Source organism: Panicum hallii, chromosome 2 (assembly GCF_002211085.1).
Source record: "Panicum hallii strain FIL2 chromosome 2, PHallii_v3.1, whole genome shotgun sequence".
NCBI lineage: Eukaryota > Viridiplantae > Streptophyta > Magnoliopsida > Poales > Poaceae > Panicum > Panicum hallii.
The window spans coordinates 42,503,672-42,719,910 of NC_038043.1; the positions used below are offsets into that span (position 1 = coordinate 42,503,672).

General features: G+C 46.9%; 23 protein-coding genes, 3 long non-coding RNA genes, 4 other non-coding genes and 1 pseudogene across 44 annotated transcripts in view; 10 read left to right on the top strand and 21 right to left on the bottom strand.

Moving 5' to 3' along the window:
* Positions 1 to 2,559, bottom strand: part of LOC112882791 (cytokinin hydroxylase-like) — a 2,806-nt gene extending 247 nt beyond the window's left edge. The window contains exons 1-5 of the mRNA XM_025947938.1: positions 2,280 to 2,559; positions 1,954 to 2,186; positions 1,606 to 1,865; positions 680 to 1,109; positions 1 to 575 (exon numbers count right to left, since the gene is read on the bottom strand). The exon at positions 1 to 575 is cut by the window's left edge and continues 247 nt beyond it. Coding sequence (XP_025803723.1) covers positions 159 to 575; positions 680 to 1,109; positions 1,606 to 1,865; positions 1,954 to 2,186; positions 2,280 to 2,559 — 1,620 coding nt within the window. The 3' untranslated portion in view covers positions 1 to 158. The remainder of the gene's footprint in view (positions 576 to 679; positions 1,110 to 1,605; positions 1,866 to 1,953; positions 2,187 to 2,279) is intronic.
* A 7,075-nt stretch (positions 2,560 to 9,634) lies between these two features.
* Positions 9,635 to 13,853, top strand: LOC112882640 (probable ubiquitin receptor RAD23). The gene is made up of 11 exons (XM_025947734.1): positions 9,635 to 9,831; positions 10,662 to 10,823; positions 11,180 to 11,227; positions 11,643 to 11,716; positions 12,081 to 12,143; positions 12,311 to 12,491; positions 12,724 to 12,861; positions 12,944 to 13,057; positions 13,133 to 13,251; positions 13,329 to 13,404; positions 13,497 to 13,853. Exons 1-11 carry the CDS (start codon positions 9,766 to 9,768, stop codon positions 13,641 to 13,643), a joined length of 1,188 nt encoding a protein of 395 aa, XP_025803519.1. The 5' UTR covers positions 9,635 to 9,765; the 3' UTR covers positions 13,644 to 13,853.
* Positions 13,715 to 18,979, bottom strand: LOC112882639 (cyclin-dependent kinase 12-like). Its single transcript, XM_025947733.1, has 7 exons — positions 18,792 to 18,979; positions 17,303 to 17,455; positions 17,138 to 17,204; positions 16,981 to 17,064; positions 16,748 to 16,875; positions 16,315 to 16,394; positions 13,715 to 15,915 (listed from the first exon to the last, which is right to left on the bottom strand). Exons 1-7 carry the CDS (start codon positions 18,935 to 18,937, stop codon positions 14,342 to 14,344), a joined length of 2,232 nt encoding a protein of 743 aa, XP_025803518.1. The 5' UTR covers positions 18,938 to 18,979; the 3' UTR covers positions 13,715 to 14,341.
* A 3,042-nt stretch (positions 18,980 to 22,021) lies between these two features.
* On the top strand, positions 22,022 to 30,925 carry LOC112881873 (DNA mismatch repair protein MSH6). The gene is made up of 21 exons (XM_025946772.1): positions 22,022 to 23,101; positions 23,186 to 23,282; positions 23,524 to 23,626; positions 23,713 to 23,766; positions 23,847 to 23,921; positions 24,041 to 24,109; positions 24,185 to 24,268; positions 24,467 to 24,664; positions 24,808 to 25,310; positions 25,388 to 25,517; positions 26,346 to 26,437; positions 26,636 to 26,817; positions 27,010 to 27,212; positions 27,305 to 27,406; positions 28,164 to 28,326; positions 28,924 to 29,213; positions 29,292 to 29,429; positions 29,516 to 29,595; positions 29,710 to 29,806; positions 29,897 to 30,026; positions 30,156 to 30,925. Exons 1-21 carry the CDS (start codon positions 22,192 to 22,194, stop codon positions 30,401 to 30,403), a joined length of 3,948 nt encoding a protein of 1,315 aa, XP_025802557.1. The 5' UTR covers positions 22,022 to 22,191; the 3' UTR covers positions 30,404 to 30,925.
* A 192-nt stretch (positions 30,926 to 31,117) lies between these two features.
* LOC112883002 lies at positions 31,118 to 32,354 on the top strand. Its single transcript, XM_025948213.1, has 3 exons — positions 31,118 to 31,556; positions 31,654 to 31,735; positions 31,815 to 32,354. The coding sequence occupies exons 1-3, from the start codon at positions 31,296 to 31,298 to the stop codon at positions 31,988 to 31,990; spliced, it is 519 nt and encodes a 172-aa protein (XP_025803998.1). The 5' UTR covers positions 31,118 to 31,295; the 3' UTR covers positions 31,991 to 32,354.
* Positions 32,355 to 32,536: 182 nt separating this feature from the next.
* On the bottom strand, positions 32,537 to 35,632 carry LOC112883001 (dihydrolipoyllysine-residue acetyltransferase component 4 of pyruvate dehydrogenase complex, chloroplastic-like). The gene is made up of 6 exons (XM_025948212.1): positions 34,469 to 35,632; positions 34,174 to 34,365; positions 33,980 to 34,067; positions 33,830 to 33,900; positions 33,667 to 33,750; positions 32,537 to 32,889 (listed from the first exon to the last, which is right to left on the bottom strand). Exons 1-6 carry the CDS (start codon positions 35,324 to 35,326, stop codon positions 32,785 to 32,787), a joined length of 1,398 nt encoding a protein of 465 aa, XP_025803997.1. The 5' UTR covers positions 35,327 to 35,632; the 3' UTR covers positions 32,537 to 32,784.
* Positions 35,633 to 39,347: 3,715 nt separating this feature from the next.
* On the top strand, positions 39,348 to 45,093 carry LOC112882614 (putative receptor-like protein kinase At4g00960). The gene is made up of 3 exons (XM_025947704.1): positions 39,348 to 40,047; positions 43,939 to 44,354; positions 44,448 to 45,093. Exons 1-3 carry the CDS (start codon positions 39,600 to 39,602, stop codon positions 44,850 to 44,852), a joined length of 1,269 nt encoding a protein of 422 aa, XP_025803489.1. The 5' UTR covers positions 39,348 to 39,599; the 3' UTR covers positions 44,853 to 45,093.
* Positions 45,094 to 63,864: 18,771 nt separating this feature from the next.
* On the top strand, positions 63,865 to 65,538 carry LOC112882057. Its single transcript, XR_003226588.1, has 2 exons — positions 63,865 to 64,293; positions 65,171 to 65,538. It is a non-coding gene; the product is annotated as an uncharacterized LOC112882057 (long non-coding RNA).
* Positions 65,539 to 72,063: 6,525 nt separating this feature from the next.
* Positions 72,064 to 86,624, top strand: LOC112882453 (transcription initiation factor TFIID subunit 2). Of its 2 annotated transcripts, none has more exons than XM_025947517.1 (25): positions 72,064 to 72,449; positions 73,832 to 74,303; positions 74,392 to 74,543; positions 74,638 to 74,704; positions 74,914 to 75,113; positions 75,250 to 75,403; positions 76,133 to 76,217; positions 76,311 to 76,402; positions 77,249 to 77,374; positions 77,457 to 77,510; positions 77,763 to 77,819; positions 78,322 to 78,419; positions 78,516 to 78,851; positions 78,942 to 79,029; positions 79,847 to 79,972; positions 80,050 to 80,106; positions 80,699 to 80,844; positions 80,957 to 80,999; positions 81,882 to 81,968; positions 82,143 to 82,232; positions 82,749 to 82,807; positions 82,894 to 82,984; positions 83,077 to 83,242; positions 83,313 to 83,496; positions 85,360 to 86,624. In XM_025947517.1, exons 1-25 carry the CDS (start codon positions 72,337 to 72,339, stop codon positions 86,423 to 86,425), a joined length of 4,209 nt encoding a protein of 1,402 aa, XP_025803302.1. In that variant the 5' UTR covers positions 72,064 to 72,336; the 3' UTR covers positions 86,426 to 86,624. The 2 variants fall into 2 exon arrangements, with proteins under 2 accessions (XP_025803302.1, XP_025803303.1); XM_025947518.1 differs by having other exon boundaries at positions 72,065 to 72,449; positions 80,765 to 80,844.
* Positions 86,625 to 87,965: 1,341 nt separating this feature from the next.
* Positions 87,966 to 95,268, top strand: LOC112879817 (transmembrane protein 185B-like). Of its 8 annotated transcripts, none has more exons than XM_025944224.1 (16): positions 87,992 to 88,298; positions 88,914 to 89,004; positions 89,092 to 89,176; positions 89,274 to 89,358; positions 89,733 to 89,817; positions 90,616 to 90,685; positions 90,941 to 90,986; positions 91,068 to 91,119; positions 91,456 to 91,524; positions 91,932 to 92,137; positions 92,247 to 92,321; positions 93,047 to 93,116; positions 93,189 to 93,269; positions 93,532 to 93,611; positions 93,724 to 93,876; positions 93,976 to 95,268. In XM_025944224.1, the coding sequence occupies exons 1-15, from the start codon at positions 88,081 to 88,083 to the stop codon at positions 93,833 to 93,835; spliced, it is 1,425 nt and encodes a 474-aa protein (XP_025800009.1). In that variant the 5' UTR covers positions 87,992 to 88,080; the 3' UTR covers positions 93,836 to 93,876; positions 93,976 to 95,268. The 8 variants fall into 8 exon arrangements, 6 of the variants coding, with proteins under 6 accessions (XP_025800013.1, XP_025800009.1, XP_025800008.1 ...); XR_003226179.1 differs by having other exon boundaries at positions 87,993 to 88,298; positions 93,724 to 95,019; positions 95,109 to 95,268; XR_003226180.1 differs by having other exon boundaries at positions 87,974 to 88,298; positions 91,932 to 92,154; positions 93,724 to 95,268.
* A 7,052-nt stretch (positions 95,269 to 102,320) lies between these two features.
* On the top strand, positions 102,321 to 103,091 carry LOC112883436 (transcription factor TB1-like). The gene has a single exon (XM_025948733.1). The coding sequence runs from the start codon at positions 102,321 to 102,323 to the stop codon at positions 103,089 to 103,091; it is 771 nt and encodes a 256-aa protein (XP_025804518.1).
* A 7,034-nt stretch (positions 103,092 to 110,125) lies between these two features.
* Positions 110,126 to 112,914, bottom strand: LOC112882247 (transcription factor bHLH30-like). Its single transcript, XM_025947258.1, has 2 exons — positions 112,311 to 112,914; positions 110,126 to 111,081 (listed from the first exon to the last, which is right to left on the bottom strand). The coding sequence occupies exons 1-2, from the start codon at positions 112,743 to 112,745 to the stop codon at positions 110,467 to 110,469; spliced, it is 1,050 nt and encodes a 349-aa protein (XP_025803043.1). The 5' UTR covers positions 112,746 to 112,914; the 3' UTR covers positions 110,126 to 110,466.
* A 3,311-nt stretch (positions 112,915 to 116,225) lies between these two features.
* LOC112879477 (NAD(P)H-quinone oxidoreductase subunit L, chloroplastic) lies at positions 116,226 to 118,087 on the bottom strand. Its single transcript, XM_025943736.1, has 5 exons — positions 117,850 to 118,087; positions 117,653 to 117,730; positions 117,442 to 117,549; positions 117,220 to 117,314; positions 116,226 to 116,546 (listed from the first exon to the last, which is right to left on the bottom strand). Exons 1-5 carry the CDS (start codon positions 118,000 to 118,002, stop codon positions 116,417 to 116,419), a joined length of 564 nt encoding a protein of 187 aa, XP_025799521.1. The 5' UTR covers positions 118,003 to 118,087; the 3' UTR covers positions 116,226 to 116,416.
* A 1,089-nt stretch (positions 118,088 to 119,176) lies between these two features.
* LOC112879740 lies at positions 119,177 to 121,300 on the top strand. 2 transcript variants are annotated; one of them, XM_025944117.1, is made up of 7 exons: positions 119,177 to 119,352; positions 119,605 to 119,869; positions 119,972 to 120,027; positions 120,128 to 120,206; positions 120,316 to 120,454; positions 120,548 to 120,661; positions 120,768 to 121,300. In XM_025944117.1, the coding sequence occupies exons 2-7, from the start codon at positions 119,685 to 119,687 to the stop codon at positions 120,957 to 120,959; spliced, it is 765 nt and encodes a 254-aa protein (XP_025799902.1). In that variant the 5' UTR covers positions 119,177 to 119,352; positions 119,605 to 119,684; the 3' UTR covers positions 120,960 to 121,300. The 2 variants fall into 2 exon arrangements, with proteins under 2 accessions (XP_025799902.1, XP_025799903.1); XM_025944118.1 differs by having other exon boundaries at positions 119,675 to 119,869.
* LOC112879738 (pentatricopeptide repeat-containing protein At5g56310-like) lies at positions 120,668 to 123,332 on the bottom strand. 3 transcript variants are annotated; one of them, XM_025944116.1, is made up of 3 exons: positions 121,710 to 123,332; positions 121,450 to 121,506; positions 120,668 to 120,976 (listed from the first exon to the last, which is right to left on the bottom strand). In XM_025944116.1, exons 1-2 carry the CDS (start codon positions 123,264 to 123,266, stop codon positions 121,501 to 121,503), a joined length of 1,563 nt encoding a protein of 520 aa, XP_025799901.1. In that variant the 5' UTR covers positions 123,267 to 123,332; the 3' UTR covers positions 120,668 to 120,976; positions 121,450 to 121,500. The 3 variants fall into 3 exon arrangements, with proteins under 3 accessions (XP_025799901.1, XP_025799900.1, XP_025799899.1); XM_025944115.1 differs by having other exon boundaries at positions 120,668 to 120,973; positions 121,450 to 123,332; XM_025944114.1 differs by having other exon boundaries at positions 121,450 to 123,332.
* A 7,483-nt stretch (positions 123,333 to 130,815) lies between these two features.
* LOC112881077 lies at positions 130,816 to 132,776 on the top strand (annotated as a pseudogene).
* Positions 132,777 to 132,926: 150 nt separating this feature from the next.
* Positions 132,927 to 135,283, bottom strand: LOC112883419 (fructose-bisphosphate aldolase-lysine N-methyltransferase, chloroplastic). 2 transcript variants are annotated; one of them, XM_025948715.1, is made up of 7 exons: positions 134,682 to 135,283; positions 134,555 to 134,583; positions 134,234 to 134,445; positions 133,897 to 134,019; positions 133,600 to 133,767; positions 133,363 to 133,511; positions 132,927 to 133,274 (listed from the first exon to the last, which is right to left on the bottom strand). In XM_025948715.1, the coding sequence occupies exons 1-7, from the start codon at positions 135,161 to 135,163 to the stop codon at positions 133,214 to 133,216; spliced, it is 1,224 nt and encodes a 407-aa protein (XP_025804500.1). In that variant the 5' UTR covers positions 135,164 to 135,283; the 3' UTR covers positions 132,927 to 133,213. The 2 variants fall into 2 exon arrangements, with proteins under 2 accessions (XP_025804500.1, XP_025804499.1); XM_025948714.1 differs by having other exon boundaries at positions 133,363 to 133,767; positions 134,682 to 135,277.
* A 17,593-nt stretch (positions 135,284 to 152,876) lies between these two features.
* On the bottom strand, positions 152,877 to 155,510 carry LOC112883499 (peptidyl-prolyl cis-trans isomerase NIMA-interacting 4). Its single transcript, XM_025948801.1, has 4 exons — positions 155,275 to 155,510; positions 154,886 to 154,995; positions 153,400 to 153,542; positions 152,877 to 153,177 (listed from the first exon to the last, which is right to left on the bottom strand). Exons 1-4 carry the CDS (start codon positions 155,414 to 155,416, stop codon positions 153,135 to 153,137), a joined length of 438 nt encoding a protein of 145 aa, XP_025804586.1. The 5' UTR covers positions 155,417 to 155,510; the 3' UTR covers positions 152,877 to 153,134.
* A 4,136-nt stretch (positions 155,511 to 159,646) lies between these two features.
* Positions 159,647 to 160,688, bottom strand: LOC112881078 (NAC domain-containing protein 92-like). The gene is made up of 2 exons (XM_025945782.1): positions 160,194 to 160,688; positions 159,647 to 160,087 (listed from the first exon to the last, which is right to left on the bottom strand). Exons 1-2 carry the CDS (start codon positions 160,686 to 160,688, stop codon positions 159,647 to 159,649), a joined length of 936 nt encoding a protein of 311 aa, XP_025801567.1.
* A 1,889-nt stretch (positions 160,689 to 162,577) lies between these two features.
* TRNAI-AAU lies at positions 162,578 to 162,651 on the bottom strand. Its single transcript has one exon. It is a non-coding gene; the product is annotated as a tRNA-Ile (tRNA).
* A 3,031-nt stretch (positions 162,652 to 165,682) lies between these two features.
* Positions 165,683 to 165,756, bottom strand: LOC112883693. Its single transcript, XR_003226946.1, has one exon. It is a non-coding gene; the product is annotated as a small nucleolar RNA Z267 (small nucleolar RNA).
* A 103-nt stretch (positions 165,757 to 165,859) lies between these two features.
* LOC112883645 lies at positions 165,860 to 165,938 on the bottom strand. The gene has a single exon (XR_003226899.1). It is a non-coding gene; the product is annotated as a small nucleolar RNA snoR122 (small nucleolar RNA).
* Positions 165,939 to 166,049: 111 nt separating this feature from the next.
* Positions 166,050 to 166,139, bottom strand: LOC112883694. Its single transcript, XR_003226947.1, has one exon. It is a non-coding gene; the product is annotated as a small nucleolar RNA R44/J54/Z268 family (small nucleolar RNA).
* Positions 166,140 to 166,878: 739 nt separating this feature from the next.
* On the bottom strand, positions 166,879 to 171,446 carry LOC112881579 (O-fucosyltransferase 39-like). Of its 3 annotated transcripts, XM_025946348.1 has the most exons (11): positions 171,392 to 171,446; positions 170,143 to 170,297; positions 169,520 to 169,582; positions 169,348 to 169,429; positions 169,188 to 169,258; positions 169,002 to 169,090; positions 168,709 to 168,912; positions 168,121 to 168,379; positions 167,788 to 168,015; positions 167,518 to 167,715; positions 166,879 to 167,439 (listed from the first exon to the last, which is right to left on the bottom strand). In XM_025946348.1, exons 2-11 carry the CDS (start codon positions 170,275 to 170,277, stop codon positions 167,230 to 167,232), a joined length of 1,539 nt encoding a protein of 512 aa, XP_025802133.1. In that variant the 5' UTR covers positions 170,278 to 170,297; positions 171,392 to 171,446; the 3' UTR covers positions 166,879 to 167,229. The 3 variants fall into 3 exon arrangements, with proteins under 3 accessions (XP_025802133.1, XP_025802134.1, XP_025802132.1); XM_025946349.1 differs by lacking the exon at positions 170,143 to 170,297 and having other exon boundaries at positions 171,392 to 171,445; XM_025946347.1 differs by lacking the exon at positions 171,392 to 171,446 and having other exon boundaries at positions 170,143 to 171,356.
* On the bottom strand, positions 170,736 to 174,197 carry LOC112881079 (O-fucosyltransferase 31-like). Its single transcript, XM_025945783.1, has 10 exons — positions 174,028 to 174,197; positions 173,405 to 173,467; positions 173,233 to 173,314; positions 173,073 to 173,143; positions 172,887 to 172,975; positions 172,594 to 172,797; positions 172,006 to 172,264; positions 171,830 to 171,900; positions 171,510 to 171,764; positions 170,736 to 170,793 (listed from the first exon to the last, which is right to left on the bottom strand). Exons 1-10 carry the CDS (start codon positions 174,160 to 174,162, stop codon positions 170,736 to 170,738), a joined length of 1,287 nt encoding a protein of 428 aa, XP_025801568.1. The 5' UTR covers positions 174,163 to 174,197.
* A 384-nt stretch (positions 174,198 to 174,581) lies between these two features.
* LOC112883308 lies at positions 174,582 to 175,332 on the bottom strand. Its single transcript, XR_003226799.1, has 2 exons — positions 175,273 to 175,332; positions 174,582 to 174,727 (listed from the first exon to the last, which is right to left on the bottom strand). It is a non-coding gene; the product is annotated as an uncharacterized LOC112883308 (long non-coding RNA).
* A 484-nt stretch (positions 175,333 to 175,816) lies between these two features.
* Positions 175,817 to 177,393, bottom strand: LOC112881080 (O-fucosyltransferase 31-like). Its single transcript, XM_025945784.1, has 5 exons — positions 176,968 to 177,393; positions 176,345 to 176,407; positions 176,173 to 176,254; positions 176,013 to 176,083; positions 175,817 to 175,915 (listed from the first exon to the last, which is right to left on the bottom strand). Exons 1-5 carry the CDS (start codon positions 177,316 to 177,318, stop codon positions 175,817 to 175,819), a joined length of 666 nt encoding a protein of 221 aa, XP_025801569.1. The 5' UTR covers positions 177,319 to 177,393.
* A 130-nt stretch (positions 177,394 to 177,523) lies between these two features.
* On the bottom strand, positions 177,524 to 178,259 carry LOC112882127. The gene is made up of 2 exons (XR_003226613.1): positions 178,215 to 178,259; positions 177,524 to 177,669 (listed from the first exon to the last, which is right to left on the bottom strand). It is a non-coding gene; the product is annotated as an uncharacterized LOC112882127 (long non-coding RNA).
* A 457-nt stretch (positions 178,260 to 178,716) lies between these two features.
* On the bottom strand, positions 178,717 to 180,213 carry LOC112882182 (O-fucosyltransferase 31-like). Its single transcript, XM_025947175.1, has 5 exons — positions 179,905 to 180,213; positions 179,283 to 179,345; positions 179,111 to 179,192; positions 178,951 to 179,021; positions 178,717 to 178,853 (listed from the first exon to the last, which is right to left on the bottom strand). Exons 1-5 carry the CDS (start codon positions 180,202 to 180,204, stop codon positions 178,755 to 178,757), a joined length of 615 nt encoding a protein of 204 aa, XP_025802960.1. The 5' UTR covers positions 180,205 to 180,213; the 3' UTR covers positions 178,717 to 178,754.
* Positions 180,214 to 181,757: 1,544 nt separating this feature from the next.
* LOC112881611 (probable calcium-binding protein CML47) lies at positions 181,758 to 182,709 on the bottom strand. Its single transcript, XM_025946392.1, has one exon. It carries the CDS (start codon positions 182,483 to 182,485, stop codon positions 181,943 to 181,945), a length of 543 nt encoding a protein of 180 aa, XP_025802177.1. The 5' UTR covers positions 182,486 to 182,709; the 3' UTR covers positions 181,758 to 181,942.
* Positions 182,710 to 209,777: 27,068 nt separating this feature from the next.
* Positions 209,778 to 210,693, bottom strand: LOC112882216. The gene is made up of 2 exons (XM_025947213.1): positions 210,535 to 210,693; positions 209,778 to 210,412 (listed from the first exon to the last, which is right to left on the bottom strand). Exons 1-2 carry the CDS (start codon positions 210,599 to 210,601, stop codon positions 210,225 to 210,227), a joined length of 255 nt encoding a protein of 84 aa, XP_025802998.1. The 5' UTR covers positions 210,602 to 210,693; the 3' UTR covers positions 209,778 to 210,224.
* Between the last annotated feature and the right edge of the window lie 5,546 nt (positions 210,694 to 216,239).

Sequence of the window (216,239 nt, forward strand, 5' to 3'; positions counted from 1 at the left end):
TCAAGAACTGACATGGCAGCCCCACATGTCAGCTACAAGGCCGGGAAACAACGGGAGATCACTAAACAGCCGCAGGACGCCAAGAGCTAGCCGGAGGAGGCGCGCACGGCCGGCGCACCAAAAGGAACAAAACGAATGGTGGGGGCCTTCTCGATCGCTCACGGCCGCAGCGGGCGGAGGTGGACGGGCACGCCGTGCTTGGGCCGGAGGGTGAGCACGTTCACCGGCGCGTGGCGGTAGTCGTCGGAGATGGCGAGGCGGAAGTGCTGCAGCAGCATGGCGAGCACGATCTTGGCCTCGACGAGCGCGTACGCCTGGCCGACGCAGTTGCGCGGGCCCGACGCGAACGGCAGGAACGCCGGGCGCCGGCCCGCGGCGAAGCGCTCCGGCTTGAACTCGTGCGCGTCGGGGCCCCAGATGGACTCGTCGTGGTGGATGGCCAGCACGGGGATCCACACCGACAGGCCGGCGGGCAGGTGGAGGCCGCCGGCGAGCCGGATGTCCTCGAACACCATCCGCGGCAGCAGCGTCGCCGGCGGGTACAGCCGCAGCGTCTCGTGGATGATCATCTGCAGCTGCAGTAGTAAGGCGAAACGACAGACCACGGGCGTCAGCAATGCCGATCGAGCAACCGGGACGGTGTTGCTATGACGACGCGCACGTCGCCGGACGGACGTACCACGGTGAGCTTGGAGAGGTCGTCGTAGGACGGTGGGGCGTCGCCGCAGACGCGGGCGACCTCGGCGCGGGCCCTGTCCTGCCACTCCTGGTGCGTGGCGAGCAGCATAAGCGCCCAGGTGAGCAGCAGCGCCGACGTGTCGTGCCCCGCGAAGAAGAACGTCTTGCACTCGTCGATCACCAGCTGCAGGTCGTAGCTGAACTGCTGCTGCTGCTGCCGCCCCATCGCGGCGTCGCCGCCGCCCGCTGCCGCCCCGTCCTTCTTGCTCTCCATCTCCGCCAGCAGCATGGCCAGGAGCCCCCGGCCGTAGGCCGACGTGGTGCGGCCCTCTTCGGCGATCTCCCGGCTCCGCCCGATGGACTCCGTCAGCACGGCCTCCAGCTCGCCGTTCAGCCGCCTGATCTCCCGCCTGTACTTGCTCGGGAGGTACCTGCGCGACGTCGAGACAATTCCAGACACGCACGTACGTCAGTCAACACCAAAGCTATTATTGTGTGCATGTCCAAAACAAAAAAATTGTTTACAGCTGACAGGCGGCAATTGGAGATGGAATCGTTTCAAGGCATCAAACAGGCTCCGATGCCTCGGCCTCGAGGCAGTGTGCATGCCAGTGTCCAAGACTAGCCGGACAGCGATGGAACGCCACGCCACAGGATCAATTGACTAATCGATCGCTCGAGCGTGATTAGCAGCAGGAGCGAACCGGATTAGCTTAGTTTAATCCATGGAGTAGCTTAAGGTTAGTTCAAGCCGGAGGCATGCCTGCAAACGCTACGCAGATGCAGGCAGAGGACCGGGACAAGGGTAGCGACAAAAGGCCAGGTAAGGGAGCGAGCGTGTGCGTGCTTGCGTAGGTGCACGGGTTACGAGACAAAACGATGAGCGGCAGGCGGCGGCGAGGGGAGGGGGCGGCGATCGGGACTCACTGGCTGCCGGGGATCCAGAGGTGGCGGCTGGATCGCGCAGTGAGGCGCTGCAGGTCCTCGAGGAGGTGAAAGATGCGCTTCCCCGTCTGGTAGCTCGTGTCGAATTCCGTGCGCGAGATGATGTCGCCGGTCAGGCGGGTCATGTACGCGGCGATGTCCACCTCGCGCCGCCGCGCGCCGCCGGGGGACGGCGCCGTCGTCGCCTCCCGGAGCGCCCGGATCGTCTGCTTCGTGCACTCCACCATGTGACCCACGCGCCCCTGCAGCACAGCCATTTTACGTCAGTAACCGACACGTCCGGAAGACAGGAAGCAATACAGAATAATGCGAACGGCGGCGGCGGCGCACCTTGAGCTTGTCGGCCATGAACGCCGGCGCGACGACGTGGCGCTGGTGCGACCAGTGCGCGCCGTTGGCCATGAGGAGGCCCCGGCCGATGAAGTGCCTGGTCCCCTGCCGCTGGAGCCACGACTTCCCCGTGGCGTTCGCCGCGTACTTGGACGAGAGGAACTCCTTGATCATCGCCGCGTCCGTCAGGCACAGCCGCGGCTCGCTGCCGTACCAGTAGACGAAGAACTTTCCTGCACGCGGCCAAGAACATTCCACCCGTCGTCAGCACGCGCGGTCAGCGGCGCAATGCGGGCATGCGGCGGCTGGGCGTGGGCGCCTCTCACCGTATGTCTTGGACCAGAGCACGTAGTGCGGCATGAGTCGGCCGACGATGTCGTGGCTCAGGGCCGGCATGTCGTCGGCGGTGGCCTGCGCCACCAGCGCCGACACGTCGCGGAGGTTGCCGATGAGCGGGCGCGGCGGCGGCCCGCGCACGCCCTGCCGGGCCATGATCCGCCGGATCCTCATTGGCGTCAGGAGGTAGCAGGACAGGGCCACCCACGCCGCCCTCAGGAGCAGCACCAGGACAGGGGAGGCGATCACCAGGAGCGTCGTAAACGCCATTGCAGGCAGACGGCGAGAGACGAAGCTATGGGGGAGGGCCTTGAATTGTTCCCAGCTAACGACGGCGGCCTGCAATGTGTTGGATGTCGATCGGTGTCCGGGCTATATATAAGCACAATCTTTATGATGCTGGCCTGGAGCTTGAGGGGCAGATTTGATTATGTGATATTCCATTTATTGCAGATGATAAATGTTTCTTATTCTTTTTGGATTGGATTTGGAAGCATTCAATTTGCTTCCGTATTTCGGCAAATTACTTTTAGTAATTTGGGGTAACGTTGTGGCTTCTCCAATTTGATTACCATATTTTGGTGTACTAATTTTGGTGAGGCTTGATGAGATAAATTTGGCATCAAATCAAACATCACATAACTTTTTTGAAAGAAAAAAAATCTTATTCAACATGACGCAATTCGGAGTCACTTAATCTCATTTGTAAAATTGGGGGGGGGGGGGGGGGGGGTGTTGTAGCTCAATGGGTGAACATTATGAAACATGCTTGTAAAAAAATATTGATGTTATAAAAACAGAGCAATCAATTTTCTGAATTTTATTAAATCAATCTACTCTTAAATCTTCTAGATTTGGGTGTCACTTCGTTGCCTCATGTGACCTCATGGAATATGTTGGTGCAAAATCATATCTGTTTGTTTTTTTATTTACCACTAACAATTAATGCATAAATCTGAGAGGATTTTCTTTTAAAAAATAAAAATGATGTACTGAATTTGGGGCATGAACTGAAATACTGGATAGCCAAGTATACTCATTAATTTAGCACCAACTGATGTGTGCAATATATCTTTTGCCACTACGAAAAAGTAGTAGCGTATCCCTTATAGAAGTCATTTGTATATTGCCTGGCATAAAGATCTCTTAACTGGTAACATAGCCAGAATTTACTTCAAGACAGTCAGAGACCAGGTGCCAGGATCCTAGAGATTCAAGTACCACAGCTGCATATAGTATACCACCCTACCACTCGTAGACATACAAAATTATACACGCACTGTCACTGAGTGGTATGCCTAATGTATGACATGATACAATTAATCTAGATGACCACTCTAATCTCCTTAGGTGAGCGTTAAACCTGTAAAAGGGACATTTTTTTCTCTCTATGCATTGCCTCCTGCACTGCAGAAGGGACAAGTATATGGTACTCCATGGGCAAAGGGACCTCCATGGGCAAGTTCCAAAATCAGAGCACTAAGGACAGCACATTGCCTGTGATTGCACCAAATGTTCTAATTGTAAGGCCTGGACAGCAGCCTGCAGGATTGCAGGCTTAGTTTAGAGTATCATTAGTGTGCCTATGGACTGGTCAATCCCTTAAACAATCTCGTTCAGGGAGTGGCTTTATTCTGTATTCTCCATCTCCTGCGCTTTCACCCGCAGATGATTCTGAAGCAAAGGCTTCTGATAAGATGCATAGATTATTGCAGCGCAGCAAAAGCTTCAGAAAAGCCAGAAAGATACAGGGATGGGGACAGAGGGGAGAGCAATTTTGTTTCGCGGGCAAGTGCCTAGTTCTCTGCACCGGTTGCAACTTGGAGAAATTATAATCCATCCGGTGCTAAGCTTTTGGGCAAGAATACAAAAGGTGTAGCCTCTCATATACCCATTGTTTAGTGAATCCGCTAACACATATATGTTTGAAAAATATAAAAAGTTCAGTACGAACGGAACGGAATACAGCGTGGATGAGCTGTAGCCGATTGACGCTAGTCCTTTTTATTCTTCTCTGAATGAACTAGAGATGGAAGAAGTCGGCGCACCGGCAAACTGCTGATGCCAATGACAGCTTGATTACCTTCAGGTCAGGACCTATTATACTTGCACAGATGCAATGGTCAGACCTCAGGAGATCCAGCAGAGCTTTTGTGTCGAGTCACGTGAGCATTTTTGAATTCAGGACGGTGAAGATAGCACTAAAACATTTCAGAATTCAGGAGGGTTTTGTAGTACTTACTGAACCATCTGAAAGTTTCTGAAATTCAGGAGGATGAGTTTTTCTTTCTTTCTTTCTTCCTTTCCTTTTTTCTTTCTTTATTTGTGGCAAGTTCAGGAGGATGGGCTGGCAGTGCCAGAACAAGAAATGCCGCTTTTCTGTTGCATCCGAATTTTGTGGTAGGATATCATATCCAAATATTGTGCGCGACAAATAGGAAAAAATCATCATCCCTCATGAAGCCTGTCACAATAATTGGAACGCGGGAGTTTCCATTCCTGGGCGCGCATGAGTTGCACAGCATGGGTCAGTCCAGGGGCTCTGCCCGAGCTTCGCTGTATCTGCAGCTCCTCTGCATGGTGTGCACCTGGAAGCTGATGGCTCAGCTCCTCTCCCAACTCTGAAAGCATTAACGTGAAACATGCCATCCATGACCCCGACAGCCTTAAGCTCTTGAAGTCTTGAGGAAACTTGAGGACTCGGACCACGACCAGTCGTAGGCGATTACTGCTTGGCTAGACGCGGTTCTCCTCAGACCAAACTGACTGTTCGACAGATCTGTCAGATTGACACAGGTCGCTCTTACAGCACCGTTCGCACACGTGCAGGGTATACCATTGACGGCAGAGCGAAACTGATGAGCATCTTGCTCGGCAAGACAGGCACCGACGACGCGAGGCTCGCGACGGTGATGGTGAGACATGACGCATGCGCGACACCGCGGCGAGAAAGTTCAGGAACCCAACGTCGGAGCGAAGCTGCAGGGAGTTATCGGCGCATCCTCCCTCCGGCTTCCCCTGTCCCGGTCGCCTGCGTCGGCGTTCCCGTGGTCAGCATTGCTCGCTCCAGGTCGGAAGATCACCGCCCGGCCCGCGGGGAAAACGCCGTGCGATGTCATGCGTCTCGACGTCATCAATATGGCCGGCCTCGCGGTTTTCCTTCCGTGCGTTCCTACGCTATGCTCGTTTCTTGTCATCTGTGCATGTTTCCATGGGTACCAAACTTAGAATTTAATCCTGTCCTCATGGAATCCTTGTGTCTGAACAGTATTTTTCCTCATTTGCGCATGTTTGCGACAACACCGGTCGTTTTCTTTTACTCCCATGCCCTTCTTGCTTTGAACAATATTTCTCTCGTCCACGCATATTTGCAATGATACTAACCTTAATCTTTTGAGAAATTCTTTTTTTTCCAACAATTCCCATGACATTCATGCTTCGAGTGATACTAATTTCTTCCCCCTGCGCGCTCGTTCTTCGATCCGACGGCCACGTGTCCGCAAGATTACCAGGCTAAACACATGGTCGAAACGGACACCAACGACTTGGCGCAGGACATGCAGATACCCGCAGCGAGTTCAGCTAGGAAATTTTTCAGAATATGTGTTTCATGGGAACGACGATCCCGATACACAAAGATCCCACGCGCTGCGCACGCGATCTCCAAGAGATCCTCGTGCCCGGATTTTGTGGAGCCCGCTCGGTTTCCGAACGACATTTTCCCAGCTCGACCACGAGGTGAAATTTGGTGGGGCAGCTGGTGTGAAACGGCCGTCACTGGTTGGGTCCTGAAATATATTTAGCACCAGCGCAATCCGCTGACCAATGCACAGGTCCAACAAGTATAAGAGGGCACATCAGATGGATTTGAGAATCCCGTCAAGGGCTCTGACCTGTTCAAGAGATCTGCCTTTTCGTTTGCTCCTGACAGCTCTCAGCCAATCTTTGGCTGCGTAGTCAAGGAGAAGACTACCGACTAGGCTGTATCGGTTTTGATTCTGCGGGGCTTTTGAAAAGGAGGCGGAGAAAAAAGAGAGAGCTCGAGAAAAGCGCGCGAACTTTGATATGAATTTCTCCGGGCAAGTTGCACCATTATCTCTGAAAACTTGTCCGCCATTAAGTCCTCGGCATTAGCCTGGATCATTAGGTCTCCGCACTTAACCTAATCGTGCCCATTATGCTCATTGCTGGAAGAAATTTAAAAAAAAATGCTTACAAAATACATGCAGAACACCACCCCCACTGCAAGAAAAAGGAAATACAGTAGGAGTACACGCTGAGTGAAAGAATTTGTATCTTTTCTTCTTCTTCTTCCTTTTTGAGAGAGGTATATTTTTGTTTTGGAAGCCTGGAGTTTGACAAGCCTTTGAATGGTGTGGGCTAAATGATATCTTTTTCTTCTTCTTCTTTTTTTGTTCCTCGACGACTGATGGCCCAATGGACTCCAGACCTGGGGCTACGGCCCAAACTTTATGGGCTTAGATCCCAAATAGAAAGTGATAGATTGTCTTCTTGCTTTGGCACTCGATTTGGTGACAGAAAAGGGGGCGAGGCGTGCGGCAGCCGGAAAGAATCCCGGCCCATCGCAGAAAGCCATGGCGCAGAGAGGATCAGCTACGGACGCGGGACTGTGCGTGCATCCTGTGGGCGCACAACAAACCACGTGGCTGCAAGACGCGGTGGGTTTCAGTTGGTCGGGCACGGCGTACCCTGTTTGGATTAAGCGTAGAGAATAGAGAGATATGGCCCGATTAATTCGCCGCCTTTGCTGCTTTGTATGGTGCGCGTTTTGACACATAAACCCTTACGTTGTTCAGATTTGGCCATTTAAGGCTCATTGAGCTTGGGAGTCTGTTAAGGTCGTACCTCGGTACAGTGGGAGGAATTTAGTAGGATTGCTAGAATAGATTGTGGTTACACTTATTTTATGTATATGACCGACTCAAGATATGATAAAATAAAAATAATATAATATAATACAATAAATTTGAAGAAAAGATAAGCTAAACAAACTAATTTAAAAAATATAATTAAGTATCCACTGCAGTGACGGTGGAGGTTTTTTTGACTATAGATACTTAGCGTATGAAAAATACTAAATCAATTATGTGTTCGAATTTGCCAAGAGTTCCACGCAAATAGATTAATAAGGGTATCAAAATATTTTCTAAGCTTGAAACTTCTTGAGCTTTCGTCGGGTCTGTCACGACTTTTGCTCAGGTCTGGTCCAAAGTCCATCACACCCTCATCTATGAATTTTACTGATTAAACAAGCATTTGGTATTATTAATTTTTAGTCAACAATAACATGTTACGTGAAGTCCTTACATATGAGAAAAACAATAAAAACATAGTAAAAATACAACATATTGGTTGATGCTCCCAAGTTCAATTGCTAGTGCCTCCTACAATCTCGTCTTGGCCTCCGTCCTTTTCTCTCATGGTACATCAACTACACCACCTGCCTTATACCATTATGCTACATTTGGACGTTTTGCGCTTTCATGTCTTGGCACATGCATGTTGCTTCCATCTTCCACTGTCTTTGGATAGGGACCATGAGGAGTCTTATTGTATCTATGAAGGAAGAAAAATGCACGCAGAAACATATGAGTACACAGCTGAGTCATCCTTTGCTAGCTTTTATTTCCTTTTTTTTAAAATTCTAATGGGATAGGTAATTTCTATAAAAAGAAATTCAGGATATCATCCTAAAATATTAGGATATGTTGTGGTTCTACCCAACAACGATGTTCCCCACCATATGTAACCAACCATATTGTGTGTTTTGAAGAAAAGAAAAAAATAATCAAGTTAAACATGAACAAACATGTATACTCTTTATATCCATAAATGTAAAACATTGTTTGATTGGAAAAGTTAAATTTTTACAAACTTGACCCATAATCAGTTAAATTATATATACATTTTATGCATAAATTTTGCATCAATATAAATATTCAAGGTGGTTTTGAAATTATGTTGAGTCTTTAGTGATTGATGATATTATAGTGTAAGAAAAATGATGGGTCAAAATTTAATATGCGAGCCTTTCCCTGGCCAAAATATGTCTAACATTTCTTGATAGAGGGAGTATAGCAATACAAATTACATTGAAACTTAATTTCTAGCAATAAAAACCATAGTAATAATGTAGAAATATACAACAAATATGAGAAAGAGAAACTGGCTACGTTAGAAATGGTTTTATTACACATACAACAATTATTTTGAGCTTCCCATAACATATTAGAGAAGTCATCCATGTGTAGAGAGATTATGCCTCTTTATTTAATAGCTAGGATGTATTAAGGATATTTTCAAACTCTCTAGTTCGCATTGGACTTCCATTATCTACACATTCGCTTCACTCTTTTGAATAGTTTGACTTTTTAAAGTGAATATCTGAAACCTATATATATGTACTAATAAAAAGATAACATAAGAACATCTAGGAAGATAAACGTAGAAAATTTTCAACTATGAATAACTGATAATACAATAATAATACCTATCAGCAATATGTATATATCATATAAAATTTAATATGTCCATAAATTGTTACGAGTACTTTCTTCTCATGATTAAAATAAACCACGCCTGCCCGTATTTTTCCTCTTCTCGTGTTGTGAGCTTCCATCTAGCTCGATTGCTATTTACAAGAGGAATATAACACAAATTCGATTCCGTACTGGTGGAAATTTCAATCCAACTCTGTCCGCTTCGATTTCCGCATCTAATGAGAAGTATAATGAAGTAGACTCAATGACGGATTAAGAAAACGATCATCTTCTTAAAAATAGATAAATGCTCCCTTCGGCCCAAAAGAACTGTTCTTTAAGAAATTTTTAGACACATTATCCATCCTAAAAAATGACCTTGTTGCCCCTAATTACTATAACAATTGTGATTGAAACCCATACTGTTTATTTGGTTTTCTTGATCTTCAATAAATACATATGCATTGGAACTAGAAAAGTAGAATCGAATAGCATTTGATTGGCTTTATGCACTTTTTTATATAATTTTTTCTTAATACTTGGTATTGCTTTAGTTAGATTGATCTTAATGTAAGCTAAACATATATTATTGGTACTCTTTGTGAGATAAATTTTAAAGATTAAAATAATAATATTTTTGGAACGGAGGGAGCAGATATCTGACATAGAGACGCTAGCACACTTGAAATCCACGTGCATGGCGCAAGCTACCCTAACCCTATCACGGTCCTTATCCGACTACAGCTTTCACGCCGTCGTCCAACATCAAAACCCGACCGATTTGGACACGTTCCCGAAGCAGCAACGGGTACATATAAATTCACCAAACTAGAGGGCTCAGCAAGCGAAATCGCCTTTCCGCTCAGGGACCGAAATAGAAAACTCAAGGAAAAAAATTCGCCCTCCTCTCGCCTTCCTCCCCTCGTCCGCCTCCAACCCTCGAGCTCGACGCAGGCGGCGGCGGCGGCGCGGCGAGATGAAGGTCTCCGTGAAGACGCTCAAGGGATCCAGCTTCCAGATCGAAGTGAATCCTGCTGACAAGGTACCAATCGCTAGCGCTCCCGATCTGTCGTCATGGTTCTGGTTGCTGGATGGATTCCCGCGGCTGTTTCGCGAGATTTGTCTTCTTGTTAGGTTCGTTGGGGGCCTAAGGTTGGTGGGTTCCCGTGCGTAGACGATGGGGGTGTTGAAGCCCGCGACGAAGCTTGCTTGGATCCAATCTGTAGGTTGCTGGTTGGGTTCCGGTGGTGCGAGTAGGGCATATAGGAACATAGAGCTGTTGTAGAGTTCGCTTCGCTTGTGGATGTGGTAGCTTTGGTTTGGGTTGCTTCTAGGCGATGCTTTTGGTAATACAGAAGTCAGATGGCACGGCGAAGTTATCAGGCCTTAATCTATTGGCCGCTTCCCTTTCTAGATGGTAGATGGACTGCAGAAGTTGCAGTCGATCTGTTGTTGCTGCTATAAATTTCTGTAGTTGCATGTTCGATTGAAACATTTAAGGCCACATGATACGTTGTGCGCCCGCGCATTATTATTATTGTCGATTTCAGTTTGTGTTCAGGAGATTAGATGTTGTCGGTGTGTGCTACTTTTTGACAGTTGTTTCTAGGCAGCTTTAGGATGTAATGCTGGATTTACCTATTTGGTTATGTGGTCAGAGTGGATCGAATAGGTGCATGAATTGGCTGCCATCAAAGTTTGCGAGATTTTTAGTATACTTCTGCTGTTTCTGTTATCTAAAGTAACAGGGTATACATATAACACAATCTTAGATTCTATCAGCACCCGTTTCGTGGTTCTATCACCAGTTTCTTATCTAGATAAGAAACTGGTGGTGTTTCATGCCCGCTCCTGATTAAGTGCTTCAAACAGGTTGCTGATGTGAAGAAGGTCATAGAGAGTACACAAGGGCAAAATGTCTACCCAGCTGACCAACAGGTGCTCATACACCAAGGAAAGGTGCTAAAAGACGACTCAACGTTGGAGGAAAACCAAGTTCTCGAGGACAATTTCCTTGTTATAATGCTCAGACAGGTAGGCTACCTATTTCATATTCTGGTTAATACATGACAAAAATCATGGGTGGCATGTTTGTGCATGGGAATCCAAGAAAGTTATTCTCAAGTTATGATTTATGAGTAGTGTTAAAATAGTGCACTGAATTGATTTAAAGAGTCTTGTCATCATTTTTCGCTATTGCTGGATTATTAGACATAAATGTATGTATGGACGCAAAAAACTACTGGCTCATGAGTTCCTTTTCTTCTGCCTTTTGATAAGGCAGATGCCTACTGTGAGTTTGGAATGTCTAAAATTGCTTCAAAAATGAGTTATATTACTTCTCACAATAGAGCTCCTTTTATTTCATTTCTAACTTTAACCTTTTACAGAACAAGGGCTCATCAAGTGCAGCACCAGCTAAGGCATCCGCAAATCAGGTGAGATGTTAGAATAATTGTGTTTTTGTTGATACTGGTTGCATTTCACTTTTTTGTTTTTGTTAGGAACTCTAGTCAATGTTTTTATTTATTCCTTTTTATATATTATCACTTTGCATGAAGACATAAAACTAGGGCACATTTTTAGTTTATTTTATTGGCAAAAAACATAGATGAGGTCTGCTGCATAACGGCGTCATAGAGTTCAAAGCCAACCAAAATGGTCAAACCACAGTGGAAAAGTTCTGGGCCATGCTTGTAGTTCACTTTTGCCATTTGTTGATGTTTGTTGTCTTGTAAATCATTTATATTTTCGTATATATACAAATATGTATGCTTGAGTGTGCACTGCGCTACAACCTAGAAGGCTTCCAAACTTTTTTGCTGTTGAGTTTAACTTAAGTTGCTTTTGCAGGCACCTCCTACTCAGACAGTGCCTGCTACTCCCGCACCTCAAATACCGGCGTCCCCAGCTGCACCGGCACCTACGTGCGTTTCTCACTTTAAAACTTGATTTATGTGAGGACTGACAGTTCATATCCTTTTCAGTTGGTTGTAGGTCAGCATAGGAAATGCAATTACAGTTTTCAAATACTTCAGTTCCTTTATATTTGTTTTCGGATTATAACAAAACAAAGTTTAGTGTGTGCAATGCTTTGATACTATAGCTGACTTGCTGTAAGGTTCACAGATTCATGTCAGGTTATTTAAGGAAGTCTCTTGCCTTCCATCCTTTTTAGAGCCTTTTTATAACTTGAGTCAAGTTGTAACAATGCAAAAGTTGTCATCGACTCAATGATTTGTAGTGCATTCCCATTGCCAGCTAACTCTATCCTTACATTTTCTGAATTAGTGTACCTGTCAGTGCACCTGCTCCAACTGCCACAGCCTCCCCAGCTCCTGCTGTTGCTGTATCGTGAGTTCCTGATTTTCCTTCCATTGTAGATAGTTTAACTAATCTTGTAATGATCACAGTTCTTGTTTGATGATGTATTAATATTTCCTGTTAAGTATAGCTGGTAAAAATTGCTAATCACATTTGACATTTCGCATATCTTTTCTTTTATGCCGCCACTTGAACAGCACTGAAGCAGATACTTATGGTCAGGCTGCCGCCTCCAACCTTGTCGCTGGCAGCAGCTTAGAGGGAACCATCCAATCCATTCTTGAAATGGGTGGTGGGATATGGGATAGAGACACTGTGCTACGTGCTCTACGCGCTGCGTATAACAATCCGGAGCGGGCTGTTGAATACTTATATTCTGTAAGAATGATTCTTTCTCTTACTTACTTTCTAGGCCTTACTTGAAATACCTGTTAGCTAGTGAACACATTATGTCTTACTGGAGACTGAAGCTACATGATAAATAATTGCGCATTTGTCCAACATCTTTTTCAGGTGATTTTGTGTCTGTTAGAATGGGTCCTTCATCTTATCTTTATAGGGCAAGTATCCCATGGCACACTAATGTCTTTTATCTTCTGGTTGTTTATAGGGGATTCCTGAGCAGATGGATGTTCCGGCACCACCTCCGAGTTCCCAGGCAGCCAATCCTGTCCAGCCTTCGCAACCAGCTCAAGCTTCAGTTCCTTCATCTGGACCAAATGCTAACCCTCTGGACCTCTTCCCTCAAGTAACTCCCTTGTACCCATGTATGCATTCACACCTTTGCGGTTAGTTGAATTTAGTTCTGATGACCCTTTTCAAAATTGCAGGCGCTTCCTAATGCTTCTGCTAATGCTGGCGCGGGAAATCTTGATGTTTTGCGCAATAATACACAGTTCCAAAACTTGCTCAGTTTGGTGCAAGCTAACCCTCAGATTTTACAGGTTTTTTTCCATGCCCATTCTTCTCTCAAAAACCTACCTCCACTTACAACCCATTGACATTTCATTTATGTGCAGCCACTGCTTCAAGAATTGGGGAAACAAAATCCCCAGGTCATGCAGCTGATCCAGGAAAACCAAGCAGAATTCATGCGCTTGATCAATGAACCTCTGGAGGGAGATGAAGAGAATGAAATGTTTGCACCTCTTCCTTGTGCTGCCCATGTTCTTATGCTGCCCGCATTGTTTGATAATTTTCTACTTCCTGAACCAGGAATATGCTGGACCAGATTGCAGATGCAGCTGAGACCATTGCGGTCACTCCAGAGGAAAACGAAGCTATACTTCGTGTAAGTTGATGGATCTTGACCAGTTTCTGCACATTTGGTTGCACCTGCATTATACTCACCACTGTAATTCACATGCTCGTCATCACGCTCAGCTTGAAGGGATGGGCTTTGACCGGGCGCTTGTCCTAGAAGTCTTCTTTGCCTGCAACAAGAACGAGCAGCTGGCTGCGAACTACCTCTTGGATCACATGCATGAGTTCGACAATGACGACGCGCTTGGTGGGGGGCCACCACTATAAGGCAGCGGAACCGCTCGCAAGCTCTGCATCATGCGAAGGCTGTAGGGCAGAATTAGGACAACTTTTTTGGAATTTGTTTCGCCTGTTTGCTACCCCTAGTCTTGAATTTGTTTCTGTCTGGCTTTGCTGTTTAGTACATAACTTTAGATTACCATTACAGACAGACTTTATAACCGGATATAAAGGTCATGAATCAGTTTACTGAATCTATTTTTTTTCTTAGCTTTTTACCTTGCTGTTTCAAGACCCCGTGTGGGTTGAGGAAGTTGAACTCATGTACATTGTTGCAGCAATGCAAGTGGCACAAATCAAGTAAGAATAAAAAAAATCACGCAGACACTGGATGAAACATTAGGAGAAGCATTTAGGCAAAAGGCATTCATGCTGTATTGCTGTAGCACTCGCAGTCTGGCGTGATGTTCACGAAATAGTTCAACGTTACATGCTGCAGATACGTGACTCTGTCTCAACAATTTACGCTGGGATGGTTCGTGAGTTGTAGTCCTGGGGTCATCAGAACTAGTCTAGAGTAAGAATAACCGGATCTATGTCACTTCCAACACCATAGCATACTGTCCACATCCAGTGAGCTGGTTGCTCATCCATACAACGCATTGCCTGTCGCAAGATTGCTACCATTGAGCCGAGCAACCATCCAAAATAAGCTATTATAACATCATCTAAGAGGAGTATCATGATCAGTCATCATCGGAAATATCTATTATGTCAGGGGCGGTGCTTTGATCTGAAGGTGAACTTGGTGGATCTGCTGGTTGAAGTGGAACAATATCCAGGCATGGAGCAGATGGCTGGGAATGATCTCCAGTGGCTTGTGTCACCACTACCGGGGTTTGGCTAGCAGAGCATGGAGGAGGTGGCCGGGACTGTTGCATCGATTCATCTTTATGAGGCAACATCTTGATTCTGTGGCTACTGACTGAGGCGTCTGTCCTAGAGCTGATCAATGGTGCAAGGTTAGTCTTCTTTGATTGTGAATAAGTCAGAATTCTTGCTCTTTCTCTTTCTCTTCTTCTTCGCTCTGTTCTTTTGTTTACAAGGGGCTCAATTGATCCGCTTGACCTGTCTGACTCATAGTAGTCCAGCCACGCACTCATCACAGCATACTCCTTTTCCTTCACAGGCTTCCTTTTGCATTTTCCCTTTCTCTGCTTCTCCGGTGCAGCAACGCCTGATGCCTTTGCTTTACATCCAGGGGCAGCTGGCAGAACAGTGGTTTTCCTAATGTCTCCAGGCTGATGCTGTCTATGTGCCTTCTTTGAGGAGCTCTTGCCCAGTAACTTCTCATTGCTGCAGCCCATTGCAGGGGAAGATTCTTTCTTCTCCAGTGCAACCAAGTCTTGCTTCAGTCTCTTCTGAGGGCAAGCTGGCTGAGAACAGGCTTTCTGGGCGATCTGGAGCTCATGCCGCTCTCCTGCTTTCTTTGAGGCAGCTGGCACAACAGTGGTTTTCCTAATGTCTTCAGGCTCATGCTGCCTTTGTGCCTTCCTTGAGGAGCTCCTAACCAGTAACTTTTCATCACTGCAGCCCATTGCAGGGGAAGGTTCTTTCTTCTCCAGCGCAACCAAGTCTTGCTTCAGTGCTTTCTGAGGGTAAGCTGGCTGAGAACAGGCTTTCTGAGCGATCTGGAGCTCGTGCTGCTCTCCTGTTTTCCTTAAGGTGCTTCTTGGTGATTTTGAATCATTGCAGTCCTCTGCTGAGGAAAGCTTGTCCTTTTCTGTTTTGATCAATGTGTGTTTCAGTTTTGGTGTTCCTAGGGGTGTAGAAGGTAGACCACTAGGTTTCTGGTCATCATCAGGCTTATGCCGCTTGCCAACTTTCTTCTGATTTGGTTTTCCTTCTAGAGAAGCAGGCAGACCACTGAATTTCTGAACATCATCATGCTTATGCCGCATGTCTGCCTTGATTACCTTCTTGCTACTTCTTGTTGACTTTGGAGCGCTGCAACCGACTAGAGATAAAAGGCCGTCCTCTGCTGCAACCAAATCTTTCTTCCCCTTTGATTTTCTTGGAGATTCAGCAAGCAGAACACTTGTTTCCAGAACAACTTCTGGCCTGCGCCTCTTGCTTGCCTTCTTGGAGGAGCTACTCCCCTGAGATTTCCCGTTGCTACCACTCACTAGAGGAAGATGTTTGTCTTCAGCATTCGGCTTTGTAGCTTTAGTATTGCCCTGCAATGCAGATGAACTGGATTCCTGAATGGCTCCTTTTGACTTGGACATTTCCAGAGGGTAAGTCAGAAGTAACTGAGCACCTGGAGAGTATAAGGTGTGAGTTGATATGGTAACATGACCTCACTAGAATGATATGGAGCAAATGCCTCTGTCCAGTAACGGCAGGATAACCACAGTTCACAGAACAAGACAATATTAAACAATAAATTTTATCACAGCACAAAATTTTTGGTAACATGTCAAGGTTTTGCTATGGTTTGCTTGGTTGCTTGGGGAAAATGAAGAAAACTTTATCACAGCACAAAATTTTTTGTTGCATCAAGAATGAAAACAATTATGCACCTAGCTGATTTTACAAGTATTACAGTATTTGGACAAGCATGAAGTGCAGGAGCCATGTTTGGCTTTCATAATTCCTATTGCATAGATCAGCTTTTACAAATAAATACATATTACATATTGAGAAGTTAGACATATACCTCCTGGAACTCTCTTTTGAGATAGTGCATCTGATTCCAACTCTGTTTTTTCATATGTGCCACAACAGTCATTCTTGTGGCTGCAGAAAATAAACAATCAGTAACACAGCTGGAAACACTTGCTGCAAGTTGATATTATTTGGAAGTACACTAATGGTAGTAACTGAGTCTATTCCAAATTGCATAGCAACTGAGTCTCTTCCAAATTGCAGGACAGTGGAATGTACATTCCGTGATCAGCTAAGGGTGACTTTTGAGAACAAACTCAATGTCCAGTTTTGAAGGCATTGGTCAATTATTCACTAATGACTGCATAGGATGAACTTTTTAACAAGACTCAAATGGTCTGACCTCCAAATTTTATTGTGTCTGGTACAAGAGCTACTCTATCCAAATACCATAAGGTTTTGTTTGTTATAGTTAGCAGTCTTACTTGTGCCAGTGACAAAGCATGTTCCCACAGGATGCGCCGCCACCGCTGTTAACGTTCTCAATGCAGCAGGCATCAGATGGAGGACCCTGGTTTTTAGCCCTAAGAAGTGTATCTCCACAAGATTCGCACTGGAAAGTAGTAATTGAGCATGCCAGGTTATGATAACAGTAATGCCAAAAAAGAAATTTAAAACAAAAAAGACAGACTACATGATGGACAAATTTCAGAAGTACCTTCCACAAGATACCCTTGAAGCTGTGTGGCTTTTCTGGACGGAAATCATGGCGGGTGGTGATATTGTACCCACCATCTGGTCTCTGAAGCACAAGACAAGGAGAAATCAACAACGTGTTATGATGGCTTATAGGTTTTCAGACAGGAAATACTAACTTGGTGATCCTTTATGGAGCAAGAGTTAATAGCATCCATCCAAGCACGAAAAAGAGGGCCATGGCAGCTGACATGATTTAACAGAAAGTTTAAGCAACAGGCATGCATAGCAGAGTTAACTGCAATTTAAGGACACAACTCTTAGTTAAGGACAAGAGAAGTTACCTGTCCTTTCTGTGACGCTTAACATATATGATCGCATGAATCATTTCATGCAGCAATGCATTCTTCCGGTCAGTACATGAGAGATACTTCAGAACCGGCTCGGAGAGTGTTATGGTATTGCTCGGTTTAGAAAAGGTGCAAGATCCAAAAGAACTGTGTATAAACAACCCAATCAGTGTTATTACAAGATTCATAATTCAAAACTAAATGAAGATAATTTATACGAAGGATGCTGTTATCTAAAACAATAAATCAGGGGATGCTAATATAAGGATATAAACTTGCAAGTTGCATGTATGATCTTTTCTGGGCAAGTATTCACTGCTACTTGTTCATTATACAACCATCTGATTGAGTCATTAAGGATAGCAACCATTGAAAGCATCACCAAAGTTCCTATTTTGGTGTTTGGTGATATATAACTTGACATAACATAGCTTCAACTACCCATTCAATTTCATGGTGTTTCCCCATCCATCTAAGAAATCCAAAAGCCAGTGACATACAAACCACCTAACCAGACTAGAAACAGTTAGCAGATGAGTAGGGTCACTGATTAGAAACTTTTTCTGTAGTATACATCAAGTCAAAGTTAGTTGATGTTTCAGACAATCAAATTGGCCTTCATTTATTAGTTATATTTTGCTATAATAAACGGCAACAAATCCTGACTGGAGGGACTATATATATACCAATTTAACCCGGCAGCTGTGAAGTACAAAGGGAAAAATAAACCAGTGACATGATCTGCTTCCCTTATTTTTAGCATAAGTATCAAAAATTCATATGCAACTATAGCATGTCATCTGTATCCGGTACGACAGAAGCCTCTGACTGCCCTCTGAGGCTCGAACACAAAAAAAAGAATGAAGTTTTCCCCTTTCTCAACACTTTTGCATGATATCCTCAGAGCCAACAATGTATCATCAACATCATAATCCATATTATAATTACCAGTACACTCCATGATCGAAGGGAGCACAGTATAGGCGTATATAGCACATAAAAGCCAGTAAGAACAGAAAAAACGGGGTTCACTTTTATGCAAATCCGAGAACCAATGCTAAAAGAAAATAAAAGATATACCCAAGATTACCCATTTTGAAGCTCCATGATCAAAGAAACCATGTTTCCTAAAAACGAAAGGAAGAAAAATAAACAAGAATAAAACCCTAACAAATTTGCCCCAAAAACGTGAGAAAAAAGGTACATGATGGAGCCACCTTCTGCCACTGGCGAACTACTGCCAAAATCAAAGAAATGGCGAGGCGCATCATAGGGAAAGCAGAACACCCAGACGCGCCCAAATTTCCCCAGCCCACAAGATTACTCCAAGAACCCCATTTTTTTCGAAAAATAACCCCCCAAAAAGCACCCCAACAATGCGCCAAAAGAACAGGCTGCGCAAAGCCGGCGGCCTTGAACATGCGAACCAGCACCCAAGGAGCAGCCGCAGGTAGGAGGTAGCCAAGAACGGGAAAGCCCCAACCTGCTGGATTGCAAGGAGCCCCACTTGACGATGAAGCCGGCGTCGGCGAGCGCGCCCCGGAAGTAGAGGCGGTCGTAGTGCTGGAACAGGTCCTGCACGTCCGGGTTCGGGTCCGCGAGGTCCGCCTCCGCCACCACATCCCCCATTGGGCCCCCCACGCGCCGGCCGGAAGGCCGGCCGATCGATCAGCCAGCGCCGGCCCCGCTCCCTCGAGGCCCCCACCCAGCGAGACACCAACCCTAGCAGCGGCCCTCCAAGCCTAGGCTCTCGTCGGCGGCGAGGTTGCGGACGGCCCGCGGAGGAGGAGGAGACGGAGAGACAGCGACGGGAGTATTCGGGCCTTCTTCGAGTGTGAGTAGGGCTACTAGTAGGTGCATGCAACCAGCACCTGGTGGGAGGAACCCAGGCGAATGGCCGCGGGCGTTTCGCTGACGAGTGGGCTCCATTCAGCGTTCTAGGAGCCTTTTCGGTTCGCGTGGCTGTAGACTGTAGTAGCTCTCTCCCCGCACTTTCTCCGGAGGGTGGCGAGGAGCGAGCCGGAGGCGGAGGGACGGCCGTGATGCCGTGCGGGCTGGAGCGACGTCACGCCGGCCGTCGGATGGGGGCGGCAGTATGCCACCACGCGCCGTGTTGGGGGTGCGGCGAGCCGCTGACACGTGAGGCCGAAGGGGTTGCAAGAACGGGTCTTGGGCACGTCAACGCCGGAACCAGCGACGGTCGCGCTCGCCGTCCCCACCGGCCACCGCGCAGCCCCGCCGGCGCGCATCGAGCCAGAGTGAGTGCCTGGCCCGAACTTCTCGTGGTCGAGTATGAAATCGATCTGCGGCGGTGCAGGTTTGTGACTGGATGTGAGAACCGAGAACTTAGGGGCAGTTTGGTAGCCTCCAAATTGGATTCGCGCAGATTTTGTATCCAAATATTTGAAGATGATTTTACACGAGGCAAATGTTACATCCACACTTTTTACCAACTCGTTACATCCACATCTATTTCGCCAAATACATGCTCACAATAGATGTGGGAGTGTGATACAATGTTCATGCCTTCACGAGATCTTGGGATTGATTATAATTGAATGTGAAGATTTCATTCAACACATACATGCTCATTCAACTTGATGTCAACTGTAACTTGGTGTCATGGCGGCGGTGTAGAGTTATAAAGTTTGTGTGGTTGTGCGCTACTTATTATTAAACGGACGGTACAGTGGTGTGGTGTGCTGAGTGTTTTGGCATTACAATGTTGGTGTGACTTTTTCTCTATTTGTTAAGTTATCTCGTCTAAATTTATATTTTTCTTCATATATAATCGGCAAACTTTCTTATCTCGTCCACTTAAGAAAAAATTATCGTTACATCGGACTAAGATTAAATTTTCATCATTATACATCAAAGTATTAAATATGGCTACGTTGTTTAGATGTGTGACATTACATAGTGTTTGTTTCTGCTTATATGGATCTCGCTTTTATGAGAATCATGATTCTATGATAAGCCAGTTGTCTAGAGAATCAGCTGTCTAGATAAGCTGGGTGTTTGACAATTTTGATTATTTTAAGTTGATTCTCTAAGTTGAGTGATAAAATATATGAAGTGCCCCTTAAGCTAATGATATCTCATTTTTTATTGAATACAAGCAGGACTTAATAATTCTTATATTCTTGAGTATCTTGACTACATAATTATATTATAATAATATCAAATATAAGTTAAATGTAAGTTAAGGTCATAAATATACCAAAAGATAGACCAGCACTAATTTCTAAATTCTGAGTACACTAAATCATGAAACCATAGCGGTAGCGGTAGCATCACGCAATGCACCCATATCCACGTCATCTCTGGTAGCACTCCCATCGTCTATGTTAGCTTGAGTTGGATGAAGACTTGCATTTTGAACATTTCATTCAAAATCCGAGTCTTCCAAGACATCAACCCTAATGAAATTGTGAAGGGTCATACAAGCAATAATAATCTGAGTCTTCTAAGACATCATCCCATTTTGCCGCAAACATTCCTAACTTTTCCATCTAAAAATACATGGACTATTATTCAAAAAAATGTACTAACAACTAACAGAACCTCGAAAATGAATCCTATGGATATACCAGCAACTTGCAACAATCCATCCATGTAGCAAAACAAGCATATGCAACAATCTATTGAGCAACATGGCAAGCAAAATGGCATATCCTCCACTAGACATTCATCCAGTGAATAGTACAAGAGGAAGGGAACTTACAACCCCTTGTAGTGGCGCAGCTCCGGTCTCGGCGTTGCTCTGGTCAGGGGGACGGAAGAGGCGGCGGCGCCGCTCTAGGTCAACGAGGGCAGGGCGCGCGAATCAGGCGGCGGCGGCGGTGCCGCTCCAGGCTAACATCACTGCTCCGGAGGGGGAAGGTAGGGGCGGTGGCGCAGCTATGCTCGGGGGGTGGGGCAGGGGCGTCGTCACGGATCCGGGGCGCAGACGGAAGGGGCGGCGTGATTCGTGGCAACGGCGCACAATAGGGTGAGGGAAGGAGGCGACGGGTGCGGAGGGAGGATCGTGGGAGGCGGGGGAGGGCGGGGGCGCCGGATCCTGAGCAGGAGGCGCCGCAGGGGGAGGGGCGGCGAGGAGGGGGTGTAGGGTGAGAGGGGTGTCGGGGAGAGAAGGCGGAGGGTAGGCGAGGAAAAAGACCCTCACTTACTAGGTACGCGAGGTCGGAGATGCGTCCGAGAAAATCGAGATTCATGTTGTATTGGTGATTCTCAACTAAGCGACTTTTCAAATAGAGCAGTTCAATTGATACTCTATTCTTATGATAATGGTACTAAAATATTTGTTGTTCTGGTTTCTCATTTTGGATCATCATCTTTTGGGTTTTTAGTTACTGTAGTTTCTATGTACTAGTTCTGTATTTTCTAACACATAGAACTTTATTACGGAGGTGTAGCATCGCATTTTAACAGGACCTCAATCTGAATTCTGAAAGGAGGACCTCAATCTCGAAACAGAGAACTTCTAATACGACCTCGTGAATAGAATTTCCAAAAATAGAACCCTGACCAGTGGCCCCGAGAGGCCCACGGAAACGCCGAACAGGACCCACCTGTAAGCGCCCGGTGACCACCACCCGCACGGAGCTCCTCAATCCCCAGTTCCCCACGCTCCGCCGCCGCACTCGCCGCGACTCCGGTGGCCGCTGACGTGTCACCCCGCTCCTTCCCTGTTCCCTCCCCTCCCCACCCCCGCCGCCTCCGTTTCCCGCCACTTCTCCGCGCCATTTCCCCCTCCCACCCGTCTCCTTCTCTCCCAGCTCCCACTCCTACTAATCCCCTCCCGCGAGCAATTCCCCCGCAAAACGCCAAAACCCTAAACCCTCGGAGAAGGGGAGAAGCCATTCCTTCACCCCCATTCCGCAATGGCGTCGCGCCGAGCCAGCAACGGCCGCTCGCCGCTCGTGCGGAAGCAGAGCCAGATCACCGCCTTCTTCTCCTCCTCCCCCACTCCCTCACCCTCCCCGTCCACGCCGAACAACGGCGCGTTCAAGCCCTCGCCGTCGCCGCTGAATCCCAGGGCGGCGCGGAGGTCCACGCTCGCCGCGGCCTCCCCTTCCCCTCACAAGCAGCCGCCGCCGCCGGCGGCGCGGGAAGAGAAGAGGGCGAAGAGGGATAAGAAGGAGCGGGATGCTGCTGCCCCGGTGGCTGCGGCTGCGGCGCCGGCGGCGGAGGTGGTGGGGAGGCGGCTGCGGGTGTACTGGCCGCTGGATGACGCGTGGTACGAGGGGAGGGTGGATGCCTACGACGCGGGCTCCCGCAAGCACCGGGTGAAGTACGACGACGGCGAGGAGGAGCAGGTCGACCTCGGGAAGGAGCGGTTCGAGTGGGCCGCCACGGGTGAGGAGTCCACCCCGCTGCCGGCAAGGAAGCTGCGGCGGCTCCGGCGGATGTCGGATACCGCGGTGGCGAAATCGCCGGGTCTGGCGGAGGATGAGGAGGATAGCGGAGGGGATTCCACTGAGGACGAGGACTGGAAGAGGGATACTGTAGCGGAGGATGTTTCGGAGGAGGTGGAACTAGAGGAGGAGGAGGAGGAGGAGGAGGAGGTTGCGGTGAGGTCACGAAAGGGGAAGACGAGGAACTCCTTGCCGGTGTCAGGTTCAACGCCATTGACACTGGGCTCTGGCTTGACATCAGCGTCGGGGTCAACAATTTCGAAGAAGAGGAAAAAGGTGGATGTGGGTTCATTGGATTGTGCTAAGAAGTTCAGCTTTGAAGCAGTTAATACCACTGGAAAAGTTGACCCAGAAGTGCCGCTGAGCTGTGGCCGGAGTAAGCAGTGGAATCTCAACTCTAAACTGTTGATGAGTTTGAGTTTGGCTGTTCTCTTTGTGATATAGGTTGTTATTGTTACAGAGGAGCAAACTACAGGGAATGCTAACACTGCTCTTACTGGGGAGGCAGCTGAGCGCTTTGGACAGCGCGATGTGGAAAAGTTCAAATTCCTTGGAGAGTGAGTGCTTTTCGATTGCTAGATGTATTTGTTTCACATTGTTATACTAATGTGTTATTTTAGTATACATTTTTCAAATGCATCAAGTAGAAACTTTATTGCCTTGTCTTATTTCTCTTTCGTCCAAAGAAGCATGCTTCTATTTCATCTCATCCTCATAAAAAAACAAAGAATTAAAATGCTTACCTTAATCTTTAGGGTCTATCAATTTTCTTAGCTGTAACAAAATTTTCAACTGTAGAGGGCGCAAAGATGCAAAAGGCAGACGCCCTGGAAGCCCAGGCTACGATCCAAGAACACTTTTATTGCCTTCCCAGTTCTTGAAGAGTTTGACAGGAGGACAGGTATAAGTTCATGTTAATAATACACCTCATTTTTTGTGGCGCTATCTTTATCGATGCTAACTGATATTGTTGGTAATGATAAATAGAGACAATGGTGGGAATTCAAATCACAACACATGGATAAGGTTCTGTTCTTCAAGGTACATTTATATTTTTGCACTGCTCATTGAGCACTTAAGTGAAGCCTATCATTTAATGATTATAATATGAATTTGAATAGATGGGCAAATTCTATGAACTATTTGAGATGGATGCACATGTTGGGGCAAAGGACCTTGATCTTCAGTACATGAAGGCAAGAACATCTCCTTATGTTTATGCTTACTGATACCTCTGCTATTACTCAGCAATCCAGCTAGCCTTTTCTCCTATTACCCAAAACCTATTGTTTATTTGTCAATCATGTTATCTTAGGGTGAACAACCTCACTGTGGATTCCCGGAGAAGAATTTATCAGTGAATTTGGAGAAATTAGCTAAGAAGGTCAGAACTTGCTTATGTTATGTTCCTAATTTAATTTCACATAACTGCATTTTAGTAATAACGACCACTACACAGGGTTATCGAGTTCTGGTTGTGGAGCAGACTGAAACACCTGAGCAACTTGAACTTCGGCGTAAGGCAATGGGTATAAAGGACAAGGTATGCTTAGATTCCATGGTGTCAATCAAAGTCATCTCTTGTGTTGAGGCAACTTCCAAATGTGATAATATCAAAGTTGTCTGCTAAATGTAGGCTGCAAACTTTAGCAACATTTCATTCCTTTGTTTTATTCTACAATTTCAAAACTTCTTAGATGTGAGTAACATCGCAATATTTAGCATGCTTTACTCTCTGAAGGTTGTCAGGCGTGAAATATGTGCAATGGTCACAAAAGGGACACTGACAGAAGGAGAGCACCTATTGGCAAACCCAGATCCATCATATCTCCTGTCTGTCACTGAAAGTCTCCAACAAAGTTCAAACAAGAGTCAAGACACTTGTACCATTGGTGTTTGCATAGTCGATGTTTCGACAAGCAAATTTATTGTAGGACAGGTTGGTGTTTACAAGTTACAAGATCCTGGCTCATTTCCATTTGCATTGAACTGTAGGAAATTATTATCAAACTAGGCAAATTTATCAAGAGGCGAATTTTGAACTATGTAGCCGCTTACACTTTGTATCTGTTGTTTTTACAGTTCCAAGACGACCCAGAGCGCCATGGATTATGTTCAATTTTGTCTGAAATGAGGCCTGTGGAAATCATCAAGCCTGGTAAAATGCTGAGTCCAGAAACTGAGAAGGCATTAAAGAACAACACAAGAGAGCCTTTAATAAATGAGTTGCTTCCATCCACGGAATTCTGGGATGCAGAAAAGACTATTAATGAGATAAAGAAGTACTACAGCTCAGCAGATAAACAAAACAATGTGGAGGATGTACAAGACAGTCTAGACTCTCTGCCTAACTTATTAAGTGAATTAATTGGAGCAGGTGATAAAACATATGCACTGTCTGCTCTAGGAGGTTCCTTATTTTATTTAAGACAAACCCTTCTGGATGAGAAAATAGTTCCATGTGCTGAGTTTGAGCCCCTTGCATGCTTGGGGTTCAACAATATCCGAAAGCATATGATACTTGATTCAGCAGCGCTCGAAAATCTAGAACTTTTAGAAAATATCACAACTGGTGGCTTGTCAGGGTAATGCTTGCTTCAAACCTTTTGTTTTCTATAATAATCAAATTCTGGTGTCTTAAGTACTAATACGTATCCTTCAGGACCCTGTATGCACAATTGAACCATTGTGTTACTGGTTTTGGAAAGAGGCTGCTTAAACGGTGGATTGCAAGGCCATTGTATGATCGCAGAGAAATACTACGACGTCAAAGCGCTATTGCTACTTTCAAGGTTTCTGTTTTATAAAACTATATTCCTAAAATTATGGGTGCCATCTTGCCTAGTAGGGTAGTATTCATTAATCCAAAACATTAGGATAAAATGAGCATCATAAACACCAAATTATCTTTGTTTTCTTTTTGCTGTTCACAACGGAAAAAATTAAGTCATGTGAACTTCGGGAAATATCTCTAGCAGTTACTATTATTTGTTTTTCTTTGTATATAAATGATTCTGCCTTAGAATGAGCACTATTGCTTCTTTGGGAGTGAATAGATGCACTTCATCATTCTCTCAGTATAGTCATAACTGCTAATCGGCTTCTATATTTTCTGCAATTTTTTCTGATAATTTCTGAGAATTATTAGAAAATGACATTATTTCATATATTTCAGTATGCCATTTTTTATTTCGAACTTGTCTGTTGCTGTTTAAAGCTAACTAAAAACAGGGTATGAAATGCTTAATTTTTTCCATCTGCATAGATTTGCTTATCAGTTCACTTTGTTCATGACTTAAAGAACTACCTGGGACTATACTACATGATTCACCTTAGTCATTGATGCGAGAGGGCCGAGGAGATTCCTCAATGGGTTCTATTATTTCTATAGTTGTGCTGTTTTACATGTATTTATAGTGGGAACATGTGCAGATTCCTATATTTTGAACTGTGCCATAGATTACGAATGGTCAAAGGAAAACTCCAGAGATTTCAAACTGATGTTTAACACGTGCCGTGTTATGCTGATCTTACATCTGTTTGTACTGTACCGCAGCATATAGCTTTATTTTCATGTTTCCTATGATTTTGCATCATCGCTTGAATTTTCTTCTTTTCAGGGAGTTGGTCACGATTATGCTGCCCAGTTTCGTAAGGATTTGTCTAGGCTCCCTGACATGGAACGCTTGCTTGCACGTCTTTTCTCTAGCTGGTAATTTAGTATATTATATGGTATATTATATTAGTAGATATACGATACAACAAACTGGATTGTCATGCCTTTTGGTACCTGTCAACTGTTTCTTTGTGTTTACCTTCAGAATACTCTGTTGCTTTTCTACTTTGGGATCTTTCAAATCTTTTGGCTCTTTATCTAACCTGAATGGCTCATGCTACACTTTCTCTGCAGTGATGGAAACAAGAGAAGTTCATCAATCGTTCTTTATGAAGATGCATCAAAGAGACTGCTTCAACAGTTTACTGCTGCTCTTCGTGGTTGCCAGCAGATGTTCCATGCATGTTCTTTGATTAGTACATTGATATGCACAGAGGATTCTGTGGATTCTCAACTAAATGATTTGCTCTCACCAGGTAGAATAACAGCTTTCTTCAATACTCTACAACACATGTCCATTTCTAAATGCATCTTCTCATTACTTTTCTTGATACACCCATATGTTCCTCCTTTTGTCTTCTTTTCTATTTTCCTTTTTTGGTTCCATTATTTTACTATAATGGCATTTGAAGCATTAGGTAACCCTTGCAAGCGGCAACTTTTTACAGGCAAAGGGCTACCAAATGTATCATCTATTTTAGACCGATTCAGAGATGCATTTGATTGGTCAGAAGCAGATCGCAACGGTCGGATCATTCCTCTTGAAGGTTGTGATCCTGAATATGATGCCACTTGCAATGCAATACAGGAGATTGGATCCAGTCTAAAAGAATACCTGAAGGAGCAACGGAAACTTTTGAGATGTGCATCGGTAGTGCTGCACCTTGCTTCTTTTTCAAGCTTTGCATCATTTAATAGTATCTTTGCCAATTGCTAATATATATATAAAAACTATGACTTCAGGTTACTTATGTTAATGTTGGAAAAGATATGTACCTAATTGAAGTGCCTGAGAGCTTGGGAGGTTCTGTTCCAGGGAATTATCAGTTGCAGTCTACAAAAAAGGTAATAATGTTTTTTCCTCTCTTGTATTTAAATGTAAATAAGTGCATAACTATATATGTGAGTTCCTACTGATTCATATGTTTGGTTTATGTAATATATATCTAGTCCTTGTTTTACAAATATGTACCTCACACTAATACTGTGTAATTTAAGTTACATTGAATTGTAATGTGAGATAATAATGGAGGTGTGTAGTCAATTGGACATTTGTCAGTGTCTTTAGTTCAAGGTGTTAATGATGCTTTCTGATAAACTTAAAGGGTAAACACAAAATGTTTAGTTTCAACTTTGTTGTGCCCTTGTGCGTAAACTAGGGTAAACATCATGGTCACGTCTCAAAGTTTTTGCAACTTTGTTGTGCTATTATGCGTAAACTAGGGTTAACAGCATGGTCATGCCTCAAAGTTTAGTCCTGTATCAATTTTCGGCTTTAGATGGACTTTGAACAATTTGCTTGGGGTTGGTTCTGATATTTATGTTTCTTCTGGCAACTGATCTGGGAAATTCCTTTAGTAATGCTGACTAGAGACGAGCCTTCAAAACAAGCTCATTTTAATTGACTCAGATTCTCAGTATTGACTGTTTATCATCTATTGCTGGATTCCTTTGTTTCCTCTCTTTCATTAAATTACTGCGCATTTCTTTCACTTTACCTGAACACATATGGCAGATTTATTGGCAAGCTTATAGATGTTTCACTTAAACTTAGATCTATGTTAATCATTGAAGTCTTAATACATTTAAATGTTCCATCCAGGGTTTCTATAGGTACTGGACGCCAGAACTGAAAGAACTAATATCAGAACTTTCAAAAGCTGAGGCAGAGAAAGAATCAAAATTGAAAGGCATTCTTCAGAATCTGATTCAGCTATTTGTGGAGCATCACAGCGAGTGGAGGCAACTGGTTTCTGTTGTTGCTGGTAACACCTCATTGGACATTAGTTTCTTTTCTTGCACTATAGTCTATACCAGTTTTAGTTTACCTTAGGTTACCAATATTCCTAGTGTTCTATGATATTCCCTCCTAATTGCTCTCTATCGTTTACTGTACTCCGGGTCGCTATGATTTTTTTCCCCTCAAATGCACATGAGATCTGTTTATCATTTCATCAAGAAGCTATGATATTACTTAGAATACTGAGAATGTTTGGTACTGTTTTTTTTTACTGAATATCTAGCTGCAAGGTTGCTAGACTATTTAAGTTTAGAGGAATTTATTGAAAATGGGTTACTATTTTTGCATAGACCAACTGATTACCTGCCAAGTATATCTTGTTTTTCCTTCTTTGGAAAAGTGTGTGTTTGCGTGATCTACTAGAAGGAATCTTGATTGACAAGAGTAAACAAGTAACAGTAATGTTGGTTAATGACTAAATATTACACAGTTTGTCAGGTGATGCATGACTAGTAAAGAATTGTTATCATGCTAGTTTACTTCTAACAGAGATGCGTAGACACGTATGCCTTGTGTTGGTAAATTTTCTACTCTAAATGCTGCGCTTGATTTTATCATGCAGAGCTTGATGTCTTAATAAGTCTTGCTATTGCAACTACTTATTTTGAGGGACCAAGTTGCTGTCCAACTATCAAAGAATCAAATGGCCCAGATGATACTCCTACTTTCCATGCCAGAAATCTTGGACATCCCATTCTACGAAGTGATTCCTTGGGCAAGGGTTCTTTTGTACCGAATGATATTAAGATAGGCGGGCCAGGGAATTCCAGCTTTATTGTTCTTACTGGTCCAAATATGGGTGGTAAATCAACTCTTTTGCGCCAAGTTTGTCTTACCATTATATTGGCTCAGGTAATCCACCGTCTTTATCTCTCGTTCTGTCAGGTGTCATCATTGCTTGTTCAGGACTGACTTCGTGTTGTTTGCCAGATTGGAGCAGATGTTCCTGCAGAAAACCTTGAACTTTCTCTTGTTGACCGAATCTTTGTTCGAATGGGAGCAAGGGATCATATTATGGCCAGCCAAAGTACATTCTTGGTGGAGCTCATGGAAACTGCCTCGGTGCTTGTAAGTTCTTCCTTCAAGATATGATGATGTGTATTATTTTTAGAATTGTGTGTTTTCTCATCGTTTTTTTTTTAATTTTGCTTCAGTCATCAGCTACCAAGAACTCTTTTGTGGCTTTAGATGAGCTTGGGCGGGGTACATCAACTTCTGATGGACAAGCTATCGCGTAAGTTGAATTACAGATCATAACATTGATTTGTTTGTGTACTCCTTATATCTGTTCATTCTGTTGTAGTCTCATTTATCTGTAATGCTCACTGACTTGCTCTTACTATAACAGGGCCTCTGTTCTGGAATATCTAGTCCATCAGGTGCAGTGTCTAGGCTTGTTTTCTACACACTACCATAGGTTAGCAGTGGAACACAAGGATACCAAGGTAACAATACATACCTTTTTCTTTTTGTTCTTCTTTAATCCAACCTTATCCAATGTCATAACATGCATATATGAATATTGCACATCACAGGTATCGCTGTGTCATATGGCATGCGAGGTAGGCAAGGGAGAAGGAGGTCTGGAAGAAGTGACTTTCCTTTATAGATTAACAGCTGGTGCATGCCCCAAAAGCTACGGTGTAAATGTTGCTCGATTGGCAGGTTATTTCCAAGCTAATATGTTCATTCTCAACACGGATTTTGCTCAAAATTCAAATGCTCCTTTTCCCAAGGCCTTACTATGTTAGCATATACTACCATGCTCATGTTGTCTTCATCCCTGATACTCAGGAATACCTGCTTCGGTGCTTCTAAGGGCAAACGAGAAGTCAAGTGACTTTGAGGCCAATTACGGGAAGCGATGCCGTATGACCAAAGATAAGCATGATGCCAGTTCACAGCGTGAAGATAAGTTTTCTGCCATCAGGGATGTGTTACGCATTGTGAAGGCATGGCCTCATCCTGATGATCAGGCAGCGAGTATAAGCATGATTCATGAAGCGCAGAAGCTTGCCAAGGTGCTGGCTGTGGAAGGTTAAAAAATTATTGCATGACCTGTTCGCTTAGTGGAGATTGCCTCATTTTGCTACCTTGGTGGCTTTGTTTTGTTGGATTGCTGTCATGTTGAGAGCGCTGTGTTGGCACAGGTTTAGTAAAGCTCATTGTGGAATCGTCATGGTTCAAGCCCGTGTAAAGAATTGGGCCATGAACCATATATGGAGACGATTCAACGTCGTCCACGTAGCTTTACTATCCCGTCCAACAATTTTCTGCGCTCTCTGATTCTCCTAAGAGAAGCCCAAGGATGGTCACCTGTACTGGATTGTGATGTGTTAGGCCACTGTATGATTAGAGGATAGATGGCTCAAAATCTGAGCTGCGTAAAAACTTCCGAGATTGTAACTAGAGTAGAGATGGTTCCATGAAAGGTGTATAGGGGAACGGAAATCATGAACTGCTCTTGCAAGCCAATTCAGGCTTAGCTGCTTCCATGCCTGTACTTTGTGGATGGACTTTTGGTCCTTTGGGCGGTGTTCTGATGGCGTGCATTTTGTTGGAAATTCTGTACTTGGTCGAAATTTGATCCAGAATCCAAACTTTCCAAAAAGATACCCTCGATCCAAACAGTCCCTTTGATTTGTAAGCTATTCATTATGGCCATAGTCGTACCACAGGACTTTGCAAAATACTAAACCGGAGATCAAACTGCCATGCCAGGTGAATCTGAGTATACAAAAATCTGAAAGCATACAAGCATCCATCCATGCCTACCGGTCCTGGGTCCAAATCAACGTGCCAAAGAGGCAAAGAGCAAGCAGCCGGAACAAAAGCTGTGTGGAAGCGAAAAGGACACCGCATCGAAGCCCAGCCTGCGCTGCCCCAGAATCTGATTCCCAGAACGCACACCGGTCGAGCCCACACGGGATTGGAATGGACCGAGCAAGTGACTCGACCATAAAGAGGCTCAACCCACAAGTTTTAAGCAAAACAAAGCACAAAAAGCAAGAATCATGCCACGCTTCTCACGCTAATCCCCTGCTTTTAACTGCCCTTGACACACACAGCCCTCGCTCTCACTGGCCCTCTCTCACTCTGCACCTCTCTCCGGTCAGGTCGAACCCGCCGTGCCGCCGCCGCCGCGGTCGCCGGGCTGAGAAGTGCTCCTCCTCCTCCTCCTCCATGGACTACAGGGTAAGTGCCACTGCCATTTCTGTGGCTGCCAGTTCGAGCAGAGTGTTTCTTCAAACCTGGAAGGCGGTGACGTGTCTGCTCATGCTGTGACTTGCAGTACTACTGCATGACCCTGAGGATGAACATCGACTGCAACGGGTGCTACCAGAGGATCCGAAGGGCGCTCCTCCAGATCCGAGGTAGACACGCGCAATCGCTCTGGATTTTTTTTTGGTCTGATGAAGAGTCCCTTCCCCGACCTGAAAACGTTCTGTGCAGAGCTGGAGGGCCACCAGATCGACAAGAAGCACGGCCGGGTGATGGTGTGCGGCGCCTTCAGCCCGCAGGACGTGGCCATCAAGATCAGGAAGCGGACCAACCGCCGCGTCGAGATCCTCGACGTCAGCGAGGCCGCGCCGGCCGCCCAAGACGGCGGCCCAGGCCACATGCCCTGAAGGAGCTAGCTGCTAGCTAGCGTCTCTTAAGCAGCCGCGCCACCGTCATAGGTGCTCATCTACGACTCGAACCTTTAGTTCTGGTAGGAGTGGCAGCGGAAACCTTTGGAGCGAGACCTGCCATTCTTCTCGCAGCACCAGTGTGTACCTAGTTGAACGTGTGTGGCTGACTGGCTGTCGTAATTTACCTTCTTGTAACTTAGGAACCCTGCATCATTTTGTTCTGTAAGGCTTGTTAACGTAGCCAGAAAATTTCAGTATTTCAGTTCAGTCACAACTTAAGGTGGCCATACCAGCACTATTTTCACAATGGTTGTAGATGACCATTCTAAAATTCCACCATAAATCAGGAGTTTACAGACCATTTGACGCGACCAGAGAGGGAGAGGCTATGCTCTTCCCCGTCTATATTTGCTTTAACCTTTGCTCAAAACAATAAGGATTTGCTTTATCCAATTTCTTGCCAATCAGTACGGTCCAAGCCAGGATAGTGTGACAATAGAAGCCGTCTTGCACTTTATTTAGAGAAATTTATTAGCCGCTCTGTAGTGTGCATACTATTTATTATTTCTTGAATCAGGATCTGCATCCAAGAAAAAGGTATACCCAAATTGATAACACACAGGTCCATGATTTGGAAGTGTATACAAACTAGAAACAAAGTTCTCTGTTGAAACAAAATTAAGTAGTGGCTCATTATTCTTCTTTTAATACCTACATAGCATTATTATTTACTGGCATTGTCTCCCAATTAGGAATCAAAGAAATCATACAACCGTCATATGGGACTTTCTTTACAATGTGAGGCCTTCAGGATCCTCAACAATCTTTGCAAACGTCTGCAGGAATGCTGCCAAATCAGCACCGTAGATAATCCTGTGATCAGCAGTAACGTTCACCTGGAAATGTAAGGATTAACTAGATTAAATTCATGAGCAGCGTCTCTGCAAGACAAATTGGTTGCTACTATAGAACATTTCAGCTTTTTGTTTTTCTTGAAGAAACTTTTTTGTTGTTTTGTGAATACGATGGTGTGGCAATGTGGATGAATGTTTATAGGTCTTAAGTGATAGTAGTTCTTATTATCAAAATAAATTTTCATAACACATTATGGGAGGTTATTAGTGTGTATATTAAGGAATCAGGAGTCAGCACATACTTATGACAGCCAAAAAGAATTCATTAGTACTGAACAAGAATGCTGAGCATTGTAATGCTCATCACTAATAGTACCTGAAACTGCAGTTAGTCAGCACCCTATGCCTCTTACATTGAGGCGCAGTTTTTTTTTCTTTTTTAGGGCAACATTCAGGCGCAGTTATGCAGCTCCTTATCACACTAAGTTCATATTATGAACTATCACATAAAAATGATATTGTGAAATAGCTTTCACTTACATGTCCTAAGAATGAATAAATACATTGATCACACAAATTTTGGTTTGGGATTTTAGCTAGATGTTTAATATCTTGCTATGCTATCGCCAAAACAAATTTAGTGACACTTAACTGTAGGTTAGCTATGGTAGATACAATGAAACACACTTCAAAATTACATGCGCTAGGGCACACACATATTGATCTTCACAATTGCATATATAGGACAGCAGACTAAACAAAAGTCAATAATCAGAGCTTCTTCGCACACAAATTATATGGATATGAGAACAAACTAACCAGCATTTCACTCTTGATACTGAAGAAACCATCCTTATCAGCCACCACAGTAGGTTTTGATGTTCCAACAGCCATGATAGCTCCCTGCACCAAGCCATTACATATAATCAATCTTATTCTAACATTTCATAAATACAATACCACTAGCATTTCATAACCTTACCTGACCAGCTGGAAGGATTGCATCAAATCTATCCACCCCAAACATACCCAAATTGGACAGCGTAAATGTCCCTACACATCATCAGTTCTTTAGGTAAACAAAGTTTTCAGGAACAGCGAACATTAGCACTGCACTCAAAACATTCGATACCTGAGTTGTATTCATTTGGTTGTAGTTGCTTGGTGCGTGCCTTCTTGAGCAGAACTCTCCACTTTTGTGCAAGCAGATATATATCCAACTGCCATGTAATTTTTGGAGCTATTCAATAAAAATATAAGATGCACTCGCATGCTAAAATCCTACATTGCTTAACAGACAAAGCAGCTATTTCAATAAGCACGAACCTTATCAGCATCCTCCAGGACAGGCGTAAGAAGACCACCCTCGAGTGCAACAGCCACTCCAATGTTCACATTAGTGTTGTAGCTAAAGCTCTTTCCATCTCTGCAGCTAGCATTTACAGCAGGGTGCTGGGTTAGCGCCATGGCTGCTGCCTTCACCAGCAGCACTGTCTTTGTAACCCCCTTCGACTTAACCTACCAAAACCATTTCAATCCGACAATCACTAAACACATGAACAATTGAGCAGCATCTCAAGGTGAAATTCAACGCTGTGAACAAGATCAATAGAAATGGTACCTTTTCATAGAGAGCGTCCAGCTTATCAGTGGTCATGGAGTAGCCAACCCGGAACGTTGGCACTGACAAGCTCTCCACCATGTTCCTGCTCACCGCCGCCTGCATTGTTGTGAACGGCACCACCCTGCCACCGGGCAGTGGTGGCAGCACTGCACCCGAGGCCATCGGAGGCGCAGGGCGAACAGCGGCAGGGGGTGCGGGTGGAGGTGGAGGTGGAGGTGGAGCGACCTTTGGCTTCGGATTGATGCCAGCAGCTGCCTGAATGTCAGCCGCCGTGACGCGCCCGTGTGGTCCCGTACCGACAACAGCGGCGATGTCCACCCTGTGCTGCTTCGCGAGCTTCTTGGCGTAAGGCGTCGCAATGCCTTTTGTCGCTGGAGCCGCCACTGGCGCTGGAGGAGGTGGCGCCCGGGCGGCAGCGGCAACGGCATGGGGTGGATGGGGTTCCCGGCTCGGCCCCTGGGAGAGGGCCTGGGCGCGCGCCTGCGCCAGCGCGACCTCCTCCTCGGACTCGGCGAGGAGGGCGATGGGGGCTCCCACGGGCGCGGTCCCGCCGGCCGGGACGAGGACGGCTGCGACGATTCCGTCGTGGAACGTCTCCACGTCCATGTCGGCCTTGTCGGACTCGACGACCACCACGGGGTCGCCCTTGGCGACGCGGTCCCCCTCGGCGGCGGTCCAGGAGACGATCTTCCCCTCCGTCATCGTCGAGCTCAGCGCCGGCATGAAAATCTCCCGCACCTTCGCCCGCACTACAGCCACCCTCCGCCGCCGCGGTGGCGCCCCCGCGGCAGCAGCAAGGCGCGCCCGCCCCGGGACGGTGTGGAGGGAGAGGGAGGGGGAAGCCAGTGACGCCATGATCCGCGGGGGGATTGGTCCCCGAAGAAACGAACCACTTCTGAGGAGTCAGGACTCGGGAGGGGCGGGGAGAACGCGGGGGCGGCGGAATCCGGCGACCCGCGCGGCGGCTGCGGCGGCGGCGCGAGGTGGGGAGACGAACCGGAGCGTTAGGTGAAGGCGGAACCCACTGCCATGTGGGACCTGGGTGCCAGTCAGGTGATCCTACGCGACGCTTGGCATCTCTGGCGTCAGTGCGATCGCGATCCAAGTCTTTCAAGTCTTGTCTGGACCGTCCGATCGACAATCCGCGGCGAAGACGGTCGGGGGCCCTGCTGTACCTATTTTTTGTAAGCGGACCGGGGCTGGTAATCGTAATGGACGGGACCGGAATCATGTACGCCGTATGCGGCTCATGGGCTTCTTCCGCAGCGAAGGTGAGGTTGCACACACCCACACACAAGCATGGCAAGTTGTAGTGTATACAAAATACAGTTACGTGCGCACACTCACTACTATTGAGATATGTTTCATGTTCAATAATTTTGTAGACGACTACAGAAGAATAATAGAAATAGGGGAAAAGAAAAAATAACAAACACGGAACTCCAACAACAACCATGCTTAAAACAACGACAACAATAACTTAGGTTAAGGGTGCAATACTCCTTCGCAAACTGGTTTCCTCTTGATAAAGATAGATATCTTCCTTAATCAGGAAGCCATGTCTACATCTTTCTTGGATTCTTGTTAAAAAATTTGTCGATTGTGCTCCTTCCAGATATTCCACCAAAGATAAAGCATTAGACCGTCAAATAAGGTTTTTTTTCTTATTAGAATCCCTTTTCCACCATCGGTAGATTGTGCTCGTTGAATTATTTGGTAGCATTTGTTGAAGATCGAACTAGCTGATTACCTGTGTTCAGACTGCACAGGGTAATCCTTGCAAAGAAAAGTAGGCAATCAGATGTGGAATTGTACAAATTGTACAATAGGTCATGTGGTCATCCTCTTCTCTTTAAATTATCTACAGTGAGTATCTTCCGTTGGAGAAGGATCTAGGCAAAAAGCTCAAAGCTCATTATATCCTAATTATTTTCTTATAATTATAAGCCATGACAATAGCCTTCGTAATCAGTGCATTTATTTACTTGCTTATATCATGGATCTGCCCTCTTGTTCTGCGGATTCAACCGTCTCTCGTCCAACCGATGAGCTGATTGTTGTGATGATATATTGGTATCTCGTCTGGTGCAAAGGATATAAGAAATATTTAGTTAATTGATACTCCATCCGTTCCGAATTGTAGATTGTTTTGATAAATTTAGATGCATAATTTTCACTATATATCTAGACATTATATTTATCTAGGTGCATAACAAAATCTATGTATCTAGATTTGCCAAAACAACCTACAATTTAAAATGGAGGGAGTATCAGATTGTTGTGATTGCATATCAGTATAGAGCCAACCTTTGTTTATGCATGCATTTCGGTTCATTAGAACCTACTACTGCTGCAACAATGTCGACGAACTAAATTATACCTGTCAAAGCTAGGCGTGGTAACAGATCATGACTCTAATACTTTCTTCATAATCCAATTTGGTCCTCAAAATTATATAAGCTTAGAACCCGATCTTTTATGACCTGACCATTAGGTTATCTAAGGTAAAATTTTAAGGTCATGTACTACCACAACTAACGACAATTCAAAAAAGATAGATGATGGAGTACATTCCTATTTCTTAGACCCTCTTTGGATTCTCCGGCAGGAAGTAATAATCCCTAAGGAAGCTAAAGCAAGACCTAATTGAAAATGAATCGAATTATTAATTGTATCATAAAGGCCTTTATGCCCACGTCCTAATCAACCTCCCAGCTAAGGATCCTCCAGCTAATTTAAACTACGTAATTCTATTAGCTAGTTAAACCCAGCTAATCCCAGCTTAAAACATAGAAAGACCTTGTTATTCTCGATCGTTCTATCAAATTTCCCTAGCTGGACTGGTGGTAAAAAAAGAAGAGCCGCATGGTCCATCCATGTTAATGATATGGATCCAGTTAATGACTAACAAACTAATATTTAGCTAGCTAATATAAACTATTATCAATTAGCTAGCTAATCATTAGCCGGGAAGGATCCAAACGGGGTCTTAGATTAGTTTAATTTTATTACTTATAACTCCCGGAGGAAGATGCAATATCATTTCCAATAATTCACACAGACAGATGCGGATCTAGCTACTTGAATATAGGACCAGAGCATACTACCTTAGTGGTGCTTGGACAAGAAACAGTATCGTCATCTTGACCTTCAGAATCCTGTAGGCTTGCTGTTTAACAACCGTTTAGGTTTCCATGATTAACAACTGTCTCAAATTGTGCATAATTGGGCCTGAAAGTGATGTGCATGTAGCTTTTCTGCTAATTACCCATTGTGGTTTAGTGGAATATAAGCTTAGTCATCTGTACCTTTCGGTTCGTCGTCAAACATCTAATCCCCATTGTTGTCTTCGCATCATCGCAGTACTAATTTAGGCTTCTTCTTCTTCCTATAAACAGAACACGGCTTCTTGAGAAGAAATGTCTCCCCGGCATCATTTGGCAGGCGTCATCGTACTTGGATCGACCAAGTGTAGGTAAAATGCATGCTGACCTCGCAGCGGTGAACTCTTTTGGATCTGGCGGCAATGCCATGGCGAGGCAAGGCACCTGGCACCCATCATGATCGAAAGGAAAAGAAGCCTTCGGATACTTCCCCGGGCACGAGGCAACCCCGGTGGCTTGCAACGAACAAGCAAGCAGTGGTGGGGCATCCACGTGCGAGACGACCCCGTGCGGAAGTCAAAGTCCTGCCTAGCGAGGACTGGTCCATTTCACAGAAAAAAAATGTGCGCGTCTCTCTCTTTCTGACCTGGTGCCCTGCCCCCGCCGAACTGTCTGACAGGTACGTCCGCCGTGATGTGATCTTGAACCACGCTGACGAGATTTGGCTACGCGAACATGCAATCCCCTGCTCCAAATTCGCGCTGCGTCTTCCTAATTCAGACGCAGATTGGTGGACGAGCCGTTCGGCGATCTGCTACGAGCTGCGAAACGCGGCCTCATGGTGGATCGCACGGTTCGCCACAGCTCCAGCTGCTCGGTCCGTGCTGCGCTTTCTCCGGTCGCTTCATAGTAGTAGAAAAAATTGATGTACGGTCCGTGACTACAGTACGGCTGTATGAGGCGAGCTGGAATTCTGGGTCGTGTCATCAGTTTCAGGCCACGTTCGGTTACGCATTGATTTATTCCGGGCTGGGAATAATGAGTATAATAAAAGATATATGATAGGTACAACAAGAGAGATTAGAATTTAGATCAGAGTTTATTCCAAGAAAAAGTAGTTATAACAAAATAAACTTAGAGGGTGTTTCGCAGGACTCCTCACGAGGAGCTCCAAAGTATGAGCCGGAGCTGTTTTGGAGGAGCCATAAATTGTAAATTATGGCTCCTCCAAAACGGCTCTGGCTTTTCTATTTTCTGTTCTATTTTTTATTAAAAACCAGTCCCGGAAGCTGGAGCCATTAGAAAACCCTGCCAAAAACAGGCGAAAGAAGGGACCGGGATTGCCCAACCAATCCGGTGGGAACAGGGGAACGTACGTGGGCGGTGGGCCAGGCCAGCCACGAGCCCATGCCGTGACGATTCCACTGCAGCCAGGCCTTGCGTTCCAACAGCAAAGGAAGGGAGAAGCGCCGGGGGACGAGGACGGCGTCGCGCCGTTTCCTCGCGGTTTCCCGGCCCCCACACGAGCCGAGCCGAGTCGCGGGCGAGGCCGGACCGGACCTGCACGGCTGCACCCTGTTCCAAATTCGCGCCCACGGACGGCACGGGCCGCGCGGGCGGTCTCCGTCTCTCTCCGCTCTCCCTCCCGGTGGAACCCACGCGAGCGCGCCGGCGTGCGGGGGCGGAACCCCGGCGCCCGTCAACGCGCAGTCGCCCGGACTATCCCCGTATCCCGCCGCGGCCACGACAAGGACGGCTCTGAACACTAGTCGCTTGACCCCTCCCTCCCTCGCGGCCGCGCTCCTCGACTCCCCGACGCAAAATCCACCCCGTGGGCTAGCCGCCGCAGCCGCCCGCCGGGATAGCTAGGCAGCCAGCAGCTAGCGCACGCGCTCCCCTCGCCTCGCCTGCCTCCCCAAACCCAACTCCACCCCCGTCCCCCTCGCGCGCCGCATCACCCACCGCCCCTCCCGCGGCGGCGTCGTCCAGCCCCGCCCCGGGCGCTGGCCGACGAGGCCGGCGGCATGAAGCCGCGGGAGCTCCTGGAGCGCCTGGCGCGGCCCTTCTCCTCGCGCCGCTCCTCCTCCGAGTCCCGCCGCGAGAAGGAGGAGGAGGCGGACCTGGAGGCGATCGCGGCGCGGGAGCAGCGCGCGTTCCCGTACGAGGCCCTGGCGGCGGCGACGCGGGGATTCTCGGAGAAGAACCGGCTGGGCCAGGGCGGGTTCGGCCCCGTCTACCGGGGCCGCCTCGAGGACGGCCGCGAGGTCGCCGTGAAGTGCCTCGGCGCCGGGTCGCGGCAGGGCGCGCGGGAGTTCCGGAACGAGGCCACGCTGCTGTCGCGGGTGCAGCACCGGAACGTCGTCAACCTCATCGGCTACTGCGCGCGCGGCGCCGAGGACAAGCTGCTCGTCTACGAGTACGTGCCCAACGAGAGCCTCGACAAGATCCTCTTCCCCCCCGCCTCCGGCCACTGTGAGTCCACCATGCCCGCTCCATCGATTGCTCCCCTGAATTTGCTTCTGACTTTTCGCCATTAGCTAACTAGCCAATTGCTCGATCGACCGGTCCAAATTCGCACGATCTAGATAGTGCAGTAGTACTCGTGATTTCCGTGTTCGTACGATCAGACGCCGGAGATTGTATGTGATCAAATCCGGGATCGGTTGCTGCAATCCGTGTGCTTGGATTGAAACAAACGGCGGCCGATGCAGGCGGTTGGTGGGGTGGGGGATATTTTCGTCGCAGGGCATCGATGCGACAGGGAAAAGTCGCTGTACTGTTCCCTACGGCTCATGCCGGCGTGGTTAATTGGTTGGACAAACTACTGAGATGACGCGCGAGTGACCCATTCATCCCTAGCTTGCGTGAATGGGAGGCCTCTTTCACCAAGAAAGCACAAAACTACGCTAGCAAAATAAGGGCCGCGTGCATTCGTACTACTAGGTACTGAGGTTAGGGAACCATCCACAACAAAGCCAAATAAAGCATATTATCCTAGTTCGTTCAAACCTCAAACTCGAGAGATTTAGACCTTTAGTTCCCACCCTGTAAACGCAAAAAACTGTAAACGCAAAATTTTCAAAGAAATCTTGCTAATTTGAAGTACTAAATGAAATCTATTTACAAAACTTTTTGCATGGATGGGCTGTAAATCGCGAGACGAATCTAATAAGCCTACTTAATCCATATTTTGCAACAGTGATGCTACAGTAACCATCCGCTAATTATTGCTTAATCATGGATTAATTAGCATCATTAGATTCGTCTCGCGATTTACAACCCATCTGTGCAAAAAGTTTTGTAAATAGACTTCATTTAATACATCAAATTAGCAAGATTTCTTTGCAAAAAGTTTTTTGCGTTTACACCTACGGGAACTAAACAGGCCCTTATATTGTTTTGTGCGATGATTGCGTCGCAGAATTTGTTTATCATTAGAAGAATGCATGGCTGCTTCCAGGTTGACTAGATTGAGACATGCGTTGAGGTAAGGTAGGTAGCATAGCAATGTGTTGGCCGATGGATCCTATCCCCTGCGCCACCAAGCTACACGAACAGAGTTTCAGGCCGCCGGCAGGGCACCGGTTTCTATTCTCTATTATAATCTTTTAAAAAAGATTATTATATTATAGTACACTATAGAGCACCCTGGATTTTGGCCCTCAACGTTTTCGGATCTAGGAGTAGATAAACACGATCAGGAATTAGGCCGGCTCATTTTGTCATATATATGCGGCGCAGAGATCTTTGCTCATTGTTTTCCTCTGCGCACGGGTGTCTGAATTCTGAAAAGTCCAATGCTGATGCTGTTGGACAACGCGTTGCCATTGCTACCATTTTGGAAGCAGGGCTGCACGACAACAGCGCAGTCCTCGGCGCACGCATCACAGGCAGATCTGTACGGGTCAACCGGCCATCAGTGACCGGCAACCGAATTCATGATGATCCATGAACATCGGTCGAAACTTGTGCTGGTGCATGGTGATCGTGTAGGGCGGCCGAACGGGCGTACCAGTCTTCCCTTTGCAACGCCTGGTCAGCGGTACAGTTCAGTAGTCTCTGGCCTAGCCGTGCGACAGGTTGGTTGTGGCGACCACTATCTGTGCAGGGCCGGTTGGCTTCCGATCAGCAATCCTTGTCATCATCTTATTGATTCTTCGCTCACTTTATCCGTCCACATTTTGCTCTGACCACCGCGCCAAGCTGTTCACATTTCGCAGCAGCCATCAACGCGAGTGGATGACGTAAGACATGGCAGCGATCTGTTAGCTAACATTAACGTGTCAGCAGAGCCGATATCTCCCATGAATGTGTGTCGTACGAGAAGGCATGACCGAACGGTTGCTGCTGCTAGTTCAGATTCCAGATTTACGGACCGAACGGTCGTCCCATGAATGTGTGCCGTACCAGAAGGCATGACCGACCACATGCGTCTTGAAAACAACGAGGCGATGAGGTTTGGTAGTGCCAGGCTGCCAGCAAGCTGCAACCCGGACCGCTGGACAGACGTGGTTGCGAGGGAGGTCAGGCCGCCGATATTATGCTGTCATTCCACAAACACAAACCACACTGCACTCGTATGAGGCACATTTTTCTAGTCCAAACTTCAACCTGGGTTGTTCAAATTGTTTGATCCGATGATTGCGCCCTAGAAGAATCCATGTGCCAGCCAATGAGGTAAGGTAATGTAGCACAGATCTGTTGCTCAATGCCTCGATGGATTCACTGTTGCTCCTTGTTTCCCTTTGCTACCGTTGGTCAAACAGTGCATGCATGCATGCATCACAGATCTCCATTGGTCAATGGGCAATAACTTGCCAGCCGCCGAATTCATCAGCCCGGCTCCTCCCTTGGCAACGCCTGGTCAACTGAACAGTACAGTGTCCTTTGACCTACAGTAACCAAACTTGTTGGCTGCTGCGACAAGCAGCACAGTACTACTAGTAGTTGGCTTCCGATAAGCAATCCTTGCCATCATCTTGTGATTCTCCCCCATCTCGTCCACGTTTTGCTCAGACTGCCTCACAAATCTGTTCACAATGGTCTCTGCCTCTACGGTGGCATTTTGATCATTTTCCCCTTTTATTTCACTTTGCGCTTTCTCTTCTTCCAGAAAGTACGCTAGTTAGAAATCTTCCAAAGTGCTGCTGCTTGCTTGCACTGACTTGCAGCATGTCATGCTTGACGCGATCGTGATGGCATGCACACGCACCGTTTGTCTGCGTGTGTCGCTAGAGGGCAAAGCCATTTTATAGCAATTGGGTCGCTGGTCAAAGTTCGTTCGGAGGTTAGAATAATACGGTGTAGGCAGTGGGAGAGATTTGGTTCGACGACATCTCGTCCCCAGCGAGGACGATGGGTGGCCAACTAGTTTTTGTACCAACAAACTTTCTGCCAGTAACAGAACAAAGATCAGCTTTCTGCCAGTGTTGTGGCGACCTGGAGCAAAAGTGAATACCATCGGATTTGCTAGGACCAATTGCCTTGACCTAGCCAAGCACGCGCGTGCTTTCCCTCTTTGTGCTGGTCAAATTCCTTGCTGGCATTACAATAATCGGCGGTTGCCTAGACTTGTGGCGCTACTTCGTTGGTTCCAGTGTTCCAGAAGCACTGTGGGTGCACACTGGGTCACTGGATTATGAGGGACTTAATTTGTTGGACAGTGCACGCGGTCGTGCTTCAGATTGGTTACCCCATCCGTATCGTGCTTGACTCGTCGTAGCCGTGTCCGTGTGCACGCGCTTCCTCCTTTTTTGTTTTTTTTTTAAATTTCCCTTTCCTTCCTTCAGCTGGTCGATCCATGACCATGCGACGACGTCAGACACGTCGCCGTCTCCCGTCTGATCCGATGCCTCCTAGTCATGGCGGACCGAGAAAGTACCGGGAAAACAAGAGGGTGTGGGTCAGGGGCCCTCACAGAAGACGGAAGCTTAGCTCTGCTTTGCCTTTATCTTTTCTTTTTTCTATTGGACACGTGCTTTCTCTGTGGATCCTCCGTGCACGTAATCTTCGTTGGACGAGCATGGTTGCTCTGACTATGAATTTCGCAGTACGTGCAACATTTTTTTTTTGGTGGTGTTGTTTGGGAGGAGCATGAATCGTTTGGTTTCTGTATAGCCTGACGTAGGCCGGCCGGGTTGAATTTCAACATGGACCGAAATGCTCCCTGTACGGCCCAGCCATTGCCGTGCATGCCATTTCTGTGATACGCAGAGAACACACTTACTCTGTTCCTGTGAAAGGTTATCTTGATTTCTGTCACTGGCTCACTGCTGTTTCTGATTCGAGTTCCTTATTTGCATTCGTTCCGCTGTTCGTATGTGGCTCTGACACGGCTCGGTCTTCTTGTCGTGCAATGCCCAGCCAGCAGCAACAGCCACCGGTTGCGGCGCGCGGAGCTGACCTGGGCGCGGCGGCACGAGGTGGTGGTGGGCGTGGCGCGGGGCCTGCTGTACCTCCACGAGGACGCGCACACGCCCATCATCCACCGCGACATCAAGGCCAGCAACATCCTCCTCGACGAGCGGTGGGTGCCCAAGATCGCCGACTTCGGCATGGCCCGTCTCTTCCCGGAGGCCGGCGACGGCCGCTCCCGCGTCCACACCCGCGTCGCCGGCACCAACGGCTACATGGCGCCCGAGTACCTCATGCACGGCGACCTCTCCACCAAGGCCGACGTCTTCAGCTTCGGCGTCGTCGTCCTCGAGATCGTCTCCGGCCGCAAGAACTCCGCCTTCATCCCGCCCCCCGACTCCGAGGCTGACAGCCTCCTTGAATACGTACGTATGTGCGATGCCAAAGCACGCGTCTGCTCCTCCTGCTCTTCCTCGTCCTCCCTGTTGAGTTAACTCACATGTACCTGTGTTTTGCAGGCGTGGAGGCTGTACAAGAAGGGTCGGAGCCTGGAGTTGCTTGACCCTGCCGCTAAGGCGTCGGCGGTGCCGGAGCAGGTGGAGCTGTGCGTGCGCATCGGGCTGCTGTGCGTGCAGGCCGACCCGCGGCTGCGGCCGGACATGAAGCGCGTGGTGATCATCCTGTCCAAGAAGCAGAGCACGCTCGAGGAGCCGACGAGGCCGGGGATGCCGGGGTCACGGTACCGGCGGAGGCCCCACGGCCTGCGCGGCTCGCACTACTCCGCCGGGTCGTCGTCCGGCACCAGCTCGCCGTCCACGTCCGCGACGTCGCACGCGTCAGCGTCGAACGCGATGACGACGTCGAGCACGCACACCATGAGGAGCCATGGCGGCCTGCCCTCGCACCGAGAAGAGCAGGGGTAGCAGCAGCAGGGCGCGCGAGCCCAACTGTACATTTGTCAATTCTTCCCCTCCATTTATTTCGTGCTGACATTGTAGAGCAGGTATAGATGGCATGATTGTTTTGCTAGCGGGTAGGATCTAGTGATTGGATTTCATTAGGATACTGGTTAAGATGAGAATGAAACTATTGATCGATCCAACCGTGGTAGATTCAGGAATTGTTCATAGAAAAATGAGGAATTCCGTGTTTGTTCTCTCCAAATTTCTCCGCGTCATCATTAAGTCGAATGTTTTTTGTTTGGAAAACACAGTAGCGTCGGGCCTGTAGGTAGGAAGGTTGAGTACGGCGGCCTCGAGTCTGGGAATCCGGGGACTCTTTAAAATTTCCTTGATTGATTCCTCGAGCCGGGTTGTGATTCGCCGAAATTCCCATTATTACACTTTAGTAAATTTAAACGAGTGAGGCCTCTTGAGAATATTCTTCCCCTTCTACGGTTCAGAGCTGCGACACATGAGCGATTTCCAATTCATCCGCCTCCTCATCTCTAGTGCCGTCGCCGGCGTAGGGAGGACGGGGATCGGACGGATTGGCGGCAGAATAGTTTAGTTCCTATTAAAGTACTCCCTCCATCTAAAAAAAGAGTGCAACTTTTATTTTCCATGAAGTCAAATAATTTTAAATTTAACCAAATTTGTAAAAAAATTACTAACATCTACTACCTCCCTCTCAAAATATAGCTACTTCTAGCTTTCAAATTTTATCTCATAATATAGCTACTTTGAGTTCCCAAGTGGGTTTTTTATAAGAAGTCTAAAATATCCCTCCTTACATGCAAATTAATTATAGCATACAGATTTGCATGCAAGCTAAATAGGAAAACTATAATTATTCTCTTAATTAGTGCATGATAACTAAGGCTATTCATAATGGGAGTTTCATGGGGTGTTTTATGGCATTAATTAGCCTGCCACATCAGCAATTTGGATGACATGGCACATCATTTAAGAAGTAAGAGTTTCATGAGGATAAAACTATGTTAACCTATTTCCAAGAACTTGGAAACCATGTGAAACCTCCATTGAGAGTGTTTTGTTTCATATTCACACAATTGAATAAATCCTATTGGTTATTTATTTGCAGCATTTAAGTAGTATGTTGGCATATGAAATAGTGAGATGAAACTATCTATTGAGAGAGGGTGTTTCATCCTTCTACAAAGTTAATGTGGCATTCTTGGAAACATGGACATGAAACCCCATTGTAATTAGCCTAAAGAAGGGTAATATAGACTTTTATTTTTCATCCTTAATCTGTCTGAAAAATTGTAGAAGTAGCTATATTATGGGACAAGGGAGAAGTATATCTCTAAATAGATTTAGTATGAAAATATATTATATGATTAATCTAATGATAATTTTAAGAGTTGTATTTTTTTTAGGGTGGAGGGAATAGTTTGGTTTTCTTGTGGCTGCGGCTCTAGTAGATAGTGGTAACAATATATTATTATCTCAACATTGTATTTCTGTTCCATTTATTTGATATGATAAATTATCTGTAGGATCCTTCACTGTTATATCCTATAAAATAGAACAGCTTGGATTCACAACTATTTGAGAGATGCCTGAATTAGCTTGTTATATGCAGCTCTGCACTCCATCATGCTTCTGCGTGGATCTAATCGTTATTACTAATGCCACAGTAAGGAAGCAAAAAAAATTAGCAAATGTGAACAGATAGCCAACAACATGAACAGTTAAAACAAAACAGTGCAGAAGAAAAAGATGCTGAATTAACCTGACTGGGTTGCTGGAACTGAATCACTTACCTGATGGACGGAAGGGAGTGAATCTTCTCAGAGCTCGGAATTACGATCTTATCCTGGTTGGCGTCTTGCTTTTGCAATAAGGCTGGATCAGAAATCCCCCAAAAATAAATCCTAGGCGGAGTTTCTTACTGCAAATCTTACGGGATTGATGTTTGCATGGCTACGGAGGTTTGAGAGAATGCCAAGGAAGAGAGATCAGATGGCAAACTTCTGCCATGATTTTGATGGCACAAACAATGACTTGATGGGGCTTAGAATCCTTGAGCACGAACAGCCCAGGACCAGGAGGAGTTGGGCAGGCAAAGGGGCTGGAAGAAGATGAAGAATCCTCAACTTGGCATTGGGTACAGAGAATATTAAACTGGAGGAAAAAGTCCATTTTACTCCTTTTAATAATTAATTTTGTCCGCTTAACCCACTGAGCAAAATTTAGGCTCAATTTACTCCCCCAATAATTCCAATTAGTCAAATCTACCCTCTAATGATATTTCTATTTTTTGTTTCTCTGTGTACGAATTGAATTTTAAGTTCAAATGTTGTGAGTGGATGGAGAACATGATGTCATATGTTAAAAAATACATTAAGAATTTTTCATGGTTATTTTCATAATTTGGAAATATTTAACACAAAATTTATCACAAAAATACAATTTTGCATGAAAAATATTCATGAAAAAATCATAATGTATTTTTTAGCATAGGGCATCATATTATAAGTTACATTGCAAAATTTAAAGTTCAAATTCTACTTGTAAGTGGAGAAATAAAAAAGAGAAATCTTATTAAGGGATAGATTGGACCAATTGAAATAGTTTGGGGTAGTAGCTTGAGCTTAAATTTTTTTAGGAGGTTAAATGGACAAAGTGAATTGTTGAGAGGAGTAAAACGAACTTTTTCCTTAACTGGAGGGCGTTACATCCAATGGTTGAGAGTAGTTAGTCCCACTAGATGGACGGCAGCTTGTATTTTTTTTTACTGATTTACAGATTAACGTGGAAATTTCTCGCGAGTTTGTGATTAGTAGAGGTATATATATAGATTTCAATGAAGATGGCCTCACCGTATGCGCTGACGGGAGACATTACCGGCCTCTCATCAAGATGCCTGTTTACTCATCCTCGTTAATTAACTTTTTTTAACCGTCGTCTGTATTGAGCATTTTTAGTAGAGAGATGAAATAAAATAAGGACATCTTTTTATTCCAGCAGTGACATGGCACAGCAAATGAGAGGGAAATACAACATTACACCCACAAGGACAAGCATACACCATCCGACCCAGAATCACGAGGAACAACAAGAGCGCAAGCTAAAACAACCACGACTGTAAGGACCAACACAAATGAGCAGAGTCAACAAACACCAGGCAACAACATCGCGAAAATGTTGGATGCTTGGTGACGGCACTGCATCCATATTCAAATTAAAAGCAAATCGAAGCTTGCACGGGAGGCATTGCAATGCACGCTCACGTACAGAACTAGCTCGACCCATCAGTTGGTCTCTTCATGGCCTACCGTTTTTGCAGTTGGTGAAGCAAGGTCCGAAGCACGCGCCGCTGCGGGTGTTGCATTTGCCAACACAAAACTGATAGCAGTTAGCGCAGTTGCTCTCAAAGGGAGCGCAAACGGGGATAGGTACAACGGTCGCCTGGAGAAGCTTCCGGTTGCCGAGCCCCTGTGTGGAGCTCCCATCGGCCGCCGCCGGCGCAGCCATCAGAAGCTGCCCAGCGAACAGGACCGCTAGCATGAAAATGGTGGCAGTCCTAAGTGAGGCACTGGAAGCCATTGCTCAAAAGGTGGCAAGCAACTGGCCTTGTTGGACGTGTCCAGCTACAGAGCTAGAGGTCAACAGAAAAGAGCAGTAGTACAAGTGCTGCTGCTGCTGCTGCTGCTGCTGGGGTGCTCGAGTGATGAGCCTGAGGAACGGATTAGCCCCTATTTATAGGCCAAGCCGTGAGTGCAGAAGGTATGAGGTACCGTAGAGCGAGGGAGTGATAATTTGTTAATTAATCACCCTCGTTTCTCATGGCGATCTCACATCATGTGATACGCATCGTGCTAACAACATTGTCTAATTGCTTCATGATGCGTGATGCTTGACTTGGGTGCATATGTTAACTCGATTTGTAGTATCTCAGAGGCCAACTAGCAGAAGGTCCTACCTTCCCAAGTTACGGAGCTCTCTAGACTCTAATTGCTTGCTTAATTGCCAAGGCAAATTTAAGCATCCGACTTTATTTATAGCAAAATCTTACTACTACTAATTAGAAGCTATACACTTTTGGAGCCTCCACGTGTTAATCCTCATGAGACGCGCTAGAACAAAAGGATAAATCCTTGAGAGATTCTAACAAAATCAGAAACACCCCGCTATAAATTCGGTAGACTAATTATTGTATCCATTTGTCTATTTTGTTTTATAAAAAAAACCCACCTATGATATTATGAAAATAGTCTAAAGTAACACCTAAATCTATATATAAATTACCCACCTCTTCGATTAAAATAACCTAAAGTGACCTCTTAATCTTCATCTAAATTGCCCATATGTAATTATTAAAAAATATCCCAAAGTGCATCAATATATGATTCTAAATTACCTATTTTATCATTGTTAATATAGAAAATACTAACTTAAGGTATACATGCATGATGCGTGTCACCATGTAGACCATGTACACATGTATGGAGGAAGTGATGAGAACTCTGTTCCATTTTAAACACATAGCTCAAACTAAGGATTTAGCAAAACATGTGTCAAACACATACGGAGGTGTAATACAAAGTGGAAAAACAATGACTGTGAATGAAAAGGTGTATAGAGTTATCCCTAACTAAATATATCACAGCCGAGTAAAGATAAGTATGTATCTAGTAAGCAATCTTGATTGTTAGCTATGAGTTATGATTTCTCATTAATTATAATAACTATGTCTCTCAAAACTACTAGCCCTTGCGAAGGCACCAATTGATGGTCAGAGTACCTTTATGTGGAACCACATTTCAATATAAATCTATTCATATAATTTTTTTTTGGAAATGACTCATATCATTGTAGAATATCAAAAGTGAACATGTACAAGTAATTTGTAACTAAAGTTTTTGGAATATTGTGACTTAATATATTATAACCACATAATGCCCTTTGTTATTGGAGTAGTAGTGTTTATTTTAAACATGGTTATAAAGAGTATCATTTAGTTTTTAAGGCGTATTTCATTTCATTAGGATATGAATATGCTTCACTATTATCTTATTTATGTGATAAAAAATAACAAAACAAGTAGCTATATTCTAATATAATCTGATAACACCAATTATGCATAAAAAGCATACTAGAGTAATAATTATTGGTCTAAGGCTTGTTAGAATGAAATAAAATAAGCGTTGTATTTAAACAGAGGTAGTATGTTTCTGCAAAGGAGTATATTGATGTGGTGGGCACATCCTGATTAAATGTGTTAATGACAACCCTACACATGTTGTCTTTTCCAAGATCTCTGATCAAAACGATGGATTAGGAAATAGCACTAAGGGATTAATGACATTTAAGGCCCAAAACTAGGTATGGTTAACCATGTAGGTAAACCAAAATAATCAACAATGCTAATGGCGCATGTTCAAATAAAGGGTACTTTCTGGATCAATCCAAAATCCGTGGTGTTGCATGCCTTGTGCCTGAGTAAATAAAGGGTGTGGAAGGTAGATGAATCAAATGAATTTTAAGAAAGGGAACAAAGATGTAGCGTGACTAACTAGTCTTACCCGTTTTCCGGGATAGCATCACTAAAGTCATAATGTAGTAACCATCACATGCAGGATCCTTTACTTCACTCCCTCCAGTGAAAGTTGATCACGCGAACAACATACAGATCTACCAGCAGTATTTAAAATATTTTGAGGATACATGGAGTAATAATTAACCTCCACTGGGTAGATCTCTGAGTCAACCAAGGCATGCACATGCTGAGCAGTGAGCACCAGATGCTTAGCTTCTTCGCTATCATCAAGAACAACTCATACTTAAGGATTTAACTATTGAAAAAAATCTTGGTGACATATATCGTGCACTGAGTTTAAAATGCAGCAACGTGCAGTTGCTTAAATTTGTATAGAAACAGCATGTGCATCTACCGTTATGTAGTTATTAGATGGCCGCGAGGTCATCGTGATTACTTGTTAATAATAGAGGTAGGGTACTCCTGACATTTTAGACAATGAACCTATTAACAATCCTAGTGACGGATCATGCGCTAAGTTTAAAATGCAGTATTACACTAAGTCAATGGTTATGTGGTCGATCGAGGAAGCTACGAGAGCATCGTGATTACTTTGTTAAATGTTTACGGCATTCTCTCTAGTGACAAACAATTGATATTGCAGGCAACAAACTACATGCATGCGTGCATACATACGTACAAGAATTTTCAGCATGCATATGCACGTATACTTTCATATTTTCTCAAACATTCCAATAAAACCGAACTTGTCCAAAAGCGGGGTTGTGACAAGAAGTTTTCAAATAAATGGGCCGGGAGCGGATTCTGTCATTTGTCATAGCATGCAGTTTATCGTCATTCCATCACCACTCAGTTGTGTGTCTCACCGTTGCTAACCAAACGTGGCAGTCTCGGTAGTAATGCTTATTTTCTACAAGTTAGGCGTGCTTACATATTTTGCAGATTGTAAGCATATCATATTTAGACATTTTTTAACACGATTTTATTGAAGGCACAAATAAGTACTTGGACTAGAACAAAATGAGGTTCAATCGTGTTTCAGTGCACTAGGATGAAGCCCTTATTGAGGCAAATCGAAACGCTCCAGATTTGGACTCTGGATGCAAAAGTTGTGGTAATCGAAAGGTAGTGACATGTTGCAACATTGGGTCATCTACTTTTCGAAACTGGGATTGTCCGGTGTCCGAAGTGATGTAGATCAAGGAAACTGGATCATCCCTGTTCTAGAAACCAGGATATCCAATTTTATCGAGTCGAAGACAAGAGTTATAATTTGACATGATTTTGCAAGAACTCCCTACTCTACAAATAAAAGAGCCACGGCTGATTGTAAGTAGCCTCAAATGTATACTTCTACTTCTTCTTCTTTTTCCTTTACCTTACTTTTCCAATGCTATGTGATATACTTCTCTCGTTGCATGGCATGATGAGGCATTCTAGCTAGGTGGCCTCCCCGACCCTAGAAGAAGCCAAGGTGTGTGTGCCCCCATAGGTCTCTTCAAGCATAGTGCCGGGCCAGATTACAACCGACACTGATGAGGTGTTCTGCTGTAGTGTACCAATGCAGCAGTGTATGTCAATTTGGCGTTTGCATCTAACGGGCGATATTACCGGCCTCTCATCGAGGTGCCTATTCACCCATCTTGGTTAACTTCTTTATTGTTTAACCGTGTGCATGCACAGATCATTTTTTGGGTATTGAAAGCTGGGAGTACTATTATTTTGATAGCAGAGAGATGATGTGAAAATAAAACAAGGGAATCTTTTTATTCCACCAGTTACTTGGCATGATAGATGAGAGGGAAACACAACGCTACACCCCACAAGGACAAGCGTACATCATCCGACCGTGAATCGGAGGAACAACAAAAGCGCAAGCTGACGAAACAGCCATCGTAAGGAACAACAAAAATTAGGAGAGGCAACAAACACCACGCAGCAACAATACGAAACAGTTGGATGCTTAAGCAACTCGAAGCTCTCATGTGGGAGGCATGCAGCGCACGCTCACGTACTACAGAACTACTACTGGCTCGGCCCATCAGTTGGTCTCTTCTTCATGGCCTGCCGTGGTTGCAGTTGGTGAAGCAAGGCCCGGAGCAGACGCCGGATAGTATGTTGAAATAAAGGTAAACAAAGTGATTAATTAGTCTTAATTGCTCGTTTCTCACAAATAACATTGCCACACCGAACGAACATCACACGCATGGAATTGTGGCTATCTCGAGGCCTCCTAATTTTCATATGGTAAGTGTGTAGATTAGTTGGGGAAATTTTAATTAACCACGGCACGTACGACAGAGATAAATATGAGATGAGTTCTAAGGCCGCCCTGAACGATTAGAGGTAGTTCTAACTCAAAGCCTGTACATGTCATCTAAGTAATATCTATAAAGTCAATTTCTCCAACGGACTACTACCTCCAAATTTATTATCTCTTGTTGCTTTTGATTAATGGCTGCATTTGTATAGAAAGATACTAAAGAGTCAGCGGTCGATGATGATTAGATTGGCTTTTGTGCCCTCTTTTTTTTTCATAGCGAGACTTATTACGTGAGAATAGCAGATGGTTGTTCCCCACTTCTCTTGACTTCACATAGACACGATGATGTGTATATAGCTGAGTTGACACCGTTAGAGGTAGCTTCATATATCTCAAATGACCTGTATTTGTACATTATAGATAGCTGTATAAATAACTAGACCAACCTAATATTTACTTCTCACTAGTAGAGAAATAGTTTGTGCTGGCGGCTAAATTGGCTTTATGCTGGCGGGCTGAACTCTCTGCCAGCACAAATCGGCACTTGTGCTTGCGGTTCCTGACCGCCAGTACAGAACAATATGTGCTGGCGAGGGTACGTCTATAGTGGCGACTGCTGAAACGGCAGCACAAATACCTCAATGCCCGCCGGCAGAAATCACCGCTGTCCACGCCAGGTTTGAATTCTCAAATGTTCCCGCCAGTTTTCAAATTTAAATTTTCCGTCAATTTTGACAAATGTATTTCGACCTTTGCAAATACAGTTGTTGTATTTATTTCCTTATGTATATAATTAATTGATTAATTAATATTATATATTAATACATACATATATACATATAGAAAATTAATATTATATATTCGACAATATAATTAACTATTACACAACTGATATGATGCATTAGTGTTTCACGTTACAATGTAGCATGAACATATATGACATACATTATGGTCTGTTCTAGTATCCCAATTGCGAAGTTGACGACACTTGTCTTCAGCCAACTTGTTTTCATCGCTATAGTACAATCCTCTCTCATGATAGATCTGACGATGGATGAATCTGCACATTTCGGCGCAAATGTCATCAATATCATCTTTGGTTAAGGATGTGTTGGCTCTTCGAATCTCCAGCAACTGCAACAAAAAAGTGAGAACAGAAAGATTAGTAATAATTAGATTACATGGGTATAGATATGGAAAGTGAAGAATCTGAATATAAACATGGGTACAGTAATAACCTACATCTTCGGGGTTCATTCAGTAGAGCTCATTATTCCTGAGGAATTCGTACACATAGTATCCATAAAGCATAGTCCTTTAGGTTGTTTGTGACACTACATAAAATAAAATATAAGTGTTGCCATGTGTAATTAATTAGCTATTAGTAACACAGTAATATAATGTACGGAAATAGGCACTAACCTATTTGTGATGTACTATTTTTAAATAATCAAGTCTTCCTTGCAGATGTGGGCCTCCGTTAAGCTTGCTAAACTGGTAAACGCTGTTCAAAACAAGTATAAAAAGTTAACTTCAGAACTTTTATATGTATTTTCTGTAAATAAGCATAAAAAGCAATAATGTCACTTACTCATGTAGGATTTCAATGAACTCCGTATATTTCTCATGTGGGTAGTCGGCTGAGTCCAAGACCACCGTAAGGTCCCGCTTCGGTTGGATCATGACTAAGATCCAGTGATCCTGCAAAATATGAAGGTATATGATTCATACTGTATTTACTTAGGGAGTATAGTTCGTATAGGTCAAAAAAAACCTTAAAACCATAAGGACACATGATGTAATTTTTATCCTTCCATTTCCTAATAACCCATGATATATATATATATATATATATATATATATATATATCGGCACCGTATTCTTTCGCCTATTGTGCGCTTCTTTTTTTATTTCTTCTTTGGCCTCATCAGTTGTTGCGTCTTCAATTTGGTCTCTAACATCTTTAATAAGCCTAAAGCAATGTTCAGACTGGGCGATGATCTAAGGGTTGCAGTATGCAACCGAGTACGTGTTCGTCTTTCTTTCATCTTCAAATTGCATTATGCATTATCAGGATATTTTATGGAAGGTGCAAGTCATTATTTCGGTTGTAAGATGGAAGGATTAGAAGAACATATGGTGAAGTACTTACAAACACCACACGGATGCAAGTCATCAGATTCAACGAGGATCGGACTCGCCAACATACCAAAACATTTCTTTGAGGTTTTCGTCATGATCGATCGAACACCCAACTTCATTGCTCTCATGCTCCAGGTAGGAAACTTTCTCATCTCCCACCTTCTTCTTCTTGCCTCTCACGCGTCGGTCGGAAACTTATTAGGGCACCCTCGAGTGGGATCATATGGATCTCATCTGCTATCCTCGGACGAATCCGAGGATGAGGACAATGACCGGTGGTCGACGTCTTGATCTTCTACGTTTTTGTTGTTCCCCGTTGCTATTAAGCACAAACCCAAAAACATAAAATTTCTATATTCCTATAATTAAACAGAGTGGATTTTTTTTTCAACCGGCAGCACTTATCCTTCCGATGAACACTACGCGATGGGGATTCTTCTGCAAAAGCTAACGGCCACGCCGCTCGCAGACAAGCCTGACTCACGGCGTGGTTGTTGGTGCTGCCCCATGTGATCAATTGGGACCCACACTGGGGCCAACCACGACCCTTTCCCCTCTCCTCCTCCCTCCCTCGCCTCCTGCTACGCTGTGGGGTCCTCAAGCATGTTGTGGAGGCGGCGCAGGTGCGCAGCGTCGTCCTCGCCGAAGAGCGTGGCCGGCTGCCACAGCACGCGCCGGATGACCTCGTCCCTCGGGACCGGCTCCGCCTGGCTGCTAGAGCCGTTCTCCGCAGGCGACGCGTCGGTTGTAGCGGAGGTGGGCGAGGAGCCGGGTGAGGAACCGGTTGGCGAGGATGCTCCTGGGTGGGAATCCCGGAGCTTCTTCTAGAGGGGAGCTGGCGCTCGGCCTCGTGCACGCGTTCGAGCTCGCGTGCCTTGATCTCAGCGCGTCGGAGGATCTTGCGGCTGAAAGTATGCCTAGAGGGGAGGGTGCCTTGATCTCGGCGCGTCGGAGGATCTTGCGGCTGAAAGTACGCCTAGAGGGGGGTGAATAGGCGATTGTCGCTTAAAACCTGCACACAAAAACTCAGTCTGAGGCTGCCTGGCGGACTGTTCGCTGGGAGTGTCCGCTGGGCACTTCCAACGTCCGCTGGGAGGTCTCGGGAATGGAATGCAATCTTTCGAAAGATAAAACTTGTATACCAAAATCTACTTGAATAGAAAGACTAATACAAGTGAGGAACACTAAATGCGGAAGCAATCTCGCTCAAAGTAAGTACACAAGTAGATCGGGCAAGAATACTAGATGTTGGTAAGTATAACAAAAACACAAGAATGAAGTAAGGTAATCAAGCACAAGAAACACAAGATTTTCACCCGAGGTTCGAATCCACACAAGGATTCTACGTCCCCGTTGAGGAGTCCACAAAGGACCGGGTTCCTCTCAACCCTTTCCTCTCTCAAGCAACCACAAAGGTCAAACTTGAGCTCTTTACTAGCCACAAGGGGTAATACAAACTTCTCAATCTAACCACACCACGAGTTGGTTGTTCTTGAGCACTTCTAACTGTCTAGGAGCCAAGCTCCAAGAGTAATAGATGTGGAAAGCGATGGAGAGTGCCAAGAGATGCCCAAGAGAGGTGAATCTCTTGGGATGAACTCGAATCTTACTTGGATCTTGCTCAAACCCAACCCTAGACCAAAGATTTGGAGTGGGGAAGCTAGGATTTCACTTTGGGGAGCTTTGGAGTGCTTAGAATGTGCTTGAGACTCGGTTTAACTGGTTAGGCAAGAGTTTCTTTCATTTGGGGGTCGTGGGGTATATATATTGCCTCACAAAAAACTAGCCGTTATGCTGATTTTCTGTGACCTGGCGGACTGTCCGCCAGGAGCCCTCGGATTTGCATAAATTGCATCAAGGTTTACACTCTGGATTTGATTTATTGGTGATTTTCCACACACTTTCCACATTCCCTTGATAGTACGGTATACCTAAACTCAAGAAAACATAAAACAAAGAATTTTCTCCGCTTGCAACACTTTTCTTGATCTGGTACCATTCTCCAAATTTGAATAATCATCGAGATTCACTTCTTTTCTTTTCTCCTTTTTGGTTTCTTTGACCCCTACTCATTATACTCAATTGAAACATTACATACTCATTTAGGTTGTTATTAATCATCAAAATAGGTCATTAGGCCTAGATGCACTTTCAGCGGCCGCTGAAGTCAGCGTCCAGGAGTTGGCGCTTCCACTGCAGCTCGCGCTTCAGAACATCCATTGCCGGCAATTAGTAGCAGCACGCGCTCTCTTGCAGCAGGAGCTGCGGTGCTGATACGTGCCAGCACAAGCGCGACAAGGGGGCCGTGCATCCGAATGTGCACCATCTAAGTTTCTTATCCTCTCCTTCAGTTTTTTTGTTGATGCATATTTTGGTCTCATAAGCATTATGGACAGACACAGAATTGTTGTCCTTTTGTCATTGTTTATTATCAGATTCTGAACTCCAAGTTTCAAATTGTGTTTTTATTGTCAGATAGTCTGTTTTCATTCTTGTTTCTTCTTGATTCTCGGTTAGAATGATTCATGCTCCAAACATAAGATGAAATTTTCCCACAAAATGTATGTCATGTCTTATTCAATTGTCATCAATCACAAGTGATGTTTTCTGAACACTTTTTCTTATTGACAAATGATGTTTTCTGAATCCTTTTTCTTATTGTCATCAATCACAAATGATATTTTCTGAACACTTTTCTTATTGACAAGTTATATTTTTGTCAGATAGATGCAAAGATGCATGGATTTTTTTTTCTTTGTTGTTGTCAGTTTTGTTTTTACAAAGATTCATCAACAAGATTGGAATGGAAAGAGGACGACCGGAAATTCTGTCTAAAATGATTTGATATTTGGATTGATTTTCTCATGTAAATGTTGCCATGGATAAAAGTTTTCAATCAATCTGGACATTTGTTGTTTCAGTTTGAAATATTGTTTTTCTGCTGATTCCAAATTGCATTGGAGTGAAGAACCATCTAGGTTTAATGTATCAGAAGTCAAAGTTCTGAGAATCATGAGGAACTTTTGCTGCTGCTTCTCTCTTTTGTCTCCTGTTCTAGGTCTAGCTTATGTATAGGGATAAATAATGAGCCAAATATGCAAAAATGTTTTATAAAATTACTATGTTGTTTTTTTCGGATTGTTTGTTATCAGATTGTGCTGATTCTTTTCTTCTTAGTGTTGATTGGTAGATTTATTCATTTATTTTTCCTTTTGGATTCATGTTGGTGAGAGAGAGAGAGCGCACGCGCGGGGGGAAGATGGAGATGAACAGGCAACTGGATAGAAAGATTTTTATTAGTCCTGACACCCACACATACTCTCTTTTCCGTTAACAGATGCAAGCGGCGCCAGAGTGGGCACGTGCCCATGTGCACCAAATGATTTTCATAATTAATATAATTTCTAAACTCCGATATTGCTAAAATTTCTATATTCCTATATTCTATATTGCTAAAATCTCTAAATTCCTATATTGCTAAATTTAAGATAGAACAACCATAAAATTTCTATATTCCTAAGATTGTCCTAACAAATTTGCAAATAACACATCAAAATTTCTATATTGCTAAAATATCTAAGTCTTTATATTGCTATATTCCTATAATTATCATAAAACATTCCAATATTCCTAAAATTTGTATTGTACAATGCAATTTAGAATTTGATTAACCAATACAAAAATAAAACTTGCCCGCGCCGGCGTGCATGGTAGGGCAGAAGGCCGGTAGGCGGCGCGGTGGCGGAGCCTCAGAGCGGGAGGCTCTAGGAGGCAGCTTCTCGAGGCACGGCGCAGGGAGGCGGCTCCACGGGGGTGCGCGGGTCCTTGTCGTGCATGGCGGGGGAGGCGGCGTGGCTCCTCAATGCACGGTGGATGCAGCCGCCATCGACGGAGCAGGTGGCCGGCGGGCTCCTCGAGGCCTCCGGGGTCGGAGCACGGCGTTGCCGCGGGCGGGATCACGCTGGTCGGAGTGGGCGGTGGGAAGGGTGCGGCGGAGCAGGTGGGCACGGCGAGGGGCACGGCGGAGCAGGTGGGCACGGCAAGAGGCGCGGCCGACAGCGATGGAAAATTTTGGCAGCCTGGCGGTGTTGCTTCGTCGCCCGCTAGGAGTTGGAGAAATTTCGGGCATGACCCGCCATTATATAGAAAGGTTTATGTTGGCGGGCGACATAAGCACCCGCCAGCACAAATGCTCCTCCTCTAATATGGGATGCTAGGAGCCATTTGTGCAGGCGGATGATATAAGCATCCGCCATCACAAATACTCCTCCAAGACGCTACCATGCATCTGTGTTGGCGGGCGTCTTAAGTGGCCTGCTAGGGCAAAGCATTTTTTTTATTTTTGGAGATAAGTAGTTTATAAGACAGAAGTTTAACCAAAAATACTGTTTTATGAGTACAAACATTTTATAAAAGTAAGATATTATATAAATTTATTGTACAGAATTATTAATAATTTTTGAAGTTCATCTATTGTTTTATAGAGATTAAATTATGTTTCGGTAATATTGATTTGCATTCATATTTAAACTAAATGTGTCTTATTATTTAGAGCAAAAAATATAAAAAAATCATATTTTTGTTACCTAGTTCCAATATAGTTTCTATACCAAAAAGGAAGGAAAATGTAAAGAGAAATTTTAAGATAAATCAAGTTAATCTTTAGATGTCCAATGGAAATAATAAAATAAAATCTTGTCATTGTTGAAAAAGGCAATAACTTTGCATGGGTTAATTTAATAGGCCAATGAACATATAAAAAAATAATCAGTCCATTTTGAAATAGATAAGCATACATGCTTACTAAAAGGACACGTCTCTAAAAAAAAGTTTGATAAAGGTTATCGAAAACTTTGAGATTTAGACTCCATCTCTTGTCTTTGAATTGAAGTGCACTTGAACGTATTATTAACAACCAATACAGTACATATATATCTTGTATTTGGAGATTCAATTTTTTCGAACTAATTTACTATTTTCTAAGAATTAAATAATTTTCCAATGTGTTTTTAAAAAATTATTTGCATTTGCGGGTCCTTACGAAAATCCGCCACCGCAAATTGTCCAGATAAGATCAAATAGAATAACTATTCAAGACTAGACAGACTTATTTGAACCGCGCAGTGGTGAGGTGGTTTGTTTCTAAGTCTGCCAACCGAGTTCGAGCAACCGGGCACACCCTTTTTTTAAAACATTTTTGCTGGCAGGCGACATGAGCATCCGCTAGCACAAATACACGCCTGACATAAAAGTCGTTCCAGGCTTCAAAATTTTTCTAAGTCCCGGTGTTTTCATCTACTATGCCGGCAGGCTGCCATATTTCTGCGCTGCCGCGGCCGCTTTCCATGCCGCCTCGCCGCCCCCGCCCTCATTGCAGGCGCCGCTCCTGGTCTTCGTGCTCGCCGCGCCGTTGCCCGCTCACCTCGCTCACGTGCACGCCGCCGCCGCCGCCCATGCCTAGCTGTGGCCACGAGCTCTTGCCACGTGACACCACTCCCGCCGCGCCACCACATCGCCCTCCGCTCGCCAGGACGCGTCCAATCATGCGCCGCCGGACTTCAACATGTGTGCCGGAGGTGAACGCCGCCACCTCTTTGCCTTTCTTTTTTTTATTGCTATTTAGTTATATAATGCAATTTAGTGTATTTTAAAATTCCTAATATTCCTAAAACTAATGTCATGTAGTTATAGAATGCAATTTAGTTTGTTTTCAAAATTTCTATAATTGCTAACATTATTGTTATTTATTTATAGAATGCAAATTATTTAACTACAGCAATGCTTCATCAAATTATTTAACTACAACAAACTAGATCATTGTTCCTCTCTCTCCATCCCTCTCTCTTCTACTATGGATGGAAATCCTCCATTCCCCATAAAATTTTGTTAAAAAGTTATAAATTGATGCTAGATAATAAGGTGGGCACTAGCCCTTCTCCATTGAAGAGAAAATCGACAATAAATTGAGCTACATTTACATGAATATAGGGACAACCACCATGGGAGTTCTCTCATGAAAAAATCCGACCCTAATTAATTTTCCTCATGTTCATCTTGAGAGAAACTTACAAAATAAAGGTGACTGGTATAAACTCACAAAATAAAGGTGACTGGTATAAACTCACCTAATAGAGTCCATTCCTCCAAGAAAATCTCCCCTCATGTATGTCTCCTTTTTCTACCTGGCTACGAGCTCCTCTCAGGTAAGAATGGAAGGCGGGCTGGAGGAGGAAGATAGCGCGAACTGCTATATACTATGCTATTTATGCTAGCGGTTAGTTAAGTCCCCGCCGGCGAAAATGGTGCACATTAGTGCAGGCGATTGCTTAAGTGGCCTGCCAGCACATATGCATCAGTGTTGGCAGTCTGTAAGCTGCCAGCCACCTGCCCAATTGTGCTGGCGGTGGCCACAACCAACCGCCAGCGACGTAAAATGAGAGGCACCAGCACCAACTATTTCTATACTTAGTGTCTCTTCCTACCATTTGCCTGAAAAGTTTTCGCTATATGTCGAAAGTGCATATAGGAGTAGGTTATGTGCAGTATTTATAGGAATGAGTGTGCGTGCGTGCATGTGGACGTCTGCATTTGTAATGTGTTTTGAAAAGAAAAAAAAGAAAAGTTTTCACCGTTAACTGTGGAAAAAGCTATGATACGACCCTCATGTAGGACTTGTATATTATCTATGATTCCCTGTTGTGCGCGAAAGGTTTATCCAGTCGCGCGGGGTGTGGATTTTGGGTCTGTGGTTATCTGCCCCACGATCGAAAAATCTATCACCATGAGGGTGGCATTGGAAGCCATTGCTAAAGCGGCAGCTGAGCTGGCTAGCAGTTAGCTTGCTTGGAAGATGGATCAATCGATAAGAAGAATCACTCGTGCATCGATGAGGTCGCTGCCGGGGTTTGAGCTCGCCGAGTGCAGAGGCCCAGAAGGCATCGGGTGATCGCAGTTCCGTGGGAAGTGATAACAAGTTAATTAATTATCAGTCACGCTCGCTCGTTGCTCAGCGCTCACGATATCACATCATGTGAGGCATATATATCGAAAAAACAACATTATATATATATATATATAATATATCATTATTTATCGATCCCATGCACGATAGCTGACTTTAGCTGCATATGTTAGCTCGATTCCTATCTTTTGGATCGGAGGCCAGCTAGCAGAAGGTACTATATATCTCACAAATTGAAGTTACAAAGAAGCAGTCCAATTGGTATTTTAAGCACACCTCCGGTTACAAATAAGTGACGATTTTAAAAGTCAATCATTTCAAACGTAAGAGCAAAATTAATTTTTCATTTTGAGTTTCAAGACTTGAAAATGATACGATGAGATTTGTGTCGAACACTAGTTTCACAAGCTGATGGTATTTCATTGGTTGAAGAAGTGCAAATTGACTGCGCGAACAACTGCAGATCTACAGGCAATATTTAAATTATTGGGTAGACAATAATGGAGTAATTAACTTGCATTTGGATGCATCTCTCTGATGACGCTGAGCACGAGAGATGCTCCTACTCACTAGCTGCTTCGTTGCCATCAACAACAACTCAAACTGAAGGATTTACTATACTAAAAATCCTGGTAGTATATATCACGCGCTGGCTTTAAAATGTAGCAACAATTATGTGCACGCTCTGTATAGAAACAGCCTGTACACACAGAGGGTACTCTTGATATTTTGGACAACTAATAATCTATTGAAAATCCTGGTGACATGCATGCATGCATCTTCCGTCAACAGTTACATGGTTAAGCAAGCCATATGAGAGCATCTTGACTACTTGTTAGATGATAAGGGCATTTCCTCCTGCACTACTACTCAATAAATCAACATCACGACCGGCCTATCTATCCCGGCTACCCAAGATCCTGTTGTAACAGAAATATATCACTCACGATGGTAAGAAACAACCTATTACTCCCGATTATTCTTTATATCAAAATGGGCTCTAACAAGAGAAACTCGAGAAACTAGAAGCATCACGTCCAACTAATAAGTAAAACAGGGAGAGAAGTAGGAATAACGCTCTGGATATTGGTTTCTCCTCACCCCTAATATCGTCACCTATGGTTAGGCGATCCGTAGCCGTCTACGCCGCCCGATATTGGATGACGGGCACTACACCAAAACGGATTTGCTGCGTTTCGCCGAGCCACCAAGCAAACGGTGCTTTTCCTTGGCTGTTAGGCCAAGCCACCAAGAAAATAGTATTTTTCCTGGCTGTTTAGCCGAGCCGCCAAGAAAACGATGTGTTTCCTTGGCTGTTTCGGTTAGCTGCCAAGAAAATGCTGTGTTACCTTGGCAGTTGGCTGGGCCGCTAAGAAAATGGTGCATTCTTAATTATTTTTATAAGTTGTCAAGTAAATTTCAAAATTAATGTATATTCAAAATGGACAAGCAAATTGCTCATTGTGTTGGGGTTATTCTAAATGACCTAGCATATTACTACTTGTGTTGGGGTTATTCAATACCACATGAAAATTTGGAAGGAAAAATCCAAATGTTTCTATACTTTACAATCTATTTTTCTTAGTCACATCCTAGTTATGTTGGAAAATTCTAAAATTTGGTTGGGCACCAATATACAGCCTTATAACATCTCTGAAAAAAGTTTCAAAAAGAAAATCAAATTAAAAATCATTTGCTTCGTTTGGTATTCATTTTAACGCACATGTATATATGGACTCTCAAATCACTAGCAAGGTTCAAGTTGTTCAGTAGTTAAATTTATCTTTTTTGCATGAAAATTTATTAAAACCTTAATATAGTATTTTTACTCATAAAATTAATATAATTATAATTTTTATGCAACAATATATCCTTTTAAGAATTTAATTGTATTTCCGCTTGAGTAATAATAAGATTTGTAATTTTTTTTGAAAAGGCAAAAGAACCTACGCTTGGGCCGTTTTCTCGGCGCGCGTCCGCACGGCCTGCACGGCCCAACTCTTCTTACCCTTCCATTTTTGATCCAACGGCTCGCGTCGCACTCACGTTGTGTAAAATCTATCTGCTGACTGCCACCAAAACCCTAGCTACTTCTCCTCATTCTCTGTTCACTGCCGCCGGCCGCTGCACGAGAGAGAGAGAGAGAGAGAGAGAGAGAGAGGGCGAAGGCGTGATGGCAATCAAGCCAGGCTTGGCCGAGGCCGCACCTGTGTGCGACGCGAGGACGGGACCTGCTCTCTGCCCCCACGCCATCTCCCCCCAAATCTCGCGCAGCAGCAGCTGAGGACCTCTGATGTGGCGCCACTCCGCCGTCGCTTCCAGCGCGGTGGATCTGTGTTAAGCACGCAGTAGCATCGTGTCCAGAGGTCCGGTGAGCGCGGAGGTCCAGCGGGGAACTGGATGGCCCCAGGTCGGGGCTGCCGAGGTCCTCCGCTGCCTCTGTGCCTGCAGTGATGGGCGCGTAGTCGCGGCACGCCAGGTACAGCGCGCAGGCCCCGTGCGCGGCCGTGATTCCAGCAAGGACTAGGCGGTCAGTTTCCTCCCTCTCCTCCCTTTTGCCGTCCTTGAATCAAGCTACGCTAGCTAGTTAATATAATTAACTAATGGTGAGAGTGCATGGGATAGATCTATGTGCTTATGCTCCTTTTGGTACTGATATCCCAAGAAGACAAGAAGCGTCGGTGGCTAGAAGAAGCGAGTCACAGTAGAACAGGTTTCCGATTCCTTTTTGTTCCACGTAGCCCAAGTTCTTAGTAGTTGGGCAAACCTTATTAGTTCATGTGTTCCCTTGGTAGTAGCATAGAGATCGAGGACCGTAGAAAAGGCTCATCTTTGAGAGATACCTGATGTCTTCGTTTCTGTCTCTAGATGATTAATCCCGTGACTTTATCCTATAAATATATACTGCCTTCCTGACTAAATAATCTAGGGGGGGGGTGGAGATTTTGACTAAAATATATGCTGAACTAAGAGATAAGTTATGTTAATCTCTTGTTTCTAGATAGGGGCAGTATATTTTGAAACTGGTGGTATGGGCTACACCTGCATTTATATAGTAATGCTTGTTTTATGGGTGTGATTATGGAATTCAATCTGATCAGCCTGCAGTTATACCAAATTGCATCCTTTGCATAAAGCAGATTTGGATAAGATTCGTTCATCACATCAATTCATTCATGCATCATGCACACAGGTGTTACATTGGTGCATTGATCTCATAGTTTTTTTATTATTAAGGAAACAATACCACTGTTCAGAACCAATTTATCATCCATGTGTCTTTCCATTTAAGAAAATAATTCTTCAGTCTATATTATTAGTTAGTAGTGGATCAAACATTTGTATTTCTATCCTTTAACATTCTTTCTACAGGGTCTGATTTCATCTGATTAAAACTTTCATTGCAGGTAGCCACCATGACACAGGCAAGAATACTACTACTGTTCTTATTCGGGTAGCATCATGCAAGTTTAAGGTGGAAACTTTGTGTAATTTTGGGCACACACTTCGGCAATCGGATATACAAATATGCCAGTAAAGGACATGTAAGTTCCATTGTGGAGGACATGTAAGTTCCATTGTGGAGGATTTTTGACACTCTTGTGAGCAGTAAGATTGTCAATTGCTCAAATGCTTATCCAATCTCCAGTTAGATGCTTTAGAAATTGACATTGTTGGAATATTGAAATAAACAATGTATCGAATTCAGTTTTAAAAACAATGTATCGAATTGATGGATTGGTTATTGTTGCCATGCAGTGATTTTTTTTTTTTTTGAGGAGAGCCATACAGTGATATGAATGAATTGAGTTTATTGATTATTGCGAGCATTTTTTTCGTTGGCTGCATGTGTTTTTCCTTGGCGGTCGGCAGCCAGGAATCACAATTTCCTTGTGGTTATGAGCTGCCAAGGAAACATATTACCTTGGCGGTTGAGGGCTGCCAAGGAATGTCTATTACTTTGGCGGTTGAGGGCCGTCAAGGAATGTATATTACTTGGCGGTTGATGACCGGTAAGGAAATTTATTTACTTAGCTTATTTACTTGGCGGTTAGAATATTTTTTTGGCGCATAGGAAAGTTTGCCAATATTAGAATCTTGGCGGTCACGCCGTCAAGAAAATTATTCCTGGGGGCCAGCTGCCAAGGTAATCTTGTGCTCTATTCTTGGTGGATTTTGGCCAGCTGCCAAGGTAATCTTGTGCTCTATTCTTGGTGGATTTTGCTTGGGGGCCGGTCACGGTTTTGGTGCTTTCGATGGCGGTTTTTGGCCGCCAAAGCCCTTCCAATTTTGGTAGTGGGGGCTAATGCTTGCCTAGCCAAGTTGAGACGTACCCTATCCCAATGTGACGGGCGGCAATGGAATGGTGGTGATGATGGTGTGCCTGATCCACGGCTCCCATCTCTTGTCCGTCGTATTTAATGTCATCGGACCGGACGCCATCCAACCTAGGCCACGTTTAGATTGCAAATTTGTATAACATTTGGAACTTTTTGCTACTGTAGCGTTTTCGTTTGTATTTGACAAATTTTATCTAATCATGGTCTAACTAGGCTTAAAAGATTCGTCTCGTGATGTACAATTAAACTGTGCAATTAGTTATTTTTTTTACATACATTTACTGCTCCATGCATGTGTCCCAAAATTGATATGATGGAGAAAGAGTGTAAAAATTATAACATTTGGAAGCGATGTAAACGGGGCCCTAGAGCGGCTCGCATGTGCTGGCAGGCCCACAACCTAGAGCGGGGGCACTCATCACCCAAAGAGTGCTCGATTTTTGTGCATTTGATTCCATTGTTTTGCTTAGATCTAGAGAAGAGGAGTATAACCAGCTCATTTTTTGCACTTGATTTTTTTGCATTTAATTCAATTGTTTTTTCTTAATTTCTTCATCATGTCCCTTACATATGATGAGTGCATTGATAACACACGATACAAATTCATGGTAATCAACATGATCATGCAAAGAAAAGCTCAAAGCAAGCAGCGCTGATTCCTCAAGAAGTAGTAAAAGGCAAAAGCACAAAAGATATGAAATGCAACTCCCCCATCAAAATGTGCATTCCCCCGAATCCTCCTTTTCAATGCAATATATGCAACTTCTCCCCCTTGTTGAAAATGCAAACATTAAGATCCACATGACAGCACAAAAATGGAAGCCATAGGGTAGGTCAATCAATCTCCTCAAGTAGGTCACAAAGCACTTATTACATGCATTGCAATCAACAATATATGTGTACTTAGTTCTGCTTATTATCCCAAAATCTCCATTTGCATTAGGAGCTCACTTTTTATGAAGATCTTGCTGCAACGGGAAAATTGACCTAGTAAAAAATAGGGGTAGGTCTATAATTATCTTTGAAAAATATAAATGAATTATGATACCATATATTATGAAAACAACAAAAAATGTTTGAAATTACTCATTCCGTCCGAAATTATTCCGAAATTATTAGTCGTTTTAGTTTTTTCAGATACATAGTTTTAGATACATAGTTTTTGCTATGCATGTACATATATATTGTGTCTAGATGCGCACTTGCAAACATCTATTTTTAGCTGCGAGAAGTGGGGGCAGGTTCGCCCCTGAAAACCTTTTTCGTAGTAGTGTGCATAGCAAAACCTGTCTAAAAAAATCTAAAACGACTAATAATTTAGGACGGAGGGAATATTATACAATCCCTTTTCTGATCGACTGATCCTTCTCAAATTAACATAACGAACATGCACACCAAATATAAATAAGGCAGAAGAAAGGTACAATTAGCAGGAAGAGCTTAACAAAGATCATCAGGATATGATACAAAGCCACGCCGTCATGCCACACGTAACCACACTCTTCCACCAGCACCCGCCTCTCCGTCTCATCAGGAGTAGCCAATTCTAAGCTCAAGATCCAGAATCTCTTCGGTGCCATCGCCATGGCTGCAGGCTCCCCTCCTCAACTCCAAGTTCTTCACCTCGAATTCCTGTGTCGTCGTGGCGAACAATGCCGAGGAGAAACGGCAGATGCCCAGCTTCACCGCTGGAACGGCCGAACCTCCATTGCTGGCAGCAGCGCCGTGCGCGCGACGACAGCAGGGACACCCTGAGCCCAAGAGGTCAAGAACTGTGCTACTAGGGTTAGGGTTTGGAGGGGGAGCAAGAGCCGCAGGACGGTGTGACGAGCACTGGTGGTGGATCAGCCTGGCCCTGTCCAGCCTGTGGACGTTCATGTGACCTCCCAGCCCTTGTGCTGACCTGAACTCCCTCTTGCAGTACTCGCAGGTGTGGGACGACGAGGACGACCTCCTTACCTGTGGCGGCGGCCATGCGAAGGCGGCCGTGCTGAAGCTGCTGCTGTGCGGTAACTGCTGCAGCTTGGTGTGGCGGCCGTCATCTCTCTCCATAGGCGGCGTGGCGTAAGTGTAACTACCTTGCATGGGAGAGTGCCACAGTAGAAGGAGATAGGGAGATCAATAGGGGCGTGGTATATACATATATATAGCTAATCCAGGCTGAGCTAGTTGAGCTAATGAATGCGACCAAGCAGAAGAGAGCACATAGCATGTACCCCCATGGCCGGGCCCCCGTCCCTCCGTTGCTGCGGAGATGACACACACGTACGTGCGATCCACTGCAGACTGCACCCTCGTATTCTCAATAAACAAATCAAACGTCGAGGGCTGGACATGCGCACTCAGAATTCTGATCGCTCGTGAACAATTCCAGGTGTAGGCTGCACCCTAGTGCATGCATGCTCTGCTGGCCGGCTCACTCCGGCTTAGCCGGCCGCTAGCTACAGTGGCTGCACCGATGCGTGAAGGGCCGGGGCAGGTTAATGAAAAGGCTGCGGTGTGCTGCACGCATCGTTGCCCCCAAACCAGAGCGCAGATGGCCCGGCCTTCCCTGGTCCGCTTGCAGCCGTCGAGTCATTTGACCGCTCCGAGATCGATCAGCAAGCATTGCCGATCGACGATCCGATATGATCCACATGATCGGCCCCCTATCGGCACCGGCGCCGGCAATGTGATCGACTGTGTGAGGACTGACTACCTGCTGAGTAATTCAGCAAAAGTGTATGTACTCGCTGCTGCTCTTTTTTTCACTTCCTTTGGGCCGGGGTCAAATTCACGCTGCTGCTCTCGGTCGAGAGAGAGGCGGGCCGGTCTGCTGCATGCATGTGTGCGCGCATGTGCGTGCTAGCTCATGCTCCATCCATCGGCTATACCTTGCAGCTGTATCACAGGCAGCACCGCTCTTCTCGCAGTCTTGAGCGTACCGGCGGAGGAACCGGATCGATCCATAAAGTTGAAGTGTAGTACCAAGTTGTTAGGAGGGTACGTTCTCGCCGCCCGGGCGGGCAGAACTCGCCTTGCACACCAACTCCATCTCCATCTCCATCAAGTATCGGAGCCGGATGCCTTTTCATCAACTGATATCGACGAGTTCATCGACAACCTCGACGATCCGTTGCTTTCCTATCTGGCTAGCAGATCAAAAAGACGTCCGTTTTCAACACGACTTCCACTCGTGACGCACCAGATCTAATCGGATCGGATTCAAACCGATCTGAAAAGACCACAAAATCTAAATCCCTCTCCGACTTGGAGGAGAATTTGGATCTGCTGCTCAAGATCAAGAATATGGGCACCATCTTGCTGGGGAGCCCCCGTTTTCAACATCTACTCAGATTCCAACGAAGAGTACTCCCCGCGCAGTACTACACCTTCAAGCCGGTTCCAAAAAGGACTCGGAGACTGGGTTTAACCACCACATCAACGCTGAAAGTTGTGCCCTCGTCAAGCACGGCGCTGGTGAAATTAAAAGATGCTATCGAATTCTCCGGTGGATGCTCGATGAACACCCTTGCCTAGCGCGTCAGCTGTCGATGTTTTACCGCCACGCCCACCGAGGGATACCCCCGAGGTGATGAGTTTGTAGGTAGGGTGTCGCCGAGATCAGGAATTCGAATGTGCAAAAGAACGCAGGGTTTAGACAAGTTCGGGCCGCTGAGAGCGTAATACCTTACGTCCTGTGTGGTTTATATTGCCTTTGATGATAATTATCCCCGTGGGGGTACCTGTCTGCCCTTATATAGTCTCCTACCCGAGTATTTGTCGGGTAGTTTCCTACCGTGTCCGACTAGTTTCACTACTGTATAAGTAGTCCTACTGTACTACGAGTAGTTACAACAGATGTAGGGCGCAGGCCATATCCTATCCCATATCCTAAGAGAAGTAGTCCCGTGTAACTAGATCTGACATTCCCAGAAGATTACATGAGCTGTTAGGGATACAGTGTCAGAGAAGGTCAACATTAGAGATGGCAGACCATCAGGGCTTATCTGCGACGGTTGGTCCGTTGAATGTTGGTTTATCAAAACAATCTACAATTTAAAATAAATAATAGAGTATACTTTAGGTATAGTATACAAAGTGCGGCACCTGTCCGAGATAACTTTCAAACCACACAAGACAATTTTGTAGCACGCGAATATAGTCGGGTGGGGTTGGTTATCGCTTTGGCGACAAAATCACGAGACATCAGCTGCAGGCCGCCCACAGCGCGCGTGGGAACCAGGCCACGGGTGGGCCGGTCTGCTGAACAGGTGTGGACCGATTTGGGCCTCGTTGATATGATCGGCCGGCAAGCAAGGAGCTGCTCCCACGGGTAATCAAAACAGCAATATTGGCCTAGTCACGACTCATCATTCAGCATGTCAGTCCAACTCAGATCTCTCTTATCTTATTTTTCCGTCGTTAGGTGTGTCGCCGGCTGAAAAAATAATTCTGCCGGCTACATCCTCTCTGCTTAAAAATATTAGCCTACTAGCAATAGTTAAGCCTGGTCGACCAAATATCAAAACAAATTATTCTAGAAAAGAAGAAATAAATCCATAAACAAAAATAGACTATATAGTGAACAAACTATACTTTTTAAAATGAATAATTGAGTCCACAATTACAAACAAATGAGTCCACAATGCAACAAATTACTCTACAAAGCGATCAGATAGTTAAATGTCGTTAACAAAATTAGTTTATAAAATGAACACAATAATTTAGCAGCGCGAACAAATTATTCTACATTGAGAATAAATATGTCCACATCTCGAACAAATTACTCTTAGAGGCAAACAATTTAGTCTATAAAGTGAAACAAATTAGTCTACAAAAGTGAACAAAATAGCTCCACACACGAACAAGTAATTCTACGCATCAATTTTGTGAAAAAATATCCTTAATGGTGAACAATTTGTTCTACCTAGTGAAAAGATATTTTTAAAACTTGAACAAATTAGTCTATAAAAGTGAATAAAATAGCTCCACATACGAATAAGTAATTGTACATGCAGATAAACACGTCCAATCGTGAGCCAACAAATTACTATTGCAAGGGAACTAGATACTTAAAAAAGAAAAATATATACCAAAATATTTGAAAGATAATATCATAGAAATTTATACATCTACCATAAATTATATGAACTTGCAAAATAAATTAAGATACAAAGTAACATACTATGAGAAGAAATAATGGCCATAAAAACCTGCCATGTGAAGGAAAGAAACAAGGAAGACAAAAGGGAAAGTCCCCATAAGAAAAAAAATGAAAGGAGAAAATAAACGGAAGAAAATAATGAGAGAAGAAATTGACGGAAAAACAAGGTAATGGATGGAAAAAGCAGCGAAAACAAAGTATGGAAGAAACTGCAAGGGGCAGATTTTATCCAATTCAAAGCTTCTTCATCGGAACCGTCAAGCGCGCAGGGTATCGGGAAAAGCTAGATACACATATATATTCACGGTTGGGCTAAAATTCTTGTAGGGGGTGAAATAATTAGAAATGCAGCAGGAGAGACGCCTTCAGGTGATATGTTGCTGGTTTGTAGCCTAAGCGATGCACAGTCATCCGCTCTGTAGTCCCCCTCTAATTGAAAAGCCCATAGCATCTAACAGCCCATTAACCCGTTTGGCTAATAAGGATGGCATGGCTATGACCACTTTAAAAAGGTCCATATAACCAATCCTTTACGGGGCCAAATTTTCTCTAATTGAAAAGCCTATAGCATCTAACAGCCCATTAACCCGTTTGGCTAATAAGGCTGACTATGATCACTTTAGAGCCAATATAACCAATCGTTTACTGGGCCAAAAAGCCTTATCCAATTAATGCGCGTAAAGGACAAAGGAAAAGATAGCCCTCTACCGCAACCTAGGATAAACCCAGTCCATAGACCACAAAGACACAGCCCCGCCCAGTCAGTCATTCACGCGCGCCGATGCTCCCGTCCCCACCTCGATCCCGTGGATCGGGTCCACGCAGAACCCCTTCGCCGGGGCGGCGAAAGATCTGAGCCGCGACGGGCTCGAGCGCCGGCGAGCGCTCGCCCAGACGCCCATCCCCCGGCCTATAAGAACCGCCTCCGGCTCCTCCTCCTCGCGTCTCAGAGCCCAGTCGCGGGATGACGTGGCGAACCTCAACACCACCTCCGCCTCACTGAGCCCCACGGGTCTCCGACCAACCCCCTTCTAGAAGCTTCCAAACCCTAGCGCAGGAAGAGGAGAAGCGTGGAGGAGCTTCGGGGATGGCAAAAGCGAGGAAGCAGAAGGGTGATGGTGGCGGTTCAGGCGGAGGCGCCACCGTGCTCCACCAAAAGCTCTGCGTCTCCATCGACATGGAGAACCAGCTGATCTACGGGTGAGCCGCGTCGCAGCTTTAAATGTGCCGAAATAACTGCGATCCCCTCCCCTGGTGCGCGTGCCCTGACGTTTTGTGCGGGTTTAGCTGCTCTTCGGGGTTGCTTAGCGGGGAACGGGTTCAGGCGCGAGGATTAGGGTTTGGAGTTTGCGCTGGAGGAGGGCAAAGAGGTTTTGCGCGTTTGGGCTTGTGTACTGGAGTTAAAATGCTTCAATTGATTTGTAAGATATATGGTTCGATTTGACTGCTTTCAAAAATCAGAGTTGTCAGGATTTTATAGTGCAATGTGATTGCTGGGTATTATTTGAAGTTAATCAGCTGCCAGAGTATAGTGAACTGTGTAATGTGATTGCTTAATAATGTAACCAGCTTTGCTCTTCTACTTGTGCTTGGTTGCCCTTTTTTTTGGGTAATTGCACCTAATGTCAAGATTCTGTCAATTGCATCCACGAAATAAGTTTATTTTACTGTAAATATTTAGTACTGCTACCTGTGGACAGCAAATGTTAGTTACCTGCGAGGTCTGAGTTTTCCTAAAGTTCGGTTTAGCTGATATAACCATGCGTCCTATGATGTTTCATGTTGTGACAGTTCCTCCTTGGCATATTTCCATACGTCATGCTTACTAGATTCATGCAGTAGAGGGTGCTAAATACTAGGACACTGCTGAAAGAGCCAAATTATGATCATGTGCACCATGAGCTGTCTCCATTGTCCTGCAAAACCATGAGATGCAATGAGTAAATCATGGTTTAAGTTATCGCTATCAAAGTTGAGTGAATGCAATTGGTCAGTTGCTTCTGTGCTGCATCTGGTAACTACTGTAGTCCGCTATATGTACCACATTTGATTTTTTTGAAGTAGTAGTGCTTTGTTTTCATAACTATAAAATATGTCTCCATGGTTCAACATGTTCATGGAAGACACCTTTAACTTTCCTGTTTGAAACTAATTCACTCGATTTGAGCAATCCAGGGACAGGGATTGCATTTTCTCTAAGCTATTGTATTGAAAAAATAGAAAAAACATGCATGTTTGGTCTTGGTTATTTGTCAGAAACAATGCATATACTTCCTTGTAATTATTGTTGAGAAAATATCATATGGGCTCAGTAAATGGACTGGGTTCTTTCGACGAATTGCATTTAAGTTATGTACATGTACCACCTGCATTTTTCTTGATATATTAGTTATTTTTCATTGTATTACTCATTGTTGTCTGATTGTAACAATAGAGGGTCAAGTCATCATAACCGCAGGGAACCAAGTTTAAGTTTTAAATCAAATAATGTTGGAGACCAGCCTGGATGAACTTTTCTGTACATGCTGACAATATGACTTTGCGGGAAGCTGACAGAACATGTTTTTGGTCTATTCATTAAGGTACACCGAGATAAAAGTTCTTCTAGCCGATAACGACACATTTGCTCTACATGCTGACAATATGACAATCAGGAGCATTCTTGTGGATGGTGAAACTGCCGAGTTTGACTATTCCCCTCATTGGAAAAATGAATGTGATCAACCAAATTGGTCTTCAATATCATGTTTGAAGACTGCTGCTGATGCAGCATGCTCAACATATACTTCGGCTTTAAATCGAGAAGCTGTACCAAATCTTATTGTGTCATATGAGAGATCAGTTAAGTCAATAACTGAGCAACAGTTAGAAGAAAACAGTGAAAAACATGAAGAAAATAGTGGAAGGCTTGAAGAACATGGTTTGAAGCCTGTTCAAGCTTCTGATAATCAAATTGTTAATGGCTGCAATGGTTCTGCAGTGGAAGAGCAAAAGGAAAAGGAAAATGGAAATGAGAAGGGCAAGGAAAATGGAATTGAAACTGAAAATGAAAAGGTAGAATGAACATTAATAAACATTATTTACCAGCTATTTACATATGTGGATATGCGGAGACATGATACCTCATTGCAATAAATTATAGGTGAAGAACATAAAACTGGTCCACATAGATTATATTTTGGAGAAGGCTGAAACTGGCATTCACTTCGTCGGCAATGTTCTGCATAGCAGCAGTCAGATAAGACGGGCACATTGTTGGTTTCCTTGCATTGATAGCACTACACAACGCTGTCCGTAAGTAAATTTTATGTCTTCCCTGCTTGCAACTCTTGGCATTATATTTTCTTTTGCATGTTAATAATTCTTTTTATTTTTATATACTACCCAGATTTGACCTAGAGTTTACAGTTAGCATGGATTTAATTGCTGTCAGCAATGGTGACTTACTTCACCAGGTATGCATTCAGTCTTGATTGACAATGAGGGTCTAGAGGCAAAATACTCATTGAGTTCCTTGTTTTGGAACAAGAACTAATAACTTGCTATTACAGTTTGTTAGCAAATGTTTCTTTGTGAGTGTTACATGATGATCTCTTTTTGTACTGTTTCATTTCATGATCTTAGGTCTTCCTCATTAACATTCTGCTTATGCTACATAATGCAGGTCTTAAGCAAGGAAGATCCTACAAAAAAAACTTATGTGTATAAGTTGAACACTCCAGTTAGTGCACAGTGGATATCCTTGGTTGTTGGGCCACTTGAAGTTCTCCCTGACAGCAATGACACAAGTGTCTCACACATATGTTTATCCCCTGCTTTGTCAAAGCTTCAGAACACAATCGCATTTTTCCATGATGCATACAGGTGCTAACCAAACAAAAAATGTGAAAAATGCTTAGTTCAGTGTTGTTTTTACTAGTATGTCAACAAGCTCCTGTTTTTACTGATTTCAAAATCTGCGCTTTAGTGATAACTGTTCCTGATATTGTCATTTTTGCAGCTGTTACGAAGACTATCTTGCTACACCATTTCCCTTAGGTTTGTACAAGCAGATTTTTCTTCCACCTGAAATGACAGTGTTACCAACAAGCTTAGGAGCCTCCACATGCATATTCAGTTCAGATATCTTGCATGATGAGAAGGTTATAGATCAGGTGCGTGTGTGTCTCTCTTATTTTACTTCCCTCTCAGGTTGACCAACAATTTGGCACTTTACTCTTTCACAAGATGTGAATGTGTATGTGTTAATTATTGTAGCCTACTTATCCATTATGGTAATTCTCTATTGAGCTATTATCCTTGTTAGCTGTTTTCTTCCATCCCCTCTTGCTAGTAAGAGCATGTAACATCAGTAAACAATGCAATAATTCATACCTTCTGCTGATAGTGCAAGCTCTTGTTACATCAGTTTTTTTTTCCCAACTAGTTGCAACTGGTGTACTTTCCTGTATGACATTTCATGCTTGTTAATTTGATCAATTCGCTTGGCACCTCCAGCCGATGACAGTAAATTGTTTATGAGAAACTATATTTGCACTGCATGTCTGCGTGCCTTATAGTTTTCTTTAATTTTTGCTGAATATTGCTTCGTGAACCTGTCATCCTTGGATAGGAGAGTGTGAAAAACTGCAATCCATGTGCCTGAACCATGACCCACTGCTACTGTTACTTTTTTCTTACTTGGGATAATACCTTGTTTACTCTTTTATATCCATTTAATTGGCGACCCTTGATAATGCTATGTAAACCTGCATTCCAGTATGGAAGTTTTGCTTTATGTCCTATAGTTCATCATTTTGTAGTATCCTTTTAGAACACATTTTGATTAACATTTATTGCTAGATATAACTTCAGTGTCGTGACTAACTTGTAAAATAGTTCAGATAATTGGCACAAGAATCAAACTCGCCTATGCCCTTGCGAAGCAATGGTTTGGAATATACACAAGTGCAGAGGAGCCCAATGATGGTAATTCATCTCTATCTCTACCTGTTAATTTATGTAGCTATTACTTATTACATAGATAAAACATTGTTGACAAATAATTTCCTGCTGGAGCAGAATGGCTATTGGATGGTTTGGCTGGTTTTCTTACTGAGGTATTTATCAAGCGTTTCCTTGGGAATAACGAGGCACGGTATAGGCGCTTCAAGGTTGGTGTTCTTGCAAAAAGCACATATTATGCATTTTGTTACTACTGTGGTATATGATTTGATGGGATCCCTTAGGTTTGTTTTATTATACTTTAAAATGAAATTAAATTTATTCATACTTGTGTTTCAGACCTAATTCAATGGGATCCTTTAATGTTTAAGAAACTCGTTCGAGAAAAAAATGTTTAAAAAATTCAACCAACCTAGGAGGAACCTGGTGGCATTGTAAACAAGAAATAGGCACCCAAATTCGTCTTGAAGAGGACTAACTTAGGTTGTGCAATGGGGCCCTATAGATTTATCATATGTATTAGAAATGAAATCAAAATTGTTTGTACTTGACTACTTGTTTAGTCAAAAACCTGAAAATTTCTCCTAGTTGAATCTGATAGATGAGGACGCAAATGTCTCATTTTTCCCAGCAAAATTTTCCTACAAAGGAAGGCTGGGGTTGGAGTATACTAAGTCGGTGTACTGCTAATAATGAAAAAGGTGCTATGAAGCTAGTGTTCTCTGTGATGTCATTGTTATCAGAATTGTTGAGTTCAGCACATATTTAGTTAATTTTTTTAATCTATCCTTGTATGGTCATTTATCTTGTTAGAAAAATCTGTGATAGTTAAAGTAGAACTTGGACCTTCAGTTCTTGAAATAGGTTTCCATGCCTGCACTTCAATTACACATTGGTTGGAAGGGGAAAAACGTTCATACACTTATTCAGGATTGGATTTATGGCTTTGCTATTACAATTGTTCCTTCAGCGGTTCAGCCATGCATTTATATGTTCATTCAACTAACATTATCATTGGATAGCATTATTAACTTCTTGTTCTGGATTTGTAACAGGCTAACAGCACCGTATGTGAGTCTGATGTAAGTGGTGCAACTGCTTTGAGCTCTCCTGCTGCTTCAAGTGATCTATATGGAACTCAAACAATTGGTTCATATGGGAAAGTTCGTTCATTGAAGGCAGTAAGTTTTGAGCATTTGAACTATAAAATCTGCTTATACATATTGTTCTCTCAATTCGTTCTATTTTCTGAATTTTGAACAGGTAGCTGTTCTTCAAATGTTGGAGAAGCAGATGGGGCCAGACTCCTTTCGGAAGGTATTTGCATCTTTGGTACCACTGTTTGCACAATTGTTAATGTATTTGTACATAATTGGAGCACTTTGACTAAGCACCGAGTCGATTTTGAGAAGTACATAACTATTCATGATAGGAATTACTGAGTTTCTGATTCTAATCCTTTCTGCAACTTTTATTTTATCTATATCCACAGTTGAGGATTCTTTTATCGTTTTTAGTTAGAATATAGTTATATAGCTTCTGATAGACTGATATCATTCCCAATTTCAGATTTTGCAGGTGATAGTGGCCCCAAATCGTGCCTCAAGAACACTTAGTACGAAAGAGGTATAACAAATTGGCAGTTGGCTCTATGATGTTATTTTGGTCAATTTCATAGCATCTATCTACATATCTTTCCCATCCCTTCACCTTTTGGTAGCCTCACTTGCTGATGAGAATATATGAACAAAAATTTAGCAAGGGTAGAATAGGATGAAATAAATAAATAAATACACCCCAGAGTTGTATGAGGACCTATATTCTCTAAAAAGTAAGGCTAAAAAACTTAGATATGCAATCAAAGTAAGAACTAGCATTTTGGGCTAGTGCTGCTTTTACAGTATACTGAGCCCTTGCACAGTAGCAGCATATGCTGAGGAAAATGGTATGTGGTCTTACTTATGATGGTGTTACATTGTAATGTGGGATATTTCTGCACTCAGTATATAAATTATTTCTATCCCTTTCAACACTCATGTTATTGACAAATACACATGTAATATGGATTTAGCAGCAAAATCATACTCCCCCCAGACTCGAATTTATTCTTTTACTTCCTCTTATTCAGTTCAGACACCTTGCAAATAAGGTTGGTAACCTCGAACGCCCATTCCTAAAAGAATTCTTTCCACGGTGGGTCGAGTCTTGTGGATGTCCAGTTATGAGGTGAATGACCTTATTTATTGTTTGAATGTGGGCAATTTCAACATTTCTTTATTCATTATCTCCTTGTACTTAATTCCATATCATTCTTCTTGGAAGATTGGGAATCTCATATAGCAAAAAACGGAATATGATTGAATTAGCCGTTTCAAGGGGTTGCACCGCAAAAGCTACACCTGATTCTGATAGTCATATCAATGGTGACATTCGAGAAGGCGATGCTGGATGGCCAGGAATGATGAGTGTACGGGTTCATGAAACTGATGGGGTATACGATCATCCAGTTCTCCCAATGGCTGGTGAAGCTTTGCAGGTGGTTGAAATACAATGCCATTCCAAACTAGCAGCGAAGCGTGTTTGGAAATCAAAAAAAAGCACCAAATTTGATGGTTCTGATGACAACATAGATGTCTCTACTCAAGAGAACCGCACAAGGTCTATTTTCACAAATCTGCCTTTTTCATCCGTTATTTACTCGGTCTCCCCATTTTTCTGATATCTCACTTACATTGCTGACTTATGCAGCATTGATTCGCCTTTACAATGGATTAGAGTAGACCCGGAGATGGAATATCTTGCTGAGATCCATTTTCACCAGCCTGTTCAGATGTGGGTGCGTATTACCATATAAACTTAATATTTATTGATAAAAGGGACTCCTGTGTTCATCTGTTTGAAATTGATAATTTATTAATTACTATTGATGATGGTACTGCACACATGGAGTAAGTTGATGCTGAAGACTTTTTGTGGTTGGTGATTTAAGACGTTAAACCATGAGATGTCCTCCCCTCTCTTTAAATCTATGATGATATTTCCCAAATCCATTGTGTTAGCACTTAATAGCGAAGATCCAGCTACGAGATGTGCTAGTACGTGTAGTGTTTTAGGTATCAAATGAGAGTCACCAAGTCACGCTGTCAGACTCCGACCCCTTTATACCTATTTCTTGAAGGTAGTATGAGCTTGCCTCATGACTACTTCTTGGTAAGTGCTAATGCATCACATGTGCAGCCTCTGGTGCATATCACATCTTGTGAAGTGTTACCAGGACATGGGTGCCTTTCTATCTTTAAGATTTTTAGACATATCTACTGATGGTGGTGCTTCTTTGGTGATTCAAACAGATGCATCATATGTCCATAAGTTAGTTTAAAGTATTTATTATCTGGTGAAGTAGGTGTTAGATTAGTATAACTGTCCATAAGAGTGATGGAAGTCGCCAAAATAAGATTTTGATAAGTAAACTAGCTTTTGCATTTCCTTTGTCCCTCAAACTTTTCAGTGTGATGCATATTGGATTTGTGTCAGTAGTTTAAGCTTTGGATACAGCATAACATTATTGATCAATTGAATATGGTGTTAGGATCAATAGATGTATGTTGTTTTTTCTCTCCCTTTCTTATTTCACATTTTGAACCATCTGGCAGATCAATCAATTGGAGAAAGACAAAGATGTTATATCACAGTCACAGGCAATATCTGTCCTGGAGAAATTACCTCAGCTTTCTTCTGCTGTGATTAATGCCCTCAATAATTTCCTAAACGACACAAAGGTATTTCAAGTTTCCAAACCTGTTTCTTGAATGAAATCTTATATTTCAATTTTACGTAACAGATTAGTTAAATGCAGGCCTTCTGGAGAGTTAGAGTTGAAGCGGCATATGCATTAGCAGTTACAGCATCTGAGGTATGCTTCTGTAATGTTTGCTACTCTTTGTTAGTCATATTATTGCTTTACAGATTCAGTGACAATTCCATTCGAGATATTTGAAAACCAAAGTTTACGCATTGTTAGCAGTTGACAGATTCAGAACTCTTGCTGCTGCTGTTGTATTTGTGAATGAAAGTGCTGTAATACAGGCTTTTATGGGTTCTAAGATTCATGTTATAGTCCAAAAAAAGTATAGCTTCTGCATACTTCTTCATTTCAAGAGTTGATGTATTTCTGATAGTGAGTTCTTAATGATGTGATGAGAATCAAAGAAAAAGAAGCAGATGAGAATGTATTTCAGATAAAAGTTGTATATGGAGTGATATAGACTAAAGAAAATAATAAAATTAACAATGAAAATGAAATTAGAATGTGCCAGGAAGTTCTCTTTGCTCCTGCAAGCAATGTGGATTGGCAGTGAATGGTTACATGAACGAGCCATTAATTGAAAGTACTGAAGCATCTTATCATACATTACTTTATACATTTCATGCTGTGACATATGCATTTGTTTTACACTGCTCAGCAGCAAAACGGGAAGTAATGTAGTTCTTTCCCTTTTTTCTAGGAATCTTGTTTGGATGCATCTGATTTTCCACAAGTACCTTACATGAGTTTATTTTGCTTCGTTCAGGCAACTGATTTAGCTGGGTTGCTTCATCTGGTTAAGTTTTATAAAAGCCGACGCTTTGATACAGATATTGGAATGCCCAGGTCAAAATCTGCACTGTGCATAACTTTTTTCCCCTTGTCAGGAGCTATCATGTATCGTTGTTCTTTTTTTTGCACTTAAGGTTAATTAAGTATCATTCTGTTTTACTGATAGGCCGAACGACTTCCATGATATCCCAGAGTACTATGTTCTTGAGGTAATGCTTTGAGGTAGGAATTGTTTTGTGAGTATCCAGGGCAAAATAATGTGATGTAGAGCAGTATTCAAAACATTTCATGTATCTGGAACTATGTATATTAGTTTGTCATGCACATCTCAATAAAATAATATAGAGCTGTTTTGGGCAATATAAGAACGGTATGCAATGTTAGAATTCATTTCTATAATCCATGATGGAATGTTGTCATTAGAATATAGAAAAATGGCTATTCTTGTGTATTCTAGCAAGCAACCACTAATCTTTTACATTGCCAGATTGTTACCTGTGTATGTCTTCTGCATATATGTTCCAGAATCTCATCCGTTTACCTTTCTTTACGTTGTCATTATTCTCAATAAGAAATGAAAGACTTAAGATAACAAACCCAGTTGTTAATGTCTTGAGATTAAAAAAATGTGCATATCACCACACAGCAAACTGTATGGGTCAAATGTGCGAGATATTTATCTACCTTGATTGTAGCAGCTCAAACTCTATCTATTGATGTAATGCATAGTCGTCTTATATAATCTATTATATGACAGTCCAATTGAGGTACAACATTTGATTTCATTTATCTCTTGAAGTAATTTGAAAATGTGGCTTGTTCGTAGGGCTTTATTTTTTTTCCTTAGGGAAAATGGTAATGTTTGACAAGAGAACGTCCAAATCTGATTATACAGGGAAATTGATATTTTTGGGGGTCCCTCGACCTTATGTTTGAGCATTTCATTGTTTGCAAAAGTATACTTTGAATAATTTAAATTTGGTTGCTGCTGATCGTGCTAGTACTCCAGTTATTGTGGTTTCCTAAGCCATTGTTGTTTGTAGCATACAAGATCTGATGACATTTAATGTTTTTTATGTTCTTTTTATTAGGCGATCCCCCATGCGGTAGCTCTTGTTAGATCATCAGACAAGAATAGCCCAAAGGGAGCCATTGAGTTTATTCTTCAGCTCCTGAAGGTTGCTGCTGCTTTCTGGTTTCCATTTTACTTAAATTTTCATCTATGATCCAGTAACTATATTACTTCTTTTTTCATAAATCATGGAGTAATTATTGTTCATCATTCATGATTATATGCATATTACTTTCATAATTTTCTAATGTTCGCATGCTTTTGTATGCCCCATTTTCAGTACAATGATAACAACGGAAATATTTACTCTGATGTGTACTGGCTATCTGCAATGGTACAGTCAATAGGAGAACTGGAATTAGGCCAGCAGGTTTGTATGGATGCATATCATCTAATAAAGTATGACTTATATTTGATTTTAGACGCATTTTGACAAATCAGTTCATGCAAGATTGCTTGTATGCTTTGTAAGATAGAAAAATGATGATTAGTTATGAAAATATGTGTTCACTTTCATGGAATTAAGCTAATCTGTTCCAGATAGAGTTTGGTTAACTATATAGGACATACTGTATTGTTTTGTACATCTGTTTGCTGGTATTATAAATCTAGTGCTTTATTTATTCAATCCTATGGAAATTTACACTGGAGATTTGTCTGCATGACATTAGGGCAATCCAAACTGATAAAAGTGGATCCCATCCAGAGTCCAGACCCAATGATTCCAATCAAAGCAGAGCAAATGTTGTTTCAAACTTCTGCATTTTTCACCACATAAAATGAAATATAACCTTTGAAATGTTGCCAGCTGCTGTTTTAATGCTGTTCACAAATTTCATTCAAGATACTGATGACTGTATAAAAATAAACTCGAGCTTTTCCACAGGGCATGGGCTTCCTATCCTCTCTACTCAAGCGAATTGATCGCCTCTTGCAATTTGACAAGTTTGTGGAACTTCCCCCTACAGCGTTATTATTTACATGTCTTGTTCTGAAAGTTGGTAATGATGTGCCTTAAAACCTTTGTGCAGCTTTATGCCTGGTTACAATGGGGTCTTGACTGTCAGCTGCATTCGTACCCTTGCACGAATAGCAAGGAGGGTGTCATCTTCCATATGCCTTGTAAGATAGATTCCATCTATATTTCCCACATCTTCTACAGTAGCAGCTGTGCTTATCATAGTGCATGTCACATTCACCTCTCATTATTGCAGGATCGCATTTGTGTACTAATTGCCCCCTTTCGCAACATGGACAAACCATGGAAAGTTCGAATTGAAGCTAGCAGGGTTCTTATTGATCTTGAGTTGCACCATAAAGGCCTTGATGCAGCTCTTTTATTGTTTTTGAAATATGTGGATGAAGAAAAGTCTTTGCGAGGTTGGCTTGCTGGAGTACATTTTTGCTTATTTTGCATGCTTTGATTTCTTTTGACATGTACTTGTTGCAGGAGCGACGAAGTTGGCTGTTCATGTCTTGCGTTTATGTCAAGCAAGTACTGTTCCCCACTTTAATGATCAAATAAGTTTGACAACTCTAATTGGTCTTCTCCACCTGCTTGCTGGTGCAAAGGCATACAATAATGTATTTCTTCGTCATCATGTGTTCTGCATAGTGCAAGTTGCTGCTGGAAGGTTTGGCAAATTTTCTGTTCACATGAAAATTTTGTTCCACTAGTTACTTGTTATTGCATCATTTGACGTTCACGTATAAGCAGTGTTCGCCTAAACACGTGTAAACAGTCGTTTACACGCATGTAAACTGTAAACAGAGGGTATGCATGTAGTTTAGGGCATAGTCAAATTAAATGCTAAACGCGTGTGGACGGTCAACCTGGTAAAAAAAAGGGTGTAAACGATGAAATTAAACGGCATTTAAACACGTTTACACAATCATGTAGGCAATAAGGAACATGCTTCGGCGTTATAATTGGCACGAGTGAGAATATTAGGTCACAAGCTCGCATTGTGGAAAAAAAAATGAATCTAGAGTAGTGGGTATGTGGCTGTTATGTATCATGTAAGAATGTTATGTCATTATGTGTTATGCACAAGCCTCAAATTATGATATTTGTATGTACATTTACTGCTACAGTGCAAACTGTTTAAATTTTAATTTACTGTCTAAACTGTTTAAACAGTAAACGAAAGGTGACTGACTGTCCCCAACAAAAATAGTTATAAACCATATTTTATTATGAAACTACTCCCACCGTACCAAATTATAGGTCATTTTGTCATTTCTACGTGCATAGTTTTTGTTATGCACCTAGATATACACTATGTTTAGATACATAGCAAAAACTATGCACATAGAAATGCCAAAACGACCTATAATGTGGAATGGAGGGAGTACATTTCAAGAAATTTACCTGTATCATTTTCAAATATCCAAATTCAACACGTATAAGGTAATTTGTAACAAATATTTAGAATGGTTGACTTAAAGACAACCCCAAAACTTCACTTATTTGTGGCTTTTGGGATTAAATATTTCCATTTAAGATAATTTCTCCCTCTAGTCATAAATATAAGCTGTTTAGGACGTAATTTCTTTAGAAACATATTGTTTTAAATAGAAAAGGTTATATATAATGAAATTCTGTTTTATGATGAATCTAGTAGCATCAAAGCAGCAAAACTTTTTAATTTTTAGCTACTGATGGTGAAAGCTAAAAAAAAGTTAGGACAAATTAATTCCTATATTTGTGATTGGAGGGAGTGTATTTTTATATTGCTAGTCAAAGTTCTGTATCAGAGACCGTATCGAAGCCCTAATGGACTTGGAAGTATTTTGAAAGTACAAACTGATTTCAGTTTGAATAACATGGACATGAACCTCCATGTTCTTTTACTCAAAAGATTTTTGGTCTCATGCACTATTTCATCAAGCCATCAAGCTTAATATTCCCCCTATTGGATCTGTTCTGGTATCTACTACCTATACATTGACATTCCTACTGATTCAGTCAGTTCCCAGCATCCCTGTAAGCAGTGGTGGAGCCAAATCAAACAAGTGGGGTGCTAACTTGAGAAATTGGTCTCGCTAGGTTTCAACACATTTAAAGCAAACTCTTGTTTTGCAAATACATTCTAAAAGCAAAAATCTTATTGTGGCCATCCTTTGATGCTGCAATAGGCCAAGAGCAGGAGTGAGAAAATACATTTATCAAAAAATTCGGACTCTTATTGTGCAAGGTCCTAGCAACACGGTACCGGTGATTTCATTGTCTGGGACTATGCTGCAGCAGTGGCCCTTGTCTCCACCCCTGCCTGTATGGATAGTGAGAAAGTACTTGGGAGATAGAAAATGACAAAAAAGGGTTTGAGCAGTATCAACTTTGGGATCTAATTTACAAACTAAAAAGGAAAGGACTAAATGTCCCTGTTTCGTCATTGCCACCATAACATAAATATGTGATGTTTGGTCATCAAGCATGCATTCCTTAAGTCTGTTGTGCTAATTTTGGTTTCATATCGACATATTTCCATTGTCAGGTCTCCAACATTATTTGGTGTTCCAAAGGTTGTCACGCCCGCTCTGGTGGCCCAGGACATATGTAGTGATCAACACACTAAAGCTGATTCCTCTATTCCTCAACCATCAAGGCCTCAAGAACCTTCCACTAGCACTCCTAGTGTGCGTGAGGTCTTACCTACCTCTGGACCCACTAAAGATGCTGATAATATATCTAACTGCAGTGAAAGAAGGAACGTCGTCAAAATTAGGGTGAAGCTTACTGCATCTTCCAGTAAAGCATCGGATGCTGACCAGAGAGTCCATTCTCATGGTGGAAGAAATGAAAATGAAGCGGGTCCATGTAGTTCTATGTCAGTGGATGCCCCAATGGTTGGAGCGGCAACTGAACCATTAAATGTAAGCAATCATAACATTGAGGAACAGAACTCATGTCATGACCGTGAATCAAGGATGTCAGCAAGTGTTGGCAATGCTAAACTAATGGACAGGCATGAGATTTCCAAGGAACTACAGTGCACCGCTGATTCAAGGCTGGACGTTCTTCCCAAGGATCAGTTCTCTCCTGCCGTTAATCCTCTGGGAGTTGTAGACAAGCCTGGTAGTCAGCTTGAAGTAGTCTCCACCAGTTATGATGGAAACCAAGCTCCAGAGTCTGTGAGTGGAGTGGAAACAAAAGAGAGGAAGAAAAAAGATAAGAAAGATAAAAAGCGGAAACGTGATGAAAAACGAGATAAGAAAGATGATCCAGAGTATCTGGAGAAAAAGCGACTTAAGAAAGAGAAGAAAAAAATGGAGAAAGAGTCAGCCAGAAAGCAGCTGGAAGGTGAAGAAAAGGCTACTCTTGAAGAGCGGAAAATAGTGAAACCTTCAGGGTTGCAGGAAGTTTTGCCGGCAAGGCCACCAACAGCTCCAGTGCGAAGTGCTGAACCAGCTCCATCGCAAAGTGCTGAACCAGCGGCAGTGCGAAGCTCTGAACCCCAAATATCAAGCAAGGAAACAACCGTAGATACTGCACGGACAGCAGCCAAACCAAGGATAAAGATCAAAGTCAAGCCCTTGCTAAGAAAACCTGAAGGGAGTTGAAACAGATTGTAGAATTGTGGCCAGGTGGGCACCATTTGTAAGGATTACTGTACAGCGGGGGAAAATGTGGGTATGTTGTAGGTTGTACCATGAGAAGCCAGTTTTTCATTAATGGCTGATGTATCCTGTAAAAAAAATTGCTGCTGCCCTAGTAATTTCTGGGGTAATTGAAATCGAGTTCTAGGGTTGTCCATGAGTAGCCATTGCTTCTTTCTTTTGTTTGTTGCTGGCGGTTAAACAAAAGATTGGAAATATCGATGTGCCCAAGTTGTAGCTGTTGATGCGCTTTTTTCAGGTTTGAGAAGCATTGGCAGCATTCCCCTTTTTTCGTTGCTGCTCTTGTTTTCAATCTTGGTAGTTTTTTCTTGGGTAAACTCCATAGCAAGTGCTGGAGGTTTAAGCTCTTGTTACATATGATTGACTGGTCTACATTTTTTTTTATCTTTTCTGCTGAGATCGCCCAAGAAGATCGTTACTGTAAGCCTACTGAGTTTTTATCTTTTTTATCTTGTTACATATGATTGCCGTTCAGCTGTTGTATCTGGCTAGTAAAGCTGATGCTGAATCTGAGTCATTTGACATGTGGATCAGGGTGTCAAATTTTGAAAGGCTCATGAATTGGATGTCAGTTCTAGAAATTTCTCAGCTAGAATATGCTTAGCGGACTTGAGTTCCCTTTTGGTGTGCATTGTGCAACAGGTGTTCTATCAAAGGAAGAACTGGTGGTCGCGCCGCTAGCAGCAGCCTGCAAACCAAGATACCACATTGGTCTGTACTCTGAAAAACAATTGAAAAAAGAAAAAAACATTGAAGACTGATCTGCATGCTTTACAGCTGCAACAAAATCTGAACTGTCTGATGACCACGACCGGTCCAGCCTGGCTACTTGTTTGACTCTCTAATCGGAAGATCAAGGAACAATCTTTTGCATATTCCGAGAATCCAATATGAAGTTTTGACAAGCAAATCAACAGCGGGATTTGCAGTTTGAGATTTGTATTCTTTATTGGTCTGGCTAGAGGTAGAGGATAATGAAAGCTACTGACCATGACTTGACTGGCGCTGGGATATTCATGTTCCTCGATCCACTCAGCACTGGTGAAAAAAGTTTGCAATTGTCCCTACCCTGCTTTGGCGCTAGGATTCTTTGCAGTTGTGCCAGTGTAGCTCCGCCTGTAACTTGCAAATCTGAGACCCATCAACCTTGGGTTGCTGATACAATGCTTTCGATCTTCAGTTAACTTTTCCCCCACAGCAAAGCCTTTCCAACTTGTTTGGACTTTCTAACGAACGTAAGGACTTGGACACTTGGATATCTAGCACTACGTTTCATCTTTATCCTGAAAAAAAAATGATAAACAGAGCAGGAAGAAAAAGAAACACCAACCTTATCTCGAAACCCACGTTCTTCCAGAGAAAGAATCCATTTCCAGCAGAGAGGGCGAGCGTCCATATTACACGAGAGAAAGCCCAATGGGCCCCCACGTCGCTCTCGCCGCCACCGGATCACACGAACGAGAGCGTCACTTCCACCACGATTTGTTTCACCGCAAGCCGAAACGAGCGGAGGAGGCAGGCGAGGCCACGGCCCACCGTCAGATCACACACACACACACACACACACACACGAACACGCACTCCTCAGACGCGCATTCATGGCACGGGGAGTAACGGGCGATGCCGCGGGAAGCAGCGCCGCCGCCGAGCGTGGGAGCGGCGCGGAGCAGGGGAGCGGGGCCCCCGCGCCGGCTCAGGTTCCGACGTGGCAGCGGGTGCGGAGGGCCGGGCAGGGGGCGGTGGCGCACGCGCTGCTGCTCTGCTTCACCGCGCTCCTCGCGCTCAAGCTCGACGGGGTCGTCTCACTGTCCTGGTGGTAAGCCGTAACCCTGTCCTCCTGTCCAGCCCTCGCTCAATCCGTACCTGATACTATTCAGGCAAGTGGTGCTGTTCGCTGGGTCGCACTGGTTCCCACGGAGAAACGAGATGGGCGCTTGGCTAAAATTTGCTGATTCGTCGTGAAATTGTGTGTCATTTGGGGAGTCTAATTTCGTGTAGCCATGGTGGTTTTGAAACTTAGACGAGGCACAGGAGTTCGATGGTGCGTGCATCCTAATTTAGCGTGCACCTTTTTGGTGATTTGGTACATTTGACGTGCAACTGAGTCACTGATTGAGGGAATTGTGAAATTCCTGCTTTGTTGATAGTTGGAAGTTAGCTCTCGTGTGTTATACCGAGTCGGGGTACGGATACCAGCCAAGAGTTATGCTTTGCAAACTTGGTTTAGGGATTAAGGTGGTGAGATTTTGGGTTATGTTACTTCTGCAGACACGCACTTTGTCTTGCGCATCCAATTTGAAAAACCTGCAGGCATAAATGTTGCAGTGTGTCATAAAGGTGTCAAAAACACTGAAACAGCTGCAGCACACATTTAATGTCAGTTTTTCATGTCTTGGTATTGGAATTCTCAAAATGACTATCAACTCTGCAGGGTGCTTTTCATCCCTCTATGGTTGTTCCATGCTGTTGCTGCTCGATGTCGATTCTCGTTACCTGCTCCATCATCATCTGAAAGTTGTCAAGTGTGTTTTCTACTTTTGCTTTTAAAGTGGATACATTCTTTCTAAAGTTGACTAGCAGCAAGTTAATTAGATCATTCAACTGTACAGCGGGTGCCATGCCATTCCATTGTCGCCACACCTTTGCTAGTTGCTTTTGAGCTGCTTCTCTGTGTTTGCCTGGAAGGCCTCAATGGTGAATCCACTGCTTACTGTGATTTACCATTTGGTTTGTTTGTTTGCCTTCTGCGTTGATTTTCTTTAACCTGTCAGCTCGAATTTTTATTTTTCAGGTCATGGCGAACCATTCATAGATTTAAAGCTTGTCTTCCTTCCACTCTTGACTTTGGAAATCATTACACTGGTTGACAATTTCAGGTGATCACATGAAACTAGTGGAACAATGCAAATTGCTTATATTGATAATGAACAATTACAGTAGTACTTCTTGGCATATACTCATTCTATAGTTCTCCTTTCACATTTTCGACATCAGTAATTCAACCTGTAAACCATCACCTTAATCTATAGGAAATTCTTCAAAATATAATCTTTTCGTAATATAAGGATCATGCTGATAATTGTTGTCTTTTCGTTCATTTTTCACTTGTAAGTGCAAACTTGCTGCTAGGATTGTTTTCATATGTGAGTAATTACCAGAAAATTTGTTATGAATAAAGTATGCAGATTAGTCATGCTTATTTGCACAGATTGTTTACTTTAATTCCTTCCTCTTTTTCTAATCTCATTAGGATGTGTGGTGCTCTAATGCCTGGACATGGAGAAACTATAACTGAAGAAGCAATTTGGGAGAGGCTTCCTGTAAGAATCTTAAGAGTTAAGACTAGATTGCACCTGTGGCCTCTGAACTTTGAGCTTGTGGTTATCTGTTCTCCCATTTTGTTAAATAAAAATGATCAAACCGTTCAGTTCTAAATCCTGACCAAAAGTGCAACTTCATGATAGAAGCTGCTATCTCCAATAAAATTAGATTTTAATTGTTATAGTTATACCAAACAAATTTATGAAATAGTATTTAATAACTGAGATTATTTCCCTTAGACGCATTGGATATGGAGCTCAAATCAACCATTTATTTTATATTAGCATTATCTGAATCGATGTTTTATATTAAGGGACAGTTTCCGGTTGTCCTATTTTGCTTGGCATTGCTGAATCTAGTTAGTTCTTTGAATCTTTACCAGTACTAGTACCACCATGACCATGCTGTCTGGCCCAAAAACTATGTTGAAATGGTTACTCTTTTTAAACATAGCTGTTGGAAGAGACATTCAGATCCAATAAAGTGTTAATGTATATTATGTCAATACAACTACAGATTTTAGCTGAATGCAAGGCTACAGTCTTCTATTACCAAGTATTTTTCTTAAACCACGACCTGTTAGAGGTACCACATTTGCAACATTGTGCCATTTGAGCTGCTGGTATGATTTTTTACAGCATGATTTAACATAAAGTTATTAAACCATGCGTATATTGGATACCAGCAACAGGCTAACAGCTAAGCCTATACATGATGGATGCCATTGCTTGAGACCTTTTAATGTTGATAACTAGATGCCCTATATGCAGACCAAATATGCAACTGTTACTAATAACTTCACCTTTTCATAGTATTTCTGGGTTGCAATTTCCATGGTGTTTCTACTAGCGGCTACTTCACTCATGCTTCTGAAGTTATGTGGTAAGCTATATGAATACTATTGAATTTATGGCTGCTGTTCAGAAGTTCCAGAGTGAATAATATGACTTGGCCTTTTATTTTCGCCTGAATGGCTTATATCTTTTGCTGAACTACTATAGAGAAATCTTATACTTATATATTTATATGCTCTAGTAGAAATACGAACCTTCGATGCATGTTTTGTAGTACTTAACTATAGGTGAGAGCAATAGTACCTTTTGACTTCTTAAGTGATAGTTACACTGTATGCAACAGGTGATGCAGTTACTCTGGGATGGTGGGATTTATTCATTAATTTTTGGTAAATACTTTTTTCTCCATTTCAAATCATGCCTGCAATCATTTTGAACTGTTCGTACTAATTATTTGACATCTTTTACAGGATTTCCCAGTGCTTTGCTTTTCTGGTATGCACAAGATGGTCAAATCCAATGGTCGGTAGACATTCAATCCTTGGTATAACAGTAAATTCACCTTGCAAAGACATACTCCCTCTGTCCCAAAAAAAAGTCATTCTAGGATTCAAAATTTGTCCCAAAAAAAAAGTCATTTTACCCAATTCAGTATGTGCATGTGCCAACAATCAATTAGTGCCAAATATGGCTAATAAGTCGGGGCAAACAAGGTCATCTCACCTTCTTATTAATCTGTCATAGAATTCCTAGGATGACTTTTTTCTTGGGACGGAGGGAGTAGAGTGGATTTGGAACAGCAGGGTTCCATTTTTCTGCAAAAAGGATGCTGACATAGACTAACTGTGTGGTCTGCAGGACATTGGTGGCCCTGTATTGATAATTCCTATAATAGTTTTCCAAGTTCTTCTTTGTATGCGCTTGGAGGTTTGTTCAAATCCATTTTCAGATGCTTTATTTGCTTTAAAAATATAGAGCATCTATTATTCTTTGCTGTCATTTGAACTTTGATAACTTGCACCTAAGTGTTGTATGTCTATACACATACTGTGCATCCTTTTGAGCTGTCATAGTCCTTTTCTTCTGAATATTTCAGCTGCCATTATCTGCTAAAGAAACATTTCGACTCAAATCTCAAAGCTGCCTACCAGTGCTTTGTATACTCTGTACTGCCACTAGATTGTGGTGACGATTTTGTGCTAAATATCGTACTTATTTTCCCCCAAATATGTTTTGTAAAATTTTTTTTGGTACAAGCTTGTTGCACTATCTGTGGATGCCATCTATGAAACTGTTACCCGCCTAGTCTGAGTACCATTTGTCTCTGATTGCAGGGTACTCCATCTAATGCTCATTTTATCCCAATGCGAGCTATTTTTCTGCCCATAGTTTTGCTACAAATGGCTGCTGTATCTTTTGCTGTTTGGAGATTCTTCGACAGGCTTCTTACTAAACTTCAAGATGGAATTATCAGTCAAGGACATATTTCTGTGTCCTTAAGAGTTGATGAGCTGTTTATGATGATACAATATGGTTCAAGGTTTTATATGCTCTCTAGTATTACTCTATTAACCATGTGTTCAAATTGCATACTTACTGCAGGGGTTGTACATGGAATTCTCAGTTTGTTAATCTTTATTTCTGAACAGGCTCCTCCACTGGTGGTCTATTGATGAAGATAGCCAAGAGGAACAGGCTCACTTATGCTATGCAAATAATACTGGGTATCCATGACAGAATTCTGTTTAGTCGTATTTTTATAGAGTATAGACACTAGACATAACTGTGACATATGTGCTTACCTTAAAAAGTCGATGTATGGGCATATTTTGGATCTATGGGTTAGAATCACTGAATTACCCATGCAATTTTTTGTGTATGTGATGCATTGCTGCAAATTAAACATATGAAAAACAGTAGTCTATGGAATCATAAATTTCTATAAAACATTTTTTGTTACGAAATGCTACATGGAGCTCGCGATCAACTTAAACAGAAAATGACATATTGGTATTGTGTTCCACCTTTTTTTTTATTTTGCTTGGAGACTGGGTAGAGGAGGTTGCAGGATAGAGCATCATGGTCTCTTGTGGGAAGGAGATGGATCTTTTTTTTTCCCTAGCAGAGATAAGAAACAAAAAAAGACAAGATCAGTGTTTGTATAAATGTATCATTTAGGCCCATACATAAGTTCAAATCACATGTGGGAGATCCCACCTATGGTTAGATGGCAGAAGATGTAGAAAGACAATTAAAAGGATATTCTAAAACTAATTGCTTGATTGAGTAGAGCTTAATATTGACCCTTTCGAAGTTACGAATCAATTTAAACCCACTGTTTGACACTTCGTTAAGAGGGAGAGAAGGATGGAGTCACTTCATATGCATTTTAAATGCTTTCAGGTAGCTTGATACTTTCAATGACTGATCTCTTGTTCGTTATCCGCAGCTATAGTACCTTTTGCAGTTATCCACCAGAGGTGGTAAAAGAGATGCCAAAGAAAGTTCTTGTCAAAGAGGTTATTTCATTGTACTTGCTTTAATATCTTCCTTGTTCACACGAAGCTAATAAATCATTTGTCGTTTTCCAGGTACAGAGACTTCAACTAGCCTTGGAAGAGCAAACTGAAATGGCAAATCATAGCCAACAGCTGTGTGATAGGCTAAAAAATGTACTACCTGCTATCCCCTTTTCTATCACACCAAAACATTCTTTTCAATTTTAATATATTCACTCATGGATCTCCATCTGCATATCATTATTGGCATTATTTGCCTTTCAGAATGTTCAGTTTATTTAAAAGGCCGTACCTTTGTCATATAGCTTGCAGAAATTGTTCATGTATTGTCACTATAGGGTTAATCCACACTAAATGTGGACTAATTTTTGCTGTTCCCTGAACTAATGCTACCAAAATATTTGCATCAATGCAGGAACGGATCTTGTGCCGAATTTGCTTTGAAAGAGATATCCGCATTGTTCTGCTTCCTTGCCGCCATCATGTTCTCTGCGAGTTAGTTTGAATGTTCATCTTGATATATTGTCACATTCTGGATCTGTTCTTATTATCTATATTACTATAAATATATGAGAATTCTGAAGCTCTCCATTCGTTCCCTTTTCAGGCCTTGCTCTAACAAGTGCCAGTCATGCCCAATTTGCCGATTGACCATTGAGAGCAGGTTATCTGTTTATGATGCAGTGCTGTCGGCCAATCCATTTTGTGATGCAGTTTAGAAGTTCCCATGTTGGCAGCAGTTCTAGGGTACCGACTTCTGGTGTCGGCAAAGATGGCCCACAAGATTCCTAGCCAATCCATTTTGTGATGCAGTTTAGAAGTTCCCATGTTGGCAGCAGTTCTAGGGTACCGACTTCTGGTGTCGGCAAAGATGGCCCACAAGATTCCTAGCAGAGGAAGATAAGTAGTGAAATTCATGGTACGAAGTTTGGAAGAAAGTGAGGATAAGTCTCCTATTGTCAGATTGGAGACAAGAAAAATCAAAAGCCACACTGTACATTCTTCTGCAGTGATATGACACAAAGGAAACAGGGAAGTATATGAGGTCTTCATTTCTTGGATTCTTGCTCACATATAGCATAGCCGTCTTTGATTAGTTCCCCAGAATTTAAAGATGAACAGAGGAACCAAGAAAACATGTGCAAACTGGAACTTCAGGTTGTTATCGGATGGTCTTTGGCATTCAGGGAAGAAGCAAATTTCAATCTGTTCTGCTTTGACGAGTTTATGAAGGATTGAAGGCAAACAATAATGGTGCCATCTTCCCCAATGGAGTTTTGACGTGCAAAAAGCTTACATCCATATGTACAGATGCGACAATAATGTCTCTGTCAATTTTATCTCCAAGGTATAAGAGCATTGAGCTTTCTCCTGGTCATGTCAAATAATGAGAGCGTGAGCATCTATTGTATGCGCTTGTCGACCTCATGCGACTTTCCCCACCATACCAGAACATCACTTTTGCAGTACGAGAATTGGCTCTCAAGTCAACAATTGTGTCCAGCCACAACCTCACACCTCTTTTGTCATATTGCTATGATTTCGCATGTCTTGTGGCCTTCGATGCTCCGGTACCCTTTGGAGATCCCTGCCTGGCATCATAAGGACATCCAAGATTGTGTGCTGGTGCCGATATTTGCCAGGAAGTTGCTAGGTGCATGCTCCGCATGATATGCAAGGATTGGTCATTCCATTTTTGTCATCCTTATCCCTGATGCCTTCATGTGTAGGTCACCTTTGTTGCTGTAGTGCTGCTTTTGCTACCTCTGTGTGATGATATGTGTCCAGAATGTGATGGACAGATGGTGGCAGTGCTGATAAGCACGTTTTCTTGGTTACACACATCCGATGAATCAAGGGTTTCTCAACTATTTTTGAAGAAGTCAGGAAGCAGTCTTTGCTGGTAAACTTACAACCGGTTATTTTCAAGGCTTTCTTTTTTATTTTGCATCTGTTTAGGATGTGGGTATCTGAGCTGACTATCCAAACTAGGTTGTTCACAGCTGACTCTGCGTTGCCGGTTGAGAGAGAATGTTTTTGCGCGATAATAATGTAATGTTATTGTTCGGTCTTCGGATTTCGAGATGAAATAAATAGAGAAACAAAAACAGCCAGCCCTTTTATTTTCAGGGCTGATGCATGTGATCCATTAGTTTCTTTGTTGCCATCATGTCTCCATACCAGGCGAGCTAGCTGATCATGCCATTCTTTCAGCAGGTCAAGTCTTGTTCAGTGCGTGCATGCCCAGGCACATTGCGTCGCCGCGCCGCGGTCGCTGTTGCCTCTTTTGCCCACACAGCGCGCGGCGCGCGGCATGCAGATCGATGTGGATCAGCTTGGACACACTTCACTGCCGCGCGTGGCAATTTGATGGCCATGCATCGTGACCGAGCACGGCGGTCTTTGTGCCTTTGTCAGATGGGACGCGCCGGCGGCAGGTGCAGAGGGGAGGATCCAGGCGAGATCGTGCGCGCCGCAGCGCGTTTCGCTTCGGCGTCGCGCGAGGAATGGTCAAGAGCTAGCTAGGGTCATGCAGCAGGTGCGTCGCATGTAGTTTGGCCTTTGGGGCTTCCACTACGACAAGGCATGTGCCGAGCGGCCACGGCCGGGAGGTGATCGAAAGGAGGGTGGTGATGTCTTCTCAGAAATTGCTTTGTCCGGAGACCTATACGCAGCAGACCACAGTGCTGTCGTGGTCCATGTCTAGGAGCGGCGGCTTGTCTGGATAGATATAGGGAGTGGCGAGCGAGATCCAGCCATTTTTTTGGAGTGGCGGAATGATTGTTGCTGGACTCGCCATCCCCAGGGTTTCGGGTCTACTACTTCCTACCTAGTGGCCAAGTCTATCTAGTGCGGTCTTTGTTAATCATCGGAGGAAAACTAAGGGTGATGCTATATATCATCATCTTTCCAGGGGATCGACCAACCGCATCCGATCCGTTCCATGGCCATCAGGCGGTCCACGATATATGCGTTACTCTTCTTCGTCTTCCCCACCACAGCCATGAACCTTGCGCTAGCTCCAGGCAGCACTCAGGTAGAGCACCAGGCGTCGGGCATTGATGACCTCCCATTTGCTGCCTGGACCAGGCAGGCAGGCAGCTTGGCCATCAAGGTCACAAGCAATGAAGCAAACAGGCCCAGAGTGTTTTGCATTGCCGCCTCCGTCACGCGTGCTACTCCCTCCGATCCTAATGCAAGGGCCCCTCCAAAGCCCCAGGCTCCTTCCCTGATGGCCTGATCGAATCCAGAGAAACCCTAACCATCTAACCTAGCTTCACTGCAGCTACCTTCTTCAACTCATATATTCTTGTAGGTAGAGCTAGCTGCTACCACAACGGGTGGAATTAAAGGGGCGAGCGAGATCGACGAGACGGAACACGCACCGTGCACGTACGGCATGCATGTACGTGCATGCACCGGCCGCCGGCCGGTCCGATCATCGACGGATCGGATGCATGGACGCGGCGTCGTCGTGTGCCCGGCAGGCGTGCCAAGCGTTCCCTCCCAGCTCTGCAGCCGCCTTGACCATCTACAAAACGTATGTACGTACCCGATCGATGCGTGGTCGTCGTCGCACGCCAAACGAGCACGTACGCTAGAGCTAGCTAGGAGCCACGTACGCCACTGCGGAGCTATGTATATGTAGGCTGCGTGCGTATAATTCGTGCACGAGAGGTAGGTGGTAGACTGGTAGCCGCGCGCCTCTTTCTATCGTTTCCACGGCGGCCGGCGCACTGTACTGTTTTCCCCACGTCTAGTCTCGGCACTGGTTTTCAGCACGGAGACGGAAACCAACAATGGCGGCATGCAGAAATGGAAAGGGCAAGTGCGAGAAGCAACCGGATGATCAAAGATGATGTAGGCTAGCTGCTACCTGACCTGATCTTATCATGTCGTCCCTTGTTGCTTTTTCACCATCCATAATCCGTGCATCATTATCATCGGTACGGTGCAAGACGGCATGTGCGTGTATGTACAAAGTACTCGTCCTTGCTTACGAGCTCTTTCCATTCTTTGTTTAGGATACGCAAATTAGTTCATTTTAAAGTAATAAATAGTTTGTGAACGGACCTAGTATTACGTGTACAGTGGAGAGAGATCATCGTCTCTCTATGGACTGAGGAGCGAGCTGTGCTTTTCTGGGGTTGGAGCCTGGAACATTTAAAGTGCAAGCAAGCATACACATGCACGGGATGGCATGCATGGAGCAGCACACAAGTACTGCTACATACTCCAATTCATGAACATGAGAGAGAGAGAGAGACGACAGGCCAGGGAAAAATTAAACAAACATACATATTCAAAGGCTGGGGAACGTAGCAGGGAGTTGTAAGCCGCATGCGCAGAGACGAACACGGGTGAGATTCTCCGGGGGCGGCCCCGGCCGTCAAATGACTCAGGGTACGGGCCATGTCGAGATCTGACCAGGATCGCCAGGGTACGCACGCTCTCGCTCCTCCGCTGCAGGGCATGCATGCAGGTGCAGCCGGCCTGCTAGGGCTCGATCGATCGAGATCATCAGTGTGTGCGCGCGCGTGGCCCCTACATCGCAGCAGCGTGCTGGACCGGCGGCGGCGGCGGCCTCGCCGGCCGGCCGGCCTCGCTCCCTGCGCGCACCTTCCTGCAATATCCTGACGCCGCGTCGTTGCTTTCAAGCAGTTCACTCACTTTATTTATCAATAAGCTGACTGGACAATCGTAATCTGCCTTATACTTAGCTTTGTTTGATCTGCCTATGCTGTCCTGCTTTTTTTTGTTCTGTTTGATCTTGCATTTTTTTAATAGCGAAGCAAGGAGTCGATCTTGCACCACCAACATAGTCACTTTTAAGAAACTGTAAACAATACCCTAGCTAGAATGGTCCAAGATTGACGGAAACGTGCGTGTAGGGCGCATGCACTGCTCTCTCCGACCTAAACGCATTCAACCGGCCGGACCCGATAGCTACGAGAACTACCTGCAAGATGCATGTAGCGCGTCGCTGAAAGAAATTAAGAGATGTCACGTGCTTGTGCTCACATATTAGCAAGTACAAAACCTGAACATGAGTAGTACTAGATATCATCAATATAGCTCAATCATCATCTTTTTGTTTTGTTTTGTTCTTTTGGAAAAGTTCATCTGATCGCCTAATTCTAAGTGTGTGTGAATGTGTATTGGACTTTACGAACAGATAAAGAGAGAAACAAAGATGCATTGGACTTCACATTTCCATTACTTTGTTCCAAATGTTTCCTATAGAAAGTTTTTGAAGATTTAATTTCTTTTCTTCAATTATTATGAAAAATCTTCGATCAAAGATGCTATAAATAATATTTTTCAAATAATATTTCTTCAATTTATAGGTATTTACGTCATCATTATCATCAACAACAACAACATATGAATGATTTCGAAACTTATTAGGGTTCACATAATTAGAGACAAGGATCAGCCGCCAACACTTTTCAGTGTGTAATTGGTTTATCAGGATCTATAATTAATATATATGATAAGAGAGCTAGGCTTACCTTAATTGGTTGTGGTAGATATGTCCATGTGGATTTTAGAATCAAACTACAAGTCTGCTCACATTTTAGGCTTATTCTTACCATGGTAGAAGATCGATGTGCCATGTTGCAATGAGGTGTCACTCGTGACTTCGCCAATCTCATGACTAACTAGCTCATTCTTCCTTAGGCATTAATAGGGATAGAGTGTGTGCACGTGCAATCATGTATGGGTCAGTGTGCATGCATATATGTGAGCATCTGCTTTTATAAGATGAGATTATGTATAACAAAATTGGAAATTGAGATGAGAAAATAAGGTCGCTATTCCTTTTAAGGTCAAAAAAACAAGTGAAAAGCATGGTGCTCGCTACTTCTACTTTTCATGCATACTAGCTCATCCGACTTCCTAAACGTAGAGTATACATATCATGGCACATTTTTTTTATTTTTTTCTATTGAATAATCTGAATTAGGGTCCACATGGTTAAGCATGGTATGGTTTTCTTTTTGAAACTTAAAAGATTTTTTTATTTTTTCTTTGAGGACTTCTTATATAGTTGCTTTTAATATATTGGATATATAACATAGAAAAATGGTACTATTACTGAGATGTATTAAAAGTCTAACAAAAATTGACAATTCATTACACTTTGAGATACTCTACCATTATACTACAAGCATATGCCTCTAACTTATATTGTTTATAAAGAACTGCTCACTATGTATATTTTATGGATATGACATATTTAATTACATAATATTCTATATATAATTTTTATGCTCTGAAAGAAGTTTTGTTCCATAGTCATGGAGGAGCGAGGATAAAAAATTTGTTTGATTAGGACAACCCTTCCTCAATTTTTGCCCGACTAGATCACTGCCTACATCGTACTTAACCTCCAATGCATTTAATTGGAGTCCTGGATACCACACTTAAAAAGAGCTATGTATCTATCTTTATTTAGATGAAATATGCAAGATAGGGGTTGCTCTCTCTTCATAAATCTTAAAATCTACAAATTTGCCACCAATTTTGAACTTTTGCTGCAAGCTTGCTACTAGACAATTACTATAGTGCCAAAGATACCATCATTAAAATGATAATGTTACAAATGCCCCAAATTCCTATCATGTTTGGTGGTTGGAAACACTCGTAGAGTGAATGAAGTGTAAGACCCAAAGCAGCTTCTATGTCCTTGATTTCTTTTGACAAAATGGTGTCAAGAAATAATATTATATTAATTAGAAACCTTCCCCCGATCATTTTAAAGGAACACTATCACGAAGTTAGGAGATTTCTTCCTTCTCGAACACCTCTAAGCTACACCTACAATTATTTATCTTCAGCAAGATCCGGCCTAGTCTCCTTCATCCCTAGTGAGACCCATTCCATCTTGTCCATCCCTGGTGGACTCTAGCATCTGAGTTATAGGTTTTGTAGATTTTATGCTAGGGGTTTAGGATTTTGGGGTTCAGATTAGGATTTAGAGGAAGGAGGAGGGAGAAAGTTTGACCCAATAGTGGAGAAGATTGGTGGGAGAGGCAGCAGGGCTCCTCCAGCCAGGGTAGTAGAGGATGTTGGGTAGCTAGGGATAAATCTACAAAGAAAAAGTCACTCCGATGAATTAGTGTGAGCTGGGAGAGTTGAGGTGAATCTAGCAGCCGGAGGCACTAGAGGTGGGTGAAGGAGGGAAGGCTGGTGTGATAGTGTATCTTTGTAGCTATGAGTAATTGAGAGGGAAAGGAAGAAGATGTGTTGGTCATTGAGTAGAAATAAATCCAATAGGTTAAGAAATTTGAAGGTGAGAAAGAGGGAAAGTACCAAAGTGTGGTCTAGAATTATCTTAGCCTCTATGAGCTTTTCGTTTGTTGGATGATGCCATTACTCATCAAAATTGTGGCGCGGCATGGTCAGAGCTGGGGCACATTGACTTTCGGTAGCGACCAAACAAGCCTATAGATCAAGATCTATTGGAGAATTTTCTAAATCCCTCAGTCCCTTCCTCCTTGAGTCATCGTTCCGCTCTTTCATTTCAGGTGTTCATTCTTCTATCACCTTTTAGCCTCACACCAAATAAAACCTTGAGATAGTAGAAACTCTCATAGATCGCAAATAAGTAGTGGTTATTGGAGCTACCCAATCCAATTTTATTGGGGATGGTAGTTTCCCAATAATCCATTCTTTTCTATTTGTCGATTCTAGTCTTCTAGTTGGTTTGGGATCTTAAGAGGTGGTTGCTTCGGTCATAGGATTGCTATTGTTCAATTAGGAAAATGGACGAGAAGAGAGATGACAATGGCACCTAGCAATGCCGCCATGTCCGGAGGTAGGAGATCCTTGGAGCTTTGCCGTAGGGTGCTTCTAAGCACTATTCTCATATCCGAGGGCATAAGGGAGAGGGGGGAGGAGTAGGATGAGGTTTCCAGTTTGCTTGGCCCTTGTGTGAGGTGGTGGTCAAAATAGAATTGATCGTGAAGCATAGGTTTTTAGCGCTAAGACTCGCAAAGCAGCGTATTAGAATAGCAAGGAATAGAGTGGTCGGTTAGGACAACTAAGGCGGGACAATAGGTGGCGGTGCCTTGGACCGTGGCCTGCCTACTCGCCCGATGACTGTTTGAGCCATGGTAACCAAGGCTGAAAGGGTCCACGGCTTTCAAAATGCATCGAGGAGGGGCGGGCGGCGGCCACACAGGCAACAATCAGGTAATTAATGATAGTCTCAACGTATTGGTGAACGAAGGATTATAGTCTATGGTGTTGCAGTGTCCAACGATGATAGCTAGTCCAATTAATAAAATATATTTTAAGAGAGTTAGGGTGGATTATTGGTGATCACCAATAATTATTGGACCCAGATTTTTATTAAGGATCTATGGAGCACTTTTCAGTATTTTAGGAGTAGAAGTTGGTGTAGAGAAGTTGAGTGGATATGTACGTTATAAGTCATATCCCTAGGTACCGCACGGCGCCGCAGAGATCACCCAGCTAGCTATATATGTTTTTCACCGTGCCTTGGTGCCTGCTTGACCACGTGTCCCTACAGTGCACCCCTGTAGCTATCTGCATCGATCGAGCCCAATAATGCCTTCATCATTCCCTTCCTAACTCCTCCATACCGCGCACACCAACGCCACGCAGCTACCTCTAGGGCTCTCTCCTAGTATTACTTGCTAGCCTAAAGCCTCTGCAGTGAAGCAACAGTAGCAGGTCGTCAGCGACGCCATTGCTCTGAATGCTGTATGGCTCATGCGCTCTCTCTCGCCCCCCCCCCCCCCCCCCCCCCCTCCTCTCCCCTGCAGAGTTACTGCCATAAACAAACAAACCAACATACACAGCAGACACACAAAATATGTCCTAGCAACACAACACCTAAAAGCTTCGCTCACTCACATCTCTTTCTGCTTCCTGTGCACACACACCGGCCGGCCCCTTTCGCCATCACTAACTTTTTCCCCTTCTTCCTCGATCTTGCCTTTCCTTCCCCTTTTAAGCTTTGATGCACATACCACACCAATGGAAATGGGCACACTCTAGCTCTTGATCTGAAGATCTGTTCATTTCCAGCGTAGTTTCACATGTGAGAGCGAGGAACCGATCGAGATCAAGCGAAGAAGAAGATCAAGAAGTAGTAGCAGCAGTTACAGCAGCGCTAGAACTAGCTAGATCTCGTCTCTCACTAGCTAGGAAGCTTGTACAAGCAGGGCGCAGATGTTACCTTACCCTAACCCTCACCATTTCGGCGTCTCCCAAGAACCGCCACACCCAAACCCTACCGGCTTCCCCATGCTGCCGCTGGCCGCGCATCTGGATCAGCACTACGCCGACCATCACTTCTTCCCCGGCCACGGCCAGTTCAACTCCGAGACGCTGGAGGCGGTGCTGAGGCCGCCGCGCGCTGCTCCAGAGAGCGGGCCCGTCGTGACGGCGCCGCAGGGTGGAAAAAACGGCGCGGCCGCCGCCGGCCAAGGCCACGCCAGGGCGCGGAAGCGGCCGTTCCGGACGGACAGGCACAGCAAGATCCGGACGGCGCAGGGCGTGCGCGACCGCCGGATGCGGCTGTCCCTCGACGTCGCGCGCGACTTCTTCGCGCTGCAGGACCGGCTCGGCTTCGACAAGGCCAGCAAGACGGTGGACTGGCTGCTCACCCAGTCCAAGCCGGCCATCGATCGCCTCACCGAGCCCTCTCAGCGATGTGCCGGCGGCAGTGACGCGTCACTGTCGTCCCCGACGTCAGGGGCGCCTAACGGATCAGGTAATAAGAGGGGAGGGCTTGTGGAGAAGGCGGGGACCAGGAATGGCAGATCGGCGTTCATGGAGCACGGCTGCGAGCTGGACCGCCTGGTGTCCGCCGCGCCGGCGCTTGGTGAGTACTACTACGCCGGCCTCAGCGAAATGATGAGCAACAACGGAGGAGAAGGCGACGACGACGGTGAGTACGAGGAAGACGGTGATGATTTCCTGGACGGTATGCAATACTAGCAGCAGCTTGCATAGTTTCTACGTACTGCTAGTAGCTGCTGGCAGCTTATTTAGGTCTTGATCCGGCAAGCACTACACTATTGTTAGTTAGCAGTAATGCATATGTGTACTCCTTTAAGCTAGTACTAATTATGTCAGATGTTACTCTCTTGTGCTTTAACGTCACTAGCTTAATAAGCTATATTTGTGATCCGGCTTTCATCCAGGTTTTGATTTGGACACATTCTTGAAGGCTTTTTTTTATGAAGGTCAAATACACTAGTGTCTAGTAGCTATAGGAACAAGGTTGCTTGTCTGATTGAATAATCTCATCTCATGAGTTGTGACAGTGCATATAAAGTTTGTTGGCTCATAGACACATCAGAAAGATGCTATCATCGGTCAAACATAGACGAGTATTAGGAAATTTTATGCAAATTATTTTTTAAAAAAATGGATTGCTTTGTTCTTTTGTGTGTCAACTGAAGTTTTCCTAATTTTGGTTGTGCAAAGAGTAATGATAATGCATCGTATCCTTTTTATGTTACAGGATAATAGCCCACATATATTAGTGACAGCACCGACTATACCCATGCTCATCTCATGTATCTTTACAGCTGCAAGGTGCTCTTTTTGCAATTTCGATGGTAGGTTGAAACAGCATCTAGAACGACATGGCCATGAATTTGAAATTAAATCACGAAATAGTTCGATGATAAGGAAAATAAGTCACAATTTTTTTAGTGATTCTAATTCAGAAAATTATGTATTGTTTCTTCTGTTTCTAGTTCTTATTGGGCTTTAGTTTCTTTGGTTGACATGAGTCACATAACAAATCTTAGGTCAAAAGGTAATGAGGAGTACTTGAAACTCAAGCAAGAGATACTATGGCACCAAAGAGAAATGCTTGTACAAATGTTGATAAGGGCCTAAATAAAAATAGAAATAGAACTGTAGCCAGTGAATTACTTGTCCAATTTGACTACTACTAGGAATCAATATTTCATACACAAAACAGAATTTCACCAAAAGTACAGGTTGTCAATGATGTGAATAATTGGTTTCATTTTTCATAATATATGTTTCGTAGGAACACCACCTATACATTCAAAATACTACCTATTCTTGAAAAGTGGAACAACAAAAATCTAAAACTTTTGTTATTATTTTTTTTCATATTTATTTTGGGCCAAAATTTTAGTTTGAGGTTGTGTCAAGGTTCAAAGGCCCTGAAAAATAGCTAGTTCACTTCTATTTGGCATACAAGATAGCTTTCATACCGCACTATGCACTTCGTAAAAAGTTTAAGTAATTAAATATTTAAAGAAATTTATATTATCAAATCTGGATACATGCTAATATAATTTGACCTTTTGACCATTACAACTTAATGGCATGGATGTGTAACTAGTTGGATAGAAATAAAGGGGAAAAGTCATTAGCTTTTATTAGCTTTCACATTGATTATCACAGATAACTGAATTCTTAAAATATTCTATATATGTACATATAAATATTGCAGCAGGTTTGTAAATTATGAATATATTAAATAGGAATTAGTTGTTCAGCTGGATTTTGGAGACAGTCCCAAAATGTCCAAAACAAATAATGGTAAATATTCTCATACAGAATGGTTCAATCGATCTGATCTATTTTCCAAGTATGAGGTAAAATGGTTGTGCTTTTATCTTAACAGCTTATCTAGTTGCTGGATCTGCAAGTTGCAAATGATCAAAGTCGCACAAATGAATCAATAAGATCTGCATGACGAAGCTCAATTAACTACCAAGCATATACCCCCAACCAAAAATGAAGTAATTATTTACGCATTATTCTGGCCTCTTGAAAACAAATCTTTGAGTTTTTGTACTAGCTTATTCTTTCGTTCATAACCATGCAAGTAGCTAAGTTAGATAAAAGAACCCTTTTAAATAGGAGCTATATTCATGGATGATTATCCCAATCGTTATTTGCTTTTGCCTTTGTTATGTTTGTCCCAGTTGTAATTCAAGTTATATATTGCCATTATTAACTACTATACTTCTACCACCACTTCATACATATTTTTGAAGGTATACATATGATGCTTCATGCACCTTGTTTATAACTCATCATGTTCTAGAAGAAGGGGATGGATATGCATGTAATGCTTTTCTCTACCATTAATTCATGTGAAACAGAGACGATGTCCTTTTATGAACTTTGATGGGACTCAACTTCTAGGTTCCGTTCTACTACCTGACTGCTTGAGAGCAGCATGTGTGCAAGAACCTTCTAGCTTGAAGCAAAATCAACACCTCCTGCAGCTGATCGAGCAGGGGCAAAGAGCATGTAGTCTTGGCATGGGTCGGCTGGTCCAGATATTATTACCCCTAACCTAATTTGCACAATGCATCTCGATCATGAGTTCATGGTCATTCAGAGTGCCGCCATATATAAGATGGTTGGAAAGATCTGAATTTTCCACACAGCATGTGTTACTCCACTAGGCAGTATATAATTAATGGCTGTGGCATCGAGAGCATCGCCTAGCTTAATAGTTTACCTGAAGGGCAGGCAACATGACAGTCCTCCAGTCATGCATCTGCTTGTGCACAAGCTACACGTCATGTAGCACACACCGAGAATTGATGTGTGCGCACTCACTGCACTGCACTACACGCACGTCAGGCAGCGGCCAACGGTGACACTCCTACTACCAGCTATGCTCTCCGTAGCTGTTTGCGTAGCCCTGTTACCGCGACAAGAAGAGATTTTCAATACGAGTAGGGGTTGTAGCGGCTAGCAGCTCTAGCTAGGGTTGATCTACTAGGCACAGATGGCTCGACGGCTGCTGCGATCTTGATTTGATCTCGGTTTGCGGCCGGCCAACGTACTGTTGCAGTGGTGGTGCTCGATCTTGCCGTGGCGCACGCACGCATACAGCTCAGCTCGCCATCTCGGGAAACTGCTTTTGCCCATCACCACCACCGCGACTCGCAGCCCCCCCGCGAGGCCGCGAGGGAGAGAGAAGCTAGCTAGCTAGCTGCCAGCAGTTTGATTCTCATTCATGGCGAGGAGGGGGCAGCAGATAGCAGGCCGGGTCCGCCGTGAAGCGCGTGGCTCTGTGTGGATTGCCGGCCGGCCTTTGGGTTGGGGAAAAGCCCGGTCTCCCGCCGAAGCGCTAGGGTACGGTGGTGGAGGACGAGCGAGCGAGAGGGTGTGCTGTGTGTTGCGTCGTGTCGGCGCGCGCGCGCGCGGCCTATATAACAGCTGCGGGAGCAACCCTAGCAGGGCGCCTGGACATCGCGACGTGCGTAGGGCGTAGGCTCGGCCCCGTGTCTTCTCGGCAGCCGCTGCTTACTATTTACCGACCCTCTGATCTGATCTCCCCTGCACGTAGTCGCCGATCGTCGACCAGCTGGCAGTCGCAGTCAAAGCCTTGAACCCAACAAGCAAGACTAGCTTCTTGTACCATTTTCGATCGATATAATAATACTATATTCGCCTTCCATTTGATTCCATGCCATTGGCCTAACGGCGAATCCTTACGCTTACATCCGTTATGTGTACCGTGTGGAACTAGTACTGAATGAAATCTAGCAAAATTGTGTGCGTGATGTACTTTTCTTCTTGGTGGGTAATTTTGCAAAAGTGCAAAGTATTTCCGCCCTACCTCTTTATTTTGATGCCTGAAATCCGGCAAAACAAAAGTTTTGACGCACTTGCATGATTAATGAAGCAAAAAAAATCATTATAAACCATGATTTCATACTATTAATATTTAATAGAGATAGTAATTGTAAAAGTTGTATATCAAAAGTCAAAAGTGCCAAGTAAAAGTAACTTTTAACAGAGATAGATATCTGCATATTGAGAATGGCCTAGTATGATTATTAAGAGTAAAATACACGGTCGGTTCTCAAACTTGGCTCGTAGTGTCATCCTAAACTTCCAGAATGCACATTCAGATCCACACACCTACTAATTGTGTCACGTGAAGTTCAAATTATTATTTGTTAAGTTATAAAGCTGAAATATTTATGCAGATGTGGAACTTACATGTGGGCCCAATTTTTATTTTTGAAATTTTGTGCTCAACAATTATAGTTTCAAAATTTTATCCAAACTTTTGCTTCAAAACTTTATGCCTGAATATTTTTTTCCAATATTTCATCCAAAATTTATTATTTTTATTTTCTAAGTTTTTACAAATTTTGTCATATGGGTTTCATTTTTCTCTAAAAATTTTATATCGATCTTTTGTCTTTGAACATATTTGTACAAGTAATTTTTTTTATAATTTTTTTTGCACATATATATTTTGTATATAATTTTGAACAAATTATATAACTTTCGATTTATCTTAACCGGCTGTGATTTGGACCTCACATGATACTATTAGCAAATTTAAAGATCTGAATATGCATTTTCAAAGTTTAGAGACCTGAATGACACCCGAGCCATGTTTAAGTTCCGGCGGTGCATTCTACTCTCGATTATTAACATTCTTTTTGCCAAGATAATATGCTTGTTAACATAGTGCTCTCTTCATTCCTTTTGTAAGGCGCACAGGCATTACAAGATCCAAAACATCAAAGTTTATAACCAAGAATTAGTTCAAACAATTTGCTGAGCACACAACTTTAGCACCGTTTATAACAAAATCATATTTCGACCTACTTTACTTTAGTGCCATTTAGTTACAACAAAACCATATTTAAACCTGTAGTTTCACATCACAGACGGAACCTGAGGCCCGTTCACTACTGCCCTGCCCTAGCTAACCATTGCAATAATCCTATTCGTTCTAGGAAAAGGAAAACAACGTCTGAAACCCTTAATTACATCCGGCATTCTCTAGCTAGTAAACCGGCCCCTTAGAGAGAGAGAGAGAGAGAGAGAGAGAGAGTACTTGTTACTACTACATGCAAAAAGGCTTCTTATCGCCCGTTCACCTGCGTACCCACTACACAGTGTCGCGCCGTGCCTGCAGCTGAGCTGACTGTCGCCCTAGACTTGCAGTACGTGCCGATGGGACGGCCGGCCCTGCAGCTGCCGCACGCAGGCGCGCACGTCCTGGCGTGTTCGTGCGTGCGTGCGTGGTGAGCCGTAAGCTGCTGTGTGGCGCGCGGACGCGCGCGGCCGCCACCCCCGAAAATCCCAAGCAGCGACCCCCAACCGGCCCAGCTATCTCTCCCCCCTCACGCGGGCCACACGCGGCCTCTCCGTCCGAGCGGATGCTGGCCCATGGTTTTACTGCCTCAATCGGTTGACTGCTCCCGGGCCGAATTGTGTGGCCCGAGAAGCGCGCGCGAACGGGTGGGCCTGGGTGGGCTTCTGGCGGGCGCAGGCAGGGCCGGACTACCTCTCAAAAAGAAAAGTGGGTGATAATGGTCGAGCTCGCAGCCTCGCACACTTCGGTAGCCGCCTGATTCCGCGTCCTTGTCACGGCGGCAAAACATTCCCCCGCGGCGGGGCCCACGTGATCCCGCGCCGGTGGACGTGAGACCAATTCTGTTGACTCGCAAAGCAGCGGGGGCACCCACACGCACACGAACGGGAGGAAATCCACCGCCCTCCGATCCGCCGGTCGTTTTCGCCGGATCCCCCGGTCGTGCCAGCGTGTTGTCGTCGAACGGCGCTGCCGCACTACTAGCACTCCGTCTTTCTCGAGCTCGACGGCAACCGCCAGTCCACCCCACTCATGTAGCCATGTGGGAAAAAAAAAGAAAAAAACTTGACGACGCTGCCTGCATGATGTAACACTTTTTTAACCCCACCTTTTGACCGTCTCCGTTCTCACACGCGTGGGTGTTGATACATGCATCGCGGGCACCACCTGTATCGTCTGCTACAGTGGAGCTGTGACCGGACGGTTTGCCTGCTACGTGGGTGGGTACGGAATACGGACTACGGACTACGGAGGAGCAGCGCGCCGATGGTCCTCCACACACATCACGCGCCGCCGCGCCCAGCCTCTATGCCTGTACGTCTACCTGCAACAGCGGCAACTAGGCTGCTTCTGATTCTGTCCGCATGCTGTCCTCTCACACAGAGACACAGCACATGTCTGAAAGCCTCGCCCAGCAACATCTAAAAACAACACAAGCATCCAGACAGCCTGATCAGAGTATAAGAAGCATTATAAAAGAAAACCTGTGTGTCTCACCCTGCTTTGTCCAAACAAATGGACCCTAGCTAGATGGCCAGGCATCATGGACTGCGAGAGCAAAATGACAAATTTTTTATAAGGGCTACATCGATTTTATAAGTTCAAATATTTTGAAGGGATAAAGACAAGCTCAACTTCCATTCAAGGGGTAAACTAGATTTTGTTTCGGGTAATAAAATGGCTTTTTTTTTCTTGCAGCAAATGGACCATCAATCTCTTACACTTGAGTTTAGCTTGACTTCCTAGTTTCAGAACAAACTTTAGGAGTTTAGGGTGAATTCTAAAAAAATGCATCTTCTAACATTTTGCGTACCTTAGTTTAAAAAGAAAAAAATTGTAGCTTGACTAATTGTTCATCATAATTTACGAAGTTTGGTTCTTTCAAATCCTAATATGCCTACCAAAAACAAATGGAGCGAGTAGTACACTGCATTGATATATCTTAACGTCAGGTAGTAGCGAGTACAATATGAATCTTTTATGATCAGTGAGTCTAAGTGACAAGCAAGCTCACCGAGAAGTTGTCTCTATCAAAACAAAATTACACTAGATGTAAATTCACACGCCAAATCTCGAAATATTGCTTGAAAACGACATAAGAACTTACATCTAGTGTAATTCACAAGCTATTAATTATATCATGCATGCATATCTGAAACACAAGAATTGTACATCCTGACCATTTTGCTTATTCGTTAAAGTTTTCACTGTTTCTGAACCAAGCGAAATCCATGATGACCATCAAACAAAATAGGATGCAGGTTACACTCTCAAACAAGCATAACGGGGTGTAAATAATCCAGATACAACAGATATTTGACAGCAAGAAAATGCAAAGGACCAAGAATGCTTGAAGTAATTATGCGCATAAATGAAAAGGAAAAAAAAAACGCATGGCACCAATTCCACCTTGCATTATACCCGAGAGATTGTGCATTTGTACACCCATGTATATCACCGTTTTCCCAGTACATGCCAATTCACTAATCAGTGCGGCTACCTGAACATACAAAGGGATACATAAAACGCTCCCTCCTGAACCACCCTTTCCCATCATGCATGCAGAGGCATGCACTGATGCACCCACCCCACCATTGTACCCAAAGGAAACCACGGCAACAAAGCTTGAAACGACTGCTGAACTGGTACCACTAGCTATGCTAAATAACTTGCATGTATGCGTTCATACGCATGCATCCATGCAAAGGATAATACTCCAGCATGATGAAGCTACGGGCTGGACTACACGCACTGCTCCTGCGCGCCGTAGTTCATGCGCTGCCTCTTGATGCTCCCGCCACCGCCGCCGCCGGAGGAGGAGGTGTCGCTGCTCGCCGTCCGGCGGTCCATGACGCCGCGCAGGGCCTCCTGCACCGACGCGATGCACTCGTGCCTCCGGTGCGACGCGGCGCGCCCGTGACCGCCATCGCCGCCGCGCTGGCGCGCGTTTGGACAGCGCCCGTCGTCGTCCTCGTCGCAGCCCTGATCATCTTCCGCTCCCTCGTCCGCGGTGATGAGGAGCACGCTCCGGACGCGGCCGCCCAGCGTGGTGATCTCGGCCCGGCGCGCGCGCATCCGGAGCGCGGCGAGCGCCCGGACGATGTCCGGGATGAGGTCCGGGCGGTCCTCGCAGCAGAGCGACGCGCGGACCACGAGCCGCCCGGCCCTGTCGGCCGCCGCGTCCACGGCCAGCTCGTCGGCCTCCGCCGGCAGCATCCGCGCCGGCCCGGCGCCGCCATCGTCGTCGCCGCCGCCGCCAGCGACGGCGGCGGCCGCGGCCACCATCATCGCCGAGGTCTGCCGCTTCAGCTCCTTGACGTGGTCCAGCACCTCGGCCAGCAGCGACGCCTTGTCCGTCTGCACGCACGCGGCGCACATACAATCACACGAGAGTGGAGTGGATTAACACTTGAACAGACTACTATATCCGCATTGACATCTCACAAGATCAAGATCAGAAGCAGCATGATGATTAGTCTATCGCTTATTTAGACCTTGGAATAGGGTGGCGCACTCACACTAGTAAAATCATCGAGTGTGTGAGCGTGGAGAAAAAAAGGCTTTGCAAGAATTGCGGTGCAGCTTTTTCCCTCTGCATTCTCAGCTGGCCTTTACCCGGAGCTTTTACACTAGGCAGGCGCTTGTAGGAGGTAGTGTTCGTGGCCGCGTGTCGTACGGCCATACATGCTATGCATACCTGCTCTCACCCAACGCATTCCATTCCCCCTGTTGCCCAGGCAGAAACACAGCGGCTTCGGCGCGTGAAAGATTTGTGCTGGTGCTGCATGAGCATGACTCCTCGATCGGATCGATCCCTGTCGTATCAGGAGTTCGGCAACGCCGCAGGTCATGTGGCGCGCGTGCTGCTTCCTGCCCGGTGCCCATTGCCACTAATGCCCACCACTTTTGTTAACACTAGCGTTATCTCATCCAACTTATATATGTATGGATATATTTGAATAAAATATGCATATATAGTACTATACTGGGCTGCATATACTTTTGATCTATGCACCATATACGTTAGGTGACAAGGGGAAACCTCAAGCCTAGCAAAGTAGATCCTCTGATCTTATTGGAAGCAGCTTCATGTAATGATGCAAACTACACCTTTTCTCAAAGCTAGATCTAGGCTCTACGCGCAAGTCAAATTGATTCAAACTAAGCTTTATCTGCCTTTCTAGTACAAGACCTAATCAGTCAAAACTCAAAACAGGTGTAGCCATATACTGTAGTTCTCATCACTACAAGCTACTAGCTAGTAGTCCCCTCCCCGGCCAACGCACCTCAACTCGATCTAGCCAATCAGCCGTGGTTCTTATCTCGCTGTGTTCTTGCCGTGTGATCACGCCTCAGTAACTATAGGGTCATCTATCCGTGACTGTTCCATTACGGATCTACCCACTTCGCTCTTATAGTCAATCCGATGCTTCGATCGCGTCATCCAGATTCCAGAACGACGACGACAACGAGGTCTCGAGTTATTGATTTGATGCGATTTTTAGTTAGTTTAGATCGTGGAGAGGGATGCGTATAGGGTGCTTGGCGATTAAAAGCTCAGCGTGAATGGATCCGGAGATGATCACCTTGGTGGTGTTGGGGAGGAGGCTGCGGAGCCTGGCGAAGTGCCCGTTGATCCGCTGCCGGCGCCGGCGCTCGGCCTCGCTGTGGCTGCGCGACGCCGCCAGCGCCTTGGCGTCCATCATCTCGCGCGCCGTCATCCGCCCCAGCTCCGCCTGCAGGCTCCCCAGCAGCCCCGACACCACCGCCTTGCCGCTCCCCTCCGCCGCGCCCGCGCGCTGCTGCTGCTGCGGCACCGCGTCGAAGCCGCCAAACCCGAACACCCCGCCGTGCCCGAGCCCGAGCCCGCCGACGCTGACGCCGTCGCAGGCGCCGTAGGCCCCCATGGCGCCGAACCCCGCCGCCGCGGCCGGCTCGGCGAGCGGCGCCGCGCCGAGCCACGGGAGCAGCTGGTGCGCGGCCTCCTGGCTGCCGTGCTCGACGCCTCCATCCCACATCATGGCTTGAGCCTGGGCGCTAGATGTTGCTCCTCCTAGCTAGCAAGGCGATCTTGGAGTTCTTCTTGGCTCTGTGTGGTTGGTGGTGGAGGACTGGCGATGGTGCCTTCCGGTTCCGGTTGCTCTCTCGCTCTCGGTCAAATGGGCGTCGCCTTTTAAGCCGGGTGCTCGTGGCCACCGCGCACGGCGACGGCTTTGTGGGGGGTGGCTTTTTATCGAGCCCTTTTGGCGGCCGCGCCACGGTAGTGGCCGAGACGGCAAGCGAAGCGAGCCAGCCAGGGGCTCGTGTACGGCACAACACTAGTCAGGGGGGCCCGGCCTGCTGTCTTCTAAAGATATTTTTTTTCCAAGTAGATGTTTCATGGTACTATGGTGGTAGGAGTATATGCTTTGAATATAACAGGGATGTGACTAGGGGCACTAGGCGTGTAGGGACTAGAGTTCAGATGTCATCGATTGCTGTCTATGGCATGTAGGACTAGCAATAGTACATGAGGTCCAAGATCCGGTGTTTTTGGAAATTTTCTTTCTTGAAAGAGAAGTGTTGTTGGTTTAGGAAAAAAAAGTGTTCTTGGAGGTTTCTTTCATGCTCGTTGCTTTGGACATTCTTTCCCTGAAACTTCAGTGTGAATAAAAATTTGAAATGGAAGAGAGTAATTTGGAGATATGAACCGTAAATAATCTTGGCTACAATGACGACGCAATGGTGTACATGTCATGTGGTGGTAACATCAGGAAACAAAAATGCGAGGGCATGCCAAGTAAAATATCCATTATTTACATTAACAATGTGGACAGTAGTAAAATATCCATTATTTGCATTAACAATGCATATTGATAAATTAGAACATTCAGTGTTACCTAAATAAATCTAAAGGACTAGAAGCTAGGTGGGCTTCCTAGAATCGTTTAGCTTAAAAGAAAGCTAGATCTCCCCTTAATGTGCTCGCTAGGCTCTTTGTGCCTCATCTCATAGACATCAAAGTTCAAAAGGCAACAATATGTTCCTCGTAGAAATATCGAATAATAATGTTTTTACATTGTTTTTGAATGTGCAAGCCGTCTACTAAAATTGTTTTCCCTATTCGTACACGCAGTTCTCTCGACAAACTCCTATTTGTACATTAGCAACCATATGTCCATACGGTAGAAAAATCTCATTTCCCACATATTAAGAAAAGCCTATCATCTAAATTATATTCCTTTTTTGCTATAACTAAATCAGTTGATTTTTCGGCGCCGCGCGGCTCGGCAGCAGCAAATGAGCTAAAAGAAAACTCGCCCTGAAGTCGAAGGCTGGATGGAGCAGCTGCGTGTCAGGTTCCGAGCGGAAGCCGAGCGAGCCAGCCTGCGATTTGACAATGGAGGGGGGCAGTTTGAAACCTCCGTGACGGATTCCAGCCCAACCGGCAGGTCACCCCACCACGGCGCCCCTCGCCGAGCATAAAGCCGACCAGCGCTGCGGAGCAGTCAATGGAAAAAGGCGCCCCCGCTCCGGCGTGCCGCCGCCGCGGGGAACAGCGCGGCGCTGCGTGCCCACCCGAACCCAGCCGCGGGCGCCCTCCTAGCCATCGGCTAGGCCACGCAGGCAGAGAGGCCTAGGCGCGCCGCGAGCGAGCCAGCCGAGCCGGCGGTTGGCCGGGAGCAGCAGCAAAAGGCGCACGTCTGGTCTCGCCCTGCCGGCCGGCGGCCCGCGGCGGGCCCGTCCGCCCGGGTGATCGCGCCCGCCGCGGCGCGGGCTGCTGCTGCGTGGGCGCGTGATTGTGTCCGCCCGCGCGCGGCCTTTTGGCAGGTCCGAGCAGCCCACGCCGCTCCCGTCCCTCGTGTCGCAGCTATTTGTTTCCCTTCCCCGGCCGCGCACCGCGCCCCCCTTTTCCTCCTCGTGCCGTGCCCGGCCCGGGCGAGCCGTGCTGCGCGCGCGCGGCCCGAGGCGCGACCGGATGATTGTGTCCGGCAGGCTGACACTGCCGCTGCGGGCTGCGGCTGCCGCCCCCGTCGCGTCCGTGCCTGCCGCGGCAGGGCACGCACGCACGCACGCTCCCTGAGGAATATCGCCTGCCGCTGCCGGGGCGCCGAGACGCGGATGCGAGGCCGAGGCCTCGGGCGGCCGGCCGCTGCGGCGAGCCCCGCCTGCGACGCGCGGCCGGCTCCGTTGGCTGGCTGGTTGGTTAGGCTCGGTGCCCAATGGATGGAGAGCTCGGCTTGGAAAAAAGATCGCGCTCGCGAAAGGCGGCCGGGTCGGGCAGAAAGTTGGCTGCTGTGCGTAATGTGTTGGTCCTCCTCGTGCTGGCGCCTTTCGCTCTTCTTTTTGTCCGAACTCGTATGCGTGGCGTGCAGCATCTTGTCAGGCGGTCGAACCACTGGCTCGTGACGCTGTCGAGCTTTCGCTCAGCGCGTCGTGCCGCGCCGTCGAGAGCCTCCGGATCCTGCACCCACCAGCAAATGCAACAGCCCAAGCCAAGAGCCAACGCACTCATCAAACCGCCGCCACTGGTTGGACTAGTTTACACGCCCTTTTCCTCCACACTGCTAAAACGGAGGAAGAGACGAAGAGCGTCCGTGTGGGCGGTGAGAAGGACGGGACCTCCCGACGGGATGGATCGTGGATCGCATCGTGGAGTGTGAATCGGCCGGAGGTGATGATAGCCACCAGCACAGCCACCACCGCACCACCACCGAGCGGAGCGGAGCCCTCTCGTGCGTCGTCTCGTCTCGAGCGCGCCGGGGGCCGCGTGCGCTTGAGATCATCGCCACGCCATTATGACGCGGGTACCATGCGGCTTTTCCCCTTAGCTTGCTCCTCCCCGCCGGAACAGGATTTCCTAGAAAGCGTGCTCGCCTTTTCTCGGCCAAAAGAGAGACGGGTAGGGGGCATCAGAGAAAAAAAAGAATCACGTACGCACCGGTGCAGGGCTCTCTGTTTTTTTTTGAAGAAAGATGGCTCTCTCAGCATCGATTTTTTTACTTGAGCTGTGCACCAGCAGCTACGCTCATGTGACGAAATTATAATGCCCATAGGTAGACCCCGCAACCATCCATTATAGTCCGTTAAGCATAGTGGAATTCTATGGCTTTGCGATCATGAGAGGTATTTTTTTTTAATCAGTAGCTTGACGCAAAAATATACAACTGCATAGTTATTTGATAAAGAAAAACTGATGTCTCAATCTCTCATAGTACACTGCAACTGCTTGTTTGATGTGATTGTAGTAACTAGGGCAGATAATCCTGATAATAAATTCAGCAGAGACGGTGCCTACTAGAATATACTCCTAGCTAGATGAGGTACAACATGTACTAATAATATAATTCGGCACGTTTCCGTGACCAGGAGTGCAAAGCTCAAGAAGATCATCGCCTCAGGTGAGCAGTACGTTCCGTAGGGTCTATACACCAATAAACATAGCCCGTTGCTCACCGTTGTGCGTAATCTTTTCTCAAGCACAAAGCATGCTTCGACGCCTGCGTGTGCTGCACAAGGGGAAAAAAAAACGCACGGTCCTTCCCCTTTACATGCAACTGCAATGACTCGAGAGTCGAGTCTCCAGAGTCCCTTTCTTCCCATATATACTAGTGCTGGATTGTGATATTGTTTTTTTTTTCACAGATGGTTCAGATAAAGAAATGTTTTGCTGCAGGCCCATGAAGAGCCTATACGAGTACAAGTATTGTCTCTACGAGTCTATAGGCGGGTATCTGTCCTTGAACAACGGCGTCCCCTCCTTTGGCTTGGACCAAGGGTACTTCATGGTTGGGTCCCTCGGGAACTTCCTGTAGTTGACGAACGGCGCCCAGAACATCATCCTGTGAACACAGATCATGTATAGTTAAAAAAAAACATGGAGCTGAATCTAGTCTATCTTTCCTCCCTTTTGACCGTACGAAATAAACTGAATTTAGTTTGTGATTGAAATGTAGATTTTTAAAGTTGATGGAGGAATTATGAACACTGAGCTTAATTGCCAGGCACGACAACGAAAAGGAAAATGAAATGTGAATTTTTTCTGTAAATAGTCGTTCACTGGTTCAGCTGTGTGACAGTAACTGATGGGAAGGAGCACTTGAAACAGAAGTTCGTCCCTGGCATCTTAGAAAGAAGTTGGACCTTGTCTCTGCTTTGTTTTTGTCTTTGCTTTGTTGTCTTGCCTGCGGCTCAATACGGGTTGTTTGTTGTCTATCGGTCCCAAAAGAATCGGAACATGTGTTTGTTTTGTTGCAGTGAAACACAGTTGGAGTAGGAAGGCGCCACACTAGATCCTAAACGGGTTATGTCTGCCTTGTTGCTAGTGTTCCAATCCCTAAACAGATTATGTCTTACAAGAATATATATATATATATATATATATATATATATATATATTATAATGGATTACCTTAACTAGACTCTAGATTCTAGAAACTTTGCCTGAAGAATCTTGTCGCACGAGATCAATTGATTCGAACCATGACACATCAGCAAGTAAAGTAGGGCACTCACGCGGGGTAGAAGAGGTAGGTGAACATGAACTGCAGGTACGTCTCCACGAACTTGCGCTTGTACCACCTCGTCCTCATCCAGTTCATGATCAGCGGCTGCACGAACAACACCACCCAATTCAAAAGCACAACCCTACTGATGAGCGATCCTCCAAAACGAAACGAACTCGCTTCGCGAGCAAACTAGGAGCTTGATCAGTAAGTAAGTAGCTAGCTCACGCACAGGACAGACGAGGAAGTAGAAGAAGGCGAACGCGGCGATCGGCGGCAGGATCCCCAGGAGGTCGATGTCCTCCTCCCCGGTCACCGCCAGCGCCGCCGGCGCCTCAACCTACAGCATTCGCAGCGTCACGTTCGGTTCTATTACTCGCATCCGAGCAAAAGCCCGGGGGAGGGAGATACGGTGTCAGATGGAGCGAGGCTCTCGTACGTACGGCTGCCCAGACGGCGGCCCACTGCAACGCCGCCGCCAGCCTCTGCAGCTGGGTGTTCTCCGGGGCCGGCGGCGCAGGCTATGCGCACAAGAACGAACCAAACAAGGAGTCAATCAATAGCAAGCTCGGACCAGGCGGCATGAATCCAAGCTGAGAAATGGATGGAAAACGCAAGCAACAGCAGCTTGCCAATGGACCTTGTCGTGGAGGAGGCAGGGGAGCCTGGACCTGGCCGAGTGCCGTGGCGATGCCGCGAAGGTCGCCTTCCGTTTGGGCACCTGCAGGAAGCGGGGCGGCGACGAGGAGGTCGGGGCAAGGAGGCGCCATGAGGCGGCGGCGGCGGCGTCCATCGGTCGGCGGCCGCGGCGAGGTTCCCTTTTGGGCAGGCACGGGGGTTTGCGCGGCGCTGCGGGCCTGCGGCGTGGCCGGTGGCGCCTTATCTGGATCTGGATAACAGGCCGCAGTTGGGTTCGAATCCATCGTCTGGCGGCAAGAATGCAGCGCGCCTGCACCGTGGGATGTGGATCCAGTGGACGGGGGCTGCCTGCCCGTCATCGGACGGCTAAAGTTCTTTGGAACCTTACAATTTTGATCTCGTAGCTTGCACAAAAATGGTTAAACGTGTTTTAGACCATGGAAGCTCGCAGTAAGCCAGTAACTGTAGAACTTGTGTTCCCTGCTAATGAGATGCACTGCTACGCAACCAATCCCGAGATTACCCTGATCTGTGCAGCGAATCCAAAATCCTCCGACTCCTGAGGTGATCCCTGACAAAGGCGCCTCATGCGGACTGAAAACTCGTCGCTGAGACGCCGACGGACCTGGGCGGAGTGCAGCTCATTAGCAGGGAAGAGAGTGATGCGAGAGCAGTGGGGGTACAAAGTTACTACAAGCATAGGAAGAGCAAGCGACTTTTCGCTGTCGAGTTGACATGTCAATTGAGCCCGGGCCGGGCGTGCTTGCGGTCAGATGCATCTCGCGAGGAGCAGAGGCTGCAGCTCTGCCGGCGCGACAATTACCGATGGGAGGCGCTGCCGGCCGGCCGTGGTCGAGCGTGACCTGACACCTCCAGGTTTGCCGGTCTGCAGGCGCAACGTTGCCAGGGGAAGGCAAGGGACTGCGCCACCACTCCGTTTCGCCATGGTCTCTGGGAAATGGCTCCTTGCTTTCGCTGGAAACAGTCAAACAGGTTCTTCGCTTTTGGAGGATTCACTGGAGATCTTTTTACTGCAGGATTCCCTGCGTCAGAGGGGGCCAAACTTGTAATTCCCCCCGATTTTAGTGGGCTGGCCTAGTGAGTTCGGCCTTCTCTGGTTCAACATTTCGGCCCGTCACTTTAATGGGCCGACCAAGCTAGCCTGTCGCGCTATCGGCCATGGACAGCGGGCGGGAATATTCTGGCGGCACGAGGGAGTCTGCCCCGCTTGGTGCGCCTGGGAGCGAGGGAAGATCCCCTCGGAATCGGCATCCTGCGCTCCCATTTTCTTGGCGTCTCGCGGCGCGGCGCGACGCCGTAGAATTCCAACCCACCACCACTCCCCCCGGCACACGCGAATGCCTATTTATCGACCTCCTCGCCGGCCGTGCGGGCAGCCAGCGACGACCGGCGGCGAGGTGTGGGCGGAGACCACGCACGGCGCGGCGCAGGCCATTCACGTCCTGCGGCTGTCTCGCAGTAGCTAACCGGCTGCGATCTTACGGTGCGCCCCATTTATAATCCTAGACCATCAGTTGTCCCCTGTCCTGGACAGCACACACAGCACCCGGTCTTGCATTAGCTTGCCTAGCAGCCTAGGACATCTTGTTTATCAAAGGACAGTTGGTTCATCAATGGCTATATAGATTTTTTTTTTCTTTGAGAGATGAAAGTTTATCTTCGGTAGCAACCTTCGAAATTCTTCATGGGTGTTGTTCAAAGTTAGTAGTAATCAGCCGCTGCATCTTATCTGCAGGGCTAAGGGCGTAATACAAACCGATTGATTTGTTCATCATCCTACTAAACGGGAAAGCACTGGTACACAGGATAACACGGATGGGAGCCCTGAATGGTAGAAACACTTCTGCCGCCTTGGATGGCCTCTACGGAGTACAGCTTTGGCGCCCGTTGCCACAGTCGGCACAGATAAGTGAGGACGAAGCTCCACGAACCACCACTGTAGAGTCATCGACTTGTGAACTCCAGAAGGGTGGTAGAACACAGCAAAGGCTGCTGATCCGGTGAGCAAAAGATTTGCAGCAATGAACTCAACAACCCCGGCTCAAAGTTTCTCTTTATGGGCGCTAACAGCTGGCTCATTTTTATTTATTTTTTTACTGCAGAAGACTATGGCAGCACAGGCCTTCTTGCTTGAAGCCCATCCACTGCAGTATTACATGTACGGCAGCTTCCATCAGTACAAAAATCTTGGCATCTGCTAATCCAATATGGCAATATGGATCTACCTTCCAGTAAATAAAACATTCTATTTTGAGCAGGTGACAAGCATGCTGGCGAAACTATTGCGAACGTTGTGACCTCTCTGCCCTTCATTGTTCTTGGACTGCAGACTCCAAGGCAAGGGACCTCCTGATCCTGAAGCAAGACGCATTCTGCTTTGTTTGTGCTGACAGCTGAGTATTAGACTGTAGACACCCTACTAACAGGCTGTGAAATGATGCTGCAGGAAGAACCTGAACACCGCTATTTATGCGAATTCAGTGGTTGGGGTAGGAATAGCTTCGAGCTTGTATCATTCTTCCAAAGGAGAAATCCGAAATTTTTTGCGGTGGGCTGACTACACTATGATCGCTACCACCACACTGGTAAGTCATCATATCCTTACATTGAGGAGTGAGGATAACTATCATTGTTAGACCGGGGATTTGCACATCATGATAACTATGTGTTTCATGCAGTGCTTATCGAGAGCACTTAGGAATGAGAACCCAAGATTACTAATGGCAGCATCAGCATTGCTCCTGCCGTTTCAGCCACTGATGGTTTCAGCTGTCCACACTGGATTGATGGAGGCAAGTAATTCAAATTATCCAGCGTATCTTTTCTGGATTCAAGAGAACACTTCACAACCTACAGTGATTTTTTTTTTTTGGAAATCTAACCATCCCTAAATGCCAGGTTTCCTTTGCAAGAAGGGCATCAATTGAACCAGAGCTCAGGATGGCACATAACCTGCACAAGATGTCATCTCTGCTGGGAGGTGCGCTGTTCATTGCTGATGACTGCTTCCCGGAGACTCCCTACATCCACGCTGCATGGCATCTTGCCGCCGCAATTGGCATTGGCACATGCAACAAGCTTCTTGAATGACAGCGGAAACGGGCCTACTGATGTCAACGAGTAGTTGATTTCAGTGTTATCCGGAAGTTGGAGTGCATCCAGTAGCAACTTGTCGACATTTAAAACAGTAAACACCATTGGTCCATATTGGAGAGAGTTGTAAGTTTTATCAGGTTGATGTCAGATACTGTTTTTCTTTTTACCACTCATAAAAGAGTTGTAGGTAAGGGAATTAGATGAACTAGGTGTCTAGGTTGGCTTATGTATGTATTTCTGCTAGGATTTTGCATTGATTTTCCATAATTATTGTGACAATGAGGTGAACTGTTGTAGATAGCTTTCACCACGAAATAAACAAGATGAGACAACAATAGGTTTGTTCTTGGGACCGGAGGGAGAATTTAGCTGTAACTGTTTCTACCAATTTTACAATGTAAGTGCTTTAAAAAAATATGTAAAGCAATGGATCATGTGTTAACCCGGAAGGAACAACAGTGGTGCATTAGTGTCACAGGCTGACCTGAAGGTGACAAAGATTTGTTGCAGACTGATCCTTCATTCCTTTGGTCATCTATACCTGAAAATTTTCCACTGCAAGACTCATACACTTCTGTGAGGATAATGTTGACTTAATACCTGATGATCAAATAATTGCAGTGCTTGTTCAAGTACAGTGACTTAGTGCTCGACTATTCACAGACTTCACGTTAAAGGTTGTAAGTCAGAGTCACTGATCAATCAATTGGGCTTATGCTACCACCATGCTGGACTCTGATTCACCCAGCTTCTTCCGGCAGGCTTCTCAGCATTCAGTATGGCCACTCTTTCCCTCACCATCCGAGCTTGCTCCCACTGTCCAACGCCAGCATACATGTTGGACAGCAGCACAAGGTGCCCAGCTGCTCGTTCTGGCTGCAGTTCAACTAATCTATCAGTCACTTTGGCTGCAAGCTCAAGATTACCCTCCCTTCTGCATCCACTCAGGATTGCACCCCATGCACCCTCGTTTGACTGGAATGGCATGTTTTCCACAACCTCAAGTGCTTCGTGCAATCTTCTCCAGCGACAGAGCATGTCAACCATGCATCCATAGTGCTGTATCTCTGGAGTTATACCATAAACTCTTTCCATGCTCTCAAAGTACCGCCGTCCATCATCAATCCTCCCTGCGTAACTGCACGCCCGCAGAACTGCAAGCAGCGTTGCACCATCAGGACGCTCCTGCATTCTGTGGAACAAATCCAGTGCCTCCTGGGCACGACCATGCATTGCAAGACCTGAGATCATAGTTGTCCACGAAATGGTACTCCGCTTTGGCATCATCAGAAACAAGCGGAGCGCATCCTCCACCGCACCACACTTCACATACATATGGATGAGAGAATTGTCCAGCAACACTGTCCTCCGCTGCCGCCCTTCCCAGTCCACGCGCGCATGCACCCACCGCCCAAGCTCCAGGTCACCCAACTCTGCACATGCTGTCAGCAAAGCAACCATAGTCACCACATCATCATTGACCCTTGCCTTCCTCATTCCCATGAACAGCTCAACAGCCTTCGCGGCCCTCCCAGAGTTTGCGCACCCACCAATGACCGTTGTCCATGCCACCGTGTCCCGATAAGGCATCTCATCGCCAAAGAACCGCAGCGCAGCGTCCAGCTCTCTGCATTGCACGTACGCGGCGAGCATGCAGTTCCAAGCGGCCACCGACTTGCCCGGCATTTCGTCGAACACCTTCCGGGCGTCCCCAAGCTGGCGGGCCGACGCGTACACGTCCATGAGGCTGGTCATCACGTGCCCGTTCTCGCCGGACGGGGCGAGCACGCCGCCCGCGAGAGCGTGCGCGTGGAGGGCGCGGCCGTGGGGGAGCGCCACGGCGCCCGCCGAGGCGAGCGCCGCGAGGAGGGTGGAGAAGGAGAATGCGTTGGGGCGAAGCCCGTGGCGGCCCACGAGGCGGGAGAAGAGCGCGAGCAAGGCCGACGGCGTGGCGCCCGACCCGGCGGCGGCGCGGAGGAGGAGGTTGGCGAGGGTCGGGGACGCGGGGCTGTGCGACGAGGCGGAGAGGAAGAGGGACTCGGCGCGGGGGAGGTCGGCGCCGGCGGCGGTGGCGAGGGAGAGGAGCTTCGCGAGGAGGAAGCGCTTGTGGGTGAAGCCGTTGAGGAGGAGCTGAGCGTGGAGCTGGTCGAGGCCGCGGCGGGCGGCGGAAGGGGAGCCCGCGCGGCGGCTGAGGTGCTGCGCGATGAGGTAGAGGCGCTGCTGCAGAGCGCGGGAGTATGGGATGTGCGGGGGCAGGTTGGGCAGGAGGAGGGCAGCGCGGCGAGGGGAATCGCTAGGCATGTCTCGCCGCCGGGGCGCCCGGTTGCTTTTGGCTCGGTCGCTGTCTTCCCCGGTGCCCGGGAGACGGGAGTGAGGCTGTGTCAGCGATATCCTTCAAATCCCATCCTCTACGTCCTTCATTCGTAGAATTCTCTACAAAATTCTCTTCTCTATATCTTATTTCTCTCCAACAACGTTCTTTAAATCTCGTTCTCTATACATTAAACCCTATATTAGAAACGTATTTTGTTCCAAATTTTTGTAAGTACGTATTTATCATACCTCAAACGCTATGGACATATTTTATTTTTATTTAATTCAGTATTTGAAACGTAAAGAAAAAATAGAGAAGAGGAGAGAGAATCTCTATATATAGAGGAAACCTGTAGCGTTCTCTATTTTAGAGGACCATTTAGAGAATGCTGCTGGAGCAATAGAGAACGGAATCTTCCTCTATATATAGAGTACAGAACGCTTTACAGACTACCGATGGAGACAGCCTGATACCCGTGTTAAATACCGGATCGGCTACCGGATTGATTAGATCAGGAAAAATATTGATGCTAACACAAGCTGTGCAAGGAAGAGAGAGAGACAGGGGGGCCACGGGGTATACCTTCGTGCCCTTGCGTGGCAGCAGATGACGTCGTGCTCGCCATTGCCGTGCAGTGCAGGAGCTCGCGGTGGCTGAGATGAAGGTGTGCGTGCTCGCGGTGGCCGAGGTCCTGGTTGCGTCCACGGGCTTGGGGTCGAGGCAGAGGCGTAGACGATGGCCGGAGTGGAGCTTCCCGTCGCTGCCGCGCTCAATCTAGATCGGCTAGGGTTGACTTGTTGGTGGGGTGGCGGCGGCCGGTGAATCTCGTACCCCGTGCCGCTGACCTCCACCTGTCTATATAGCGCGGCGCGACGGGGGCCCACCAGCCAGGAAAGAGCTGGGGCGCCCCCGATCAGGGCGTAGGGGCCCGATGGCCTAGGGAGATCAAAACTAACAGTCTCCCCCTTGATCTCACCCTGTACTTTTCTTTTACTTTTACTTTTTCGCGTTTCGTCATAGATTTGTGTATAGAGCATGCCTCATCGTCACGATCATCTGTCGATAGATTTAGCAGCTACAATTCACGCTTCCATTCAGAGACGGATTCTTTAACCTTTGGGCCCTTGTAGTCCGAAGATCACAGGCTATCCCTCAGCCCCATGCCGGCTAGTGTTCCTTGAATATGCTGGGTGGTAAGCCTTTCGTTAGCGGATCCGCAAGCATTTTCACTGTGCTTATATACTCAAGATTTATAATCTGATCTCAGACTTTATCTTTCACAACATAATATTTTATATCTATGTGTTTGGCAGCTTCACTTGTCTTGTTGTTGTGTGCATACATTACTGCGGGCTCATTATCGCAGTACAACTGTAATGGTTTAGATATATCATCAACCATTCTCAGACCGGGTATGAACTTCTTTAGCCAGTTCACCTGCCCTGTAGCCTCATAACATGTAACAAACTCGGCATACATTGTGGACGATGTAGTGACAGTTTGTTTGCAACTTTTTCACGATATTGCTCCCCCGGCAAGGGTGAACACATATCCTGACATGGATTTTCTATCATCTCCTGCATAATCAAAATCTGAGTATTCTACGATACGCAAAGATTCTATTTTTCTGTATGTTAACATGAGACCTTTGGTTCCTTACGAATAGCGCAGAAGCTTCTTTACTAACTTCCAGTATTCTGGTCCTGGATTAATCTGGAATCTGCCAAGCAACCTGGTAACATAAGCTATATCAGGGCGTGTGCACACTTGTGCATACTGTAAGCTTCCCACAGTAAAAGTATATGGTACCATTTTTATTTGATCAATTTCATATTGAGTCTTGGGGTATTGAAATTCTCCCTATCTGTTGCCCTTAACTATAGGTGCAGGTGAGGCACTGCATTTATGCATATTAAATTTCTTTAGGACCTTTTCTATATATATCTTTTGAGACAGTCCTAATACCTCTTTCAGTCTGTCTCGATGAATCTCGATTCCTATAACGAATCTACCTTCACCAAGATCTTTCATTTCGAAATGCCAGGATAAAAACTTTTTCGTTTCTAGTAACACACTGACGTCACTACTTGCCAGTAGAATGTCGTCCACATACAGGATTAGAAAGACATACTTTCCATTTATGAACTTTGCGTAAACGCAATTGTCCTCAACATTTTTTTTGAATTCGAATTCTTTTATTATTTTATCGAACTTCAAGTACCACTGTCTTGAAGCTTGCTTTAGCTCATAAATCAATTTCTTTAGACGGCATCCCAATTTCTCTTTACCTTTCACGACAAAACCTTTCGGCTGTGCCATGTAGACGGTTTCATCTAGATCCCCGTTCAGTAATGCTATCTTCACATCCATCTGGTGTAATTCTAGATCATAACGAGCCACAAGAGCCATTATAATTATGAAAGAATCTTTACATGAGACTGGAGAACAAGTCTCATTGTAGTCAATTTCTTCTCTTTGTGTGCATCCTTTAGCCACGAGTCGTGCTATAAATTTGTCTATATTCCCTTGAGAGTCATATTTGATTTTGTAGACCCATTTGCAGTCTACTGTTTTGGCTCCTTTAGGAATTTCCTATAAGTCCCACACTTTCTTGATACTCATCGATTTTATTTCATCTTTCATGGCATCAAGCCATTTCGACGAGTATTCACTTCTCATGGCTTCTTCAAATGAAGTGGGATCATCCTCCATTTGAATTTTTTTCGCTATTATAGACTTCATAGTCGTCAGAAATAGTGCGCTTCCTTGTTCTTTGAGGTCTTCCACGAGCCTGAGTCTGCGGTGCCTCATCTATTTGGGGCTGTTGTTGCTCCCCTTCTTGTGTGGCAATGGGCTCGTCAGGAGCCTGATGAATAGGTTCCACTTCCTCATTCATCGTTACCACAGAGGGAGCCACTACAGCTGTTGGCATCGCAGTGACTTGCACTGGCAGTGCAGATACAGCGGGCAGCGGGAAGAAAGATTCCTGAATCACGGGATTAGGTGTACACACCCGCTTCTCCTCATGATCAATCTTCCTAGCTGTGCCGCTCCCCCGGATCATTTGATCTTTAAGGAAGACTGCATGTCTCGTTTCTACAAATTTTGTGGATCTGTCTGAGCAGTAGAAACGAAAACCCTTTGACCTTTCTGGATAGCCAATGAAATGACAAGATACTGTTTTGGAATCTAATTATGCAATGGTCGGGTTAAATACTTTTGCCTCAGCAGGACTCCCCCACACCCGCAGGTGATTCAGTGAGGGTACTGTACCTGTCCACATTTCATACGGCGTTTTCGGCACCGATTTACTTGGAACTCTGTTGAGAATATGAATGGCGGTTTTCAGAGCCTCCATCCATAAACTCACTGGCAATATAGAGTAACTGATCATGCTTCGCACCATATCCATCAGGGTACGATTGCGTCTTTCAGCCACTCCATTCTGCTGAGGTTCGCCCGGCATCGAGTACTGGGCTACTATGCCTTGCTCCATCAGGAACTTCGCAAAAGGTCCTGGAACTTGACCATATTGGGTATGTCGACCGTAGTATTCCCCTCCACGATCGGATCTTACGATTTTAATCTTTAAATCGTGTTGATTTTCTACTTCGGCCTTGAATATTTTAAATTTATCCAATGCCTCAGATCTTTATTTAATTGGATAAATATATCCATAACGTGAATGTTATGAACGAGTCATAGTCATCCACACTCTTTATATTGAACGGACCACAGATATCTGTATGAATTATCTCTAATACACCTGTGCTCCTCTTAGCATTTTTCTTTATTTTTTTAATGAATTTTCCTTTTATGCATTCAATGCATTGTTCTAAGTCAGAGAACTCTAATGGAGGAAGAATTTTATTTTTAATTAATCTCTCTATTCTCCCCCTCGAAATATGGCCTAAACGACAGTGCCATAATTTCGACGACGCATCTTGAGTTCTCTTCCGTTTTCTACTCTTAAGTGTAGACGAGAATACATTCGCATTGTTATCGCATACGGAATTCACACTTTCGCGTAACAATATCAAATAAAGATCATTTTTTCTGAATGCAATGGAAATAACTGTATCATTACATTCAATCAAACACCTGCCATCTCCAAATAGACAGGTATAACCATCTTTGTACAGGCAAGACACACTAATTAAGTTTCTGTGTAAAGAAGGTACATATAAGAGATCTCTAAGGATTATAATAAAGCCAGTGTCGAGTTCCAAATGAACGTCTCCCACTGCTTCAACGTCTGCCTGGGCTCCATTTGCCACTCTAACTTGCATTTCGCTTCTTTGAGTGGTTCTCGTCGAATGGAATCCCTGCAATGAATTTGCAACATGAACAGTTGCTCTTGAATCAATCCATCAAGTGGTTTTTGAATATTCTATATACAAGGATTCATTTACGAATGAAATAATGTTCTCACCTCTCTTTTTCATGATCATCTTTAAATATCGGTGACAATTCTTCTTGTAGTGGCCTCTTTCTTTGCAGTAGAGACACTGATCCTTCTCTACTAGAGCCTGTCCTTCCTGCGGTCTGTGTTGATGCGAGCTTTTGCCTTTAGAGGAGTAAGAAAAATTACCCTTGAAATTGGTATTTTTCTTCTTGTTTACATAATTTAAAGATCCGCCAGTGGTGGATCTTATCCTTTCCTCCTCCTGAACACACATCGCAATGGTCTTTTCTATATCCCAAGTATGTGGTTGGGTGTTGTAATTGACAACAAAAGTGTCAAATTCTTTTGGCAACGAAGCAAAAACCAAATGGACAATGTGATCCTCCTTGAAGGCAAGGTCCAATGACTTAAGTTTGTTATTCTGGTTGACCATGCGATGAATGTGTTCCCTGATGCCACCACCATTGTATCTTTCTGAAACTAGTTGTTTAATTAACTGGGTTGCATATGTCTTTGAAGAACTAGTGTACTGGTTCTTTAATTTCTCAAGATACTCTATTACAGTAGCACAATCTGGGATTGAGCCCATAATGGCAGCCTCAATCGTGTTTTTTACCACTGCCAAACACTTCTTATTGGCAGGGAACCATTTAGCATAAAGCCGCTCATACTCTGCTTTTGCATTCTTGTAAGAAAGCTTTGTTTACTTTCAAGAAGCATCTGTGTCTGTGTCCTGTCTCACAGGAGGCACAGGCTCTGTGGGAGTCGGTGCAGTTAGGACCCAATCCAATTCACCCATGATGAAATATAGGTCCAGCTTTCTGTACCATTCATTATAATTGTCTCCCTTTAATATAGGAATATCATTGATGGAAATCATCATTGATAATCCTCCTGAAAAATATTCATGAGTGGTGAAAATATTAAAATAAAGTCTAATAAATTATTGCATATGTAAAAAATACGACGTTGGTCGGAATTTAAAACATGCAATAACCTTGGTATTAAATCTAAAACACCGTTGGGCAGAGTTAGAGTTAATACAGGATAATTATCTATTAAAAAATTAAGGCATAATCTCTTTTTGTATTAAATCTAAAATACCGTTGGGCATAAATAGAAATAATACATGAAAATTATCTATCATAGGATAATACAGTAGGAATTGCAATATTGCCATTGTTAACGTTGGTCAAAAAATAACAATATTACAATTCAGAAAATTATCTATTTGCCTTGTGAATTTAAATTCTCCCGTTGGTTCAAATTTAAATGACAAGACATGAAAGCAAAATAAAACTATTTAATCTTTGCAGCGGAAAACTTAAATTCTATCAAAATTATGTCTCATTTTGTCTTTTATAAGCAGTGCATCAAAGTTCAATCAAGCTTGAATTTGAAATGCATCAAATTCAATCAAATTCTATTGAAAAGTGCTTCTGGAAATTGAAAGAAGATGCATTCTGTTGGAATTAGCCCAGCCGGCCCATCCCCTCGCGACAGCCCACGGCAACAGGCCCGTGCGCGCGCGTGTCCCATGGCAGCGGCCCGTTACGGGCCGGCCAACACGCCCTTGCGTGCGCCTGCGGCCGCGCGCTCCGCAACCTGGGCCCGAGCCGTCATTTCTCCAACCCGCCTGGGCCAAAAGAAGCCCAGTTTCGCGCGACGCGATCTCGACCGTCGAACGCAGATCAACGGCCGTGCGCGCGTTGCGGTCGAACAAAACCCCCACGCGGCTCGCCCCCGAAAACCCTAGCTCCATTCTTTCCCCCCGATCCCCCGGCGCCTTCTTCTTCCCACACGCGCACGCGAGTGAGCGACGGCCGGCGGTAACCGAGCGAGCGGCGCCACGGCGAGCCCCCTCGCCGGCGCGCGCGTCCACCGCAAGGTGAGCGCGCCGCCGTCGAGTGGCTTCACCGTGGTGCCCGGATCCGTGGCGCGGCGAGCAGCCTTGCGGCGTGCTTGCGCGTCCTCTGTCCGCGCGAGGCCCAAGGCCTCGCGGGATCTGGTCGGCGCGCCGGCGTCCCGTGCACGCCGACGGTGGGCGACGCAAGGAGAACTAGGTATGTTTTCCGTTGACCGCCGCCCCTTCTCTGTTCGTGATCTAGGGTTAGGGTTTGGGTTAGTGTTTCTGTGAGCTTTGATCTAGGGTTTCTGAGGTCTTTTCTCTCGGATTTCTTTGGGTTCTTTGCTCTGGAATCTCCAAAATCTAATCAACGCTAGGTGATTAGGCATCTGATACCAATGTTAAATACGGGATCGGCTACCGCATTGATTTGATTAGGAAAAACATTGATGCTAACACAAGCTGTGCAAGAAAGAGAGAGAGAGAGACAGGGGGGCACGGGGTATACCTTCGTGCTCTTGCGTGGCAGCAGACGACGTCGTGCCCGCCATTGCCGTGCAGTGCAGGAGCTCGCGGTGGCTGAGACGAAGGTGTGCGTGCTCGCGGTGGCCGAGGTCCTGGTCGCGTCCACGGGCTCGGGGTTGAGGCAGAGGCGTAGACGATGGCCGGAGTGGAGCTTCTCGTCGCTGCCGCGCTCAATCTAGATCGGCTAGGGTTGACTTGTTGGTGGGGTGGCGGCGGCCGGTGAATCTCGTACCCCGTGCCGCTGGCCCCCACCTATCTATATAGCGCGGCGCGATGGGGGCCCACCAGCCAGGAAAGAGCTGGGGCGCCCCCATCAGAACGCAGAGGTGAGGAGGCCCATTGGGCCCGTTAGGGTCCGATAGCCTAGGAAGATCAAAACTAACAACCCGTAGTCAAAATTTGGCAGATTTGCCGTCACCCTCACCCCAATGTCTACCCCATGCTCCGCCGCCTCCACTTCTCCCTCCTCCACCTCCTCGCTACGCACCATCATGGAGATCTCCACCATCTTGGCACCATCTCCGCCGCCGCCACTGCTTCTCCGCCTCCGCCTCCGCCGCCACCCCAGCTCCCACCCGCGCCGCGCGCCTCGCCGCAGCCGTTCACGGTGCAGCCGCGGTCAAGAACCTCGCCCACGCCATCCGTTTGACGAAATTCCTCGTCCAGGCCGCCTCTTCTCCCGAGTCCCGCCCGAAGCCCCGCCGCCTGAGCAGCCTTCGCCGCGCTCGGCGTGCTCGTCATCGCCCTCTACCTCTGCCAGATGCGGCCGTTCGACGAGGCGATGTCCGTGTTCCACGGCCTGCGGACACTTACGGAGCTAGCGACGTGTCACGCGACTCTGGACGTGCTCGTCAAAGCCCGCAGGGTAGGCCGGTAGCCGGTAGCCGGTAGGGTGCGCCTGGGAGCCGTTCGACGAAATGCGTAGCCTGGGGGATGGTGCCCAATGTGGTGACTCGCAATACGCTCATCAACGTGTGCCGGTATCAGGGTGCTGTGACTAAGGTTCAGGAGGTGTGGGATCAGATGGTGGCGAGACGGATTGATCCGAATGTGGTCACATACACGAAGATGATATGTGCGCTTTGTGAAGAGGGCTGCACTGGTGATGCTGGGCGGGTGTTTGACGCCATGAAGAAAGCAGGGATGCAGCCTAATCTGTACACATACGATGTGGCAATGTGCTGATGAGCAGCCACTGTCAGAGGTATGATGTTGCCCGTGCATTTGCGCTGTACCAGGAACTGCTGAAGAGTGGCCTCATTCAGATGATGTTATGTTTACGACCCTGATTGATGGTTTCTACAGGGTGAAGAGGTTCAGTGAAGCAAAGGAGATGTTTCTTCACATGCCCAGGTTTGATGGACGGAGCTTTCAAATCTGGAAACGCACTAGAAGCATTAGCAGTTTATCAGGAGATGACTAGGGTTGAGCCCAAATGATTTCACCAGCAGCATAGTTGTGAGAGGCCTTTGTGATGACGGGCAAATTCAGGTAGCAGCCAGGTTCCTTGAAGGAGTGAGGCAATCTGGTGCTAATCTGAATGCAGATGCTTACAATGCACTGATTGATGAGTACTTTAAGATGGAAATTTGGAGGAAGCGCTAGCAATATGCACAAGAATGACTGAGGTTGGAATTGAGCCCATGTGGTGTCATAGACCTCCCTGATAGACGGGCATTCAAAGGTAGGGAAGATGCAAATAGCAATACCTATATACACTGAGATGGTGGCTAAAGGGATTGAGCCTAATGTGGTCACATACACTGCTCTTATTCATGGCCATGCCAAGAATGGTGGCATTGATGCTGCTTTTCGTTTGCATAAGGAGATGATAAAGGAAGGTATTTCACCTAATGCTATCACAGTGTCAATTCTTGGTGATGGTCGGTACAGAGAGAATATGGTTCAGGACACGGTCAGGTTTGTGGTGGATTACACAGGGATGAAGTACAATGATCTTCATTCTTTCTTCTCAAACTCTACAACTGAAGAAGACAGAAGACCATTTAATTCCAATTTCCAAACTGTGTTATGTATATGAACCTGATATATGGTCTCTACATAGATTGTCAACACTACGAAGCTGGTAAGCTCTTCTCTTACATGGGAGAATCAGTTATATTGCCTGATAGCTTCACCTATACACCGCTGAGTCGTGGGCAGTGCATGCTTGGCTGTCTTGAACGCCATGATGCTCTATGCTGATATGGTGAAGATTGGTGTTAAACCAATGAGGTACAAGATAGTCTGCCCTGAGATTTGTCACGGGTACCACTAAATGACCCCAGAACTGCTGTAAGTTAAGAATTAGCTTTCAACTACTAATTCAAAGCCTTCAGAATTTCAGAGCACAAAGCAGTTCACAGGTTATGGAACCTAGTAGCTTGCCATAGACTCAGTCTTAAATACGGCAGACCATGCTGCTAAATCTGCACAACATCGAAGGCTCGGTGTTCAAAAGCCCTCTGCTTAGGAGATTCAGAGGAGGAATGCTCATCAACCTTGTTCTCAAGATGAATGACATTTTGAAGCCACCCAATATGAGCACTCCTTTTCCCTGTGACATGGATCAGCAGACATGCTGATTAACAGGAACCGGAGAAGATGGTATGATGCCGCTGGTTGATATACTGGGACTAGCTCCCCACTAGGGATGGCCGTATCTGGGATTCTGGTCTGTGGACGGATATAAATGCAAGTATATATGTAACATGTTGCAATTGGAGATGTTGACTATGATCTATACCACCTTTATAGATATTGTACATGTTCTAATCAAGTTTGTTGTCATATGCACTTGAGAGAAGACGTCCACTTTGTAGTTAGGTGAATATGACTATGATGATGTATTCTTTTGAATGCTGCAGATGATTCAATTTTCTCAATCTTTTTACTGATTATGTCAAAGAAGTGCACATACCATTTTACCATGCAATTCTTGATAGTATCAGAATGCATTTCTTGCAGTACCACTATTGGACAAATAAGAGTAACCAAAAAAATTCTCTAGGTCTCCCAAAAAATAATTTCACCATTGTCACCGACTAAGCCAAGATCCTTGAGTCTTCTTTCCTGGTAGTACTCTAGGCCATCCAATTCCTCCTCCCTCTGTTTGAAAATATCATCAATCTGCTGCAGTACTTTCTTTTCACCAGCCCTTACTCCAATTGCAATTTTAAGTCTTGACTGCAAATTTTCTGTTTCCAATAGTTCTTCATCCTGAATATTCCACGCAGTTTCATAAGATTGATTATGAGAGAGAAAAATAAGAAGGAAAGGAACAGCATTATCAAGTTAATAGGCAAACCTCTTGTATTGTGGTGTGATAGGCACCAAGGGCAGATTTGCAAGCATCTCGCATGACCTTGCATATTGATTCCTCATTGTCAGGACTGACTGGCATTTCAAGGTGGCCCCAAACTGAATTCCTGAAGAGTGCTTCCAAGAGAAATGCATCTGTTCCGCCAATGCAAAGTAATCGCAGGTAAGTAATCATTTGAGGCGGAAGGGGTTCATCGAGGACGATATCGAAATAGGCACTCTCCCCAAGCCCGTTTAACTCTGCAATGTCAAGCTTGTCTCCGTAAAATGGATCAGATTCAGAGATCTCCAGGGTCACAGTATATGAGTCCCTTGATGGATTTGATTCAATGAATCCGTAGTCAAGTGCCAGTTCAGCATTACTCTTGTCCAGGTTGTACTGAATATATATCTGTCAATGCAAAGCTCAGTTATAAATTGCATTTCTTTAGCTTTTTCACCTGAAATATCCAATTTGGTCTATAAATGCTGAAAGACACATAAACACTGCACCTACTGCAGAAAAATAGTACATCTGTACCTGTTCTCCAGATTTAACGTCCACTGGTGTTCGCAAAGAGAACATGACTTCCCTACCAAAAAGGCCCTTTCCTTTGATCTCCCAACTGGACCCTTCTGAGGTAATATCAGGACTGTGATTAACCTGATTTGGCAAGGTGGTGAAACAATTATAAAAGAACGCAGTCCCAATTTTCCGGAAAGCACTGTTAAACTGAAGTTGTTCGATCTTTTGACATGGTAATTTAATCAAAGAAATTACAGGAAGTCAGGAACGTCCATTGCAAAAGTAAGTGGGTTCGTGGATTGTTGGACATAAACTAGAAAAACGCCAATATGCTTGCATCTTGAGAACTTACCAGATCAGCAAACGGTATGAGAGCAAGTTTATCTCCGCGGAGCTCTGGAAATACCCTTGACCTGAGTATTCCAAATGCCCATAGGAAATCATCAAATGTTATGGTACCGGGGAAGAGGTCCTTGTTCGCATTTATGATCTCAGCTTCTACGCTTTCGAATTCACTCTGCACATAGTCTTTCACACCCATTGTTGTGCTCAGTAATTGTGTTCCTGCAAGTGATAGAAGCACGGAGATTGACACAGCAAGCAACGAATCCCCAAGGGCTGCTGAAAAATTATTACCAAAGGAAACGCATGGATTTTTGCATTGCACACGCACCTTGTATCTCTAGGAGCTCTTCTTCTGACCTGCACTGGAGGCACGAAGCACCATTCAAAAGCATAAGAACGGCGCGGAAGAACCATTTCAGCAAACACACGGAGGGCGATCAGCGCAGCTCACTCACCAGAAGATGGTGGAGTCGGTCTGGCGCGGGAGGATGGCGAGGTAGGGCGCCCACGGTGAGTCCGCCCCGCGCGCGACCTCCCGGAGCAGCAGCAGCGCGACGGCGACCCACGACCGGAGGCCCCCGCCGCCGCCGCACGCGCGGCCGATGTCGGAGGCCGCGACGGCGTCGGCGTCCATCCAGAGCTTCTTGGGCACCTCGGCGACGACCTCCCCGCGCGGCAGGTCCCGCGCCGCCACGAGGCCGAGGCCCTCCGGCACGGCGGCCGGGAAGGCCTTCCCCTCGCCCGCGCCGTGGGAGGACAGCCAGCGCCGGAAGTCCTCCAGCGCGGCGGTCGACGTTGCCGCGCTGACCGCGCGCGCGCGGGAAAGCAGGCGGTGGGACCTCGACGGCAGGCGGAGGCGAGGAGGCGGCGGTCGGAGGGAGAGCGGACGGTTCCGCGGCAGGAGGAGGTGGTGGTGTTGGGGTTGGAGCGCGGCCATGGTCGCGGTGGCGCACGGCGGGGAGCGCGGGGCAGGCTGCGGCGAAGGGGATAGATGGGTTTGGACGACCACGACCGTTGGTTTCGTTATTTCCGGCGGGAGTGGATATGCTCGCGGTCGCGGCCTAGCGCTAAGCCTCCCAGGCCGTACCGAATGATTTGTACAGCGGCGACCGGCGGCCGAACTGCAGAAGCCCCCAGAAATTACCCAGCAATGGATGATGTCGCAGATGATTATAGGTCGATTCTATGATTCATGGCATGGCTAACTTACGGGCTGTAATTTAATCCAGCCATACGACCTACCCTTTTATAGAAAAGGAACCAATTTTACGGAGTTGTTTGTCCTTTCCTAGCAAACAAACCGGCTCTTATTTGGACTGCGATGCACTTGCATGCATGTGAAACCGGAGAGAAATAAACAAAACATGCATTGGAGAGTAAGAAACGAACGGAGGACGAGGGGCGGACCCACAGGGTGGGCAATGGGGGCGGTCGCCCCACCTAAGCCTCTTATACCTATATATCTATATATAAGTATACTACGAAATTGGAAAAAAAATATAACATTAGGTGGGGCGAAATACTAGATTTTTGGCCCATTCCTCCTCTCCTCGTCTCTTTCGGCCCAGCACGCAATGGCCCAGCAGCTGCAGCCCACAAAACCGAAAGCAATCAGCCTGCCCTGTCCCGATCATTCTCTAAAAAAAAACTGTCCCGATCGGGACTGCAATCGAGGCGAGCGCTCCGCCTCCTGACGCCCCGCCTCTGGCTCCCTACGGCTCGCTCTCCCTGGTCGATCCCCCTCCCTCGCGGCCTCGCCCCAGCAGGCCACCACCGCCTCCCGCTCCGGCAGGCCATCCTCCTGCGCCCTCGTTCGCCCCCCTGCGCCAGGCCATCCTCCTGCAGCTCCGGCAGCCCCCTGCCCCCAGTACGCAGGCAAGCAGGCGAGCAGGGGCTCTGCTAGTCGCCCGCCTCCCTAATCGGCCTAAATCAGGCTGCCAGACGACGCCCCTAATCTCCATTCTACAGACCGCAACAGGTCAATCTCTCTCTCTCTCTCTAACTCCCTCGTTCAGTTCTACTCTTAGCCTCTTAGGGTTTAGGGTTTAGATAATTAAAATTTATTTCTCTTTGTACAGATAAATGAGGAGGTTTTTTCAACCAGTTGCAAGAGGACGAGGATCCACCACTGGTGGTGTCGGTGACAATAATGTGCAAGCAGAACCTTCAAGAATACCGGCTTCAGAACAATCAAATGTTGGAAGAGCGTTTAATTCGGATGAAATAGTTGTTGATCCTGCATTAAGAAGACAGATTGAAGAATATGATAAAAATGTCCAAGATGAAGTGAGAAGGGCCTATATTCTGAAAGGTCCATGCCAACCAAAAGGTTTAGATTTTCCTTGCAGGCCATATCATCAAGGTTCAAGACCTTTTAAAGAAGAATGGTATGAAAAATATGATTGGTTGGAGTATAGTGAGTCAAAAGATGCATCCTATTGCTTTTATTGCTTTCTTTTTAAGCAACCAGGCAAAGGTGATAAATATGAAGCTTTCACCAAATATGGGTACAATAACTGGAAAGATGCAGTTGAAAGGTTCAAATCTCATGTTGGTGGTGTTAATAGTATCCACAATAATGCTAGGTTGCATTTTGATGATTTTAATAACCAAAGACAAAGCATTGATGCTGTCATGTCTAATGTTAGTCGTGATGCTGAGGAGCTCTATAAAATTCGTTTGACTTCTGCATTGGCTTGTGCAAGATTTTTATTGATGCAAGGCTTAGCTTTTCGTGGTCATGATGAGTCATCTACTTCCTTAAATAAGAAAAATTTTCGGGAGTTGATTGATTGGGTGAAGGATAAAATTAAGGAAGTGATGGATGCTTTCAATCGTGCTCCAAGAAATTGCATTATGATATCTCCACATATTCAAAAGGATCTTGCCAAAAGTTGTGCTCGAGAGATCACAGAGACCATCATAGAAGAAATTGGAGATAGGAACTTCTCTATTCTTATTGATGAATCACGTGATATTTTTGTTAAAGAACAAATGGCAGTGATATTGAGGTAATTATATTTGCAACATGGATGATAATGTATATTTATATTGTTTTGCCTATCTAACTATATTTTCTTGTAATGTAGATATGTGAATAATCAAGGTTATGTGGTTGAACGATTCCTTGCTCTCAAGCATGTCAAGGATACTACGTCGGATGCCCTAAAGGAAGCTCTTTTGACTCTTCTAGATCATCATGGCTTATCTACATCCAAGATTAGGGGACAAGGATATGACGGAGCATCAAATATGAGAGGTGAATTCAATGGCTTGCAGAAAAGAATTTTGGATATTAATCCACATGCGTATTATGTTCATTGTTTCGCACATCAACTTCAACTCGTAGTGGTTTCTGTTGCTAGTAGTGCCTGCTGTCAATCAGTTCATGATTTTTTTGAGGATATTCAGAGAATTGTAAGCACCACAAGCTCATCTTGCAAGAGAAGAGATGCTCTAAAAATAAAATAACGTGAAAGTATTTTAGAGAAACTAGAAAGGGGTGAAACTTTTACTGGAAAAGGTATTCATCAAGAAACTAACCTTGCTAGACCTGGTGACACAAGATGGGGTTCTCATTATTTAACCTTGATTCGTTTAGAAACTATGTGGGAATCAGTATTACATGTTCTTGCCATTGTGCATGAAGATGGTCGTATACCGACACAAGCAGCAGGATTGATAGAAAAAATGGAGACTTTCAAATTTGCTTTCATTCTAAAATTGATGTTGAAGGTGCTTGCAGTCACAAATGAGCTTTCACAAATATTGCAAAGAAAGAATGTCAATATTGTTCTTGCTATGGAGTTACTTGATATTGTTAAAGCTAGAATGGCTATGATGAGGCCAGACAGTGGATGGGAGTCATTTCTTTGAAGATCTGAAGCTTTTTTTGTGCTGAAAAGCATATTCCTGTGGTAGATATGGATGCAGAAGTACCCATTAGAGGTCGATCAAGGCGAGATGGATTCAGAGTGACAAACCTTCATTACTACCGTACCGAGATATTTTTTGTTGTTCTTGACAAAATCAATACAGAGTTATGCCATCGATTTAGTGAGGTTTCGAGTGAGTTGCTAGTTAATTTTTCTTGCTTGGATCCAAAAAACTTCTTTTGCATGTTTAATTTAGATAAGCTTGTTAAGCTTGGTGAGTTATATGATCAAGATTTCACAATTGTTGATCGTGCAATATTAAGAGAGCAACTTGAGACATATATTGTCCATATCAGATTGCATTCTGCTTTTAGTACTTGTGAAGATATTGCATCTCTTGCTATTAAGATGGTTCAAACCAGGAAGCATGTTGTCTTTCCTTTAGTCTACAAGCTAATTGAGTTGGTGTAACGCCCTGAAAATCCACCAAATTAAAACACGCGCTGGGATGCTTCGTTTAGAAATCACCCGACGTCAAAACCCTAACCCTAACCAGGCCACTGTCCCGTCCTGCACCGCTCGGTAGCTCGTCGACGCGCGCGACCGCTTAGCGCCGGCGCGATCCAGCGCGCGAATACCGCGCACGCGTGGCCGACCAGCCGCGGCCGCCGCCGCGATTGGCGCCGACGCGTTTTCTTTCCCCCCCCCTCGCCGATCTCCTCGCGCAGCGTGCGCGCGCCGCGAATCCCGCCGCACGCGAACGACGCACGCGCGTGGCCGACCGACCGCGGTCGCCTCCGCGATCGGCGCCGACGCGCCCCTCCCTTTCTCTCTCTCCTTTTCTCTTTCTCTATTTCTTTTCTTTCCCTCTCTTTCTTTTCCTTCTCCCTTTCTTCTTTTCCCTCCCTTCTTCTTCTCCTTCTCCTCTTCCCTGCTCCCGAGCGCCGCCCTCCTGCTCGGCACTGGGCCTCGGCCCCTCCTCCCTCGTGCACGCACGCGCGCGTGCCCGTGCACCCCTGCCGCGCCGCGCCACGCCCCCTGGCCTGCGCACGCCACCCGCGCCCGCGCGCGCGTGTACCGCGTGCCGCGCCGCCCGCCGTGCGACGCGTCGCCTGCGCGCGCCCTGTTTCCCCCGCGTGGCGCGCCGCCCGCCGGCCGCACGCCGCCTGCACGCGCACGCCGAGCTGCGACGACGCGCCGCCCGCCGTGCCGTGTCCTGCCCCCGCTGTGCCGCCCCTGTGCCCGCACACCGCCGCTCGACGACACCCGCGACGCGACGCGGCCGCCATTAAGACGCTCCGCGCCGCTCGCCGGCCTCCCCACCGGCCCCGTCTCCTCGCCGCCTCAACCCGCCTATAAGTAGGCCGGCCGCGGCCTCTCACCTCCCCACAAACCTCCACCGCCGCCCCAGCTCCCTTTCCACGCCCCCAGCGCCGCCGCCGCCCGCAGCCCGCCGTCGCCGCGCCCCCTCGCACCGCCCCCGCCCGAGGTGAGGCCGGGAATGGGCCCCCCCCTTCCCCCTCTCCCTTTTCCCCCACACGCCCGAGCCGGTTAGGCCCTAGGGCCGCCGGATTTGGGGCCGGCCGTGCCTCCCCATCCTCCTCTGTTTCACGTGGTGAGGGGGAGGAAGAAGAAGGGCATTTTGCCCATAACCCCCTGCCCTTTCTTGTTTTCTCCCAAAAAGAACCCTCCTCGCTTATTTACTTCCTTTTGCTAAAAAGACCCTGTTCTTCCCGGTATTTCAAACCAAACCACTCAAATTACATAAACCTATTTATGACCGACACCCTTTAGCAATGCCCTGATTGATTCCAGGATTCGCAAATAGGCCCCTACCCTCTTTAGATAATTCTGAACAGGCCCCTGAACCCCCGTTTAAACCCTGGAACCACCTTTAGCGCGTCATTTTATGCGCGAAACGACCTCCGATTGACCCGAAACTTTACCACGCCCTTTCTAGTATAGTTTTGGCCCTGCCATTAAGAAACCACCTAGAGATATTGCCCCGACCTCCGTAACTAAATTATTCCCGATTCAAGCTCGACGATAAAAGCTTTTAGTTTTTGTGCTTGATTGTGTGTTTGTTTGATTGCGTCGTAGGACACGGAGTGAACGAGGAAGGTCCCGACTGTGACCAAGCGAACGAGGACCAGTTCCGCGACCCCGAGCCCGAGGGACAGTGCTACGACCAGGACTTCTCGCAAGGGTTTGACGATGGCAAGTTCAATTCCGCCCTTTGATGCATGTTTCTGTCCTAGTTTTTACAAACACGACCCAATGGCCTGTTTTATAAAATTGCATTGTTTTGCGTACTGGAAACCCGGTAGGATAGCCACCCTTGCTTGAAATAACCGTACTTTGACTGCCTGATTTATAAAGAAAATGCGTGTGTGTGGGAAGGGATAAAATGTGGTTTTTAAAAGTGAGTTAGATGAGATGGATGGCATTTCTGTGTGAATTGCCGCTGGTGTGCTCGTACCTGTGTGGTTGAGCGTGGATGGGAGATATCCATCTTGTCACCCCTAAGGACCGAGTTGATGTGACATCTCACCTAGCTTCTCGTAGTGCGAACCACTTGACCGTTGTATGGGCAACGGCTTGGCCCAACCCCACTAGCTAGTCTGATAGCCATCAGGAGAGCTGGGAGCAACGGGTGATCAAGGAGACGGGATAAGCTCTGTGTGACTTATGCCCCGGTTAAACCTCGGTGTTAGGTCGAATGACCCCTTGATGGATCCCGTGGTGGCTAGTCAGGTCTAGCTACGGTGGGTAAGGGCTTCGATGGGATCTGCACCGGCACTAAGGTGTTCGTGCTGTGGTACCCCGCCTGTGGGTAAAGTTGCACACCTCTGCAGAGATAGAAATCTATTCGAATAGCCGTGCCCACGGTATTGGGCAAGTTACGGTGTGGTCACATAACTAGTGTTTCTCTCTGGGAATGGTTGACCTAGTGTGAGTTGTTTGGAAAGTATCCGGCAGTGGTGCCGTGTGCTACGGCGGACGGGGAGTCCGGTAGCAGTTCTAAACTGGATCCTGTGTGGATCCACATCGTACGCTCTTTGATACTCGAAAACTTGTTTTGAAAATGTTTTCCAAAACGAACCTCTGCATAAAGTCAAGTTTTCCGCAAATGAACCATAACCTTATCCTTGGATTATCCTGCGCATGTAATTCTGTTATAACCCCTCCGCGGGTGTGATTGGACTTGCTGAGTACGTTTGTACTCACCCCATTCTTACTTTACAGTGGAGGATCCCGACTACAACCCCGAGAACGACGAGTAGGGTCCCGTCCTGCACCCAGTCTTGCCTGTGGGTGAGGTCACCGTTGGAGCTCCGCATGGCGCAAGACTCTGATGATCCTTTGTTCGTAGCTAGTGTAGTTGTGTGGGTTCTGGTTGTAATCCTCGCGATAGTGGCGCTTCACTGCCCATTACCGCGTAGAGTTGTACGGTAATGAACCATCTGATGTAATAAAAGTGTTATCAGCCTCCTGGGACTGATAAAGTGACACTTTTAAGTCTTCCCTGATGGGGGGGACGCTTCAGGTGGTATCAGAGCCGTAGGCTGGCCGTAGGACGTGACCCTAGGAGCGAAACCCTTTTAAGCCCTAGGATTTGCACTGGCTTAGCTCTTTTTTTTCACACAAACACTCACCACTGGTTTTTACCCTGTTCCAGATGGCTGACAATGGATGGGTCAACGGAGTCTGCTACGCAGAGCCTGGCCTTCCCAAGTTATTGTTGCTCAGCCTGGAACGTGTCGGGGTTATGGAAACGCCGGAATACGCCTACCGAGAATACATTTCCGGTGGCACCCTTCGGTGTGACACGATGATTTTTGTGGAGAAAAGCACCCGCTATCCTGATGTGGACCCTTGGTTCATCTCCACCACTGGTTTTCGCTTCCCCGACACCTATCGAAAGGCCGCTCGTAAAGCCTTGCGACGACTGCGTGTACTCTACAAGCACCACCTTCAGCGGACCCCTATGGGATTTTTCCCACCCGCTGAAAGAAGAGGGCGCACTTGGATTGCCCGAATGAGGGGACTTGGACGAGAAGAAGAAGACCTGGAAGACACGGTTTCCCACCTGTCCATCTACCTCACTGGCTTAGATGCACTCTGCAACGAGCAAGCGGCACAACTGAAGAAATTAATCCATGGAGTTGAGAAGATAACCCAGGAGCTGGAGGAACAACGGACAAGAGCCGCAAACGCCGAGTATTCCTTAGCCGCCCTCCAAGCCCAGATGCAAGAATACGAGAGCCGCAACGGGATAGGTGGATGGATCGAAGAAGAAGAAGAAGAACCCATGGAGACCCATTGGGACAAGGGTACTCAGACCGAAAATGAGATGGATCGGTTCCTTCCAATAAAGAAGCGCTCTATCAGGATCGAGGAAGAATCTCCATGATAGGATTAGCACCCCTAGCAAAAACCCTACCCGAATGACCACGTATCCATGAAAGTTGTACCACCCTTGTTGTAATAATAAATATCATCTACTCCCGTTGCACCTATACCAGATTGTTCACCCTGTTTCTGTTTCAGATGGCTGAGGAAGGATGGACCCAGGGCGATTGCCAAGCTGCACCTGGATTCCCCAGCCTCTTGATCAACACCCTGGAAGACCTTGGCGTTACGGAGCGCCCAAGGTACTACAGCCGAGAGTACGAACACCATGGTACCCTCCGCTGCAGGGTGATCCTGGTCATCGCCAGGAGCAACCGCTACCCCGACATCCAGCCCTGGCGCGCGACCGCCACAGGGTTTAGGCACCAAGACACCTACCCCTTGGCCATCAGAAAAGCACTCCGTTACTTGTGCCGGATTTTCGAAGAGCACCTCGCCCCTACACCAGCGAAGTTCTTTCCGCCGGCCATCAGAACCCCAGTCTGGGAAGCGCGCATGAGAAACCTGGAGCGACGTCGCCACGAAGAAGGCCCCCTGTACCAAGTGGCTACATACCTAGCCGCCCTGGACCAACTCTTTGACGAGCAAGCCAACCTTCTGAGGGAGCAGACTCACCGAGCCGAGCAAGCAGAGCTCGCGGTGAGAATACAGCAGATCCGAGCCGCCCATGCCGAGGCAAGAGCCGCAGCCGCGGTCAGTAGCGAAGCTGTCGCCCAAGAAAGCCTTAGACAGGCCCGAGACCGGCGTATGCAGGATTGGACCCAAAGTGGAACACCAGTCCCGGCGATAGGGGAAGACCATGTTTTGCTCGGGACACCCGTCATAGGGTGGGGATCACTCTTTGGGAGCACACGAGCCCCACCCGGGAACCCTGAAAGCTCTACTGCCGCCGATGGAGGGGATGCTGCAATGCAACCCCTGACCGATGGGAACCCAGAAGACGGCGAGCGAGAACCTCTCACCCTGTCCGCCCCGGAAGAAGACGCACCACGCAAGTAGAATGGTCGACGCCATCCCAGTGATGCCCCCGCCTTTCTGTTTAAGACGTGCCCTTTTACAAGACCCTGGCCAAGTAGCACGAGACTTAGTCGTACCCCTAAGTTGTATCCTCCCTGCTTAATAAAATAGTTGGTGCTTGTTGCTTGTGATGTTGTGTGCTGATGTGTTGTGTGCTGCTTAATTATATAGATATCGGCAGAAGGTAGATTCTGCCTTATATATATACGAATTAAACAACTTAAACATCACATAACCGTAACCCCGATTTACCCAATCAACAGGTGACCCCCCGGAACGTTGCGAGGGCCTCCCGCGGCCGGAACCCCGTAGCCGCTAGTGTCGGAGCACATCCCGTTGAACAAGATCTCCCCCAAGGAGAACAAGAAGTAAGCCAGAACCGAGGGGGAAGTCAAGAGGGAGAACAACTACCACCACCCCCACCCCTCGGAGACCTGGCACAGATAATCCATAACCAGACCCTTATACTGGAAACACTGGCCAATGCCATTGTTAACCGGCAACCACGCGGGCAGAACATGAATGACAAGCTGACAGCTTTTCTGAGGACTAAGCCGCCCACCTTTGCCGGGTCCTGCAACCCCTTGGATGCAGACGACTGGCTACGAGTGATTCAGAGGAAGCTCGAGCCGTTCGAATGCCAGGACAGAGACAAGGTTCTTCTGGCAGCCCACCAACTCACCGGAATAGCATTATCCTGGTGGGAAAATTATTGTGCCGCGGCCGAAGATGCCTCTACTATCACTTGGGAGGAATTCGTGAGGGAGTTCCGCCGCTATCACATTCCTTCGGCCACCATGAAGCGCAAGGCGGATGAATTCCGCGCACTGCAGCAAGGAAGCATGACGGTGGAAGAGTACACCCACCGGTTCATCGAGTTGGCCCGTTATGCACCGGAGGAAGTGAATGACGACGACAAGAAACAGGATATGTTCAAGAAGGGGCTAAGCCCAGAACTCCGGACCCTACTCACCCCTCAGATTTACCCTGACTTCAACACCTTGATGAACAAGGCTATCCTTACGGAAAGGGCCAAAGCCGAAGAGCGGAAGGAGAACAAACGCAAATTCCTGGAGAGTAAGGCCCGCCAACAAGACCGCAACCAAAAGCCGAGGAACTCCAGCTACACTGCACCAAGATCACAGGCCCCGATGCAATATAGGACTCAGTCGCAAGTGACAGGACCACAGGCCCCGCCCAGGAGTCAGAATACCACGAGGGCCCCGCAGAGCAATACAAGCCAGGTCACCCCCGACAACAACAATGTTAGGGCCTGCTTCAACTGTCGCGAAGTAGGGCATTATATTGCCAATTGCCCTTATGCCAAGAACAAGCCGGCCACATCAGCCTTCTCCAACTCGGTGAATGGACCCAGACCAGCCCTGACCGGTGCCAACCGAGTGCCTGTCCGCAACAACGACAACAGCCAGCAGACAAAGCAGTCCCAGCAATCCTTTGGTCGAGCCCGCGTCAATCACATCGACGCGCAGGAGGCTCAAGAAGCTCAGGGGGTAGTGCTCGGTGAGTACCTAGTCAACTCAGCTCTGGCAACAATACTATTTGATTCTGGAGCATCGCACTCATTCATATCCTCGAGCTTTGTGGAAAAACACAAAATACCCACGGTACTACTAAAAACACCCCTATTAACCCGGACGCCTGGAGGCGACATCAATTGTCGATTAGGCTGTCCATGGGTAAGGATCAATTTAAGTGGGGTAGAATTTCTAGCAGATTTGGTAGTACTTAAGCCTGGGGGAATAGACGTGATCCTTGGGATGGATTGGTTAAGCCGACACAATGGTCTCATAGGCTGCACTGATAAAGTGGTACACCTAACCAACCACGAAGGAGTACAAGTGATCTGCCGTACCCGGGATAGTAAATTTGACCCAATGGTATTTAGCATGGAAGCCAAGCCCTTAGAAGGAGTCCCGGTAGTAAACGAATACCCAGATGTATTTCCTGAAGAGCTTCCCGGTATGCCGCCGGACAGGGATATAGAATTCGTCATAGACCTTATTCCCGGAACCTCTCCGATAGCCAAGAGACCCTATAGGATGGCGGCCTCGGAATTGACAGAATTAAAGAAGCAACTAGAAGAACTGCAACGGATTGGTTTCATCAGACCAAGCTCGTCGCCTTGGGGAGCCCCAGTCCTGTTTGTCAAAAAGAAAGATGGGAGTATGAGGATGTGTGTGGATTACCGGGCACTGAATGAAGTTACCATTAAGAACAAGTACCCTCTTCCCAGGATTGATGACCTGTTCGATCAGCTAGAGGGAGCTAAGTACTTTTCGAAGATCGATCTAAGATCAGGGTATTTCCAGCTCAAGATTAGAGAAAGTGACATCCCCAAAACGGCCTTTGTCACCCGCTACGGGCAGTTTGAGTTCACTGTAATGTCCTTCGGACTAACCAATGCCCCTGCCTATTTTATGAACCTCATGAACAAAGTGTTTATGGACGAGCTGGATAAGTTCGTCGTAGTCTTTATCGACGACATACTTATCTACTCTAAGAGTATTCAGGAACATGAGCAACATCTGCGGGTAGTATTAGAAAAGCTGAGGGCACATAGGTTATATGCCAAGTTCAGCAAGTGCGAATTCTGGCTGGAGAGAGTAGCTTTTCTTGGTCACATTCTAACCGCGGAAGGTGTAGCAGTGGACCCAGAAAAGGTTGAAGCCGTATCCAATTGGCAGCAGCCAACTAACGTTAGTGAGATCAGAAGTTTTCTCGGATTAGCCGGATACTATCGGAGATTTATTGAGGGATTCTCCAAGTTAGCCCGACCCATGACGGAACTTCTTAAGAAGGAGAAAAAGTTTGCTTGGACAGAATCCTGTGAGAGGAGTTTTCAAGAATTGAAGCGAAGACTGACAACCGCCCCAGTGCTGACCCTACCGGACATTCATCGGGACTTTGTCATTTATTGTGACGCATCCCGACAAGGATTAGGGTGCGTACTGATGCAAGACGGGAAAGTCGTTGCATATGCCTCCCGCCAACTCAAGACCCATGAGCAAAACTATCCGACCCATGATTTGGAACTAGCAGCTGTAGTGCATGCCCTTAAAATTTGGAGACACTACTTGATTGGGAATAAGTGTGAGATTTACACTGACCATAAGAGTCTGAAGTATATCTTCACCCAGCCAGATTTGAACCTAAGACAAAGGAGATGGTTAGAGCTAGTCAAGGACTATAATTTGGAAATCCATTATCACCCCGGAAAAGCGAATGTAGTGGCTGATGCCCTAAGCCGGAAGGCTTATGGACCCAAGGATGACAACCTGCGCGAGGAAATGGCACGATTAAATGTGCACATTGTTCCTCGAGGATCCAGCCAAGTGCTAAGCATCCAATCAACCCTAGAGGATAGAATTAGAGAGGCTCAAAGCTCGGATCAGGAGTTAGTAAAGATCTGCAAGCAAACTGGAGAAAACAAAGCGCCAGGTTTTAGAGTGGACGATAAGGGAACATTATGGTACGAGGATAGGATTTGTGTGCCCCAGAATGGAGATTTCCGGCAATTGATCATGGACGAAGCCCATAACTCGGCCTACTCTATCCACCCAGGATCCACCAAAATGTATATGGACATAAAGCAAAAATATTGGTGGAATGGGATGAAAGCGGATATTGCACGATTTGTGGCTCATTGTGATACTTGCCAAAGGATCAAGGCCGAGCATCAGAAACCGGCAGGATTATTGCAACCCTTGCCTACCCCGGTTTGGAAATGGGATGAGATAGGAATGGACTTTGTAGTGGGTCTGCCTAGAACACAGAAGGGACACGATTCCATATGGGTAATAGTGGATCGACTCACTAAATCGGCTCATTTTATACCCGTACGAACCACTTATGGTGGAGAAAAGCTGGCAAAACTCTATGTGGAAAATATAGTAAAGTTACATGGAATGCCTAGCAGAATTGTCTCGGATAGAGGAACCCAGTTCACCTCTAGATTTTGGAAAAGCTTGCATCAGGCCATGGGCACCAAGTTGGATTTCAGCTCCGCATATCACCCACAGACGGACGGTCAAACCGAAAGGGTGAACCAGATCATGGAAGATATGCTGAGAGCATGCGTCCTGACCTATGGAAATGATTGGGAACAGAGCCTACCTTATGCAGAATTCTCGTACAATAATAGTTACCAAGCCAGCTTGGGCATGTCGCCGTTCGAAGCCCTCTATGGAAGAAAGTGCAAAACCCCCTTGATGTGGTCAGAAGTCGGGGAACGTGCCCTAGTAGGACCCGCGCTCATAAAAGAAGCAGAAGAAAAAGTAGCGGAAATCCGCGAGAAATTGAAAGCGGCTCAGTCTCGACAAAAGAGCCACGCGGATAAGAGAAGGCGAGAAGTAAGTTTCAATCCGGGAGAATTTGTCAATCTCAAAGTCTCACCCATTCGAGGAACACGAAGGTTTCAGGTGCAAGGAAAATTAGCCCCTCGATATATTGGACCATATCGAGTTCTGAAGAGAGTCGGAATCGTGGCATACCAACTGGAGTTACCAGAAGAAATGTCGGATATACACCCAGTGTTTCATGTTTCGCAATTAAGGAGGTGTCTAAGAGTACCCGAGGGAGAACATGTGCCAGTGGAAACAATAGACCTGCAGCCGGATCTGCGATATCAGGAAGTACCGCTCAAGATTCTAGACACTGTAACTAAGAGGACCAGAAACTCTGAAGTACGGATATGCAGAGTTCAATGGAGCAGACATGGAGTAGAGGAAGCAACCTGGGAACGCGAGGAGGCCCTGAAGAAAGAATTTCCCCATCTGTTTAGGAGCCAGCCGAATCTCGAGGACGAGATTCATTTAAGTGGGGTAGGTTTGTAACGCCCTGAAAATCCACCAAATTAAAACACGCGCTGGGATGCTTCGTTTAGAAATCACCCGACGTCAAAACCCTAACCCTAACCAGGCCACTGTCCCGTCCTGCACCGCTCGGTAGCTCGTCGACGCGCGCGACCGCTTAGCGCCGGCGCGATCCAGCGCGCGAATACCGCGCACGCGTGGCCGACCAGCCGCGGCCGCCGCCGCGATTGGCGCCGACGCGTTTTCTTTCCCCCCCCCTCGCCGATCTCCTCGCGCAGCGTGCGCGCGCCGCGAATCCCGCCGCACGCGAACGACGCACGCGCGTGGCCGACCGACCGCGGTCGCCTCCGCGATCGGCGCCGACGCGCCCCTCCCTTTCTCTCTCTCCTTTTCTCTTTCTCTATTTCTTTTCTTTCCCTCTCTTTCTTTTCCTTCTCCCTTTCTTCTTTTCCCTCCCTTCTTCTTCTCCTTCTCCTCTTCCCTGCTCCCGAGCGCCGCCCTCCTGCTCGGCACTGGGCCTCGGCCCCTCCTCCCTCGTGCACGCACGCGCGCGTGCCCGTGCACCCCTGCCGCGCCGCGCCACGCCCCCTGGCCTGCGCACGCCACCCGCGCCCGCGCGCGCGTGTACCGCGTGCCGCGCCGCCCGCCGTGCGACGCGTCGCCTGCGCGCGCCCTGTTTCCCCCGCGTGGCGCGCCGCCCGCCGGCCGCACGCCGCCTGCACGCGCACGCCGAGCTGCGACGACGCGCCGCCCGCCGTGCCGTGTCCTGCCCCCGCTGTGCCGCCCCTGTGCCCGCACACCGCCGCTCGACGACACCCGCGACGCGACGCGGCCGCCATTAAGACGCTCCGCGCCGCTCGCCGGCCTCCCCACCGGCCCCGTCTCCTCGCCGCCTCAACCCGCCTATAAGTAGGCCGGCCGCGGCCTCTCACCTCCCCACAAACCTCCACCGCCGCCCCAGCTCCCTTTCCACGCCCCCAGCGCCGCCGCCGCCCGCAGCCCGCCGTCGCCGCGCCCCCTCGCACCGCCCCCGCCCGAGGTGAGGCCGGGAATGGGCCCCCCCTTCCCCCTCTCCCTTTTCCCCCACACGCCCGAGCCGGTTAGGCCCTAGGGCCGCCGGATTTGGGGCCGGCCGTGCCTCCCCATCCTCCTCTGTTTCACGTGGTGAGGGGGAGGAAGAAGAAGGGCATTTTGCCCATAACCCCCTGCCCTTTCTTGTTTTCTCCCAAAAAGAACCCTCCTCGCTTATTTACTTCCTTTTGCTAAAAAGACCCTGTTCTTCCCGGTATTTCAAACCAAACCACTCAAATTACATAAACCTATTTATGACCGACACCCTTTAGCAATGCCCTGATTGATTCCAGGATTCGCAAATAGGCCCCTACCCTCTTTAGATAATTCTGAACAGGCCCCTGAACCCCCGTTTAAACCCTGGAACCACCTTTAGCGCGTCATTTTATGCGCGAAACGACCTCCGATTGACCCGAAACTTTACCACGCCCTTTCTAGTATAGTTTTGGCCCTGCCATTAAGAAACCACCTAGAGATATTGCCCCGACCTCCGTAACTAAATTATTCCCGATTCAAGCTCGACGATAAAAGCTTTTAGTTTTTGTGCTTGATTGTGTGTTTGTTTGATTGCGTCGTAGGACACGGAGTGAACGAGGAAGGTCCCGACTGTGACCAAGCGAACGAGGACCAGTTCCGCGACCCCGAGCCCGAGGGACAGTGCTACGACCAGGACTTCTCGCAAGGGTTTGACGATGGCAAGTTCAATTCCGCCCTTTGATGCATGTTTCTGTCCTAGTTTTTACAAACACGACCCAATGGCCTGTTTTATAAAATTGCATTGTTTTGCGTACTGGAAACCCGGTAGGATAGCCACCCTTGCTTGAAATAACCGTACTTTGACTGCCTGATTTATAAAGAAAATGCGTGTGTGTGGGAAGGGATAAAATGTGGTTTTTAAAAGTGAGTTAGATGAGATGGATGGCATTTCTGTGTGAATTGCCGCTGGTGTGCTCGTACCTGTGTGGTTGAGCGTGGATGGGAGATATCCATCTTGTCACCCCTAAGGACCGAGTTGATGTGACATCTCACCTAGCTTCTCGTAGTGCGAACCACTTGACCGTTGTATGGGCAACGGCTTGGCCCAACCCCACTAGCTAGTCTGATAGCCATCAGGAGAGCTGGGAGCAACGGGTGATCAAGGAGACGGGATAAGCTCTGTGTGACTTATGCCCCGGTTAAACCTCGGTGTTAGGTCGAATGACCCCTTGATGGATCCCGTGGTGGCTAGTCAGGTCTAGCTACGGTGGGTAAGGGCTTCGATGGGATCTGCACCGGCACTAAGGTGTTCGTGCTGTGGTACCCCGCCTGTGGGTAAAGTTGCACACCTCTGCAGAGATAGAAATCTATTCGAATAGCCGTGCCCACGGTATTGGGCAAGTTACGGTGTGGTCACATAACTAGTGTTTCTCTCTGGGAATGGTTGACCTAGTGTGAGTTGTTTGGAAAGTATCCGGCAGTGGTGCCGTGTGCTACGGCGGACGGGGAGTCCGGTAGCAGTTCTAAACTGGATCCTGTGTGGATCCACATCGTACGCTCTTTGATACTCGAAAACTTGTTTTGAAAATGTTTTCCAAAACGAACCTCTGCATAAAGTCAAGTTTTCCGCAAATGAACCATAACCTTATCCTTGGATTATCCTGCGCATGTAATTCTGTTATAACCCCTCCGCGGGTGTGATTGGACTTGCTGAGTACGTTTGTACTCACCCCATTCTTACTTTACAGTGGAGGATCCCGACTACAACCCCGAGAACGACGAGTAGGGTCCCGTCCTGCACCCAGTCTTGCCTGTGGGTGAGGTCACCGTTGGAGCTCCGCATGGCGCAAGACTCTGATGATCCTTTGTTCGTAGCTAGTGTAGTTGTGTGGGTTCTGGTTGTAATCCTCGCGATAGTGGCGCTTCACTGCCCATTACCGCGTAGAGTTGTACGGTAATGAACCATCTGATGTAATAAAAGTGTTATCAGCCTCCTGGGACTGATAAAGTGACACTTTTAAGTCTTCCCTGATGGGGGGGACGCTTCAGTTGGCCTTGTTATTACCGGTGTCAACAGCAAGTGTTGAGAGATCATTTTCAGCTATGAATATCATTAAGAGAGAATTGCGCAACAAAATTGAAGATGATTGGATGAATGATCTAATGGTTTGCTATACTGAGAAAGAGATCTAAAATCTCTTGATGACGAGATAATTATTCGACGATTTCAGCATCTCAAAACTAGAAGGATGCAGTTGCCTCAGTCATCGAGAACTTAGCGGTATGTTTTTTTTCTTTTATTCATATAGTTTCCTTCTTTGAACTTATATGGTGTATTGATATGTAGCTTAAATTCTATATGGCATTGCTTTATGATCTTGTTTAATTTTATCGTACGGTCTTCTTCGCCCCACCTAGATTCTCGTCCTGCGTTCGCCACTCATCAGCGCATGTATGCGATTTTAAAATTTTAAAAAGCCATACTCTCACAATCAAGCATCCAAATCAAAATCTGATTCTGCCATTGCGTTCGTGTCAACAAGAGCTTGAAAACTAGATCCCACAATAATATTTTTAGTGATATTTTTTCTTGCTGAGAAAATACTTTTCATTATATTTTAATTTGCTTATGACTTTTGAAACAGTTGCTAATGACTTTTTAAAAAATTTCTTCACTCATCTTATTTGAATGAAGTGGACGTTGATGTTTGTATTGCGAAGATATATTGGATGGTGTGAGCAGAGAAGAAGGTAGGACAACTGTGTTGCGGTAGGTGGATATTTCATGCATATTCTATGATAGATCCCTTTGCCAAACCAATTAAATATTTTAACTTATTTTTTATCTACTACAAAAGCAATTTATGTCTTCTCGAAGAATATTACCGAAATATATACAAGTGAGATCATTCTCGCCGAAAGAAACATAATTGTGCAATAAAATTTTAATTCTCATGTATGGTTCAACAACCGCGACTTTTAAATGTTGGTATTGCTCTTTTAAATGTACGAACTGTAGAGCAGTAAGACAGGCTCACGTGAGTGTTTTCATATAGCATATAAATTACTATAAAGTTAGCTGTTATGGGTCCGCAGAAAAATTGTGTATTAAAATAGACTGGCGAGCCTACAACAGCTTGTCACTATTGTGCAATTCTGAATGTACGGTGGATGGATGGGGCCGGCCGTTCCAACCAACAAAATTACAACAGCTTGTCACTACTGTGCGATTCTGAATGTACGCTGGATGAATGGGGCCGGTCGTTCCAACCAACAAAATTACAGGCGGCAGTAGCATAGTGTTTCCAACTTTCTATTGATTGAAGCTGAATTCCTGGCAGAACTAATCAGAGAGTTAACAGCTTGCTTTTCAACTCCTAACGTATTTGCCAGAGATTTTGCGCTAGAAATTTGCACAATTCAATTCAAATGAAGAGGCGTGGCGCCCTGGTCGTTAAAAAGTAAATGGCACAGAAATGCTAGAACCACACTTCTAACCAACCCTAGTAGATATGGCATATCAGCATCATAGTTAATAGGTTAGTTACAGCAAACCACACTTTCTTTCCCCTTTGTTTTGGCAATTCCTTTGGGACAACATGCCAATAGCCAAACACAAAATACACATGTCCAGCGCTTATTAAGCCAACAGAGAAGAGGAGGCGTTTGCATTGCGTCTCATATTGCCTGATGAGGTCTCCCCAACCAGGAGCACACTTCCAGATCAGTTCTTCCTTCCTTCACAGAGGATAAAGTGGTACCCGTGCCTGCACCGGAACAGAGAGCGGCGTAGTGAGTACCAGATAAAAGATGAGGTAAGAGCAAGTATCTTCAGGAACACGAGATTTTGAAGAGCGTGTCAGTGCTTTCCCCATTCATGTATCAGCAGTGTTAGGTTCAAAGGAACAATGCAGGACTTATGCATTGTAAACTACTGCTAGGATATTCAGTAGGCCAACAATGTAAGAAAAACAGTGGCAATGACATACGTGGACTTGAATGGTGCGCTAACAGCTCCCACAGGTGTGTTGAATGCAACCTCCTGGAAAGGGCCAGCCATCTTGCCACGCGGGAACCAGCCAAGATCGCCACCTTTCTTCCCTGACGGGCATTCAGAAAACTCCTGTGCTACCTGCAGCATGAAGAAGGTGCCGAATTACGCATTATAGTTTGGTGTCTAATAGACTAATAGCACTGAATTTACAAGAAACTATCCAGACAAAATAGTTGGCCAGATTGTACATGACAGAACACTATCCAGACAAAATTGTTAGAGCCCGTTTGGGAGAGCTCCGGCCGGCTCCGGCTCCCCCTGGCAAAACTGTAGCGACACTGTTCACTGAAGCCGGTTTCCTCTCTCCTCCCCCTCCCTCTCATAGACAACCGAGGAGCCGGTGGAGCCACAAATTGTGGCTCCACTGACAGCACAGTGCTTCTGTCAGGAGGAGCCGGAGCCCTCCGAAGCCCGGCCAAACGGCCTCTTAGTGTGTACATGCCAGATCGCTGAACTGAGATTGAAGTTGGTGACATATGCTGTCAATAACATGGACCGGAAACTCTACTGAATCATTTAGAAAGTTCATCAGCCTGAAGGAACATTCACCACTATTGACTATTTTCCAGGACTTGACTCTATGCAAACTTGAATCGCTAATTGGTGCTATGAAAACCAACCACCAATTTTCTGTTTTATAAAGGTTCCCAAGGTTCAGAACCTGAGAAAACTGCAACCAGTGTGTGCATAAAAATGCGAGTCAGATAGATATACTAGGTGGGAGATAACTTCAATTTGCTTCAAACTAAATGCTAGAGCTTAGCACTGCATTGAATTTTCATTGCATGTATTTTGTAAACATAGCTTGTCAAAGCTTTAATCTCTCATGCTAGCCAGTCCTTTGGGCAGTAGTATCCAAGGCCAGTTCGCAGTCCAAAACTCGCTCAGTCAAGTATCGGTTTTAAGATTATGCCACTATCAATTTTTTTTGGCCCTGCTAAAAATTGCCCAAACCTATGAAGTCTCAATAGATCTGCATGCATCATCTAGAAGTCAGCAACGCCACCCAGTCTTTAAATAACTGTTCATATACATCATCTATTCATCTGTGCTTGTCATGAGACAAAAGGACTTAAGGCAGTAAGGGTCTTTAACAAAGTGCAACTAATAAAAATCATCAAGAGTTCATTCATAGTCGCAGAACAGAATCAACAGAAGAAAACAATGACGCATACTGCAAACATAACATGTGAATAAGGACAAGGGTCGAAACTGTCTGAATATCATTGTATCCCTACACAATTAATTCCCCTCAAGGACCAAAATACAGACTGGAAATTTCACTAAAAAACGAGATATTAAAAACTGTGAAGTTTTATCGGTATCAATGTGCAAGATTCCTCACTACCCTTTTCTTTTGAGCAAACCTAACTAAGTTTTAGCTAAGCTGTATAGAATGTGCTCATCAATCGGCTCTTTACCTTAGCGAACTCAGCAGGAGGAACCTTGTCCCCATTGTCCAGCCATCCATCCTGCAACTTCTTATAAGCCTCATTGATCTTCCCCTGCTTCTCGCACAATACGTGCCGAGCTGTAGATGCAAGACAACACAGCAAGTCAACAATCAGCTGTTTTTTTTTACTTGCAGCGGACACAATAATCAACAAAAGAACTTTGAAAAACCAAACATGAATAAATGGAATTAATAGTAAGAATAATTGCAACTCAATTTCACAACATATTCTAAAACGAGGGAATCACAATCAAATACAGACGACCCATCCACTCAAAACCCCGGAAACCCCCACAACCGCAAGATCTCACCCAAATTCAGCGAGCTTTCACCCAATACTACAAGAACACGCGGTACCTTTGACGTAGGTGCAGGTGCCGAGGCCATCTGCGGACTTGCCTCCCTTGCCCTTGCCCCCCTTGCCGCCGGCGTCGTCGCCGCCGGAGGATGCGGCCTTTCCCTTGCCCTTCGCGTCCTTCGGCTTCGAGTCCTTCCCCATCGGCGGCCGCGAGGTGGATCGGATTGGATTGGAGAGACCAAAACCCTACGTCCAAGTAAGACTGGCTCAGAGACGACAACGACGACGACGGCGATGACGCGAGGACGACGAAGATATTTGGACGGGACGGAGAAGGGCCTTATTGTAAAAGGCCTTATAGGGCCGATTTAACGGGCCAGGTTCATCCAGTCCAATTCATTGGGCTGAAACTGGGACGACTGATCTGTGTTATCGCTTCCTCTCCCTTTTCAGAAGCCCATTAACTCCATGGTACGACTCGTTTTTGTGCAATAAATTTGGCGCGTAACTGGCGGCGGTTAAGAAACTGACGCAGGAATTTTTCTGCATTCGTAACTACATTGTTGTATCCAATACAGGGTGGAGCCTAATGTTTTAAAGTTCACATATAATTCGCCTTAAATTTTAATACCTGTGAATGCTCTGTCGAAACTTATTGAATGGTGCTTTCTCGTCGTTTTCGAATTAATTTTGGAGGAAATACAACAGATTTTCCTTGCTTCAGAGGAGTTCAGTTTTCTTTCAAAAAAAAAGGAGACTAAAGTTCTTTTTCTCCTTACTGTTTTTTATCTTGAGATGAGATTCTCCAGATCACACATACAAGTATCAACTTGCACTAAAATAAATTACCAACTTTTAGGTACTATCTAAATTCCTTTTCCCACTGTCTGGTATTTGTAAATATTTAAAGGATCTTCCTAGTTCCTTCTGCCTGGCTCTATGAACGATGCCTGCCTGCATGCCTACGCGGCCGCAAGTTGCAAAACCTGATTGGTAGCCGCAGCACTTAACCTGACCCTGCACCGCATCCGCGTCGGTAGCTCGTAGTTTGGTAGAGCTGTCCCCATCCCAGAAAACGCCATCTCCTCCAACAAATGTTAACCCACATTCTTGTTGTGTGCTGCCAGAAGCTGGGGGAGAGAATATTCTGACGCCAGCCGCGATCTAGCGAGATCTCGCAGTCTGACCGCCGCAGGAGCCGGCCGGGGACGATGAACCTCGCGCCGCTGCTTGTGCCGGACGGCTCCGGCGCGGGATTATCAAAGGCCGGCAGCCGCTGCCGTGTCCCCCGAGCCACTGTGCAGCGGTCAGGCAGGGCCTCGCCTGGCCCAATCGGGCGCCGCCATCGTATCAGCGACCGGGTCTGACCGGGGGAGATTGCTTTTCTCTGCGAGGGGAATGAGTGAATGATTAAGCCTGTTTAATTGCTCTGAAATACTGGTGTTAGTTCAGAACCTTCGGTGCTACTCCATCTGCTATTAAACTATTAGTCGTTTGGTTTTCTAAATGTATAATTTTTCTATGCATTCAAATATATATTATATGTACATGCGTAGAAAAATCTATGTGGTAACTAATAACTTAGGACGGAGAGCAGTAGAATAAAACAACTTACTTGTGGTAACTAATCAGCACGTGAAGCTGGTATATAAAATCTAGACTTAGATGGAAGAAGGATAATTAGCCAGCCAGCTATTCGACATAGTTAATTAATGGATGCCTTCCAGGGGTTGGATTAGGCTAGGTGATGTGGTGTGGTTGTTCTTCCGTGCAAGCCTCGCTCGGGGTCTAACAACACTGCATGCATGCATGATGCTCTTCGTTTTGTTCGATCTCGGTCACGAACATCGAACACGTGTTTCCGATGCCGTCATCTTTATTTTTTTTGAAGGAAATGCCGTCATCTTTATTAGAAACCTAGCTAATGGTGCCAAATTAAACAGGAAGAGGCTACGTACGGTGCATATGTGATGTGAATTGTGATCCAGCAGTATGCGTGGTCTCCGTCTTACTAGCAGGACCGTCCAGGGACTTCAGCTATGCTCGATCCGTGGAACCACGCCGACAGTGGCTAATTCAAATTCTGTGCCCATCGACAGTGGCTAATTCAAATTCAAAATCCATTTTGCATTGAATACAGTCGAATAGAAATTAAGGGACCGCATGCAACCAAGCACCGACCCACACAAATTTTTAGCACTTGCTTGAGTACTACGAGAACAGTAACTAGATCGATTGTTTACATGTTTCTCCGTTCCGAGGCTGCACGGGCGGTGTTTCCTTCTAGCTCCGCCACCATTAGTAAGATGTAAGAGCTGCTAACAAAAGAGTGGTGACTGATCGGATCTGTATCTCTGAACCCTACCCCAAGACCAAAATAGATGAGCGAGGGTACATACTACTACCCATCAGACCATTCAGGCTGTAGCACAACGCTAACAATGCCATGCCTGCTTAGAATCTCTCTGACGACAACCAAGGGACCATTCAGGGTGAAGTGTTTTAGTAGAGTCGTCGTCGACAACATTTGCCCGTGACGTGTAGCGGATCTCTTAGTCTGGCCATCTCTGAACTAGTCGTCTGAGGCTCTAGTTTAATTTAGTCTCTCTAACTAGACGGTGTGTCGTGAAGTCACGCAAGTTGAGATTTAAGAAGCGTTTTAGTTCCAAGGTGATGCAAGCAGAATTAGGCTGCCACAGGGCTATCTTAATCCACAGCTCGGCCGAAAAGAAGCAACCGGCCGTAACCACTAATCTGCCTATATACATAAAGCGGCCATCAGGACACAAATAAAGTCATACCAACCTATCTTCGCGTACGTATACAATGTCTACTACAGATGTATAAATAAAATCCCATCCGAAACTGCTTAGATATACCTTTGAGATACACTCAAGAGTCCAACACTTGAATCCTTGATATATCATGTCTATATACTAGCAAGTACCTTTTGGGAACGTCTCATCATCAAGTTATTGAAATTTCACAAACAATCCGTTTATTGTTAGGGTTGGAGACCTTAAGGGTCCCTTTGGATCCTAGCTAGGATTTAACATTAGTCCTCTTATTTGGATGCCAGATAGGAGAACTAAATATGGAGCTAATTACAGATAAGAGCTAATTGGGTTAAACTTTAGCCCTCCTATTTTAGCCCATCCACATAGAGCCTGCTTACAGAGAATAGCCCATCCACATAGAGCCTTATAGAGAAGGGATAGCAGTAGGATGCTAGTAAAAAGGGATGACCAAGCAGTGCTTGGGGTTTTAAGCAAGGCGGCAAGTCGAGCATGAAGATGGAGGAAGAGGGTATGGAATATGGAGAGATGGAGTGAGAGCCAATTAGGGATGTTGGAAGGAAGCTAGCTTAAAGAAACCGACAAGCATATGCAACTCTGTTTGACCACTTTTTTCTTTATCGAAATTCAAGAATCATATATAAATTTATTGACTGGTTGTATGTAGAGCCTTTAAAAGGAAAGGAGAGCATATGCCTGAAAAGATACTTTTTGCAAAACATGTATAGGAATTGGTGCAGTTCTCGTCGTATTTCAATTATCATTTGTTACTTATTCGTGGAAATACACTGTAGTATGGATCACGAGATTGGTTTTGAGGCAAATTCACTAAAATTGATGTATTTCCTAAAATATTATTTGTTTCTTGAACGGACAGTATGCATGTGGTTCATTCAATAACATAAGATCTTCTATTTATTAGTTGGTTCCATGGTCTTTCTCCTCTCCGAGACATAAAGTACTAAATCGAGAAAGGTGGTGAGCCTGGGTCATTTCTTTGGTGCCCGGTTGCCACGTCGTCCAAAACCACTTGCAAAAGCAGCCAAGGATGAAATTTGCACTGGCATATATTGGGACAGATTATACTTGGTTTTGAAGTTGAGGGGCTAGAGAATTAAATCCAATAGTTGGACGGCAAGTAGATTTTTCTTCTTATCACATATACTGCCATTGCAAGCTAAATACATATTGGTGGTAGGTTCCATACATCTGAAGATAAAATAGAAGTAGGTTTTGACTTGGCACAAAACTTAAACGACTTATAATTTGGAACGAGGGAGCATACCACAAATACATGACAAACTAACCTACAGAAGGTAGAGTGGTAGACCCAGTACGTCTGAAGAAGCAGGCGTGTTTACGTATGTACAAACAATGCATGACAACATATCAACAACGATGAACTCCCGCAACGTGCCGCTGAACTAGGTTCACAAACATGCCACTCGCTTATCATTATGTGGTTGACTGTTGACATGTGAGCCCATGTGTCTTCTTGCAACAACTGTCAAAGAACAACAGATGCCGCAATACAGGCCTGAGTGCCTGACCACCTGGTCGTGCACTACTCGATCGTGCATGGACAGAAGGACTTGCACTTTGATGTCGTGGAGCTTACACACACCGGAATATGGCATCAGAAGTCCTGAAGGAAGGGGAGGCCCTCGTAGTCGAGCAGCTGCGGCAGCAGATCGTCGAAGCAGTCTGAGCTCAGCTCGTCAAGGAGCAGCGTTGCTTGCTGTTGCAATTCTGATGCTGGCGCCGCTGCCGATGCATAGTCCGACGCCGAGCAGTTCATCAGCAACTCCGCCTCACGGTTCAGCTGCAGCGCACCCTGACATGCCGTCTCGTGATGACGATCAGCCGGCGCGATTGCGAGAGCATCGGAGAAGCAGTTCGCGTGCTCGGGGTTGGAGGCCTCCCCAACCGCCGTCGTCGTCTTGCCGCCGTTGCAACCGTCGAATGACGGCTGCAGATGACCATTATTCAGAGGAGAGTGAGGAACTGTCTCCTCCTCCAGCAGGCTCTTTTCACCTGGTGCCTTCCTCATGAACATCCTGCAAATCACCCACTCACTCTGCCAGAGAAATTGTTCACAAGCAGAATAACACATTAGGACCAGCATATAAATACGACGTAAGATCAAGGTTCGTTGAAGAAAATTGTGCAAAAATTATTATTACTTGTGATCCTGTTGCAAGCATAGGAGATGTGTATCCATGGCCTTGCACCAGCCGGTACTCGTGCATGACCCAGTTGGTCTTCTCCCCGGTGGGCGCGCGGCCCCTGTAGAACACGAGCGTCTTCTTCAGCCCCAGCGGTTCGCCGCGGCCGCTGTCGATGCTGCCGCCGCCGTGCTGGCGCGTCACCACCTTGTCCTTCCCCGTGGACTTCCAGTACCCGGCCCGCGTGGCCCGGTTGGTCCTGAGGCCGGACGGGAACTTGACGCTCCTCCTGCAGAAGAAGTAGCAGCAGCCGCCGCCTCCTCCGGCGGCCGGCAGCAGGTCCCATGGCTGGGACCTGTAGAGATCGACCTCGCGGACAGCGGCGGGGGCGAAGCCGGCGTCGGCCGCCTTCGGGGCGAGGTAGTGCGTGAGCAGCTCCTCGTCGGTGGGCCGGAAACGGAAGCCCGGCGGCAGCCGGCCGTCACCGCCTCCCATCCTGAAACGCACGGACATTGTCGCACATGCAGCTCATCAGCCTCATCGTCAGCCCCGACGTGTGGCATCAATCGATGGATCGATCAATCACAAACATGCATGCCAACGGCCCAACTCACATGCGATCGATGCGCTTCAAGCAAACCAGAGAAGGAAGCGTGCCTTCGTGTGTGGCCGTGCCTGCGAGGAGTCAACGCGGAGAAGCTAGCAAGGGCTAGCCAGGCGGCTGGCCGGCCGGCAGAGTCGTTGCCGGTGGATGGACGCGTGAGGCCTGTTGGCTAGGGGAAGAGGAAGCGATCGAGGCACTACTTTATAGTGGCGGGTAGGGATTAGGGGCAACAATTAAGGTCTGTTTGGTTGTCTGCCGACGGCGCCACACCGCGTTTAAGGTGCGGCGGCCGATTCGGCCGCCACGCCTGCGGCGCGAGATGTGTGGCGTGACGCGGTGTCCGAGGCAGACAACCAAACACGCCTTTAGTTTCGTAAGGCAGACAACCAAACACGCCTTTAGTTTCGTAGTAGCTTGCTTGTTTGTTGCCTCGGCCGTCGGCGGCCTTCACATATCTGGCAAATCGCGGCGGTGAGAACCGTGGACTACTTGAATAATATCATCGTAATCCCCATGGCCCCGCGACAGAAGAATGTATAGATACGTTTTCTGTATGCGTTTTTAGATAGGAAAAAAATCCAATTTCTACCCTTGAATATTTTTAATTTTAATAAAATGGAAAAATACCTTTGAAACCACTCAAGGAGCCAAATTTGTCTATTTTCAATAGTCGGATGGCTCTCATTATCCAGTTTTATAGTTGAAGATTGAAAATCAGATTTTTGTGATAATTCGAGTGTAGAATTTTTTTCCTTCTAGATAATAATCCCTCCATTCCCTTTTGATAGATCTATTTTTAAAATAAAAAATTTCTCTTTTGATAGTTTCATTTGAGATGCCATCTCGGAAACATATGGAGAACCGTTCCGATTCCTTTGCAAAATAATTCCTCTAGAGGGAAGATTGGATCATGCATATAATAACATCAATACTATGGAGTTCTTTTCTAGTGAAGAGAGGTAAGATTAATTCGATGATAAGCAGAGTCTTTCCCTTTATTATTGCATCAAGATAAAATAGATCTATCAAAAGAGAATGAAGTAATGTGTATTCCGTGCATAACTTGCATTTTTTTCAGATTAACTTGCATTTGAGTACTTATACCCTTCCATAGTCATATTTCCCACATCAATTACACGTAGTTAGTACGTCGTGCTACGCGGGTGCTGATTTTCCGAGCGATTTTGACGTTACTCTCTGTCTACAAAAGAATTCAACTCTTCCTTCCTAAGAAATCAAGCACTTTTAAATTTAACTAAATTTATACAAAAATTTACTAACATTTATATTTCCAAATAGATTTACTATAAATATATTATATAATTAATATAATAATACTTATTTTGTAATATAAATGTTAATATTATTTTTATATAAATTTGATCAAATTTAAAATTGCTTGACTTCTCGAAAAGTGAAATTTGCTTTTTTTTTAGAACGGAGGAGTATTTCTGGCGGACCAGCTTTGAAACAAGATTTGCTTGATGCCTTGATGGTGGTGGTATAGCGTCTACTGACTGTGTACTTGTCTGTCAACGTTTGAAATTTTATTGAAAACGCAGAAAACTGAAGAAGCCAGCCAGGGCCGTGCTCTCCATATTTTCGCTGCTTGAAAGGTCCAGGAAAAACGAGCAAAGAGAGACTGTGGGTCGTAAAGCGCTGGGCTGGGAAAGTATGTATGGGCCGTGGAATGAAGGCCTGTGGGTCGTAAAAGAAGACAAAGAATAAAAGGGGAACCAGACAAAAAAAAAATCTATGGCCCATGCAGGTCTCGAACGAACCAGACAAAAAAAATCCATGGCCCATGCAGGTCTCGAACCTGCGACCTTCGCGTTATTAGCACGACGCTCTAACCAACTGAGCTAATAGGCCTTTTTCTGTTTACTTGTTGCTAGAAGTATATTAGAGTGTTTCTCAAATCCATCTTCCAGCTACATCCTAATTCCTACAGAAGAAATGTGGGTAAATCTAATGCCGTTGTGCTACATAGACTATAGAGGCTTTTCTATTTACTAGTACGAGGAGATTTCCCCTGGGAAATGAGATCAATCAAATGAGAAAGAAGATGATTTACTTTATTTGTGAAAACATATCATGAAGAATTTAGTGGCAAATAACCCAACTTTGTTCAAGGGAAAGGGAAAACCAAAGCAACAACTTCCTCGTCTCGAATCAACCTCACACATTCCAATCCAAAGTGGCATCTTTAACCGCTCTAGCATGAGAGGAGGAGGCAAACGCGTAGCCACAGATGACTTGCCGGCTCCCTCTCTCCATCTCCAGACTTGCAGGTCTCCGATCCAAAGATCGAGCTGCAGGCAAGTCATCCTTGGCTACGCGATGCGCTGTTGCACGCACAAAGCTATCCTCCTCCCCACATGCAAGAGCTGATCAAAAGATGGCGAACGCGATTACTCTTGCTCAATGGAGCTTCAGGTTCAGGTTTCTTCAGAGCGCGTGCTGGGAAGACGATGGCTGGTGCAGTGCCCAGTGCAGAGGCGCATGCCTCTGCAGCTCTGCTTCTTATAGGGGGTGTGCCTTCCGCGGCCGGCGTCATGAACGGGCGGTGCATATGACATGAACATGCCATGGCCTCGTTTAATAGGATTGGACGCGTGACGTGGGGAGCAGGGGGGCAAGCACGCACCTATGGCCCCGTAGGAGCATGCAGCGCCTTCACCTATCGACACGAACACGACAGTAGGCTCTTCCGTTCGGAGTACAGTAGGATCTATAAATTGCTCTGGGCCTCTGGTTCCCCTGCCCTGTCTCGAGTTTCTTGAGATGACCAGCCAGGTATGCTCATGGTCATTGCTCATCACTAAAGACAGAGCTGCAGTGATCAACTTGTCCACAGCAGCAATCCGCAACCAGATGTTGCAGCCTCTAGAAATCTCAGTATGAGGGGGTGTTCGTTTCCGGGTACCTAAATTTTAGAGGGGTCACATCAAAGAGAATCTTATCATTTAGAAGTATTAAATAAAGTCTAATTACAAAACTAATTGCAGAAACCTAGTGCTAATTCGCGAGACGAATCTAATGAGGTATATTAGTCCATGATTAGCGAACAATTACTGTAGCATCAATGTGGCAAATTATGGATTAATTAGGCTCATTAAATTTATCTCGCGAATTAGCATCTAGCTGTGCAAAAAGTTTTATAAACAGATTTTATTTAGTACTTCTAAATAGCAAGATTCTCTTTGATGTGATGGGTCTAAAGTTTAGATAGGAGGAAACGAACAGGCCCTGAGTTAGTCTCTCGCAAACACGCTTACCGAGCGACACTTGTTTGGATACGGAGGGAGTATCTTGGATCTGAGAGCATGGGATTTGAGACTATAAGTAGTTAATAGTCTTTTTGAGAACATTGGCGAGCAAGTTACTAAGGGTCCGTTCGTTTCCGGGGTCTAAAGTTTGAAACATCTAAAGTTTAGAGGCCCAGCACCGAATCGGTCTCTAATCGCGAGTGTCCTTCGTTTAGAGGCCGCGATTCTTTAGATGGAGCCAGCACTCTAATCGCATTAGAGGGCTATAAATTTATTCATATTAGAGTGCTGTAACGAACAGCTCTCTAAGTATTAGAGGTCTAAAATATTTAGACCTAGGACTGTTTTTTTAGAGCCCGGAAACGAACACACCTAGAGTTTTGCAACTGTGGCTGCATCGATCACCAACAGAAGCCAGAACAGTGACAGCCTGTTGCCGGGAGACTCGGCGTGCACGCACCGACGGGTCGGCCGGTACATGGAGGCTTCAGCTCCGACTGTTCCCCGGTAAGCCCCTCCACCGGTGCGGGTACCTCTCGCGCTGCGCTGCGTGCGGCGAACCGGCCGGTTGCTGCACGGCAGCAAACTGTTGCGGACGGAAAAGCCGCGGAAGCAGGGTCCTCGGCGCCCCGCCCTGCCGCCAGTTGCCCGGTCAAAGACTCGGGACAAGCACGGAGATCGATCACCCGCTGTCTGGACGAACGAGAACGACGGCGCCGTCCCGTCGTCGATCACCATCTTCCAGGGCGGCTGCCGGCTGCACTGCGCGCGCGAATTCTTTTCGACAGGATCTGAGCTGCTCGTTGAACTGTTTGCCGCTTCATCACGGGCTCTTCGTCGGGCAGAAACCGAACTCCGAAGATCAGTTGGCAGCAGCACAGCACATACGCAACATAACTCCGCATTTTCTTGATGCGCAAGCGCAATAGTTCCTGGTTTTTACTAGCCAAAGCCGAAAATGTTGCAGCGTTCGTGAAGCGGCATGCACTATTTTCATGAAAAATCTATTGTTTTTAAGAATATAGCACACCATATTGCAGTTGCACCCAATCATATTTGGAGGCATGTTATTGAAACTATTCTTCGTAACAAATTTCAAAACGGTTGTAAACCAAAAACATTTTGAAATAATCTCCATGTAAGATTTGATACAAGAAGATCCGGTGAAGTACTTTCGGACGTCATAGCTGCTCAGGTTCTGGATGCGCATTTTAGACGATCTCCAGTCCGCTGCTTTCTTACTTTCAAGGATTTCAGTGTTGATCAAGACCTTCAATCCATATGCCTAATCAGTAATCGCAACCGAACTGTGCAGCAGTGTGCTGCGCAGCAGTTCACACCGACACATCATCACGGTGACTCCAGGATATGCAGTATAGATATCTTCAATTCCAGGTCTGTACACTGAATCCAGTTGGAACACTGCTGATACAAATGTTGTTTCTCACGGTTACGTTGATGTACTGCTCCGAATAAGATTAGTTTTTTGGCTCCTCATTATCTGATTTTAATGGAGTTTCAGTGGCTTTGTTATATTCTGTAGTTTGATTTATAACTATCTCACGAACAGTTAAAACGAGGAACCAGATGAAAGTGCAAACAAAAATTTAAGCTGGTTAACGAGAATTGGACAGCAAATGCCTCAGTTTTAGGTTTATTTCACAGCGAAAACGCTACAAAGTATATTTAACACCATCATCGGCAATTTGCTCCTGAACAAACATACTGAGAAAAACAAAGGTTTAGAAAACAAGAAGCCGACCGACAGATTCAACAAATCCAATAGCAGAAAGATTGCAGATCTAAGAGTCTGCCTCAGTGGTAGTGACAATTTTAGTAGATCGTCATGGAACAATCCGATAATACGTGCATTTTTATGCATCATCGGCAGCCAATAAAAATGTTATCTGAGAACATCAAATTTTAGGGAGTTGATAAAGTGATCGACATCGAAAAAGAGGCAAAAAAAAAGACAAATATCGATTTGGTTTTGGGAAAGCAAAAGCATCAGAGAGATTCCCATTAAAGACTCAGTCTATCATGCCCAAAAGAGGGTTCTGATGTCCCTGTCTTGTTCTCATCACCTGCTCCCAACGATTCCCATCCAGATCGCCAAGAAAAAGGATCAAACGAAAGGCAAGATGCGGAGAAAAATCAAGGGAGACATCAAGAGGCGGGAACGAAAACCAAAGCCGCTGCTCAACTCGAGCTGGAGCAAACAAAAGGAGAGCAGAGGAGAAGGTCGGAGAGGGCGCGGCGGCGACGGATGAAGTCGGCGGGGCTGGGCGAGGGTTTGGGAATGCTCCGTCCGCCGTATATATAGCTGCCATCGAACATCTAGGGTTTTCTGGTGTCGTCTGGGTGTTCTGTTCGTGGGCTCGGCCTTTTTTCTGTTCAGAAGAAGAAACGGGCCTGGGCCCCCTAAGCCAACGACCTCGTGTTAGGCCGGTTTGGTGGTTCTATCTTTTCCGGCCGCTGGAAAAATCGTGCAGGCAGCATTTGCAGGTCTCAATCCAAACAAGCCTGTTCTTACTCAATCTTCGCCGGCTGCATTTGTAAGAAGCACGAATTGGACAGTCTGAAATGACATGGTTGGCACGATGTGTGGGTTCTGGCAGAAGTTAAGTGTGGGTGCAGGAGCTCCGCGAACATGCGACGCTCATTGTCCTTCCAGTCTGTAGTCCAGTGTCCACGCCGGGGGAGCACTGTTGATGTTGTAAAATGGATTTGACAAGCGTAGAGGACAAATAGATGTGCGGTCGAACCGAAGTAAACAGGATACAGTGAGATAGATCATAGATGTAGAAGTAGAAGAATGGAGAGTCAGATGTGCTATCACCGTCACAACAAACAATCTCTGTTAATTACATCTGCATAAACTGTATTATGAACACAGGGGGAAAAAGATTATAGTGCCCAGCAGCGGTCTCAAAATTTACATGGAGCCGGAGAAGGATTGTCCTCGTGGAGGCTACAAGTCAAGTTGGTATAATCTAAGATTCAACAGAATGAGCTAAATGACTAAACCACCAACCAATTTCGCAATCCAAGGGAGCTAGCAATTGCCGGTAAGGAATGCCATTGACAGATTAGCTGGTGATCTCTCAGGATCCTTGAGCTCCGTGCGCTGCACTGCTGCAGAGCGCCTAGTAAAGTAGTGATTGATGTGGAATTTAGCAGTCTACCCTTGGCACATACAATCTGGAGCAGGATAGGTATAGATAGATTGCTTTGGCTTCCTCAGCCTGATTTGCCCGTATCTTCCTTTGTGCCCTGCCTGTACAGCATGCTGAAATTCTGACCACTCCATGCTCTTGTTCACAAAGATGCGGCCCAGCAATGACATGTTTGGCCTTATGGTCTTCAAGTTCTCATATGTCCGGTGAGCTAACTGAAATGAAAACTTGTTCTAGTCAAGACCACAGATTAAAGGAATAATCTAGCTAATGCAGAGGCCATTAGAATTTACCAAAGCATTGTGCATATTCCCAGGAGACGCAGAGATGAAAATATCACTATGAATGCTGATGTAATAGTCAAGAGCTGCTAGCACAGAAGCCTTCCCTTCAACATCAGCAAGCTCCTCTTCAGATGCAAGGCTCCTTTTGTCCTCCATCAGTGGGAAAAGTTTGCGCAAGCTAGAGATCCTGGCTTCCCCACCATATACCTGAACATGTGTTGCATGTTAAAACTTCATGGTATTGCCAGGATGAATGAGTTAGTTCACAGAGAGTCAAACCTTGTGAGAAGCAAGATAGAGTCGAGTTCTGCTGTCGAAGCCGAGGGTTACCAATAACAGGCCAATCTCTTCTGGGGTCAATGGGCAACGTCCTGTGTTCCGAAGCTCTTCATCAGTTAGCTGTGAATTTAATACCCTCCCTTGCCAAATAACTTGCCTGTACTTAGCGAGAGCTAATTTTTCAGCTCTGCCACCTCCAAAGTCACAGGATGAATGTGCAGCCATATCCTGAAAAGTACAGCTCAGTTTGAGATGTTACAGGGCACAAATTCTTTGCAGTGCTAAAAAAGTACAAAAACACAGTGAATATTGCAGAAATTCTTGTTCCACTACCTTATCAAAGCGGAGATGCAAAACTGCATATTTTCCATCTTGATTTGTACTTTGGTCTACAGCTTGATGGACAGATTCATCAGAATGCCCCTGAACAGGAGACCTCAAGCGCTTCACAAGAGTCTCCCCCAGTGAGATAATGTAAGGTCGAAAAACCAGGGCTTGGAAGTTAACGTTGCAACGTAAACGTTGAAGATCCGCAGGCAAATCATCAAAGGCAAGGCGATGAGAAAAGGGGGCAATAGCAGCAATACCATAGCTGCAGTGACAGCAGATGGATAAGATTACTGGTGAAGAATTAGATTCATAAGTAACCAGCTCATTAATTCAAACAATGAATAGGCATCATGTTAATACAAACAGAGCTAACTTTGTGGCACCTGACCTGGGAAAAATACGTGCCACTTTCTTAGTAATCCTATGCAATATGTCAAGTGGCTATCAATATGAAAGTCATTGCAAACTACTGTCACTTAAGGAAATAACTTCGGAAGTCTACAAAGATGTCTATGTGATACAAGCCACTTCCATAATGTGTAAGCACATGCATAACAAATAGAGACAATGCAAATTCAGTTTTTCTCAAACCTCTGCAGGATAGGACTGACATTCTCCAGATACCAATTTGCTGAGGCGTGAAGAGGTGCAGTTTTTATTCTCGTAGCACGGATGCCAGTGCCATAGTACTCTCTTGTGCTCCAAGAAAATTCTTTTGGAAGCATTTTGATGATGGAAACATCATCTTTTAGGGAGTTGATAAAGTGATCGACATCGAAAATTTCTTCGAATGAACTGCAGCCCCCAAAGAAAATGCCAGTACACAAATTACTTCCGGTTCAACAGGAGAAGACATATATAGTAGTCTCAAGCTTCAGAAGCACCTTGAGTCCTTCCAAACAGGGTTTACTTCAAGATGTGGGATCACAAGAGTAGCATTAAGAATTTTTGCAACTGCAACTGCATCACATATCTACAGAACAAAAAGATAGAGATGGATAATCTAAAGCCTCGATTCAGCAATTTGTCTCAACTTCAATATCGTACTTTCAGTAGTTAAAGCGCATTACCCCCATTCTTTGCTGGTTAAGTCCACCATCAAGAAATACCTGTATGTACCCACTTGGCTCCAGAGGCAATGCTATCATTTTGAGACAAGTGCGTAAGAGCCTGATTTCTATCACAGGAAGAGGCATGGTGATCCGTAATTATCAGATATCAGTAAGTTACCATGAGAAATTGATGACTTTAAGCATGGTTTCCACCCCTGGTATGGCAAGGGTGACCAGAGCTCTCTCTTCTGCTCAGCTGGCTGTACCCAAAAGTGAAAAAAGAAAGGTGAAAACATCGTCCAGAGTCCAACATAACCATTGTAAGTTTCATCTGAGGTATATGTACTCACAATTGCCCATCGCAAAGCCTCATTTAAAAGAGAAGGATGCATTGGCTTAGGTGCATTCCACTCCTGCAAAAAAATTGAAGAAATGAAACAGCACGTGTAAACTTCATAAAAATATAAGATTATAGGATATGTCACCAGAAATATACTTCTATTGCGACCTGAGTGCAGAGATAGAGTGAAAATCCTACAACTCAGTAATCAAGCTGAGTTATTCAGTACACTCTTCATTCCATGACTAAAAACAGATCCAAGAATATAAAAGATCATGTGGAGATATAAAGGCATGGTATTTCCAAAGAAGCCAGCTTCACTTCAACTATTTTTCGGGCCAGAATAAATTTCGCACCGGCTTCGAAATTGCGTGTCATAACTAAGCAATCTACAAACAACTGCAACTTCCGTCATTTTGACACGCCATTTCTACTTCTCGCCCGACATACATTCCCACATAGTGACATCAATCCGCCTAACATGATCCAACCTTCGCGCATTCCAAACGGAAAGGGCACGCAAATTAGCAATCAAAACCGTAGGAAGCAACTCGACATTCAACAAGCTGTTAGTATGGTTCAACATGACCCAATCGAGCGGCGCGAGGATGGGAGGAGGAAAGGGGGACTCACCGAGAAGAGGGAAGGGAAGGCGTGGCCGAGCGGAGAGAACATCCTTGGGAACAAGGCCGGCAGTAACACCACGAACGCGGCGGCGAAGACCGCCGGGCCCCTCGCCGGAGACGGCGAAGGTGACGCCCTCCGCATCTCCTCCCTGCTTCTTTTTTCTGTGGGGAAAGTCGAGGAGAAAGAAAAGAGAAGCCCACAAGCGTGGACTGAGCTGTGAGATTTTTCACGAGAATGATCTGGGCTTCGTGGGCCTATTAGGCCCATTTTGAGTGTGAGTCCAGGTCTCCCCCCCCCCCACCCCATGTGAAGGCCGTTTCAACTGGGCCCTTGCTTTCTCGCGGCCACGGGCCACCGATTCGTTCTTTTCATGTTTTCTACGAAGTGAAAAGGTACGGATTTTCCCATTACAATTGAATGATTTTCAAATTGAAGTTTCCCAGTTCCAACCAAACAAGTTATGTTTTACCATCTTGCGAGGATCTAATTTTCTTTTGGTGAAATTCGTATAAATTCTTGTGGCGATCATTTGTTCCAAATACTAGCTTTTAGCGTACAACCTTCCATTAGACATTGGGCCTGTTTGGCACAGCTGAAACTTATTCTGAAGCCAGCTGGTGGTTAGCTGGCCTGAGAAGCAGCTGGTTAAAGAAGCAGCTGGTCACAGAAGTTAACTGTTTGGCAGACTGCTTATTGAATGGGCTGAAATCTTGTATAAAATGAGAAATGACTGAAATACCCTTGCTGTTTACTGAATACATGTATTTCTTATGTACAGATATATATTTATTTATTTTTATAACAGAATAACAATATAATTATTAACAACACAAATATTTGAAGCAGTAAAGAATACCATGGGTTGATCAAATAATCTCCAAAAGCTTCATATTTGAAGCAGTAGGTTTAGGAAGATCGATGGAACTTCAATTTGTTCGTAAAATAAGCATGAATTTTGTTATTACTGGCCCTTGGTTGCATAAATCAGTGGTCCTAACGTTCTACACGGCACTACGTTGCAACACAACTAGGCCAAGTTACCACAAAATAAACTCCAAACCATATTCGTGCGCATCAAATGGTAAATAGACATTAAGGTAATTCTTTTATACCTTTTGCAATGAAAGGAGTTGATGCTCTGTGAAATTACTCAGGTGATCTAATTTCTATGCATGTAACCATGAACCAACATTGATCACAAGCAACATCAATCACGAGCACAAAAGCTGAACAAGTTGCCTGTGGGGAACCTTACCGCGGCGGGGGGCAACGGAGGTCGGCGCTGGGCGGTCGCGCGGGGGCGGCGCGCGGGGGCAGCGCGGGGGCCGGCGGGGGGCGGCGCTGGGCGGCGCCGCGGGGGCCGGCGCGCGGGGGCGTCGCGCGGTGGCCGGCGCGCGGGGGCCGGCGCGGGGCGGCGCGGGGGGCGTCGCGGGGGCCGCCGGGGGCCGGCGGGGGGCGGCGCCGCGGGGGCGTCGCGCGGGGCCGTCGCGCGGTGGTATTCCCAGGATGAATGAGTTAGTTCACAGAGAGTCAAACCTTGTGAGAAGCAAGATAGAGTCGAGTTCTGCTGTCGAAGCCGAGGGTTACCAATAACAGGCCAATCTCTTCTGGGGTCAATGGGCAACGTCCTATGTTCCGAAGCTCTTCATCAGTTAGCTGTGAATTTAATACCCTCCCTTGCCAAATAACTTGCCTGTACTTAGCGAGAGCTAATTTTTCAGCTCTGCCACCTCCAAAGTCACAGGATGAATGTGCAGCCATATCCTGAAAAGTACAGCTCAGTTTGAGATGTTACAGGGCACAAATTCTTTGCAGTGCTAAAAAAGTACAAAAACACAGTGAATATTGCAGAAATTCTTGTTCCACTACCTTATCAAAGCGGAGATGCAAAACTGCATATTTTCCATCTTGATTTGTACTTTGGTCTACAGCTTGATGGACAGATTCATCAGAATGCCCCTGAACAGGAGACCTCAAGCGCTTCACAAGAGTCTCCCCCAGTGAGATAATGTAAGGTCGAAAAACCAGGGCTTGGAAGTTAACGTTGCAACGTAAACGTTGAAGATCCGCAGGCAAATCATCAAAGGCAAGGCGATGAGAAAAGGGGGCAATAGCAGCAATACCATAGCTGCAGTGACAGCAGATGGATAAGATTACTGGTGAAGAATTAGATTCATAAGTAACCAGCTCATTAATTCAAACAATGAATAGGCATCATGTTAATACAAACAGAGCTAACTTTGTGGCACCTGACCTGGGAAAAATACGTGCCACTTTCTTAGTAATCCTATGCAATATGTCAAGTGGCTATCAATATGAAAGTCATTGCAAACTACTGTCACTTAAGGAAATAACTTCGGAAGTCTACAAAGATGTCTATGTGATACAAGCCACTTCCATAATGTGTAAGCACATGCATAACAAATAGAGACAATGCAAATTCAGTTTTTCTCAAACCTCTGCAGGATAGGACTGACATTCTCCAGATACCAATTTGCTGAGGCGTGAAGAGGTGCAGTTTTTATTCTCGTAGCACGGATGCCAGTGCCATAGTACTCTCTTGTGCTCCAAGAAAATTCTTTTGGAAGCATTTTGATGATGGAAACATCATCTTTTAGGGAGTTGATAAAGTGATCGACATCGAAAATTTCTTCGAATGAACTGCAGCCCCCAAAGAAAATGCCAGTACACAAATTACTTCCGGTTCAACAGGAGAAGACATATATAGTAGTCTCAAGCTTCAGAAGCACCTTGAGTCCTTCCAAACAGGGTTTACTTCAAGATGTGGGATCACAAGAGTAGCATTAAGAATTTTTGCAACTGCAACTGCATCACATATCTACAGAACAAAAAGATAGAGATGGATAATCTAAAGCCTCGATTCAGCAATTTGTCTCAACTTCAATATCGTACTTTCAGTAGTTAAAGCGCATTACCCCCATTCTTTGCTGGTTAAGTCCACCATCAAGAAATACCTGTATGTACCCACTTGGCTCCAGAGGCAATGCTATCATTTTGAGACAAGTGCGTAAGAGCCTGATTTCTATCACAGGAAGAGGCATGGTGATTCGTAATTATCAGATATCAGTAAGTTACCATGAGAAATTGATGACTTTAAGCATGGTTTCCACCCCTGGTATGGCAAGGGTGACCAGAGCTCTCTCTTCTGCTCAGCTGGCTGTACCCAAAAGTGAAAAAAGAAAGGTGAAAACATCGTCCAGAGTCCAACATAACCATTGTAAGTTTCATCTGAGGTATATGTACTCACAATTGCCCATCGCAAAGCCTCATTTAAAAGAGAAGGATGCATTGGCTTAGGTGCATTCCACTCCTGCAAAAAAATTGAAGAAATGAAACAGCACGTGTAAACTTCATAAAAATATAAGATTATAGGATATGTCACCAGAAATATACTTCTATTGCGACCTGAGTGCAGAGATAGAGTGAAAATCCTACAACTCAGTAATCAAGCTGAGTTATTCAGTACACTCTTCATTCCATGACTAAAAACAGATCCAAGAATATAAAAGATCATGTGGAGATATAAAGGCATGGTATTTCCAAAGAAGCCAGCTTCACTTCAACTATTTTTCGGGCCAGAATAAATTTCGCACCGGCTTCGAAATTGCGTGTCATAACTAAGCAATCTACAAACAACTGCAACTTCCGTCATTTTGACACGCCATTTCTACTTCTCGCCCGACATACATTCCCACATAGTGACATCAATCCGCCTAACATGATCCAACCTTCGCGCATTCCAAACGGAAAGGGCACGCAAATTAGCAATCAAAACCGTAGGAAGCAACTCGACATTCAACAAGCTATTAGTATGGTTCAACATGACCCGATCGAGCGGCGCGAGGATGGGAGGAGGAAAGGGGGACTCACCGAGAAGAGGGAAGGGAAGGCGTGGCCGAGCGGAGAGAACATCCTCGGGAACAAGGCCGGCAGTAACACCACGAACGCGGCGGCGAAGACCGCCGGGCCCCTCGCCGGAGACGGCGAAGGTGACGCCCTCCGCATCTCCTCCCTGCTTCTTTTTCGGTGGGGAAAGTCGAGGAGAAAGAAAAGAGAAGCCCACAAGCGTGGACTGAGCTGTGAGATTTTTCACGAGAATGATCTGGGCTTCGTGGGCCTATTAGGCCCATTTTGAGTGTGAGCCCAGGTCACCCCCCCCACCCCATGTGAAGGCCGTTTCAACTGGGCCCTTGCTTTCTCGCGGCCACGGGCCACCCATTCGTTCTTTTCATGTTTTCTACGAAGCGAAAAGGTACGGATTTTCCCATTACAATTGAATGATTTTCAAATTGAAGTTTCCCAGTTCCAACCAAACAAGTTATGTTTTACCATCTTGCGAGGATCTAATTTTCTTTTGGTGAAATTCGTATAAATTCTTGTGGCGATCATTTGTTCCAAATACTAGCTTTTAGCGTACAACCTTCCATTAGACATTGGGCCTGTTTGGCACAGCTGAAACTTATTCTGAAGCCAGCTGGTGGTTAGCTGGCCTGAGAAGCAGCTGGTTAAAGAAGCAGCTGGTCACAGAAGTTAACTGTTTGGCAGACTGCTTATTGAATGGGCTGAAATCCTGTATAAAATGAGAAATGACTGAAATACCCTTGCTGTTTACTGAATACATGTATTTCTTATGTACAGATATATATTTATTTATTTTTATAACAGAATAACAATATAATTATTAACAACACAAATATTTGAAGCAGTAAAGAATACCATGGGTTGATCAAATAATCTCCAAAAGCTTCATATTTGAAGCAGTAGGTTTAGGAAGATCGATGGAACTTCAATTTGTTCGTAAAATAAGCATGAATTTTGTTATTACTGGCCCTTGGTTGCATAAATCAGTGGTCCTAACGTTCTACACGGCACTACGTTGCAACACAACTAGGCCAAGTTACCACAAAATAAACTCCAAACCATATTCGTGCGCATCAAATGGTAAATAGACATTAAGGTAATTCTTTTATACCTTTTGCAATGAAAGGAGTCGATGCTCTGTGAAATTACTCAGGTGATCTAATTTCTATGCATGTAACCATGAACCAACATTGATCACAAGCAACATCAATCACGAGCACAAAAGCTGAACAAGTTGCCTGTGGGGAATCTTACCGCGGCGGGGGGCAACGGAGGTCGGCGCTGGGCGGTCGCGCGGGGGCGGCGCGCGGGGGCAGCGCGGGGGTCAGCGGGGGGCGGCGCTGCGGGGGCCGGTGCGCGGGGGCCGGCGCGGGGGGCGTCGCGAGGGGGGCGGCGCGGGGGCCGGCGCGGGGCGGCGCGGGGGGCGTCGCGGGGGCCGCCGGGGGCCGGCGGGGGGCGGCGCCGCGGGGGCCGGCGCGCGGGGGCGTCGCGCGGGGCCGTCGCGCGGTGGCAGCCGCGCGGGGGCCGGCGCGGGGCGGCGCGGGGTGCGCCGGCCGGCGCGGGGGGCGGCGCAGGGGGGCGTCGGGGAGGGAGGATTGGATCGGGGAAGAGGATAAGCTGCGCGAGAAGCGGGTCCGGTCCGGCTGCTGCGTCCAGCGCGTTTTCACGCGATATCCGGAAGCGCTGCTGGGGAAACTGGGCCTAGAAGCGGGGTGTTTGGCCAGCCCACGACTTAAACTTGCTTAGAAGATGGCCCATAAGCGGTGCCGAACAGGGCCATATATAGTAGTCTCAAGCTTCAGAAGCACCTTGAGTCCTTCCAAACAGGGTTTACTTCAAGATGTGGGATCACAAGAGTAGCATTAAGATTTTTTGCAACTGCAACTGCATCACATATCTACAGAACAAAAAGATAGAGATGGATAATCTAAAGCCTCGATTCAGCAATTTGTCTCAACTTCAATATCGTACTTTCAGTAGTTAAAGCGCATTACCCCCATTCTTTGCTGGTTAAGTCCACCATCAAGAAATACCTGTATGTACCCACTTGGCTCCAGAGGCAATGCTATCATTTTGAGACAAGTGCGTAAGAGCCTGATTTCTATCACAGGAAGAGGCATGGTGATTCGTAATTATCAGATATCAGTAAGTTACCATGAGAAATTGATGACTTTAAGCATGGTTTCCACCCCTGGTATGGCAAGGGTGACCAGAGCTCTCTCTTCTGCTCAGCTGGCTGTACCCAAAAGTGAAAAAAGAAAGGTGAAAACATCGTCCAGAGTCCAACATAACCATTGTAAGTTTCATCTGAGGTATATGTACTCACAATTGCCCATCGCAAAGCCTCATTTAAAAGAGAAGGATGCATTGGCTTAGGTGCATTCCACTCCTGCAAAAAAATTGAAGAAATGAAACAGCACGTGTAAACTTCATAAAAATATAAGATTATAGGATATGTCACCAGAAATATACTTCTATTGCGACCTGAGTGCAGAGATAGAGTGAAAATCCTGCAACTCAGTAATCAAGCTGAGTTATTCAGTACACTCTTCATTCCATGACTAAAAACAGATCCAAGAATATAAAAGATCATGTGGAGATATAAAGGCATGGTATTTCCAAAGAAGCCAGCTTCACTTCAACTATTTTTCGGGCCAGAATAAATTTCGCGCCGGCTTCGAAATTGCGTGTCATAACTAAGCAATCTACAAACAACTGCAACTTCCGTCATTTTGACACGCCATTTCTACTTCTCGCCCGACATACATTCCCACATAGTGACATCAATCCGCCTAACATGATCCAACCTTCGCGCATTCCAAACGGAAAGGGCACGCAAATTAGCAATCAAAACCGTAGGAAGCAACTCGACATTCAACAAGCTGTTAGTATGGTTCAACATGACCCAATCGAGCGGCGCGAGGATGGGAGGAGGAAAGGGGGACTCACCGAGAAGAGGGAAGGGAAGGCGTGGCCGAGCGGAGAGAACATCCTCGGGAACAAGGCCGGCGGTAACACCACGAACGCGGCGGCGAAGACCGCCGGGCCCCTCGCCGGAGACGGCGAAGGTGACGCCCTCCGCATCTCCTCCCTGCTTCTTTTTTCGGTGGGGAAAGTCGAGGAGAAAGAAAAGAGAAGCCCACAAGCGTGGACTGAGCTGTGAGATTTTTCACGAGAATGATCTGGGCTTCGTGGGCCTATTAGGCCCATTTTGAGTGTGAGCCCAGGTCTCCCCCCCCCACCCCATGTGAAGGCCGTTTCAACTGGGCCCTTGCTTTCTCGCGGCCACGGGCCACCCATTCGTTCTTTTCATGTTTTCTACGAAGCGAAAAGGTACGGATTTTCCCATTACAATTGAATGATTTTCAAACTGAAGTTTCCCAGTTCCAACCAAACAAGTTATGTTTTACCATCTTGCGAGGATCTAATTTTCTTTTGGTGAAATTCGTATAAATTCTTGTGGCGATCAGTTGTTCCAAATACTAGCTTTTCGCTTACAACATTCCATTAGACATTGGGCCTGTTTGGCACAGCTGAAACTTATTCTGAAGCCAGCTGGTGGTTAGCTGGCCTGAGAAGCAGCTGGTTAAAGAAGCAGCTGGTCACAGAAGTTAACTGTTTGGCAGACTGCTTATTGAATGGGCTGAAATCCTGTATAAAATGAGAAATGACTGAAATACCCTTGCTGTTTACTGAATACATGTATTTCTTATGTACAGATATATATTTATTTATTTTTATAACAGAATAACAATATAATTATTAACAACACAAATATTTGAAGCAGTAAAGAATACCATGGGTTGATCAAATAATCTCCAAAAGCTTCATATTTGAAGCAGTAGGTTTAGGAAGATCGATGGAACTTCAATTTGTTCGTAAAATAAGCATGAATTTTGTTATTACTGGCCCTTGGTTGCATAAATCAGTGGTCCTAACGTTCTACACGGCACTACGTTGCAACACAACTAGGCCAAGTTACCACAAAATAAACTCCAAACCATATTCGTGCGCATCAAATGGTAAATAGACATTAAGGTAATTCTTTTATACCTTTTGCAATGAAAGGAGTCGATGCTCTGTGAAATTACTCAGGTGATCTAATTTCTATGCATGTAACCATGAACCAACATTGATCACAAGCAACATCAATCACGAGCACAAAAGCTGAACAAGTTGCCTGTGGGGAATCTTACCGCGGCGGGGGGCAACGGAGGTCGGCGCTGGGCGGTCGCGCGGGGCGGCGCGCGGGGGCAGCGCGGGGTCGGCGGGGGGCGGCGCTGCGGGGCCGGTGCGCGGGGGCCGGCGCGGGGGGCGTCGCGAGGGGGGCGGCGCGGGGGCCGGCGCGGGGCGGCGCGGGGGGCGTCGCGGGGGCCGCCGGGGGCCGGCGGGGGGCGGCGCCGCGGGGCCGGCGCGCGGGGGCGTCGCGCGGGGCCGTCGCGCGGTGGCAGCCGCGCGGGGGCCGGCGCGGGGCGGCGCGGGGTGCGCCGGCCGGCGCGGGGGGCGGCGCAGGGGGGCGTCGGGGAGGGAGGATTGGATCGGGGAAGAGGATAAGCTGCGCGAGAAGCGGGTCCGGTCCGGCTGCTGCGTCCAGCGCGTTTTCACGCGATATCCGGAAGCGCTGCTGGGGAAACTGGGCCTAGAAGCGGGGTGTTTGGCCAGCCCACGACTTAAACTTGCTTAGAAGATGGCCCATAAGCGGTGCCGAACAGGGCCATATATAGTAGTCTCAAGCTTCAGAAGCACCTTGAGTCCTTCCAAACAGGGTTTACTTCAAGATGTGGGATCACAAGAGTAGCATTAAGAATTTTTGCAACTGCAACTGCATCACATATCTACAGAACAAAAAGATAGAGATGGATAATCTAAAGCCTCGATTCAGCAATTTGTCTCAACTTCAATATCGTACTTTCAGTAGTTAAAGCGCATTACCCCCATTCTTTGCTGGTTAAGTCCACCATCAAGAAATACCTGTATGTACCCACTTGGCTCCAGAGGCAATGCTATCATTTTGAGACAAGTGCGTAAGAGCCTGATTTCTATCACAGGAAGAGGCATGGTGATCCGTAATTATCAGATATCAGTAAGTTACCATGAGAAATTGATGACTTTAAGCATGGTTTCCACCCCTGGTATGGCAAGGGTGACCAGAGCTCTCTCTTCTGCTCAGCTGGCTGTACCCAAAAGTGAAAAAAGAAAGGTGAAAACATCGTCCAGAGTCCAACATAACCATTGTAAGTTTCATCTGAGGTATATGTACTCACAATTGCCCATCGCAAAGCCTCATTTAAAAGAGAAGGATGCATTGGCTTAGGTGCATTCCACTCCTGCAAAAAAATTGAAGAAATGAAACAGCACGTGTAAACTTCATAAAAATATAAGATTATAGGATATGTCACCAGAAATATACTTCTATTGCGACCTGAGTGCAGAGATAGAGTGAAAATCCTGCAACTCAGTAATCAAGCTGAGTTATTCAGTACACTCTTCATTCCATGACTAAAAACAGATCCAAGAATATAAAAGATCATGTGGAGATATAAAGGCATGGTATTTCCAAAGAAGCCAGCTTCACTTCAACTATTTTTCGGGCCAGAATAAATTTCGCGCCGGCTTCGAAATTGCGTGTCATAACTAAGCAATCTACAAACAACTGCAACTTCCGTCATTTTGACACGCCATTTCTACTTCTCGCCCGACATACATTCCCACATAGTGACATCAATCCGCCTAACATGATCCAACCTTCGCGCATTCCAAACGGAAAGGGCACGCAAATTAGCAATCAAAACCGTAGGAAGCAACTCGACATTCAACAAGCTGTTAGTATGGTTCAACATGACCCAATCGAGCGGCGCGAGGATGGGAGGAGGAAAGGGGACTCACCGAGAAGAGGGAAGGGAAGGCGTGGCCGAGCGGAGAGAACATCCTCGGGAACAAGGCCGGCGGTAACACCACGAACGCGGCGGCGAAGACCGCCGGGCCCCTCGCCGGAGACGGCGAAGGTGACGCCCTCCGCATCTCCTCCCTGCTTCTTTTTTCGGTGGGGAAAGTCGAGGAGAAAGAAAAGAGAAGCCCACAAGCGTGGACTGAGCTGTGAGATTTTTCACGAGAATGATCTGGGCTTCGTGGGCCTATTAGGCCCATTTTGAGTGTGAGCCCAGGTCTCCCCCTCCCCCACCCCATGTGAAGGCCGTTTCAACTGGGCCCTTGCTTTCTCGCAGCCACGGGCCACCCATTCGTTCTTTTCATGTTTTCTACGAAGCGAAAAGGTACGGATTTTCCCATTACAATTGAATGATTTTCAAACTGAAGTTTCCCAGTTCCAACCAAACAAGTTATGTTTTACCATCTTGCGAGGATCTAATTTTCTTTTGGTGAAATTCGTATAAATTCTTGTGGCGATCAGTTGTTCCAAATACTAGCTTTTCGCTTACAACATTCCATTAGACATTGGGCCTGTTTGGCACAGCTGAAACTTATTCTGAAGCCAGCTGGTGGTTAGCTGGCCTGAGAAGCAGCTGGTTAAAGAAGCAGCTGGTCACAGAAGTTAACTGTTTGGCAGACTGCTTATTGAATGGGCTGAAATCCTGTATAAAATGAGAAATGACTGAAATACCCTTGCTGTTTACTGAATACATGTATTTCTTATGTACAGATATATATTTATTTATTTTTATAACAGAATAACAATATAATTATTAACAACACAAATATTTGAAGCAGTAAAGAATACCATGGGTTGATCAAATAATCTCCAAAAGCTTCATATTTGAAGCAGTAGGTTTAGGAAGATCGATGGAACTTCAATTTGTTCGTAAAATAAGCATGAATTTTGTTATTACTGGCCCTTGGTTGCATAAATCAGTGGTCCTAACGTTCTACACGGCACTACGTTGCAACACAACTAGGCCAAGTTACCACAAAATAAACTCCAAACCATATTCGTGCGCATCAAATGGTAAATAGACATTAAGGTAATTCTTTTATACCTTTTGCAATGAAAGGAGTTGATGCTCTGTGAAATTACTCAGGTGATCTAATTTCTATGCATGTAACCATGAACCAACATTGATCACAAGCAACATCAATCATGAGCACAAAAGCTGAACAAGTTGCCTGTGGGGAACCTTACCGCGGCGGGGGGCAACGGAGGTCGGCGCGGGGCGGTCGCGCGGGGGCCGGCGGGGGCCGGCGCGGGGCGGCGCGGGGGGCATCGCGAGGGGGCGGCGCGGGGCGGCGCCGCGGGGGCCGGCGCGCGGGGGCCGGCGCGGGGCGGCGTGTGAGGCGTCGCGGGGGCCGCCGGGGCCGGCGCGGGGCTGCGCCGCGGGGGCCGGCGCGGGGCGGCGCGGGGGGCGGCGCAGGGGTGCGTCGGGGAGGGAGGATTGGATCGGGGAAGAGGATAAGCTGCGCGAGAAGCGGGTCCGGTCCGGCTGCTGCGTCCAGCGCGTTTTCACGCGATATCCGGAAGCGCTGCTGGGGAAGCTGGGCCTAGAAGCGGGGTGTTTGGCCATCCTACGACTTAAACTTGCTTAGAAGCTGGCCCATAAGCGGTGCCAAACAGGGCCATATATAGTAGTGTTAAGCTTCAGAAGCACCTTGAGTGCTTCCAAACAGGGTTTACTTCAAGTGCAGTCGCCAATATTTTGCATTCTATATCGTAATCCTGATGTTATTTCTCTTGCGATTGAGAGTTGAACTACTTCCCCATGATCTTTGTATCGTTTGAAGAACCGTAAAAAACTTCAGAAAATCATGTATCCATTTCTAGATTTTGAGTTATACACAGGTGCTGTTTGAAACATTCGGCTCGATTCCGGCCAAGAAAAACATAGGAAGAACGAACGAACAAAGAATCTCTGAATGAATCCGACCGAATCATCCGGGCCTCCGGCCCGGCTGTCCAATTAGTCCCTATCCTAACTCACGAGCTCGTCTCCATGAGCTTGACGAACTCGCTGAAGTCGATCCTGCCGTCCCTGTCCTCGTCGTACGCGTCGATCATGCTCTGGCACTCCGCGGCGCCGGCGGGGCCGAACCCGAGCGACCCGAGCACGGTCCGGAGCTCCGCGGCGTCGATGAACCCGTCGCCGTCGCGGTCGAAGACCGCGAACGCGGCGCGGGCCTCCTCCACGGTCGCCTCCTCCTCGTCGAACAGCGCCGCGGCCTCCTCGAACCCCACCGACACGGCGGCGCCGCCGGCGCCCATCACCCCGAGCACCACGTCCATGGCGATGGTGGCGGGCTTAGCCGGAGCCGGGGATGGCGACGGGGGTGCGGCGGCGGCGGCAGGAGTAGGGGCGGGGGCAGCCTCGCGGCGGCGGGACGAGGAGGAGGATGAGGTGGCGGACTTGATGACGGCGGTGAGGAAGACGAGGACGGCGTTGATGGAGAGCGTCAGCACGGCCTGCGCCAGGGAGATGTTGTGGGAGGACGTGGTGGGCGCGGACGCGGAGGCCATGTCCATGGCGGCCGTAGCCTCTCCGAGAATCTCGCCTGCCGTGATCTCGGCCCCCCTGATCCCGCCTCTTGCTGCACGGTGCCTTCGCCCTTCGGTTGCTCTGCCTCTGCGGCGACTTGTGTTTTGGCGTCTGATGGTTTGATGATCCGTGGGCACGGCGCATATATATAGCTCGGCGGGAGGGGGGCGGCGAGGGGCGCGACCGCGCGGGAGGCGAGAGGAACCAGGGAAGACGAGGCGGGCCTTGTCGTGCGCGGACGGAGCAACCGGGACGGTAACGCGAAAGCGGCCCGGAGAAAGCGAGACGGTTCGCGACGATGCGCGGGCGGGGGGCAGCTTCGCGGAAGGAGGCAAGGGCCGTGGTGGAAGGGAACGGGACTACGGGAGTGGAGGCCTGCGCCCGGCGCGGGGCCGGAGGGTGGGTCGTGGACGGAGCCAGGGTGGGGGAACGGGTGGAATGGTCGTCCGGGTGCGGGGCGGCGCCGGGCGTTTTCCGCGCGGCTTCGCGGGACACGTCAGGGCCGGGGACTTGACCGGCGGCGTCCGTCTCCGTCCCTTTCGGAGTTGGAACAGAGAAATTCCACGCCCCCCTTCGTTTTCGCGTGGTTTCGTTTTGCCTTTCTCGTCTGCGCTTTGGCCCTTTGCTGGATTGGAGCTGATTTGATTTGGTACGGCGGCTGGACGGACGTGGGTGGAGTGGAGTGGAGGACGACGGTTCGTGGTCGGGTGGTTGGCCGGATTTTTGCGGTCGGGAAGTCGGGAGGTAAATTTCGTGCATCTTTGCCGGGGTTCATGTGAAATTTGTTACTTTTTGAATATTAGAAAAGGTGGTTGAATCACTTGAGAATATGCATACATGTACAAAATGGCCCCACCTAGAGCTGGGCGAATGTTTATATTTTATATAAACCTTTTTTAGAAATTTGAAGATTCAAAGCATTTCACCTTATATGCACCACGATGACAAGATCTTGGAAAATCTTAACGTTATCAGTCAAATACACACCAGGTGATGAGGCTACCTGATGATAATCTTCTTCATTGTTTACTAGCGAAGAATAAGATAAAAAACATTCGACTTCTCATGTACGTAGCATCTGTGGCTGCTGAATTTAGCTTCTTCGGGAGAAGAAATAACTTTGTTTCTCGAAAGGACGAAGCAAAAGCATTGTTCTTTCCTTCTGGAGATTACAGGGGAGAAGGAATTGTGCTTGGCCATTGCTTGGAACCCTGGACACAATGAGGTGCCGACGATGCCTTCACTTGCAGTTTTGCGTCTCCAAAGCAAGAAGTTTCTGGTGCATAACTTCCATGTTGCCTTGTCTTGTTGCACAAGCACATAGCGTTTCACACTTTCGCTTTGCCTTGAACAAAATTTCGCCGTCGTACAAAACAAACGCGTACTTTGGCTGAAGGCCGACATGCATTCCAACTAGTACGAAAAGAGTTAGGGCCTGTTTGTTTGGGCTTATAGATTATACTATCCAGCTTATTTGGTAGCTTATATAATCTAGCTTATTTTTTCTGGATTAAATAAGCTGAGTCTTGCTGTTTGTTTGCGTAGCTTATTTGGGCCTAGCTTATTTGTCCTAGACGTGTAAAGACAACAATGCCCTTAGGTACTAGACTTATTCATTTGCTTACTATTTTCACAATATTAGCAGTTTTAAATCACCACCACGCGTGGGGAGGGAAGGAGGGAGCGAGCCAGAGAGAGGGGCGCGTGGGGAGCCAGCCAGGGAGAGGGGCGCGTGGGGAGGGGAGGAGGGAGTGGGCCGGTGGGATCCAATGGCAATTGCGGGTAATTTGCTCCTCTTTGCTATGGGTAGTGGGTCTTTTGGTAGAAATAAGTTGAAATAAGCTCCACTTGACTAGCTTATGAGATTATGGTGTTTTTAACTCTAGATTATATAATCTGAGCAAATAAGCTGCCTGTTTGTTTCCTTTACAGATTATTTAAGTTGGTTTGTATAATCTACAGCTTATTTAAGCTCAAACAAACAGGCCCTTAGATTAGCCCCGAAGGGTCATGACTTGCTGCCCCCCGTAATAAAGAGTCTTCACAGTCCACTCGTTTAGTCGTTGTACAATACATGAAAAATTAAAAGGAAACTCCACTGAAAAAATAAAAAGAAACTCAATGCTCTGAAATGCAACCATGTTTAACTGTGTACACCGTAGTTTCATGCGCACAACCTCACCTCACTGTCATTGGGCAAGAATGAATGCAAGACCGGTCAGCATTCAGCAGTAGACCCAGCATGACGTGTTAGCTCTGACTGCTATATTTACTCTGTTAAAATAATCGCAGATTCGTAGCTAGTATGGAACTGAGGACTCGTAGTCGCAAGATTATAAGTAGGGTCTTTTACTCCTTTTAATTTAGGACTCGGAGGCCCCCCAGAAAAGATTGGGCGATCAACTGGTTTGATCAACGCAGCCGCCGCGTTCAGATTTGGTCCGTGGTCGCTGCGCTGCTGGGTCAGATTAATGTATTCATCAATATCCTATTAGTGCATGTTTCGGACCTACTCGCAACTTAACGAAACAGAAAAGGAATACTTGTCTTACCTGCTGTGACGTTGACTATCAACCTGACCATTTCTTTCTACTTACGTTTTCTCTTTTGAGGAACAGTTTGAGCAGAAGGGCCCGCGCACCTTGCATCGAGCCCAATCGCTTTTCTTTTCGGAGTCTCTCTCTTTGGCGGACCGGGTGGCCCAGTGTGAGATGGTGATACTCACGGGCCTTGAATAAATGGGCCGAACACGATCATGGAAGCCTTAAAGCCCAAACTGTTCTCCGAGATGGCGAGCGGGCCGTGTCGGAGAAAACAACAACACGCGATCGGGCCGGCAGGCATCGATTCCTGCCCGGCTCTTCCCTCCTCGCCGGGCCACGGCCGACGCGTCGGAGCCGCGCGCGCAGTTTCCAGCCATGTGGATAGGATAGGACGGGAGAGAATGGAGAGAACAATAATGGGATGAATGCCACGGCGGCCACCGGACCGGAGCCGCCGCCGCCCGCCGGCCTCTCATCCCTGCGCTGAACGCCGCCTGAACGCGAAAGGCGGTCAGAATCCTGAGTACACCGAGCGTGGACTTGAGCTGCCCAACTGGACAGACAGGGGCGAAGGTACATAGTACCAGGGGTGCAACAGATGCACCCAGGGGAAAATGAATAATTAATGATTTAGATCAATTTTTCTCCACATATATAATCTTTAATTTCTAAGTTTATGCACCCACAAGAAAAATACGCCTTCTGCTAATTTGCGCTAACTTCGCCACTGCGACGACCGGGCGCGGCTTACCACCGTCAACTCGACCGCCGGGCGACCCCAGTGGTTGTCGCTAGCCCCTAGCCTCGTCCCGTCGTCGCGAGCTTGATTCGCGACGCCACGGGCGGGCGCGTCAGCTGAAAAGTCAGCCGCACGCGCCGAACCGTGGACTCGCGATGTGTCAAACGGTGAGAGGCGGAGAGGCGAGGTGCGGTTAGGATAAGTAATCCGTACTAGCTAGAGCGTGTTGACTGTGCATCCGATCCGGTCGACCCATCCAATGCATCCCAGCCAGACGCGTGTCAGTTCACTGTGCGCAGCAGGATATGCGTGTTGACTCCACGTACGGCCTCAGGCTAGCTAGCTCAGTAGCTCGTTTAGTGGGCAGTTGAGAACGTCGTGGTGACAACAAGCACACCAATTGTTTAGCTCCGTGCACACCAGTAGTAGTTGGTCATCGTCAATCGGCATGACCTCGATGGCTCGATCGACCGAGTCTCTTTCGGGCAGCTCCACTACACGTCTACACATTTGATTGAGTATGTTAGAAATAATTAGTGTGTGATCAATTAGTTTAAGCACGTGATTAACACGTTCTATTATTAGCAGTGCTAATGCCGTATAGAGTTGGCGAAAGGGTTTGTCCCTTCTGAACAAGCGCGACGACGGTGCCCCTTGTGCACCTATTATATGTAATCACTCTTCATTCATCATTAACATGTTCATTCATCATTAACAAGAGAATCATTTACATCCAGTTTTAGACCAACTCAAACACATTATCAAACACGTTATCAGCACGCACGCTCTCGCTTGCCGTTTTGGATCTCGCCGAGGAAGAAGAATAGGGGGAGGCCCCTTGGCCTCCACCACCCGAAGGTGAGCAATGGCGCCTAGAAACTCATCGTCGCCGTCCGTGAACATACTTGTCACAGCCTTCCGCGATGTTCTTCGCCAACTCCGCCATCACCCTATCCTCGGACTTCATCGCCGAGGACACCCTGCACGCTGAAACCACCACAGCATCCACGTCCAGAACGCAAGAGCACATCTCCCACACCGTGGCAACGAGCACCTTGATGCCGGCAACCACCACGCCTGTCGGAGGAAATCTCCAGCCGGGTGGCGGAATGCACCCGCCTAATCCTAGTTAGGATGGGTTTGGAGGAGACTTAGGAGTGCTCGATCGGCGGACAGATGCACGCAGGGTAAACACAAAGATTTAGAGTGGTTCGGGCCGCCGGAGCGTAATACCCTACGTCCACTTTGGTGTTGTATTGATTGTGTGAGCTCGGAAGCACCTTGGGTTGTGTTTTGTGTGTCCAGAGCCTGCGTTCTAATGAGTGCACTCTCCCTTTTATAGTTCAAGGGGAGTGCTTACACCGCGCGGGACCCCGACATGTGGGTCCGGCCTGCAGGAGCTGTTCTTCGAGAGATATAGAGTCCTCCATCTCCAGCTCCTCTCCGTAGTCCTCTCAATCGAGAAGTTGATGTGCGTATCCACAGTCAGGATACGGCCGTGTACAGCCTTGTCTTGTACAGTGTTCGGCGTCAGCGTCACCCAACAGTGAAGCCGTGCTGTCACTGTTGGGATGGGACCTTCGGTCAGTGGGCGACACGGGGCCGTCCTGTGGCGCGCGCACTGTTACAGCGCACGCCTTGGGTCGCCTATTACAGGCCATCATCACGCGCGCAGCGCCGTGACGGGACTGCACACAGTCCGCGTACTGTGCGCGGTGATATGATGCGCCGCCTTCAGAACGGGCGGGCTTACCGCGGTGTCAGCTTACCTGCCCCGTGTGTCAGTGGCAGGCCGCACCTTTTGACTTTGGCGCGCCCGACCCAGTTACCGCATTGAATGCGGGTAGGTGAGGAGGAGACCCGTATGGGGCCTCCGGCCGCAGGCACGCGGCGGGGCCAGCCCCGCTCCTCCCGCAGGGCAGCACGTGGCGGCACCGGACCCCTTCCCGGGGGAAGGGGGGTCCGGGGTCCCCGTGGCTGGCCGGAGCGGGCCGGCCTGTGATGGCCTGGCCATCTCACATGGCGTCCCCGGACCTCCCAGGGGAGGCCGGGTCCGCAGGGGTTGTCCGAGGGCTCTCCTGCCCACGTGGGTGTGCAGAGGCCCCGGACCTCACGGAGCTCGGGGAGGGTCCGGAGACCGCGGTCCCAGCAGTCAGGCCCGGGGGCCGTATACCACGTGTCCCAGAGCCGAGGGGGAGCGTGGATTATGAGAAGCCCCAGTGCCTGGACACCCTAGCAGGAGGTACCCCTATCTGGATGTACCGACAGTGGCCCCCGGGCCCACCTCGGGAGAGGAATGAACCCGCAGGTGGGGCCAAATCCCAGCATCGCGCCGGGTGGACAGCTCGTTCCCGCCAGGTGAGGGCATGGATGTCCTTTTGCCCATCGCGGGGTTCCCAAAGGGCTCGTCCTCCGCGCGTACCGCGCGCGTCAGACGGTTCAGATTCTTGTCTTATTCGAGCCCGCCGTGCGGCTCGGGTGGTTCAGATTCCGCCTTTCTCCCCCTCCTCCAGCGGCCACGCCACTGACTGGCGGGCCCGGGCCCACCAGTCACTGGGTGTGAGAGGAGGGGCCCGGTGCAGGCAACCGTTCGACTTCTCCTCGGTCGCCGCGGAGCTCGAGAGGGCAACAGCTTTTGCATAAAAGGTAAGCTCCGAAGGGATCGGCTACCTTTTCGCCCTTGCCAACAACAAACGCCATAGCGCCCCATCGTCTCCGCACGCACATTTGCATCCAGCTTCCTTGCGCTCGGCATTCTTTCTGCTTCCTGCTCCCTTGCGATCCGTCCCCGTCAATCTCCATGGCTTCACTTCCTAGCCCGCGCCGCTTCAAGACCCGGGATCAGCTGGACGCGGTGCGGCGCCTTCTGGGGTGGACCGCGCCGGCGAATGCCGGGAAGGTCAGGGCCGGCAAGATTCCCCTCCGCGACCTTGCCGCGGGGGAGTTCGTCCTTTTCAATTCGTACATCATGTGCGGGTTGGTTCCTCCAATCTCCTCCTTCTTCCTCCTGCTCCTGGAGGAGTTTGGCCTCCAACTTCACCATCTCACCCCCCACTCCGTTCTCCTTGCGGCGGTCTTCGCGCACTTCATGGAGATGTTCGTGGGGGTGCGCCCCTGCACCACCATCTTCAGACATTTCTATTCCCTGGTCGGGACCGGGAAGAAGCGTGGCGAGATCGGCGCCTACTACTTCCAGCTCCGGCACGGGATGGCCGGTGCCTACATTGCCGCCTTCTCCAGCTCCAAGTGGGAGGACTGGCGTGAAGGCTGGGTCATCGTGGCTGACGAGCCTCACGACCGCCTGGAGCTGCCAACGGGGGGCCCCCAAAGCGACCGGAACACCTGGAAGGCCAGGCCAACAATACCAGCAGAACTCGACCCGGTCCTGAACCGGATCAAGAAGCTGGCGAGGAGCGGCCTGACCTCCATGATGGTGCTGGGCGACTTCTTGAAACGGCGAATCGCCCCCCTGCAGCAACGGTCCCGGATGGCCTACGTGTACACGGGGCTAAACGACTGCTGCAGGATCGCGCGCGGGCCCGGCGGCGACTTCACCAGGGCGGAGCTGGAGGCGGCGGTCCGGGCGATGACCGGCGAGGCGTTCATTCCAGAGCCCCTGGTCCTCCCGAACGGGGTGAAGCCCCTGTGCGAGGACCAGGCACTGCGGTCATCGGTCCTGGCGTCGATGCCGACCCTGGATGAGGGCGGCCTGGCGGTCCGGCAGCTACGAGGAGACCCGAACCGTGGGCTCCAGATCCCAGGTGCCGCTCCTGGTCGCCAGCAACGCCCCAGCGAAGGTGCCGGGGAGCCGGGACCCCGAGGTCCGGCCCCCAGTGGAAAGGGAAAGGAGAAAACGCCGGCGCCAGAGCGCCGGCAAGAAGAAAGTGCAGGTGCTGCCCCGGCCCAGAGGAGCGACGAGGCACAGGGGGCGGCACCTGAGCGGCGCAGCCAAGCCGAAGGGAGCAAGTCCCGGAGGCTCCAGCGCGGCGACGGTTCCTATGTCGGGGAACCGGCGCCGAAGCGCCAGAAGACGGCAGCGGCGGAGGAGCAGAGAAGAACTCCACCTCCTGCGCCACAATACCGCCTACCGGAGAGGGGGCGAGAGGGGACACGACAGTCCCCTCCGCCACCGCCTCCAGGGCGACGTCCGGCGACACCGCCTCCGCCGCCCGAGGCCTATCCAGGACCCTGCGCACCGCCACCAGAGACTCCAGCGGCCAGGGACACCCACCAAGGGTCCGGGGGGTCCTCGGCTGGGTGGAAAATCCCCCCTTCTGCCCAGGGCAGATGGGAGTGGTACGACTTCCCGTAAGTAGCTTTGTCAGGGTTTTCCATTCCATTTCTCGGCTTCAGGTGCTTAATCAAACAGGTGGTATGGCAGGGCGCAACCTTCAAATGCTCCAACTGAGGGACCCGGCCCCCAGCCAGCGCCGGAGTCCACAGCACCGGCTCCAGCAGGGCCTCCGCCAGAAGCAGCCCCAGAAGCCTCCGGACCCAGTGGTCCGGAGCTGGAGGCTACCACACCGCCACGTCCAGAAGCCGCCCCCCAAGAGGAGGCGATCAGGCCCACTGCGGTGGCAGAGGCCCCGGCAACCGCTCCGGGCGCCGAGGTCGGGCCTTCCCCAGCCGAAGCGGCAGCCGAGGGGGTCGCTGCCTCAGCGGAGGCTGCTAGGCCAGAGGCAGCGGCGACGGCGGCGACGGCGGCACCGGAGGCAGCGGAGGTCGCGACTCCGGAGGCAGCGGAGGCGGCGGCCCCGGAGGTTGCAGAGGCTGCGGCTCCGGAGGCCCCCGAAGTCACCAGCAGCGCCGGACCACCAGCGGAGGAGGAGGAACCGGAGGTGGTATTGGGAAGGCACCTTCTCCCGAGTACAGCGGAGGTCCCACTCCCCCGGCTTATAGCCAAATGCCAACAAGCTCAACTGGAGCTAGAGGCTGGCATGCGCCGGGAGTGGGAGAAGCTGGAGGCGGAGCGCCAGCGGCTCTCCGACTGGGAGGTCCGCCTGGGGGTCCGCATCAACGCCGCCTCCGCCTGGCACGCCAAGGAGCGCGCCCAACTCGAGTTGGAGCGCGAAATCCTTCAGGAGAGGCAGGAGGAGGCGCGCGTCCGAGAGGCAGCAGCGCTCCAGCGAGAGAAGGCCGCCACGCGGCGGGAAGCGGAAGCCTTGGAGGGGCTGATTGCTGTAGAGGAGATGAAGCAGGCGGTGGCAGACAGAGAGCGGACTGCCCGGGAGCTGGTGGCGCAGGCCAGGAAAGCGTCCGCGGCGGTCGAGGCGGAAAAAGCCACCCTTGCAGATCTGGCGGCGGCGCTGGCAAGGAGAGAAGAGGGGCTGGCCGCCCGAGAAGCAGAGGAGGCGGCCCGGCTCCAAGAGCTCCAAAGGCGAGAAGAAGCCGTGGAGGAGGAGCTGGCCGCCGGGACCCGAAGGCTCCAAGAGCGTGAGTCGGCCCTACGGGAGAGGGACGCCAAGGTGGAGGGGCTCCTGGCGGAGCAGCGCGCCGGCATCGACCGGTTAACAAGATGGGTTGGTGCAGTGAATCCTCTGCTAGAGGCACTCGGAGCCAACCCCATCTGGGTACCGGAGGCGCCTTCACCGTTCGGCGCCGCACTCCAGCTGCTGGACTCCACCGCCAGGCGGCTACAGGACGTGGAGGGCGGCATCCAGGACCTCCTGGAGACAGAAGGACGAGCGGTTGCTCGGGGAATGGCGGAGTACATCCTCACCAGCTTCCGGAGCCATGACCCCGCCGTCCAACTGACTCCCGTCCTGGTCGGGCCCCTCCGGGCGACAGCGGCCGCCGCGCGGGAAGGGGTCCAGGAGGCAGTGGACATGGTCGCGGCCCGCCTCCGACGACGCCCCGGACCAACAGGGAGTGGAAGTGGCTCCGGACCACCAGAGCAGTAGAGCTAGCATCTTTTTGTTATTTCTTTTTGTAATATAACTTATGTAATGCTGTGTATATTATCAGTAGTGCATTAAGTATTTCAAGTATTTCGTGCGAAAAACTTAGCTGTTTTCCCGGTTGTCGATCTGCAAAGTGCCAAAGCACTTTTGGGTACACCGAGGTCCCGTGGCCCCCTGGGAGGTAGTCGCAATAGGATGGGACAAGCTGCCATAAAGCCGAGGTCCTGCACATGACTTAGGATCGACGCTTAGTAGACGTCCCCACAGGTTCCCGGTCTGGCCAGCGGAGTCCGCCTAAGTCGCGTAGCAAGCCAGAGCACTAGGACCTGCATTCAAGGATTAAAAGGGGTCCCGGTCCCTTGGAGCATGGTTCGAGGTACAACGGCGCTCACCCTAGGAGGGCAGGGCGTGCAGGCTTAGGGTACGGAACCAGGCTAAGCGGCTACACAACCCTGGACCCCAGCATAGGGCGAGCGCGTTTCCCTGAAGCCAGTTCACAGGGGACCGGTTCCTTTTCTCCTGTGAAACAGAGGTCCCGGGCAGAGACGTTGCGTAGCAACTTAGAGGAGGTCTCAGGCACAGCACAGACGCGAAGAACACATGGGGGGGTTAGCGTAATAAGAAGCGAAAAAATACAGGGTCACATAGACTTCAAGGACGCATTTGAGAATAAATTTTTCCTTAACGAATTGGTACAGAAGAGTTGTGCGATGTACGCCAGGGGCCGGGTTTATGAGGGCGGACCTCTACCGCCCTGATCCGCACGGGAATGCTACCAATTACAAAGGAAAAATTTCCTCTCAGTCGGGTCCTAGGGATAAAACTTACGGAGGTGCTCAATGTTCCATGGATTGGGTAGTTGCATTCCATCCTCCGCTGCCAAGCGAACAGATCCGGGTCGGCACACCTTTGTCACCTTGAAGGGCCCTTCCCAGCTGGGGGATAACTTGTGCATGCCCTCTCGGTTGAGGATCCGCCTTAGGACTAGGTCCCCGACCCGGAGCTCCCTGTAACGCACAAACCGTTGGTGGTAGCGCCGGAGCGCTTGGTTGTACCGTGCGTTTCGGACTGCTGCTCGCCATCTGCGTTCATCGACAAGGTCCACATCCTGGCGACGCTCTTGTTCCTGCATTTTCTCATCAAAAGACCGGACTCGCAGAGAACCCATGGTGATTTCTGGGGGAAGGCACGCTTCGGCCCCGTAAACCAAGAAGAAAGGGGTTTCCCCTGTTGCCCGGCTGGGTGTGGTCCGGTTTCCCCATAACACACTTGGGAGTTCTTCAATCCACCTTGCGCCATGCTTCTCTAGGTCACAGTAGGTCCGGATCTTGAGTCCCCTGAGGATTTCGGCATTGGCCCGCTCAGCTTGGCCATTGCTCCTGGGGTGCGCCACTGAGGCGAAACAGAGCTGGATGCCCATATCCTCACAGTACTCCTGGAAGTACTGGCTCGTGAACTGGGTCCCATTGTCTGTGATGACGCGGTTCGGGACCCCGAACCGGCACACGATTGACCTGAGAAAAGCAGTTGCTGACGCCTTGGTGATGTTGACCACTGGGGTTGCCTCCGGCCACTTAGTGAATTTGTCAATGGCCACATAGAGGTACCGGTACCCGCCAACGGCCCTAGGGAAAGGTCCCAAGATATCCAACCCCCATACCGCAAAGGGCCAAGAGGGAGGAATCATCTGCAGAGCCTGAGCTGGAGTGTGTATTTGCTTTGCGTGGAACTGACACGCTTTGCAGGACCTTACCAACTCGGCTGCATCCTGGAGCGCTGTCGGCCAGTAAAAACCATGCCGGAAAGCTTTACCAACCAGCGTGCGGGATGAAGAATGACTTCCGCACTCGCCTCCATGGATCTCCGCAAGCAAGTCGCGGCCCTCTTCCTGGGTGATGCACCGCATGAGGACGCCGTTGGCGCCACGGCGGTAGAGATCCCCTTCTACCACCGTGTATCGCTTAGCCATCCGGACAATGCGCTCAGCAGACGCTTGATCTTCAGGAAGGTAATTATCTTTCAGGTAGTCCCGGACCTTAGAGATCCATGCATCGGGACCTTCCTGAGAAACTGGGTGTGGCTCCCTGAGGTCCCCGGGACCCTTTAGGGAGCACACAGCCCTTGGCGGGCACCATAGATGGATTGCCGCCGGGACCGCTAGCATCGAGGTGCTAGTCCGACCCCCTTCGCCCAGGTCGGCAGACTGGGCGGAAGGCTTCAGCAGACGTCTCAGGAAGACGCCCTCAGGCACGGGTGCCTGAGTCGATGCGCTCGCGGAGAGCGCATCAGCTGCTGTGTTGCCTTCGCGTGGAACATGTTGCAGTTCCAGCACATCAAAGTCCTTCTCCAGTCTCTTCACATGAATGAGGTAGGCTGCGAGCTGGGGATTGTTGCAGCAACACTCCCCCCGGACCTGCTTGATGATGAGTTGGGAGTCCCCTTTGACCAGGAGCTCCCGGACCCCTAGGGACAGAGCCGCCGTGAGCCCAAAGATTAAGGCCTCATACTCCGCCATGTTGTTGGTGGCCTCAAATTCGAGGCGCACCATGTACTTTAACTGCTCGCCACGTGGGTCGATGAGGACCACGCCTGCGCCGGCCCCCTTGCTGCGGGCGGACCCGTCAAAGAAGAGGGTCCAGTGAGGTCCGGTGAAGACCGGAGTCCTGACCTCCGGACATGGGGGGTCCGTCCCTTGGTCCGGTCCCCCGGGGGCACCTGGTGCAGGCGTCCATTCCGCGATGAAGTCAGCAAGAATCTGGCTCTTGATGGCATGACGCGGCTGGAAGTCGAGTTGAAAACCAGCGAGCTCTGCTGCCCACTTGGCGATGTTGCCTGTGGCGTTGGAGTTGTGAAGGATGCCCCTCAATGGATAGGAGGTCACCACCACGATCTTGTGGGCCTGAAAGTAATGGCGGAGCTTCCTGGACGCGACAAGTATAGCATAAAGGAGTTTATGCGTCTCAGGATACCTGGCCTTTGCCTCATGAAGGACTTCACTGACGTAGTAGACCGGCCTCTGGACGGTCCTGGCTCTGCCAAGAGGGCTGGGTCCTTCAATTTGCGCTGGGGACCCGTCGGCCCCCAAGCTCCCTAGTGCTTCTCCGGGTCGGAACCCGGCCGGACCCTCCAAAGTAGGGCCGGTTGCTGGAGCGGGGGAGGCCGGACCTCCTTCTCCGGCAGGGGGGTCCGCAGGGGCCCCCTGTGAGAGAAATTCGGACCTCTCGGTGACCAGCACCATGCTGATCACCTCAGTCGTTGCCGCAAGATAAAGAAACAGTGTCTCACCTGGGTCCGGAGCGACCAGGACCGGCAAGGAGGTAAGGTACTGCTTCATCTCTTGGAAGGCGCGTTCTGCCTCTTCGGTCCATGCAAATGGGCCGGACCCCCTCATCAACTTGAAGAAGGGAAGCGCCCTCTCCGCCAGCTTCGAAATGAAGCGGCTGAGGGCAGCAAGGGACCCTGTCAGCCTCTGTACATCCTTGAGGCGCGCCGGGGGTCTCATTGCTTCAATCGCCCGGACCTTATCCGGGTTGGCCTCGATCCCTCGGTGAGAGACCAGGAAACCAAGGAGCTTTCCCGCCGACACGCCGAAGACGCATTTCTCGGGGTTAAGCTTGGTGGAGGTCGCACGTAACTTGTCGAAGACTTGAGCTAGATTTTCTAAGAGGGAATTTGACTCTCTAGTCTTGACAACAATGTCATCAACATACACCTCGACTATATCTCTAACCAAATCACCCAGAGTGATGTTCATTGCACGAGCAAAGGTGGGCAGTGCATTAAGCAATCCATAAGGCATGACTATATAACAATAAAGACCATCCACTGTTACAAAAGCTGTGTGCTTCCTATCATCACTAGCCATTTTGATTTGATGGAAACCAGAATAAGCATCTATGAAGGACAGCAAATCACACCCGGAGGTGGAGTCTACAATCTGATCTATTCGCGGGAGTGGATAAGGGTCTTTTGGACATGCCTTGTTAAGATTGGTGTAGTCGATGCACATCCGAAGCTTCCCGTTAGCCTTTGGGACCACGACTGGGTTGGCCAACCATACAGGATGGTAGACCTCCTCGATGAAGCCAGCCCGCAGCAGCTTGCGGACCTCTTCACGGATGAAGTTTTGCCGCTCAATGGACTGCTTACGCGGCTTCTGCCGAACCGGCCTGGCGTCGGGGTGGATCCTCAGATGATGCTCAATCACCTCCCTAGGGATCCCGGGCATCTGCGACGGTTCCCAAGCGAACACATCAACATTTGCCCGGAGGAAGGCAATGAGCGCGCTTTCCTATTTCTCTCCCAGGTTGCCACCAATGCTGGTGGTCTGGGAGGTCTCCGTTCCGACCTGGACGGTCTTCACAGGAACATCGTCCGTGTCGGACGGGCGGACCTTCGGTGCCTTGGCCAAAGCCTTGGCACAGGAGGTCGAGGGGTCGGACCCCTGGGCGCCAGCTGCAGGGGAGAGGCCTGTGGCCAGCGCATGGAGCTTTTCGACCGCCACAACGGCCGCGGCACGGTCACTCTGGACAGTGAGGATGCCTACTGGAGAAGGCATCTTCAGGACCAGGTACCCGTAGTGGGCGACGGCCATGAACCGGTACAGGGCCGGTCTGCCGATGATGGCGTTGAAGGGGAGGTTAACTTCCGCAACCTCGAACTGGACGTTCTCGGTACGGAAATTGTCCTCCGTCCCGAATGTAACCGGTAAGGTGATGGTCCCCACCGGGTATACGGGATCCGGGCCCACTCCTGAGAATGGGCGCGATGGAGCCAGCTTGGACTCCGGGATTTGCAGGTGCTTGAACGCCGCATAGCTGATGACGCTGAGGCCAGCGCCTCCGTCGATCAGCACATGGTGAAGGCGTACATTGGCAATGGTGGGTGCCGTGATGAGCGGCAGCACTCCAGCGCCCGCCATATTTTCTGGGCAATCAGATGGCCCAAAGGAGATGGTGGTGCCCTTCCACCGCTGATGGGGCGCCGCCTTCGGCACCCCCGGCTTCACCGAGAGGACTTCCCGGCGAAGGGTCTTGACGTCTCGCCGGGAGACGAGCCCCGAGCTACCGCCGTACATGACGTACAGCTTCTTGCGGCGCTCGTCCCCACCGGACTCAGAATCGGACTGCTGGAAAAGTCCCTTGAGGTCTTTGTTGGGGGCTTGATACCCCAACTCCTTCTCCGTGGCAGCGGCGCCGGCCTCAGAGGCCTTCTCCTTGCCGGGCCGCCGTGGAGGGGAGGAGCCTTCCTTGGCGGCTTGATCACGCCTCTTGCTGAGGCGTTCCGCGAGCTTCTGGATCTCGCGGCACTCAGCGGCGCTGTGGCGAGCCCCTGGATGGACAGGGCACGACCCGGGGTCGGTGCGCTGCTGTCGTGGGCGCTTGCCACGGGGGTTTTGGCCTCCAGTCGTTGCAGCCGCAACGGCCGGACCCCCGATCCGTGACTTGTCGAAGCCACGGCCCTTCTTGTTCTTCTTTTTGCCGCTGCCCGGCGCAGCGACACTGGGCCCACTCGTTTGAGCAGGTCCCGCCTGGGTCGCAGAGTGCCATGCACGGCCTTCTGCAGCCCGGGCGCACTTGTCCGCCAGAGCGAACAGGGTGGTGACGGCTTCCACCTGGTGAGTCGCCAGCTTCTCTAGCATCTTCTCGTCTCGGACCCCCTGTCGGAAAGCCGTGATAATAGATGCATCGGAGATACGTGGGATGGTTCCACGTACCTTAGTGAAGCGGGAGATGAATGCCCGGAGGGTTTCTCCGGGTTGTTGCCTCACGGCGTGGAGGTGGGCCTCCACGCCATGCTGCTGGTACGCGCTGGCGAAGTTCGCCGTGAACTGTGCGCAGAGCTCACCCCAGGACTGGATGGATCCCGGGGTAAGGTTCATGAGCCAGGTCCGGGCTGGCCCGGTCAAGGCTACATGAAAGTAACTTGCCATAACGGTTTCGTTACCCCCAGCCGCCGTGATGGCGGTGATGTAGACCTGCAGGAACTCTGACGGGTTGGAGGACCCGTCATATTTTTCCGGCAGGTGAGGCCGAAACTTGGACGGCCAGGCGACCGCGCGAAGGTGGTCTGCGAGCGCTGCGCAGCCCACGCCCGACACCGGCGCCTGGGTGAGTCCTTGCGGCCTGGCCGTAGCTGCATCGAGCTCAGGGGCAAGGTTCCGACCCTCAATGTTGAGCCGTCGGTTACGTGCTCGCTCGATGGAGATCCTGGCATCCTCTCCCGCATGTCTGCGGTTGAGCTCTGCCCGGAGGTCTTCGGTCCGTGCACTCCTTACTGATGGTGAGTGCACAGAACCGGATGCGCCGCCCTGGCGACGGCGCTGCCTGGGCACAGTCCCCCCCGCTGAGCCTGGGGAAGCCTGTGCCAGGTTGAGGAGGCGGTCGACGTCGTCACGCCATTGTCTGTGCGCGTCCGGCGACGCCGCTTCACCGGGGGGGTTGCGGAGCAACTCCCTGGCTGCCATGAGGGGCCCACTCGGTGGGAGCACCGATTGGGCCACGGAGTCCCGCGCCGCCGCGCATGGTGGAGCAGCTCGCGGGGCCACCCTGGAGGCGGGACGACGCGAGGCGTGTGGCGCCGTGGACGCCACTTCTTCACCAATCAGGAGGTCATGGTGACCATTTTCCTGCGCCATTGAAGTCGTGGAAATCGACCGAGCGCTAAACCAAACCTAGCCCCCTACCTGGCGCGCCAGATGTCGGAGGAAATCTCCAGCCGGGTGGCGGAATGCACCCGCCTAATCCTAGTTAGGATGGGTTTGGAGGAGACTTAGGAGTGCTCGATCGGCGGACAGATGCACGCAGGGTAAACACAAAGATTTAGAGTGGTTCGGGCCGCCGGAGCGTAATACCCTACGTCCACTTTGGTGTTGTATTGATTGTGTGAGCTCGGAAGCACCTTGGGTTGTGTTTTGTGTGTCCAGAGCCTGCGTTCTAATGAGTGCACTCTCCCTTTTATAGTTCAAGGGGAGTGCTTACACCGCGCGGGACCCCGACATGTGGGTCCGGCCTGCAGGAGCTGTTCTTCGAGAGATATAGAGTCCTCCATCTCCAGCTCCTCTCCGTAGTCCTCTCAATCGAGAAGTTGATGTGCGTATCCACAGTCAGGATACGGCCGTGTACAGCCTTGTCTTGTACAGTGTTCGGCGTCAGCGTCACCCAACAGTGAAGCCGTGCTGTCACTGTTGGGATGGGACCTTCGGTCAGTGGGCGACACGGGGCCGTCCTGTGGCGCGCGCACTGTTACAGCGCACGCCTTGGGTCGCCTATTACAGGCCATCATCACGCGCGCAGCGCCGTGACGGGACTGCACACAGTCCGCGTACTGTGCGCGGTGATATGATGCGCCGCCTTCAGAACGGGCGGGCTTACCGCGGTGTCAGCTTACCTGCCCCGTGTGTCAGTGGCAGGCCGCACCTTTTGACTTTGGCGCGCCCGACCCAGTTACCGCATTGAATGCGGGTAGGTGAGGAGGAGACCCGTATGGGGCCTCCGGCCGCAGGCACGCGGCGGGGCCAGCCCCGCTCCTCCCGCAGGGCAGCACGTGGCGGCACCGGACCCCTTCCCGGGGGAAGGGGGGTCCGGGGTCCCCGTGGCTGGCCGGAGCGGGCCGGCCTGTGATGGCCTGGCCATCTCACATGGCGTCCCCGGACCTCCCAGGGGAGGCCGGGTCCGCAGGGGTTGTCCGAGGGCTCTCCTGCCCACGTGGGTGTGCAGAGGCCCCGGACCTCACGGAGCTCGGGGAGGGTCCGGAGACCGCGGTCCCAGCAGTCAGGCCCGGGGGCCGTATACCACGTGTCCCAGAGCCGAGGGGGAGCGTGGATTATGAGAAGCCCCAGTGCCTGGACACCCTAGCAGGAGGTACCCCTATCTGGATGTACCGACAACGCCGAACCTCTGCGCATCGGCGACTGTTGTCGTGGTGGTCGCCACCTTCTTGCCATGCGCGTCGGCGGCCGTTGCCCACATCTTCACCGCCGCATCAAGGACCCAGCGCCATCTGCACCGCGCCAGGCCATGAACCTGGCGCCGCAAGTACCACACCAGGCCAAGAACCTGGCGCCGCCCGTACCACGCCAGGCCGAGGCCCCAGCACCGCCTCCACTGCACCAGGGCGCGGCCCCTGCGCCTTCCGCACTGCGCCTCAACGTGGCCCTTGCGCTGCCTCCACCTCACCAAGCCGCCGCCCCAACAACGCACTGCCCATTCCCCTCGCCGATGCCTGCTTCATCGTCGTCCGTAACGCTGCAGCTGTGCCACCCCAGCCCCGAGTACATCCCAAGGCTGGGACCCACGGCTAACAGGTCCCCGACCCCGGTTCCCTGGGCTTCGACAGCGGCGGCTTCACCCAAGACGGTGGCGACGCCATTTTCACAATGGCGGCCCGACGCGGAGTGACCCCCTTCTTCAATGCCGGAACTAGCGCTGGCGGATCTGCTCCGGTCCCCGCACCTGCGCTCCTTCCTACTCGCCGGAATGCCACCGTGGCGGCCAATCGGAGGCCGGGCCTCATCCGCACGTGGGTGAAGGTTCCCTATGGTGAGGCGGCCCGGCGCCTCCCGAACTGCGTCCACCACCAGGAGCAGGAATCCTCCTCCACCACAAGGAAGTACTTGCCGGCCTAAGCCGGCACCACCGCGTGGAGGAGCAAGCGGTCGGGGGCTCGCCGGCGGAGGACATGGCGGCGGCTGGGTTAGGGAAAACCTAACCCTAAGCCAATCCGGCTGCCTCTCTTATCCTCCCACTAGCTGATGACCCGGTTGGGCCCGATTTCCTTGCCAGCTCCAGCGCGAAATCTACATAGGCCTCAATGGGCCTAAATGATGGGCTAAATTGCCGAAATTTGCTAATACGACTGCTATGTTTCCAAATATATTTTGCGAATAAGTCCGCAGGGTTGTAAATGTTCGCAGTTTCATCCTAGGCAGTGACACAATGAACAACTTATTTTATGTTGTAGCCCTTGGGTTTCAATGTAATTATAGAACCCGTACCGTGTAATTTTAGCATTTGTAAATTGCACCCTGAAGAGAAGGGATATTGTAATGTCAATGTGTTTGTTCACATATATTCCATATTACTTGCAATTTTCTTTAGGTTATTTTCTTATATTAAGACATATTATCATTTATATTCATGTGCTTAATCAAATAAATAACTAATGATTGAACCATACAACAACATGTTGAGATAAATAAATGCAAAACTCAAGTGATTACCTTATTTTATTTGAATATATTTGGATATAATTTGGACAAATTTAAGCTATGATTGGATAAATCTTATTGCGGTTTAATTAGCATAAATATGATAAAGTCCATAATTTGATATTGGCCATACACAAGATAGCATGACATATATGCTACTGAGGGATCTAGTCTATGTCTAATACATAGAGATTATCTTCAACGTACGTACCCAATATCACTAATACAAATATGCGTATATAATTGCTATAATCCATATTTAATATTGATACACAAGGTAGCGTGACATATATGCTACTGCGAGATCTACTCTATGTCTAATACATAGAGATTATCTTCAACGTGTGTACCCAATATTAAGACATAGAAAATGATAAGAGGTCTACACCTAAATTGGTGACTACCCAAACCACAATTAATTTCCAAATATGAGGTCCACACAAACATACAAGTATCAAACTTGTTTAAATATTTTTGCATTTATTATAATTATTATTACACATAACCATGATGATTTTGATTTGCACTTTGTTGTAAATTAATCAAATCTATGGTTTATACCATGTAGATACAATGACCACAAAGGAGTTAACAGAACTTGCACTTGATGGACACAACTATCCAGCATGGTCATCGGACATGAAGATTAGTCTCTCGTCTTGAGGATTAATTCAAGTTTTTAATGAACCAGAAGCAGGAGACCCAAATATCACAGAAAAAGTAAGATTTGGTGTACTACTATTGCTAAGGTATTATATTCACCCTGATTTTAAGGCTCAGTACTTAATGGAAGAACGTCCAAAAGCTTCGTGGAATGCACTCAAAGCATGGTATGAGAAGCAAAAACAACTAGTCTGACCGGAAGCCAGTTATGAATGGAACAATTTACGTATTCAAGATTTTAAAACTGTGCAAGAATACAATCATGCCATTCATACAATTTGTTGCAAGTTGAAATTTTGCGAAAAAGAACCTGATGATGCGGCAAAGATAGAAAAGACTCTGTCTAATATGCTTCCCGCGGATAGGGTTTTATAACACCAGTACCGTGCAATAAACTTCCAAGCTTACACTGAACTTATACACATCATAACTCAGGCAGAGAAACATGATGAACTACTTTTAAAGAATCATCATAAGCTCCCGACAGGAGCAAAGCCTCTACCTGAAGTTCATCATAATGTTCAGAATACCAAAAAGTTTAATGGCCCTCCACGCCATTCTAAGGACTTCCAAGGGAAACACAAGTTTCACAAGAAAAAGAAGTATAATGCCAACAATCACGGTAATGATAATTCAAAGCCTAAGCTCGACAAATCCAAGACTTGTTACAAGTGTGGTTGCTACAAGCATGTAGCAAAGAATTGTCGTACTCCAAAGCACCTAGTAGACCTATATCTCAAGTCTGTGGGTTGTGTACGCAAGAGTCAAGGACCAAGATATGAAGCCCACTTCAATCTTCAGCTAGACTTTTCTAAGGAGGCCAGTTGTTCAAAGCAAGTTCCAAAAGAACCAAGCAACAATGAGACAAATAATAAGTCAGGCGACCTCAAGGAGAGCACGGAGAACATGATCGTAAAATTCACATCAGGCAATGTGTTTGGAGACATGGAATAAATTCAAGATTCCATAGATTTAATAATATTTAATGTCCTTAAGAATGTTGTAATAACTAAATTTGTTGTCATACTTTTACAATAATGTATAATTATATCAAGTACACTTGATATTCAATAAAATAAGTATGTATTTTATATATCTGAAAAGAATTTCTGATTCAAATTCTTGATTCTATATATAGTTTGGACGGGAGTCAATTCAATGGAGGAAGAAATATGGCTAGTGGATAGTTGCACCACGAATACTATACTTAGAGAAACAAAATATTTTCATACTCTTACCAAAAGAGAAGGAAATATTATAACAATCGCTGGACGCGATGCGATGATAGTAGGCACTGGTTGTGCTACTATCATACTTTCTATGGGTACAGAGATTACAATCGAGGAAGCTTTATTATATCCTGATTCAAATCGTACCCTACTAAAATATAGAGATATCCGGAAAAACGGGTTTCATGTTAAAACACACGAAGAGAAGAAAAAACAATATCTTTTTTCTAAAGACACTGGATATGGCAAATAAATTGTTGAAAAAATTACTTCTTTTCCATGTGGATTGTACTATACATACATCAAACTCGTAAAGTATGTTGCATATAAGGTAATTTTCCAAAATGTTAACACATTTCAAACATGGCATGATCGCATTGATTATCTTGGTATAGGGATGATACGAAAAATTATTAGTAATTCAATTGGTCATAATTTACAAAAGGCTAAATTCTCTCAATCCTCAGACTTTGTGTGTACTGAATGTGCAGAAGAGAAGTTAATTTTAAGACCATCATATCTTAAGGTTAAAAATGAACCACTTAAATTCCTTAAACGCATTCAAGGTTATATATGTGGTCCCATTTAAGCATTATCTGGACCATTCAGGTATTTTATGATTCTCATCGACGCACCTACACGATGGTCCCATGTGTGTCTTTAGTTGACACGAAACCATGCATTTGCTAAGATAATTGATCAAATTATCAAGTTACAAGCAAATTATCCTGAACATCGGATTCAATCCATTCGCATGGATAACGCTACTGAATTTACCTCAAGAGCCTTTAATGATTATTGCATGGTATTAGGTATTCAGGTTTAGCACTCAGTTCCATATGTCCATACTTAAAATGGTTTAGTATAATCACTTATAAAGAGGATAAAGCTTATTGCAAGACCAATGGTGATGAATTGCAAGTTACCATCCATGTGTTGGGGTCATGCAGTTTTGCACGCTGCTGATCTAATTCAATTGTGTCCAACTGCTTATCATACTAATTCCCCCTTAGAATTAGTGCGTGGAAATCCACCGAGTATTTCCCATCTGCGCAAGTTCGGTTGCGCTACGTATGTACCGATATCATCACCGCAGCATACATCCATGGCCCTTCACAGGAGAATGAGGATCTATGTTGGATATCAATCTCCATCAATCATAAAATATCTCGAACCCCTGACAGGGGATTTATTCATGGCTCAGTACGCTAATTGTATTTTTGATGAGGACCATTTCCCGGCATTAGGGGGAGAAACAAAGTACCAAAAAGTGTGCCAGGAAATTGATTGGAATGTGCAAGGCATTCCGACCTCTGATCCACGTACTCAATAAATTTAATTTCAAATTTAAAAAATTATAGATTTGCAATATATTGCAAACAATCTGCCTGATGCATTTACTAATTATAAAGGTGTCACTAAATCTTTAATTTCTGCTCGCAATATAACAGAAATAGTGGAAATACCTCAGAAAACCACTCAAGCTCCAAAACAGAAAAAGAGGGGAGGAGTATGGCTACAGTGTAGGAAAAAGCTTCTTGCAAGCAACCATGGAAACAGAAGAATAAATCTTCAGAGACAGTAAATGTGAGTCAACTTTTTGTTGACGGACACCTATTGGACAGTTCAAGTCCGGTGGATGGGCAACATCCACAACCTAGCTCAGCAGTGCACCTAAATACTGAGGCTAGGACATCGGAGTACCTAGATTCTATCATAAGGGGAAATGATAAGGAATCATCAAGGGTACAAGAGATTTCAATAAATTATATTAATTCTAGAGAAATATTTGATAGAAAGACTACTATTATCGACACATATTTTTTTTGAACAAATTGGAAAAAAATCTTCTCAATGATCCAGATCCAAAGACCATGGCAGAGTGTAGAAAGCGCTCGGACTAGGCAAAGTGGGAAGAAGCAATTCAATCGGAAATAGCCTCGCTTACTAAGAGGGAGGTATTCATCTCTGTGATGTCTACACCTCCAAGTATCTTCCCTGTGGGATACAAATGGATTTTCGTCCGAAAGCGGAATGAGAATAATGAAGTGGTGAGATATAAAGCAAGATTGGTAGCACAAGGGTTCACGCAGAGGCCCGTCATTGATTTCAATGAGACTTATTCTCGAGTGATGAGTGGGATCACATTCCGATATTTAATTTTATTGGTTGTACAAAAGTATGTATCTATGCAGTTGATGGATGTAGTGAGAGCATATTTGTATGGGTCACTGTGTTCTGACACATATATTGACAGGTCCAGGGACCTGGGGTCCCCAGCGGGCCAACTTCCTGCTGGGGCTCTGGGTGGGCTAAGACCACGCATGCATCAAATAGGCGCCCTCCTAGGCCGTGACTTTCTCCAGGCCGGTAGGGCCCACGGTCCTGACCGTTCGGCTGGTCGACTGGAGCCTCAGCCCGTGTCCCCGACCGAGGGGACGACCAAGGCCTAGGTCCATACTATGTCCCCGACCTAGGACGTGAACCGAACTCCGCCACGCACGTGTCACTTCCCTGACTGACGAGGTCGGGGGCCGGCCGGGCCTCGCACACTGACCGTCCTAGGGGTCAGGTGCTGAGGATAAGGATGGACGCGCCAGAGTCAACTTGCCGTACAGAGCAACCATTCCCTCCATGGGGTTATCGTCCCCTCTGTCCCCACTATGGGGGGGATACTATTCCACGTGCCCGTCCTCGCGGAGGGACGGGACGCAACGTCATCACGACGTGATGGGCACGCCTCCATCACAACGGAGTGACGGGGCGTAGTGCTAGGGATGGAGTGTGACTACCATACCGTACTTATCATCGCACGCTCATCCCCCTACCGATAGAGCATGATGCAGAGGGACAAGATAAGATGGCCACCCCACGACGCAGGACTTGGACGGTGGCCATCGGAAGGCCCTGATTGACAGAGTTGGCGGTCCTGACTAACAGAGCTGGCGACTCCGACCGACAAAAGCAAGGAACACTCTATCTTTCTATCTCACTCTTTCTACTTTTGGTTCCCTGTAACGCTGATCCCCCTTTGGACTATAAAAGGGAGGGTCATCCACCTAGGAAAAACAACCTCAACAGATCTCGATCGTACCACATCATCCACTCGCAAGCTTGTAACTCCCCTAACTCTCACGAGCACCTGGGCTCAAGCAATACAACCGACTGATCCCGACTGGATGCAGGGCACGATTGCCTGAACCAGTATAAATCTTGAGTCATTGTGTGCTAGGCCACATCCGATCACGATGCGCGATACACACTTTGAGTTGGTTTAGCTTCCGGCCATTTCCGGAGCTGACATATATGAAGATTCCAGAGGGAATTCCCATACCAAATCCGAACGCAAATCGCAACATGTATTGTGTAAAATTGAAGAAGTCACTTTATGGCTTAAAGCAATCGGGTCGAATGTGGTACAATCGGCTCAATGAATTCCTTCTCAAGAAGGGGTACACTAGTAGTGATGATTCACCATGTGTGTTCATTAAGAGGTCCAATAAGGGATTTTGTATAATTTTTGTTTATGTTGATGATCTTAATATCATTGGACACATACAAGATATAAATGAAGCACGTAATCATCTGAATTCGAGATGAAAGATTTAGGTCAAACCAAATTTTGTTTAGGTTTACAAGTTGAACATTTTCTTACGGGAATTTTTGTACATCAAGCTGCTTATATCCAGAAAATATTGGAGAAATTCATATGGGCAAATTATATCCATCAAAGAGCCCTATGGTTGTACGATCACATGATATGAAGAAGGATCAATTTAGACCACGGGATGATGAAGAGGAATCATTGGACCTGAGGTTCCCTATCTTAGTGTTATTGGAGCGTTAATGTATCTTGCAAATAGCACTGATCGGATATCGTGTTTTTAGTGAATTTACTAGCTAGAAATAGCGCTGCTCCTACCAACGTCATTGGACGGGAATTAAGAATATATTTCGATATCTCAATGATACAAAAGATCTTGGATTTTTCTTTCAAATAAATTTAGATTCAAATATGATTGGATACACTGATGCTGGTTATTTATCTGATCCCCACAATGCCAGATCCCAGACAGGCTATGTATTTTTGCATGGTGGAACAGCAATATCATGGAAATCTTCCAAACAAACATTAGTGGCTACATTCACCAATCATTCTGAAATAATAGCTTTATATGAAGCTTCATGTGAATGCGTGTGGCTACGTAGAATGATTAACCACATTCAACAATCATGTGGTATTGGTTCTATGGAATTACCGACTATTATCTATGAAGATAATACTGCTTGTGTTGCACAGATGGATACAGGTTATATAAAGAGCAATATAACTAAGCATATTGCACCTAAATTATTCTACCCTCACCAATTAAACACAAAGTGGAGAAATTGATATTTTGCAAATTAAATCTTGTGATAATCTCTCTGATTTGTTAATAGAGTCCTTACCAACATCAATTTTTCAAAAATTGGTACGTGGCAGTGGTATGCAACGACTATGAGATTTACAAGATTTAGGGGAAGAATCTACTTAAATTAGATCTGATCAAGCCTCATATTGTACTCTTTTCCTATATGAGTTTTTAATTCAATTTCTTATAAAGGTTTTAATGAGACAATATCAATGTAAGCACATATATCTATCTCTAATTTTTCCTAGGGGGTTTTCAAGGAGATATCAAAGATATATTAATCTTTCTTATATTTTTCCCGTTGGATTTTAGGAGAAAGATATTACAATCTCATGTGTCAGAAATGAGATAGTAATTCATATATACTCCTCATTTTCCAATCAGGTTTAAGGAGTTTTTCATGGCATATCAATAGATAATATGGTTTCTCCTTAAATTTTTCCTACGTGATTTTTGGAGGAGTTTTTTTTCCATTATTTTCAATATTCTCAAGAACAAAGAACAAGGATTACATGAAGCATACTTGAAGCAAATTGATCAGGGGGTGTTAGAAATAATTAGTGTGTGATCAATTAGTTTAAGTAAATGATTAACACATGGCTTAGTCAGTTAATCCCATCATTAGCAACCGCTAATGACAGGACGCGTCCTTACAGAGTTGGCCCTTTCGGAAGAGGTTTGTCCCTTCCGAACAGGTGCGACGATACCCCTTGAGCGCATATATATATATATATATATATGTAATCACTGTCATTCATCATTAACAGAAGAATCATTTACATCAAGTTTTAGACTAACTCAAACAGAGTACCGCTGCTGCTAGCGTTAGTGAAAGAGTCAAAAGCGGTCGCTCGTGCCCAGCCTGAGTTTTGACCAGTTGACCCCCACACCCACGGGCCACGGGCGCTCTACTCAGTTCCTTCCTCCGGGCTGTCCACCATCCCGCGCCATGACTCTGCGTGCCAAGATAATGATTAATTAAAGCGATAATGGTTGTGCACATGCACCAAACATGCATGCAAACCGAAGGCGACGGACGGAAATGGCTTCTCTCGGGATCCTCGGGTTCCTTGGTTAGTTTGGCGACGCACCCAAGTCCAAAGCCGATCACGTACAGCTCAGCCGTCGCAAAGTCCAAGCCTTGCCAACCTTTGTTCGGATGCTGGGACGCATGCATGTGACTCCACACGTCAATCAGGACTCCACAACTGATCCATCTGACAACACAGCCCTGGTTGCGTCAGTTCCTCATATGGAGTACAGTATGACTGTGCTAGCTGATGAGGCGCAATCCGTGTCCATCTAGTGCAACTGTGCAAGTCTTTATGCACGGAGACTATGGTCTGCGATGCGATTCCCATAGAGCTAGCTACCGTAGCCTTTCATCAGAACAAAGCAAGTCGAGATCTGTGCGAATTTTTCTGGTGATGTTGACCATACGCATGATCCGGGCCCTCTCCTCCCCACGTCGCATCGTCGTCGGGTAGATGAAGAGACCAGCACGCATGTGCGAGCGAGATGATGATCAGGCGACGCAAAGGCGGTGGTGCGTGGTGGTGGCCTGATGGATCACGAGGCCGACATGTTCCAACCGATTCGTCCCAAGAGAATCTGAATCTGCACACGACCAGAACAGGGGCTCCTACATAGCTCTTGCTGGTACCTCTACCGCGACCTTTGCTTCGCGTCGATCGCCGGCCGGTGGCACGCAGGTCGCTCACACCTTCCTGCCGGATTCCAGCCGGAGTCAGCGAGCCACCACCTGTCGTGCATGCAATGCGACGACCAGTTCGGACGCAGCGTAACGTGGGAAAGATGAGCAGGACCTTTGTGGCTCGGGTGTACGGTGCGGAAAAGCTAGGAGTAGTGTGCATGGAATCCGATGAGTTGACCCGGAGGGCACGTGCCTCTCTCTCTCTCTCTCTCTTGTTGTACTGGGAAAGCAATGATGTGGTACGTTACCGGTTGCCAGCATCAAGGTCCTAGGAAAAGATGAACGAAGCAAAACTGCAAGGAGCCAAGGATGCTTTTCCTTGACATCAAGGCATTACGGATAGTATAGGAATAGGGTAACACATCTTCTTCGAGTCTTCGGGATGGTCACCTCACCTGTAGTATTTTGGTTGACACTTATTTTTTATATCTGGCCGTGGATCGAAGTTAGGCGCTTGGGCGTGCATGTTGCAAGGGTGGCTCTAATCAAATGCTTGCATTGCTTTGCTCCAATGCAAGGAGGAGGAATGATTGATTAGCCCCGGCCCTTAGCTTATTGAAGCTGAAGGAATAAGTGCCACTAGATTCCTGTTCAGCAGGTGCTATAGGTTAGTCTCTTAACACAAATAGAGAAACCACTATGCTACACTAGTAACATGATACATATGCTTTGTTTGTCACATAAGTCAGCACTGACACCACCAATCTTAATTGTAGCCACGCTCACAATGACGATTCCTCTGCATTTTTTTTAACTATCTCCCTAATTGTTTCCCAAGGAATATTCATCGTGCAGAGCCGATCATTCACTCAGACGCCAAACTTGAGCTCAGTTCACATGCACAGAAAGAACACAGAGTGGAGGAGGACAGTAGAGATCACTGGCGCATTATTGCCAACGAATTTTATTCCACGAGAGCATTCATCCACCGATCGTGTACAGAGGGGATATAGATGGATTCGTACAAAATTCATCAAGTCGCCATGCGTACGTCCAAACTCCCCGAACAAAACAAACACAGACGAACAAGGTGGTCACTGATCAGGACGAACGAAAATGAAACGATTTGCGTTGACATCTCACCCGATACACATCGCTCTAGACCCACTATTCCACTAACAACAACTCAAATTCCAATCAACCAAGCACAGCAATCCTACGCGCTTGCGCTCCACGGGCGCCAACAAGGGAGAAGAGCAGCAGCTTACTCCGATGATCCCCTCCCCTTCCAGTCTTCCACGACGCGCTCCAAAATATATGTGTGTGTGGAAATATATACGTAGGTACTACGCCGCCGGCCGGCCGGCCGGTCGGTCGGTCAGTGCGTCGGCGGGGAGGAGGGGTCCGGCGTCGGGACCATGCCGCCGCGGGTGTTGGTGTTGGCCGTCGGCGGCCCGTAGTCCATCATCGTGTACGCCATCTCCTCCGGCAGAAGCCGCCCGCGGAGGGCCCGCCCGTCGCGCGGCGCCGCCCGCATAACCTGCACCTTCCGCGCCTCCACCAGCCCTGCACTCGATCACCCGCCGCGAAAATACGCCACTCTCGATCCATCAATCCATAACACGCACCAACTGAGACGAATCGGAACGAGCAGAGCGAGACAGGCCGGCCGCGTCGGCCTTAATTACCTTGCGAGAAGGAGAGCGCGAGGAGGGCCGCGACCAGGAGGAGAGCGAGAAGCCTCTGCTTGGCCATGGCGGCGAGAGGAGGAAAACAGGGACTGGGGGGTGGTAGGATCAAGGAGGACGAAGGGTGGGGTGGGATCCGTGGGCTTTAAATGAGGCTTTCGGAGGCTTCGAAACTGCCGAGGCGCTTGAGTACGCCGCCCGGGGCCACCCGCCTAATTTAACGTGCCACCCCCACCGCCACCGAGGCTGACGGATGGGGCCCACCTGCCCAACTCTGGTCCCTCGCTCTCGTCGTTCCCGGGGATGGAAACGAAAGGGAGGGGCGGGCGCCGTCATGATGGTTGACGGGTTTGGGGTGCAGGAGATTTGGATTGGATTCGCATCACTCTTTATTTTAGTTTACAGGTCTGACCAGAAGTTGAAATTAGTTTTATTCCCCCTAAGCTATTAGTACTTTTAATCAGTTAAGCTCATGGTGTCTTAAGGTTTATTTGGCATGATTTGGTTTCTTCCATAACGGCTCAAGCTCAGATGACTTTTACAATGACGATATGGGTAGTTTTAAGGGATATAAATGCGCGGGGGGGGGGGGGGGGGGGGGACGCGGGCGAGAGAGAAGGCAATGAAACTAATAAAAATTATTTTAAGAAATTATGGTGACATTGGACTTCCCTCAAAGCTAATGCAATCTGGTAATGAAGTGCGTGACCATGGTGACCTTTTTAGCAAGGGTGAACAGTGTCTTCTCGCCAACTTTCAGGCCAACGAGGGGGATCCGCGCAGTGGGGGGGGGGGAGATTTTTCGTTACCTGTTCTTGCTGTGTTCGGAGGAAGACGAGAGGCCCTCAGTACATTTCACGTGGAGTTCGGATTAGTTTACTTTCCTATAGATTTCGCACCTCCTTTTTGCTGATGATTGCATGGTTTTTACTCAAGAACCTAGGCAGGGTGCGGAGAAAATTGCAGAGATTCTTGATCTATATAATAGAGGTTCATGGCAGCTAGTGACAAAAGTCAGCTGTCTTTTCAGTGAGAATTGTGATGATGTGTGGAAGCATGAAGTTTATTAAGTTGCATACACTAACCAATTCAACCTAAAAGGTTAACTGATGGGAAGAGAAGGACACTTCACTTATACTTCAACACCCCCTCTCACGTGCAGGCTCCGCTAGGCCTCAAACGTGGAAATAGAAGTCGGCTGCAATTATTTTATTTAATCGCGCATGTCAGGATTCGAACTCGAGACCTCTGGCTTTGATACCATATTGAGTTGCATGCACCAACCAATTCAACCCAAAAGCTTAAACTGATGGGAAGAGGAGAGCAATTCACTTATACTTCAACAAAGTTCACGAAGCATTGCAAATTTCCACTGAAGCGTTGGCGGATAAATATCCGGGATTACCAACAGCGGTTGGGCGAGTTGTTGACGACACATTCAATTATGTCCCGAACCGTATAAGGAACTTTGTGAATGGTTGGGGGAAAGCTTTCTGAGCTGTGCAGGGAGGGAGGTGCTGATCAAAGCAAATGCCCAATCAGTGCCTACTTATCCAATGAGTTGTTTTAGGCTTCCTGCTAATGTTTGTCAGAAGATGCGGACTTATATCTCAAATTATTGGTGGGGAAGTTCGGTAGATAATCACAAGATCCATTGGCAGAAGTGGACCAAGTTGTCACGGTCAAAGGCTGATGGTGGAATGGGATTTTGAGATATGACACTTTTCAAAAAGGCAATGCTTGGGAAACAAGGGTGGCGGCTCATGGCTCGACCTGATTCTCTTTGTGCTAGGGTGATCAGGGGCAAATACTACCCGAATGGTGAGTTCATGACAGCGACCAGGAAGAGGAAAAGCTCGGAGACATGGAGAGCGATGTTGTATGGGAGAGAAGCGTTGAAGAAAGGCCTGATCAAGCGAATTGGATTCTTTTAAGCCGACAGTTAGGATGGATTCGGCACGGATCGAGCGCGTCCACGAACTCTTTGTGCCAGGTACAAGGGATTGGGACGAACAGCTGGTCCGATCCTCCTCCATTTACTGGGATGCATTGGAAATACTGATGATTAAGCCAGGCGTCAGGCCACAAGAGGATGTGGATGCTTGGGCTTTTAAAAGGACTGGTGTTTACTCTGTCCGTTCCTGCTGCCGAGCATTGAACAAGGAACAGGAGACGCGAGAAGCACTCGTTGACAGTGACGCGGGTTCGTCAGATCAAGCTGGTTGGTGGAAGAAGTTGTGGCAGCTGAAAATACCGCCAAAGATCAGAGTTTTTTGGTGGAGGGTGTTTCATGGATACCTCCCTACAAAGGGTGAACTGAAAAGGAGACATGTCGCTAGGGAAGTTCACTGTGAGGCATGCGGTGAACCGGGCGAGGACCTGTACCACATAGCGGTGTTGTGCATCTACACCATTCAGTTCTGGCAGGCTGTGCGGGAGATCACTGGTTGCAAGTTGCCTCCACTTCACCCAACGACTTGGACAAGGGACCTACTGGCTGCTGATATGTGCCCACATAAGGATGCAGCTCTCATCATTTGCGGGGTTTGGTCCCTCTGGACAGGGCGGAACGCGAGAAGACATGGCAGAACACGTTGGAGCCCTAGAGCTGCTGTGAGGCATGTCGCCACCATGGTGGAAGATCTCATGTGTCTAGAAGCTAAGGCGGATAAACCGACAAGGGTGTCTGGTCGCTGGACACGACCGCAAGAGAACTGGGTTAAGATGAATACTGAAGCGTCCTTCATGTCATCCTCTTCGTCCGGGGAGTCGTTATCAAAGACTCGGAGGGTCATGTGCTCTCAGCGGTGGCACGGAGGTATGTGTTCCCGACATTCTAACGGGGGAGGCTTTAGCAGCACGTGACGGTTTGTTGCTGGTTGGAGAGCAAGGCCATGAAAAAGTCATTCTGGAGCTTGACAACCTTCCGTTGGTGAAGCTGCTACGTTATGAAGATGGAAGTCGAAGTGTCATGCTGGTCTTTGGCAAGAGATCCGAGAGTTGTGTAGGGTTTTTAGACGTTTCAAACTTATGCATGTAAACAGGGAAGGCAACGTGGCGGCTCATGTTTGCGCAAGCTTGCCCACGGAGTCGGACCCTGAGCTGTTCTGAGACAATCTGAGACAAGCCTCTAAGGGCACGTCTCAGATTACAGAAAGAGAGTCGAGCTAAAAATGCGGGCGAGGCGCTGTGGTGTGGGGGAGACAAATGCGAGACGAGCAGTGGGAGGGCCCGTCTCCAATCATTTTGAGATCTGAGATGCGCCTTAATGTGGCCCGTCTCGCATTTATTCCCACCTCAATGCGGCGTGGGAGGGCTTGAAAGTAATGCGAGACGAGCCTTAGTAAGGCTCGTCTCCCATAGTAATGAGAGACGCGCGTTAGTAAGGCGCGTCTCCCATTGATCCAACAAGGGGTACGAAAAAGTTGTCGTAAAGTTTCGTTGTGGGGCGCGTCTGTAGCGTACAATACAATTACATTACACGTACATGGAATCAATCCCTTGAAACCGAATGAACATTCCATTACATTGTCTTAAATACGAATAATGTCACAATACATTACAATGTCTAGGCTAAATCCAGCAATTATTATTACATCGACATCAATTATTACATAGATATTAAATCAGGCATTGGAGCTGGCTTAGGAGCGCTAGCAGCTTCGCGAGCTGAATCAACGTCCTGCCCCCTGTTTGCGTTGTTGTTCCTCGAGACACAGCAGTTTACGGTGACTGCACAGTCGCTGCAGGGGAGGCAGCCGCCGAAGCAGCTAAACAGCTTCGTCAAGCTCGGAAATTTCATCCTGGACCAGCTCGTGTTTCGTGGGTTTCGTGAGACAATAGAAATCGATAGGTGACCACCAGTACAGCAAACAAAGAGAATCTTCCTCCGTGGGTTTGCTGATGCCGATTCAGGCAGAATGCGACGATTACAACAAATACCTGCAACAACGGGGGATGTTGGTGGTGAAGGGCGTTGTGGTCCCCGTGTCGCAGATCTGCAGTTGGTCGTGGAGAAGCCCGGGGATGTTGGTGGTGAAGGGAGCTGTGGTCCCCGTGTCGAAGATCTGCGGCTGGTGGTGGAGAAGCCGGCTGGAGGAGGCGCCGCAGATCTGCCGGTGGCGACCGCCGTGATCTCCGAAGCGGTGCACTCCGGGAGCGCGGGGGTCTCGGAGGATGCGCCGAGGAGGGTGATGCCGAGCGCCGCGGTCTCTGGCACGCTGGGGAGGGGGATTTTGGTGGTGGCGAGCTCCTCGGTCTCCGGGACGCTGGGGAGGGAGATTTCAGCCGTGCTCATCTCGTTCAGCGGTACATCTCGCGACTATTTTCTTTCGTTAAATAGCCGGGACGCGTCTCGCTTTACAAATGGGAGACGAGCCACTGAATGGCGCGTCTCAGATCATGCGGATGGGAGACGCACCATTTACAAATGGGAGACGCGGCACTGTATGGCGCGTCTCAGATCAAGAAGATGGGAGACGCGCCACTGGACGGCGCGTCTCAGATCATGCGGATGGGAGACGCGCCACTGGATGGCGCGTCTCAGATTGCGTCGTGGGCCTCAGACAAGACCCGCCTTGGGGTCTAGAGGTCCGAACAAGCTGTCCGAACTTGCAGTCTGATACTTTGGTGGTGCGGCTGGGTGGATCTGGGGAAAGTGGTGCTGGCGGATGTACGGCTGGGTGGATCTGCCGCGGCGGGCGGTGGAGATCTCGTCGGGAGCGTGTCGCGGCGGGCGGCTGGAGCACGATCGAGCCTCTTCTTGCTGTCGTGTGTCGCGGGGGCAGTGGCAAGGTACCTCCGACATGATATCGATTCTTTTGGTTCACCATGTAATAATTAAGTTCTAAGTTCAAACTTTTATGGCTAGAATAGGGCATTATAACTTATGTTCGAAAATACACCAAGATTTTTTCATGATTGTCTTGAATGTGGTGCCGTACAACCCAGGCAACCATTGGGTTACACTCATCATCAATGTCAGGAGTAAGCAAGTCTTCTACCTTGACTCGAGCATTCCATCAGATGAGTCGGGCGCGCCTCAGATACGTGATTATTCTCTAGTCATCTCAATCCTTGACGAGTAAGTTTGTTGTTTGCTTTAGTTTTTTATTATTTGCCCATTTCAGAAGCATTTGTAATATAACATCCGGATGTCTGTGTTTAGGTCTCTTGACAGGCATCTTAGGGCCAAAGAAGGATACAAAGAGCAACGTCAAGCTGCGTTTACACATCACACCGCATGGACGGTAACTACTATAACTAAATCGCTTTACTATTACGATGTTTTCTTGGTTCTAAGTGTCGCAAAATGCTAATTTCTATCTATCTTTGACATGTAGTGCACACGGCAACCCTCGGGTAACTCATGTGGGTTCTATGTTTGCCACAACATGCTTCTAGTTGCAGAGAAACCGGATTTCATGGTAAGAATTATCACGTGTTCTAATTAAAAAAATATATGTCTTCATCTTGTATTCTAACTACTTGTAATTATATTTCGAAGGACGAAGATGATTATTTCAATCAAACGACGCTTGGTAACGTGAAGGATATCCGAGAGAGGCTAGCGGGGTTCCTCATGATGGAGGTGATCAACACAAAGGGGGAGTTCCATTCACGATAGCACGGCAGGCGACATTGAGCTGGATTGAGAGACTTGCTTTGCATGTACTCTATTGTTCTTATCGATCATTGTTGCTAAT

Coding starts and splice junctions, on each gene's coding strand:
- LOC112882640 (XM_025947734.1), top strand. CDS start 9,766: ATGAAGGTCTCCGTGAAGACGCTCAAGGGATCCAGCTTCCAGATCGAA. Junction 10,824..11,179: donor TTGTTATAATGCTCAGACAG/GTAGGCTACCTA, acceptor AACCTTTTACAG/AACAAGGGCTCATCAAGTGC. Junction 11,717..12,080: donor CCAGCTGCACCGGCACCTAC/GTGCGTTTCTCA, acceptor TTTCTGAATTAG/TGTACCTGTCAGTGCACCTG.
- LOC112882639 (XM_025947733.1), bottom strand. CDS start 18,937: ATGGGGGATGTGGTGGCGGAGGCGGACCTCGCGGACCCGAACCCGGAC. Junction 17,065..17,137: donor GCTCCATAAAGGATCACCAA/GTTAGTATTTCC, acceptor CTTGTGCTTCAG/AGACCAGATGGTGGGTACAA. Junction 16,395..16,747: donor ATGCTTTGTCACTGGCACAA/GTAAGACTGCTA, acceptor TATTTTCTGCAG/CCACAAGAATGACTGTTGTG.
- LOC112881873 (XM_025946772.1), top strand. CDS start 22,192: ATGGCGTCGCGCCGAGCCAGCAACGGCCGCTCGCCGCTCGTGCGGAAG. Junction 23,767..23,846: donor ATAAGGTTCTGTTCTTCAAG/GTACATTTATAT, acceptor GAATTTGAATAG/ATGGGCAAATTCTATGAACT. Junction 27,213..27,304: donor AACTTTTGAGATGTGCATCG/GTAGTGCTGCAC, acceptor CTATGACTTCAG/GTTACTTATGTTAATGTTGG.
- LOC112883002 (XM_025948213.1), top strand. CDS start 31,296: ATGGACCGAGCAAGTGACTCGACCATAAAGAGGCTCAACCCACAAGTT. Junction 31,557..31,653: donor CCTCCTCCATGGACTACAGG/GTAAGTGCCACT, acceptor TGTGACTTGCAG/TACTACTGCATGACCCTGAG. Junction 31,736..31,814: donor GGCGCTCCTCCAGATCCGAG/GTAGACACGCGC, acceptor CGTTCTGTGCAG/AGCTGGAGGGCCACCAGATC.
- LOC112883001 (XM_025948212.1), bottom strand. CDS start 35,326: ATGGCGTCACTGGCTTCCCCCTCCCTCTCCCTCCACACCGTCCCGGGG. Junction 34,366..34,468: donor TGGACGCTCTCTATGAAAAG/GTACCATTTCTA, acceptor TGGTTTTGGTAG/GTTAAGTCGAAGGGGGTTAC. Junction 33,751..33,829: donor CAATCCTTCCAGCTGGTCAG/GTAAGGTTATGA, acceptor GGCTTGGTGCAG/GGAGCTATCATGGCTGTTGG.
- LOC112882614 (XM_025947704.1), top strand. CDS start 39,600: ATGAAGCCGCGGGAGCTCCTGGAGCGCCTGGCGCGGCCCTTCTCCTCG. Junction 40,048..43,938: donor CCCCCCCGCCTCCGGCCACT/GTGAGTCCACCA, acceptor TGCAATGCCCAG/CCAGCAGCAACAGCCACCGG. Junction 44,355..44,447: donor CTGACAGCCTCCTTGAATAC/GTACGTATGTGC, acceptor TGTGTTTTGCAG/GCGTGGAGGCTGTACAAGAA.
- LOC112882453 (XM_025947517.1), top strand. CDS start 72,337: ATGGCAAAAGCGAGGAAGCAGAAGGGTGATGGTGGCGGTTCAGGCGGA. Junction 79,973..80,049: donor ATTTCCTAAACGACACAAAG/GTATTTCAAGTT, acceptor AGTTAAATGCAG/GCCTTCTGGAGAGTTAGAGT. Junction 80,107..80,698: donor TAGCAGTTACAGCATCTGAG/GTATGCTTCTGT, acceptor CCTTTTTTCTAG/GAATCTTGTTTGGATGCATC.
- LOC112879817 (XM_025944224.1), top strand. CDS start 88,081: ATGGCACGGGGAGTAACGGGCGATGCCGCGGGAAGCAGCGCCGCCGCC. Junction 89,359..89,732: donor ACACTGGTTGACAATTTCAG/GTGATCACATGA, acceptor TAATCTCATTAG/GATGTGTGGTGCTCTAATGC. Junction 93,270..93,531: donor TGTGTGATAGGCTAAAAAAT/GTACTACCTGCT, acceptor GCATCAATGCAG/GAACGGATCTTGTGCCGAAT.
- LOC112883436 (XM_025948733.1), top strand. CDS start 102,321: ATGTTACCTTACCCTAACCCTCACCATTTCGGCGTCTCCCAAGAACCG.
- LOC112882247 (XM_025947258.1), bottom strand. CDS start 112,745: ATGATGTGGGATGGAGGCGTCGAGCACGGCAGCCAGGAGGCCGCGCAC. Junction 111,082..112,310: donor TCCTCCCCAACACCACCAAG/GTGATCATCTCC, acceptor GCGTGCGTGCAG/ACGGACAAGGCGTCGCTGCT.
- LOC112879477 (XM_025943736.1), bottom strand. CDS start 118,002: ATGGACGCCGCCGCCGCCGCCTCATGGCGCCTCCTTGCCCCGACCTCC. Junction 117,731..117,849: donor CCTGCCTCCTCCACGACAAG/GTCCATTGGCAA, acceptor TTGTGCGCATAG/CCTGCGCCGCCGGCCCCGGA. Junction 117,315..117,441: donor TCTACTTCCTCGTCTGTCCT/GTGCGTGAGCTA, acceptor TTGTTCGTGCAG/CCGCTGATCATGAACTGGAT.
- LOC112879740 (XM_025944117.1), top strand. CDS start 119,685: ATGGGAGCCCTGAATGGTAGAAACACTTCTGCCGCCTTGGATGGCCTC. Junction 120,028..120,127: donor CATCCACTGCAGTATTACAT/GTACGGCAGCTT, acceptor TATTTTGAGCAG/GTGACAAGCATGCTGGCGAA. Junction 120,207..120,315: donor CTTGGACTGCAGACTCCAAG/GCAAGGGACCTC, acceptor ATGATGCTGCAG/GAAGAACCTGAACACCGCTA.
- LOC112879738 (XM_025944115.1), bottom strand. CDS start 123,266: ATGCCTAGCGATTCCCCTCGCCGCGCTGCCCTCCTCCTGCCCAACCTG.
- LOC112883419 (XM_025948714.1), bottom strand. CDS start 135,163: ATGGCCGCGCTCCAACCCCAACACCACCACCTCCTCCTGCCGCGGAAC. Junction 134,446..134,554: donor AGAGCTCCTAGAGATACAAG/GTGCGTGTGCAA, acceptor TATCACTTGCAG/GAACACAATTACTGAGCACA. Junction 133,275..133,362: donor ATCACACCACAATACAAGAG/GTTTGCCTATTA, acceptor TGGAATATTCAG/GATGAAGAACTATTGGAAAC.
- LOC112883499 (XM_025948801.1), bottom strand. CDS start 155,416: ATGGGGAAGGACTCGAAGCCGAAGGACGCGAAGGGCAAGGGAAAGGCC. Junction 153,543..154,885: donor CTCCTGCTGAGTTCGCTAAG/GTAAAGAGCCGA, acceptor TTCATGCTGCAG/GTAGCACAGGAGTTTTCTGA. Junction 153,178..153,399: donor AGCGCACCATTCAAGTCCAC/GTATGTCATTGC, acceptor GTTCCGGTGCAG/GCACGGGTACCACTTTATCC.
- LOC112881078 (XM_025945782.1), bottom strand. CDS start 160,688: ATGTCCGTGCGTTTCAGGATGGGAGGCGGTGACGGCCGGCTGCCGCCG. Junction 160,088..160,193: donor TGCTTGCAACAGGATCACAA/GTAATAATAATT, acceptor TTTCTCTGGCAG/AGTGAGTGGGTGATTTGCAG.
- LOC112881579 (XM_025946347.1), bottom strand. CDS start 170,442: ATGGGGTGGGGGGGGGGGAGACCTGGACTCACACTCAAAATGGGCCTA. Junction 169,259..169,347: donor AAAGTCATCAATTTCTCATG/GTAACTTACTGA, acceptor TCAAAATGATAG/CATTGCCTCTGGAGCCAAGT. Junction 168,016..168,120: donor TGCATCTCCGCTTTGATAAG/GTAGTGGAACAA, acceptor TGTACTTTTCAG/GATATGGCTGCACATTCATC.
- LOC112881079 (XM_025945783.1), bottom strand. CDS start 174,162: ATGCGGAGGGCGTCACCTTCGCCGTCTCCGGCGAGGGGCCCGGCGGTC. Junction 173,315..173,404: donor AGGCTTTGCGATGGGCAATT/GTGAGTACATAT, acceptor TTTTGGGTACAG/CCAGCTGAGCAGAAGAGAGA. Junction 170,794..171,509: donor CGCCGGCCACCGCGCGACGC/CCCCGCGCGCCG, acceptor TTCTGTGACCAG/CTGCTTCTTTAACCAGCTGC.
- LOC112881080 (XM_025945784.1), bottom strand. CDS start 177,318: ATGGGTGGCCCGTGGCCGCGAGAAAGCAAGGGCCCAGTTGAAACGGCC. Junction 176,408..176,967: donor CCTTCCCTTCCCTCTTCTCG/GTGAGTCCCCCT, acceptor ATTTTTTTGCAG/GAGTGGAATGCACCTAAGCC. Junction 176,084..176,172: donor AAAGTCATCAATTTCTCATG/GTAACTTACTGA, acceptor TCAAAATGATAG/CATTGCCTCTGGAGCCAAGT.
- LOC112882182 (XM_025947175.1), bottom strand. CDS start 180,204: ATGGGGTGGGGGAGGGGGAGACCTGGGCTCACACTCAAAATGGGCCTA. Junction 179,346..179,904: donor CCTTCCCTTCCCTCTTCTCG/GTGAGTCCCCTT, acceptor ATTTTTTTGCAG/GAGTGGAATGCACCTAAGCC. Junction 179,022..179,110: donor AAAGTCATCAATTTCTCATG/GTAACTTACTGA, acceptor TCAAAATGATAG/CATTGCCTCTGGAGCCAAGT.
- LOC112881611 (XM_025946392.1), bottom strand. CDS start 182,485: ATGGACATGGCCTCCGCGTCCGCGCCCACCACGTCCTCCCACAACATC.
- LOC112882216 (XM_025947213.1), bottom strand. CDS start 210,601: ATGGCCAAGCAGAGGCTTCTCGCTCTCCTCCTGGTCGCGGCCCTCCTC. Junction 210,413..210,534: donor CGCGCTCTCCTTCTCGCAAG/GTAATTAAGGCC, acceptor GATCGAGTGCAG/GGCTGGTGGAGGCGCGGAAG.